General features: G+C 42.2%; 18 protein-coding genes and 1 long non-coding RNA gene across 29 annotated transcripts in view; 8 read left to right on the top strand and 11 right to left on the bottom strand.

The window, feature by feature from the left end:
* LOC115355607 (NXPE family member 3-like) overlaps positions 1 to 5984 on the top strand; it is a 12204-nt gene extending 6220 nt beyond the window's left edge. Inside the window, exons 3-7 of the mRNA XM_030046464.1 lie at positions 514 to 921; positions 1376 to 1668; positions 2974 to 3044; positions 3858 to 4064; positions 5356 to 5984. Of these exons, the coding sequence (XP_029902324.1) occupies positions 514 to 921; positions 1376 to 1668; positions 2974 to 3044; positions 3858 to 4064; positions 5356 to 5912 (1536 nt within the window). The 3' untranslated portion in view covers positions 5913 to 5984. The remainder of the gene's footprint in view (positions 1 to 513; positions 922 to 1375; positions 1669 to 2973; positions 3045 to 3857; positions 4065 to 5355) is intronic.
* A 9954-nt stretch (positions 5985 to 15938) lies between these two features.
* On the top strand, positions 15939 to 38783 carry LOC115355606 (NXPE family member 3-like). Its single transcript, XM_030046463.1, has 7 exons — positions 15939 to 16061; positions 24802 to 25215; positions 27944 to 28236; positions 33942 to 34012; positions 35290 to 35313; positions 35599 to 35796; positions 38229 to 38783. Exons 1-7 carry the CDS (start codon positions 15939 to 15941, stop codon positions 38780 to 38782), a joined length of 1677 nt encoding a protein of 558 aa, XP_029902323.1. The 3' UTR covers position 38783.
* A 1876-nt stretch (positions 38784 to 40659) lies between these two features.
* LOC115355605 (NXPE family member 3-like) lies at positions 40660 to 57704 on the bottom strand. The gene is made up of 8 exons (XM_030046462.1): positions 57690 to 57704; positions 50187 to 50225; positions 49622 to 50035; positions 45705 to 45997; positions 45307 to 45377; positions 44762 to 44776; positions 41689 to 41895; positions 40660 to 41213 (listed from the first exon to the last, which is right to left on the bottom strand). Exons 1-8 carry the CDS (start codon positions 57702 to 57704, stop codon positions 40660 to 40662), a joined length of 1608 nt encoding a protein of 535 aa, XP_029902322.1.
* Positions 57705 to 66873: 9169 nt separating this feature from the next.
* Positions 66874 to 98734, bottom strand: LOC115355604 (uncharacterized). Its single transcript, XM_030046461.1, has 11 exons — positions 98169 to 98734; positions 97909 to 98098; positions 97151 to 97486; positions 96787 to 97017; positions 78676 to 78744; positions 77939 to 78346; positions 76197 to 76489; positions 75259 to 75329; positions 73979 to 73990; positions 70593 to 70799; positions 66874 to 67430 (listed from the first exon to the last, which is right to left on the bottom strand). Exons 1-11 carry the CDS (start codon positions 98732 to 98734, stop codon positions 66874 to 66876), a joined length of 2940 nt encoding a protein of 979 aa, XP_029902321.1.
* An 8776-nt stretch (positions 98735 to 107510) lies between these two features.
* LOC115355603 (NXPE family member 3-like) lies at positions 107511 to 118616 on the top strand. Its single transcript, XM_030046458.1, has 9 exons — positions 107511 to 107633; positions 107914 to 107994; positions 110405 to 110464; positions 110726 to 110794; positions 111145 to 111552; positions 113187 to 113479; positions 114299 to 114369; positions 116192 to 116398; positions 117269 to 118616. The coding sequence occupies exons 1-9, from the start codon at positions 107511 to 107513 to the stop codon at positions 117823 to 117825; spliced, it is 1869 nt and encodes a 622-aa protein (XP_029902318.1). The 3' UTR covers positions 117826 to 118616.
* Positions 118617 to 119764: 1148 nt separating this feature from the next.
* LOC115355602 (NXPE family member 3-like) lies at positions 119765 to 165016 on the top strand. Its single transcript, XM_030046457.1, has 9 exons — positions 119765 to 119805; positions 119873 to 120237; positions 121627 to 121802; positions 124352 to 124495; positions 151150 to 151563; positions 154295 to 154587; positions 157769 to 157836; positions 162585 to 162791; positions 164462 to 165016. The coding sequence occupies exons 1-9, from the start codon at positions 119765 to 119767 to the stop codon at positions 165007 to 165009; spliced, it is 2256 nt and encodes a 751-aa protein (XP_029902317.1). The 3' UTR covers positions 165010 to 165016.
* Positions 126461 to 141783, top strand: LOC115355138 (NXPE family member 3-like). Its single transcript, XM_030045818.1, has 5 exons — positions 126461 to 126559; positions 129151 to 129564; positions 132283 to 132575; positions 136114 to 136181; positions 141226 to 141783. Exons 1-5 carry the CDS (start codon positions 126461 to 126463, stop codon positions 141774 to 141776), a joined length of 1425 nt encoding a protein of 474 aa, XP_029901678.1. The 3' UTR covers positions 141777 to 141783.
* Positions 165017 to 169337: 4321 nt separating the features above from the next.
* LOC115355136 (NXPE family member 3-like) lies at positions 169338 to 179514 on the top strand. The gene is made up of 8 exons (XM_030045814.1): positions 169338 to 169384; positions 171221 to 171373; positions 173024 to 173062; positions 173211 to 173624; positions 175100 to 175392; positions 176361 to 176431; positions 177388 to 177594; positions 178794 to 179514. The coding sequence occupies exons 2-8, from the start codon at positions 171251 to 171253 to the stop codon at positions 179345 to 179347; spliced, it is 1701 nt and encodes a 566-aa protein (XP_029901674.1). The 5' UTR covers positions 169338 to 169384; positions 171221 to 171250; the 3' UTR covers positions 179348 to 179514.
* Positions 179515 to 179953: 439 nt separating this feature from the next.
* Positions 179954 to 186100, bottom strand: LOC115355320 (angiopoietin-related protein 5-like). Of its 2 annotated transcripts, XM_030046077.1 has the most exons (7): positions 186083 to 186100; positions 185906 to 185983; positions 185631 to 185652; positions 185395 to 185486; positions 184492 to 184609; positions 183029 to 183214; positions 179954 to 180861 (listed from the first exon to the last, which is right to left on the bottom strand). In XM_030046077.1, the coding sequence occupies exons 2-7, from the start codon at positions 185978 to 185980 to the stop codon at positions 180563 to 180565; spliced, it is 792 nt and encodes a 263-aa protein (XP_029901937.1). In that variant the 5' UTR covers positions 185981 to 185983; positions 186083 to 186100; the 3' UTR covers positions 179954 to 180562. The 2 variants fall into 2 exon arrangements, with proteins under 2 accessions (XP_029901937.1, XP_029901938.1); XM_030046078.1 differs by lacking the exon at positions 186083 to 186100 and having other exon boundaries at positions 185631 to 185649; positions 185906 to 186007.
* A 3142-nt stretch (positions 186101 to 189242) lies between these two features.
* LOC115355319 (NACHT, LRR and PYD domains-containing protein 12-like) lies at positions 189243 to 202987 on the bottom strand. The gene is made up of 11 exons (XM_030046076.1): positions 202634 to 202987; positions 202479 to 202502; positions 198632 to 200384; positions 197944 to 198117; positions 196678 to 196851; positions 196355 to 196528; positions 195693 to 195866; positions 194856 to 195026; positions 194386 to 194559; positions 193194 to 193240; positions 189243 to 192092 (listed from the first exon to the last, which is right to left on the bottom strand). Exons 1-11 carry the CDS (start codon positions 202929 to 202931, stop codon positions 191413 to 191415), a joined length of 3843 nt encoding a protein of 1280 aa, XP_029901936.1. The 5' UTR covers positions 202932 to 202987; the 3' UTR covers positions 189243 to 191412.
* A 2940-nt stretch (positions 202988 to 205927) lies between these two features.
* On the bottom strand, positions 205928 to 218868 carry selenoo2 (selenoprotein O2). Of its 5 annotated transcripts, none has more exons than XM_030046110.1 (10): positions 218392 to 218865; positions 215308 to 215511; positions 214488 to 214665; positions 213281 to 213411; positions 212279 to 212556; positions 211294 to 211427; positions 210406 to 210437; positions 210062 to 210247; positions 208960 to 209116; positions 205928 to 207059 (listed from the first exon to the last, which is right to left on the bottom strand). In XM_030046110.1, the coding sequence occupies exons 1-10, from the start codon at positions 218829 to 218831 to the stop codon at positions 206859 to 206861; spliced, it is 1941 nt and encodes a 646-aa protein (XP_029901970.1). In that variant the 5' UTR covers positions 218832 to 218865; the 3' UTR covers positions 205928 to 206858. The 5 variants fall into 5 exon arrangements, with proteins under 5 accessions (XP_029901970.1, XP_029901972.1, XP_029901974.1 ...); XM_030046112.1 differs by having other exon boundaries at positions 211294 to 211421; XM_030046114.1 differs by lacking the exon at positions 208960 to 209116 and having other exon boundaries at positions 218392 to 218868.
* A 909-nt stretch (positions 218869 to 219777) lies between these two features.
* Positions 219778 to 228462, top strand: LOC115354991 (zinc finger protein 11-like). Its single transcript, XM_030045597.1, has 9 exons — positions 219778 to 219963; positions 221344 to 221546; positions 221731 to 221826; positions 222231 to 222317; positions 222742 to 222852; positions 223306 to 223429; positions 223522 to 224668; positions 225677 to 225729; positions 226579 to 228462. The coding sequence occupies exons 1-9, from the start codon at positions 219951 to 219953 to the stop codon at positions 227844 to 227846; spliced, it is 3102 nt and encodes a 1033-aa protein (XP_029901457.1). The 5' UTR covers positions 219778 to 219950; the 3' UTR covers positions 227847 to 228462.
* A 655-nt stretch (positions 228463 to 229117) lies between these two features.
* apex1 (APEX nuclease (multifunctional DNA repair enzyme) 1) lies at positions 229118 to 235115 on the bottom strand. Of its 2 annotated transcripts, none has more exons than XM_030045599.1 (5): positions 234963 to 235115; positions 233237 to 233368; positions 232239 to 232402; positions 231447 to 231639; positions 229118 to 230375 (listed from the first exon to the last, which is right to left on the bottom strand). In XM_030045599.1, the coding sequence occupies exons 2-5, from the start codon at positions 233295 to 233297 to the stop codon at positions 229861 to 229863; spliced, it is 933 nt and encodes a 310-aa protein (XP_029901459.1). In that variant the 5' UTR covers positions 233298 to 233368; positions 234963 to 235115; the 3' UTR covers positions 229118 to 229860. The 2 variants fall into 2 exon arrangements, with proteins under 2 accessions (XP_029901459.1, XP_029901458.1); XM_030045598.1 differs by lacking the exon at positions 234963 to 235115 and adding an exon at positions 234622 to 234658.
* A 182-nt stretch (positions 235116 to 235297) lies between these two features.
* Positions 235298 to 247129, top strand: osgep (O-sialoglycoprotein endopeptidase). Of its 2 annotated transcripts, none has more exons than XM_030045600.1 (12): positions 235298 to 235366; positions 236447 to 236566; positions 236676 to 236795; positions 238100 to 238275; positions 239302 to 239397; positions 239483 to 239532; positions 239662 to 239740; positions 241629 to 241694; positions 242094 to 242184; positions 242741 to 242816; positions 243774 to 243872; positions 246250 to 247129. In XM_030045600.1, the coding sequence occupies exons 2-12, from the start codon at positions 236452 to 236454 to the stop codon at positions 246287 to 246289; spliced, it is 1008 nt and encodes a 335-aa protein (XP_029901460.1). In that variant the 5' UTR covers positions 235298 to 235366; positions 236447 to 236451; the 3' UTR covers positions 246290 to 247129. The 2 variants fall into 2 exon arrangements, with proteins under 2 accessions (XP_029901460.1, XP_029901461.1); XM_030045601.1 differs by having other exon boundaries at positions 235307 to 235449.
* A 463-nt stretch (positions 247130 to 247592) lies between these two features.
* LOC115355496 (uncharacterized) lies at positions 247593 to 252722 on the bottom strand. The gene is made up of 4 exons (XM_030046328.1): positions 252535 to 252722; positions 249936 to 250709; positions 249787 to 249816; positions 247593 to 248535 (listed from the first exon to the last, which is right to left on the bottom strand). The coding sequence occupies exons 1-4, from the start codon at positions 252548 to 252550 to the stop codon at positions 248486 to 248488; spliced, it is 870 nt and encodes a 289-aa protein (XP_029902188.1). The 5' UTR covers positions 252551 to 252722; the 3' UTR covers positions 247593 to 248485.
* Positions 252723 to 254554: 1832 nt separating this feature from the next.
* Positions 254555 to 257360, bottom strand: LOC115355601 (golgin subfamily A member 6-like protein 2). The gene is made up of 3 exons (XM_030046456.1): positions 257274 to 257360; positions 255352 to 255991; positions 254555 to 255210 (listed from the first exon to the last, which is right to left on the bottom strand). The coding sequence occupies exons 1-3, from the start codon at positions 257358 to 257360 to the stop codon at positions 254555 to 254557; spliced, it is 1383 nt and encodes a 460-aa protein (XP_029902316.1).
* Positions 257361 to 261157: 3797 nt separating this feature from the next.
* On the bottom strand, positions 261158 to 270920 carry LOC115354929 (zinc finger protein 2 homolog). Its single transcript, XM_030045467.1, has 7 exons — positions 270738 to 270920; positions 267694 to 267896; positions 266039 to 266131; positions 264979 to 265074; positions 263851 to 263961; positions 262882 to 263005; positions 261158 to 262779 (listed from the first exon to the last, which is right to left on the bottom strand). The coding sequence occupies exons 1-7, from the start codon at positions 270778 to 270780 to the stop codon at positions 261308 to 261310; spliced, it is 2142 nt and encodes a 713-aa protein (XP_029901327.1). The 5' UTR covers positions 270781 to 270920; the 3' UTR covers positions 261158 to 261307.
* A 4756-nt stretch (positions 270921 to 275676) lies between these two features.
* Positions 275677 to 278781, bottom strand: LOC115354934 (uncharacterized). The gene is made up of 2 exons (XR_003927826.1): positions 278563 to 278781; positions 275677 to 276386 (listed from the first exon to the last, which is right to left on the bottom strand). It is a non-coding gene; the product is annotated as an uncharacterized LOC115354934 (long non-coding RNA).
* Positions 278782 to 284504: 5723 nt separating this feature from the next.
* The window catches only part of nav3 (neuron navigator 3), a 490514-nt gene continuing 489673 nt past the window's right edge, over positions 284505 to 285345 (bottom strand). For all 4 annotated transcript variants that reach the window (XM_030045462.1, XM_030045459.1, XM_030045460.1 and 1 more), the window contains one exon: positions 284505 to 284921. In XM_030045462.1, the coding sequence (XP_029901322.1) occupies positions 284802 to 284921 (120 nt within the window). In that variant the 3' untranslated portion in view covers positions 284505 to 284801. The remainder of the gene's footprint in view (positions 284922 to 285345) is intronic.

Raw genomic sequence — 285345 nt, 5'->3', positions numbered from 1 at the left:
GCATTTGGACAGATGCGTCTGAGTCTGAACAGCTCCAAACACTCAGATCGGTTTTGACTGTCCATGACGTCACTCTACTCTACACTACACGCACTGGATGACGCCTCCGCACCAACATCGTTGCTACAGCAACCTGCCAGATCGGTCAGTGATGTGGCCCAGTCTGAACAGAGTCAGATCCGATTTGGACACTTGCTAAAAACAGTGTCGACAGTCAGCCCTAAAAATCGTATTTGAGAAGGAATCTGATTTGAATCAGATTCACCTGCAGTCTGAACATGGCCTTAAAGGCAGCCTCTTGTAGTGCAGAGATGATGGGTTGATGACAGACAGCTGAGCAGGCTGAAGACCCAACCCCTGCACACCAGGCCCCAGTCCTGCAATCAAGCACACACAAACACACAGAAAGACAAGCTATGGGGCAGAGGGCATGACAAGTCAATCCTTCTCATCTCATGTCTTCCAATCAAATGATCAACTATTTTTTATCTGTTTTTCCCATCTCTCGGACAGTTTCAGGATAAAATCACCCCCACCACTCCTGCCCCAAATCGCCAACACATCAACTGCAGCTACCAGCAGTTGTCGCCTGAGGAACGCCGCCTGCTGGACTCCATCGCTTGGCCTGAAACCCCTCATGTGCCTGTGTCCCTGAACACGACCTCTGACCCCGCCCACAGCACCTTCACAATCCTGCCGGTGAGGGCAGGAGGTCAGTGGCATGTAGGTGATGAGCTGGAGGCTCTGATCCAAATTCGTGACTTCCAGGGTCGTCCAAAACAATTTGGGGGAGATCTTGTGATTGCTCGCCTGTATGACCCGGAGCTCCTCGCAGGCGTGGCCGGGCGAGTGGTGGACCACCTGAACGGCTCCTACACTGCTGTGTTTCCATTACTCTGGGAGGGACGAGCACAAGTTGAGGTGACACCAAAGTCTATGCTGATGGGTGTGACTGTTCAGCCATTTCATGATTTCTCATTTTACACTTTCAGGAATGTTGCAATTCTGGCTACAATCAATCATTGACAGGTACTACAGGTACTTTGCTATTGACGGCTGCTAAAAATACCTGGCTGCCACATAACTAAGTGGGTGTGGTCATTTGCTGTTTTATTTGCTGTTATTATTTTTTAAATGGGTGAAACCAATCTGCAAGGGGGCTGAGATAGTGAGATGATCCGACTTTATTTGTTTTTTGGCAACAAGTAAAAAGGCAGAAAGAGCAAAATCAGCACACTAGGATCAAGAAACTGTCACATGATTTAAGCAAATCTGGAAACAGGTTGATTTTCACTGGAAACAAGTGGGATTATCTTATCACTCATCACAAAACATTGTCTAACTGAGTGAAAACCCTGGTTCCTTCCCCTGTCAGGTGACACTGGTTCACTCCAGTGAGGCCATCACGGTTCTGCGCAGGCTGACCATGGAGCACCCAATCCGCATTTACTTCAAGAGCCTCTTCCAGTCCGGCTCTGTTTCTGAAACAATGGTTTGCAACATCTGCCTGCCTCCAACCCAGCCTCTGTGCAACTACACCGACCTCCACACGGGGGAGCCGTGGTTCTGCTACAAGCCAAAGAATCTGAGCTGCGATACCAGGATCAACCACTATAAAGGAGGCTTCAAGCAAATTCCCAAGATCAAGGGGGAGACGCTCTTTCAAAGGTGAGGGAGGGCTGGGAAAGACAGATGCCCTCTCTAATGATGGTGATGGTCTGCTGGTGGAGGATGCCCTCTGCTCACCTCCTGTCTTCACCTCTCCAGGACCTCAGCCAGCTTGCTCAGGACCTGGTCACCACCTGTAGCGGCCTTGGGAGAATGTGGTCTTGCAGCCTAACAGAGTGTGGTGGAGGCTTGCATTTCGGATGCTGCAGAGGGTGCAGCATTCCTCCTTGCCAAACCACAGGTGCAGGTTCAGTGGGCAGGGGAAGGTGTCGTACGTTACCCTGGCAAGGAAACTGAGCCCTGCCTGTGGGATCTTCCACAGGTCCGCCATGCTGATGTTCCTGCCAACAACGAATTTCCAATGTTGTCTAGGCCCCCTGGCGTCCCTGTGCTACGGCCTTGATCTCATAGCGCTCATTACCGGCTCTAACAGTACACTAAAATACATTATATAGTTAAGTGTCTTAGTGATTTTATGAACTTACCTGTAATCACCATCGCAAACAGTCTGCTGCGTGCCATAGTGTTCTCCCAGGCTGCACAGTGTGAAATAGTGGGGATGGGCACAACTGCAACAGGATGTGTGCACAGCTAAAGCATGCAGCAGTGGTGCTGCAACAGTGCCGCAATTTTTGCTATGTGGTATGGTGAGATGGCTGGCACACAGTCAACAGGAGGCGATCTGATCGGCTTTGTGCTATGCCAACCTAATGTGGACACAACCTGTTTGGATTCAAATATTTTGTGGCCACTTCAGTTGGTATTCTGGCATTCCATAGACAAACCACATCTGCTCACCACACTGACCAATATTGGAACTAGATGGAAAGAAGACGACAACTGCTCACATACAGAGGTTCAGTCTGAATTCCAAAAAGAACTGGGGATTAGTTTCCATAATAAAAAAGTGCGTTGTCTGTAAAAAGAAGAATGACATATCAGCTGCTATGTAACTGGCGAGAGGGACAAATTGGCTTGTTGCTCCATCACAAACTACAACAAAACAATGAAAATACGCAGAGAAAATTGGCTCCATGTCGAGCTTGCTGAAGGTTGCGCCATACCTGAGTGGTGCTGCTCACACAAGCTGTGTGGCTGCTCTAGTCTGTTAATATGAGGTGGGCGAAATGAGAAGCATGAGGGCCTGCTGCATACACACACACTGCTCAGGTAGACAGTGTGGCCTGGGCATGACTGCCTTCTTGTTATTACATTGTGAAATTGATGAGTTAATACTCATTTTTGCATCTTCATCATGTCTCACATGTTCAGTATATTGAACAGCTTTTGTGCATTTTTCCACAGTGAGGTGAACTTGAAAATCCCCATTCAAGCTTCAGGGCCCCACAACATCACTGTGCTGCCAAAGGAGAAAGGTAAAAAAAAAAAAAAAAAAAAATGCATATTCTATCTGTTGCAAAAAATGTCAGTGAGGGGAAGTTTATTTATTTATTTATTTATTTATTTATTTATTCATTTAGCACACCTTTAAACTTTTGTTACTGGCTGGTGGAAGAAATGTTTCCATGTACTTTCAAGAACTGTGAGCTCTGAAACATGATATACAGTTTGGTCCTTCAGTATTTGGACAGTGACACAATATTCATAATTCTGCCCTTGTACATCACCACAGTGGATTTGAAATGGGGTAATCAAAACATGACTGAGGTGCAGACTTTCAGCTTTAATTTAAGGGATTGAACAAAAATATGGCATTTACCACTAAGGAATACAGCCAGTGTTATGCATTGTCACCCCTTTGTCAGGCTCAAAAGTAATTGCACCTTGACTAAAAAGCAGTTTCATGGCCAGGCTCTGTCAGCAGAACCTCCTCAGTCTGGGTCACTGAACAGTACAGCTTCTATGCTTCTAGCTTCTAAACCCTCTGTCACTGCATCAGCCGGCTGTACCTGCCCGGCCTGCAGCACCACAGCTTCTGTTCAGGTTCAGCTGCTAACATCTCTGCCCACATCACAGCCTCAAGTTCAATGCTTTGGCCTATAGAATTATCCACCTGTCAGACGGGTTCTGTCCAACTTTGGCACACCTAGAAATTCAGCTACATCAGAGAGGACTCAAATTTAGCAACTTGAAGTAAAAAGCTCCTTCACACTATCCACTTCTTTTGGAAACAAACACCACACAGAAGACATCCACATCACAGATGTTTGTCTTTATCTTCCTCTCAGGACAGCCAGAGGTGAAGAGCAGCACCGTGAAGCCTGAACCTGCTGGATATTACTACCAGGGTGCATGGCGAGCACTAGGGGGCGCCACAGTTCATCAGTTCAACAACGCCTCTGCCATCAGCCAGTGTCTGACAGGCAAGCTGGTGCACATGTACGGTGACTCCACCATGAGACAGTGGTTTGACTACCTCAACAGAGTTCTGCCAGGTAAATGATCCACTGGCAGAGTTTGGTAACACCGGATCTGGATCTGGAAGTTGCCCAGCTTTTAACTCCTCATCCCTACATGACACACAGATCTGATGTTTTATAATCAGTGGCAACAGCAAAAAGCTGTGTTCTATTTAAAAAAAAAAAAAAAAAAAAAAAAAAATTGTATCCCAATGTTGCAGTCTACCAAAAAAAAAAAAAAAAAAGAAAAAGAAAGAAAAAGAAAATTCCACCTCAACAAGTAATTTAGTCTCATATTAATTGTTAAAATCTTGAAAACAAGGGGGGAAATAAATGCCAGTTGTGTGTGAGTGTGTTTGGTTGAAGTTCAGTGATTGCTGTGGCTTGACGTGTGTACATCACCTTGAATAAGAAAAACTTCCACAAGATCCTGATGTAAAAAAGATAAAACAAGAACTTATTCCACAATGCATCTTCTTACAGGAGCGTTCTCCTTGTATGTTCTCCTAATCAGATAAATGTACTGCAGCAAGAAAACCATGTGGCTCAAAAGTTACATGAGCCTCAACTGCACAAGCTGCGCTACTCACACTGTGAACTGTGAGACAAGGAAAAGTGCTGGCACTGACTCCTGCAGACAGTAAACTCTTTCTTACCGCTATAATATGTTTTTAAACCACAACTAAATACTCTTATTATTACCAAAAACAAATTGTCATGGCTGCAAACAGCTTCTATTATATAATCACTGCCATATGACTACAAATAGTCACAGTGCAATAATATCATAGCAATAACATGTATTAATAATGGTGACATTGTCATGGATTATAATCACAATACTGCAGAAGCACAAGGATTAAGTTTCGCTTGATGAAGCCATGAGGATGAATTGATGATTGTTGTGTATCCCATAATGTTGTGTTTTTGTGGTGGTTTTGGCTTGGCTGTATGACAAGGCAGTGGGCTACTTTATTTTGAAAACTCTGGATGTGAGCATAATGAGTGGGTGAATGACTGAGTTTCACCTACAGCTGACCCCAGAGAGAGATTTTTCCACTCGTTCTAAAGAAAACCAAGATTTTAACACTGAATATGATATGAAATTACTTATTAAAACAGATGTTTTGCAGTGCAGTTAGTTAAAAAAATCAAATCATCATACTTACAATAGTGGTATGATCTTTCCATGATTTCTGATTTACAAAGTCCTGTGGATCTTATAGGCTCCCCACATCAAGAGAGTAGCTTTGAGGTTTTTTATTTTTTATTTCTTCATATGTTTTTGAATTTATTGCTCTCCACTGATAGTACCTTTCTGCCATAGACCTCAAGAAGTTTAAGCTGTACAACAGGAAATCGATAAGCGGACCCTACATGGCAGTGGATGTGGCACGAAACATCTTGGTGAAGTATCGCTGCCATGGCCCTCCAATCTTTTGGACGACCATCCCAACCAGTGAGCTGCACTACATCGCCAACGAGCTGGACAGTATCGCTGGAGGCTCTAACACTGTCGTGGTTGTCAGCGTCTGGGCTCACTTGAGCACTTTTCCCGTCGAGGTGTACCTGCGGCGAATGTACAGCATCCGCAAGGCGGTGCTGCGGCTGCTGGACAGAGCTCCCGACACGCTGGTGGTCATCCGGACTGCAAACCTCAAGGCTATGATGCCTGGTGCAGTGCTGATCAACAGTGACTGGTACTCACTACAGCGGGACAGGGCGCTCCGGGCCTTGTTCAAAGGGCTAAACGTTCACCTGGTGGATGCCTGGGAGATGTCGCTGTCCCACCACCTGCCCCATAGTCTTCACCCACAGACCCCCCTTATCAAGGACATGATAGACATCCTCTTGTCCCACATGTGCCCTCAAGAAAAAGCCTAGGTGTCTTTAAGGGGCCAGGAAGAGGGGAGTAAAAGCGCACATCCTGAGTGGAAACCATAAACGTAGCGTGTACTAAAGAGTTAGCACAGAAAGCTGGAGCCTCTGATCTACTGGTGACACATGGATGATTTTTGTCTCATCATGTGACTGGTAATTTGACCAGACAAGCAAGTGAAAAAGCTTGGCGTTACAAATAAAAGATGTTAAGATATCAACTTCATTTGTAAAGTAAAGTGCTCATTTACTGGAAGTGAAAATAATTTCTTGTCTCGTATTAATGAAGAATCCATGTGTTCATGGTACAAGGGAACCATGAGGTATTTTTTGTGAGTGGAGCGAGATGCAGGAAGTAAACAATGAAACGTTGGACAGTTAACATTCCTGCAGATGTAAACACTCTACCAAAGATGTCATGACAATGCATTTAGTTTGCTGTTATATTAACTTTTATATTATTCTAGTTAAGTGCAATGTTAGTTGATTTAAAAAGTGGCACTACTATATTTTAAAGATCATACAGATGGTCACTTGCATAATTGCATAAATTTAAAAGAAGATGTCATACTAAAAGTTGCTCTAATAAACTTAATTTATTGGATTAAACAGACAGGGTTTGATCTTGATGGAGTTTTTTCACATAACCCTGCCTTTCTAGTATGTCTGCATGTTACTGTGAGCCCTGAGGTATCCCGCATTTAACATTGGAGAATTTGGATTTAGTATTGTTGTACATGACACACTGTGTTCTTTCAGATAAGTATGAGTTAAGCCATGAACGAGCCACCAAAATTCTCAGTTAGTCTGTCTAATAGAATGCAGTGATCAACAGTATCAAAGGCCGCACTGAGGTCCAGCAATAGAAGCACACTCACTCACCTTTTATCACTGGCAGATAGAAGTAAAAAGGATTTTGGTGTGGGTTCCCAGACACTAAGAGAACAAAGACAAAAGTTGCATGCAAGGTACATTATCTATAAAAGACAGATATGCAAAAAAGAAATATCTAATCTAATAATAATAATAAATAGATAAATAATCTAATAAATTTAGTCTAATAAATGTAATTATTTTCATTTCACGTCGTGGTAAAAATCAGATGAGGTGCCTTCCCTGCAACCCTCACCGCCCTGCTGTCAGGTTTGCTACAGTCAGTCAGCAGCAAAGCTCAGCCTGCTCTTTCCTATGGTTTGAAAAAAAAAAAAAAAAAAAAAGTTTTATCATGAAAACAGTGTCATACAATCTAAGTTATAATTACAGTGTCCTATTGTCAGTTTGTCATGCTGCCCACAATATTACTTTTTGAATTAACGTTCATATACTGTAGTTCTGTAAGTGTTTTTTTTTCCTTGCATCACACTCACCTCATCTGGCTCTGCTGCACAGCCTGCAACAAGTTAGCACAGACTATACTGAAACAGAACTGAAACAAATGGTGAAATATACATGAATAAAAGTGATATTGTGGTGACCCACTTTGGACATACAGACATTCACCTGACACTAGGAGCGGAGGTACAGCTCCTTTCAGACTGATGGGAGAGACTCAAGGTGAAGGGCATGCTGGGAGGGAAAGCTTTGTTTACATCTAGGTAGCTGAGGCAAGTAACTTGTTTGCAGTTAACTACTGTGAAAGCCTGTAAAGTGATAATACAGTTATTTATTGAGAAATATTACTGTTCTGTTTAGTTCATAAGATTCATAGTGTCAGTTAAAAAAAAGAAAGAAAAAAGATTTGATGTATTTAATTTCATGCATTTCATTGTGTTTTCCTTGAATGGGAATAGTAAAAACTGCAGTACCGCCACCTACTGGTCGATTCTAGTTTTGCGGTTAGTGTTTTGTCAATGTTGAATAAAACTTTTTCAGCACTACCTTGTGCTCTATAGCTGATGTAACATGAATTACTCCTGTGTGGGATCAATAAAGTTCTTATCTTAGCCATCTGAGAAGATCAAATACATTGTTTTTGATGCCTAACTGTTTCCCAAGTATATTAGTGCGTGTGTGAATGTATAAACGAGAGGCATTAACTTAAATTTCTTTGTAGAAAGGCGCTTTATGAAATTCAGTACATTTACTTGTATTAGTTTACAGCGCAGCCTTGCCACATCCAATATGGCGGCGACGCTGACATACGGCTCAGCGCTCGATGCGGCGTCTACGTATATGTCTATGCATTTTGCCAGCTTCTAGTGATATTCAGCTACTTCAGCATACAGCTTGTTTTGAGTTGCATCGTCGGTACGTATTAACACATTTATGTGAAATTTACTGTCATGTGTTGACAGTGGCAACCTTTATATTGTATGCTTATTAGAAATATACTTTACCCGTATTTCTTTCTAACATCCTCTGTTTGTTAGCCATACCAGTTTTTGGTTGATATAGTGCATACATATGATGTGAAATCATATATTTGATGATTTATGTGTCTGCAGAAATGTAATATTGATGATTATGTTATTTTGTTTATTTTCCCTTTAGTTTCACACTTTACTCCAGCAATAAACCTGGCAAAAAATGATACCCAGAGTCTTGTTTGGAGTGGAGCGTTTAGCTGCCTGTCAATACATGCATGGGATGCTTTGAGGACAGAACAATTACAGTTAAATATTGGTAAACCCTGGTAACATTTAATAATGTTGGAACCAGACCTGTAGAACCTGATCTAAATAATGACGCATGGCTACCTTGGCCAAGGTGCCAAACTCTTTCAGGCACGCCCTGCAGAGAGAATCTTCCTGGTTTAAGCTGCAGTATTTGCTCATGGGGCTTTTGTTGCCCCGAAAGTTGTCGGTGCATCCCATCTCCTCGACAGGATGCTGCAGTCGTCCTGTTGAAGCAGTATCAGACTATCTTAGCTTATTCATTTGTTTATTTGTTTATTGCAAGTGTCCATCTATAACTGCCCTCCACATCTTCCTGTTCTCCAGTGTGTATTAACAGTGAAATTGCCTCATTGAAATGGCTATTGTGTGTGGTCTTTTATATATCTATAATTATTATTATTTGTAGTGGTAGTAGTATTATTATTTTTAATTAAGTGGTGATGATTTCAACATATCGCTATTTGAATTTATTTGTTTAAAAATTTCTTCATTTGATTTGTCTTTCTACTGATACAATGACTTGTAAAATATTGCAACATAAAGATCGGCTACAGCAAACCAATCCCCACTCATCTTCAACATCCACACACACACATATACACACACACATTTGAAACATCACCATAATCTGTGCTCTCCATACGTCCCCATCTCCAGTCTTGGTGCTCGCTGCGTTGGTGGTGAACCTGGACGTGGCTGTGGCTGCTGCCCCCACTACGATCCCCGGCAAATTTCATATACATACTCAGATCAAGCACTGTGATGTGAAATATTTGAAGGAAGGGAGGTACGTTTCTTGCAATTGTCTGAGGGGGACCACCGACCCACAGAGAACATGTTCCTTACCCTCAGTTTGGAAGCTCCAGCTCATTTTGTCCCACCAGCCCCACTCCTCTCCACACATTCACACTATCATACTGTGTGTGTGATAAAATATCCGTCAATATCCGTCGTGAATAAAACACATTGAATTTTGATTAGAAAATGCCCTCAGAGTCCAGGCCTTTGTTTTGAAGCCCAAAGGCCTAAAATTCAAAATATATCAAATGCTATGGCTGACACTCCTATCATTCACCACACCTGTTGACAAGCCTTTTCATAGTTCTGCATCTGTCATGTGTGTACTGTGGGAGTGGTTTGAAATTAATCTCAGCACAACCCCGAAAACTGAATGATAACATTGCATCTGACAGTGTCTGCTGAGGTAAGATCCATTTTATTCTGAAGTATATAAGAGCTTCTCAGCAAAAATACTCAGTACACTATATTACCAAAAGTATTCGCTCACCTGCCTTTACTCATACTATGAACTGAAGTGCCATCCCATTCCTAACCCATAGAGTTCAATATGATGTCGGTCCACCTTTTGCAGCTATTACAGCTTCAACTCTTCTGGGAAGACTGTCCACAAGGTTGAGGAGAGTGTTTCTAGGAATTTTTGACCATTCTTCCAAAAGCGCATTGGTGAGGTCACACACTGATGTTGGTCGAGAAGGCCTGGCTCTCAGTCTCCGCTCTAATTCATCCCAAAGGTGTTCTATCGGGTTCAGGTCAGGACTCTGTGCAGGCCAGTCAAGTTCATCCACACCAGACTCTGTCATCCATGTCTTTATGGACCTTGCTTTGTGCACTGGTGCACAGTCATGTTGGAAGAGGAAGGGGCCCGCTCCAAACTGTTCCCACAAGGTTGGGAGCATGGAATTGTCCAAAATGTTTTGGTATCCTGAAGCATTCAAAGTTCCTTTCACTGGAACTAAGGGGCCAAGCCCAGCTCCTGAAAAACAACCCCACACCATAATTCCTCCTCCACCAAATTTCACAGTCGGCACAATGCAGTCTGAAATGTACCGTTCTCCTGGCAACCTCCAAACCCAGACTCGTCCATCAGATTGCCAGATGGAAAAGCGTGATTCATCACTCCAGAGAACGCGTCTCCACTGCTCTAGAGGCCAGTGGCGGCGTGCTTTACACCATTGCATCCGACGCTTTGCATTGCACTTGGTGATGTGTGGCTTGGCTGCAGCTGCTCGGCCATGGAAACCCATTCCATGAAGCTCTCTGCGTACTGTACTTGGGCTAATCTGAAGGTCACATGAAGTTTGTAGCTCTGTAGCAATTGACTGTGCAGAAAGTCGGCGACCTCTTTGCACTATGCGCTTCAGCATCCGCTGACCCCTCTCCGTCACTTTACGTGGCCTCCCTTACGGAAAGAAAATATATTTACCAATATATGAAATGCAATGTATTGTAATGTATTAGAATATATTACATTTAATATATGAACAACAATGTATAGAAATATATTATATATTTGAAAATGTCTCAGAAATAAATGGTGTAATATATAGGTGAATCATATATGTGGCATATATTTATATATTGCATCAATATATTGCAATATATGTTAATATATGGAAAAATACAGCAACAATTGCGCATTTCATATATTTGCCATATATTGCAATAAATATATAATATATGTGTGTTCATATATTGACTTTTATATGTATAAAAGTCCTCCATAATGTATTTACATTTATGTGATGAACACTGGGTTAATATATTTATAAATACATGATCTATGACATTCCAATTATATGGGAACATGTATTGGAAATATACGTAAAATTTCAGCTGCTGCGCAGCGATGGGGTCCAGGCATTTTTAGGAAGATGCTGCTCAGTGATCAGTCATACTCACGCAGTTTCGAGCACATGATTAAGATGTTCACATTACAATGTGGATTCTGCACCAGTCGAGGTTTGAACCTGCAACCTCTGGAGCCAAAGACAGTCACTTACCTCTCTGAGCTAATTGGCAAGTAGCAGCTCAATAGCAGCTTGACAATTTGACTAAGCCAGTGGTTACATCGTGTTTTCCTGAAAATGAATAGATACCAAACATAGCAAAATAAAATTGCTCTGCTTGCTCAATCATGTTGTAACTAGAATATCTGCTGGGAAAAAAAATATTTTTTTTTCATGGACTGATAATTATACTTCTACCGACTTCTCAGTCATTTTTAACTGGCAGATGTTTTATTTCAGCTGGGGCTGTGTCATTCCAATTTAACATCAGCTCCGATTAATGTGGCTATGTAGCAAAAGTAAGGACAGTAAGCAGCCACATTAAGGCTGAACAGAGTTATAGAATCACCTTTTCAGGCTGTTATCAATTTACCTCTGAAATAAAGACCACAGCTTTCACAGATGTGTTGATTTATTAAAAGTTCATTTCAATGTACAGACGCAAACAAACTGACAAATTAATTAAATAAATGGCCCAGGAAACTCATAAAGACTAAACAAATGAATAATGATTAATAGGCTAATTAATAACTGATAATATATAGCCGCACATCTCCGTGGAAAATCTTACAGGTAGCCTACTGTCCGTGGTGCTGACTCCACTGAGGCACTTAATTATAGAAATTAAAATTCACGGAGGATCTTGTTTAGCTCTTGTTTACTTAAGTTGAGAAATCAGCTGTTTGCCTGGTGTTTGTCAGGTAGTCTTGTAGACATTTGACAGATTGCTCGGTCGGATCTACGCAACGTAGTCTCGTGTTATAATTTTAAAAAATCTCAAGTGCCCCCTGGAGTTCCTCTAAGTAGCCTACCCCAGGCGTACGCGTACCCCCATTTGAGAAACACTGATCTAGACAACAGGGAGATGATGTTAATTTGTTTTTAACAATGATTGATTGGCTCCATAAGTGAAAAATTGATGTTTAAAAATGCAAATTTTACATTGACTCCAATTGTTCACATGAGAGCAAAATTCAAAATGCTGTCAAAAATTCAGTTTTTGAGATACAATTCTGAAATTTGCCACACATCATCGACCATGACTCCAGAATTTTGTCATTTTTTTTCATGAACATTGAAGATTTATTTAGCAAGACTTTGCAGGTATATGTTTACAGTAGCATTTACAGTAAAACATTTTGATGCACTGTAGGCTTAATTTTTGATAAATCAAAAATCTGTGAACATCGTTTGTGTAGGACAGTCTGAAGATGCTCTGTAGCAGGTTTGGTGACATTTGAGCAAAAATTGTGGGAGGAGATAGGTTTAAGAAGTTTTACAGTTTTTGAAAAAAAAAAGAGTGATGGCTTCATAATTTTCAATAGGTTTAAATGTACAAAAGTTTCTTCTATATTGAGGCTACAGTTTGATGAAAGTTGTGAAGCTGTAGCACATATGGTTGATTTGTTATGAATTTTCAAAGTTTTGAACTTTAGAGGCTTGCTATAGCGCCACCATCAAGACTACTGGCTTGAGTTTGCAGCTGAGGTAATCTGGCATGGGACTGGACCTTTGTGCAAAGTTTGGTCAGTTTTCACCCATGGGAAGTATGATTTCCTTGGAAGAAAGAAGAATAAAGAAAGAAAGAAAGACAGAAGACCTGGAAATACAATAGTGTCCGGTGTCCTAAGCTGCCCGGACCCTAAATATATGCCATGCGTGGTCCATGCATATGTTATGGTTGTTTATTGGAAAATATGCAATGTTAAGAAAAATCCCAATATATTCTTTTATATATTATGTTGCGATATATATACATATATGGTATATGCATATATTGCAGTATATTTGAACATATAAAGACAAACTATTGCATGTAAAAATATAGTGCCATTTTTGGTCTTGATTGCAATATTTTTTTTTTATATGTATCAGTATATAGACATGTATGGTCTATGCATATATTTCAATATATTGTAAAATATAAAAACTAGTTCCCATATATGGAAATGTATTATCTAATATATCACATGATATTTTCCAGTATACTGCAATATATTTTTGTTTCGTAAGGGCTACCACTTCGTGGCTGAGTTGCTGTTGTTCCCAAACGCTTCCATTTTGTTATAATAGAGCTGACAGTTGACTGTGGAATATTTAGGAGCGAGGAAATTTCACGACTGGATTTGTTGCACAGGTGGCATCCTATGACAGTTCCACGCTGGAATTCACTGAGCTCCTGAGAGCAGCCCATTCTTTCACAAATGTCTTGTTTCACAGTCTGCATGCCTGAGTGCTTGATTTTATACACCTGTGGCCAGGCCAAGTGATTAGGACACCTGATTCTGATCATTTGAATGGGTGAGCGAATACTTTTGGTAATATAGTGTATCTATTACAACAAGTGTTGTAATAGATACTGTTGTAAGTGTGTGTACAACACACACTTACAACATCCCTGTTTGTAGCATATTGCTTGATACTGTTGTTCTGATTAGTTTTCAGGGTTAATATTTCTCTCTCTGCATAGTGATAGGTAACACGTCATTACCTCCAGTTTGTAAAGGACATCCGCTATAATGTGTTAAAATTGTTTTACTGGTGCTGAAATGTATAATGAACTTGAAATAATACTTTGATGGCATGACAGAGGTTCAGTTTTTGTGATCAGTCAGTCTCAGAGTGAAATAAACCTGCTCATCTTGTTAAAAATTGAGTGTGTGGATCTGTCTCTCTCTCTCTTCCTCTAAATCAAATTCCTGTAGTAAGTTTTGTTTGATGTGCAAACTTCATACCAGAAACTGTGAATTCAAGCCTCAACTGATGCAGAACGCACATTTTCATCTTCCTATTCTCTACTTGTTGCTCAGAGTTGCCTAAAATTTCCTTTATTTTTGTATTCCTTTATTTATGTATTTTTGCTGTAGTGGTGATGATTTCAACATGTCGTTATTTGAATTTATTTGTTTATTAATTTCTTAATTTGATTTGTCTTTCTACTGATACAAAGCCTTGTATCAGTAGAAAGTAGGGTTTCTGAACAAATGATTCTAATTGTCTGTTCTAACTATTGTTTCATTCTGTGTTATATGTTTTGTCATTCTGTGTTGTGGCTGATTGTTTTTTGTCCTACTATTGCTGGCTGCAGAGCAATTTGCCCCACGGGGATAATAAAAGACTCCTTGAACCTTGTAAAATACTATACCATAAACATCGCAGCAGATCATTCCCCACTCATCTTCAATATCCACACACACACACACACACACACACACACACACACACACACCTGTTAACAAGCCTTTTTATAGTTGTTGTTCTGCGTCTGTTGTGTGTACTGTGGGAGTGGCTTGATCACTGCAAAGGAATACCAGAAATCTCAGGGCAAACCCGGAAACTGAATGATAACATAACATTTCGGCTGAGAGTGTCTGCTGAGGTAAGATCCATTTTATTTTTAAAGTATAGAAGAGCTTCTCAGCAAAAATACATACTAGTATGTATTACAGGTGTGTGTGTGTTTGTGTGTGTGAGTGTGCGTGTGCGTGGGTGGGGGGATATCACATCTTAGAACAAATCAAAACAAATAAGATATAAATTAAACATACAGTGAAGTAGAACACACAGTAAAATACAATATAATAAAGGCTTTTAAAGATTTCCTGTCTTTTCCTGTTTTGTTGTTAAACCTTTTCACTTTTGGAGTGTCTGAAATTCCTCCCTGTTTGTAGCATATTGATTGATACTGTTGTTCTGATTAGTTTTCAGGGTTAATATTTCTCTCTCTGCATAGTGATGGGTAACACGTCATTACCTCCAGTTTGTAAAGGACATCCGCTATAATGTGTTAAAATTGTTTTACTGGTGTTGAAATGTATAATGAACTTGAAATAATACTTTGATGGCATGACAGAGGTTCAGTTTTTGTGATCAGTCAGTCTCAGACTGAAATAAACCTGCTCATCTTGTTAAAAATTGAGTGTGTGGATCTCTCTCTCTCTCTCTTCCTCTAAATCAAATTCCAGTAGTAAGTTTTGTTTGATGTGCAAACTTCTCCCCTCTAAACCTCAACAGGGTGAGAAAATGTTTGTGGCTCAGAGAGTTTGTAAGTCAGTACTTGTTCATACATGAATAGCTGCAGGTATATTTAAAGGGGGCCTATTATGCCTTTCCTTATTTTCTTTCATATATGTAAAGTTACAATGTCAGATATTATATGTGGCCAACATTTCAAGCCATGAGGTAAATGTATATCTAAAAATAATTTCTGTGTGCATAAAGCTCAGGCTTTACACTGTTTTGAATACTAGAGGAAGATTTATTTTGGAGGTATTTTTTTTTTTTTTTTTTGCACATCGGACAAAGACAGTCCTGTTTTTGAGATTTTAGCGCAAAAACTTTCTGACCCACCATTTTTGCCTGAATATAAGATGATATTTTTATTTGTTTTTACCTTGGTTGATTTATAAACAAAGTGAGGAGCTTCCTTGGGGTCTGAATTTAGCTTCAGTGAAACACAAGCAGTGGGCATTTCACATGGTTATACAGGATTTCCATTAATCATGTCAAGATGTTGCTTTTGTATAAATGTTTTTTTTTTTTTTTTTTTTTTAACATATGTGTTTTTTGTATGCAAACAGTGTGTCAAGCTTAGTGTGAACTGGCGTGAGATGGAAATTAGAGCTGGCAAATGGAAGACATTCAGCACATCCCGTCCCAAGTACACTGCCATCTTCCTCTTCCTGGTTGTGTTCGCTGTGTACTTCCTGCAACATAACATGAACATACTGAAGGTGAGAACACTGTTATGACTGTAAATGAAGGGACACCGTTTAAATTCAAAGTTACTATTTATTCAGGGGTCTTAAGTTTAAATATACTGTTGTTCAGGATAAGAATATTCTTGAGTGATATTCTTGATATTTTTGATGTATGATTTTTAAAAGTGCATGATGCAGAAGTGCTGCAGGGCCATTGAAATAAAGATAACTTGGGACGGCATGGCTCAGGAGGTAGAGTGGTAGTCTGGTAACCTGAGGGTTCACGGTTTGATCCCCGGCTCCTACTCCTCACCGCTCCTGATAGACAGCTAGGCACCTTGCATGGCAGCCTCTGCCATCAGTGTGTGAATGGGTGAATGTGAGGCAAAACATTGTAAAGTGCTTTGAGTGGAATAGCTACAGTGGTATGCAAAAGTTTGGGCACCCCTTAGGAAAATCAATCCAGTCCACTTTATTTATATAGCACAATTTTAACAAACACAAGGTTTTCCAAAGTGCTGCGCAACAAGATAAAACACAACTAGATAATGCAATAGAAGCAGAGTAAAAAGTAAAATACACAATAGGATAACGCAATAAAATAAGATCAAATAAAATAAAAATAAATAAAATAAAATAATTTAAATAGAATAAAATAAAATAATTGAAAATGCACTGCCGACACAGGATAAAAAAACAAAAACATGCACACATAAAATCATAAATCATAAAATCAATATCCTACATTGTGTCAAAAGCCAAAGGAAAGAGGTGGGTTTTAAGAAGGGTTTTAAAATTAGACAGGGAGGAGGCCTGCCTAATGTGCAGTAGCAATCCATTCCAAAGTTTTGGAGCTGCAATGGCAAAAGCTCGTTCCCCTCTGAGCTTTAGCCTAGCTTTAGGCACTGTCAGGAGCAGCTGGTCAGCTGACCTGAGAGAGCGGCTGGGAGTGTAGGGGAGCAGCAGCTCTGAGAGGTAGGGTGGGGCAAGGCCATTCAAGGCTTTAAAAGCAAATAAAAGAATTTTAAAATGAATCCTAAAATGGACGGGCAGCCAGTGGAGTGAAGCTGAAATAGGTGAAATGTGCTCATACTTGCTTGTGCTAGTTAAAAGACGTGCAGCAGCATTTTGTACCAGTTGAAGATGAGCAATGGAGGATCCACTAACCCCCATATATACCCCTTTTCCACCAGGGCTGGTTCGGAGCCGGTGCCTGACTTAGCACCAGTTTTTTGGTTTTCCACCGCCCAAGCTGGGGCCAAACTGGTTCCAAACTGGTGCTAGGCAAGCACCGACTCCGAGCAGGAGCTAAACAGGAGCCAGAGAAAGAACCGATGACGCGGCCCACCGCGTATTTGGTGGGTGGGGTTACAAAACAAAACAGGAACTGCGAACGCTATAAACATAAACAATAATCCCCGAGAAGCCGTGGGTTATACTGATTTTACAACGGCATGGAACGCGGCTCAGCAAATTACATTTAAGGATGAGAAGCACCCGTTTTATAACTAAACATAGCTGTCATTCGTTCCGATCACGAATCCGACAGGTAGCCGGCAATAATTGTGTTTTTCGCCTCTGTATTGAAATGTAGGCTTGTAAAGACACAAGCAGTATTTGCATCGCCAATAAATCCAGATCCTGCTCCACCCGGGGCCAGAAACTGTATCGGGAAAGCAGCATTACATGCTTGACTGAGACGCGGCTCACGAACATCATCCCCGACTCACTGATCAGTTTCACCGGCTTCAGGACAGGACGGGCGGACAGAGACAGAGACGCTGCAGCCGCTGTATTATATGAGTGTGCAGTTTTATGTGTGTTGAAGTGATGAAGCTGCCGTGACAATGTAATTTCCTGCAAAGGATTAATAAAGTATCATTCATTCATTCATTCATGATGGTTATTGTGATTCTGAGCGAGCGTCTCGCGCACCCATCATCACGTTTTCCGAAGACGTCATGACGTGGCTCTGAATTGGCTCCACTTTGCTCTTGACCGGTGGAAAAGCAAACCGGTTCTTCGTTGGCACCAGTTAAGCACCGGCTCTAGCACCAGCTCCGAACTAGCACCAGGTTTTTTCTGGTGGAAAAGGGGCAATAGAGCAAATTACAGTAATTCAGCCGAGTGGTCACAAAGGCGTGGATTACAGTTTCAAATTGCTGTCTCTGAAGGACAGGTTTAATTTTTGCCAGCTGCCTTAACTGGAAAAAGCTTGACTTCACCACAGCTTTAATCTGTGGCTGTCAATTGGCTTGTGGTACTGTGCCAGAGAACCCAGATCAACTAAGGGGGTCACAGCAGTGCCTCCAAAGACCATGACTTCTGTCTTTTCTTCATTAAAATTCAGAAAATTTAAAGACATCCAAGCTTTAAGTTCATGTAAACAATTTAGCAATGGCTTAACACAGAAGGAGTCAGACCTTTTAAGGGGGACGTAGATCTGACTGTCATCCGCAGTGAAAGAAAATACCATGTTTCCTGAGAATGGAACCAAGAGGGAGTAGATAGAGGGGCCAAGCACAGAGCCCTGTGGAACCCCACATGAGAGAGGAGCAGTGGAGGACACAGAGTCATCAAGGCTGACACAGAAAGTCCAATGTGACATGTAAGACCTGAACCATTCAAGTGCTGTGCCCCTGATGCCCACCCACTGCTCCAAACGAGCAATAAGGATTTCATGGTCCACTGTATCAAATGCTGCAGTGAAATCTAACAGTACAAGGACAACACAGTGACTAGAGTCAGTAGCTAAAAAGATATCATTAAAAACTCTTAAAAGCGCTGATTCGGTGCTGTGCATTGTCTTAAAACCAGATTGGAAAATCTCGAGAATATTCTGTTCATTTAAAAAGTCAATGAGTTGAGAATAGACAATCTTCTCTTGGATTTTAGAAAAGAAAGGCAATTTAGAGATAGGCCTGAAATTTGCCAAAACAGTAGGATCCAGCCCAGGTTTTTTTTTTTTTTTTTTTTTTTTTTTTAACAAAGGTTGCACAGCTGCATGTTTAAAATTTACAGGAAGCATTCCAGAGGACAGACTGCTATTAATAACTTTGAGAAACAGTGGGGAAAACCTCCTTAAGAGGTCAGGGAGGGACAGTATCATCAGGAGAACCTGAGGGCTTCAAATGACCAACAATCTCCTGCAAAAAGGGGAGGGTCACAGGCTCAAATGTGTCCAAAACAGCAAAGCAGGGGACGGACACTGAAGGATCAGACACAGGGTGTGAAATAAGTGCTCTGGTAGAGGTGATTTTATCAATGAAGAAGTGAAGAAAGTTTTCACACACAGCAGGGGAGGCCTCAATTCCAACAGTCTGTGGTGCATTCAGAGCAGAGTTGATAACTTTAAACAACACACGAGGCTTGTGGCAGTTTAACACAACAATATCAGAAAAATATTTTCTTTTAGCCTCTTTCACAATGGATTGGTAATGTCGCCAGCAGTTCCTCAACGTTTGAAAAGACACTTGCAATTTGTCCTTTTTCCGCTTTTGCTTAGCTCTTCGACACTCCTGTCTGGCAGCACGGGTTGTTTCATTTAGCCAGGGCTCTAGTTTAGTTTTATGCTGCCTGGTCTTTAATGGAGCCGCAATGTCTATGGCAGTTTGACAGGTGTCGAGACAGGTGTCGAGAAAGGCATCAGTTTGTCACTTGCTGAGCTTTTGAAGCAGCAACTTCATTTTAACATGTTACACCTCATGGAAACAAAAACATCTCAGTAGTGAAATCATTTTTATTGGTCCAACAGAAACATTTTTATGTGAATTTAAACAAAAATAGGCATGTGCATAAATTTGGGCACCCCAAAGAAATGATTCCATTAATATTTAGTAGAGCCTCCTTTTGCTGCAATAACAGCCTGTAGATGCCTCATATAGCCACAGACAAGTCCTTGAAGTCTGACAGGTGGTATTTTGGGCCATACAAAATGCCTCCAGTTCAGTCAGGTTTCTGGGCTTCCGTGTGTAGACACCCTGCTTCAAATCAATCCATACATTTTCAATGATTTTAAAGTCTGGGGACTGGGATGGCCATTCCAGAACAATGTACTGTTGCGTCTGCATGAATTCCTTGGTGGATTTTGAACAGTGCTTAGGATCATTGTCCTGCTGAAAAATCCAACCCTGGCATAGCTTCAACTTTGTGGCCGACTCTTGAACATTCTTGTCAAGAATCTGCTGATACTGAGACGAATTCATGTGGCCCTCAACTTTAACAAGGTTTCCAGTATCAGTGCTAGCCACACAGCCCCATAACATGATGAACCCTCCACCAAATTTCACAGTAGGCAATAAGTTCTTCTCATGGAATTCAGTGGGGTTTTTTTTCGCCATGCATACCTCCTCTTGTTCTGACCAAATAACTCTCTTAATCTCATCTGACCACAGTATTTTTTTTCCCAAATGCTTCTGGCTTGTCCAGATGTGTTTTTGCATACCTCAAGCGACTCTTCTTGTGATGAACACTCAGGAAAGGCTTATTGCGCATCACCCTTCCAATGAGCTTTTCCTGGTGCAAAGTACGCTGGATTGTGAAACGATGAACAACTACACCATCAGCAGCCAGATGTTCTTGTAGTTCTCTGGAGATGGTCTGTGGCTTGTCTGTGACCATTCTAACCATCCTTCGCCTGTGTCTTTCCTGTATTTTTTTTTTCTTCGGCCTACCACATCTTTCCTTCACAAGGACTGTTCCTGTGGCCTTCCATTTCTGCACTACATTTCTGACTGTGGAGACAGTCCAAACCTTCCAGATAATTTCTTGTACCCTTCTACTAATTCATAATAATGAATTATCTTAGTTTTTAGGTCAGTGGAGAGTTGTTTAGAGGCCCCCATGTTGCCACTCTCTAAGATAGAACGTAGGACAAGCACAGCCAGAAAATACCTATGTTAAACAGCCTTTTTCATGATTGGTTCCTCCTGAATTTTGTAATTGAAGGTCTAACGAGCTAATCTAAGCAATTTTGAGCTGCAAGCTGTCAGCTATAAAATCCTACAGGTCTTGAAATGAATGCGATTAAAAAGGTGTACTTTCGTACATCACATTTTTTACATTTGATTTTATTACAATAAAACTATGTAATGCTACTCTAAGAATTTCGGTCTGGAAAACATTCAAATGTCTACTTCTCTGTAGGAAAACAAATCTTGTTGCTGTGATCATCTGTTATAAAGGTATAAGGTATAAATCTCAGAGGGGTGCCCAAACTTTTGCATACCACTGTATGTAATTTGATGTTTGAGGCTACACGGTTCTCATCATTGCTTACATAGAGACAGAGCACTATTAAGTCCTGCCCACCTAATGTGAGAACAATGCTTAATAAGGTTAATAAATCATTTTTTATGCACGCAATGATAATTAACTCTTCTTTTTCCAGCTGCCACATCTGGAATGAAGCACTACTTTTGTCCAATGTTAAGCAAAGTTAACTGCTGTAAGTGCACAATAAAGGAATAACTAAACTCAGTAAGCATTGTTTTCGTTTTAGATCCGCTAGCTGCAAACAAGCTTAATTGGTTGATAAGTGCATAGTTAAAATCCGCTTAAGACATTTAGTGACCACATAAAAAGGATCATTAATATTACATATTTGGACATTTTTTTGCCATGAAAAACATCCCTCAATGCCTGAAAACTCTGCACCTTGCCCTTATTAAGATTGTGCAGATCTATGAATATGCAAATTGTCCCTGCCCACGCCTTTGCGTGCTCACACACAGCCCATTCCCAGGCCTTCAAACACCCTTCTGCATTGGATATCGACGCCCAAGACACCCTTTGGCATCAGTATGAGATGTGAGGGGTGGTCCTGTGGTATAAAGAATGAGGAAGTCAGGGTAGTCACATCAGGTGGCAGTTCCCGTCCCAGCTGAGCCTCCTTTACCACACTCCCTTTAACAGGTACTTGATCCTGGTGGTGAAACACGTCAGGAATCCCAGAGGACCACAAATGTGAGTAGCTGATTGCAGAGGGCTTCTCTTTTTTGTTGTCTTTTTCCAGGGCTTCCTAATGCTTCAGTTGTTTCGTTATGGTGGCTGTGAGTAAGAATGGGCTTGAAGAAGTTCTAAGCACCACTCTGGTCATTCTTAAACATACACAGCTTCCTTTTTTTTTTTTTTTTTTTTTTTTTTTTTTTTTTTTTTCTAAAACATATGTTTATTGGTATTTTGATTCAGGATGAACATGGATACAGGACATATATAAACATACCGTCTCAACAATTATAACTTAATCCCAACCCCAACCCACCCACCCTCTGTTACTATCTCTCAATAGTAACAGAAAGAAATAGTGAGGTGGCATAGCTAAACTATCGTTAATTTTGTGATAAAAGCACCAAATTTGGTACTCTCACAGCTGAATATTTGTGAATGAATCTGGATATTGGGCCACTGCAAATTTTTATTCTGATGACTGTGGCAGCCATTTTTAAAACTGGCCGCCAGTGGTTACTGGCATAGAATGCTTTGCCTACCGTGTAGCTACTGTTTCATGTTTTCAGCACCACAAATATAATTTAGAGACATTTTAAAGTGGGAAAAAGCTTTATTACAATGTAACAGGACAGAACATAGCTACATACAACATAGCTACAGCTTTGCTACATACTTGCTACATTCCACGCTAGCTACATGTTCCAAACTAACTACCTAGCTCAACTACCTAGTTTTGCTAGCTTGAAAATTTACCTCTCCACTGTTCCCCACAATAATTCTTTTTCTCTTTAGCCTTTATCTATGATGTTCAAAATGTATCTATCCAAAAACTAACATATTTTATTCATAATTATTACAGCTGAAATAAAATATTTAGGCCTACCTTGATGGACTGTCCACTGCACTGTTTGTCGCAGGAAGCATATTAGTCAGGACCGAAAATTGAAAAAGCCCCTTAGAAAACAACATGGTAGGCATTTTTGAGGAAAAGCACTTTATCTGTTGTTTCTGTATGATTATTTAATGCTCATAATTATTGATTAATTAGCATAATTATTGATTAGTCGCCCAAAGTTAGAAATGGCTGTCAGTTAACTATCTGTCAATATTCTATATATGATTTTTTGGTATCATTGTAAAGGGGACCTTCTCAGCTTTCATTTAAGCCCATGGGTGTCTCTTTCTGACAAACACAGAGGTCACATGACCTCCTTAAACCATAAATTACACACATTTTCCCACATTTTTCGCCTAAACTACATAGTTTCTTTTATCCCTGTGGGATCAAGGGATATCAAGGATCCAAAAGACAACAAACACAATACCTAATGGCCTTTGAGGATTCAGGAAATGTATGATATACCCATACTATTTCTTTGTGAGAGGTTATTGTGAGCCTTAAAATAGCAGTAATCGACTCAGGCCCATTCACCTCCATTCATTCTCCAGCATTACGTAAAAACGACCTCACCAATTGTTTACTGTAGATATAATGACATTATTACTAATACAAATGTAATAATAATCAAAGGCCAGGTAGACATTTTTCATCAATTTAATTAATTAGTAAAAATTAACTGAACGTGGCCACTAATTATTACAAATATGGATGATAATGATTGGATCAAAACAGCGGTGCATTACAATTTTTTTGTGATCACATTTTTTCTTCTTCAGTGCATTACATATTCATGCAAAGGTCACTTGAAACACACCAGCCTTGCACCATGTGTGACCCTCCTGCTAAGGATTGAGAAATTCTAATCCTTCAGAGCCAAATGTGTGGCTGTGGGGACGAATGTCCCTTGTATGATGACGGTTAGTTTAAGAAACTTCATCACATTCTCATGCACAAATCTTCTCTGATTGCCTGTGGGGTTTCTTTGGAGGAGTCCTCCACAGAGTCTTTTGTTGTTATTTGCTTTCGTAATTACCGACGAAATTACAGTGTCTGTATTTTCAGAAGCCCTAGGTGGGTATGGCTCATTTTCCTCACTAATGGCAAGGTGACACCTGCAAAGATGATCCCATTCATAATCTTCTACCCTCTGATGGCTATAATCACTCTGCGTCTGTCTTGCAGCCTTTGACTTCACAAAGCTCTCACCAACGATAAAAAGCCCATCTAATATTTACTCCAGTCTCACCTCTTGCTTGGTATCCCTCTCTTTTTCTCCTCCTTGTTTACTCTGTCGAAGTTTTTTTTCCTGTTTCTTGGGCTCTGTAATTATTTCTGTACTGAGAACAGCTAGTGAGCTAGCTGCATAGACCAGCTGCTGCTGGTGACGTGGTGACATCATTCCATAAAGGGTTAGGCCTTGTCCTGGCCAAGTCCCCAAAACTTACATAGTGCAGGAACAGGCTTTTGGGGTGCAAAGTGTCCATGACAGAGGCACCATTCTACTCACTACATGTCAGTGTAGCGTTAACAGCACAGCTGGAGTGGAAATGCAGGAAAGCTAAAGTTTTATTATTAGAATTGTTGTTGTTGTTGCTGTTCTTATCGTTGTTGTTATGTAGTTACTATACATCCCAAATAAGCACTGTCAACTATTTCAACATTCCATTGCAATGTTTATGTGTCATTGCTGTAAAATGAAGTTAAAGCATAACAAACTACCTTGTTGATCACTTGATTCCAGGCTCCAGCAGTGGCCAGTGGAACAGCTGTTCGTCAGTTGGTAAGTCATTCATTCATTCATTCATTCCCTTCACTGAGACCTTCAATGAGGCCCTAAGGTTTAGGTGTCTTTGCTTCTCCTCTCCTCCAGTGTCAAACCCACTAATATATTGTTTTTATCTTTTTTTCCCATCTCCTTGACAGTTTCAGAATAAAACCACCCCCACCACTCGTGTCCCAAACCGCCAACACATCAACTGCAGCCACCACCAGCTGTCGCCTGAGGAACGCCGCCTGCTGTACTCCATCGCTTGGCCTGAAACCCCTCGCCTCCCTGTGCCCATATCCTTGAACACGACCTCTGACCCCGCCCACAGCACCTTCACAATCCTGCCGGTGAGGGCAGGAGGTCAGTGGCATGTAGGCGATGAGCTGGAGGCTCTGATCCAAATTGGTGACTTCCAGGGTCGACCAAAACAATTCGGGGGAGATTTCCTGGTTGCCCGGCTGCATGACCGGACCCTCCTTGCAGGCGTGGTCGGGCGAGTGGTGGACCACCTGAACGGCTCCTACACCGCTGTGTTTCCTTTACTCTGGGAGGGACGAGCACAAGTTGAGGTGACATCAAAGTCTATATTGTTGCTCAGTGTGAATGTAAATTTTATTGATTCTCAACTCAACTTTATTTATATAGCACTTTAAAAACAACCACAGCTGAAACAAAGTGTTGTACATAAATAATCATAAAACAACAAAACAGTAGACAGTAGAAAAAACAGTAGAAAAACAGTAGAAACAGTAGAAAAAATAAAAACTATTATAGCTGCTGCACAGGGATTCGTTGGGTCCGGGCATTTTTAGGCAATTCTAAGCAACAAGCAGAAGAATATGAACTTAAATAGAAACTGAACTGATTGACACACCTGATAAGAAAGGGGCAGGACACAGGTCTGGAGGGGACAGATGATTGGCCGAAACACAACAAAAACATGCAACATGGGGGCGAGGCTAATGAGACAATGCAGGGCAGGTGTGAGGACGAACAAGCTGACAAGACTATGGAGGAACAATAGGGACAAAATGAACACAGCAGACTAAAATACAATAAACATTATAGCTGCTGCGCCACAATGGTCGGGGCCAGGCAATTTTAGGCAATTCTGAGCAACAAGTAGAGAATAGGAAGATGAAAAGAAAGGTGGCATTCTTATGTGCATTTTGCATCAGTTGAGATTTGAACTCACAATTTCTGGCATAAGGACAATGCTCTATCTCACTGAGCTAATTGGCAAGTGTCACTGCATGTGAGGCTTCACAAATTGACTAAGCCAGTCACATGACAGCCTCTGCCTATGCATGGAAAAAGGCAGATTTCAAACCACTGTAAAAAAAAAAAAAAAAAAAAAATCAGTCATCAAAACAAAAATCTGACAATGATGATCTGGCATGGGACTGGACCTTTGTGCAAAGTTTGGTGAGTTTTCGCACATGGGAATGTTGCACAAGCTGAGGCTTGAACTCACAATCTTCAACACCAAGGACTGGCCTCTATCTCACTGAGCTAAAATTTCACGTGTGGCTTCACAAATGGACTAAGCCTATCACTGACATGCAGGTCAGCAGCCAGCCATGCATGGAAAGGTAAATTTTAAACAGTTGTCAAAAATTCAGATATTAAGACAAAAATCTGAAAATACACATATTGCATCTCGACAGCATGTAGATGTTGATCATTTTGTAACAATGACTGATTCTCTCCATAAGTGGAAAAACTGTATAAAAATGCCATTCTTGCATTGACTCCAATTGTTCACATGAGAGCAAAATTCAAAATGCTGTCAAAAATTGAGTTTTTGAGATACAATTCTGACATTTACCACACATCATATACCATCTTTTCATGAACATTGAAGTTTTATTTAGCAAGAATTTGAATCTATATGTTTACAGTAGCGGCCTCCCGCCTCGCCTGAAAGTCACACTAAATTAATTTAATTAAATGTAATTAATTTTCAAATTAAATAAATAAATAAAATCACAACAGAAGTAATTTAACATCACGTTTCTATACCCGCACCCATTCACAAACAGACAGAGAGAGGAGGAGAACAGAGGATAATCACACCGCAAGTGAAATTAAGCATTATTATACAAAGTGACAATAATGACGGTCAAGCACACCCTCGAGTGTAATAATGCGATTATACAACTATTACCAACAAAATCAAATGTATAATCAAAATGTATCCATACTGTGGACATTTTGCTCTCAAAATTTAAAAGTTTTTTGCTAGTATTCTCTCCATTTCAGTGGAAATACATGAGATCGGAGTTAACTAGTCCTTGTCAGCCAGTCAGCTTCGGCTTATGATGTTTTCTAGACATCATGATTTCCCAAAACTGAAAAAATACCACACATAGCAACACAAAACTGCTCTGCTAGCTCAATCATGTTGTTACTAGAATATCCGCTGGAGAAAAATATTTTTTTCATTGACTGATAGTTATACTTCTGCTGACTTCTCTGTCATTTTTAATCTAACAGGTGCTGTGACAACGACTCTTATCTACAACCAACTTACATTAACAGTTATAGTTAAATATAGGCTACTGATTTCCAGTGTCGGTGCCAGAAAAAATATCTATCTTTTAATAAACTCACCAGCAGCTGGAGGTGTGTCACTCCAATTTAACGTCAGCTCCAATTAATGTGGCTAAGCAGCAAAAGTAACAAAAGTAAGCAGTAACATTAAGGCTGAACAGAGTTATACAATTTCAACTCCACCTTTTGGGGGCTTTTGCTAATGTAAGAACGCAAGGGAGTAATTTTGCCTAGAGCGCCAACATAGGTCGATCCGGCACTGCATTTATCCAAACTTAGGTCGCCAAATAAATCAAAATTGACAACAAAACGGTCCATTATGTAGTTGACGGCTTTTGATGCGGCTTTTGGTGAAACGTTTCATGTTGTCATGGAAACCACACAGACTCGGGCAATAAGATATAGGCGGAGTAATATTTGCAGTGATGAGTTTTTTTTTTTTTTTTTTTTTTTTTTTTTTTCATTTGAGCACATTCTAAACATCTGATTGACCAATCAGATTGCTCGGTTGGATCTAGCCTACATGTTGTATAATTAATCTCACACTGCCCTGTTTCACTGTTCTGTTCAGCAGTGTTAAAAGTTGTATTGTGCTGTAATCCTGCAAAATAAAACTTGTTCAATAATTATCACCAGAGGAGGATTATAGGACTGTAGACAATTCAAACTTCATGTGGGAAGCTGAATGAAATGATGAAAATTTACAGTCTAACTGAGGGAAAACCCTGGCTCCTCCCCCGTCAGGTGACACTGGTTCACCCCAGTGAGGCCATCTCGGTGCTGCACAGGCTAACCATGGAACAGCCGAACCGGCTCTCCTACTTCAGCCTCTTCCGGTCTGGCTCTGTTTCTGAAACTGTGGCTTGTAACGAGTGCCTGCCTCCAACTCAGCCACTGTGCAACTACACCGACCTCCACACAGGGGAGCCATGGTTCTGCTACAAGCCAAAGAATCTGAGCTGTGATACCAGGATCAACCACTTTAGAGGAAGTCCTAAACACAATCTCATGGCCAAGGAGGAGACACTCTTTCAAAGGTGAGGGAGGGCTGGGAAAGACAGATAGACAATTTCTGTGTCCTTGTCACACGTATTCCTTTTTACTTCCAGAGCGTGATGGGTGGTTGCCGGACAGAAGCTCTGTCACTAATCTACGTTTTACTCAGCTTTTAGACGGAGTTTTGTGTCACACTTGTCCGAATCCTTTCATTCTATGCCTGCGTTTTAACCTGGTACACCGCTTTTAGTCATCGGATGTTTGGATTTTTAATTAGCCGAATCGACTGCCACGACCCGCTTGACTCAGCTTGTCTCCAGCACTGTTATCACTGGCCTAACTCTCACCATCAACCAAGAGGAATCAACCGCCATGTCAAACCTGCTTACCAGAGGCTGATTCAATGCAGCAGGCCCAATCTACGGGCCTGTGCCGGTAAGTTTCGATCTGACCCAGGACCCTCTGTGTGCAACTTAACGTGTCAAGTCTACTCTCTCCTGTGGGCTCCTATTGTGGAGCCCTCGCGAGTAAGTCTTGCCCTGTGTCACTGCCTACTGCTAACTTTAGCTGACCATCACCAACAACAACAACAACACTAGTATCCCCCATATCTCGACACCTTTACTGGCCACAGCTGTTTTCTCTCCCCAGCTACCACCACCTAACACAATAAGACATGCCTCCACTCACCTCACCTGGATGCGACAGCTGCCTTCGCCTGACCCAGAGGATCTCCGAGCTGGAAGAAAGAATGTCCACCTTATATCTGCTGAGGGAGGAAGAGTGGATCATCGATTCGATGGTTGCCGTGGGTCTCGCTGCCAGCCCTGCAACCGCCGGAGAAATGGACTCAACTGTTCCACTCCCATGTGCGGATGTCATTGCTGCCTCGGCCACAGAGCACTGGTCCCGGCTGGGCGCTAAGCCCAAGGCACTGGTTAGCTCCACTCCCACTCCCTGTCAGGAGGAGCCGTGGTGTACTGCCTGTAAACATGGTGGGAGGCTTGCTCACCTCCATCTCAGCCCCTGCTGCTGAACAACAAATTTTCCGTCCTGGACGGGCAGCACTTTCCCCCATTCATCGATTTCCACTTCTCTCCTCCGTCACCGAAGTCTGGAAATTTCCCTAGAAAGTGCTGTCTCTCCACGTTGACACGTCAGTCCAGCTGGTCATCCACTATTCCGGCTCCCCTCCGACATCCAGATGGAACTGGAAAACCCTGTCGGCCCAGTACTCACTATTCCGAGCGACTGTTTACTCCTGCACCTTGGGCCCTGTCCTCCTCTACGTGCCCTACCCGTGCTGCTGCACACTTCCACGACCCCACCCCCACCGCTGCCCCCTCGTTCTCAGCTGCATCACCTCAAACACCAACCCTCAGTCCAACCACGCTTGTCATCGGGGACTCCATAATAAGAAATGTCCGCAGAAAATCTGCCAAGTGTTTTTGCTTTCCTGGCGCAAAGGTTGCTGATATAATGGAAAAATGCACTAGTCTTCTGGCCAAATACCTTTAGCAGAATTCTCGCCCTCCACACCTGGCTCCAATCTGCTTGTGCAATGCACAATGCACTTTTTATCAACAATTTCAATCTTTTCTGGAATCATCCTTCTTTTTATAGAAATGATGGCATTCACCCCAGTGCCCTGGGAGGGTGCATCTTATCTGAGAACATGTTTTACACTGTTTTAAACACTCCTCTTCAGCCGCGGTCCTGACACATGTCCACCACCGGTCACTTTCGGTCTTCAGCCGAGTGATTACTCCTCCGTCCCGACACTGCCACGACTCCCACTCCCAAACTCACCAGCTCCACCCAGTGGCTTGGCGCCCTCAATCACTCGCAGCTTGTTACAATCAACTCCTCCAGTGCCTATTCAGACAATGCTAACTACCAGGTCCGCTAGACCTAACAGTTCTAGAGGTGTTAACCCCCTGAATCACAGAGTTATTACTATTTCATCAGACAAAATGTCTACTGCTCCCTGTGATATCAGTGTTAAAATGGCATTGATCAATACAAGATCACTCTCAAACAAATCTTTCATTTTTGATGACACCATAATTTCCTCTAACCTGGACTTTTTATTTCTGACGGAAACTTGGTTAGGATGTGATGAGCACAGTCAGTTGATTGAACTTTGCCCCCCAAACTATAAGTTCATTAACTCTCCCAGATCCCATGGCTGGGGTGGTGGACTAGCAGTTGTTTTTAGGAGCCACTTCAATTGCAGCTCTGTAAATTTGCCTTCTCCACATTTGAATCACTTGCTTTTAGGATTATCTGCACCACGAACTCTGTTCTTTCTATTATCATTTACCGTCTGCCAAAATATAAGTATGGTTACCTTGAGGAATTCTCCGAGCTGTAATCTAAAACTTCTACAGAGTTTGATCATATTGTCATTTCAGGGGACTCCGAACGACCATGATTCAAAAGAATTCATGAACCTATTGGAGGCTTTTGGCTTCTCCCAGCATGTGTCTGGACCTACCCACAACCAGGGCCACACCTTGGATCTGATAATTGGAAAGGGATTAAATATTACAGTAACCTCAATTAAGGATGTTGCGGTATCAGATAATTTTTGTATTTCTTTTGATGCCTCATTTACTCCGCAAAAATTACTAAAGATACAGACAGTAAAGAAACGCTACTTTGGTACTGACACCGCTGAATCCTTCATTGAATCCTTAACCAAATCTATATCCAACCTGGCACCATCCACGTCTATATCCCCAGATCTCCTGGTAAATAACTTCAGTTTGAAAATAAAAAATATTATTGATAACATTGCACCTTTGAAAACAAAGATAATCTCCAGAAAACAAAAAGCTCCTTGGACAAATGATATTCTTGTAAAACAACTAAAACAACAGTAGATGGGCAGAGCGTAAAAGAAAGAAGAAAGAAGAGAAAAACCAAGCTTCAAATCCACCATGACATCTACAAAGTCTGTCTCATTGATTATAACAAAGCAATAAAAAATGCCAGACCGTCATTTTTCTCTAATATCATAAATAATAATTTGAACAATGCACAAGTGCTGTTCTCCACTGTTCATCGGCTCATCAACCCATCACCTTCTACCCATCCTGAACTACTCTCTCCTACGAAATGTGTGGAATTTGCAACATTTTTCAACAGTGGAATCACCACCATCAGAAAAAACATAAGCTGCTCAAGTCCTGGCAAAGGTGTGTTACTTACACACGTAAAACAGAACCTGCCACATGTCACATTTCACTCCTGTGGACTCTGCTACACTCCAAGATGCTGTATATAAGCTCAAGTTCTCCACCTGTTGTCTGGACCCACTTCCAACAACCTTCTTTAAAACTGTTTCTAGCTGTCTAAATACAGAGGTATTACAAATTGTCAACTGCTCCCTCCAGTCTAGTGTTTTCCCGAGCACTCTCAAAACTGCTGTTATAAAACCATTGTTAAAAAAGAACAGTCTTGATCCCTCAATCTTATGCAACTATAGACCAATCTCAAATCTCCCTTTTCTTAGCAAGATCCTTGAAAAAAGTGTGTACAATCAACTGAATAACTACCTGACAACAAATGACCTGTTTGATGGTCAGTCTGGCTTTAGATCCCACCATTGCACAGAAACCGCCCAAAGTTTTAAATGATCTTCACATAAACATGGACTCTGGCAAATACTCAATCCTCGTTCTACTAGACCTCAGTGCCGTGTTCGACACCGTTGATCATGAGATCCTATTAAATCGACTGCATAACTGGGTGGGTCTGTCTGGTCCTGCTCTAAACTGGTTTACTATGTAGCTACTTAAACTTCTTTGTCTCCATTAATAGTTTCACGTCTGACAAAGTTGCTGTAACCTGTGGGGTTCCTCAGGGCTCAATCCTTGGCCCGCTTCTGTTCAATTTATATATGTTTCCGCTTGGGTACATCATAAAGATTCACAACATACAATACCATAATTACGCGGATGATACACAACTCTATATCTCCCTGTCTGCTGATGATTTGAGCCCTGTGGAAACACTATTTAAATGCATCAAGGACATTAACACATGGATGAACCAAAACTTTCTGCAACTAAACAGTGACAAAACAGAAACTATCATCATAGGTGCAAAAGCACAGAGACAGGAAATCGCAGCCCACCTCAGTTCCTTCTCTCTTGAGAGTAAAGAACAGGCCAGAAATCTTGGTGTCATTATTGATGCTGATCTAAACTTTCACTGTCAAATCAACAATGTCACAAGATCATCCTTCTTTCATCTCAGAAACATCTCAAAAATCAGAGGCTTTCTGTCCAATTCAGATCCTGAACTGGTACACGCATTTGTAACAAGCAGGCTTGACTATTGCAAGTCTTTTTTCTGGACTCCCTCAAAAGACTATGAAACTGCTGCAGCTTATCCAAAATGCCGCTGCACGCATCTTAACCAGGACTAAGAAAAAAATCCCACATCACCCCTGTTCTTAAGTCCTTGCACTGGCTTCCAGTACATGCCAGAATTGACTTTAAAATTCTTCTCATTGTTTATAAGGCGCTGAATGGCACTGCTCCAAACTACATTAAGGACCTGCTTGTCCCATACGAGCTAACAAGAAGCCTCAGATCATCAGCCAGTGGTCTCCTTGTTGTCCCATGTATTTGGTCTAAAGCAGGAGAAGCTGCTTTCAGTTATTGTGCTCCTAGCAGATGGAATGCCCTTCCAAATGATGTTAGAGACACACCAACAGTTAGCTCTTTTAAAAACAGACTGAAAACATTTCTTTTTACTGTGGTGTTTGACTAGACTGTGAAGCTGTCAACTCTCACATTTTGTTTGTTGTTTAAATCAGTGTCTTTTAATTATTTAACTGTTTCATGATATGTATGTTTATTTACTCTGTATTTCACTTGTGAAGCACATTGTGTTGCTTTTATGTATGAAATGTGCTCTGTAAATAAATCTTCTTCTTCTTCTTCTTCTTCTTCTTCTTCTTCTTCTTCTTCTTCTTCTTCTTGTCTCTTCAACACATTTCTACCATGTTGGATTTTTTCCATAACTATGACCTACTAACCAGGAAAAAGTTTTTATGTTAGGTTCTGAGCGTTACTTACAAGTAAGACCAGAAGCAGATTACACAACCAAGATGAGCAGGCCATCTCATATTTTCTAAGCTACTAAGCTGCTTTAGGATGAGGCTTGATGCTCGAGTTTGCACATTTCAAGACTTCGCTTGACTTGACTTGAAGCAGAGTTGAGGAGATGTTCAAGTCTTGTAAGTCTGGCCTCACAAGACGAAATCCTACAAGACAGTATGGGTTGTCTTTAGTGTGGATGTTTGTATGTTAGCGACCAGTAAAGACAACAACTATTATGCAATTAGCTGCAAACAAGAGCCCATCTCGTCAGCTTTGTCAGCATTTAATGATACATCACTGTGAAGAGCACACAGGCAGAGTCCTGAAGACACAACTTTCCCCTGACACATAACTTTCCACCTACATATGTGCATATAATTTATATATAGTTTAACTATACCAACCTAACATGGAGACAACCTGTCTGGATTCACATACTACTCACATACTCAGGCATTCCATAGACAAACTCACTGCTGCACACACACACTGCTCAGGTGGACAGTGTGGTACAGGCGTGACTGCCTTCTTGTTATTACATTGTTAAACTGATGTGGTAATACTTGTTTTTCCATTTTAATCATGTTGCAAATGTTGAGTATATTGAACAGCTTTTGTACATTTTTCCACAGGGGGGTCAACATGAAAGTCTTCATTCAATCTTCAGGGTCTAGCAATGTCACTGTCCTGCCAAAGGAGAAAGGTAAAAATAAATAAATAAATAAAGATGTCAATGAAAAAAAAAAAGTCAATCAAGGAGCAGTTTATTTTGTTGTTATTATTATTATTATTATTATTGTTATTGTTATTGTTATTGTTATTAGTATTATTAGTATTAGTATTATCTTCTTGTTTTTGGCAAGAAACCTAATCAAGGCCACAAGGGACTTAAAAATTAGTCTCCACAATCTGAGCCATGGAACACTGCTTTAACTTTTTTGCTGGCTGGTGGAAACAATGCTTTAATATACTTTCTTTTTTAACACTTCTACAGATCACAGCATATGCACGGTGGTGTTATATTTTATTTAGCAGAATGGCTGACAATGTTTTGTTTCAACCTGGCTTCATATGTCAGGTCAGTGTAATGCCAGTTAATGTTTTATGACTAACACACTAGTGATCATAAGCAGTTATTGCACTGGTAACGTGTTAGAGTGATGTCAGTAGTCCACCATCTTTGTCATCATCATAATGTTTATTTAAAGGCAGAATGAGTAAGATTTAAAAAAAAAAAAAAAAAAAAAAAAAAAAAAACAATGTATTGACTCATACAAAAGTAATCCCTCTCAATCATCACTTACAACCCACTAGAAGTATGGTTTTATTTAAAATTTCTTCTTCCATACATTTTCAAAAAATTATATTGGTAAAATATAGGCTAAAACATAAAATATACTTCTCTGAGTGGGGAACAAATACCACCCGTTTTAGTTAAGCTTGTTGTTTACAGTCATTCTGTCTTCTGTCTGGTACTTCACACTACATTAACTGTCCCTTGTGAGCCACATGGCCATCACCAAATGGACAGCAAAGCCTCCCTCCATATTCCTTTTATGGCTTTTTTCCCCTGTGTTTTCTGTGAACTGGTATAGTCTGTGTGCTGTTTGTCCCTCCTGTGATCCAGTAGTTTTGCCCAGCTTTTCCCTTTGCACACCTGCCCACATTTGCCTTGTCTGCCTTGCCCTTTTTTCCAGTCTCCACGCCTGTTAGCCAGCCTGCACCATCCCCAAGTCTAGCTCCCCTAAAACCACACAGGTTGGTTTCCTCTCTGTTCAGCCTGCCCTAACTGCTTCTCTGCTATGTATGTATTCAGACATCTCACTGAGGGCCATCACTGCCTCCACCTCCTGTTGCTCTCTCTGTGCTTCCACCCCAGCCAACTCCTGCCACAAAGGGCCGAACCTCACCAGTCAGGCTCCTTGGCAGAAAACTCTTCATTCCTTTATGTCACCTAGCCACCATGCCTGCCCTGTCCAGAGCCTCTCCAGCCAGTTCCCATCAGTCTCAAGACCCTGCCCAGCTGTCACCAGAACCAGCCTCTCCACCATCTTCTACCTTGTCTGCACCATCCCAGTCACTAAATGCTGTTCTGTAGTTTCTGGCTTCCTTCTATCTTCAGACCTCACCTTTCCTGCATCAGCCGGCTGAACCTGCCCAACCTGCAGCCTCGCAGCTTGCTGTTCATGTTCAGCTGCTAACATCTTGCTCACATCACAGCCTAAAGTTCAATGCTTCGGCTTATAGATTCATCCAGAATCATCTTGATCTTCCTTTCAGGACAACCAGAGGTGAAGAGCAGCACCGTGAAGCCTGAACCTGCTGGATATTACTACCAGGGTGCATGGAGAGCACTAGGGGGCACCACTGTTCGCCAGTTCAACAATGCCTCTGCCATCAGCCAGTGTCTGACAGACAAGGTGGTGCACCTGTATGGTGACTCCACCATCAGACAGTGGTTTGAATACCTCAACAGTGTGCTGCCAGGTAAATGATCCAGTACCAGAGTTTGGTAACACTGGATCTCGATCTGGAAGGGGTTTCCAGAATTCTTCTTCCTCAAATGAGACACAGATGTGATGTTTTGTAATCAGTGAAAACAGCAAAAATGCCCCTTTTCCACCTGGTGCTAGTTCGGAGCTGGTGCTAGAGCCAGTGCTTAACTGGTGCCAACAAAGAACCGGTTTGCTTTTCCACCGACCAAGAGCCAAGCGGAGCCAAGTCAGAGCCATGTCATTATGTCATCGTAAAACGTGATGACATGGGTGTGCGAGACGCTCGCTCGGAATCACAACAACCAACATGGACAACCCACCATAGCGATGCAAATACGGCTCATGTGTTTACAAGCCTACATTGCAGTCCAGAGGCGAAAAACGCAATTATTGCCGGCTACCCATCGTATTCGTGGTCGGAACGAACGGTGACTATGTTTACCTATACGTTTATAGCGTTCGCCGTTCCCGTTTGAGTCTGTAAGTCCGCCCACCAATGATGCGGTGGGCCACGTCATCGGTTCTTTCTCTGGCTCCTGTTTAGCCCCTGCTCGCCGTTGGTGCTTGCTTGGAACCGATATGGAACCAGTTTGGCCGGTGCTTGGGCAGTGGAAAACCAAAAAACTGGTGCTAAGTCAGGCACAGGCTCCGAACCAGCCCTGGAACCGGTTTGGTGGAAAAGGGGTAAAAGAGGTGCTGTATTCTTTTAAAAGATAGTATCCCAATGTTGCAGTCTACCAAAAAAAAAAAAATGAAAAAGAAAATTACACCCTTGACATGTCATTTTGTCTCATATTCACTGTTGAAATCTTAAAAACAAGGCAAAAATATCTGCCATATGGAGATAATCCCATGTGTTATGGATATTTTTCCAGAATTTTCTTTAATTAAGTGCTATTTTCTTGGTCTGAGTTGATCTGCCTTATTCTATTTGGTTTCAAAATAATAAAACTGTCATTTAAGTCATACATAACTCTTAATTTGCATCTATGGTTTGCTAAGGTTATACATGAAACTGCTGGAGAATTTTTCTTTGTTTTTTTTTTTTGGTTTGTTTGTTTGTTTTTTTGGTTTGTTTGGTTTGTTTTGTTTGTGAAAACTAAAATATAATAAATTGTCTCTGTTTATAACACTGAGTTAAGTTACACCTCCTGGGAACACAGACTAGTGATGCTAGAGTCAGCTGAGATATGTGAAGGCTGACTGACAGGTGCAAAGCTCCGTTGGAATCTCCAGTGTGATAAAATTTGCAATCAAAATTAAATGAACTGAAGAAAGAGCTGAGAAAAGAAATGAACACCATGCATGGGCTCAACTCTTAGCTGTAGGCCCTCTCCGGTTTTGCCGCACCAATATGGGGATGCATCCGCGATCCTCTGATGATTGTAGTGTATTCCATAATGGCTTGCTTTGCTATTTCTTCTGGTTGCTATTTCCCATAACGTCCACTTGCACATTGATGGTGTCTGTAGTGAAGCAAAGCAAGCACGGCTTTGTGAGCACATCAGTGTACACCATTAAAGTGTGTTAGCTACAGGTGGAGCAGCAAAGATCTCACCTCTGTCCAGCACGTTCTCTAAACACACGTTCTCTTCTTATTCTTGCACTGGCAAGGTCCTCTAACAGCGCCAAAACTGCAATTGTCATTATGCATGTGTGTGGATCAAAAAACTCTGTGACCCCTTCCCTGCATTCCTAATGCTGTTGCAACAGTCAGTGGTGGTTGGTTGTTAGTAATTTATTATTAAGAATACAAATGGAAGCTGCTCTCCCTCATGCTCACCACACCAGGTCAAGGTTAGAGTCAGGTTACGTTGACAATGTGTTATTTTGATCTTATTCTGAATGGTTAAGTTTAGGGCTTAAATTGGTCTTGGTCAAGTTTAAAAAATTATTAAAGGTCTGAGTTTGGCTAAGGTTTTGGTCAGGTTATGGTTAGAGTCCAAAATTCTACTCTAAAAGGGTTAAGGTTACGATTGTGGCTGGTTTCGGCCTAGTTTAAGAATAAAGAAAAAAATAAACTTGAGAGGCTTTGTGAGTTTTATGGTACATTTTCTATACTGTACTGCATACTGGCTGCTGAGTCTCTTCCCAGTTTTGCTCGGAACATAATATAGTTTGTAGTCTGAAAAGGGGCAGATTTGCCTCGTTTTTTTTTTTTTTTTTTTTTTGGTTTGGTTGTTTTTTTTGTTTTGTGTCACTGCCCCAAATCCACTGCCATATGTTTTTAAGATTTTAACACTGAATAGTTTACATAATTACTTACCAAAACAGTAAAATACAATAGTGATATGATGTTTGCACATCATTTTTGATCTAGAAAGTCCTCTGGATCATGTAAGATCACCAAGAGATTAGCTTTAAGGATTTTTTTAAATTTATTGTTGTTTTTTAACATATATTCATCACACCTTTCTGTCTCAGACCTCAAAGAGTTTAACCTGCACAGCGTGAAGAAAACCGGACCCTTCATGTCTGTGGACATGGCACGAAACATCCTGGTGAAGTATCGCCCCCATGCCCCTCCACTCAGCTGGACGGTCATCCCAGCCAATGAGCTGCACTACATCGCCAACGAGCTGGACGGCATAGTTGGAGGCTCCAGAACTGTCGTGGTTCTCAGCGTCTGGGCTCACTTTGGCTCTTATCCCATCGAGGTGTACATACGAAGACTGCAGAGCATCCACAGGGCGGTGCTGCGGCTGCTGGACAGAGCTCCTGACACGCTGGTGGTCATCCGGACCGCAAACCTCAGGGCCTTGACACTTGGCATTGCGCTGAGCAACAGCGACTGGTACTCACTGCAGCAGGACAGGGCGCTCCGGGCCGTGTTCAAAGGGCTGAACGTTCACCTGGTGGATGCCTGGGATATGGTCCTCGCCCACCACCTGTCCCATGAAATTCACCCACAACCCCCCATTATCAAGAACATGATAGACGTCCTCTTGTCCTACATATGCCCTCAAGAAAACGCTTAGGTGTGTTGAAGAGTTAGCATAGAAAGCCAGAGCTACTCATCTACTGGAGACACATGGATGATTTTTGTCTCATCATGTGCAAAGGGGAACCAACTCTATATTAATGCCTATGGATTTAGAATGGGATGTCAGAAAAGCTCATGTGGAAAGTGCAGGTGGACCAATACTTCTGTCTGTATAGTATCTGCCTCAATGTTAAGGACAACAATTTGGCAATGAGTGTTGGATGAGCCATTGTTGATAAACTGGCTGGTGATGATCTCATGAATGGCAGGTGTGCAGGTAGACCAGAAATCAGGATCAGTTGGTGGCCCACGCCCAGAACACACACACACACACACAAATAGACCGTGTTCCGTCTTATGGTTGTATTGCTGTGTCTAATATATGTGTGTTGTGTGTGTTGCTTGAACTGCTTCAACAGTGCCATGACATCTACCCTACACCTCAAAGCAATATGAAGTTCAAAATATGTATACAATAATAAATAAATAGATAAAAAAATAAATAACTTTTTAGTAAAACTCAAACTCTTTCAGTTCACTGTGTTTTCTAGTAGTTCTTCTAGTTTTCTATTGTTACTTTTCATTTCACTGATCTCCTTGTAGTTCACTGTTCCCTTTGTGGTTTGACTGGTTGTAAAGCATATAGTATAAAATTATCACCCAATTCTGTGTTTGACCTTGTTGGTCAACTTCACTCCAACTCATTACCAATTTTACACTTACTTTTGGAATGTATAGTCAATAGACCTCATTTACATAAAATTATACCTCATTTTTGAGTAAAAATAAGCAGAAATTCTGAATTATTTTGACTTATGGTTAAACTATAACTAAATATCACAGGAGGGGAGAAATTGAAAAAAAATATCCATAATTCAATGCAAGTAGTGATCATCAATTTTATTTGAAGTGAGTGTAACAGAGAACCATCTGCCATTTTCAGGAATATACGGCCGCCCATATATTGATTTTCTTGCTAACTAACGTTAGCCATTTAGCTCTAAGCATATGCTTGCTATGTAAGGGCCAAGTCTTCCAGCTAACTAGCAACTCCCCTAACTAGCAACTCCCCTAACAAGCAACTCCGCTGGGGGTGTCACTCCATTTTAACGTCAGCTCCGATTAATGTGGCTAAGCAGCAAAAGTAACGACAGTAAGTTATATAATTTCAACCCCACCTTTCGGGGTTTTTTGCTAATCACCTTTTCAGGCTGTTATCACTTTACCTCTGAAATAAAGACATCAGTTTTCACAGATGTGTTGATTTATTAAACGTTCATTTCAATATACAGATGCAAACAAATTGACAAATTAATTAAATCAATGGCCTAGGCAACTCATAAAGAATAAACAAATGATTAACAATTAATAGGCTAATTAATAACTGATAACATTAACACATTAATAACAAAAACAAAGTTATAGCCTGCACATCTCCGTGGAAAATCTTACAGGTACTGTCTGTGCTGCTGACTCTGCTATGGCATTTCATTCTCTTTATTATAGAAATTAAAGCTCCATAAAATTCACCGGCTTCATTTCCTGACCTCTCCAGCTGATCCAGCTCTTCATTCGTCACTCTCACGCATCTCTCCTTTTTCTGTTCTGTCTTGTCTTCCTCGTTCAGCCATTTATCCAAACTTTGGTCACCAAAAAAATCAAAATTGATGACAAAACAGTCCATTATGCAGGCGAACAAAGTTGACAGCAGCTTTTGAAGCGGGTTTCGGTGAAACGTTTCGAGCTGCCATGGAAACCACGTAGACCCGGGCGATAAGATATAGGTGGAGTTATAATTTCAGTGATGAAAATATAACTCCACCCCACACAGGATGTGTGCACTTGTACTGCCCTCTTCCTTCCCCAACAAACTTAGCCATTTTTTTGCGGGCATGTGTAGGACAAGACAATGTCTATCATGTTCTTGATAATGGGGGTCTGTGGGTGAAGACTATGGGGCAGGTGGTGGGCCAGCGACATCTCCCAGGCGTCTACCAGGCGAACGTTCAGCCCTTTGAACGTGGCCCGGAGCACCTTGTCCCGCTGTAGCGAGTACCAGTCGCTGTTGGTCAGCGTCTCATAAAGCATCAAGGCCTTGAGGTTTGCGGTCCTGATGACCACCAGCGTGCTGGGAGCTCTGTTCAGCAGCCGCAGCACCGCCCTGCGGATGCTCTGTAGTCGCCGCATGTACACTACAATGGGAAAAGTGCTGAAGTGAGACCAGATGCCAATAACCACAACAGTTCTGGAGCCTCCGACCAGCCTGTCCAGCTCGTTGGCGATGTAGTGCAGCTCACTGGTTGGGATGCTGCTGAAACGGAGTGGAGGGGCGTGGCAGCGAAACTTCACCAAGATGTTTCGTGCCAGGTCCACAGACATGAACGGTCCGTTTTGTCTCCCGCTGTGCAGGTTAAACTCCTTGAGGTCTAAGACAGAAATAGGCATTACCAAGGGAACCCATTATATTTATAAAAAGTCAACTCACAAAGCTTGTCTCTTGGTTTGGGATGCCTTCTAGATCAGTTTCTGACGTCTTCCTATATCGTCCCGATGACCTCTGTAGGCCTTCAATCCATTTACAATCTTAGATGTACAGTCTTCATAGCTTCAACATATGTGTGCTATAGGATATAGGACAAAATAATCCCACTTGTTTATAGTGCAGTTTCAAGATTGATAAGCCGTGGAAACAAACACTTATAATGACTTGTAAAGATTTTTTGTTCCACTGTAGACATCAACACAGGAATTGGATTTTTTTTTTTTTTTTAATGCAACTCAGTGCAGTGTTTGTCTGTTATTATTGTTTACAAAATATCACATCTATGTCTCGTTTGGTGATACAGAATCTAAATTTGGGTGTAATCAAATATTATCAAACTCTGGTACTGGATCATTTACCTGGCAGCACACTGTTGAGGTATTCAAACCACTGTCTGATGGTGGAGTCGCCGTACAGGTGCACCACCTTGTCTGTCAGACACTGGCTGATGGCAGAGGGGTTGTTGAACTGATGAACTGTGGCGCCCCGTAGTGCTCGCCATGCACCCTGGTAGTAATATCCAGCAGGTTCAGGCTTCACGGTGCTGCTCCTCACCTCTGGTTGTCCTGAGAGGAAGATAAAGACAAACATCTGTGATGTGGATGTCGTCTGTGTGGCTCCACCTCACTTATAATCTATCCATTTGCAAAAGGAGTGTGCAGGGGCTTTTTACTTTGAAATCCATCACACCTCTCTAGGAACAGAAAAGTTGTATTTTCCTGGCTTTATACTGAGTTTTTGCAACAACACAATGGAGTTAACATAACTCAGGCAGAGAGTAGGGCTGCAACAAGTCATTAGCATGAAGAAAGTGGTACCACCTTACAATAAGGTACAAATCATTTGCTGAAGTAATTATCAAGTAATGCATGACTCATGATATTTGAATGCATGAATTCATGCAGGATGTGTCATAAATTCCTGTTTCTTACCATGAACAAATTATCAATTCAGTATGACTTTATGTGATTAGTTCATACTTTATAGATCACATAAGAAATTCACAGTTCACAGTGACAAATTAGAGGAGTATCACAACGTGATTGAGCTTTTTGAGCTTAACCATGTCTGATCTTAAACATGTCTGAACATTCTCTTCTAATTCTCTTCTTCATTCTCTAATTTTTCTATTGGTACCTGGTAAGATTTTGTCTTTCAACAATACAAATATGATAAAACAAACAAACAACTCATGTCTCACCCACTATGTTGTCCAAGTAAATGAAGATTCTTCGGTAAATCAGTGAATGAATTAATAAAAATGGAAAAGTTGAGAAGGGCATACCATTGTTTGGGGTTTCAGCAAGTAACCACGGCAAAGTTAAGAAAGAAAATGTAGTAAAACCCTCTTGTTGACTACAATGTATTTTAAAACTCATGCTATGATTATAAGGTCAGAGGAAGTCTTTGTAACATTTATCATAAAACAAAATGTTTGAAAATTTATTAGCAATAAGTGTGTTATTGTACATTTATTGCACACTGAATATTATGGACCCAGTATCTATCAATAAGGAAAGAGTAGTTTGACAGAAAGATAGGAATTAATGATAATTAATGAAAGGTTTATGCAGGCGGGAATCTTTATGCATAGAGGGAGTTCTTTGTTATGTCTGAAGTACTGAGCTAAATATAGGCTAAAACTGATAAATGTGCTGTATGTTGTGAAAGTGTCAAAAACGCTATTGGATATATTCTCATAGAAATACAGTCATAGGGGCTGTTTGGTGTTCAGATCACAAGTGGCCAGCTCTCAGTCATTCACTCATTCACACCTGGCATTTGAATGCGTCTGTACATGCACCTCACCTGCCCACTTGTGATGGGATCTCACTTTTGAGCTCTACATGCAAATAAACACAAATCATTTCCATTTGTGGGTTGGAAAGGGTGATGGTTGCATTGTGGATATGCAGCCGACCAATCTGCCACAACTGTGTGATGCTGTCTTTTCAATATACACTCTCTGGCCACTTTATTAGGTCCACCTTGTTAATATCAGGTTGGACCCCCTTTAGCCTTAAGAACTGCCTTAATTCTTTGTGGCATTGATTCAATAAAGTGCTGGAAACATTCCTCAGAGATTAAAATTCATGATATGCTTGATGCTAACTGCACTGAATTGCTATAATGTGAATGGCTGGTTGGATATTTGTGTTAACGAGTAGCTGAACAGGTGTGCCATATAAAGTGGCCCGTGACTGTATATATATACACTACTCACAAAAAGTTAGGGATATTCGGCTTTTGGGTGAAATTTCAGGATGAACCTAAAATGCATTATAACCTTTACAGGTGAACTTAATGTGACCTTCTGTAAACTTTTGAATGCACATGTCCAACTGTTCAGTGTTTCAGTACTTTTTGCACAAGTTGCTGTTCTCTAACAAGGAGTTTAACGGCAAAATTCACATCAGGTGTTTGATGCTCCAGCTCATCGAGGTCGTATCATTAGGGAACGGCTGCTGGAGACTGGGGTACCTCAAATGGAGTGGCCTGCACTTTCTCAGACCTGCATCCCATAGAAAACCTATGGGATCAGCTGAGTCACCGTGTAGAGGCTCGGAGCTCTGTACCCCAGAACCTCAATGTCCTGAGGGCCGCCCTTCAAGAAGAGTGGGATGCCATGCCTCAGCAGACAATAAGTCGACTTGTGAACAGCATGAGACGTCGTTGTCAAGCTGTAATTGATGCTCAAAGGCACATGACAAGTTATTGACACTGACATTTTTTGTTGTGGTATATCCACCACTGTTGTTAGCTTTTGTTTGAAGAAATTGTTTGAGATGAGGAAATCACCAGTGTATGCTTCTACTTAAATGCCCTACTTTCATGATTTAGGGCCCTATCTTGTGCCACCCGCTATCCGCTGCCACTACCCGCTACCCGCAAATTGCGGATTTAGGAGCTTCCGCTATCCCTAAACGGTATCTTGCGCCACCCGCTACCCGCTATCCTTATGCCGACTCCGTCATTTGCGCCTGGAGGTGTGTTCGTGGGCGTGTTTCATGCGCTATCCCTAAAGTTGCTATCTTGCGCACACACTTTAGGGATAGCGGATAGCGGGTGGTCAGGACCACCCGCTATCCGCTATCCCTAAAGTTTGGGCTGTTAGGAGAGCGCGCCCAGGCGGCTTCAATGCGCGCCCCGACGGAGCCTCACCATGCACACGGCCGGACTGATACCGGGACGCCACCGGAATGGACTGAGTATATTACTCATATAGACTGTTTAGAGGAAAGACTGTTTTAATTGGACACTTACGCCAGCACGTTTTATTGTTTTATCATAAGCCAGCAGCTGTGCTATATTTTTATTTTTAATATTTTATTTTCCCAATCTACCTTGTCAATAAATTAGTTTACACATAGTTCCACCTCTGCCTCTTGTGTGTGTGTGGTGTGGCCAGGGATTTTACTCAATCAGTACAACCTTGTGACACGTCCACTTGGACACATGTGGCTCCACCTCCCGAATTAACTCGCCTATAATATAATATATCATATGTATATATATATATATATATATAAAGCCAACTTGCTTTAGCCTCAGTAGAAGCCCTGAGAAAATCTACCTCCCTCTCTCCATCGCGGGTTTAGGATTTAGGATTTAGGATAGCGCATCCTGCCCTTAAAGGCAATGGCACCTGGCACACTGATTGGTTTAACTGGCATAACGCCCAAAACACGCCTATTCATAATATAGCGGGTAGCGGAGGTGTTTTGCGGATAGCGGGAGGTGCACAAGATAGCAACTTTTACAGGGGAACGCCTCTTCCTAAATCCTAAATCCGCAAATAGCGGGTTTAGGGAGTCTGGCGCAAGATAGGGCCCATAATATCACTGTAGCGTGAACATTTTACATTTTCCATAAATTTCACCCAAAAGCCAAATATCCCTAACTTTTTGTGAGTAGTGTATATGTTTTTGTTGATTTTGTGTTTTTTTTTTTGTTTTTTTTTGTTTTGTTTTTTTTACCTTGCTCCTTAGGCAGCACAGTGACATTGTCCGACCCTGATGCATGAATGGAGACTTTCATGTTGATCCCACTGTGGAAAAACACACAAAAGCTGTTTAGTATACTGAACATACAGTATGTAGCATGCTGAAGATACAAATATTAGTATTACATTATCAATTCATCAATTTAATGACAAGAAGGCACTCAGTATAGTGTTGACTTCCACCAAGATCGCAGCTGGAAATTAGAGTACTTTTTGTGCTAAGCCACGCCCCCTGTAGTCAATGCTGTTGTCACAGGACATGTCAGAAGGTTGTAGTTGTAGGTCATAGTTACAATCCAACATGGTGTAAATCTGTTAAAGACACCAAAACACACACAAATTTTGTCTATCTGTCTATCTATCCCCCCTCACCTTTGAAAGAGTGTATCCTCCTTGGCCATGAGATTTTGCATGAAGCCTCCTTTATAGTGGTTGATCCTGGTATCGCATCTCAGATTCTTTGGCTTGTAGCAGAACCACGGCTCCCCCGTGTGGAGGTCGGTGTAGTTGCACAGAGGATGGGTTGGAGGCAGGCAGACGTTACAAACCGTAGTTTCAGAGACAGAGCCGGAGCGGAAGAGGCTCTTGAAGTAAACACGGCCCGGCTGTTCCATGGTCAGCCTACGCAGAACCGTGATGGCCTCACTGGAGTGAACCAGTGTCACCTGACAGGGGGAGGAACCAGGGTTTTAACTCAGTTAGGCAATATTGTGTCCTCTCTCATAAGAGTAAGGAATAAGAAAACTAATGGTACTTAAAGAAGCACTTTTCAAAAACTCAGAGCATTGTAGTCAGCTCTTCAGTCTAAAGTTTTTGTCAAAGGTTTAAAAAAACATCTGTGCCGCTGCAGGGTACAACTTCTTCTAAAACTTTGACTACTTTTAGATTAATTCTGGCCTGTACAAAACAGATGGTGTGCACTCTAATAGAAAAAGGAACAAAACAAGTGATTGCCTTTTTTTTTCCAGGTATGGCTTTTAACTTTAACTTTCATAACGTGCAGCTTCCACTATTATTATCCAACAGCCGTTAAGTAAGGAACGAAGTTTAATTGAACATGACAGGAACATTGAATTATGACGAAATACATACAGCTTTAGAATATATGGATGGTATAAGTTCACAAAAAACAAGGATTAAACAATGTGCATGGATGGAGATTCAAGTAGTATCAGCTCTTCCAGTCAGAGGAATAAAGGACAAAGAGTCAATACAGTCAAACTTCCCAAACTAGTCATACAGAGGTTTTCTGGGGAGATAATTGAGTGGCAAGAGGTTTTTGAGTCAATATAATATGACCATACAAAATAACAAAAGTTTGAGTAAAACAGATAAATTTATTTATTTTAAGTCATTTTTAATTGGTACAGCAGCAAGCACTCACAGGCTTTGCATTATCTGATGATAATTATGTTAGTGCGGTTGAAATGCTCACTAGTCGATTTGGCCACAAAGACCTGGTGATAATCGTACATATGAATAAGTTACTAAATATGCCACTGATGTAGTGTCACTGCGCAAATTGTATGATAACTGTGAAGTGCAAGTGCGCAGCCTTGATGCTATCTGACACTTAATGGGAGTCTGTTATGTGTCATGTGTGAGGAGATAGGTTGGATCCAAAAGGCAAGATGCTCAAAAGGAAACAAAAAATATTTAATAATAACTAGGAAACACTGGGAACTCTAGGAACACTGGAAATTACCGGCATGACACGCAGGAAAGACAATGAACAGATAAGGAGCAGAGGTGAACACAGGACTTAAATACACAAAGAACTAATAAGATAAACAGACACACCTAGGGAAGGGGCTGGAGCACAAGACAGGAAAACACAGGATAGGCTGAGGGAAACACTGGGAGGGATCAGGACAACCAGGAATAATCACAGACTCAGGGCAGGTGTGGAACTGGGAGGGGCAAACAAGACTGAGTCAGTGAAACCACTGCTGGGAGTGACACAACAGGTCAAAAGAAACTACACCAAAAGAAAAGAAAAACACAGAGAAACAGTCCAAAAAAAAGTCCAAAACTCCATCATGACAGTACCCCCCCTCGAGGGACGACCCCTGACATCCAAAACACAGTCTTTGGGGCATAGGGATGGATGGCTGTCGTAAGACAGGGGGAGGAGAAGGCCAAAATCAGAAGAAGATAAAGGTCGCTGATACTCCAGTGAGAGTCATGGAAAAGGAAGGTCTTGGGATTTTGATAGAAGGAGACCATTACTGGGATGTGGTGTCGGGACACAAGGAGAGACTTAATAATGGACTAATAGTGTTGGAGACTAAATTTGGATGGCTGATTCAAGGTGTTGTGTCCATCCCTGTCATTAATGTCACTACAGAACCTGTGGATGTGGGGGTCTTTCATGTGAGTGTTGGAGAGGAGTACTTGCCAACCAGTTGCACAAGTTCTGGCTGACAGAATCATTGGGGATTCACATGGAAACCAAACAGAGCCAGAAGACGGACGCAGTTCAGAAGTTTGAACAGTTGGTAAAGTACCAACAAGGTAGATATGAAGTTTGGGAGGTGGATGAGGTGATTGGATGGGGATGTTGAGGACTGTACCTTAGCCCCGGCTAGTGCCTCCAGTGCCTCTGGTCTGACTGACTACCTCGGGTGTTTTTTAGTGTTTCTTTATTTTGTGTTTATTTGTTTATTTTTCAGTTTATTTTATTTTATAGGCTAGCTATTTATTTGGAGATGTCACTTTATGATGGCTATTTCACTTTTATTCATACATATGTTTGTTCACTGTGTGATTGAGTGTATGTATGTGGGCAACGGAGTACACAGAATTTCCTTCGGGATCTATAAAGTACATATCTGTCTATCTGCACTGCTGCATCTGCTGGATCATCCAGTGGTTAGAGACAGTAGAATTAGCATTCGATGCTTCTTCAAACACCAAAGTCACTCTCTAAATGAATGCCTATTGACTGGACCACATTCAAATCGCAATTTACTAAGCTTTCTGATCAAATTCCGACAGCACAGAGTAGCAATGGTGGTGGATATAAACAAGGCTTTCTTACAAATAGTCCCAAATGAAAGAGGTAGAGACATGCTGTGATTCTTCTGGCTACGAGAGAGACCAGACCCCTTTAAGCATTCGAAGGTGGTGATAATGAGAATGATGCGCGTGCCATTTGGCACACCTGCAAGCCCTTTCTTGTTAGCTGCAGCAATTAGGCACCACCTCAGAAAATATGAAAGAAGTCAAGATTTTGGATGTTTGTATGCGGATGCAGAGAATGTGGACCAAGACATAACACTATCTCGCAGAGCCAAGGAAATCATGTCCAGTGCAAGCATGAAATTGTGCAAGTGGCAAAGCAATTTCCCTGACTTGCAAACTTTATGGAAGCAGGAACATGGCATGGAACACATGGAAATCAAAGTCTAAAATCTAAAAGACCCGTTCAACTACTCTACCCACTAGAAGTGGATGAAGAGTGACTCTAGAAGAAACAAGTTCATCAGACCCGAGTATGTTGCACCTATTAGTGGCCCTTAATGGAGGAGAGTCGCATCCACCTGCTGTGTGATGCACATCGCCTTATTTGGACATTACTCCTGGAGATGGACAGTGTTTCCCAGTTAAAAGGTTGGGCTTCCGATGGACGCGCTGTGCACAAAAGGGACTCCATGCCTATTGTTCCCTTTCCCCTTTCCCCAAATGTAGGTTATAAATAATCAAGCAATAAATGTAAAAAATGTAAAGCAATGGCTGCCTTTGAAGGTCTTCCCTGCACCTCACACCAGGTCTAAGAAGAAGGGTGGTGGTGCTGCTGCTATTTTTTCTAATATTTTATCATGTAAAAGAGTCTTATTTAGTACTTACTCTACCTCTGAGTATTTAAGTCATCAGGTCTGTATGTCCCCATCTAGTGCTTACAGTTTACCACCCTGCCCAGGTTAAAAAAAGGTTTCATCTCTGAATTTGGTGAATTTATCTGACCAGTTGAATGTGACTCAGTTCTTATTTCTGGTGATTTTAACATTTACATTGATAACTCAACACACCATTTTGCTAACCATTTTACTGACAAGTTTTCATCTTTTCGGCTCATCCAGCACACTGCCGGGCCTACTCTAATAATAATGGTCTAATAATCAATAATGTTGTTCACTCACAAATTATTTTCATTCCTTTTTTAAGCTAAACCTTGAAACAAATCAAACTGTGGCCTGGAAACTCAAGAAATGGGTGGACAGTCACACTCATTTTATACCACTGACTCAACCAGTCACACTGAAGAATAATATAGACTTTGGTGTCACCTTAACTTGTGCTCGTCCCTCCCAGAGTAATGGAAACACAGCGGTGTAGGAGCCGTTCAGGTGGTCCACCACTTGCCCGGCCACGCCTGCAAGGAGGGTCTGGTCATGGAGTCGAGCAATTACAAGATCTCCCCCAAATTGTTTTGGTCGACCCTGGAAGTCACGAAGTTGGATCAGAGCCTCCAGCTCATCACCTACATGCCACTGACCTCCTCCCCTCACCGGCAGGATTGTGAAGGTGCTGTGGGCGGGGTCAGAGGTTGTGTTCAGGGACACAGGTATAGGCACATGAGGGGTTTCAGGCCAAGCAATGGAGTCCAGCAGGTGGCGTTCCTCAGGCGACAGCTGCTGGTGGCTGCAGCTGATGTGTTGGCGGTTTGGGACAGGAGTGGTGGGGGTGGTTTTATTCTGAAACTGTCAAGGAGATGTTAAAAAAAATGTTAGTGGTTTAAAGAGTGGGAGAGAAGAGAAGTGAAGATACCTAAACCTTAGGGCCTCGTTTATTGAAGGTCTCAGTAAAGCGAATGAATGGATGAATGAATGAATGAATAAATGAATTACTCACCAACTGACGAACATCTGTTACATTGGCCACTGCTGGAGCCTGGAATCAAATGATCAACAAGGTGGTTTGTTGATGCTTTAACTTCATGTTACAGTGTGATAGTCATAAAGTTTGCAATGGAATGTTGAAATAGCTGACCATCTGTACGGTAATTACATAACAGCAAGAGATGGGAGTAAATATTAGACAGGCTTTTAATTGTTGGTGAGAGCTTTGCAAAGTCAAAGGCTGCAAGACAGATGCTGTGCTCGAATTTCTGCTGTTGGATTGGTAGGTAATATGAGCTGGCTTGTGTTTTTGCAGTTGCTTTATGTTTGGCAGATTCTGCAATATTTTCAACTTGTTACTGTTTTCAACTTGTTGACAACTTTGCCAACACAGCTGGACATCAAGAAGCATGCCAGCTAAGCATGGCATGCTGCTATTCTGAGTTCCTTGATGTTTGGCTGCGCTGGCAAAGTTGTCAACTCAGCAGTTTTTGTTCACAAGCCAAATTGGCCCATTTCGACAGAGGAATTTAGTTGACTAGTTGTCCTCTGTCTGTGTGATGCTTCTGCAAACTTTTGACTGCTGCACAGAAAAAAATAATGTCTGCGCATGTATTTTTACTTAATAAATACTAATTACTAATGTGAGTTTTCAAAACAATAACTTGATATGATGACCCCAACTTTTTGTTTGTAGTTAGCACATACATCAGAAACCTGGGACTGACTTAGCACTTTTTTGCCAAGTCAGTACTTTCCTCCCCAAGGTGTGGACGGGAAGTAGTAACTAGACTTTGCTAAAGTTTCTGAAGAAACTTTAAATGTGCTTGCCACCGTTTACGACCGCATGGCCAAGTGGTAAGCCACCAGCCCTATGCCATTTGTAGGTTGTGTAGTGTTGTTAGAGGGCCTGCTAGTTCTCAGTTATTGTGATCTGGGTTGTTTCCAGGCAGTTATTATCACCTTTTGAGAGGCCACTAGGATGTTTCTCTCTGGCAGGCCCTCCGAACATTCCACCATTGGTGTTTATTGCGTCGAAATTCCAACTTCAAACTGAAATTGGGAAAAAAATTGAATTCCAGATCGGTTTGAAAATTGACACTCCACTTCTTCTCCCCAAGATGCACATTTTTCGTATTTGGTTGTGGACGTAGCACAGAATCTGTGCAACACAGAGTCTATGGAAAAAAATTTTCATCAAGGTACTTGCTTAACGAAAAAAGTTGCTGTGGTGTTCCTGATGGTTGCTTTGGCATTGCTAGGCAGTTGCTATGGTGTTCTGGGTGGTTGCTAGGGTGTTCCTAGGCAGTTACTATGGTGTTCTTGATGGTTGCTAGGGCATTGCTAGGCAGCTGCAATGGTGTTCTGGATGGTTGCTATGGTATTTGTGGTGGTTTCTATGGGGTTGCTAGGGTGTTTGGGGTGATTGCTAGGGACTGCTATGGTTTTTGGGGCAATGGCTGAAATTTACACTGAAAAGTAAATATTGATAGACATAGATGAATGTGTGTTTCATGGCCAGTGATGAAAAACATACTTTGATCATCTGCTAAAGTAAAAGTCATACCTCTGCACTGTAGAGGGTACAAGGAAGATAGCAGTGCGTGCTTGTGCTGCTGCTATATGCTCTCTGTTATATTCTATGTTTTGTGTTTGTTGAGTGTTATGTCATGTATGAGTCTGGCGAATTACGTCTATGAACGGAAAGACCTCATCGACACTGGATTAGGGCACAGCTCGACTATTTCGACAGAATTTCTTTCGGTCCACAATATTCCGGAGAACATTGTAAGACCTCCGGGCTCTTCCTGGATTGTATTTGGCACCAACAAGCGGCAGAGATGGCGGAAGGAGCGGAAGCAAAAGAAATGCTGCCAGTCAGGCCTACTAGCTAGGCTAAGGAAGCTACCACACCAACAATTTCTGCCATGGTAAACCATGGTAAATAACAACAGATACACCCGGAGGGGGTTCACATCATTGCAGGGGACTTTTACCAGGCATGTTTAGGAATTGTGCTTCCAAGTTTTGTGCAGCATGTAAACTGTGTAACCCGAGAACAATTCCCCTCTCAAAAATAACCAAAATTAGATGCAAAGAGAAATACTTACACATAAAATGCCATTTTTACTTTTCTGCTGTATATACTGTATGTATAATCAATAATGTTATAATAATGTTATAAAAACTGTCTGTGCCCAAGTTGGGGCCCAGTTTTATTTTGTTGTGTCTTGTTTTTTGGTAAGTGGGTGTGGGGTTGGGATACCACCAAAATCAAATATAAACTGTCAGCTGGTTTAGAAAACATGCAATATTGTGTCCTGTGAGACAGTTAACCATTGTGACTTAATTTGAATGAAACTATACTGAAGTGCGCCTGGATGCCGAGGATGTGTCGGACAATGCAAAACTTCGCCAGAGAATACTGAATCAGACTGATGTCGTAATAATAAAGGCAGATCCAGATGCTCTCATGAACTAGGCCAGAAATGGAAGAACACTTCATTGGAAGACACAGGGGTGGAGACAGAGAGACCATATTATCGGGATGAGGATGAGAGCTCAGAGAGTACTCAGAGCACATGAGACTGTGAGAAATAAAAACCCCACCAATTACTGGCAGATGTCAGCACAGCAGTCTATCAGTTAAATTGCCAAACCTGATGATTGAGAAATTCACTTGAGATGTAAGTTTGTGGCAGTAATTTTGGAGGCAGTATGAGATGCTGTTCATAATCATTTTTGCCCTTTGCAAGAGAGATAAGTTCACTTCCCTGAAAACTTATTTGACAAGATAACCATTGAGGGCAGTAGCAGGAGTCACCTTAACAGACAGTGATTATGATGTTGCAATTAATATACTCAATATAATATATAAACTAATATACAAACAGATTTGGTAGGAATGATCACACTGTAAATGTGCACATGTCAAGGCTCCTTAATACCACTCCTGTGACGAAATCATCCGATGTGTGCTAAGTGTAGTGCACTAAGGCAGCTATTTGATGAAAGTGAAATTACGGTTTGGATTCTAGAGACATTGGAAGGAGCATTAGGCACATACAAGCTGTGTTCCAATTCAGGGTCTGCATCCTTCGAAGTCTGCATTTGAAGGCCAGTTACGTCACAACAATGCACAAAGGCCTGTCCCAATTCATCCAAAGTCGAAGGATCCTTCAAATTCGCACTTCAAATGCGTCCTCCTTTTCAGCCTTTGGTAGCCGATTCAGAGGATGCAACGCGACTATCCTTCTCGGGCTCCCGTATCCCAAGATGCTTTGCGTGCTGCTGCTCAGTCTAAAAAAGTTAACTGAAATGGCGACGGCGGCATCTAAATTCAGATTTCACTATTATAAAATATTCGGTTTTTACTGAACATCCAACGCCATATATGTTAAACCAAAACCCCTTTCTTTACTGTTCTGTCTTGTCTGACGGAAAGAAACGTTATCTTTCTGTCTCTGGAGTTTGTTGTCATGGTAACGGCGGTTACCCGACCAGGAAATATTCCGAAGGCTAGACCATCCCATTTGGTTGACGGGGAGGACGCTTCGTCCGAAGTCCGGGTCCTCCAAAGGCCGCGGACTTCGGAAGACCCGGACTTCGAAGGATGCAGAACCTGAATTGGGACACAGCTACAGTATGGAAGCATTCTATGCCCAATACTGCTGCAAATGATGCCCTGAGATATGGCCTTTGATTACAGCCATCAGAGGGAAGAAGATCATGAATAGAATCATCTTTGCAGGAGACACCTAGCCATTTGGCCTCTGAAAATATAGACATAATTTCGTCAGTAATTACCCAAGTAGAGAACAGCAAAAGACTCTGTGGAGGACTCTTCCACAGAGACCCCACAGGCAATCAGAGAAGATTTGTGCATGAGAATGTGGTGAAGTCACTCAAACTAACCCGTCGTCAGACAAGGGGCATTTGTCCACACATCCACACATTTGCTCGCCTGCTCCAACAACAGTGAAGCGCAACATAGTAAAGCTCAGCTTGGAGAACTTCTGGGATAAACAGCAGCGCATTGAGATAGAGGCAACCATGACCCATTAGATTATCACTGGCAGATTATATCAAACTGGGTACAGAGACTGACAGAAAGTCTGGTAGCATTAGAGAGGGCTTTTGGATGGGTAGTGTACAAACAACTCCATCCTGGTTTCAGCTGGCCTGATGCAGCGGTCTCTCATCGAGGTGAACAGATCTGATGGGCTGCATTTACACACAGAACTTCCCCCATCAAGCCAATTCTTCCTTAACAGCTGAGACCAATAAAAGGTGTCCTTTCACCTCTTTGGAGCCCAATGATCTCTCACACCTGCAGTCCCAACTCCAGGCCTGACCGGTATCCGGTATCATGACCCAAACCCCATCTGAATAAACGTTCCCAACACACTCTGGATTCCAGCTAGCCATCAGCATCAACGTTCACTAAATCTGCTGGTGCAAATCAAAGGACTTGCTAACCAAATGGACACTGATAACCTTTCTCAATCCTTGGTAGGATGGTCACAAATTGGGTAAGGCTGGTGTGTGTCACCCCCAATAGACAACCTGGCATTCTTTGGTAAAGGAAGGCAATAGCCAAAGGATACAGATGACTGACCTGTGAAATAAAACAATTAACCCCTCCAGTTACACCCCTGCACACAGACCAATCTCTTCCAGCTTCCCTTTTTTTAGTGCTGGGGTACCATCCTGGATCTCCTTTAAAGTTAAATCAAGAGCACATGTTTTCCCAAAGGGATAATTGGACTATAATTTCAAATGAACTTCAGTCATCCATATGCATATGTTGCTCCAATCCTGCCTTCTCCTACCATTTGCTGTCGCTCCACACCTCCACAAGAAGTTATCCCCAGACATAAGCAAACTGTCACAACTTGCTCTGCCACTCACCTGCCGATGAAGTCTTCCAGACCCTTAAGTCCATGTTTACCTACTCTGCTCCTCTCCTACTTTGCTTGGTTATTACACCTAATTCTCGGTCAGATTACTTCGGTGGACCAATAACTTTTCTTATGGTGGTTGTTAACCAACAATATTCAACAAAGACTCATCTGAGTTAGTATCCTACAGCAGTGCAGTGCAGGGCAGTTGCAGTGCCCAGCATGACTGAGACAGAGTATATGTACATTCAGCTCAGTCAAGAGTCACAGATTGACAAGCAGCTGCATGCATTCTGGGAAGCTTGAGTCACTGGACATTACAAGCAAAACATCTGAGAGCCCAGAGGACTGCATTCTCAAGAAAAGGTTGGAAGGTTTGATAAAGAAACTCAGAGAAGATGTTATGCTTGTTCAGCAGATACAATATAGTGGTGAACATCTGCTTAGAACAAGGGATGGCAGAGGGTGTGCCACAGGACAGTACATCTTTACTGGCAGTATACAGATGTGAGAAATATTACCAACCTTGTCATGCTGTGTTGAGAGAATAAGGTGACAACCAAAACTGTGAGTCGTGTTTGATGCTTCATCCCACAAAGATGGAGGACCTTCCCTAACCCTAACCCTAAATTATTGTTTTTACCAGGACCCAGTGTGAATCCAGATTTTTAGTGTTTTAATAAGGTTAACACTGCATGAAGTTCCAAATATGCCAGACATCAAGAAGGCATTTCTTCAGAAATCACTGTAAGAATGAGATTGTTTGCTGTGACCTACAGACCCACCCACTGAAGAGAGGAACAAGAAGCTGTGTGTGTTAAGAATGACCAAAGTGGTACTTAGAACTTCCTCAAGCCCATTCTTACTCACAGCCACCAAAACGAAGCAACTGAAGCATTAGAAAGCCCTGGAAAAAGAAATAACACAAACAGAAGCCCTCTGCAATCAGCTACTCACATTTGTGGTCCTCTGGGATTCCTGATGCGTTTCACCACCAGGATCAAGTACCTGTTAAAGGAAGTGTAGCAAAGAGGGCTCAGCTGGGATGGGAACTGCCACCTGATCTGACTACCCTGATGTCCTCATTCTCACAGATTGACAAGCAGCTGCATGCATTCTGGGAAGCTTGAGTCACTGGGCATCACAAGCAAAATGTCTGAGAGCCCAGAGCACAGCATTCCCAAGATGAAGAGTTACATTAAAGCCATTTTCAGGCACTGAGTGATGTTTTTCATGGCAAAAACCTTCTAATATTAATGGAGAGAATTTTTATGGGATCACTAAATGACCAACCATTAACTAAACTTGTTTGCAGCTAGCGGATCTAAAACGAGACCAATGATTACTAAGTTTAGTATATCCTTTATTATGCACTCATAGAAGTTAAGTATAGTTAACGTTGGCAAAAAGTCGTGCTTCATTCCAGATGTGGGAGCTGGAAAATGAATAGTTAACTAAACTAGGCAAAAAAAAAGTTCTGCACCGTATTTTCAGTCTATAATTTCTCCCCTTTATTTATACCCACTAGTGTTGTATCTTACACCGTTGTAAAGCCTGATTCGTCCTCTTTCCATTTTGAGAGGAGCAAAATCCCATTCAATGTGTTTTCAGTTGATCATTTCTCACCTGTGATAAGACCAATTGGATTTGTGAGTTATACTGTTGGAATGCCAGTCCCCTTTACAATAGGGTATAACTGTAAGGATGAGGCAACAGAGCTAAACAGGTGAGGAGCACAATATTTTATTCATTTTCTCATTTTGCCATATGCTGTCAATTAAGTGCCAGTTAGGTACACCTGTGAATGTAATTTAAATTACCAACAGAAGAACATTGAAGGAAATTTTGACTGACTGAAAGGACATTGAATGGGATTTTGCTCCCCTCAAAAAGGGGGGGAGGGGACATGTTTAGCCATGTTGGTCATACCAGTCGATTGACAATCCTTACAACTTATTTCTCATTGAAAAGGGGACTAATCAGGCTTTCTAACGGTATAAAAGACAACACCAATTGGTATTGTTAAATGGGAGAAATGATCAACTGAAAAAATATTGCAGGGGATTTTCTCAAAAAACTCACTTCCCACACAATTACCGGTGTCACTCATTCCAGAAATGCAAAAGAGGACGAATCAGGCTTTATAACGGTGTAAGATAGAACACTATTGGGTATAAATAAAGGGGAGAAATTATAAACTGAAAAAGCGGTGCAGAACTTTTTTTTGCCTAGTTTATGATTGAGTGCATAAAAAAACTATTATTATCTATTATTAACTATTATCCTTATTAAGCATTGTTCTAACATTAGGTCTGGGTACTGCAGGGGTGGACGGGATTTAATAGTGCTCTGCCTCCCTGTCAGCAACGATGATAACCATGTAGGCGCAACTATCAAATTATATACTAATTACACAATTTTCCTTAGGTTTAAATTATCTTTATTTCAGTGGCCTTGTGGTACTTCTGCATTGTACACCTTTAAAAATCATTAAGAATATTCTTATCCTTAACAACAATACATCTAAACTTAGGAAAACTGAGTAAATGGCAATGTTGAATTTAAACAGTGTCCCTTCTTCAGTCTTCCAGTTACAGTCATAACAGTGTTCTCACCTTCAGCACGTTCATGTTATGTTGCAGGAAGAACACTGCGAAAGCAACAAGGAAGAGGAAGATGGCAGTGTACTTGGGACGGCATGCGCTGAATTTCCTCCATTTGCAAACTCTAATCTCCATCTCACACCAGTTGACACTAACCTTGATGCACTGTGTACATACAAAAAACACATGATACATTTAAAAAACAAAACAAAACAACAACAACAACAACAACATTTTCACAGAAAATCAGTCTCATGAAAAGCAATTGTATCATTTAGAACATCTTGACATGATTAATGGAAATCCTGTAAAACCATGTAAAATGCCCGTTGCTTGTGTTTCACTGAAGCTAAATTCAGATCCCAGGGAAGTTCCTCACTTTGTTCATACATCAACCAAGACCACATGGACCTGGCAGAGGCCCACAATAATTCACCTTTTCTGACCACTTTCTCGCAAGAGAACGTAAATATTGGAATATACCTGTAAACATTTACAGTGCACCATTCTCTAAAGTGGTCTGCAGTGTTTTCCTCATTACAACCTGCATGAATCTGAGAGACCTCACTTTAAAGCGACACTAAGTGATTTCTGACCTCTGGACAGTGTTGAAACTCACGCCATGTTGCCACCTGTTGTTCTGAATGCATAATGAAATGTAACTGTCACGTCCTCAAATATAGAATGAACTCACTTTTACACATGTAGTTTTCCAGATAAAAAATATGTAAGATGTAGTCTATTTTTAGGGGACTCCCACGCACAAAAGACATTTCTCATTTACAGGGGGCCTGATGAGATTGTATGTTTTGCTGTACCAATGAGTGCACCTCTGTGAGAATGGGATCAGGAAGTTCTTACACTAAAATGTCAACAACAGGACTGCCTTTGTCTGATGCACAAAACCAAAAATATACCTCAAAAATAAATTATACTCTAGTATTCAGAGCAATGTAAACCCTGAGCTTCATGCACACAGAAATTATTTTTAGATATACATTTCCCTCATGGTTTGAAATGTTGGCCACATATAATATCTGACATTGTAACTTTACATATATGAAAGAAAATAAGGACAAGCATATTAGGCGCCCTTTAAATATACCTGCAGCTATTCATGTATGAACAAGCTTTTATTTACAAACTTCCTGAGCCACAAACATTTTCTCACTCTGTTGAGGTTTAGAGGGGAGGAGAAGTTTGCACATCAAACAAAACTTACTACTGGAATTTGATTTAGAGGAAGAGAGAGGGAGAGAGAGAGAGAGAGAGAGAGAGAGAGAGAGAGAGAGAGAGAGAGAGAGATCCACACACTAGATATTAAACAAGATGAGCAGGTTTATTTCACTCTGAGACTGACTGATCACAAAAACTGGACCTCTGTCATGCCATCAAAGTATTATTTCAAGTTCATTGTACATTTCAACACCATTAAAACAATTTGAACACATTATAGCGGATGTCCTTTACAAACTTGAGTTTTAGTTATATTTAGCTCACTTACAGCCCAATAACTTGGAATTTGCAGTTGTGCAAACATGAATTAATTACATGTAAAAATGTATTATGTGAAGACTATAATGACGTGTTACCCATCACTATGCAGAGAGAGAAATATTAACTCAACAGTATCAATCAATATGCTACAAACAGGGAGGAATTTCAGACACTCCAAAAGTGAAAAGGTTTAACAACAAAACAGGAAAAGACAGGAAATCTTTAAAAGCCTTTATTATATTGTATTTTACTGTGTGTTGTACTTCACTGTATGTTTAATTTATATCTTATTTGTTTTGATTTGTTCTAAGATGTGATATCCCCCCACCCACGCACACTCACACACACAAACACACACACACCTGTAATACATACTGAGTATTTTTGCTGAGAAGCTCTTATATACTTTAAGAATAAAATGGATCTTACCTCAGCAGACACTCTCAGCCGCAATGTTATGTTATCATTCAGTTTTCGGGTTTGCCCTGAGATTTCTGGTATTCCTTTGCAGTGATCAAGCCACTCCCACAGTACACACAACAGATGCAGAACAACAACTATAAAAAGGCTTGTTAACAGGTGTGTGTGTGTGTGTGTGTGTGTGTGGATATTGAAGATGAGTGGGTATTGATCTACTGCGATGTTTATGGTATAGCATTTTACAAGGCTTTGCATCAGTAGAAAGACTAATCAAATTAAGAAATTAGTAAACAAATAAATTCAAATAACTACATGTTGAAATCATCACCACTACAGCAAAAACTCCTACTAAGGAATACAAAAATAAAGGAAATTTTAGGCAACTCTGAGCAACAAGTGGAGAATAGGAAGATGAAAATGTGCGTTCTGCATCAGTTGAGGCTTGAATTCACAGTTTCTGGTATGAAGGACAATGCTGTATCTCACTGAGCTAGTTGACAAGTGTCAATTTATGTGAGGCTTCATAAATTGACTGAGCTAGTCACATGATAGCAGCCGCTTATGCATGGAAAGGCAGATTTCAAACCACTGTAAAAAAAAAAAAAAAAAAAAAAAAAATCAGTCATCAATACAAAAATCTGAAAATACACATATTGCATCTAGACAGCATGGAGATGTTGGTAATTTGTTTTTAACATTGAATGATTTGCTCCATAAGTCTTTAAATTTAGAGGCTTGCTGTAGCGCCACCATCAGGACTATTGGCTTGTGTTTGCAGCTGAGGTAATCTGGCATGGGACTGGACCTTTGTGCAAAATTTGGTGATTTTTCGGGCATGGGAAGTAGGACTTCCTCGGAGGAAAGAAAGAAAGAAAGAAAGAAGAAGAAGAACACGCAGGAATACAAGAGGGTCCTGGCAGCTTAGGCTGCCCGGCCCCTAATAATACCAATACCACAAAGAATAATAATAATAGATATATGAAAGAGCACACATAATAACATTTTCAATGAGGCAATTTCACTGTGAATACACACTGGAGAACAAGAAGATGTGGAGGGCAGTTATAGATGGACACTTGCAATAAACAAATAAACAAACGAATAAGCTAAGATAGTCTGATACCGCTTCAACAGGACGACTGCAGCATCCTGTTGAGGAGATGGCATGCACTGACAACTTTTGAGGCAACAAAAGCCCCATGAGCAAATACTGCAGCTTAAACCAGCAGATTCTCTCTGCAGGGCGTGCCTAAAAGAGTTTGGCATCTTGGGCAAGGTAGGGTTATTTCAGGACAAGGAGGAGAGTCAAACAAGTTAACTGCAAACAAGTTACTCCACTCTCTAAAAGCGTTACAGGCCGATCCAGGTGTGGATGCAATGAGTCATATTCTCACTAATTAATTTAATTAATTAATTAAGTCATTTTTGAAGTCAGCGATATTGTGGGAATGTAGGAACACGGAGAGTCTTAGACGAGTTGTCGAGTTGAAGTCTTTACTTTCCCAAATTAAAACAATAACAGCAGCAGCAGTAAAGTCATAACACCAACCGCAATGAAGAGCAACCATAAACTTGCCTCAGCTACCTAGATGTAAACAAAGCTTTCCCTCCCAGCATGCCCTTCACCTTGAGTCTCTCCCATCAGTCTGAAAGGAGCTGTACCTCCGCTCCTAGTGTCAGGTGAATGTCTGTATGTCTAAAGTGGGTCACCGCATTATCACTTTTATTCATGTATATTTATCACCATTTGTTTCAGTTCTCAGTATAGTCTGTGCTAACTTGTTGCAGGCTGTGCAGCAGAGCCAGATGAGGTGAGTGTGATGCAAGGAAAAAAAAAACAAACACTTACAGAACTACAGTATATGAACGTTAATTCAAAAAGTAATATTGTGGGCAACATGACAAACTGACAATAGGACACTGTAATTATAACTTAGATTGTATGACACTGTTTTCATGATAAAACTCCACCATGTGTAAAATGAAGTTGTTGAGCTTACTGGCGCATGTGCAGGTTTTTCAAACCACAGGAAAGAGCAGGTTGAGCTTCGCTGCGGACTGACTTGAGCAAACCTGACAGTGGGGCAGGTGGGGCGGGGCAGAAGTTGGTGAGGGTTGCAGGGACGGCACCTGATCTGATTTTTACCAGGACATGAGATAAAAATAATTACATTTATTAGACTAAATTTATTAGACTTTATCTCTTTTATCTCTGTAAATCTGTCTTTTATAGATAATGTACCATGCATGCAACTTTTGTCTTTGTTCTCTTAGTGTCTGGGAACCCACACTAAAATCCTTTTTACTTCTATCTGCCAATGATAAAAAGTCCGGCTTTCCAGCATTTGTCAGCTGACCTGTGTGAGATGTTATTATCATGGGCTGCACTTGCACTTGAATGTCTTCACCATGAGTCATTATTTAGGTCAGGTTCAACAGGTTAGGTTCTGGTTGAGCCCAATTTCATATGCAACACCCAGGGCTGTCTCTTACCATCTTAATGCCCTGGGCAAGACACCTTCTACCACCTTCATAAAGGGCATAGCTTTGGTTTCAGTAGAGACATTTATTAAACTTTTTTTTTTAAAACCATGCACACAACCAGTAAGTATGCTTTGTTATTGTGTTGTTGTCTATGGATATTCTCATTCATCCAGGTCATCGTTCTCTTTGGGCAAATTGAATCGTAGGCAACTGGACTTGTATTTGTCTTAGGAAGACGCTTCATCAGTTCGTACGCATCGGTCTATCTAGTCCACATTAGTCTGACCAGGACAGTGGAGTAAGGTCCAGGGGCCAGATTCTCCAAAAAGTTCTTACTAATAATCTTAAGACGTTTCGTAAGAGGAAAAAATGAGAAGTTCATAAGAATGTTCTCAAGTGCTATTCCCCATTATTTTCTTAAGAACTGCACATTATCTTAAGAACTTCTTAATTTTTTCCACTTACGAACTTCTCAACTATCTACCTTTATGTAAACAAACAGCCTCTAGCTGCAACCCACAGCAGTTCCATCTAAAATACAACAAAACAATATCCATTATAGTCTCAACTTTGATTTGATGTTATAAAAGTGTTTTCTCAAAAATTGAGATACATAATTTGTATTGGACAGCAACGATATTACTAACCTATTAGTTAATGGAATCTAAATATAATTGACACATGAATGGTGACTGGTGGCTAAACAAAATGTCCTCATATAGACTCAGAAACAATAGCCTATATGTGTCTAAATACTGGTTTAGATATTAGGCTGAATTACAGTTTAGACAACGATTATCACTATGTTAACATATACAATGTAAAATTATTAAGGTATTAGCCTACTACATTAATCTATGTTATATCATCAAATTTGGCTCTAAATTAATCAAAGATGTTTGAAAAATAGCTTACCTTCACACAGCATGTGGTTACTTAAGACAACCTTTACCTGTCTTAAAGTTATGATACTATTTAAGAAAAATAGTAAGATAATTTCTTTCAAGAATCCCATTTATTCTTAAGAAAAATCTTAAGAATAAAGTTGAGAACATTCTTAAGATCTTTTGTTTGGATTCTTAAGATATTTTGTTTGTGAATTCGAAAATATCTTAAGATTCTTCTTAAACCCAAACTTAAGAAAAAAAAGTGGAACTTAAGAAGAAATTTAATCTTAAGAACCTTTGGAGAATCCGGCCCCAGGTATTTAACCTCTGTGGGAGTGTTTACCAAAAATGCCTGTGGGTGTGTTCATGAAGGCACTGGTTTCACCTGACCATTGTTGTGGTCTCATGTGAACGACAGTCGTCGGAGTCAAGTGAAACCCTGGTGAATGACGATTGCTGAGAGTCGTCTGATGTTAATTTGTTGATCCTCCTGGGTATCGATGAAAGGGCAACATTATAAATCGGAGATAGGTGGTGCCGCAGACCACCTCCCCTGTTGAGGGATGGTTTTTCCACTTTCACATAGATGGCTTCTTTTACTCCTCTCTCAAACCATTTGACGTCCCTGTCCAAAATCTTAACATTGCTGTCTTCAAACACCTTTGGGATGAGCTGGAACGGAGATTGCGGGCCGGGTCTTCTCGTCCAACGTCAGTGTCTGACCTATTAAATGCTCTTCTGGGTGAATGGGCAGAAACTCCCACAGACACACTCCAACATCTGGTAGAAAACCCTCCCAGAAGACTGAGTGAGTTGCAGCGAGAAGCTGTTCTCGCTGCAAAGGGGGACCAACTCCATATTAATGCCTATGGATTTAGAATGGGATGTCATATAAGCTCCTGTAGGTGCAAACCATAACAAACCACACTTATTGGTTGTGTGTATGGTTGAAAAAAAGTTTAATAAATGTCTCTACTGAAACCAAAGCTATGCCTTTTATGAAGGTGGTAGAAGGTGTCGTGCCCAGGGCATCAAGACGGTTAGAGACAGCCCTGGGTGTTGCATATGAAATTGGGCTCAACCTGAAAGAGGCATATATTTCACACTGTCAGACAGTGACAACCAATAATTAGTTTTGAATATCATAATTGCTTTGTTGTGACCTAAAAAATGACTCATGGTGAAGACATTGAAGCACAAGTTCAGCCCAGGATAAGAACATCTCACTCAGGTCAGCTGACAAATGTTGGCAAGCCGGACTTTTTATCATTGGAAGATAGAAGTAAAAAGGATTTTAGTGTGAGTTCCCACACTAAAGAGAGGGACAAAAGCTGCATGCATGGTACATTATCTATAGTGGAAGTGTCTGAGACAGAGATAAAAGAGATAAAATCTAATAAATTTAGTCTAATAAATTTAAGATTTTTCATCTCATGTCCTGGTAAAAATCACCAACTTCAGCTCAGCACAGCTCCTTCCTCACAGACAGAAGACACACCCACCTCATCTGGCTCTGCTGCACAGCCTGCAACAAGTTAGCCCAGACTATATTACCATAATGCCACATGCATTTCCTCCAATGGCTGTGGTTGGAATTTAATTATGTTCACCTCTTAATTGATTACAATCGCAAATCGTTCATTTATTTGTCTTATTTCTAGTTTAAAATTTACAAGTGTTTCAATCACAATGATACAGTCTAAAATTAGCACTGCCTTAGACTGGCACACGATAAGCTAACAATGTGAGGGAGAGGCTGAGTGATACAAGTAGTCTTCCTGACTGAATTTGTGTTAAAACCACATTATAGAGAATGTTTGCACATTATCTGAAGAAGCTCCATCAGGATGTAAACACTATCTGGTTGATCCAGGAAGACCTTTCTGTGTGGAGTTTGCATGTTCTTACTCCCTGTGTCTGTGTGGGTTTCCACCTGGAGCTCCGTTTCCTCCCACAGTCCAAACACATGTAAGTCCATCGGTGTGAACGTGTCTGTCTGTGTGTCTGCCCTGTGATGGACTGGTGACCTGTCCAGGATGTTTCCTCACCCTCTCTTCCCATTGTGCTTTTGGAGAGGCTCCAGCACCCTGTGACCCTAATCAGGATAAGCAGCTTGGAGAATGAATGATGAATGAATGAATGTTTGATCGACTAATTAAAGGTGATTGGATCAACTTTTAATATGCAGGCCTCTTATTATATACAATTCATTTTGGCCCAACTACTGTTTTGATGGATGTGTGTATGAGCTGCAATGCAACTAGAGATTGTGTCTTAACTTTTAAAGTAAGTTTACCTGCATTGTAGTAAAATTCCAGATAACATAGGTAATTTTCATCTACAGTGTTGCCTCTCAATATTCACAGTTTATGTCCTGCATCTCCTGCAAAATATCTCTTAAGTCCCTGGTACCACACACACACACACACACACACACACACACACACACACACACACACACGCACAAAGTTATTTTCACCACCATTGACTGAGCACTTAACTTGGTTGGCATTGAGGTGCTGAAACCGCTGTCTGCTGGTGGAGTGGCTGTACAGGTAAACCACCTGGTCTCTCAGACACTAACTGACACTGAACCGCTGAAGTTTGGTGCCCCCCAGTGCCCACCACACACTCTGGTCGTAATATCCAGAGCTGCACAGTGGTGTTTATTTTATAACGATATGAACAGAGAAAAGTAAGAAATTCTTTGCATTGTAGTTATCTTAGCAAGGCTGAAATCAGCAAATATTTGGCTTTTTTTTTTACTTGACAAATTATTAAAATGATTAACTGATTATCAAAAAGAGAAGTGATTAATAGACTGGTCATTTCAGAACTCAGTTTTTTCAGTCCTCAAAAGTGTCAAGGAGGATTCAAGCTTTAGAAAGGATTCTCAAGGCCCACTGCTGAAACAAAAAGCAGGATTTCTCACCATGCCAATAACTGATGAAAATGAGGATGAACAATACATGCCTGCAGATGACGAGCAGACTTGGACCGATAATATCAGGACCACACCTCGGTCAGGTGATCACAACAACAAACAATTCTTTGTTAAAGCATTTTTCTGGGAACATTCATAACTTCAATTATGTCAGCCTCATCACACAGATAATCTCTGTTTTATTTACTTTGTTAACACCTGACAGCCTGACTTACACTTTATGTCGTACCAGATGTCAAAAATAAAACACTGCAGTCTTACATATGTCCAAATAAAAATACACTGCCAGGCCCGGGTCATGAAGCAGGATTAGTGGTTAAGTGAACTAACTTCAGCCCGATTTATGTACAGTATAACATTTTTTACTTGTAACAAGTTTTTCAGATATTGCCCACTCGGCTGATTGACCTGCTGTGTCAGAGACAAACATCACTCATGTGTCCCTGGTAGATCAGTGGCTCCGGTGTGCTAAACTAAACTCTTCAACATAAACTGGGTATCATCTATCAAAATGGTGTCGCATCAAATATGATTACAAAATGTTTGTTCATTTCATTCACAGGATCATGATTTACCAATGTCATCTTTCGTGTATCAATTAGATCAAATTCACGTTTGGTCTGAGGGCATGTAGATTTTCAACAGACAGGAAAATATTTGAACAGGTAAAAAAAAAAAAAAAAAAAAAAAAAAAAAAAAAAAAGATCTCACTTAGTATGATCAGTACAATGTCTGGTTTCATGGTTCGTGCTGATTTGTGACCACATCATTGCTCATTTTGAAGTGTGACTGCTTCACAGTTTGCACATGGACGAAATCTTTCCCTCCTGATGCTCAAATCTACAGTCCTTCACAAAACATTGATAAATGAGGCCCAATTTCTATTGTTGGGTTAGGGTTAGGGTTAGGGTTAGTTAGTAAATTGTGCACTTGTACTCCCCTCTTTCTCCCACCATAAACACACCTAGGATTTATTTTTAGGGCATATGTAGGACAAGAGGACGTCTATCATGTTCTTGATAATGGGGGGTCGTGGGTGAATTTCATGGGGCAGGTGGTGGGCCAGGACCATATCCCAGGCGTCCACCAGGTGAACATTCAGCCCTTTGAACACGGCCCGGAGCACCCTGTCCCGCTGCAGTGAGTACCAGTCGCTGTTGATCATTGCAAACATAAACGTCATGGTCCTCAGATTTCCTGTCCGGATGACCACCAGCGTGTCGGGAGCTCTGTCCAGCAGCCGCAGCACCGCCCTGCGGATGCTCAGCAGTCGCCGCATGTACACCTCGACGGGGAAAGTGCCAAAGTGAGCCCAGATGCTGAAAACCACGACAGTGTTGGGGCCTCCGACCATGCCGTCCAGCTCGTTGGCAACATAGCGCAGCTCATTGGTTGAGAATTTTGACCAAGTGACTATTGGAGGGCTGTGGAAGCGGTATTTCACCAAGATGTTTCGTGCCATGTCCACAGCCATGAACGGTCCGGTTCTCCTGTCGCTGCGCAAGTTAAACTCCTTGAGGTCTAAGACAGAAAGGTGTTACCAGGGGAGAGCAATATATTAAAAAACATAAGAATACGTTTTTTTTTTTAAAAAAAAAAAAAAAGAAAAAAAAAGAAAAAGAAACTCCCCAAGCTCATAGTTTGGGGAGCCTGCAAGATCTTTCTAGATCAAAAATCCTGAAAAGATCATATCACTATTGTACAGATGTAATGATTTGATCCTCTGAGCTAAATGCACCACAAAAAAAAAAAAAAAAAAAAAAAAACAGTTTTCATGAGTCCTTTCATATCATATACAGTTTTAAAATCTAGTTTTAAAAGTGTTAAAATTTTCTTCAAAATAAGTGCAAAATCTGGCAGAGTGGCAAGCTGTCACTAGCTGGGTTTCCATTCAAATATATCGAAATTTTTGAGCACATTTTGTCAAAATGCGCAAAAGAAAATGCGAATTTATGCCTGTTTCCATTAGTTTTGTTTTGCGATTATTGAGAGGAGAGTGCGCCGTGAGATGACGTCATCAGATAGCGTCTGTGTGTCGACTGAACAACAACAAACACTCAGCTGACACTCAACAGCTGATCAGGGACAGATTCTTGCTGAACTTGTCGGCTCTTGGGAGAAGTCTGCTTAAGAGACTAATAATAATAATAACAATAACTAATAATAAGACTGTAGCATAGAAGTGTGACGTGGTATTCGGTCCAGTCATCGTTTATTCGCAAAACCTGTTTCCACAGCAAAAAGTCGCATTTTCTTTTATCGATATGCTGAGAAATCCACCCCCTCCAAGCGTAAAGACTTTTTTGCAAATTTTCGGCCGTTTTTCGAATTTCTGGCGTTTCCATCCAAGGTTTTTTTTTTTTTTTTTTTTCACAATTTCTGAAATTGCGAATAAAAATAGGTGGATGGAAACCCAGCTACTGAAACTCATTCATTTGATCATTTGCAGCTGGCATGCTGGCATAATTAGTGCAAAATTTCACTGCACAACCTGGTGGCTTGGTGCTGAAGTGCAGCCATACTGTCTGTCATTCATGAGAGATTAAGGTTAGTTTAGATCTTTTGGAAAACATACCAACATAACGGTTGATGTATTTGCGGCTCTCACAGATGTGTGATTTTACTGCTTTCATGGGAGCTCATCTCCCGCTGGCTCTCACATAACTCAAAATTAAAGTCCGTACATGCCACTGTTGCAAATAGCTACCAGAACAACTGGCAAAGCAAGGCATCATAAGACACATTAAAATCGTGTAGTCTGCAGCCTAGATGACTTACAGTGCTGTGAAAAAGTATTTGCCCCCTTCCTGATTTCTTATTTTTTGGCACATTTGTCACACTTAAATGTTTCAGATCATCAAACAAATTTTAATATTAGACAAAGATAACCAGAGTAAATACAAAATACAGTGTTTAAATGATGATTTCATTTATTAAGAGAAAAAAGCTATCCAAACCTACCTGGCCCTATGTGAAAAAGTAATTTCCCCCTTAACCCTAATAACTGGTTGTGTCACCCTTGGCGGCAACAACTGCAATCAAACGTTTGAAATAACTGGCAATGAGTCTTTTACATCGCTGTGGAGGAATTTTGGCCCACTCTTCTTTACAGAAATGTTTTAATTCAGTCAAATTGGAGGGTTTTCGAGCATGAAAGGCCTGTGTAAGGTCATGCCACAGTATCTCAATTGGATTTAAGTGTGGACTTTGACTAGGCCAATCCAAAACCTTCATTTTGTTTTTTTATCTTTTTTTTTTAAGCCATTCAGAGGTGGACTTGCTGGTGTATTTTGGATCATTGTCCTGCTGCATAACACAGGTACGCTTGAGTTTGAAGTCATGAACTGATGGCCGGACATTGTCCTTCAGGATTTTCTGGTAGAGAGCAGAATTCATGGTTCCATCAATTATGGCAAGTCGTCCAGGTCCTGAAGCAGCAAAGCAGCTCTTGGGGTATTTTTGGTAGGCCAGCCACTCCTGGGAAGGTTCACCACTGTTCCAAGTTTTCTCCATTTGTAGATAATGGCTCTCATTGTGGTTCACTGGAGTCAAAAAGCCTTAGAAGTGGCTTTGTAACCCTTTCCAGACTGATAGATGTTAATTACTTTGTTTCTTATCTGTTCTTGAATTTCTTTAGATTGCAGCATGATGTGTTGCTTTTTGAGATCTTTTACCCTACTTCACTTTGTCAGACAGGTTCTATTTAAGTGATTAAGTGATTTTCTTGACTTTTTCACATTGGGCCAGGTAGGTTTTGATAGCCTTTTCCCCTTAATAAATGAAATCATCATTTAAAAACTGTATTTTATATTTACTTGGGTTATCTTTGTCTAATATCAAAATTTGTTTGATGATCTGAAACATTTAAGTGTGACAAATATGCAAAAAAATAAGAAATCAGGAGGGAGGCAAATACTTTTTCACAGCACTGTATCTGAATCTATCTGAACTAAATCCTCTGACATAACTAAACATTATTTGAAAAATGTGATACCTAGTATTTAAAGAATCACTGTTCATTAGCTTTGGATGATGACTAGTGGAGAAAGAGATGTGTATTGATTTAGTGTATTTTGAAAAATACGCTAGGAGTAAATTGGTCCAGTGGTTATAGCAGACCACCAGTTCAGGAAAGACACAGATTTCTGAAGAGACCAAAATGATGAAAGAATTTTGACACTAGGTAAAGCTGTTTTCAAGATAATGGCAAAAATGAAAAATTGATTCTTATAGCACCACCTTGGGGTTCATGAGTGTCATTTTTGTGCCTGAGTAGTAGGTGGAATTTGCAACCCACCTACGAAATAATGAGAGGAAAAACAACAGGGCTCGAGCAACGTATGTTGAAACAAAATAGAATAAGAGAGATCGATCCAAAAGGACCAAGAAAATGACATTTGATACAAGAAAATTCTGGAAACAAACTGATAAGCAGTGAAAAGAGGATTACCTCATGCCAAAGGCAGATTTTCTTTTTTTTTGCCTCATTTTCAAGATTTTAACACTGAATATGAGGCAAAATTATTGATTAAGGTGGATTTTTTTTTCTTGTAGAAAAAACATAGGAATCGTATTGAGACTCATTGCAAAACATCACATCAGTCATTTGGGGATGAAAAATTCAAAGCTGGGTCCCCTCCAACTCCAGTGTGAACATGAACAAACTATGTCAGCATCATTTACCTGGCAGCACACTGTTGAGGTATTCAAACCACTGTCTCATGGTGGAGTCGCCGTACAAATTCACCACCTTGTCTTTCAGACACTGGCTGATGGCAGAGGAATCGTTGAACTGACGAACTGTGGTAGCCCCTAGTGCTCGCCATGCACCCTGGTAGTAATATCCAGCAGGTGCAGGCTTCACGGTGCTGCTCTTCACCTCTGGTTGTCCTGAGAGGAAGATAAAGACATCTGTGTGGACAGTGTGCAGGAGCTTTTTTTTTTTTTTGCTCAATATGCAAATAAACATGTGTAACTACTTCATACAATTATATAGCTAATTAAATAGTTATACCACAGTATCTTAGGTCTAGGCCCTGTAAGGAGGATGATAAATAAGACACAAATATGGCTTTGTGAAAAAAGACAAAGCAAATTTATTTAAAAAAGTAAATAAATAAAAAGTGAGGAACTGGGACGGACCACCTTGGTAAAGCTGGAGCCAGGAAAACCTGATAGCCAAACCTGACAGCCTGGAACCCAAGAAGCAGTGCCACATATAATCTAGACAGTGAGGACTCAGGATATCCAGGCTTTGGCACTGCAGACCAGTCAGGACCAGGAGTCACAGACAGAACTTGAGCTCCGGGAAGGCCGGACCCAGAGACCTCATGAAGGCTGAACTGCAGACGGGCAGGACACAGGCACTGCAAAGGTGTGGCACTCGTAGACTACAGGATGGCTGGTCTTAGAGACTGCAGGCAAACAGGGATTGAACCTTGGGTGGAAGCTGTTGTACTGTAGTATTCATTGACATAGGCTGGGGAGGTTCTGCTGACAGGGCCAGAAACTGAAGAACAAGAGCCACTGACTGGGATGGTACCAACAAGGTAGGGAATGAAACCTGTGGCAACACTGGAAAAGTGGGGACCATAGACCAGACAGACCCAGATGGAACAAATGGATGGAACTGGAGATGCCCCCCTCCATGAACTGCCACCTTACCGTGGTGGAGGGGTTTGTGTGCCCACATGATCCTAGGAGCTATGTTGCCGGGGGCATTTCGCCCCTGGTAGGGTCTCCCATGGCAAACAGGTCCTAGGTGATGAGCCAGACTAAGCGCAGTTCGAAAACCCCTTATGATGACAAGAAGATCAAGATCCGTGACGTCGCCCAGTACGGCGGAGCCGGGGCCCCACCCTGGAGTCAGGCCTGGGGTTGGGGCTCGTGAGCGAGTGCCTGGTGGCCGGGCCTTTGCCCATGGGGGCACGGCCGGGCCCAGCCCGAACCGACGACGTGGGTCCAACCCTCTGCGGGCTCGCCACCCACAAGGGAAGCCGTAAGGGGTCAGTGCTTTGTGGATTGGGCAGCAGTCGAAGGCGAGGGCCTCGGCGACCCAATCCCCAGATGCAACGGCTGGCGATGGGGACATGAAATGTCACCTCGCTGGGGGGAAGGAGCCTGAGCTTGTGCGGGAGGTCGAGAGGTACCGGCTAGAAATAGTCGGGCTCACCTCCACGCACAACTTGGGCTCTGGAACCCAGCTCCTCAAGAGGGGCTGGACCGTCCACTACGCTGGAGTCACCCTCGGTGAGAGGCGGCGGGCAGGTGTGGGCTTGCTTATAGCCCCCCAGCTTAGCCGCCATGTGTTGGGGTTCACCCCAGTGAATGAGAGGGTCGCCTCTCTGCGCCTTCGGGTTGGAGGGAGGACTCTCACTGTTGTCTGTGCCTATGGGCCGAATAGCAGTGCAGAGTACCTGGCCTTCTTGGAGTCCCTGGGAGGGGTACTGGATAGTGCTCCGTCTGGGGACTCTACTGTTCTACTGGGGGACTTCAACGCTCACGTGGGCGACGACAGTGATACCTGGAGTGGGGTGATTGGTAGGAACGGCCTCCCCGATCTGAACCCGAGTGGTGTTCTGTTATTGGACTTCTGTGCTAGTCACAGTTTGTCCATAACGAACACCATGTTCGAGCATAGGGGTGTCCATAAGTGCACCTGGCACCAGGACACCCTAGGCCGGAGGTCGATGATCGACTTTGTTGTCGTTTCATCTGATCTCCGGCCGTATGTCTTGGACACTTGGGTGAAGAGAGGGGCTGAGCTGTCAACTGATCACCACCTGGTGGTGAGTTGGATCCGCTGGCGGAGGGGGAAGCTTGACAGACCTGTCAGGCCCAAATGCACTGTGAGGGTCTGTTGGGAACGCCTGGCTGAACCCCCTGTTAGGGAGGTCTTCAACTCCCACCTCCGGGAGAGCTTCTCTCAGCTTCCAAGGGAGGCGGGGGACATTGAGTCTGAATGGACCATGTTCTCATCCTCCATTGTCGATGCAGCTGTTCGGAGCTGTGGCCGCAAGGTCTCTGGTGCTTGTCGTGGCGGCAATCCCAGAACTCGGTGGTGGACACCGGAAGTAAGGGATGCCGTCAAGCTGAAGAAGGAGTCCTACCGGTCCATGTTGGCCTGTGAGACTCCTGAGGCAGCTGACGGGTACCGGCAGGCCAGGCGTGCCGCAGCTCGGGCAGTGGCAGAGGCAAAAACTCAGAGCTGGGAGGAGTTCAGGGAGGCCATGGAGGAGGATTATCGGTCGGCCTCGAAGAAATTCTGGCAAACCGTCTGGCGCCTCAGGAGGGGGAAGCAGTACTCTGACGACACTGTTTACAGTGCAGGTGGGGAGCTGCTGACATCGACTGGGGATATTGTCGGGCGGTGGAAGGAATACTTCGAGGGTCTCCTCTCAAGTCTCTGGATGTTGTGGGGCTGTCTTGGCTGACACGCCTCTGCAACATCGCGTGGCAGTTGGGGACAGTGCCTCTGGAGTGGCAGACCGGGGTGGTGGTCCCTCTTTATAAGAAGGGGGACCGGAGGGTGTGTTCCAACTACAGGGGGATCACACTTCTCAGCCTACCCGGGAAGGTCTACGCCAGGGTGCTGGAGAGGAGGATTTGGCCGATAGTCAAACCTCAGATTCAGGAGGAACAATGCGGTTTTCGTCCCGGCCGCGGAACACTGGACCAGCTCTATACCCTCCGGAGGGTGCTTGAGGGTTCGTGGGAGTTTGCCCAACCAGTCCACATGTGTTTTGTGGATCTGGAGAAGGCATTCGACCGTGTGCCTCGTGGTGCCCTGTGGGGAGTGCTCCAGGAGCATGGGGTCCGGGGCCCTTTGCTAAGGGCTGTTCAGTCCCTGTACGACCGGAGCAGGAGCTTGGTTCGCATTGCCAGCAATAAGTCAGACCTGTTCCCGGTGCATGTTGGACTGCCCTTTATCACCAGTTCTGTTCATAATATTTATGGACAGAATTTCTAGGCGCAGCCGGGGGCCAGAGGGAGTCCTGTTTGGGAGCCACAGGATTTCATCGCTGCTTTTTGCGGATGATGTTGTCCTGTTGGCCCCATCGATGCAGGACCTTCAGCAGGCACTGGGGCGGTTTGCAGCCGAGTGTGAAGCAACGGGGATGAGAATCAGCACCTCCAAGTCCGAGGCCATGGTTCTCGACTGGAAAAAGGTGGCATGCCCTCTCCGGGTTGGTGGAGAAGTCCTGTCTCAAGTGGAGGAGTTCAAGTATCTCGGGGTCTTGTTCATGAGTGAGGGAAGGATGGAGCGTGAGATTGACAGGCGGATCGGTGCAGCCTCCACAGTGATGCGGTCGGTGTACCGGTCCGTCGTGGTGAAGAAGGAGCTGAGCTGAAAGGCGAAGCTCTCGATTTACCAGTCAATCTACGTTCCTACCCTCACCTATGGTCATGAGCTTTGGGTAATGACCGAAAGGACAAGATCGTGGATACAAGCGGCTGAAAGAGTTTCCTTCGTAGGGTGGCCGGGCGCTCCCTTAGAGATAGGGTGAGGAGCTCGGTCACTTGGGAGGAGCTCGGAGTAGAGCCGCTGCTCCTCCGCATTGAGAGGAACCAGTTGAGGTGGCTCAGGCATCTGTTTCGGATGCCCCCTGGACGCCTCCCTGGGGAGGTATTCTGGGCATGCCCCACCGGGAGGAGGCCCCGGGGAAGACCCAGGACACGCTGGAGGGACTATGTCTCTCGGCTGGCCTGGGAACGCCTTGGGGTTCCTCCTGAGGAGCTGGCGGAAGTGTCTGAGGAGAGGGAAGTCTGGGCATCTCTGCTTAGACTGCTGCCCCCGCGACCCGGCCCCGGATAAGCGGCAGAAGATGGATGGATGGATGGATGGATGGATGAATGGAGATGCCATAGCAGGGGAAGATGGTGGAGAGGCTGGTTTTGGTGACAACTGGGCAGTCTTGAGACTGATGGGAATTGGTTGGAGAAACTCTGGACAAGATAGGCATGGTGGCTAGGTGAGATTAACCTAAGTTGGTGGTATTTGTCCCCAACTCAGAGAAGGTTGGTGTGTAGGTGTCACATAGGCATTAAATGGTGTTTCAGGGTTCGTGAATGCATATGAAAGCACTGTTTCCATCAGTCAACAAAAAAAGGTTAAAGCTGTGTTCCGTGGCTCACAAGTACCCTGTGAAGATTAATTTATTTGCTAGATAAAATGATTTTAACATTTCAACTGAGTCCTTCAATAACCTTGATTCTGAGTCTTTGCCAAGAAACAAAAAAAACAAACAAACAAACAAAAAACACAACAAAAAAAGAACATAAACAAATCGTTTGTTTAAAGAGGCTGTGGAATATATATATATATATATATATATTTTTTTTTTTTTACCTTTCTTCTTTGGCAGCACAGTAACGTTGCTTGGACCTGAAGCTTGAATGATGACTTTCATGTTGACCCCACTGAGGAAAAATGCATAAAGGTATGAGTTATTAATTGCAGCACTGTTTTGTGCTAAGCCACACCCCCTGTAGAAAGTTATATAGAATCGATGGGGGATCCAATGCCTGACGATTTACCTCTCTGCTAACTTTCTACAACTCCTCTAAAGTGATTGGTTTATCTACATTAGCTGAATCTCTTCCTAGCTGGAGTAAGTGTAGCTGATTTAGAAATGTTACATCGATTCTTGTCTGGGAGAACCTCTGATTTATATAAACTGGAGTAAAACATATGACATGTTCTATTCATCTGTTTGGGATCCATACTGATATTGCCATCCATCTGGCACCATGAAAATGAGAGGGTTGTCTGGTCCTGTGAAATTTAAATTCACAATGTTGTTTCAGAATGTTATAGCCTTTCATTCAGACTTGTGCATGCCCTAGGGATGGGATGGGAAGGGATGGGGTAAGAAAATGAAAAAGTTATTTCTATGTTTGTTTGTTTGTTGATTGTATTGAGAATTATATAAAAGAAAAAACTCAATAAAGATATTTGTTAAAAAAAAAAAGAAAGAAAAAGACTAGTGCATGCCCTAATGCTGCTTCTTCTGAAAAATGGAGCTGCAGGGTCGAATCTAACCAACATAATTCTGTCTCGAGCAAAATAGAGCCCTAGAAGCCCTTTATTGCATCCCATAGATGTTATTTGGCAGCTTGGTAGCTCTGAAAATGTTAGATGTCCTGCAACATTTGGTTGTGTAATGTGCTTCTGGCCTTACTTGTAACTACCACTGGGAGCCAAACATGAATGCTTTTTCTTGGTTCGCAGGTCATAGTTACTATAAACACAAATTGCCTATCCCGCCTCTCCCAGTCCTCTCTCACCTCTGAAACAGTGTCACCTCCTTGGCCTTGAGATAATAATTGCAGCCTCCTTTATAGTGGTTGATCCTGGTATCGCAGCTCAGCTTCTTTGGCTTGTAGCAGAACCACGGCTCTCCCGTGTGGAGGTCGGTGTAGTTGCACAGAGGCTGGGTGGGAGGCAGGCAGAAGTTACAAACCGCAGTTTCAGAGACAGAGCCGGACTGGAAGAGGCTCAAGAAGGATTGCCGGGCTGGGTGTTCCCTGTCTACCCGGTGCAGCACAGTGATGGCCTCACTGGAATGAACCAGCGTCACCTGACAGGGGGAAAACTCAGTTATACAATGTTTCAGTATCAGTGAGGTAAAAGAGTAAGAGTTGTCTCTGACAAGCTGCATACAAATACTTTCTGTTGCTTTGCAGCACAACCTTGACAGAACACAGGAAAAAACCTCATTCACCCATTTGAAAGTAAAAGATTTTCATCTTAATGAGTCATTTAGTCTCGCACTGAAGACCCAATCTTACACCAAGCACAAAGCAGCAGCAATACGATGCGGCAAATGTCTCTGTTAGTTTACAACCTGCTGAGTTGTCCAGCAGCCACCTTGTGTAAATAGCAAATGCACTCATGTGCCCCCAGGGGTGTGCTGGTCTTAAAATGAGATGTGATCAGATGCAGTGTTGGTGCATTGCTATTTTGAGGCAGCTGAAAGCAATTGCACAATTGACCTACAAAAAATGGGCCTGAAGTCAGTGGTGCAGTTGTCATTGTTATTTTCAGGGTACATTATCATGACAGTAATGCACATCTACATAGGCGGGTGCCAGCGTTCATACAAAAGACTTGTTCACAGGGACGCCTGCTTGACCTCAGGGAGCTTTGATGGAGTCCTGTTGTTGCTGTAGATGATCTGCTCATGGGCTTTTACTTAGAGCCCTTTTACTCTACGTTCCTCTGCAGAGAAGCCTTCCTCCTTACCTGGGAAAAGTGGCATTATCATAGCAATCTACCAAAGTGCAAGCTCACATGGCTTTTAAAGGTAATGGGAGATTGACACTGATTAATTTATTGCATGTTACGCCCAAAACACCCCTATGATGACTATGTGTCTAGTGCAACAACCCTTTTCCTGCTGTAATAAAAGTGTACTTGAATGCACTTATGACATGCTCTTCAGATTTTGTGCTTAGATTGTTAAGATAGAGCCCAGACACTTTTTTAAACCAAGGTCCAAAAAAAGTATGCCAGTGGGATTGATAATCCTTCTTGTTTCAAATGCTAATCAACTTGTTTCCAGAACAACTTGTTTCCAGTGTCATTTTCTTGATCCTAGTGGGCCAATCAGTCTCTTTCTGCCTTTCTTTAACAAATTTATACTTGTATCTCATGGCACTGGCAGATTATTTTTAAGCATTTAAAAAAAAAATTTTTTTTGACACTGACTACTGACCACATCCAATCAGTGATGTAGCAACAGGTACTTTGCTGTTGAGGCTGCTAAAAGTACGTGCTGTGGCCAGAATTGCAACATGCCAGAAAGTTCAATCCCCAGAGGGCCGTGCAGCAGAACATTTCTGCTGGTGTTCACTCATTTTTTCAAGTCAACGCATGAAACAAATCAAACTGTGGCCTAAAAACCAAGGAATCATGAAAAGGGGTGAACAGTCATCTGTCAGACGTTTATTTTATGCCACTGACTCATCTGACTTCCAACCAATACATTTACAGTTACACTGAGCATCAACATAGACTCTGGTGTCACCTCAACTTGTGCTCGTCCCTCCCAGAGTAATGGAAACACAGCGGTGTAGGAGCCGTTCAGGTGGTCCACCACTCGCCCGGCCACACCTGCACTGAGTGCCGGGTCATGGAGGCGAGCAATCACAAGATCTCCCCCATACTGTTTTGGACGACCCTGGAAGTCACCAATTTGGATCAGAGCCTCCAGCTCATCGCCTACATGCCACTGACCTCCTGCCCTCACCGGCAGGATTGTGAAGGTGCTGTGGGCGGGGTCAGAGGTCGTGTTTAGGGACACGGGTACAGGCACATGAGGGGTTTCAGGCCAAGCGATGGAGTCCAGCAGGCGGCGTTCCTCAGGCGACAGCTGGTGGTGGCTGCAGTTGATGTGTTGGCGGTTTGGGACAGGAGTGGTGGGGGTGATTTTATTCTGAAATTGGCAGGGAGTTGGGGAAAAAGATCAAAACAAATGTTAGTGGGTTAGTGGTTTAGAAGAGATAAGACAAGAGGGTATGAATGAATGAATGAAAGAATGAATGAATGAATGACTTACTAACTGACGAACAGTTGTTAAACTGGCCACAGCTGGACTCTGGAATCAAATGATCAGCAGTGATTTTCTTTGGTGCTTAAACTTTTTAAAGTGGTAACACATTACAGTGTGCTGACTTGGGATACACAGTAACAAAAAACCAAAAAACTTACACACTAAAATACTAAAATATTTTTCAGTCATTTCAGTATGGCATAAGAGCTCACCTGAGACCCTGTAGCGCCACCTGCTGGGAGATTTCCTGTGCTGGTCCAGCTGCTGTTACTAGGAGTTTCCTAATTAAATAATGCATTACATTCACAAAGAAATCAGTATGCTGCAGCTAATTTTCCATATAAATAATGTTGATATTATAATGACCCATATAGTAATAATACAGGATGGGACTAATCAGGGTAGTGACTAACCAACAACTTATACTGACTGTTATTCTAAATGTGACACATTATCTCCTCCATGTACCTCAAAAAAAGAGTAAAAAAAAAACAAAAAAACACTGTCAGACCTCACCTGAGACTTGGCAGCTCCAGTTGCTTTTTTTACCTGTTTTGCTGATGAACTTGCTGTTTCCTGCGGGTAATACACTGGGTTGGTGTGTGAGTGACACAAAGTAAGCCTCCCTAAATGAAACTAACAAATGCATCCCCACTGTTTTTTTTTTTTTTTTTTTAACAGAAGCTCATAAACTCATCAGAGCTCACCTGAGATGCTGCAGTGCCATGTGCTTGTGAATTTCCTGTGCTGGTCCAGCTGCTGCTTCTAGGATTTCCCTGAGTAAATGTATTCACAAACAAATCATTTGCTACATAAAAAAAATCTGATTATAATGTTATAATGACCCATACAGTTAATTCAACACATGATCCCGGCGTGGAAAAGAGTAGGGTGGTAAGATGTTAGTTTACTAAGAGATTGAGTTACTGATTGGCACAGATGTACCAAAGGGATTGGAACCACTATATGTAATCTGGAGTGTAGGAGACAAACCTGTCAAAACCATGCTTGGTTGGACAGTTAATGGAGGGAAAAGTTATGATGCTTAGAGGCAGTCAGTGATAACCATCAATAGGACATCAGTTGTGAAACTTGATGAACTGTGTGAAATGCAGTTCAGGACTGACTTGCATCAGTGACGACCCCTTGTTGTTTTTAGCAGCAGTTTGCAAGCAAGTTATGCACTCTTTTTCATGAACAAAAGAGAACGTATGATTTCAAGTCCAGAGTGTAGAGACTACTGAATCAGATTGATGTTGTAATAAAGGAAAATCCAGATGTTGGCCATGCATGAGAGTGAGCTCAGAGATTGTCAGTAATAAAACCCCCGTCTGCTTGTCCAGGTGATGTTAGCGCAACTTCTGCCAGATCTCAGCACAGCAATCCATCAGTTAAATTAGCAAAGCTGATGACTGAGAAATTCATTTGAGATGCAAGTTTGTGACAAGAATTTTGGGGACAAGATAAAATTGCTGTTAATAGTAATTTTGCCTTTTGCAAGAGAGAGAAGTTTACCTTCCTGAAAACTTACTTGACCGGAGCAGAGGCAAAGGTAGTAGCAGGAGTCACCCTAACAGACAGTGATTATGATGCTGCACTTTATATGCTCCCCAACAGATTTGGAAGGAAAAATCTCATTGTAAAGGCACACATCCTGTGAAGAAATCATCTGACATTAGTGCACTGAGGCCACTATTTGATGAATGTGAAATTCATATTGGTATCCTGGGGATACCAATATGGACATATGTCCAACATGGACATAAGGAAGCATTCTATGCCAAATACTGCTACAAATGATGCCGAGGACATGGCTTTTGATTATAGACGTCAGAGGGGAGAAGATGATGAATGGAAGATGCCTGATGTTCTTGGGCTCCTGCAGGAGGAGGTTCAGAGTGGAGAGAGAGCGTTGCAAATGATGAGATCACACAGTAAGAAAGAGAGCCAGTGTGTTCACAAGCTGTGAACACACATCATATTCATATTTCTCCATGAAACCAATTAATTTTTTTTTTTTTTTAGAAAAGGAGCATGGCATCTGTAACTGCATTAAACACAGATAGCCACAGTACAAGGCCCAATTGCAGTGTACAGCATGACTGAGACAGTGTGTATGTAGATTCAGCTCAGTGAAGATAAACAAATTGAAAAGCAGATGTATGCATTCTGGGAAGCTTAAGTCACTGGGCGTCACAAGTGAAACATCTGAGAGCCCAGAGGATGTAGAGTCTCTGCAGCGATTTGAGGAAATCTCAGGAATGGGAAGAATGAAATGGAAGAGGTCTATTTAAAACAAGGCAGGGGATGTGCCAAAGGGAAATGCATATTTACGCACAGCAAAGAACAAGAGACTCGTTGCCAACCTCGTCACGCTGTGTTGATTTAGGATAAGGTTACAACCAAGGGCTCTAGTTTCCCGGCGCAGCACGGGGTGGCGCAGTGAGGCGAACCCCGCGCAGATCTAGTTTCGACCGGCGAAGCGGCAGAGGCGAACGGTTTCCAAGTTTCACAGGCGGAGGTTCGCCGAGATGGGAGTGGCGGCGCAGCGGGGGGAGGTGCCGACAGATTCGGCTTGGCGCAGTGACAGTTTTGTGCCAAAAGGCTTCGCAGAGGTGCGCCAAAAGCTCGCCATCTGAAACCACGTCTACTTTCAGCGCAAGGCGGAGCGGAGCCGGCGCAGTGGAGGTTTGGCTGGCTGGCGCACATCGCCAAAACCTCACAATCAGCACAAACGGTGCCAATCTCCTTTGATCTGACATCAGCTGTGACGGGACAGTTGATATGGAGATATATGTATGTGCTGATTGTGATCGTAGCATTGAATAGTGTTTCTTCGGTATTTATTGCATCGTTCATGTGCCTGACATTCCGGGAGCCTGCCTGTGAGGTTTTGGTGACGTGTCCGCACTGCTCGCCGGTCTCCGCTCCGCGCCTGTCTCCTGGGCTCCACTCCGCCCGCGGCAATAGACCTCCTTGTCAGCTGTGTAAACTTTCATTACGCCTTCGCGCAGCGCATTTTAAAGGCAAGGACAGGGGCTCATTTGATTGGTTAAATGTGAATCGGCTGTGTCAAACCCACTCCACGCCTTCTCTCCTCCTCTCCGCCGGTAGGAGGGACGGCGGAGTACTTGCGCCACCGAGAACGGCGTGCCAAACTTGGAAAATCCGCCTGGCCACACCCAGTTGGCGAAGCGCATCTGCCCTACGCCCCCGCCTCGCCTGGTCTGCGAAACTAGAGCCCCTAATCTGCAAGTTGTTCTGACAGGACCCGATTTGAATCCAGATTTTTAGTGTTTTAATAAGGATCATACTGCATGAAGTTAGATACATGGCAGACATGTTAGATACATGGCTAGAGGAAGTCGACTACTACTTGTGGTTCAGGGTCACAACGCCCAGTGAAAGTTGGACGCCACCTGACGACATCTTCTCCTGGCCGAAAGCTACAGTCATACAGATGTGACTGAAGTAGGTAGCATCAACGTAGATGTATTCAACAGTAAACATAGAAAAACTGAATAAATGACAACTTTTAACTAAGGGTGCTTTCAGACCTGTCCCGTTTGGAGCCGTTGTTCCGAAACAGGGAGCGTTTCCCCCTAAAGATCGGTTCGTTTGGACATATGTGAACACAGCAATCGCGCTCGGATGCGGGACAAAACAAGCGGGCCGAGATCGCCTAGAAGAGGTGGTCTCGGCTCGATTCCATTCGAACCCTGGAGCGGTTTGTTTGCAGTGAGAACATAATCGACACAGCAACCGACACAACTCACTCATAACTGTGGTTCAGCGTCAGAGCCCATCTTCGTCAGCGATTCCTTGACGCGGCACGTCTTCTTCTCGGTAGATGCAGTATGATATTATTTTCCCTGCGCAGTCTTCATTCCCGGTAGAACGGGATGTTTTCCTCCGTTACAGAACACCGGTACATTCAGTAGCGGTTTTAGGCATGGGCGAAGCAGGCATTGTTTCATGTCATGTGGGGGGCGGCTCAAGAGCAAAAAAATCAGCGCCGCTCACCTGTCAGATCCGGCAGACCTGACCAGGTGGGCGCGGTACCGGCCGGTGACGCGGCCGGTGGCTTTTTATTCAAACAAGATTTTGTCCATATAAAAAGTAGGTAGGAGTAGTAACACGAAAGGGCGCAAGGCAGTAATTTGGCCTAGGGCGGCAACATGGGCAGAACCGCCACTGGGCACATTAACCACAGAAACACAGAGAAACAAACTAGCCACACACGCTGAAGATGCTCCATGGTTTTTGTTTTTCCCGGGGTAAGAACGGAAGAGGAAACTTCTTATTTCGGGGTAATTTCTGACCAATGAGAGAACAGTTTTTTCGCGCATGGCATTTCTTTACAGCTTTGAACCGCTACAGACGGTTGCACTGTGAACACAAATGCCCCAAACGAAAAACGAAACAACTGTATCGATTTAGCCCCTGAATCGGAACAAAGCAAACGGGCCACAGGTCTGAAAGCACCATAAAACAGTGTCCCCTCCCCTGTTCTCACCTTCAGCGCGCCGATGTTATGTTGCAGGAAGTACACAGCGGACACAACCAGGAAGAGGAAGATGGCAGCGTACGTGGGACGGCATGTGCTGAATTTCCTCCATTTGCCAGCTCCGGTCTCCATCTCACATCAGTTCGCATGAAACTTGATGCACTTTACATATATGAAAACACACACACACACACACACACACATAAAATACATTAAAATGCGCAAAAAAGAAACAATTTCATGAATAGCCGTATCATTTTTAAACAATCATCACGATTAATGGAAATCCTGTAAGACGATGTGAAATGCCCATAGCTTGTGTTTCATCTAATCTAATTCCAGACCCCAAGGAAGTTCCTCAGTTTGTTCATATACTGTATGTCAAGTCAAGACAGTTTTATTTATATAGCCCAATATCATTCATTCATGCTTCTCCAATTCACCTGACCTGCATGTCTTTGGACGGTGGGAGGAAACCGGAGTGCCCGGCAGAAACCCACACAGGGAGAACATGCAAACTCCACACACAAAGGACCCTGGGTTGGAATCGAACCCAGGACCTTCTTACTGTGAGGCGACAGTGCTAACCACTGCACCACTGTGCCGCCCTAGCCTAGTATCACAAATTACAAATTTGCCTCAAGGGGCTTTACAGAAATACAACATCCTCTGTCCTTCAGTCCCTCACATCGGATGAGGAACAACTCCCTAAAAAATTTTTTTAACAGGGACAAAAAATAGGAAGAAACCTCAGGGGAGCAACAGAGGAGGGATCCCTCCTCAGGATGAACAGATGTGCAATGGATGTTGTACGCACAGAGCAGAGCACAGATTACACAATGCTAACACAGAAACAGGATAACAAAATTATAATGTAGTTGTAATGGCAGCAGATGGTGTATCAGGAATGAGATGAGGATGCTGAGTGGTGCCACGCAACCACCAATACCATGGAGGCCTAGATGGAGAAAAGACCACATATGCACTCAGAAGACTGCCATCAACCATTCACACACATGGGAGAGAGAACGAGAAGGTAACGGATGAAGAAAAGATTAAAAAAAAAGTGGGAAGAAGCATGCCAAGCTGCAATCAGGTGCATCCGGAGAGCAGGACTGGATGGAGGAGAACAGAACTGGAACACAGGGGAGAGGATGGCCTGCCGTACCACTAACTGTCTTACTGCAGGTTAATCAGAATCAGTATCAGAATCAGACAACTTTATTTATCCCCAAGGCGCAATTCAGTTTAGCAGTGTACCCACATTATGCATAAAAAGAAGAAAAAGAAAAAACAAACAAACAGACAGATAGTCAGTATATGGCACAGATACACACACAGATACACACAGGCACGTTAGTGATGGACCATAAATATGTTAAGAATAACTAAATACATAATAATAAATACAAATGTAGCAGCAGTGTAGCCTCAATAGGCCATTCAATGCACAGTGCACACCATTGCACTGTTTAAGGCGTTGAGATGAGTTTTGAGTTTCCATTTAAATGATTCAACAGACTCTGATTGTCTGAAGCCAGCAGGGAGGTTATTCCACAAGAGTGGGGCCCGATAGGAAAAGGCCCGGCCACCTGCTGACTTTTTGTTAACTTTTACTAAACATGGGAGCCCTGCATTTTGAGAGCAGAGAGCTTGAGATGACCACATGGATGTGGCAGTGGACCACAATAATTCACCTCGTCTGACCACTCGCTCGCAAGAGAATATGAATATTTTAATATGCTTGTGGACGAGCACCATTTCTCCACCTGCTGTTGGCCACATGCATGATGTCGTAACTGTGGAGTCCTTGAAGATAGAATGACCACACTTTTGCTTTTATATTCAGGCCAGTGTGGTAAGTTACATCGATATGTAAGACGCTGTCTATTTTTGGGGGGCTCCCATCCACAAAAAATGCTTTTAAAGAGGGTTTATCATGCTCATTTCCTGCTCTATATTTTTATTTGGGGACTCCAGTAGAGTACCTTCCCATGATTCACAGTCCAAAACAATCCTTATTAATCTTATGCTGGCCCTTTATGCAGACCCTCAGTTCATCCTCTGTCTGAAAACCCACTTAACTTTGATTGGCCAACTTGTGTCAGCCTGTCAGACAGACAAGTGGGCGACAGAATCTTTTACATTTTGGGTTGTCATTTTGGCTTACCAGTTAGGTGTTAATGACGATACACGTGATATCTCACACCAGCCCCACCTGCGATGTTTGCAGTACAGGCGGTTTTGCGAGGTGAGTTTTCCAGACATGATACACTGGCAGATGTCTCTGACTTCTCTGCCCCAACCCTGAAGAATAACACGCCTTGACATTAAAATTTGTATCTTTTATTCTGCTTAAGCTGGTATTAGTGGCTACTCCCCTGTTTTGGATATCTATGGTTTTGGGTTACTCCTGTTTTATAAAATTTTGGAACATTTCATCAGTACTGTCACCACGACATCCATGAGTTGGGTTACTTACATTACAGAAAGGGTGTGGAGACTCTAAATCAATAAAAAAAATCCTGTCACTAAATAAATAAATAAATAAATAAATACTGGTGTGCTGGTGTGGAGGTTCAGAAAGCAAACTGTAGATCTACCTGAGGCTGCTTTCACATTGAATCTGGGCATGTGTATTTGCAGTACCTCAGCTAGAGCAGCTGAGGTGAGTGAACAACCCCACCAAAACAAGTCGTAGATAAGCCACGCCCCCCTACAGGCACTGCAGGAGCAAAATGAGACTGCACTTAAGAGACCCGTCCTTAAGGTCTTTATGTTATGTACAGGGTTATTAATTCATTTTAGACCTAAACCAATCCAAATCTCAATCCTAACCGTTTCCAAATAAGATATGAATACAATTACATATTTGACCCTAATCAAACCCTAGGCCAAAACCATCCATAATCCTAATCTTAACCCATTTAAAGGAGAACAGTAGCCATAATCGGACCCTGAATTCATCCAGACTCAGACCTTTAGTAATGATGTCTTTAGGCAGAGACCAATTAAAAAAGTAACTACCAACAATAGGTATAGCCAGTCAGATAAGAGAAAGGGCCCCAGTCCATTGCAGTATACAAAGGTGAAGGGATTATGTGATCCCACAGAACCAAACCATCCCTGACAGCTCCTGCCTCCCAGTCCAGGAGTTGCCACAAGATTATAATAACATATGTATGTAACTGTTGGACCGCGCAAAAATATAACAGTTATGAATTGCTCGTACTTCAGAAGTTGGAGAAGAAATAGATAACCCTCACTTGAACGCCTTACCCGAACACCTCACCCTAACACTTGCTCCTTACCTTAACCCCGACCCTAACTCCTAACCCTCACCCCCATTCTCACCCTGATGCCAACCCCCACCCTCAGCCTAATCCTAAACCAAACCTCCCCAACATAACATAACATAACATAACATAACATAACCAAGATACAGTGGTGGAAAAATCTTTTTTGTGTTTCAAAGGGTGTGGCTGCATTAGATAGATACAAACAAATACAAATTATATTTTTTATTTATTTATTATATTTGTTGTTTTTTGTGTGCCTGGGCCCAACGACGCCAGGCTAACCTCTGTCTCTCATTGATCAGGGGCTTCTTGATAGCCTTGTAGGACCTTAAGCCATGATCTAAAAGTCGGCCATGTACAGTGCGGGTGGAACACTGGACACCAGTTTGGTTTGACCACTGCTGCTGAAGCTCCTGTGATGTCATTCGGCGTTGTTTTTTTGCGGATCAAGATGCGGTCATTTCTTGCTGAAGAAACCCTTGGATGCCCAGATCTTGGTTTGTCTTCCAAGCTGTTGGTTCGTCTGTATTTCTGCAGAGTGTATCCAACTGCTGAAGGGCTGCATCTGCACTTCCTGGCTATCTGGCGGCAGCTGTGCCCTTCCTGGCTGAGAATTGTTATCTTCAGGCGTGTTTCCTGCATTAGGTTCCTTGTTTTAGCCATTTTTGTGTCTGAAGAACTTTCAAATGTGCTGGCTTTATATAGACACCAAGCTTGGCAACAAAAATTGTGTCTTTTAATAAAAAGAACGACCTTCATCACTGGTACCAAAATGACCCAATACTCAAAATTTCTTATGTATTTTTATGGAACCAATCAATTTGAAGTTTTTAATGGCTTTTTTAGAATTTGTTTGGTATTTTGGCTGTGACTGTACTAAAAGAAATTGCACTTGAAGACCTAAGAGTGATTCTTAATGCAATATTTCACAAATGCATGGGGTGTCCGAAAACTTTTTTCCACCACTGTACCTCAAAAATAAATATTACTCTAGTATTCAGAGTAATGTAAAGCCTGAGCTTCATGCACACAGAAATTATTTTTAGATATACATTTACCTCATGGACCTCAACTCCCTGAGCCACAAACATTTTCTCACCCTGTTGAGGTTTAGAGGGGAGGAGAAGTTTGCAAAGCAAACAAACTTACTACAGGAATTTGATTTAGAGGAAGAAAGAGAGAGACAGATCCACACACTAGATATTAAACAAGATGAGCAGGTTTATTTCAGTCTGAGACTGACTGATCACAATAACTGGACCTCTGTCATGCCATCAAAGTATTATTTCAAGTTCATTGTACATTTCAACACCATTAAAACAATTTGAACACATTATAGCGGATGTCCTTAACAAACTTGAGTTTTAGTTATATTTAGCTCACTTACAGCCCAATAACTTGGAATTTGCAGTTGTGCAAACATGAATTAATTACATGTAAAAATGTATTATGTAAAGACTACAATGACGTGTTACCCATCACTATGCAGAGAGAGAAATATTAACTCAACAGTATCAATCAATATGCTACAAACAGGGAGGAATTTCAGACACTCCAAAAGTGAAAAGGTTTAACAACAAAACAGGAAAAGACAGGAAATCTTTAAAAGCCTTTATTATATTGTATTTTACTGTGTGTTGTATTTCACTGTATATTTTATTCATATCTTTTTTGTCTTGATTTGTTCTAAGATGTGATATCCCCCCACCCACGCACACTCACACAAACAAACACACACACACCTGTAATACATACTGAGTATTTTTGCTGAGAAGCTCTTATATACTTTAACAATAAAATGGATCTTACCTCAGCAGACACTCTCAGATGCAATGTTATGTTATCATTCAGTTTTCGGGTTTGCCCTGAGATTTCTGGTATTCCTTTGCAGTGATCAAGCCACTCCCACAGTACACACGACAGATGCAGAACAACAACTGTAGAAAGGCTTGTTAACAGGTGTGTGTGTGTGTATGTGTGTGTGTGTGTGTGTGTGTGTGTGTCTGTGTGTGTGTGTGTGTGTGTGTGTGTGTGTGTGTGTGTCTGTGTGTGTGTGTGTGTGTGTGTGTGTGTGTGTGTGTGTGTATGTGGATGTTGAAGATGAGTGGGGATTGGTCTGCTGCAGCCGATGTTTATGGTATAGTATTTTACAAGGCTTTGTATCAGTAGAAAGACAAATCAAATGAAGAAATTTTTAAACAAATAAATTCAAATAACGACATGTTGAAATCATCACCACTACAGCAAAAATAATAATACCACTACCACTACAAAGAATAATAATAATAGATATATGAAAGAGCACATATAATAGCAATTTCAATGAGGCAATTTCACTGTGAATACACACTGGAGAACAGGAAGATGTGGAGGACAGTTATAGATGGACACTTGCGATAAACAAATAAACAAACAAATAAGCTAAGATAGTCTGATACTGCTTCAACAGGACGACTGCAGCATCCTGTTGAGGAGATGGGATGCACTGACAACTTTTGAGGCAACAAAAGCCCCATGAGCAAATACTGCAGCTTAAACCAGCAGATTCTCTCTGCAGGGCGTGCCTGAAAGAGTTTGGCATCTTGGGCAAGGTAGGGTTATTTAAGGACGAGGAGGAGAGTCAAACAAGTTAATTGCAAACAAGTTACTCCACTCTCTAAAAGCATTACAGGCTGATCCACTTGGATCGAGTTGTCGAGTTGAAGTCTTTACTTACTTTTATTCATGTATATTTCACCATTTGTTTCAGTTCTCAGTATAGTCTGTGCTAACTTGTTGCAGGCTGTGCAGCAAAGCCAGATGAGGTGAGCGTGATGCAAGAAAAAAAAAAAAAATGTGGTGGTGTGGTGTCCTGTCTTTTGGGTCAACCAGTTTCTGCCTGAGAGTGTTACCGGGTTTGAAACATGCAGGGATTTGATGTTTGTTAAAGATGCTCCTGAGTTTCTCTGGAACCCCAGACACATATGGAATCACAATGTTTTTGCATTTGTCTTTCATTTTCTCAGCATCCTGAGTGTTAGTATTCTTTCTGGAGTGTGTTTTGCCAAAAGTCCAACTCAGATAGCCACAAGTTTTCAGGGCTCCCCTTAGATGTTTGTGTTCTTCAGCTTGGGCCCGAGTGGAGGTTGGTATGTTATCTGCCCTGCGTTGCAAAGTTCAGATAACTCGCAGTTTGTGCTCCAGTGGATGGTGTGAGTCAAAAAGAAGGTATTGGTCCTCACACAGACCAATACCTTCTTTTTGACTCACTCACTTTGATGCAGCCTGCCAGCCTTTCCCTCATTGCTGCACCGCTGACTTCAACAGCAAGAGGGGCTTGGTCCATGTTGTCCTTTAAAGCCTCCTGTGTGGGCTCTTCAATGTCCCTGACTCCTAAACAGATGTTGTGCAGCGCTGTGCAGGAGGTAATGGTGGTAGGCACAAGTTTACGGTCAGCCTCAAGAGGCTTACAGCACCACCTTGTTTTCGTCATCTCAAAGGATCTCTCGATGATGGAGCGAGCTTTGGAGTGATGGGAGTCCTGGACCTAACCCTGCAGTGACTGGTGTTAAGATGGATGTTTGCTGTTCGATGCATGGATACCCCTCATCCCCTATGATGAAGTAACCCACTGGAGGGTAGAGATGGTTTGTGTATACAGGACTTTGGGAGATGGATGCAGTGCCTGTTTATGCTCACTATTTTGTCAACCACTTTGTGAACAGCATGAAAGATGCTAATTTTAGGGACAGCAAAAGCACGAGGAACCACGCTGTAGGACGCCCCATAAGCCAGCCAGGATAATAAGGGGATCATTTCAAGCTTATTGAAATTATCAAGCAACATTATTGCTTGAAAGAGGCAGTACAGCACTAATCCAACTACTTACGGCTGATCCATGATAGTTTGGGATGAAAGTGAACAAGGACAGGTGCCTTCAATTTTTCACTTCCACTCCTCCCACGGCCACTTACCCTTCGGCTCTCCAAGTGGACTCTGTGTGATGTAAGTTGTTTGGTTTTCAGCAGAGTTCTACCAGGTAAATCATCCAGTACCAGAGTTTGATAACATTTGATTACCCAAATTTAGATTTTTTTTTTTTTTTTTTATCACCAAATGAGACACAGACGTGATGTTTTGTAATCAGTGAGAACCGAAAAAAACCTGCACTGAGCTGCATTTTTTTCTTTTTGAAATCCAAACCCTATGTTGTTGTCTACACAGCAAAAATCCACCTTCAAAAGTCATTATGAGTGTTAAAAATCTTAAGGAGGTGAAAAAATCTTCCAGTGGGAGATAATCCCATTTGTTTCCACTGCTTATCAATTTGTTTCCTGAAATGTCATTTTCTTGATCCTAGTGGTCTGATCTACCTTATTCTGCCTTGTTTCAACATTTTTATATATGTTTACAGAAAAAATCCTGAAACAAGAGAAATTGCATTTAAATAAGTGCGATTATTTCATCCCACTGGCAATTTTTCTTTTTACCTTCTCAAGGACAAGCAACCCAGATAGCACCAGTGTTGGGCAGTAGCTGCATTACAAGTAGCGACGTTACTAGTTTAACTACATTTCTCAGTAGTGTGGTCGTAACGTCGCTGTTTCCCAAATCAAATAGCTTTTAAGTAGTGAAATGTAGCTTCTGCAGATGCAGAAGCTACATTTTCTTAGGCATTTCTGAACCTTAAACCTATTAATGCTCATGGATTTAGAATGGGATGTCATATAAGCTCCTGTAGGTGCAAACCATAACAAACCACACTTACTGGTTGTGTGTATGGTTGAAAAAAAGTTTAATAAATGTCTCTACTGAAACCAAAGCTATACCTTTTATGAAGGTGGTAGAAGGTGTCGTGCCCAGGGCATCAAGACGGTTAGAGACAGCCCTGGGTGTTGCATATCAAATTGGGCTCAACCTGAAAGAGGCATATATTTCACACTGTCAGACAGTGACAACCAATAATTAGTTTTGAATATCATAATTGCTTTGTTGTGACCTAAAAAATGACTCATGGTGAAGACATTGAAGCACAAGTTCAGCCCATGTTAAGAACATCTCACTCAGGTCAGCTGACAAATGTTGGCAAGCCGGACTTTTTATCATTGGCAGATAGAAGTAAAAAGGATTTTAGTGTGAGTTCCCACGCTAAAGAGAGGGACAAAAGCTGCATGCATGGTACATTATCTATAGTGGAAGTGTTTGAGACAGAGATAAAATCTAATAAATTTAGTCTAATAAATTCAATATTTTTCATCTCATGTCCTGGTAAAAATCAGGTGCGGTGCCCTCCCATCAACACTCACCAACTTCAGCTCAGCACAGCTCCTTCCTCACAGACAGAAGACACACCCACCTCATCTGTCTCTGCTGCACAGCCTGCAACAACTTAGCCCAGACTATATTACCATAATGCCACATGCATTTCCTCCAATGGCTGTGGTTGGAATTTTATTATGTTCACCTCTTAATTGATTACAATTGCAAGATGTTGATATTTTCAGCATTTGAATAAACAAATGAGGAGAATCTGTTGTAAATCGTCTTATTTCTAGTTTAAAATTTACAAGTGTTTAAATACACCATGCAGTCTAAAATTAGCACTGCAGCCTAAAGTGGAATGCAATGTGAGGGAGAGGCTGAGTGATACAAGTAGTCTTCCTGACTGAATTTGTGTTAAAACCACATTTTCAGAATGTTTGCACATTATCTGAAGAAGCTCCATCAGGATGTAAACACTGTCTGGTTGATCCAGGAAGACCTTTCTGTGTGGAGTTTGCATGTTCTTACTCCCTGTGTCTGTGTGGGTTTCCACCTGGAGCTCCGTTTCCTCCCACAGTCCAAAGACATGTAAGTCCATCGGTGTGAACGTGTCTGTCTGTGTGTCTGCCCTGTGATGGACTGGTGACCTGTCCAGGATGTTTCCTCACCCTCTCTTCCCATTGTGCTTTTGGAGAGGCTCCAGCACCCTGTGACCCTAATCAGGATAAGCAGCTTGGAGAATGAACGATGAATGAATGAATGTTTGATCGACTAATTAAAGGTGACTGGATCAACTTTTAATGTGCAGGCCTCTTATTATATACAATTCATTTTGACCCGACTACTGTTTTGATGGATGTGTGTATGAGCTGCAATGCAACTGGAGATTGTGTCTTAACTTTTAAAGTAAGTTTACCTGCATTGTAGTAAAATTCCTCATAATATATTTTCATCTACAGTGTTGCCTCTCAATTATTGACAGTTTATGTCCTGCATCTCCTGCAAAATACCTCATAAGTTCCTGGTACCACACACACACACACACACACACACACACACACACACACACACACACACACACACACACACACACACACACACACACACACACACAGATCGATCACTCATCCAAGACACTCAAAAAAAAAAAGTTATTTTCACCACCAGTGACTGAGCACTTAACTTGGTTGGCATTGAGGTGTTCAAACCACTGTCTGCTGGTGGAGTGGCTGTACAGGTAAATCACCTGGTCTCTCAGACACTGGCTGATGGCAGAGGAGTTGCTGAACTGGTGAGCTTTGGCACCCCCTAGTGCTCACCACACACTCTGGTAGTAATATCCAGAGCTGCACAGTGCTGTTTATTTTATAAGGATATAAACAGAGAAAAGTAAGAAATTCTTTGCATTGTAGTTATCTTAGTGAAACTGGAATCAGCAAATGTTTGGCTTTTTCTTACTTATATAAATTAGTAAAATGATGAACTGATTATGAAAAAGATAATCAATTAATGTTCAATCATCTACTGAAATTAATAGGCTAATGATTTCAGAGCTACATCAGTTTTTTCAGACCTCAAAAGTGTCAAGGAGGATTCAAGCCTTAGAAAGGATTCTCATGATCCACTGCTGAAATAAAAAGCAGGAATCCCCACCCTGCCAGTATCTGATCAAAATGAGGGTGAACATGTCTGCAGAGGACAAGCAGTCTCGGACAGATAACATCAGTACCACACCTCGGTAAGGTGATCACAACAACAACAACAAAAAAAAAAAAAACTCTTTGGCCAAGCATTTTTCTGGGAACATTTTTAACCTCAGTTACGTCAGCTTAGTGACACAGACAATGGCTGTTTTATTTACTTTGTCAACACCTGAGGAAAAAATGAAAATATGTCCAGCAGAGTGTGACGGACACAAACAAACATACCCTGTTTCAGGATATAATATATGGGCACAGACATGGGACCAGATTCAAACCCAGGCGGCTGCAGTGAGGACTGAGCCTGGAAATGTTGTATCTGCTCCACCAGCTGAGCTACTAAGTGCCCTTATACAGCTACTAAGTGCCCTTATACAGTTGCTCTCTAACATGTATTTAAGCTATTCATCAAATCAATTACACAAGGACAAGCTTAACAAACACAAAAGATAATGTACTGTATGATCCTGTGTCATACTGTCAAATCAAAACTGAATGCACAAACGTCTAAGCTAATTTTCACTCACCTTGTGCACTGACTTGGTTTTGTGGGGTTCAAGACAAGAACAACCAAAAAAAAAATATATGCAGTTTAGATGAAGGAAATACAGTGAGTGCCCTTATACTGTAAAGTGACTTATTAATATGCCTATTTTGCTTTTTGACTAATAGTCATAGATTTTGTCCATTTACAGTACGTGTCCAGTGTCTTTTGTCACATACTTCTCCAAGGCTGACCTTTTTTTCCATACATTGTCTTCTCTACCAAAGATGTTATGACAATGCATTTAGTTTGCTGTTATATTAACTTTTATATTATTCTAGTTAAGTGCAATGTTAGTCGATTTAAAAAGCGGCACTACTATATTTTAAAGATTATACAGATGGTCAGATGACTTGCATAATTGCATAAATTTAAAAGAAGATGTCACACTAAAAGTTGCTCCAGTAAACTTAATTTATTGGATTAAACAGACAGGGTTTGATCCTGATGGAGTTTTTTCACATAACCCTGCCTTTCTAATATGTCTGCATGTTACTGTGAGCTTCGTCGGATAGAAGCATCAATCAAAAAGTCTTTTGTAGTGTTTATTTAAGACTGCATCTTTGTGATTTCAGCTGGGAGGAGGGGTTTTCAGTGACTCCACAAACACATGTGGGTCTTTGACCAGATCAGTTGGAGCTGAGCTGAGCTAATAAAATGCCCACTCAGTGCTCATTTCAGTCCTGGCTGGCTCTCTCTGTGATCCTTCCCAATTCCTCTTCTTTTTTTCCTCTTTTATGGCATCGATGTTTACTTGCCCACTATGAGGGTTCAGGTCAGGCAGTGGTATTTGTTTTGTTTTGTGTTTTGTCTTATGAAGGACTCTAAATAAATTCACACTTGAGCATAAATTAATTTAGCCTGTTTGCTCATGCTTCAGTTTGTTTTTGGTAGCACTGATTTTGGGGAAAATCCACATTAAAACACTTTAAAAGTGCATTTTATGCATCCATTTGAGTCATAAAAAGGTTTATTCATAGTAATTTTGCATAACTAGTCAACAATCATAAAGTGAAAGAGGTAGAAATACCAATTTCTCAAGAGACAGGAGCCACAACAGACCAGAATGCAATGCTGTCAGTATGTAATCTGAAATCGTTATGGAAAATGTGAATAGAAATGGTAAGAAATGCAAAAAATAAAGTCTGCACTCCACAGAGCCTTCATTCAGTTATTTCACATAGTGATTGTTGTTAGCAAAATTGTACTCATTTTTGGAAAGAAGGCTACAGCAATCAGCAACATGCTTGCTGTGATAAACAAAATATATACAGTGCTAATCATAAAAATACCAAATGTTCAATGAAACAACTATGAAGAACTTAATAATTTGAATTTTGAATTTGAATTCAGCAGAAACCTAAATTTTTCAGCAGCTGACAATAACAGCCTTTATTCACCTCAACAGCAATGCTTTTTTAAAGTTTTTAAGTTTTATATGTGTGAGATGTGTGTGAGATGTGTGAGTGTGTGTGTATATATCTCTATATATCTCTATCTCTATCTACACTATATTGCCAAAAGTATTCGCTCGGCTGCCTTCACACACATATGAACATGAGTGACATCCCATTCTTAAACCATAGGATTTAATATGATGTGGGCCCATCCTTTGCAGCTAGAACAGCTTCAACTCTTCTAGGAAGGCTTTCCACAAGGTTGAGGAGAGTGTTTATGGGAATTTTTGACCATTCTTCCAGAAGTGCATTTGTGAGGTCAAACACTGATGTTGGACAAGAAGGCCTGGCTCGCAGTCTCCACTCTAATTCATCCCAAAGGTGTTCTCTCGGGTTGAGGTCAGGACTCTGTGCAGGCCAGTCAAGTTCTTCCACAACAAACTCGCTTATCCATGTCTTTATGGACCTTGCTTTGTGCACTGGTGGACAGTCATGTTGGAAGAGGAAGGGCCATCTCCAAACTGTTCCCACAAAGTTGAGAGCATGAAATTGTCCAAAATGTCTTTGTATGCTGAAGCATTAAGAGTTCCTTTCACTGGAACTAAGGGGCCGAGCCCAACGTCCGAAAAACAACCCCACACTATAATCCCCCCTCCACCAAACTTTACACTTGGCACAATGCAGTCTGAAATGTACCGTTCTCTTGGCAACCACCAAACCCAGACTCGTCCATCAGATTGCCAGACAGAGAAGCGTGACTCGTCACTGCAGAGAACACGTGTCCACTGCTCTAGAGTCCAGTGGCGGTGTGCTTTACACCGCTGCATCCGATGCTTTGCATTGTGCTTGGTGATGTAAGGCTTGGATGCAGCTGCTCGGCCATTGAAACCCATTCCATGAAGCTCTCTACGCACTGCTCTTGAGCTAATCTGAAGATCACATGAAGTTTAAAGGTCTCAAGCTATTGACTCTGCAGAAAGTTGGCGTCCTCTGCGCACTATGCGTCTCAGCATCCGCTGACCCCGCTCTGTGATTTTATGTGGCCTACCACTCCGTGGCTGAGTTGCTGTCGTTCCCAATCGCTTCTACTTTGTTATAGTACCACTAACAGTTGATTGTGGAATATTTAGTAGCGAGGAAGTTTCATAACTGGACTTACTGCACAGGTGGCATCCTATTACATTACTATTACAGCACCATGCTGGAATTCACTGAGCTCCTGAGAGCGACCCATTCTTTCACAAATGTTTGTAGAAGTAGTCTGCATGCCTAGGTGCTTGATTTTATACACCTGTGGTCATGGAAGTGATTGGAACACTGGAATTTGGATAGATGAGCGAATACTTTTGGCAATATAGTGTATCTATCTATCTATCTATCTATCTATAGGTAGATAGATAGATAGATAGATAGATAGATAGATATAGATATAGATATATATCTATATATCATGGGGTGGTAACTGTGTTATCCTCAAGCTCAGGTCCTCTACCAGAGGCCTGTGAGGATTCTGCACAGTATCTTACCTGTTCCTAGGACTGCGCTCTTCTAAACTGAGGCTTCAGATGTTGTTCCTGGAATCTGCTGGAGCCGCTCTCCCAGTTTGGGGGTCACTGCCCCGAGTGCTCCTATTACCACGGGCACCACGCTAGTCTTCACCTTCCACATCCATTCTAGCTGCTCTTTCAGCCCTTGGTACTTCTCAACTTTTTTGTGTTCCTTCTTTCTGATGTTGGCATCTATTACCACCACCCTCTTCTGCTGTTTATCCACCACCACTATGTCCGGTTGGTTAGCCAGGAGCTGTTTGTCAGTCTGGAAGCTGAAGTCCCACAAGATCTTGGCCCTGTTGTTCTCTACCACCTTCTGTGGTGTGGCCCATTGGGATTTGGGTACCTCTATCCCATACTGGGTGTATGATGTTACTGTATACTATCCCAGCCACTTGGTTGCGCCTCTCCATATACACTGATCCAGCTAGCATCTTACACCCTGCTACTATGTGCTGGATTGTCTCAGGGGCATCTTTGCACAGCTTACACCTTGGGTCTAATCTACTCTGGTAGACCCTGTCCTCTATGGCTCTTGTGCATAGGGCCTGGTCTTGTGCTGCCATGATTAGTGCCTCTGTGCTGTCTGTCAGTCCAGCGTTTTCCAGCCACTGGTAGGTTTTCTTGATATCAGCCACTTCTTCAACTTGACGGTGGTACATGCCATGTAGGGGCTTGTCCCTCCAAGTTGTCTGCTCCTCTTCCTCTGCATTCTCATCAGGGTCCTGCTGCCTGAGGCATTCACTTAGCAGCTCATCCTTTGGGGCCATTTTCTTGATGTATTCCTGGATTTTCGATGTTTTATCCTGGACCGTGGCCCTGATGCTCACTAGTACTCAGCCTCCCTCTTTCTGCTTACAGCCTCAGGGTACTGGACTTGGGGTGCAACCCCCCGTGCATGGTGAGGAGCTTTCTTGTCTTAATATCTGTGGTTTCTATCTCCTCCTTTGGCCAGCTTATGAGCCCGGTGGGGTATCTGATGACTGGCAGATTGATGGCTTGGACCTTGTTCTTACCATTCAGCTGGCTTTTCAGGACTGGCCTTACTCTCTGGAGCTATTTAGCTGTGGCTGACTTCCTTGTGGCCTCGTCATGGTTTCCATTAGCCTGTGGGATACCAAGGTATTTGTAGCTGTCCTGGATATCTCCTATCTTGCCCTCTGGTAAGTCTCCCTTCAGTTCTGATTATCTTGCCTCTCTTTGAGACCATCCGGCCGCACTTATCCAATCTGAATGACATCCCTATGTCGTTGCTGTAGATCCTGGTGGTGTGGATCAGTGAGTCAATTTCCCACTCATTCCTGGCAAACAGCTTGATGTCATCCATGTAGAGCAGGTGGCTGATCGTTACCCCACTTCGGAATTGGTATCCGTAGCCACTCTTTGTGATGATCTGGCTGAGGGGGTTCAGGCCTATGCAGAACAGTGGTGACAGCGCACCTCCTTGCATTGGCGCATATGCAGCACCTGATGTTGACTTGGGCATTCTGCTTTGAGTTGGCCTCTAGGGTTGTCTTCCACATTCGCATCGAGTTCTGAATGAAGGCCCTTAGGTTCCTGTTGATCTTATATAGTTCCAGACATTCCAGTATCCATGTGTGTGGCATCGAGTCATAGACTTTCTTGTAGTCAATCCAGGCAGTGCACAGGCTAGTCCGTCTGTTCTTACAGTCTCGAGCGACTGCTCTGTTGACCAGTAGCTGGTCCTTGGCTCCTCTGGTGTTACTGCCAACTCCTTTCCGAGCCCCACTCATGTATTGAGCCACATGCCTACTCATCTTAGCCGCAATGATACCTGATAGGAGTTTCCATGTTGTGCAGAGGCAGGTTATCGGCCGGTAGTTGGATGGGATGGGTCCTTTCTGGGGGTCCTTCAGGATTAGGACTGTCCTGCTCTGGGTTAACCACTCTGGGTGGGTCCCATCCCTCAGCAGCTGGTTCATTTGTCCTGCTAGGCGTTCATGGAGTGCAGTTAGCTTCTTCAGCCAGTATGTGTGGATCATATCAGGCCCCGGTGCTGTCCAGCTCTTCATCTTTGACACTCTTTCTTGGATGTCTGCCATTGAAATGGTTACCGGTTCTTGTTCTGGGAGGTTGCTGTAGTCAGTTCTCAGGTCCACTAGCCATTGGGCATCGGTGTTGTATGATGCCTCTCTTTCCTATATGTTCCTCCTGTATTTTTCCATCTCAGCTCTTGGTTGGTCTGACCGGTTGTTATTTCCCTGCCACTGAGAGTACACCTTGGCTGGGTCCGTGGAGAACATCTTGTTTATTCTCCTGGCCTCGACCTCTTTGGTGTAGCCGGGCGGCCAGAGCTGCTAGTCTCTGTTTGGCAGTTTGAAGTGCCTCAAGTATGGAGAGCTTGTTGTATTTCCTAGGTGCCCCTTTGTTCACCTTGTTTCCTTTCTGGAGCTCTGCTAGCTGGCTAACTTCTCTCTGTGTTGCCTCCCTGTTGGCCTCTAATCGTCTCTTCCATGGAGGGTACTGCTTGTTATATTTTGTTCATGAAAAGGTATAAAACTATAATTCCTAAGAAGTTAATTCCATATTTTTGTTCAACCCCTTAAATTAAAGTTGAAAGTCTGAATCATGTCTCAATCATGTCTTGATTACTCCATTTATATACACACACAGATGTAATTTGGGGGGGGGGACATGTCCCCTCCACTTTTTCAAAAGGTAGTTTTGGTCCCCTGCAGTTTTTACCGTCCAAAAACAATGTTACGCTATATTACAGTTTTTTTCATTCGCTTTGTCCAGTCTAATGAAACTGGGATCCACTTTGTCGTCTCAAACCACAGCAGAAGTTTTCTTTTGCAAATGTGTTCATACCTTTTCATTGGATTCACACATTTTTCACGCTCTTTTGCACAACACTTCTCACATGTGTCATTTACATGGCCCTGACTCCATTGACTTCACTGTGGTAGTCAAAAGCAAAACATCTGCTCACAGCTGATAGAAATGAGCTGCATCACTGTGAAATCACCAGTGTACCTGCATCACTACCCTTTCCACAAATCACCATTCACCAATCAATCAGTATGCACCTAAAAAAAAGGGGGCTATAAATTGTATTCTGTATTTTTTTTTTCAACTCCTTTGAGTGTAACTCAAAGGTATGTACTGTGTAAAGGTACTGTATGTGACTTACCGTATTTCAGTTTTTGCCATCAATACAGTACAATTTCACTTCAAAGTCTCTCTGAGTTTGGATGCAGTTCTTTACTGTAAGTTCACATTTGAATGTGTAGCTCACAGGAGAACCTTGTTCAGACTGACAGCTGTATTTTGTATTCTGCTGTCAGCTGTGTTACAGTACAGTAGAGCTGACTGAAGGAATCTACTCATTTGGGCAGAAGTTGAGTTGTTTGAGGGAAATACTGGATTTTGCTACTTGCTTTACAATATGTAACTATGTAAATTGTCAAAAATATGACTGCAATACACAGGAAAAAAGTAAGGTTGAACCTGCTCAGACTAAAAAGGGTGTGTTGCATTTTGGTGTTGAGTATGAAGTGAGTGAGTGGCTGGATTATGTCGCTTGACTGCAAGTTGTATTGGGCGGTGACAAAATGTGCTTTTGCTGCATGTTTGAAATGTTTTGTCATGGTAAGAGCCTTTTGCAAACAAAATGTGTTATTTTGGGAAGTGCGCCTCTCATTAGGCCTATGGATTAACTGTTTTGATACCAGCGTTTCTGAGTTGACGGAGGAGGTAAAGCGATTGAAAAAAACTGTAAATGGAGACAGGTCAAGCACTAGGACCCAGCGGAAACGGCTCAAGCTGAAGCCTGTTTCCCTTGAGACCGCCCACAAGCTCTTCGATTGGCTCTGCCGTTTCTTGCTAATGTGTGATTGGCCATCCCCGCTGTCACTCCATCTGGTTGTAAACAGCGCCTGGACTGGATGTAACCACACACATACTGGTTGTGTGTATGGCTTAAAAAATGTTTTATAAATGTACCCACTGAAACCAAACCCATACCCTTGATGAGGCTGGTAGAGGGCATCTTGCCTGAGATATCAAGATGGTAAGAAACAGCCATCATTGTTTCATATAAAATAGGGCTCAAATGGGTGGAGGCACATGTACATATTGACAGAGACTGACAGCCAGTTATTAGCTGGAAATGTCATGACTGTTTTGTCAACATAAATATTTACTCATGGTGAAGGCACTCAAGTGCAAATATTATACATTCATTAGCAGACAGAAGGATTTAGTGTCTGTTCCCAGACAGTAAGAGAAGAGTGACAAAGGCTTCATACATGATATATAATCCATAATGGAAGTTCCTTGCAGAACTGGTCCTGGACATACGTTGTCCAGCTGTCACCTAGAGCTTATCTTTCATAACAAATGCAATAACTCTGCTAAACTCACGAATACCATTCACATTAGAACCAAGCCAGTTATTGTTGTCTGTACTCTGTTTTTATTATTGTATGTACTGGGAATCACTGTGATGTATCTAAACCAGCTTGGGAACTTGTTGTTGTTGTTGAACTTTGAATTAACATTCATATAAGTTTTTTTTCTGTTTTTTTGTTTGTTTGTTTGTTTGTTTTTGTTATTATTATTAATTTATTAATTTTTTTTTTTTTTTTACCTCACATCAGTATAACAGTCCAGACTGGACAATTTTTACTTCGCCCCCTATCCTCCCTTTTTCAAAAAGTGATGGTGGACCATTATCAGTTTATCAGTAGATAATATGTGAATGCAGTGCAGGGGAGAGGGTAAAAGTACATCATAATCTAAATATTCAATAGAACATAATGGTAATCATAAGACGCATTATAACAATAAATAACAGCCACAGATTCGTTTTCAGTAGTATTTTAAATCAAAGTGATCAGGTGATATTCATGCCTATTTGATGTTTCTTGCAGGTGAAGCAACGTGAAGCCCAACCCAATCCACAGCTCCTTCCTCACAGACTGAAGAACCACCCACCTCATCTGCCTCTGCTGCACAACCTGCCACAACTTAGCCCAGACTATATTACCATAATGCCACATGCATTTCCTTCAATGGCTGTGGTTGGAATTTAATTATGTTCACCTCTTAATTGACTATCATCACACAGTTACACTATTTGCACTATTTGAGTAAACAAATGAGGAGAATTTGTTGTAAATCATTCATGTGGTTGTCTTATTTCGAGTTTAGACTAGTTTAGACAGAATGCGTTTGTAACATCATTTCTCTATCGTGCTGTTTCAATTTATTTGGTTACTGATTTCCTTATTTGTTTTGTCTTTCTACTGATACAATGCCTTGTAAAATACACTGCCTGGCCAAAAAAAAAAGTCACCACCAAAAAAAAGGTCACACACTCCAATATTTCGTTGGACAGCCTTTAGCTTTGATTATGGCACGCATTCGCTGTGGCATTGTTTTGATATGCTTCTGCAAAGTCACAAGATTTATTTCTGTCCAGTGTCGCATTAATTTTTCACCAAGATCTTGTATTGATGATGGGAGAGTCGGACCACTGCACAAAGCCTTCTCCAGCACATCCCAAAGATTCTCAATGGGGTTAAGGTCTGGACTCTGTGGTGGCCAATCCATGTGGGAAAATGATGTCTCATGCTCCCTGAAGCACTCTTTCACAATTTGATCCCGATGAATCCTGGCATTGTCATCTTGGAATATGCCCATGCCATCAGGGAAGAAAAAAATCCATTGATGGAATCACCTGGTCATTCAGTATATTCAGTTAGTCAGCTGACCTCATTCTTTGGGCACATAATGTTGCTGAACCTAGACCTGACCAACTGCAGCAACCCCAGATCATAACACTGCCTCCACAGGCTTGTACAGTAGGCACTAGGCATGATGGGTGCATCACTTCATCTGCCTCTCTTCTTACCCTGATGCGCCCATCACTCTGTAACAGGGTAAATCTGGACTCATCAGACCACATGACAATATTGATGATATTAATGCGTTGGACAGTTCTAAACTCAATTTTAGTAGAATCTGCAATCTCCTTAGATGTTTTCTCTGTTTGATGCATGCCAATGATTTGACCCTTCTCAAACAGACTAACATCTTTTCCACGACCACAGGATGTGTCTTTCGACATGGTTGTTTAAGACATGAGAAGCTACTCATTGCATCAGTTGGGGTTAAACAACTTGTTGCCAGCTGAAAGATAATCGCCCATGCAGTAATTATCCAATAAGAGGCTCTTACCTATTTGCTTAGTTAAATCCACGTGGCGATTTTTTTTTTTTGGCCAGGCAGTGTATTACACCATAAACATCGGCTACAGCAGACCAATCCTCACTCATCTTCAACATCTACATATCCACACATCCACATACACACACACACACACCACACCCTCTGCACATTTGTAACATCACCATAATCTGTGCTCTCCATCTGTCCCATCTCCAGTCTTGGTGCTCGCTGCGTTGGTGGTGAACCTGGACGTGGCTGTGGCTGCTGCCCCCACTACGATCCCCGGCAAATTTTCAAATACAAACTCAGATCAAAAACTCTGACATGAAATGTTTGAAGGAAGGGAGGTAGATTTCTTGCAATTGTCTGAGGGGTTGCACAGACCCACAGAGGACATGTTCCCTCCCTTCAGTTTGGGAGGTCTGACTCACTTTGTCCCATCAGCCTCATACCTATCCACACATTCACACTGTCATACTGTGTGTGTGTGTGTGTGTGTGTGTGTGTGTGTGTGTGTGATAAAATATCATTCATAAATGCTGTATAGTCCTTCAACAAGTCTGATAAAATATCATCATAAATGTTAGCAAGTGTGATAAAATAATTTTGCAAATCTCTCTGCTCAGGTTTCCTCATTTTGCCCACAGGAGATTATGACTGACACTCCTGTTCTTCAGCACACCTGTGTGCAAGCCTTTTGGTTACAGGTACAAATTTGTTCAGCAGTTTTGCATCTCAAACAGACTCTGTGATGTGGGAGTGTCTGGATCACTGCCAAGGAGCAGAAGAAACATAACGGCAAAGCTGAATGATAATCTTCCACAGTTACCGTCTCAAGAAATGACTGTCTGCTCAGGTAAGACCCATCTTCTTTTTAAAATTTATATGAAGGGCTTCGAGTCAAAAATGCTCTATCTGTTACTGGTGTGTGCATTTGTGTGTGTGTGTGTGTGTGTGTTGGGGGAGGGGTGGGGTGGGGTCATCTTCTGCTCATCTTGTTTAACCCTACTGTGTGTATCTCTCTCTTTCTCTCTCTCTCTCTCTCTCTCTTTTTTTTAAATCAACTTCTTTTGCTCCTGCACCTGTAATAAGTTTTGGTTCTCTCCTCTGAAGCTCAGCATTTGGCCATAGCAAAACAAAAATGGAATATGAGGGATAAAATGTTTGTTGCTTGCTTGTTTATAAATGAATAACTACAGAACATTTAAATAAACCAGTCTTAAAGGCAGCCTATTATTCATTACCTTATTTTCTCAGATTTCGTCACAGATGTATTGTTACAATGTCAGATGTTCATATTATACGTGGTCAATATTTCAAATAAAATAATCCCTATGTATGTCTGTATGTAATCCATACAGACAGACCAACCATTCCAGTTTGTGTGCACAGATATTACTGAGCAGCCTCTCACTTCACAGGTATACTATAACACTACTATACTATACTATACTATAACATAATAATTTCCTATCTATCTATCTATCTATCTATCTATCTATCTATCTATCTATCTATCTATCTATCTATCTATCTAGGCTATGTTATGCTATGTTCGGGGGGTTTGGTTTAGGATTAGGCTGAGGGTGGGGGTTGGCATCAGGGTGAGAATGGGGGTGAGGGTTAGGAGTTAGGGTGGGGGTTAAGGTAAGGAGCAAGTGTTAGGGTGAGGTGTTTGGTTGAGGCGTTCAAGTGAGGGTTATCTATTTCTTCTCCATCTTCTGAAGTACGAGCAATTCATAACTGTTATATTTTTGCGCGGCCCGACAGTTACACACATATGTTATTATAATCTTGTGGCAACTCCTGGACTGGGAGGCAGGAGCTTTCAGGGATGGTTTGGTTCTGTGGGATCACATAATCCCTTCACCTTTGTATATTGCAATGGACTGGGGCCCTTTCTCTTATCTGATTGGCTATATCTTCTGTTGGTAGTTACTTTTTTAATTGCTCTCTGCCTAAAGACATTATTACTAAAGGTCTGAGTCTGGATGAATTCAGGGTCCGATTATGGCTACCGTTCTCCTTTAAATGGGTTAAGATTAGGATTATGGATGGTTTGATTAGGGTCAAATATGTAATTATATTCATATCTTATTTGGAAACGGTTAGGATTAAGATTTGGATTGGTTTAGGTCTAAAATGAATTAATAACCCTGTACATAACATAAAGACCTTAAGGACGGGTCTCTTAAGTGCAGTCTCATTTTGCTCCTGCAGTGCCTGTAGGGGGGCGTGGCTTATCTACGACTTGTTTTGGTGGGGTTGTTCGCTCACCTCAGCTGCTCTAGCTGAGGTACTGCAAATACACATGCCCAGATTCAATGTGAAAGCAGCCTCAGGTAGATCTACAGTTTGCTTTCTGAACCTCCACACCAGCACACCAGTAATTATTTATTTATTTATTTATTTAGTGACAGGATTTTTTATTGATTTAGAGTCTCCACACCCTTTCTGTAATGTAAGTAACCCAACTCGTGGATGTCGTGGTGACAGTACTGATAAAATGTTCCAAAATTTTATAAAACAGGAGTAACCCAAAACCATAGATAACCAAAACAGGGGAGTAGCCACTAATACCCGCTTAAACAGAATAAAAGATACAAATGTTAATGTCAAGGCGTGTTATTCTTCAGGGTTGAGGCAGATAAGTCAGAGACATCTGCCAGTGTATCATGTCTGGAAAACTCACCTCGCAAAACCGCCTGTACTGCAAACATCGCAGGTGGGGCTGGTGTGAGATATCACGTGTATCGTCGTTAACACCTAACCGATAAGCCAAAATGACAACCCAAAATGTAAAGGTTCTGTCACCCACTTGTCAGTCTGACAGGCTGACACAAGTTGGCCAATCAAAGTTAAGTGGGTTTTCAGACAGAGGATGAACTGAGGGTCTGCATAAAGGGCCAGCATAAGATTAATAAGGATTGTTTTGGACTGTGAATCATGGGAAGGTACTCTACTGGAGTCTCCAAATAAAAATATAGAGCAGGAAATGAGCATGATAAACCCTCTTTAAATGAAAAGCATTTTTTGTGGATGGGAGCCCCCCAAAAATAGACAGCGTCTTACATATCGATGTAACTTACCACACTGGCCTGAATATAAAAGCAGAAGTATGGTCATTCTATCTTCAAGGACTCCACAGTTACATGACATCATGCATGTGGCCAACAGCAGGTGGCGAAATGGTGCTCGTCCACAAGTATATTAAAATATTCATATTCTCTTGCGAGCGAGTGGTCAGACGAGGTGAATTATTGTGGTCCACTGCCACATCCATGTGGTCATCTCAAGCTCTCTGCTCTCAAAATGCAGGGCTCCCATGTTTAGTAAAAGTTAACAAAAAGTCAGCAGGTGGCCGGGCCTTTTCCTATCGGGCCCCACTCTTGTGGAATAACCTCCCTGCTGGCTTCAGACAATCAGAGTCTGTTGAATCATTTAAATGGAAACTCAAAACTCATCTCAACAGTGCAATGCTATGCACTGTGCATTGAATGGCCTGTTGAGGCTACACTGCTGCTACTATTTGTATTTATTATTATGTATTTATTTATTCTTAACATATTTATGGTCCATCACTAACGTGCCTGTGTGTATCTCTGCCATATACTGACTGTCTCTGCCTGGTATGGATCTGTTTGTTTGTTTGTTTTTTTCTTTTTCTTCTTTTTATGCATAATGTGGGTACACTGCTAAACTGCATTGCCCCTTGGGGATAAATAAAGTTGTCTGATTCTGATACTGATTCTGATTAACCTGCAGTAAGACAGTTAGTGGTACGGCAGGCCATCCTCTCCCCTGTGTTCCAGTTCTGTTCTCCTCCATCCAGTCCTGTTCTCCAGATGCACCTGATTGCAGCTTGGCATGCTTCTTCCCACTTTTTTTTTAATCTTTTCTTCCCTTCTCGTTCTTACCTTCTCGTTCTCTCTCCCATGTGTGTGAATGGTTGATGTGAGTCTTCCGAGTACAAATGTGGTCTTTTCTCCATCTAGGCCTCCATGTTGTTGGTGGTTGCGTGGCTCCACTCAGCATCCTCATCTCATTCCTGATACACCATCCGCTGCCATTACAACTACATTATAATTTTGTTATCCTGTTTCTGTGATAGCATTGTGTAATCTGTGCTCTGCTCTGTGCGTACAACATCCATTGCACATCTGTTCGTCCTGAGGAGGGATCCCTCCTCTGTTGCTCCCCTGAGGTTTCTTCTTATTTTTTGTCCCTGTTAAAAGTTTTTTTTAGGGAGTTGGTCCTCATCCGATGTGAGGGACTGAAGGACAGAGGATGTTGTATTTCTGTAAAACCCCTTGAGGCAAATTTGTAATTTGTGATATTGGGCTATATAAATAAAACTGTCTTGACTTGACATACAGTATGTGAACAAACTGAGGACCTTCCTTGGGATCTGGAATTAGATTAGATGAAACACAAGCTATGGGCATTTTACATCGTCTTACAGGATTTCCATTAATCGTGATAATTGTTTAAAAATGATACGGCTATTCATGAAATTGTTTCTTTTTTGCACATTTTAATGTATTTTGTGTGTGTGTGTGTGTGTGTGTTTTCATATATGTAAAGTGCATCAAGTTTCATGTGAACTGATGTGAGATGGAGACCGGAGCTGGCAAATGGAGGAAATTCAGCACATGCCGTCCCACATACGCTGCCATCTTCCTCTTCCTGGTTGTGTTCGCTGTGTACTTCCTGCAACGTAACATCGGCGCGCTGATGGTGAGAACAGGGGAGGGGACACTGTTTTAATTAAAAGTTGTCATTTATTCAGTTTTACTAAGTTTACTGTTCAATACATCTACGTTGATGCTACCTACTTCAGTCACATCTGTATGACTGTAGCTTTCGGCCAGGAGAAGATGTTGTCAGGTGGCGTCCAACTTTCATTGGGCGTTGTGACCCTGAACCACAACGTCCCCCAGTTGGCGGGTCAGCAGTGATGGCCAGTCACTGCCCATATTCTCCTGGCCCCCAGCTCAACTCCTCCCTCCTATTCCAGAGCCAACAACATGCTCTTTCCACGGCCTCCCTCAACCTGCAGACAGCTGTCTTCCTCTCCCTTCCTGCTATTCCCAGAGCTGTGAGCATTTTCCACACAGACTGTGCCAGGAAACCCCTGCAACCAACCTCAACTGGGAATAGCCAGGCCTGCCATCCTTTGTCCCTGCACTGCTCGACGAGGTCCTGATACTTGGAGGCTTTCCTCTCGTACACCTCCTCGCATCCGTCTTCCCACGGGACCATCAGTTCGATCGGGATGATCTCTGACTCCTCAGACCACAAGACCAAGTCAGGCTTCAGTGATGTTTGCACAACCTGGGGGAAGAGTAGTCTCCTTCTAAGGTCCACCCTCATCTCCCATGATTGTGCTGCCTAGAGGAGGCTCTTCTTGGTCTTCTTGGAGGCTGGTGGTTTCTCCCCTTCCCCACATAAAGTGAAGGTCTGAGGGTCTCAGTTGTGATTCCTATTGCCTTAAATATCTCCTTATGGTGGCTGTCAGTAAGAATGAGCTTGAAGAAGCTCCAAACACCACTGTGGTCATTTCTTACAGTGATATCTGCAGAAATGCCTCCTTGATGTCTGCCATGTATCTAACTTCATGCAGTGTGATCCTTATTAAAACACTAAAAATCTGGATTCAAATCGGGTCCTGTCAGAACAACTTGCAGATTTGGTTGTAATCTTATCCTAAATCAACACAGCATGATGAGGTTGGCAATGAGTCTCTTGTTGTTTGCTGTGCATAAATATGCATTTCCCTTTGGCACATCCCCTGCCTTGTTTTAAATATACCTCTTCCATTTCATTCTTCCCATTCCTGAGATTTCCTCAAATTGCTGCAGAGGCTTTACATCCTCTGGACTCTCAGATGTTTCACTTGTGATGCCCAGTGACTTAAGCTTCCCAGAATAAATACATCTGCTTTTCAATTTGTTTATCTTCACTGAGCTGAATCTACATACACACCGTCTCAGTCATGCTGTACACTGCAACTGGGCCTTGTACTGTGACTACCTGTGTTTAAAACAGTTACAGATGCCATGCTCCTTTTCTAAAAAAAATTTTTAATTGGTTTCATGGAGGAATATGATTTGCGACACAGCTTGTGAACACACTGGCTCTCTTTCTTACTGTGTGATCTCATCATTTGCAACGCTCTCTCTCCACTCTGAACCTCCTCCTGCAGGAGCCCAAGAACATCAGGCACCTTCCATTCATCATCTTCTCCCCTCTGACGTCTATAATCAAAAGCCATGTCCTCGGCATCATTTGTAGCAGTATTTGGCATAGAATGCTTCCTTATGTCCATGTTGGACATATGTCCATATTGGTATCCCCAGGATACCAATATGAATTTCACATTCATCAAATAGTGGCCTCAGTGCACTAATGTCAGATGATTTCTTCACAGGATGTGTGCCTTTACAATGAGATGTTTCCTTCTAAATCTGTTGGCGAGCATATAAAGTGCAGCACCATAATCACTGTCTGTTAGGGTGATTCCTGCTACTACCTTTGCCTCTGATCCGGTCAAGTAAGTTTTCAGGAAGGTAAACTTCTCTCTCTTGCAAAAGGCATAATTACTATTAACAGCAATTTTATCTTGTCCCCAAAATTCTTGTCACAAACTTGCATCTCAAATGAATTTCTCAGTCATCAGCTTTGCTAATTTAACTGATGGATTGCTGTGCTGAGATCTGGCAGAAGTTGCGCTAACATCACCTGGACAAGCAGACGGGGGTTTTATTACTGACAATCTCTGAGCTCACTCTCATGCATGGCCAACATCTGGATCATCCTTTATTACAACATCAATCTGATTCAGTAGTCTCTACACTCTGGACTTGAAATCATACGTCTCTTTTGTTCATGAAAAAGAGTGCATAACTTGCTTGCAAACTGCTGCTAAAAACAACAAGGGGTCGTCACTGATGCAAGTCAGTCCTGAACTGCATTTCACACAGTTCATCAAGTTTCACAACTGATGTCCTATTGATGGTTATCACTGACTGCCTCTAAGCATCATAACTTTTCCCTCCATTAACTGTCCAACCAAGCATGGTTTTGACAGGTTTGTCTCCCACACTCCAGATTACATATAGTGGTTCCAATCCCTTTGGTACATCTGTGCCAATCAGTAACTCGATCTCTTAGTAAACTAACATCTTACCACCCTACTCTTTTCCACGCCGGGATCATGTGTTGCATTAACTGTATGGGTCATTATAACATTATAATCAGATTTTTTTTTATGTAGCAAATGATTTGTTTGTGAATACATTTACTCAGGGAAATCCTAGAAGCAGCAGCTGGACCAGCACAGGAAATTCACAAGCACATGGCACTGCAGCATCTCAGGTGAGCTCTGATGAGTTTATGAGCTTCTGTTAAAAAAAAAAAAAAAAAAATAGTGGGGGTGCATTTGTTGGTTTCATTTAGGGAGGCTTACTTTGTGTCACTCACACACCAACCCAGTGTATTACCCGCAGGAAACAGCAAGTTCATCAGCAAAACAGAGAAAAAAAGCAACTGGAGCTGCCAAGTCTCAGGTGAGGTCTGACAGTGTTTTTTTTTGTTTGTTTGTTTGTTTGTTTGTTTGTTTTTTTACTCTTCTTTGAGGTACATGGAGGAGATAATGTGTCACATTTAGAATAACAGTCAGTATAAGTTGTTGGTTAAATAGTCACTACCCTGATTAGTCCCATCCTGTATTATTACTATATGGATCATTATAATATCAACATTATTTATATGGAAAATTAGCTGCAGCATACTGATTTCTTTGTGAATGTGATGCATTATTTAATTAGGAAACTCCTAGTAACAGCAGCTGGACCAGCACAGGAAATCCCCCAGCAGGTGGCGCTGCAGGGTCTCAGGTGAGCTCTCATGCCATACTGAAATGACTGAAAAATATTTCAGTATTTTAGTGTGTAAGTTTTTTGTTTTTTTGTTACTGTGCATCCCAAGTCAGCACACTGTAATGTGTTAAAACTGTAAAAAGTTTAAGCACCAAAAAAAATCACTGCTGATCATTTGATTCCAGAGTCCAGGTGCGGCCAGTTTAACAACTGTTCGTCAGTTAGTAAGTCATTCATTCATTCATTCTTTCATTCATTCATTCATTCATTCATTCATACCCTCGTGTCTTATCTCTTCTCTTCCTCTCTACTCTCAAACCCACTAACATTTGTTTTGATCTTTTTCCCCAACTCCCCACCAATTTCAGAATAAAATCACCCCCACCACTCCTGTCCCAAACCGCCAACACATCAACTGCAGCCACCACCAGCTGTCGCCTGAGGAACGCCACCTGCTGAACTCCATCGCATGGCCTGAAACCCCTCATGTGCCTGTACCCGTGTCCCTAAACACGACCTCTGACCCCGCCCACAGCACCTTCACAATCCTGCCGGTGAGGGCAGGAGGTCAGTGGCATGTAGGCGACGAACTTGAGGCTCTTATCCAAATCGGTGACTTCCAGGGTCATCCAAAACAGTACGGGGGAGATCTTGTGATTGCTCGCCTCCATGACCCGACACTCAGTGCAGGTGTGGCAGGGCGAGTGGTGGACCACCTGAACGGCTCCTACACCGCTGTGTTTCCATTACTATGGGAGGGACGAGCACAAGTTGAGGTGACACCAGAGTCTATGTTGATGTTCAGTGTAACTGTAAATGTATTGGTTGGAAGTCAGATGAGTCAGCGGCATAAAATAAGTGTCTGACAGATGACTGTTCACCCCCTTTCATGATTCCTTGGTTTTTAGGCCACAGTTTGATTTGTTTCATGCGTTGACTTGAAAAAATGAGTGAACACCAGCAGAAATGTTCTGCTGCACGGCCCTCTGGGGATTGAACTTTCTGGCATGTTGCAATTCTGGCCACAGCGCGTACTTTTAGCAGCTTCAACAGCAAAGTACCTGTTGCTACATCACTGATTGGATGTGGTCAGTAGTCAGTGTTAAAAAACCTTTTTTTTAAAAAAATAATCTGCCAGTGGCATGAGATACAAGTATAAATTTGTTAAAGAAAGGCAGAAAGAGACTGATCGGCCCACTAGAATCAAGAAAATGACACTGGAAACAAGTTGATTAGCATTTGAAACAAGAAGGATTATCAATCCCACTGGCATACTTTTTTTGGACCTTGGTTTAAAAAAGTGTCTGGGCTCTATTTTAACAATCTAAGCACAAAATCTGAAGAGCATGTCATAAGTGCATTCAAGTACACTTTTATTACAGCAGGAAAAGGGTTGCTGCACTTGACACATAGTCATCATAGGGGTGTTTTGGGCGTAACATGCAGTAAGTTAATCAGTGTTATCTCCAATTACCTTTAAAAGCCATGTGAGCTTGCACTTTGGTAGATTGCTATGATAATGCCACTTTTCCCAGGTAAGGAGGAAGGCTTCTCTGCAGAGGAAAGTAGAGTAAAAGGGCTCGAAGTAAAAGCCCATGAGCAGATCATCTACAGCAACAACAGGACTCCATCAAAGCTCCCTGAGGTCAAGCAGGCGTCCCTGTGAACAAGTCTTTTGTATGAACGCTGGCACCCGCCTATGTAGACGTGCATTACTGTCATGATAATGAACCCTGAAAATAACAATGACAACTGCACCACTGACTTCAGGTCTTTTTTGTGGGTCAATTGTGCAATTGCTTTCAACTGCCAGAAAATAGCAATGCACCAACACTGCATCTGATCACGCCTCATTTTAAGACCAACACACCCCTGGGGGCACATGAGTGGATTTACTATTTACACAAGGTGGCTGCTGGACAACTCAGCAGGTTGTAAACTAACAGAGACATTTGCCGCATCGTATTTGCTGCTGCTTTGTGCTGGGTGTAAGATTGGGTCTTCAGTGCGAGACTAAATGACTCATTAAGATGAAAACCTTTTACTTTCAAAAGGGTGAATGAGGTTTTCAAGGTTGTGCTGCAAAGCAACAGAAAGTATTTGTATGCAGCTTGTCAGAGACCCTTAAATGATTATTAATTTAATGTTTAAATGTTTAGTACTACAAGTTCTACATTACAAATGTGTTGGCTTAGTAATTTTGCAAAATGAAACTTAACATGCGAGAACTGTGGTGGAGAGAAAAAAAATCACATTTCACTACCATGGTGGGATCATAGGACTATAAACACCTGGGGCACAAACGTCATGTTCCATCATTACCAGTTTAGCAGCTTTAAGTACAGTCAACTCTTACTCTTTTACCTCACTGATACTGAAACATTGTATAACTGAGTTTTCCCCCTGTCAGGTGACGCTGGTTCATTCCAGTGAGGCCATCACTGTGCTGCACCGGGTAGACAGGGAACACCCAGCCCGGCAATTCTTCTTGAGCCTCTTCCAGTCCGGCTCTGTCTCTGAAACTGTGGTTTGTAACTTCTGCCTGCCTCCCACCCAGCCGCTGTGCAACTACACCGACCTCCACACGGGGGAACCGTGGTTCTGCTACAAGCCAAAGAAGCTGAGCTGCGATACCAGGATCAACCACTATAAAGGAGGCTGCAATTATAATCTCAAGGCCAAGGAGGTGACACTGTTTCAGAGGTGAGAGAGGACTGGGAGAGGGGGATAGGCAATTTGTGTTTATAGTAACTATTACCTGCGAACCAAGAAAAAGCATTCATGTTTGGCTCCTAGTGGTAGTTACAAGTAAGGCCAGAAGCACATTACACAACCAAATGTTGCAGGACATCAGGGCTTCTAGGGCTCTATTTTGCTCGAGACAGAATTATGTTGGTTAGATTCGACCCTGCAGCTCCATTTTTCAGAGCAAGCAGCATTAGGGCATGCGCTAGTCTTTTTTTTTTTTTTTAACAAATATCTTTATTGAGTTTTTTCTTTTATATAATTCTCAATACAATCAACAAACAAACAAACAAACATAGAAATAACTTTTTCATTTTCTTACTCCATCCCTTCCCATCCCATCCCTAGGGCATGCACAAGTCTGAATGAAAGGCTATAACATTCTGAAAAAACATTGTGAATTTAAACTTCACAGGACCAGACAACCCTCTCATTTTCATGGTGCCTGATGGATGGCAATATCAGTATGGATCCCAAACAGATGAATAGAACATGTCACATGTTTTACTCCAGTTTATATAAATCAGAGGTTCTCCCAGACAAGAATCGATGTAACATTTCTAAATCAGCTGCACTTACTCCAGCTATGAGGAAGAGATTCAACTAATTTAGATAAACCAATCACTTTAGAGGAGTTGTAGAAAGTTAGCAGAGAGGTAAATCGTCAGGCATTGACGGGATCCCCCATCGATTCTATATAACTTTCTACAAGGGGTGTGGCTTAGCACAAAACAGTGCTGCAATTAATAACTCATACCTTTATGCATTTTTCCTCAGTGGGGTCAACATGAAAGTCATCATTCAAGCTTCAGGTCCAAGCAACGTTACTGTGCTGCCAAAGAAGAAAGGTAAAAAAAAAATAAATAAATAAAAGGAAAATCATTGCATATTCCACAGTCTGTTGCTCAAAAAACTCTTTCAACAAACGATTTGTTTATGTTCTTTTTTGTTTTGTTTTTGTTGTGTTTTTTGTTTGTTTGTTTGTTTGTTTGTCTGTTTCTTGGCAAGGACTAATCAAGGTCCTTGAAGGACTCAGTTGAAATGTTAAAATGATTTTATGCCACTCTAGCAAATAAATTAGTCTTCACAGGGTACTTGTGAGCCATGGAACACAGCTTTAACCTTTTTTTGTTGACTGATGGAAACAGTGCTTTCATATGCATTCACGAACCCTGAAACACCATTTAATGCCTATGTGACACCTACACACCAACCTTCTCTGAGTTGGGGACAAATACCACCAACTTAGGTTAATCTCACCTAGCCACCATGCCTATCCTGTCCAGAGTTTCTCCAACCAATTCCCATCAGTCTCAAGACTTCCCAGTTGTCACCAAAACCAGCCTCTCCACCATCTTCCCCTGCTATGGCATCTCCAGTATTTGTTCCATCTGTATCTGTCCAGTCTATGGTCCCCACTTTTCCAGTGTTGCCACAGATTTCATTCCCTACCTTGTTGGTACCATCCCAGTCAGTGGCTCTTGTTCTTCAGTTTCTGGCCCTGTCAGCAGAACCTCCTCAGCCTATGTCAGTACAACAGCTTCCACCCAAGGTTCAATCCCTGTTTGCCTGCAGTCTCTAAGACCAGCCATCCTGTAGTCTACGAGTGCCACACTTTTGCAGTGCCTGTGTCCTGCTCGTCTGCAGTTCAGCCTTCATGAGGTCTCTGGGTCCGGCCTTCCCGGAGCTCAAGTTCTGTCTGTGACTCCTGGTCCTGGCTGGTCTGCAGTGCCAAAGCCTGGATATCCTGAGTCCTCACTGTCTAGATTATATGTGGCACTGCTTCTTGGGTTCCAGGCTGTCAGGTTTGGCTATCACGTTTTCCTGGATCCAGCTTTACCAAGGAGGTCCGTCCCAGTTCCTCACTCCCCATGAGCCTTCTGTGGCCCCCCCGCCAGTTACTTCTGCTTCTTCCTCTGTTTTTTGAGGTCCTGCTTCCAGCTTACTGTCTGCCTGGGTGCTGTTTCCCCAGTCCCAAGTTATCTGGCATGTTTCGCACATGCTCTTGCCCCCTGCCCAAGTAGGCACCGTCTGTTTCATTGCTCTGGCCGTCTGCCAGGTTTTTCTTTGTATGATTGTTTTCTGAGAGAGGACAACTGAGGATTTCCAGTGAGTGGGAGGACATTGATGGTCCGTGTTGCCACATATGGAGGAGTAGAGGAGTTGCTCTATGGATTCTCCACTTGGATTTCAGATAAGCTTAAACAAAAACATATGGGGCCCTAACTGGACTAAAAATTTGCAAAAAAACAAGGACTAAAGATACATTGAGCTCAAACTATAACACAATCCGAGTATTAACAGAAACTGAACGCTGGACAAATTTCACTTTTTCGGTTTATTTAAATTGGTTTGTTTTATTTTAGAGGGTCTATATATTTTTTTTTCCATTTAGCAAATCTACAAGAAGTATATAAAAAGTAGATTTTTATTTATTTACTTTTTAAAATAAATTTGCTTTGTCTTTTTTCACAAAGTCATATTTGTGTCTTGCTTATCATCCTCCTTATAGGGTCTAGACCTAAGATACTGTGGTATAACTATTTAATTAGCTCCCAACCTATATAACTGTATCAAGTAGTTACACGTGTTTATGATGTAAAAATTCATCAGTTGAAAGTAAAAAGCTCCTGCACACTGTCCACACAGACGTCTTTATCTTCCTCTCAGGACAACCAGAGGTTAAGAGCAGCACCGTGAAGCCTGAACCCGCTGGATATTACTACCAGGGTGCATGGCAAGCACTAGGGGGCACCACAGTTCGCCAGTTCAGCGATTCCTCTGCCATCAGCCAGTGTCTGACAGGCAAGGTGGTGAATTTGTACGGCGACTCCACCATGAGACAGTGGTTTGAATACCTCAACAGTGTGCTGCCAGGTAAATGATGCTGACATAGTTTGTTCATGTTCACACTGGAGCCTTTTCCCTTTATAAATGAAATCATCATTTAAACACTGTATTTTGTATTTTCTCTGGTTATCTTTGTCTAATATTAAAATTTGTTTGATGATCTGAAACATTTAAGTGTGACAAATGTGCCAAAAAATAAGAAATCAGGAAGGGGGCAAATACTTTTTCACAGCACTATAAGTCATCTAGGCTGCAGACTACACGATTTTAATGTGTCTTATGATGCCTTGCTTTGCCAGTTGTTCTGGTAGCTATTTGCAACAGTGGCATGTACGGACTTTAATTTTGAGTTATGTGAGAGCCAGCGGGAGATGAGCTCCCATGAAAGCAGTAAAATCACACATCTGTGAGAGCCGCAAATACATCAACCATTATGTTGGTATATTTTCCAAAAGATCTAAACTAACCTTAATCTCTCATGAATGACAGACAGTATGGCTGCACTTCAGCACCAAGCCACCAGGTTGTGCAGTGAAATTTGGCACTAATTATGCCAGCATGCCAGCTGCAAATGATCAAATGAATGAGTTTCACTGACAGCTTGCCACTTGCCACTCTACACTTTTAAAACTAGATTTTAAAACTGTATATGATATGAAAGGACTCATGAAAACTGTTTTGTTTTTTTTTGTTGTTTGTTTTTTGTGGTGCATTTAGCTCAGAGGATCAAATCATTACACCTGTATAATAGTGATATGATCTTTCCAGGATTTTGCAGGCTTCCCGAACTAAGAGCTTGGGGAGTTTCTTTTTCTTTTCTTTTCTTTTCTTTTTTTTAAATTTATTCTTATGTTTTTTAATATATTGCTCTCCCCTGGTAACACCTTTCTGTCTTAGACCTCAAGGAGTTTAACTTGCGCAGCGACAGGAGAACCGGACCGTTCATGGCTGTGGACATGGCACGAAGCATCTTGGTGAAATACCGCTTCCACAGCCCTCCAATAGTCACTTGGTCAAAATTCCCAACCAATGAGCTGCGCTATGTTGCCAACGAGCTGGACGGCATGGTCGGAGGCCCCAACACTGTCGTGGTTTTCAGCATCTGGGCTCACTTTGGCACTTTCCCCGTCGAGGTGTACATGCGGCGACTGCTGAGCATCCGCAGGGCGGTGTTGCGGCTGCTGGACAGAGCTCCCGAGACACTGGTGGTCATCCGGACAGGAAATCTGAGGACCATGACGTTTATGTTTGCAATGACCAACAGCGACTGGTACTCACTGCAGCGAGACAAGGTGCTCCGGGCCGTGTTCAAAGGGCTGAATGTTCGCCTGGTGGACGCCTGGGATATGGTCCTGGCCCACCACCTGCCCCATGAAATTCACCCACGACCCCCCATTATCAAGAACATGATAGACGTCCTCTTGTCCTACATATGCCCTAAAAATAAAGCCTAGGTGTGTTTATGGTGGGAGAAAGAGGGGAGTACAAGTGCACAATTTGTGTGGAAACAATAGAAATTGGGCCTCATTTATCAATGTTTTGTGAAGGACTGTAGATTTGAGCATCAGGAGGGAAAGATTTCCTCCATGTGCAAATTGTGAAGCAGTCACACTTCTTCAAAACGAGCGATGATGTGATCACAAATCAGCACCAACCATGAAACCAGACATTGTACTGATCATACTAAGTGAGATCTTTTTTTTTTTTTTTACCTGTTCAAATATTTTCCTGTCTGTTGAAAATCTACATGCACTCAGACCAGACGTGAATTTGATCTAATTGATACACAAAAGATGACATTGGTAAATGATGATCCTGTGAGTGAAATTAACAAACATTTTGTAATCATATTTGATGCGACACCATTTTGATAGATGATACCCCGTTTATGTTGAAGAGTTTAGTTTAGCACACCGGAGCCACTGATCTACCAGGGACACATGAGTGATGTTTGTCTCTGACACAGCAGGTCAATCAGCCGAGTGGGCAATATCTGAAAAACTTGTTACAAGTAAAAAATGTAATACTGTACATAAATCGGGCTGAAGTTAGTTCACTTAACCACTAATCCTGCTTCATGACCCAGGCCTGGCAGTGTATTTTTATTTGGACATATGTAAGATTGCAGTGTTTTATTTTTGACATCTGGTACGACATAAAGTGTAAGTCAGGCTGTCAGGTGTTAACAAAGTAAATAAAACAGCCATTATCTGTGTGATTAGGCTGACATAATTGAAGTTATGAATGTTCCCAGAAAAGATAGAGATAGATAGATACTTTATTCATCCCGCAGGAAAATCAAAAAATGTTTTACCAAAGAATTGTTTGTTGTTGTGATCACCTTACCGCGGTGTGGTCCTGATATTATCTGTCCAAGTCTGCTCGTCATCTGCAGACATGTATTGTTCATCCTCATTTTCATCAGTTATTGGCATGGTGGGAAATCCTGCTTTTTGTTTCAGCAGTGGGCCTTGAGAATCCTTTTTAAAGCTTGAATCCTCCTTGACACTTTTGAAGACTGAAAAAACTGAGGGTTAGGGTTAGGGTTAGGGTTAGGGTTAGAAATGATCAGTCTATTAATCACTTCTCTTTTTGATAATCAGTTAATCATTTTAATAATTTATCAAGTAAAAAAAAAAGCCAAATATTTGCTGATTCCAGCCTTGCTAAGATAACTACATGCAAAGAATTTCTTCCTTTCTCTGTTTATATTATTATAAAATAAACAGCACTGTGCAGCCTGAACGCACTGGATATTTTTACCAGAATGTTTGGTGAGCACTAGGGGGCGCCAAAGCTCACCAGTTCAGCAACTCCTCTGCTATCAGCCAGTGTCTGAGAGACCAGGTGGTTTACCTGTACAGCCACTCCACCAGCAGACAGTGGTTTCAGCACCTCAATGCCAACCAAGTTAAGTGCTCAGTCACTGGTGGTGAAACTGGGGGACTTTTGTTACTCTCCAGTTTGATTGTTGTTTGGGTTAGTAAAACCAATGACTTTTTTGCACAGACTTCTGCCTCCTGAGTCTTTCCTCCAGTCATCATCTTTTCATCATTTTTACTCATCCCCAGTGCCAGACAGCCACCCTAAAATCCCACATCAATATTGACTTACTAACTGTATGGTAATGGTCACTTGAATGATAATCTGTGTTTTCTAATGTGTTTGCATGTCTTAATATATAGGCCTGCAGGTGCATTGTGTCTGGTAAACAGATGAAGCCGTTGCATTTTCATTGATGTGATCGTGTCATTTTGTCTAGCAGTTGTGTCCTAATAAAATAGAGGGTAGAGGGTTCACAGCTATTTCAGTTACACATTAGTGGGTTTTGTGTTATTTTACTGGTTTAATTTGCCTCTCTGTCGTGCTTGTGTTCTCTGCCTTCACCTCTGTATGCCTGCCCTGTTTGCCTGTACTCCCACCTGCAACATCAAGTAAGTACTTTTTAACCTCAGGGTCCAGATTGAAGTTTTGCTGCCACACACCTCCACTCTGTTTCAGCAGCGTCCCAACCAGTGAGCTGCACTACATCGCCAGCGAGGCGGACAGACTGGTCAGGAGCTCCAACACTGTTGTGGTTCTTGGCATCTGGTCTCACTTCAGCACTTTTCCCATTGCGGTGTACATGCAGCGACTGAAGAGCACCTGCAGGGCGGTGCTGCGGCTGCTGGACAGAGCTCCCAACACGCTGGTGGTCATCAGGACAGGAAATCTGAGGACCATGACGTTTATGTTTGCAATGACCAACAGCGACTGGAAACCTCAGGGCCTTGATGGTTTCCGAGACGATGACCAACAGCAATTGGTCCTTGTTATAGCAGGACACGGTGCTCTGAGCCATGTTCAGAGGGCTGAACGTTCACCTGGTGAATTCCTGGGATTTTGTCCTGGCCCACCTTGCATTAACATGCACCCTGAGAGAGACAATTAAAAGTGGATAATAGTGGATGTTTTTGAGATGGTTAACGGTTAATGTTTGAGCATTTCTGTGGCTCCATCATGAATGTACCACTTTATTACCAGCAGGAAAACCTTGAATCAATTTGCAAAAAAGAGCAGACAGGGAGAGAGGAAGACAGAGGTACAGCATCTTAGATGTTTGGCTTCACTGAAAAGTCATGAGCGATTACTATTAATACCATATAACACAAATAGTAGCTATAACAAAGAAAGGCCATTAGATAGACTGGTTTAGAGTGGCTTACTTTGTCTCCACATACATCATCTCATTGTGTTACCTGCAGGAAAAACTGCCATCAAAGAGTTTATCAGGAGAGCAACGAGAAAGAAGAAAATCCGAAAAGTCGTCAATAAAGCCTATTGGGAGCTCGAATCCAGTGTGTGGATTTTCTTCTTCTTTCTCGTTGTGACCCTGTGATCATCCGGCACCTGGCCTAAAACAGGATTGGATGTACGCGCAACCACTCTGTCTATGTTTATCAGGAGAGCAGACAGAAGGAAAAGGAGTCAGAGCCGCTGAGGCTCAGCTGAGCCTTTGTTGTGTGTATGATTTCAAAAAATGTTTAATAAACGTACCCACTGAAACCAAACCCATACTCTTGATGAAGCTGGTAGAGGGCATCCTGCCTGAGATATCAAGATGGTAAGAAACAGCCGTCATTGTTTCATATAAAATAGAGTTCAAACAGGAGGAGGCACATGTACATATTGACAGAGGCTGACAGCCAGTTATTAGCTGGACATGTCAAACAAGTCAACATGAATATTGACTCATGGTGCAGACACTCAAGTGCAAATATTATTCATTCATTAGCAGACAGAAGTAAACAGGATTTAGTGTCTGTTCCCTGACAGTAAGAGAAGAGTGACAAAGGCTTCATACACACATACATATGTAATCCACATGTATCTCATGTGGATTACATATGTACGTCGGCCAGCTGTCGCCTAGAGCTCGTCTTTCATAACAAATGAGAACAAATTTGAAAAAACAAATGAGAATTTGTTGTAAATCATTCATGTACTTGTCTTATTTCTGTAGACTTTAAGTACTTTGTGTTTGTGATATAACTTCTATGTTTTTATTTTATTGTAATGTATTTGTTCCTCATTTGTTTTGTCTTTCTACTGATACAATGCCTTGTAAAATATTACACCATAAACATCAGATACAGCAGACCAATCCCCACTCATCTTCAACATCTACATATCCACACACACATACACACACACCACACCTTCTGCACATTTGTAACATCACCATAATCTGTGCTCTCCATCTGTCCCATCTCCAGTCTTGGTGCTCACTGCGTTGGTGGTGAACCTGGACGTGGCTGTGGCTGCTGCCCCCACTGCGATCCCCGGCAAATTTCAAATACAAACTCAGATCAAAAACTCTGACGTGAAATATTTGAGGGAAGGGAAGTCCTTTTTTTTCTGGAGGTCATCTGAGGTTTCAGATCAACACAAGGTGAGGTTCTAGATTAATTATTTTTTACTACATAAACAAATGAAAAGGGGGGCGGGGATGAGTAAACACCGGGGTCACCGACCCACAGAGGACCTGTTCCCTCCCCTCAGTTTGGAAGCTCCAGCTCATTTTGTCCCACCAGCCCCACACCTCTCCACACATTCCCACTATCATACTGTGTGTGTGTGATAAAATATCATGTGGGAACTACTCTGCTCAGGTTTCTTCATTTTGACCTCAGGAGATTATGACTGACACTCCTGTTCTTCACCACACCTGCGTGACTGTCTGCTCAGGTAAGACCCATTTTTTAAATCATAAATATACAGTGAAGTGCAACATTCAATAAAATACAATACACTAAAGTTTTTTTTTTTTTTTTTTTAAGATTTCCTGTCTTTTCCTTTTTTTTCACTTTTGGAAATTCCTTTGAAATTCACTTTGAAATCCCTTCCTGTTTGTAGCATATTGCTCAGTTCTGTTGTTCTGATTAGTTTTTGATGTTAATGTTTCTCTTATGGCATAAAGATGACACTTCATAAGTCTTTATAGAATACATTTTCACATGTAATTAAGTCATTTTTTCACAACTGCAAATTGTAATTGTTTTTGGACTGTAAGACGCCAAATGTAACTAAAACTCCAGTTTGCTGAGGACAAATAAATAAATAAATAAATAAATAAATCTTAAATGTTATAGTGTCAGATGTTATATGTGGCCAATATTTCAAATAATGAGGTAAAATATGTAAAAATAATTCCAGAGTGCTTAAAGCTTTACACAGCTCTTAAAACTAATGTATGATGAGATTTATTTTTGAGATATATTTTTGGTTTTTGCATCAGACAAAGACAGTCCTGCAGTTCAGAAGCAACAACACAGGTTTGAATTTGTTGAAATATACTATTTTTAAAATAAGGGAAAAGACATTTTGGCTCAATAACTTTCTGATCCCATTCTCTCAAAAGTGTACATCTTATCTCAGATATGTGAAAGATTGAATGCAAAGCAAACTGTGATGTCAGTTCTTTTTGTGGTTGTCTGCTCCAGACACAGCACACGAGTGAGATGAGAGCACTAACGAGAGATAAAGAGAGAGAGCAGTGCTGGTAAAGCAAGGCAGAGAATGAATGCAGAGAGGGACTGGCAGTAGTGAGAACAAAGCAGTGAATCAGAAACATGTAGCCTTAAGTAGATTTACAGTTTTCTTTGTGAACCTCCATACCCAGAACATAAGTTATTTTTGTTTTATTTTCTTGTTTTTTCTTAAGCTGCCTTTTTTTCCCCTTCTAAACTACACCAATACTGTAGCAGGTTAGGAATGGTGAACTCAAAAGGAGGAGAAATGAGAAGTGGAGGCAGCTCAACAGTTCAAAGAATGTTTATTTCTGCTGAAGGTGCAAGGTGATGAGTCCGGGGTGAGAGAAACCTTTTTTGTGGTTGGGAGCCCTCCAAAAATTAAAATGCATCTTACATATTAATGCAACTAACCGTATTGGCCCGAGTATAAGACAATATTTTTATCTGACAATCGTCCGCACTTGACAGACTTGACATCATTATTCAATCAGAACAGCAGGTGGCAACATGGCACTAATCTTAACACCCCCTATTTGTCAGAAATCTCTGCGGCTTGAAAGTGGGCTCTTCTGACAGGGTCATGCAGGTGGTGTCACAGTGAAAAGGGAAAGACTGTACAACTTGACTGGGCTATAATAACTGTGGCTGCCAGGGAGCATCAGTGTTCCTCTGGTTGTTTATTAAACAGCAAGGAGCATGTTCTTTTGAAACAGATATAACGAAATAATGAGTAACAGTCTATAAATTTATATGTCAACAGATGGTTAAATGTATTACGAAGAATATAATTTCACAGGTTGAAAAATATTTACATTCTGGTAAATGGTGGCATTACTGTAGAGCAGCAATATAAACCCAGAATAAACTAATAACCAAGATAATATTTCTGGAATCTCTGTACAAAATTGCACACCAAGTGAAATAATTAAACACACATGAACAGAATACAGGTAGTGAAAAGTGACTAAGCTCTGCCATTTTGTAAACAAGGCAAACAAGCAACAATATAGTCGGACGCAGTTATTGCCAAAACCAACACAGTGTACCAACATTCAAAGGTACAACTAACAACGTTGGCTGCAGTCACAGGTTGTACCGAGGAAAACACTGCAGACCACGGTAGAGAATGATGCACTGTAAATGTCTACAAATACAGTCAAATATTTACATTCTCTTGCGAGAAACTGGTCAGAAAAGGTGAATTATTGTGGTCCACTGCCAGGTCCATGTGGTCTTGGTTGATTTATGAACAAACTGAGGAACTTCCTTGGGGTCTGAATTTAGCTTCAGTGAATCACAAGCAATGGGCATTTTATATGGTTTTACAGGATTTCCATTAATCATGTCAACATTTTTTACAAATGATAAAATTGCTTTTCATGAGATTTCATGTGATTTTTTGCATAAATGTTTTTTTTTTATTCTTTAAATGTATCATGTGTTTGTTGTATGTAAATGTTACATCAAGCTTAGCGTGAACTGGTGTGAGATGGAGATTAGAGCTGGCAAGTGGAGGAAATTCAGCGCATGCCGTCTCAAGTACACTGCCATCTTCCTCTTCCTGGTTGTGTCCGCTGTGTTCTTCCTGCAACGTAACATCAATGTGCTGAAGGTGAGAACACAAGGTTAAGCATAGCAACCTGCTATAAGTGCATAATAAAGGATTTAGGGGAGCACGGGGTAGAAACTAACGCGGGGTCAGTCGTAACACAGACTTTTTAGGTAGTTGCACAAGGTCAACCGGCAAGTGCTTCCTGTTAGTTCGTCACATGATCATAACAGAGCCCAGCGCAAATTTTTGGGGGAATTGGCTGCATTTTTGAGGAGATACATGTAAAAGTGTGTTTTACCACCAAGTAAGTGAATTTCTTTACCTTTCTATTTTTTTGACTACTGAACTGTGTGCGTGCGTTACCGAATCCAATCTTACATCAATGTATTAAGCATCATGTTGCCTAAAACATATCACTGATTCAAAACATTTAGCTAACTTATAGCAAGTGCTAGTCAGGTTTGAGGTTTGGGATTTCTACTGTATTCTTTCTAGTAGTTAGGGTATATTGAAACAGATACTCCAACTAGTGTATTAACAGATTTTTTTCTTCTGTGAGGCTTACAAGCCAGAGTTACGATTTATGTGGTGTCAGAATAACCCCATGTGGGATGGGTTGATTGTCTTTATTCATTCATTCATTCACGCCCCTGCACTGCGGGAGGGGGGAGGGGGGGAGGGGAGGGGGGGGGGGGGGGGGGGGGGGGGGGGGGGCTACACAATCACTATCCCCAGGTAGAATGTAGATGAGATTGTATTAAACTGTGTTAAACCAAACCTTTCTATAAGTGTTACAACTAAGACTCCCTTTGTTACAATTAACCCCACCTGTGGGGTAAATTGTAACATTTCTCTTTTTCCACTTAGGGTGAAATTCCACAGAAATGGTAGGTTCTAGAAACAAAGTTAAAGTGTTCATTTGTAGCAGAGATGTGTATGTTGCTTGTATAAAAAAAATGAGTTCTCTAACTCCTACATATCCTACATTTTTTTGCCTTTGGCCTGAAACGTTAGGTTGTACCCCTCGCTCCCCTACTAGTAAGCATTGTTCTCGTTTTAGATCCAGCAGCTGCAAACAAACTTAGTTAATGGTTGATGAGTGCATAAAAATCATCCCTCTTCATTAAAATTACATATTTAGAAGTTTTTTTGCCATGAAAAACACCCCTCAATGCCTGAAAATGGCTTTAATGTGATTCTACGCCTTGTCCTTATTAAGAATGTAAAGATCTATGAATATGCAAATTGTCCCCACCCACCCCTTTGCGTTGTCACACACACAGCCCATTCTCAATCCCAGGCCTTCAAAAACCCTTCTGCATTGGACACCGACGCCCAAGACACTCTTTGGCATCAGTATGAGATGTGAGGGGGGGTCATGTGGTATAAAGAATGAGGAAGTCAGCGTAGTCAGATCAGGTGGCAGTTCTCGTCCCAGCTGAGCCTCCTTTACCACACTTCCTTTAACAGGTACTTGATCCTGGTGGTGAAACGTGTCAGAAATCCCAGAGGATCACAAATGTGAGTAGCTGATTGCAGAGTGCTTCTCTTTGTGTTCTTTCTTTTTCCAGGGCTTCCTAATGCTTCAGTTGTTTCGTTTTGGTGGCTGTGAGTAAGAATGGGCTTGAGGAAGTTCTAAGCACCACTCTGGTCATTCCTAAACACATACAGCTTCTTGTTCCTCTCTTCAGTGGATGGGTCTGTAGGTCACAGCACAGCAGTGGGAGCCTAATTAAATCACTAAAAATCTGGATTGACATTGGTTCCTGGTAAATACAATTATTTAGCGAAGGAACTCCATCTGTGTGGGATGAAGCATCAAACACGACTCACAATTTTGGTTGTCACCCTCCTCTCTCAACACAGCATGAGGAGGTTGGTGATATTTCTCACACCTGTAACATCCTCTCTGAGTTTCATTTTAATATGTGACCTTCCTACTAAGGATTGGGAAATGTTATCAGTGTCCATTTGGTTAGCAAGTCCTCCAATTTATACCAGCAGATTTTGTGAACTTTGACGCCAATGGCTAGCTGGAATCCAGAGTGTGCTAGGAACGTTTATTCAGAAGATGTTTCAGGACGTGACTACGAATACCGGCCAGGCCTGAAGTTGGGACTGCAGGTGTGAGAGACCAGAGGCTTGTATCATGAAGTAGGATTAAGGTGTTAGTGAGATAACTTCAGGCTCAACTCCAGATTTTCTGTATCACAAAGCCGGTTCACCTCTGATCGGGATAGGAAACCTATCCTGAACCTGTCCTGAAAGCTAGCTTGCCCCGGAGCAGGCTAGCTTTCAGGACAGGATTGAATTCTTCATAAAGCCCCGCCCCCTGGCCAATCAGCTGTTTGCCAAAACGTGGCCTGCCCAATCATTGAGGATCCCATTGAAGGAGGAGCCCAAATAGTGAGGAGAGCATTACGGCATGAAAGGATTTTCCTCGACCGATCAAACCCATTAGATTTTGCCGACGACTCTCGGTATGAGAGAAAGGATGTGATGTAATGTATGTAATGTGAAGCAGCACTTCAGCCTGGCTAACAGCTGCCTGCTATACAGAGCTGACACTCTGTAGGAGAGTAAAACAGAAATGAGAGATCATTAAAGGGAATTTGATAATTAAAAGTATTTTTAGACAATTAATTAATGTACAATTAATTAGCTCTAAATATTTTTGGGGGGCTAATTATTCCTGGGTGAGAGAATTGACAGGTCGCTGATGCAAATGTGAAAAAGGATCATTTGTTCCCTTCATTCAAGAGGGCGAGTTGGCCTTTATATTTGCCTTTTGTTCCTTCTAAGTTCTAACACAGCTCAGTATCTGATTTTATTCAGGCTGTCAACCTGATGTACTGACGTGACTGAATTTTGGCGTCCCCTTTATTTTATTATAGCCTGTATAAGAGGCTATAATAAAAAGGCAAACTTACCAAATTCAATGATGTTCTTGTGTTGTGTTTTTGTGTTTTTACTTGCTCCCACGTTCTTTTAGCCCCTGAGGGGTTACACCTGGAGGAATTCAACTATACCTGTCATACACACAGCACATCTGCAGTGCAGTGAGTTTATAGGTTTCAGCATCAGATGTGGACTACTTTAGCCACTGATGTGTAACTTGCGCATTTATGCAGTCGGCAATTCGTTGCCAAGCATTCTGCCTTCTCTTCGCAGCAGCCGCGGTGTTCGATTTAGTGTGTAAATTTTGTTTTTCCTCCTCATACTTTTCCAGTATAATACGCTGCTCCTCTGCCGTGAAACACGCTGTGCGTTTTTCCTTGTCGCTCATGTTTGTGATTGGTCTGCTGCCTCAGAACCCGCCCCTTATACGTGCGCGTGGCTCTTGATGAGGCAAACCTGATGAGCAGCGTCATGATACCAGTTATCCCTGATCACCATGATCTGGATTAGTGTAGCTGGATAGGTCTGAGAAATCCAGGGAAAACTGAGCTTGCTTCATGATACAGGCCTCTGGTGTGAGAGACCACTGGGCTCCAAAGAAGTGAAAGGGCACATTTATTGGTCTCAGCTGAGGAATTAGCTTGATGGGGGAAGTTCTATGTGTAAATGCAGTCCATCAGATCTGTTCACCTTGATGAGAAACCGCTGCATCAGGCCAGCTGGAACTAGAACGTAGTTGTTTGTACACTACCCATCCAAAGGCCCTCTCTAATGCTACCAGTCTTTCTTTGAGTCTCTATACCCAGTTTGATATAATCTGCCAGTTGTAATCTAATGAGTCATGGTTGCCTCTATCTCAATGCGCTGCCATTTATCCCAGAAGTTCTCCAAACTGAGCTTCACTATGTTTTGTTTTACTGTTGGAGCAGGGGAGCCAACTGTGTGGATGTGTGGGCGAATGTCCCTTGTCTGATGATGGGTTAGTTTGAGTGACTTCACCACATTCTCATGCACAAATCTTCCCTCATCGCCTGTGGGGCCTTTTGCTGTTCTCTGCTTGAGTAATTACTGATGAAATTACAGCATCTGTATTTTCAGAGGCCCTAGGTGGGTGTGGCTCATTTTCCTAACAAATGGCTACATGATATCTGCAAAGATGATCCCATTCATCAACTTGTCCCCTCTGATGGCTATAATCACACAGCATCTGTCTTCTAGCCTTTGATTTTGCAAAGCTCTCATCAACGACTAAAAGCCTGTCTAATATTTACTCCAGTCTCACCTCTTGCTTGGTCTCTTTTTCTCTTCCTTTTTTTTTTTTTTTTTTTTTTTTTTTTTTTCTGGTTCTGGAAAATGTTTTTGGGGTGCAGAGTCTCCATGATAGAGGCACCATTCTACTCATTACATGTCAGTGTTGCATTAATAGCACAGCTGGAGTGGAAATGCAGGAAAGCTAAAGTTTTATTATCATTGTTTTATTATCATTTATGATCATTGTTGTTATGTAGTCACTGTATATCCCAAATAAGCACACTGTCAGCTATTTCAACATTTCATTACAAAGTTTATGTCATTGCTGTAAAATGAAGTTAAAGCACCAACAAAACACCTTGTTGATCATTTGATTCCAGACTCCAGCAGTGGCAAATGTAACAGATGTTCGTCGGTTGGTAAGTAATTCATTCATTCATTCATTCCCTTTATTGAGACCTTCAAAAAATGAGGCCCCGAGGTTTAGGTGTCTTTGCTTCTAATCTCGTCCAGTATCAAACCCACTAACAATGTGTTTTTATCTTTTTTTCCCATCTCCTTGACAGTTTCAGAAAAAAAACACCCCCACCACTCCTGTCCCAAACCACCAACACATCAACTGCAGCTACCAGCAGCTGTCGCCTGAGGAACGCCGCCTGCTGGACTCCATCGCTTGGCCTGAAACCCCTCGCTTCCCTGTGCCCATATCCCTGAAGACGACCTCTGACCCCGCCCACAGCACCTTCACAATCCTGCCGGTGAAGGCAGGAGGTCAGTGGCATGTAGGCGATGAGCTGGAGGCTCTGATCCAAATTGGTGACTTCCAGGGTCGACCAAAACAGTTCGGGGGAGATTTCCTGGTTGCTCGCCTGCATGACCCGGAGCTACTTGCAGGTGTGGCAGGGCGAGTGGTGGACCACCTGAACGGCTCCTACACCGCTGTGTTTCCATTACTCTGGGAGGGACGAGCACAAGTTGAGGTGACACCAAAGTCTATGTTGTTGTTTAGTGTGACTGTAAATGTGTGGACTGGAAGACAAATGAGTCAGTGGCATAAAACAGGGGTGTGATAGTTCACCGTTTTCATGATTGGCAGTGTTTGGTTGCTGCTTCCATCTCTGTGTTTATTTTAACATCATTTTAATATCTTACTGCATAATTGCCATTTTAAGGCAACTTTTCACTATGTTTAACTTGTTTTAATTGGATTCTCAGCTGTTCATCCCAAGTTTTGTTTTGGTTTGTTTTGTTTTTACCAGGACCTGTGTATTAACACAACCACACTTAGTTTAGCTGGAGCCATGGTACCCAACATCTTATGCCCCTTTTCCACTAGTACCTACTCAGCTCGACTCAGCTCGACTCGGCTCGACTCTACTCGGTTTAAGAGCTTTTCCATTAGGTCGTAGTACCTGCTAGCAGGTCCCATTTAGCACCTACTCAGCCGGGGTTCCAAGCGAGCTGAGTCGCGCTGAGTCGAGCTGAAAATGTGACGTAAACGCCGTGCAGGCAACTGATTGGACAGGGAGTGACGAGAGCGACTCCTGCACGAAAACAAAACCCGACATTTAAAAAAAAAAAAAAAAACGGCAACAGCGGCCGTGCGCATTGATCGTCAGTGAAGTTGTCAAAGTCGGAAAGTGGCAAGCAAATCGCGACCGCGGTCAAATAAAGACGTGGAGACTTTTCTGAGCTTGGTGGCGGCCCAAAGAATCCAGAGGGAGCTGGACGGTGCGCCGGCGACTCCACCCACGGCGAGGTGCTACTCAACTGTAATGGAAAACCACCTAAACCGTGTCGAGGCGAGTAGAGTCGAGCCGAGTCGAGCTGAGTCGAGCCGAGTAGATACTAATGGAAAAGGGCCATTAGTAAAGCTGCCTTGGCTATCAACTATCTGAGCTGACCAAAATAGGTTTTATTCACCTTTTAAAGTTTTTGAACAGTTGTGTAAAGTCTGTTGTTATCTCTGGTCCAATTCCCACACTTTGTTCAACAGAGTCCTCAGCCTTCACACTCCATTCCACTTGCAGGGCTCACCATGCAGGTTTCATTCATTTAATGTGTTTGGGAAATCATTTCCTTATTTAACAGAAACAGAATCTATTCCTTCAAGCTGGGGACCTAAATGCTACTTGCAGTACACCATGCAGTGCCTGTCTTCGTGACTGACTTTTTACCCACAGCGCCTCCCTTTTGCCCTACTCTGCCACCTTAGAGTTGCTTCTCATGGTAACTCCCCCTACTGGCCCAACTTCTCACCTAAGCCTTTCACCTGTTAGTCTCCCCATTCAGACTAATGTTACAGACAAGTTTTCCCATCCACACAGTTTAGACCAAAACCTTTTTTACTACCCTCTGTAAACTGGATCTTCTACATGTGAGGTCTCCCTTAAATAAATCTTTTATTCTAAATGACATGTCCTTCACCCACCTAGACTTCCTATTCCCGACTGAATCCTGGCTGAAAACTGGTGAACATAGCCAGCTCTTAGAAATATGTCCCACTAACCATGACTTATTCGGCTTCCCTCAGCCCAGTGGCTGTGGGGGAAGCTTAGCTGTCCTTGTCAGAAACTGTCATAAGCACAGTCCCATTGGTTTTAACGATTACTCTGGCTTTGAGGTCTTGTGGTTTCAAACCAGTGATACAGTTCCAGTGTTCCTCTGTAGCTATGTATTGTTTCTTCACAGAGTTCTTTGAGTTTTACCTTCAGTTGTTGTGAATTTTGAAAAAAAAATTGTAATCTCTGTGGATTTTAATTTTCATGTTGACCTACCAGCAAATGTCAGTGCCATTGAATTTCCTGGTACTATGGACTTTTTTTACAGCATGTTTCCAACCCAACTCGTATCCCAAAGTACTGTTTGACACAATTTATACAGTCCTCGATCCTATTGTTACTGCTTGCCATGAGTCCTGTGCCAACCACAGTCAACTGTGAAGAATATCTAAACGTTTTCACATTTAAAATTGATAAAATATGATCCAGTATTTCACCTCCTGCATATGACCACTCCATGGTACCTCCATGCTCGCCTGTCTTTAGCAAGCTAGAGCCTCTAGTTAGTGTCTCTTCCCATATTAAAGACATAATCTAAAACACAAACTCTACTACCTATTCCTTGGACATTGTTCCTACATGCCTTTGAAGGAAGTATTCCACATTGTAGGCCCTACAATGTCACTAATTCTAAACAGTAGTCAAGCTAATGGTGCTGTTCCCTTTTGCTTTAAACATGTAGTACACACCATTACTTCAAAGCCTAACCTTGACATAACTGTTAATAATTTCCAACCCACTTCCAAGTTGCTATTTTATCCAAAGTGATGGTGCCTAACCTTCATCTCCATGCCAGAAATCTTGGTATCATTTTTCCAGCAGCAATTAATACAGCAACATATCTGCTCATCTGTCAAGCAGCTTGATCCATTTTATGGCCCTACTGACTGCAGTCACCAAGCAACTAACCACAATTGCTGACCAAAGCAAACAATGAAATAATGCAATGACTATTATTCTCAAGTTTGCAAGTTCAAGTTCTGTGCTGTGGTGCAACAGCATCCAACCATTAGTATTTTGACACAAAAATCTTGCCTACTGGAGCTTCAAGTTTCATTAACTTTCTTTTTCCTTTCTGATATGACCAAAGACAAATCATTGTTGGACTGTGTGAAAACCCTGGTTCTTCCCCGTCAGGTGATACTGGTTCACCCCAGTGAGGCCATCACGGTGCTGCACAGGCTGAACAGGGAACACCCGGGCCGAATTGCATTCAAGAGCCTCTTCCGCTCCGGCTCTGTCTCTGAAACTACGGTTTGTAATGTCTGCCTGCCTCCTGACCAGCCACTGTGCAACTACACCGACCTCCACACGGGGGAGCCATGGTTCTGCTACAAGCCAAGAAATCTGGGCTGCAATACCAGGATCAACCACTTCAGAGGAGATATCAAAGGAGCCCTCATGGCCAAAGAGGACACCCTCTTTCTAAGGTGAGGGAGGGCTGGGAAAGACAGGATAGACCATTTGTGTGTCTTTGAGTTTTTAAACCATTAGCTATATAAGGGATAATCTATGAGTAGGCATGCGTGAAACAGTTGTTAAGGCATGACATGGAGGCAAATAACTATCTGACGCAAAGCAGAGGTGGTTCATTCTTTGGTAATGTACTTGCTTTTTTCAATAGAGAATTTTGCTTTGCAGCTCAAGTTCATCTATCTCTCACAGAAGAACAGGAAGCTCTGACAGTTCTCTTCTTACAGCTAGAGTACAGCTCCCCAGTTTCCAACTGACGGATGACTTCACAGATAGCAGGGTCAGCTCTGTGCCTTTGTTTCAAATCCTCTTCTGATATGCTGGAAATGCCAGTAATCACATCATACTGCTCAACAAAGCTGCCATGAATAGCTTTAGGCAACATAGCAAGAGATGTTACAAGAGGATTAATGGGACCAGTTTCATTGGTGTTCACAGGTGAGTGAGACAGAGTAGGTGTTTCTCATAGTGTTGGAGATATGAGCATGCATTACCTGCCTGACTCAGGCAGGTAATGCTGTATAAATTGGCAAATTCCCTCCTCCTAAACCAGATTATTGACAGGTTCAGCATGGGGCCATCATGAAAGAGCCCCCAAAACTCCCTGTACATGATGATATGAATGAAACAGAAAGTCATGTGTGCATCCAGGAAATGTAACATTAAGTGTCACATCCGCAACTATGCTAAGGACTGCTTGCTGGACATCAGCAGCCAAGTGAGTCTCCTTGATCACCAGTGGGTAAAAACTTACCTTCGTGACCACAAACTACATCAATTGGCTGGGCTGATTGGACAAAAGAATCTTTGAGCAGAGAGAACTGAGCAGTTGATACTAGGACTGGAGGACAGGGAGGATCCCATACCCACCCTTGTGCACCTCCTTCATGGTGGAATGAACCTCCAGGAAGACAAAGCCACTGTATTAGTCAGCTGTATTCGACAAAACTCACCAATGATAATGAACCCTATCAAAGTGTGCTGAAAGTGGGACTGGAGGATGTAGCTATTCCAGCTGGTCAGGTCAGGCAATAAGTGCAAAAAAAACATCCACATTTGACGCAACAGAATCACTTGTGCTCTTTTAACCCAGTGAGAACAACCGTCAGTTACTAAATGTTGGTTCCAGCCTAATAGATATTTGCCAGGCAAAGGTCCCATGTGTGAGAGTTCCACTTTGAAACAACACAAAACATGAAACTTCATGTGCAAATAGTTTCTCATATAATTGTCTTCATTTAATTAACAACTACTCCTTGCTGGCTCGCCAAAAATGTAGCACTTGAGCAGTGAAGTAAAATTTTTTGGTCTGGCACTAACTAGCCCTGAGGTTAGTGCTGCAAAAGCTGTCCAGCTAGCAGAGTGATGGTTCGGACAGCGGGGGGAAAGGAACTAAACATGTCCGAAGGAAGGGACAGCAAAGGCAGGGATGACAACACATGCAGCAAGAAGCAGAGTGAAGGTAAATACAGTGGAGCCAGGTTAACTGTGAAGCAGATCTGAAAGTTAACAGGGCCGCTGGGGAGCAGCAGAGCCACGACCGATACATAACAGTATTTTAACAGGTTAACACTATGATTTACTAACTACATTAACATTAAATGAGGTTATATATAATTAATACAGAGTCTCAGAGTCAGATCTCAGCCCCATGTGTCTCAACACAGATACAGTATATATAGCCTAAATATAGACTCCTCTGCTTCGGAGGACTCTATGGGCTCTAGTTTCGCAGACCAGGCGAGGCGGGGGCGTAGCGCAGATGCGCTTCGCCAACTGGGTGTGGCCAGGCGGATTTTCCAAGTTTGGCACGCCGTTCTCGGTGGCGCAAGTACTCCGCCATCCCTCCTACCGGCGGAGGGGAGGAGAGAAGGCATGGAGTGGGTTTGACACAGCCGATTCACATGTAACCAATCAAATGAGCCCCTGTCCTTGCCTTTAAAATGCGCTGCGTGAAGGCGTAATGAAAGTTTACACAGCTGACATGGAGGTCTATTGCCGCGGGCGGAGCGGAGCTCAGGAGACAGGCGCGGAGCGGAGACCGGCGAGCAGTGCGGACACGTCACCAAAACCTCACAGGCAGGCTTCCGGGATGTTAGACACATGAACGATGCAATAAATACCGAAAAAAACACTATTCAATGCTACGATCACAATCAGCACATACATATATCTCCATATCAACTGTCCCGTCACAGCTGATGTCAGATCAAAGGAGATTGGCACCGTTTGTGCTGATCGTGAGGTTTTGGTGATGTGCGCCAGCCAGCCAAACTTCCACTGCGCCTGCTCCGCCCCGCCTTGCGCTGAAAGTAGACGTGGTTTCAGACGGCAAGCTTTTGGCGCACCTCGGCGAAGCCTTTTGGCACGAAACTGTCACTGCGCCAAGCCGAATCTGTCGGCACCTCCCCCCGCTGCGCCGCCACTCCCATCTCGGCGAACCTCCGCCTGCGAAACTTGGACACTGTCCGCCTCTCCCGCTTCGCCGGTCGAAACTAGCTCTGCGCGGGGTTCGCCTCACTGCGCCACCCCGCGCTGCGCCGGGAAACTAGAGCCCTATGTTTACATATGCTCATTTCCTTATGTAGATCATATAGAGGCATCAATATTAAACTGAAACTCCTTGTAGTTACTTAAACTCCATCATTGTCACAAGAACAGAAAATATGGAGTGTAAAACAATTCAAGTAGAGTTAGAGCTCTACTTGAATTGCATGACCTGGATGATTGAGAACCTCCATAGACAGTGTAAAACAATGTGATTTTGAGCAGTTACAATATGATACAGATACTTTTTTTCTGAGAAAAGCACAACACGTTTGCTTTGATTTCAGTTTCAGTGCTCTCTTGAGAACATCAGGTTTCCAAAATGGTGGAACTATTTTCTGCCTATAGCACTGCCACTGTGTCACCATTAGAGCTGGGAATCTTTGGCCCCTAATGATTTGATTCCATTACGATTATGAGGGCAACGATGTGATTATAAAGCGATTATCGATGCATCTTGATGCATCTCGATGCATCTCGATGCATATTTTTGTGATTGTCATTGAATCATTTTTTGCATCATTTTTCAGACAATTTGTTTGTTTTTTTACTGTGCCACAACTAAAACAAGGTGTGCAAGAGCATGGCCAATACCTTTTAAAATAAAAGGTCTGTTCTTTTCTGTTGTGTGTGTCCTGAAATTGCCCAGCTGGACGCTGCTCTCTCACACTTAGGTTCCACGTTTTTTTTTCCGCAGTGTAACTGCCCAGCTAGACTCTGCTCATATGCTTCAGTTCTGCATTTTTTAAATCATTTTATAAGCACTGATTAATGACACTAATGCATCGATGCCGGCTTGCCCACATCCGCATTGCGATGCATCTAAAAATCAATTTTTTCTCCCACCTCTAGTCACCATGTAGTGGCGCTCTGCTGCCATGGCATTTGCATTTTAATAATGTTACATATTGCCAGGCATTTAACAGTCTTTTGTGTGTTTTTCCGCAGAGGGGTCAACATGAAAGTCTTCATTCGTGCATCACGGTCTAACATCACTGTGCTGCCAAAGGAGCAAGGTATGAAAAAAGAAAGGAAAAGGGGAATACAGATATGAAATATGGATATTAATAATGTATAGATATAGATATGTATGTATGTAATTATTTATCTATCGTACTGTACCGTACCGTACCGTACCATACTGTCGTCTGACGTTTATCTGGGGCCGGGTCGCAGGGGCAGCAGTCTGAGCAGAGACATCCAGACTTCCCTCTCCCTAGACACTTCCGCCAGCTCCTCGGGAGGGACACCAAGGCGTTCTCAGGCCAGCCGAGAGACATAGTCCCCCAGCATGTCCTGGGTTTTCCCCGAGGCCTCCTCCCGGTGGGGCATGCCTGGAACACCTCCCCCGGGAGGCATCCAGGGGGCATCCAAAACAGATGCCCGAGCCACCTCAACTGGTTCCCCTCGATGCGGAGGAGCAGCAGCTCTACTCTGAGCTCCTCCCGAGTGACCGAACTCCTCACCTTATCTCTAAGAGAGCACCTGGCCACCCTGTGAAGGAAACTCATTTCGGCTGCTTGTATCTGCGATCTTGTCCTTTCGGTCATTACCCAAAGCTCACGACCATAGGTGATGGTAGGAATGTAGATCGACAGGTAAATCGAGAGCTTCGCCTTTCAGCTCAGCTCCTTCTTCACCACGTCGGATCGGTACACCGACCGCATCACTGCGGAGGCTGCACCGATCCGCCTGTCGATCTCACGCTCCATCCTTCCCTCACTCGTGAACAAGACCCCGAGATACTTAAACTCCTCCACTTGAGGCAGGACTTCTCCACCAACCCCGAGAGGGCATGCCACCCTTTTCCGGTCGAGAACCATGGCCTCGGACTTGGAGGTGCTGATTCTCATCCCAACCGCTTCACACTCGGCTGCAAACTGCCCCAGTGCCTGCTGAAGGTCCTGTTTCGAAGGAGCCAACAGGACAACATCATCCGCAAAAAGCATGATGAAATCCTGTGACTCCCAAACATGACTCCCTCCGGCCCCCAGCTGCGCCTAGAAATTCTGTCCATAAATATTATGAACAAAACCGGTGATAAAGGGCAGCCCTGCTGGAGTCCAACATGCACTGGGAACAGGTCTGACTTATTTCTGGCAATGCAAACCAAGCTCCTGCTCCGGTCGTACAGGGACCGAACAGCCCTTAGCAAAGGGCCTTGGACCCCATACTCCTGGAGCACTCCCCACAGGGTACCACGAGGGACACAGTCGAATGCCTTCTCCAGATCCACAAAACACTGGAGCTGGTCCAGTGTTCCACGGCCGGGACGAAAACCTCATTCCTCATGAATCCGAGGGGCTGTCAGCCAAGACAGCCCCACAACATCTAAAGACTTGAGATAATCAGGGCGGATCTTATCCACCCCCGCTGCCATGCCACCGAGGAGCTTACGAACCACCCCAGTGACTTCGGCTTGGGTGATGGACAATTCCACCTCTGGGTCCTCAGCCTCTGCTTCCTCAACGGAAGACGTGACGGTGGGATTGAGGAGATCCTCAAAGTATTCCTTCCACTGCCCAACAATATCCTCAGTCGAAGTCAACAGCCCACCACCTGCACTGTAAACAGTGTCGGCAGTGTACTGTTTCCCCCTCCTGAGGCGCCGGACTGTTTGCCAGAATTTCTTTGAGGCCAACTGATAGTCCTCCTCCATGGCCTCACTGAACTCCTCCCAGCTCTGAGTTTTCGCCTCCACCACTGCCCAAGCCGCGGCACGCCTGGCCTGCCGATACCCGTCAGCTGCCTCAGGAGTCCCACAGGCCAACATGGACCTGTAGGTCTCCTTCCTCAGCTTGACGGCATCCCTTACTTCCGGTGTCCACCACCGGGTTCTGGGATTGCCGCCACGACAAGCACCAGAGACCTTGCGGCCACGGCTCCAAACAGCTGCATCGACAATGGAGGCCGAGAGCATGGTCCATTCGGACTCAATGTCCCCAGCCTCCCTCGGGAGCCGGGAGAATGGTTAATGCTGAAAAATACATACAGGTTTTGGAGCAACATATGCTGGCATCCAAGCGACGTCTTTTTCAGGGACGTCCCTGCTTATTTCAGCAAGACAACACCAAGTCACGTTCTGCATGTGTTACAACAGCATGGCTTCATAGTAAAAGAGTGTGGATACTAGACTGGCCTGCCTGCAGTCCAGACCTGTCTCCCATTGAAAATGTGTGGCGCATTATGAAGCACAAAATACGACAACGGAGACCCAGGACTGTTGAGCAACTGAAGTTGTACATCAAGCAAGACACCTACAAAGCTTCAGCAATTAGTGTCCTCAGTTCCCAAATGTTTATTGAGTGCTGTTAAGGAAAAGTGATGTAACACAGTGGTGAACATGCCTCTGTTGCAGCTTTTCTGGAACATGCTGCAGGCATCAAATGTTAGCATACCTGTTAGCAAAAGATGCATCCTGTTTTGAACAGGGAAATTACAGACAGGAGACATTATGTGTGTTCATCACGCAGGCTGTAGTCTGTATATTTATTAAACAGAATCTTAATATTTTCATTTTCTCTTTTCACTCTTTTTCTCTTAATTTCAATCATGAATTGCAATAATCACAATAATCTTAAATCACAGTAAATTCCACCATTCACCCTTTTGCGATAAACCATTGGATCAACCGTTACCGTCACTCACACACATACAATGTACACTTTCCTACCATAGTGAACCTTAAACTATATTATACAAAACCCTGTGCTAAGCATTTGTGTTAAGGCACAGATATAAAGGAGCTCTCGTTTTTCAAAGATAATAAACAACAATGAGGCCGCCATTTTATAAAACCAGCCACTTTTCACTACACAATTCCCAAATTTTTAACATCAACAAAACATTACATTAACACTACTTCCTGTATCAGTCTTTGGCAAAAATGAAAGAGGAAAGGCTTATGAGTCCTTAGAAATAAGTTGTGATACTTTAGCACATGTTACTAACCTGTTTTGAACAGGGAAAATACAGACAGGAGACATTATGTTTGCTCATGACGCAGGCTGTAGTCTGTATGAGGAACGGAAGCCTCCATGGTCCATATAACCAGTGTGTAGAACCAGTGCTCACTTCTGCCTAGTGCTCCACCTGATGGCGTATATTCATCATTTCGACTGATACACTTTAGAAAACACATTTAAATCTGGCCTCACCCAAAGAAAATATCCAAAATAAAATAAATAACTTTACAATTGTGACCATACATTTGTAGGTGTCACATTTACATTTTACACGACATCCCAACTTCATTGGAATTGGGGTTTGTAGATATAGATAGATAGATAGATAGATAGATAGATAGATAGATAGATAGATAGATAGATAGATAGATAGATAGGTGTGAGTGTGTGTGTGTGTGTGTGTGTGTGTGTGTGTGGATATAGATATCAATATAAGGCAGTTCTGAAGGCAAAAGGGGATTTGGTTCAACCTTGTACTTGCAAGGTGCACCTAATAAAGTCGCCCATGAGTGTTTATACAAACATCTGTCTATCTACCTATCTATCTTTCTGAGTGTGTGTAATACACAATAATTAAGCTTAAAAGTAAATGAGATATAGTTGATATTAAGGGATAGTCAGCATCTTTCAACAGACAAGCATTTGTTGACAAGTGGCTCTTGCCTTATCCAATATGTTACATGTGCAGATGTATCAAAGCAGCTAGCAACACAAGCTAATGCATCGTCTATGTTTCTATGTCTGAGATTGAAGCCCTAATGTAGTGACTGACAGGTGCAGTTACTCTCAGTGACTGCAAAAATTCAGCACAAAGTCAACAAAATAAAACTCTAAATGTTCCAGAGACAAGTGCGTAGGATTTGAAAGTAAAAAGCTCCTGCCCATTATCCTCTTCTTTAGCAAACAGACAGATTTTACGTTGGGTTCAACCACACAGACGACTTCCACGTCACAGATGTTTGTCTTTATCTTCCTCTCAGGACAACCAGAGGTGAAGAGCAGCACCGTGAAGCCCGAACCTGCTGGATATTACTACCAGGGTGCATGGCAAGCACTAGGGGGCGCCACCATTCGCCAGTTCAACAACGCCTCCGCTATCAGCCAATGTCTGACAGACAAGGTGGTGCACATGTACGGCGACTCCACCATGAGACAGTGGTTTGAACACCTCAGCAGATTTCTGCCAGGTAAATGATGCATTTTCATAAAGTTTTTTAGTACAAAGAATTGCTCCTAGGGCGGCACGGTGGTGCTATGGTTAGCACTGTCGCCTCACAGTGAGAAGGTCCTGCGTTCGATTCCCACCCAAGGTCCTTTCTGTGTGGAGTTTGCATGTTCTCCCTGTGTCTGCGTGGGTTTCCTCCGGGCACTCCGGTTTCCTCCCACCGTCCACAGACATGCAGGTTAGGTGAATTGGAGAAGCTAAATTGCCCCTAGGTATGACTGTGTGTGTGAATGTCAGTGTTTGTCTGTCTGCCCTGCGATGAACTGGTGACCTGTCCAGGGTGTTTTCTTGCCTTCGCCCTATGAGCGCTGGGATAGGCTCCACCCCCCCCCCTCCCCCACCCCACCCCCCCGCGACCCTAGTGAGGATAAGAGGTTTAGAAGATGAATGAATGAATTGCTCATAGTGACAAAATTCCAAGAAAATTCTGCGAATTATAACATTTTCTAGGAACTTCCCTTTATAGTTAACTGTAGGTTCAGACCAAGCAACTGATGGTGGAACATCTAGGAGGGAAGAAATTTCACCAAATGACTTGTTGCAGTAGTGACATCCTATTACATTACTTTACCAGTACCATGCTGGAATTCAGTGAGCTCTTTAGAACGAGCCATTCTTTGTTTGTAAAGATAGACTGCATGGCTAGTTGCTTGACTTTATACACCCGTGGCAATGGGACTGAATGAAACACCTGAATTCAATGATTAAGAGGTGTGTCCAAGTACTTTTGTCCATATAGGAGTGGTATTTCTGTGACAGTTCCATGATTATTGATCTTGAGTGTCCCGGGCTCCTAAAACCAAGATATTAGTTTTGAGTTTTTTTACGTAGACTAATACTCTCCCTTGATAGAACTTTTTTCTGTCTTAGACCTCAAGGGGTTTAACCTGCACAGCACAAAGCAATGTGGACCGTTCATCGCTGTGGACATAGCACAAAACATTATGGTGAAGTTTCGCTGCCACGCTCCTCCAATTCGCTCCTACACCGTCTCATCCTTCGATCTACGCTACATCGCCAATGAGCTGGATAGCATGGCTGGAGGCTCCAACACTGTCGTGGTTTTCAGCATCTGGGCTCACTTTGGCACTTATCCCGTCGAGGTGTACATGCAGCGACTTCAGAGCATCCGCAGGGCGGTGCTGCAGCTGCTGGACAGAGCTCCTGACACGCTGGTGGTCATCCGGACAGGAAACCTCAAGTCCTTGAATCTTGCCGTGGCGCTGAGCAACAGCGACTGGTACTCCCTGCAGCGGGACAGGGTGCTCCGGGCCATGTTCAAAGGGCTAAAAGTTCGCCTGGTGGACGCCTGGGATATGGTCCTGGCCCACCATTTGCCGCATGACCTTCACCCACCGCCCCCCATTATCAAGAACATGATAGACGTCCTCTTGTCCTACATATGCCCACCAAAAAAATGACTTGTTGTGTTTGTGTGTCTTTGGTGGTGGTAATGGTGGTGTTTGGGTGCGTAGGAAACTATAAACAGTGGGCCTCATTTATCAAAGCACTGTACAAAGGATTTAACACCAGTAAGATAACAGTTCCTCCCTGTGCACCATCTTACCTCTTCATAATGATCAATGATGTGATCACAAATCAGCACCAAACTTGAAACCAGACATGATATTGATCACACGAAGTGAGAGAACTATTTTTTCCAAATCAAACATTTTCCTGGCTGTTGAAAATCTACATGCCCTCAGACCAGATGTGAATTTTATCTTACTGATATGCTGAAGATAAAATTTGTGAATAACCATCCAGTCAGTGAAATGAGCAATAACTTCATCCATTTCCATACAGACATGATGTATCTATAGACCTATATGTTAAGACAAGCAAACACACAAACCTGAGTTTGATCAGTTTTGTATTTTTGATTAAAAGGAAAAACAACAAAACAACAAACAACAACAAAACAACAGCAAAACAACAACTAGCATGTTCATTGGTTGCGAGCACTGGTCATGAGTCACGACCAGTTAGAAATGTGTTGTCTGGGTAGTGGAGCCTAACCTAACAGACCGGTTGAGGGATAACAGAGCAGGAGAGTTTGCTGCTGTCTCACCCAAAACGTCCTGTCTTAAGAGTCTAACCTGTAATATTTCTCCCCCACTGATTTGCACTGAATTGAATACGGAGCAAATACGGAACACAATGTGTCCTGTATCATCAGTTCACATGCAAAACACATCTTTTAGTCTACAATTATGTAGACTTACAAGTGGCAACCCTACCTATGAAACATAAATGTCACAGAGCCCATCAGTGGGCTCTGACACCAAGTGGTGCAGTATATACATGCTACAGATATTTATGAAGTCATTCCCATTAAATCTGACATGGGCTGCATTTCTGGGGTGAAATTAGTCCATGTATTCTAGCTGTAGTTTTTTTTTTTGTTTGTTTGTTTGTTTTTTTTCTGAGTAAGAAGCTCATATTTACAATTACAAAAATATGGCATGAACACACTATAAGCAGTCCTCACTTGGGAAGCTCTGCAGTTTTGCATTATGCACCTTTGAACTATGATGAAATTAAACTATGTCTCATTTGCTGGATGCTTACTTTAAATGGAGTATTTTTAGTGAAAGATCCATGTGTGTATCGTACCAGGAACTTATGAGGTATTTTTCAGGAGATTACGGAAGTAAATTGTGAATAATGAAGGACAAACTCTGTGGATGAAAATGACGTATCTAATGAGGAATTTTACTACAATACAGGTAAATGTAATTTAATCTTAATTATGTGCTTGCCTTTAGGTAGCTGCCCCTTATTCTCTTCTATGCTTATTATCCCACCAAATTTTGGAGCATAACTCCACCTGCATAAACCAAAAACATACCAAACATGTGACCCAATTGTGAGAAGTGTGCGATTACTTTTCTAAGCATTCCCACTTAACGGTTTTTCACAATTTCGCAATTCTATCTATCTCTCTAACTGTGTATGTGCATAAGCTATTCTTTTAATTTCAGATCATGTCTGGTAAAACAGTTTTCAAAGTGAGATTCTGGGACCTCCAGCAGTACTTAAGGGGCTTCCAGAAGGTCCTCGGCAAAATGAGACATATTTTGATTTCATTATAGTTTAAAGGTGCACAATGCAAAATTTCACTTAGGCCTAAGGAGTTCACTGAAGACAACTTGTGGTGCATTCATTGATCACCTCACCTTCAAGCAGAGAGGAGGAACCAGTCTGTGAAATCACCTGGTGGAGTTTTTGGTTGAAATGAAAACCTGCAGCCTCTCAGCCCTCCATGGTACGTTTGGACACACCTGCCTCAAAATATTGTGTGTATTGAAATGTTTTTCAATGTTTTCTTGTTTGCCCTGGTTTTCAGTGGGGATTTCCCTCTCTTGTTCAACTATCCCCTATGGTTTATTCCACTTAGGGAGGGTCCAGGAGAAGTATATACTCACTCACATTTTCTGTGAGTGAGAGGGGTTGGTAGCAGTCTGCTGTGAGGCTTTGTTACTTCACGCATTTTTCAGTTTGTTTGCTACTCATTAATTTTCATGGGACTTTTCTTACTCTCCAGTTTGATTGTTGTTTGGGTTAATAAAACCACTGACTTTTTTGCACAGACTTCTGCCTCCTGAGTCTTTCCTCCAGTCAACATCTTTTCATCATTATTACTCATCCTCAGTGCCAGACAGCCACACTAAAATCCCACTTTAATATTGACTTACTAACTGTATGGTAATGGTGACTTGAATGATAATCTGTTACACACATATTCCTTTTGTGCAAAAATACAAAACTGATCAGACTTAGGTTTGTGTGTTTGGATATCTTAATATATAGGCCTGCAGGTACATTGTGTCTGGTAAATAGATGGAGCCATTGCATTTTCACTGATGTGATTATGTCATTTGTGTTATGTTACTACCAGAGTGGGTGGTGAGCACTAGGGGACGCCAAAGTTCAGCAGTGCAGCAACTCCTCTGCCATCAGCCAGTGTCTGAGAGACCAGGTGGTTTACCTGTACAGCCACTCCGCTAGCAGACAGTGGTTTGAACACCTCAGTGCCAACCAAGTTAATCAAACTGCAAAAACGAGCAGACAGGGAGAGAGGAAGACAGAGGTACAGCATCTTAGATGCTTCACTGAAAAGTCCTGAGCTATTATTATTAATACCATATAACACAAATAGTAGCTATAACAAAGAAAGGCCATTAGTTAGACTGGTTTAGAGTGGCTTACTTTGTCTCCACATACATCATCTCATTGTGTTACTTGCAGGAAAAACTGCCATCAAAGAGTTTATCAGGAGAGCAGACAGAAGGAAAAGGAGTCAGAGCCGCTGAGGGTCAGCTGAGCCTTTGTTGTGTGTATGATTTTAAAAAATGTACCCACTGAAACCAAACCCATACCCTTAATGAGGCTGGTAGAGGGTGTCCTGCCTGAGATATCAAGATGGTAAGAAACAGCCCTCATTGTTTCATATAAAATAGGGTTCAAACAGGAGGAGGCACATGTACATATTGACAGAGACTGACAGCCAGTTATTAGCTGGACATGTCAAACAAGTCAACATGAATATTGAGTCATGGTGAAGACACTCAAGTGCAAATATTATTCATTCATTAGCAGACAGAAGTAAACAGGATTTAGTGTCTGTTCCCTGACAGTAAGAGAAGAGTGACAAAGGCTTCATACAGACATACATATGTAATCCACATGTATGTCATGTACAGTGTGTGGATGCAAAATAATCAAGAGACCGGTTAGAGGTGCCGCCCCGGCAGCTCCCCTGGTAGAGCGCCTACCACATGTCAAGGTTAAGTCCTTACAGCAGCGTCCTGGGCTCGGATTTGAACCTTTTCCTGCATGGCATCCCCTCTGTCCCCCCTGCCTTTCCTGTCTCTCTCTAATGTCACTATCAAATAAAAAAGCAGAAATACCAAAAAAAAAAAAAAAATCTTCAAACAAAATGAGAGGCCTGTTAGAGCATGACTGTTGATTGGTCAGGCAGCCCTTGTACACTGCGGGGATGGTGGTGGGACCCAGACAGAACATAGTATATGTAAAAATAAAAACAAGAAAACAAAAAGTGAGAAATTAAAAGTGCAGTATGAGGATGTGGATATATATTTCATAATTAATTATATGCCATATCAAATCAATTTGATTTGTTGAAGGCACAGCAATTGCATTGCCAATGAACATTAGGTTAGAACATTAGGCCAGTTTTTACACAGTTTTTACGAATCACCATTAAACACAGGGAGTCCAAAATAAATGCACTAAAAAAAGAAATCCCGTCTTCATTGACACTCCACGGGCTGAAATCTCATTTTTAAAAATCTTGAGGAGGCTGAGGTTGTTTGAAGCTTTTTATGGTCAAATTTGTAGTCATATTCCACCAATTCTACAAAGTTTCACAACACAAGTCTTAAGAGCGGTATTTTGTTTGGCTGTGTCTGCTGCTTTTACTCTCCAGTGGAGGGAAATCTTAACGCTTCAGCTCACCAAGACGTTTTGGACAATTCTCTGCTTCCAGCTTTGTGGGACCAGTTTGGGGACGGGCCTTTTCTGTCCCAGCATGACTGAGCCCCAGTGCACAAAGCAGCTCCATAAAGGCGTGGCTGGCTGAGTTTGGTGTGGAAGAACTTGAGCGGCCCGCACAGAGCCCCGACCTCAACCCCATCCAACACGCTCATCCAAACGGGCAGAAACTCCCACAGACACTCCAACATCTGGTAGAAAGCCTCCCAGAAGAGTGGAAGCTGTTCTGGCTGCAAAGGGGACCAACTCCATATTAATGCCAGAAAAGCTCATGTAGGTGGAAAGTGCAGGTGGACCAATACTTCTGTCCATATAGTGTATCTGCCTCAATGTTAAGGACAACAGTTTGGCAATGAGTGTTGGATGAGCCAGGGCTGATAAACTGGCTGGTGATGATCTGATGAATGGCAGGTGTGCAGGTAGACCAGAAATCAGGATCAGTTGGTGGCCCACGCCCAGAACACACACACACACACACAAATAGTATAATAGTATTATAGTACAATATCATAAAATAATACTTACTGGTTGTGTGTATGGTTTAAAAAAGTTTAATAAATGTCCCTACTGAAACCAAAGCTATGCCCTTTATGAGGCTGGTAGAGGGCGTCCTGCCTGAGATATCAAGATGGTAAGAAACAGCCGTCATTGTTTCATATAAAATAGGGTTCAAACAGGAGGAGGCACATGTTGTACTGACAGAGACTGACAGCCAGTTATTAGCTGGAAATGTCAAATCAACATAAATATTGACTCATGGTGAAAACATTCAAGTGCAAGCATTATACATTCTTTCACAGACAGAGATAGGCAGGATTTAGTGTCTGCTCCCAGACGGTAAGAGAAGAGTGACAAAGGCTCCAAACCTCATATATGATCCATAATGGAAGTACCCTGCAGAACTGGTCCTGGACATGTACGTCAGCCAGCTGTCGCCTACAGCTCATCTTTCATAACAAATGAGAACAAATTTGAAAAAAAAAAAAAAAAAAAAAAAAAAAAAAGATAATTTGTTGTAAATCATTCATGCACTTGTCTTATTTCTATAGACTTCAAGTACTTTGTATTTGTGACAGAATACATTTGTAACATAATTTCTATGTTTTTATTTTATTGTAATGTATTTGCTCCTCATTTGTTTTCTCTTTTCTGCTCTACTTATTATTGTTATTACACCATAAACATTGGCAGACCAATCCCCACTCACACACACACACACACACACACACACACACACAAACACACACACCACACCCTCTGCACATTTGTAATATCACCATAATCTGTGCTCTCCATCTGTCCCATCCCCAGTCTTGGTGCTCGCTGCGTTGGTGGTGAACCTGGACGTGGCTGTGGCTGCTGCCCCCACTACGATCCCCGGCAAATTTCAAATACAAACTCAGATCAAAAACTCTGATGTGAAATATTTCAAGGAAGGGAGGTCCTTTTTTCTGGAGGTCGTCTGAGGTTTCAGATCAACACAAGGCGAGGTTCTAGATTAATTATTTTTACTACATAAACAAATGAAAAGGGGGGCGGGGATGAGTGAACACCGGGGCCACCGACCCACAGAGGACATGTTCCCTCCCCTCAGTTTGGAAGCTCCAGCTCATTTTGTCCCACCAGCCCCACTCCTCTCCACACATTCACACTATCATACTGTGTGTGTGATAAAATATCACTCAATAATTATGTGAATAAAACAAATCGAATTTTGATTATGCCTTTGTTTTGTCCAAAATTCAAAATATGTCAAATTCTATGGCTGACTCTCCTAACATTCACCACACCTGTTAACAAGCCTTTTGATAGAGTTTTTTTTTTTCCATCTGTCGTGTGTACTGTGGGAGTGGCTTGATCACTGCAAAGGAACAGAAGAAATGTCAGGGCAAACCCTGAAAACTGAATGATAACATAACATTGAGTCTGAGAGTGTCTGCTGAGGTAAGATCCATTTTATTCTTAAAGTATAGAAGAGCTTCTCGGCAAAAATGCTCAGTATCTATTACAGGTGTGTGTGTGTGTGTGTGTGTGTGTGTGTGTGTGTGTGTGTTGGGGGTGGTTCTCCCATTTTGCAAATGGCAAATTTCCAGATTTCCATTTTCCTTTTTTGTTGTTAAACCTTTTCACTTTTGGAGTGTCTGAAATTCCTCCCTGTTTGTAGCATATTGCTCGATACTGTTGTTCTGATTAGTTTTCAGAGTTAATGTTTCTCTCTCTGCGTAGTGATGGGTAACACGTCATTATAGTCTTTACATAATACATTTTTATATGTAATTATTTTTTACACAGCTGCAAATTCCAAGTTATTGGGCTGTAAGTGATCTCAATGTAAATCTCCAGTTTGTAAAGGACATCCTGTATAATGTGTTAAAATTGTTTTAATGGTGTTGAAATGTATAATGAACTTGAAATAATACTTTGATGGCATGACAGAGGTCCAGTTTTTGTGATCAGTCAGTCTCAGAGTGAAACAAACCTGCTCATCTTGTTTAAAATTGACTGTGTGGATCTCTCTCTCTCTCTCTCTCTCTCTCTCTCTCTCTCTCTCTCTCTCTTCCTCTAAATCAAATTCCTGTTGTAAGTTTTGTTTGATGTGGGAGATTATAAATCAGTGCTTGTTTATACATTAAATGCTACCAAATTTAAAGGGCACCTGTTATGCTTTTCCTTAGTTTCTGTCATATATGTAAAGTTACAATGTCAGATATTGTATGTGGCCAACATTTCAAACCATGAGGGAAATGTATATCTAAAAATAATTTCTGTGTGCATAAAGCTCAGGCTTTACACTGTTCCGAATACTAGAGGAAGATTTATTTTTTTGGTATATTTTTTGGTTTTGTGCATCAGACAAAGACAGTCCTGTTGTTGACATTTTAGTGTAAGAACTTCCTGATCCCATTCTCACAGAGGTGCACTCATTGGTACAGCAAAACATACAATCTCATCAGGCCCCCTGTAAATGGGAAACCCTTTTTTGTGGTTGGGAGTCCCCTAAAAATAGACTACATCTTACATACTGATGCGACCCACCATTTTTGCCTGAATATAAGATGATATTTTTATCTGGAAATCCACATCTGTAAAAGTGAGGTCATCCTATATTTGAAGACTAAGCAGGTGTGAGTGACATGGTGTGAGTCTTCACATGCTCCAGAGGTCAGAAATCACTTAGTGTCGCTTTAAAGTGACGTCTCTCAGATTCATGCAGGTTGTAAAGAGGAAAACACAGCAGACCACTGTAGAGAATGGTGCACTGTAAATGTTTACAGGTATATTCCAATATTTACGTTCTCTTGCGAGAAAGTGGTCAGAAAAGGTGAATTATTGGTTATTGGTTTTTGGTTTACTGCCATGTCCATGTGGCCTTGGTTGATGTATGAACAAAGTGAGGAACTTCCTTGGGGTCTGAATTTAGCTTCAGTGAATCACAAGCAATGGGCATTTTACATGGTTTTACAGGATTTCCATTAATCATGTCAAGATTTTTTACAAATGATAAAATTGCTTTTCATGAGATTTCATGTGATTTTTTGCATAAATGTTTTTTTTTATTCTTTAAATGTATCATGTGTTTGTTGTATGTAAACGTTGCATCAAGCTTAGCGTGAACTGGTGTGAGATGGAGATTAGAGCTGGCAAGTGGAGGAAATTCAACGCATCCCGTCCCAAGTACACTGCCATCTTCCTCTTCCTGGTTGTGTCCGCTGTGTTCTTCCTGCAACATAACATCAATGTGCTGAAGGTGAGAACACAAGGTTAAGCATAGCAACCTGCTATAAGTGCATAATAAAGGATTTATTAGTAAGCATTGTTCTTGGCATCTGTGTGGGATGAAGCATCAAACACAACTCACAGTTTTGGTTGTCACCCTCCTCTCTCAACACAGCATGAGGAGGTTGGTGATATTTCTCACACTTGTAACATCCTCTCTGAGTTTCGTTTTAATTTGTGACCTTCCTGCTAAGGATTGGGAAATGTTATCAGTGTCCATTTAGTTAGCAAGTCCTCCGATTTAAACCAGCAGATTTTGTGAACTTTGACGCTAATGGCTAGCTGGAATCCAGAGTGTGCTGGGAACGTTTATTCAGAAGATGTTTCGGGACGTGACTAACGGATACCGGTCAGGCCTGGAGTTGGGACTGCAGGTGTGAGAGACCAGGTGTGAGAGATCATTGGGCTCCAAAGAGGTGAAAGGACACCTTTTATTGGTCTCTGCTGTTAAGGAAGAACTGGCTTGATGGGGGAAGTTCTGTGTGTAAATGCAGTCCATCAGATCTTTTCACCTCGAGGAGAGACCGCTGTATCAGGCCAGCTGAAACCAGAATGGAGTTGTTTGTACAGTACCCATCCAAAGGCCCTCTCTAATGCTACCAGACTTCCTGTCAGTCTCTATACCCAGTTTGATATAATCTGCCAGTTGTAATCTAATGGGTCATGGTTGCCTCTATCTCAATGCGCTGCCGTTTATCCCAGAAGTTCTCCAAACTGAGCTTTACTATGTTGTGCTTTACTGTTGGAGCAGGGGACTGTGTGGATGTGTGGATGAATGTGCCTTGTCTGATGATGGGTTAGTTTGAGTGACTTCAACACATTCTCATGCACAAATCTTCCATCATTGCCTGTGGGGTCTTTTGCTGTTCTCTGCTTGAGTAATCACTGATGAAATTACAGCGTCTGTATTTTCAGAGGCCCTAGGTGGGTGTGGCTCATTTTCCTAACAAATGGCTAGGTGATACCTGCATAGATGATCCCATTCATCAACTTGTGCCCTCTGATGGCTATAATCACACAGCATCTGTCTTCTAGCCTTTGATTTTGTAAAGCTCTCACCAACGACTAAAAGCCTGTCTAATATTTACTCCAGTCTCACCTCTTGTTTGGTCACCCCTATATTTTTCTCTTCTTTTTTTTTTTTTTTTTTTGATTTGTCAACGTTTTCTTCTGGTTCTGGAAAATGTTTTTGGGGTGCAGAGTGTCCATGATAGAGGCACCATTCTACTCATTACATGTCAGTGTTGCATTAATAGCACAGCTGGAGTGGAAATGCAGGAAAGCTAAAGTTTTATTATCACTATAGTTGCTGTTGTTGTTGTTATTATGATCATTGTTGTTGTTATGTACTCAGTGTACATCCCATTCATTCATTCATTCCCTTTATTGAGATCTTCAATAAATGAGGCCCTGAGGTTTAGGTGTCTTCGCTTCTAATCTCGTCCAGTGTCAAACCCACTAACAATGTGTTTTTATCTTTTTTTCCCATCTCCTTGACAGTTTCAGAATAAAACCACCCCCACCACTCCTGTCCCAAACCACCAACACATCAACTGCAGCCACCAGCAGCTGTCGCCTGAGGAACGCCGCCTGCTGGACTCCATCGCTTGGCCTGAAACCCCTCGCCTCCCTGTGCCCATATCCCTGAACATGACCTCTGACCCCGCCCACAGCACCTTCACAATCCTGCCGGTGAGGGCAGGAGGTCAGTGGCATGTAGGCGATGAGCTAGAGGCTCTGATTCAAATTGGTGACTTCCAGGGTCGTCCAAAACAGTTCGGGGGAGATTTCCTGGTTGCTCGCCTGCATGACCCGGAGCTCCTTGCAGGTGTCGCCGGGCGAGTGGTGGACCACCTGAACGGCTCCTACACCGCTGTGTTTCCATTACTCTGGGAGGGACGAGCACAAGTTGAGGTGACACCAAAGTCTATATTGTTGTTTAGTGTGACTGTAAATGTGTGGATTGGAAGACAGATGAGTCAGAGTGGTAGGGATGGTCCGATCCGATCCACTGGATCAGTATCGGGTCCGATCCAGGCCCAAATGACTGGATCGGGTATCGGATTTTTTTTATTAGAACCCATCCGATCCGATCCATAAGCCCAAGCTATCTCATATATCCTCAACTTCACTTTGCGCGACATGCCGTAACACAGACGAGCTGTCGCCATGGTTGCCATGTGCCTGTGTTTTCATCACGTGAGCAGAAGCCTGCAGAGCTGTAGTCATGTCCTCCGTTAACTTTACGTTAACGGAGGACAAAAGCGCAACGTTTGCAATATGAGTGTCTCAAGGGGTGGTAGCAAAACCGGACGTTTTAACACAACGAACTTAATAAAGCATCTGAAGAAGCATCATGGAAAGGAGTACGAAGACCTTTTACAGGCGAGTGCAAAGAAAAACGAACTGTTTTTGTTTTGGTGCAGTAAATCTTGGGTCCGTTTCCAAAAGCAGGTTTAGTGAAAACTCAGAGTCTGTTAACCCTGAAATGAGGGAAACTCTGAGTTTTCCATTTCACAAAGGGAGGCAACTCAAACCAGACAAAGAGGGGTAACTCTAGCCTGTTTCACAGAGAGAGGTAACTTAAGCTCTCGGTCAGTAACCGCAGTAACAGACTCCATGAAACTAACCTGGTCGGGACCAGAGGCCTGTACCATGCTGGATTAACATAGTCGAGCTTTCTCTTACTTATCTGGCTTCACTTAACCAGACATCAGCACTCAGGATTTTCGGTACCATAAAGCCGGCTATCAACTCACTAATTCAACCCAGGCTTTCCAATCTAGATCTGTGCGCGCTCACATAAAAAGGGCGGAGTTTGCTGCATGCGACCAATCGCAGACATGGAAAAATCTACCCAAGTCGCATACGTCACAACCGAGGAGTAGACAATAATCATTAATAAATACGAGGAATATAAATCAATAATACAGGCAAAAAGCAACACAGTTGCAGCTGCCAACAGCCGCAAGGAATGGTGGCAAAAAATCGCTGACTGTGTCAATGTGTAAATTAGTGGGATTATAATCTGACTTCCCCTCCATGACGGCACGAGTAGATCTGACTGCAGTAACATTTGTGTGTTTAGTAAATGAATGTGTCTCCCACTCAGCCATAAACTCCTGCAGAGGAACTGCAGGAGGACCGCTGCCTTCAGTTTGAGTTTCGTCAGAATCATCACTTTGATTCACCTGGTTTTGATATTTCATTTTATAAATTATGATTATTCTGTTGGTTAAAATATTATTTCACTGTCACTTACAGACAGTAAAACATTTAGCATCAACTCCCATGTGGACTTTTCAGGGCAGACTCCCTAAATACTAAATATGAGCAAACTAATGGAAACCTAAAGGAGCCCAGAGGCTGGCGTGTATTTTATCAAACTTTTATTTAACCCTCTGAATTAAATTCCCCTAATTTATTTTCATAAACATTAAAAAAAAAATCATTAGGCTACATCAGTATACAAGATCAATTTTGGTTGGACAGTGCAGTCATGAGTAACAAAAAAAAAAAAAAAATACAAGAAGAATTGTAAAATGTATTAATTTTAATTTTATAAAAGAAGAAGAAAGGGAAAATGGGCAGGCCATTTTCCAAGAGAGCTGATTGGTCAGTAGGTGGGGCTTTTCTACCTGCTGAGCTCTTATCCTGAACTTAACCTGCTCCGGAGCAGGTTAGGTGTTCAGCATAAGTTACCACGGCAACGTAGCCCGATAAAAAGGAAGCCGCCTTTATGGTACAGAAAAGCCAGGGTTCAGCATGAAGTTAGCTCACTAAGCCGAAATCCAGCTTTATGGTACAGGCCTCAGGTTTTTCTCATGAAACCTCAAGCTTCTCTTTGTGCCCACCCTCTTTCAGCCACACACCATATTTAACCTCCTCATTCATTCAGTCAGCAGGCGAGTTTTGGCGCTGCCACCTTAGAGTAGCCAGTGGTTTCTCATGATAACTCAGCCTACTGGCCCAACCTCTCACCTTAGCCCTTCAGCTGTTAGTCTCCCCATTCAGACTAATGTGACAGACAAGTTTTCCCATCCAGCTGTCCTTTTCGTAAACTGTCATATGCATAGTCCCATTGGTTTTAACGATTACTCTGGCTTTGAGGTCTTGTGGTTTCAAACCGGTGATACAGTTCCAGTGTTCCTCTGTTGCTATGTATTGTTTCTTCACAGAGTTCTTTGAGTTTTACCTTCAGTTGTTGTGAATTTTGAAAAAAAATTGTAATCTCTGTGGATTTTAATTTTCATGTTAACCTACCAGCAAATGTCAGTGCCATTGAATTTCCTGGTACTATGGACTTTTTTACAGCATGTTTCCAACCCAACTCGTATCCCAAAGTACTGTTTGACACAATTACAGTCCTCAACCCTATTGTTACTGCCCTACTGACTGCAGTCACCAAGCAACTAACCACAATTGCTGACCAAAGCAAACAATGAAATAATGCAATGACTATTATTCTCAAGTTTGCAAGTTCAAGTTCTGTGCTGTGGTGCAACAGCATCCAACCATTACTATTTTGACACAAAAATCTTTCCTACTGGAGCTTCAAGATTCATTAACTTTCTTTTTCCTTTCTGATATGACCAAAGACAAATCATTGTTGGACTGTGTGAAAACGCTGGTTCTTCCCCGTCAGGTGATACTGGTTCACTCCAGTGAGGCCATCACGGTGCTGCACAGGCTGAACAGGGAACACCCGGGTCGAATGGCATTCAACAGCCTCTTCCGCTCCGGCTCTGTTTCTGAAACTACAGTTTGTAATGTCTGCCTGCCTCCTGACCAGCCACTGTGCAACTACACCGACCTCCACACGGGGGAGCCATGGTTCTGCTACAAGCCAAGAAATCTGGGCTGTGATACCAGGATCAACCACTTCAGAGAAGATGTCAAGAGAGTCCTCATGGCCAAGGAGGAGATCCTCTTTCTAAGGTGAGGGAGGGCTGGGAAAGACAGGATAGACCATTTGTGTGTCTTTGAGTTTTTAAACCATTAGCTATATAAGGGATAATCTATGAGTAGGCATGCGTGAAACAGTTGCTAAGGCATGACATGGAGGCAAATAACCATCTGACACAAAGCAGAGGTGATTCATTCTTTGTTAATGCACTTGCCTTTTTCTATAGAGAATTTTGCTTTACAGTTCAAGTTCATCTATCTCTCACAGAAGAACAGGAAGCTCTGACAGTTTTCTTCTTACAGCTAGAGTACAGCTGCCCAGTTTCCAACTGACGGATGACTTCACAGATAGCAGGGTCAGCTCTGTGCTTTTGTTTCAAATCCTCTTCTGATATGTTGGAAATGCCAGGAATCACATCATACTGCTCAACAAAGCTGTCAAGAATAGCTTTAGGCAACATAGCAAGAGATGTTACCAGAGGATTAATGGGACCAATTTCATTGGTGTTCACAGGTGAGTGAGACAGAGTATGTGTTTCTCATAGTGTTGGAGATATGAACATGCATTACCTGCCTGACTCAGGCAGGTAATGCTGTATAAATTGGCAAATTCCCTCCTCCTAAACCAGATTATTGACAGGTTCAGCATGGGGCCATCATGAAAAACCATCAGTGTTGAGGTTGAATCTCCCAACTCAGTTCTGAAGGTGAAACTTGAAGGTGGAGAGAGCAGTTGTGACACCTACAAATGTATGGTCACAATTGTTTAGTTGGAACTCATGGTAACTCATGTTTGAGGCATATAATACCATTTTTGCAGGCACTGCTGTGATCGGCTTTTGACAAGAACTGATGCTAGTCCATCTATGAACCCAAGGCAGACATCATTATCCAGGGTGCTCTCTGCATCGAACAGGACAGATGTAGATCAATAAGGACGACTTGATGAGGATGACCCTTAAGGAGTTCAATAGCTTTGTGGATTCACAAGTTGAGCACAAAGCAACATGAGCATGAGAGCCCCCAAAACTCCCTGTACATGATGATATGAATGAAACAGAAAGTCCTGTGTGCATCCAGGAAATGTAAAATTAAGTGTCACATCCACAACTATGCTACGGACTGCTTGCTGGACATCAGCAGCCAGGTGAGTCTCCTTGATCACCAGTGGGTAAAACCTTACCTTCCTGACCACAAACTACATCAATTGGCTGGGCTGATTAGAGAAAAGAATCTTTGAGCAGAGACTTGAGCAGTTGATACTAGGACTGGGGGACAGGGAGGATCCCATACCCACCCTTGTGCACCTCCTTCATGGTGCAATGAACCTCCAGGAAGTCAAAGCCACTGTATTAGTCAGCTGTATTCAACAAAACTCACCAATAATAATGAACCCTGTCAAAGTGTGCTGAAAGTGGGACTGCAGGATGTAGTTATTCCAGCTGGTCAGGTCAGGCATGTTAAGTGCAAAAAAACATCCACATTTGACGCAACAGAACCACTTGTGCTCTTTTAACCCAGTGAGAACAACCGTCAGTTACTGAATGTTGGTGCCAGCCTAATAGAGATTTGCCAGGCAAAGGTCCCATGTGTGAGAGTTCCACTTTGTAACAACACAAAACATGAAACTTAATGTGCAAATAATTTCTCTTATAATTGTCTTCATTTAACTAACAACTACTCCTGGCTGGCTCGCCAAAAATGTAGCACTGTAGCAGTGAAGTAAAATTTTTTGGTTTGGCACTAACTAGCCCTGAGGTTAGTGCTGCACAAGTTGACCAGCTAGCAGAGTGATGGTTCGGACAGCAGGGGGAAAGGAACTAAACATGTCCACGGAAAGGGACAGCAAAGGCAGGGATGACAAAACATGCAGCCAGAAGCAGAGTGAAGGTAAATACAGTGAAGCCAGGTTAACTGTGAAGCAGATCTGAAAGTTAACAGGGCCGCTGGGGAGCAGCAGAGCCACGACCGATACATAACAGTATTTTAACAGGTTAACACTATGATTTACTAACTATGTTAACATTAAATTAGGTTATATATAATTAATACAGAGCCTCAGAGTCAGATCTCAGACCCAAGTGTCTCAACACAGATATATATGGCCTAGGAAAATGTAAATATATACTCCTCCGGGTCGGAGGACTCTATGTTTACATATGCTCATTTCCTTATGTAGATCATATAGAGGCATCAATATTTAACTGAAACTCCTTGTAGTTACTTAAACTCCATCATTTTACCACGGGTCTTTTGTAGCACAGAGGAGATACGTTGGTCAAACACTCGGTATGTTGTGTTAGTGTATGTTTATGAGTTGTTTAATATAATAAATTATCTTGAAGGAGTAGATGTTTACCAGTAAGCTTGACTCCAGTAATTTAACAATATGTTAAATTATTTGTTTTAAAAATGTAAATTACTTATCAAACAGACCTAACAATTCAGCTACCAATGAATGAGCAGTAGTATGCCTGTGATAACACAGATTGAAAAATAAGCCGAAGTGATACCTCTTCTCTGAATAGACAAGCTAAGCCACTGTGCTGCTGTTAGCCAGTGAAAATAGAGTGGAGTGGCAACTCTTCATTTTGTTACACAATCTATGTCAGTGTGCTGCTGTAGCTGGAGAGTTTCTCTGCCTTTTGGCTCGTGCAGTGCCGGTGCAGTTGTTATTATGTCAAATTCCGCATTAAAAATAGATTCTGTTTTATTTGGCTAATTCCGCAACACGAGTGGTGTCCATGGTCTCTCTTTAGTCATCTGAACTTGCACACACTACCAAGAGTATCTTTGACACGGCTGAGTGGCGAGTAAGCCTGCGCATCTAAGGGCCTACCGGCGCATTGTTGCCACCTATCGGTCTGGACATGGAACAACAGTAGATTACAAGCAAAAAGGGGAGGAAAAAAAAAAAAAAAAAAAAAAAAGCACCGGCCGTTCTGGTATTCTCCAGAATGCAATGTAACTGCCCGGCTAGACTCTGCTCATATACTTCAGTTCCGCATTTTTAAAATAATTTTATAAGCATCGATTATTGACACTAATGCATCGATGCTGGCTCGCCCACATCCGCATCGCAATGCATCTAAAAATCTATTTTTTCTCCCACCTCAAGTCACTATGCAGTGACGCTCTGCTGCCATGGCATTTGCATTTTAATAATGTTACATATTGCCAGGCATTTAACAGTCTTTTGTGTGTTTCTCCTCAGAGGGGTCAACATGAAAGTCTTCATTTGTGCATCAGGGTCTAACATCGCTGTGCTGCCAAAGGAGCAAGGTATGAAAAGAGAAAGGAAAAGGGGAATACAGATATAAAATATGGATATTAATAATGTATATATATAGATATGTATGTATGTAATTATTTATCTATCGTACTGTACCGTACCGTACCGTACCGTACCATACTGTTGTCTGACACTTATCCGGGGCCGGGTCGCAGGGGCAGCAGTCTGAGCAGAGACACCCAGACTTCCCTCTCCCCAGACACTTCCGCCAGCTCCTCTGGAGGGACACGAAGGCGTTCTCAGGCCAGCCGAGAGACATAGTCCCTCCAGCGTGTCCTGGGTCTTCCCCGGGGCCTCCTCCCGGTGGGGCATGCCTGGAACACCTCCCCCGGGAGGCATCCAGAGGGCATCCGAAACAGATGCCCGAGCCACCTCAACTGGTTCCTCTCGATGCGGAGGAGCAGCGGCTCTACTCCGAGCTCCTCCCAAGTGACCGAACTCCTTACCCTATCTCTAAGAGAGCACCCAGCCACCGTGGGTGGCTGGATGAACAGAACCAGTGATAAAGGGCAGCCCTGCCGGAGTCCAACATGCACTGGGAACAGGTCTGACTTATTGCCGGCAATGCAAACCAAGCTCCTGCTCCGGTCGTACAGGGACCGCACAGCCCTTAGCAAAGGGCCTTGGACCCTATACTCCCGGAGCACTCCCCACAGGGTACCACGAGGGACACGGTCGAATGTCTTCTCCAAATCCACAAAACACATGTGGACTGGTTGGGCAAACTCCCATGAACCCTCGATCACCCTCCGGAGGGTATAGAGCTGGTCCAGTGTTCCACAGCCGGGACAAAAACCGCATTGTTCCTCCTGAATCCGAGGTTCGACTATAGGCCGAATCCTCCTCTCCAGTACCCTGGCATAGACCTTCCCGGGTAGGCTGAGAAGTGTGATTCCCCTGTAGTTGGAACACACCCTCCGGTCCCCCTTTTTAAAAAGAGGGACCACCACCGTGGTCTGCCACTCCAGAGGTACTGTCCCCAACTGCCACGCCATGTTGCAGAGGCGTGTCAGCCAAGACAGCCCCACAACATCCAGAGACTTGAGATACTCAGGGCGGATCTCATCCACCCCCGCCGCCCTGCCACTGAGGAGCTTGCAAACCACCTCAGTGACCTCAGCTTGAGTGACGGATCATCCAGAAGAGCATTTGTGAGGTCAGACAATGAGTACATTTACATGCACACCATATTCCTGTATTATTCGTGTAATATTGTAATATCCTCAATATTCCAGTTGTGCACAAGTCATGTAAACACATACTGAACCCGATTAAGGTCATATTCCGGTTGGAGAATATTCTGAATAAGTCCCCTGGCATATGCCTGTTTTAACCAGAATATTGTGCCATGTAAACACCTTAAACGGAAAATACCCCGTACCGGAATATTCAGTTACGTCTGCGCATGCTCAATTCTATCCATGGCCAAACCATGGATGGCAATTTGACTTACAATTTCAGTACAACACCACTGCTGCTACTGCTGCTGGTGTCAGTTGTAATAAAGTCTCCCTTTCACTATTTTCTGTCTCACCATGTCTTGCACCCTCTGCCTCACTCTCCCAGAGCTGTCTTTCCTATAAAGATGTGTCCGTCAGCTTGAAGAAGGCAACGCTAGTTAGTCACTGTAGACTTGACTGGCACTCCAGATAGGATTAGCCTAGCCTCTGGGTCGTTGAGTGCCCCACTCTCACATAGTTTTCCCACTAGGTCAGTTGCATTTGCAGAAAATGGGAAGGATGTCCCAGTCTTGCACGGCCCGACTCGCAGCCGCTCCCGGTTGTGAATCGCTTTGCTGTTCTTGTTAGTCACGTTGGTTGATTGATAGATATATAGATATATAGATATACAAACCCCAATTCCAATGAAGTTGGTAAGTTGTGTAAAATGTAAATAAAAACAGAATACAATGATTTGCAAATCCTTTTCAACCTATATTCAAATGAATACACTACAAAGACAAGATATTTAATGTTCAAACTGATAAACTTTGGGGTTTTTTGCAAATATTCATTCATTTTGAATTTGAAGCCTGCAACACATTCCAAAAAACCTGGGACAGGGGCAACAAAAGACTGGGAAATTTGAGGAATGCTCAAAAACCACCTGTTTGGAACATTCCACAGGTGAGCAGGTTAATTGCAAACAGATGAGTGTCATGATTGGGTATAAAAGGAGCATCCCCAAAAGGCTCAGTCGTTCACATGCAAGGATGGGGCGAGGTTCACCACTTTGTGAACAACTGCGTGAGCAAATAGTCCAACAGTTTAAGATTCAAGACTTTTATTTGTCCCCGAGGGGCTGCCACAGTAGCAGTAAAAAAAAAATAAATAAATAAAAAACAGCACAACTACAACCACAATGACAACAACAGAGTGAAACACACAAGGCAAAAAGTCACATAAAATCAATAGTAAATAAATAAAAAGTGCATACTTGAACGAAATGGGAACTAAAGATGATGATACCTGTACTGTACAGAGTTGAGCACTGAGATGGCAGAGGGTATGAAGGAGAATTTGTATCGTTTAGTTTTGGCTAATGGTTGCCTGAGGCGGGAACCAGAGGGCAGGAACTTAAATTCTAAATGCAGGGGGTGAGTTCTGTCGGACATGATGGATTTTGCCTTCTTTGGAAGCTGGTTATTGTACAGTTTGAGATGTTTTTTTGCTGGGTGCCAATGATTTTACTACTGACCTTTGTTATCCTGGTTAATGAGTTTAGAACAACGTTTCTCAAAATACAATTTCAAGGAATTTACGGATTTCATCATCAACAGTCCATAATATAATCAAAAGGTTCAGAGAATGCGAGGAACTCTCTGCACGTAAACAGCAACACCGAAAACCAACATTGAATGCCCGTGCCAAGTCACGTTCTGCAAGTGTTACAACAGAATGGCTTCATAGTAAAAGAGTGCGGATACTAGACTGGCCTGCCTGCAGTCCAGACCTGTCTCCCATTGAAAATGTGTGGCGCATTATGAAGCGCAAAATACAACAACAGAGACCCAGGACTGTTGAGCAACTGAAGTTGCACATCAAGCAAGACACCTACAAAGCTTCAGCAATTAGTGTCCTCAGTTCCCAAATGCTTATTGAGTGTTGTTAAAAGGAAAAGTGATGTAACACAGCGGTGAACATGCCCCTGTCCCAGCTTTTTTGGAACATGTTGCAGGCATCAAATGTTAGCATACCTGTTAGCAGAAGATGTGTCCTGTTTTGAACAGGGAAATTACAGGAGACGTTATGTGTGTTCATCACGCAGGCTGTAGTCTGTATATTTATTGAACAGAATCCTAATATTTTCATTTTCTCTTTTCACTCTTTTTCTCTTAATTTCAATCACAAATTGCAATAATCACAATAATCTTAAATCACAGTAAATTCCACCATTCACCCTTTTGCAATAAGCCACTGGATCAACCGTTACCGTCACTCACACACATACAATGTACACTTTCCTACCATAGTGAACCTTAAACTATATTATACAAAACCCTGTGCTAAGCATTTGTGTTAAGGCACAGATATAAAGGAGCTCTCGTTTTTCAAAGGTAATAAACAACAATGAGGCCGCCATTTTATAAAACCAGTCACTTTTCACTACACAATTCCCAAATTTTTAACATCAACAAAACATTACATTAACACTACTTCCTGTATCAGCCTTTGGCAAAAATGAAAGAGGAAAGGCTTATGAGTCCTTAGAAATAAGTTGTGATACTTTAGCATATGTTACTAACCTGTTTTGAACAGGGAAAATACAGACAGGAGACATTATGTTTGCTCATGACGCAGGCTGTAGTCTGTATGATGAACGGAAGCCTCCATGGTCCATATAACCAGTGTGTAGATGTAGAACCAGTGCTCACTTGTGCCTAGTGCTCCACCCGGTGGCGTAACTGAATAACTAACATTACTTCATATATTCATCATTTCGACTGATACACTTTAGAAAACACATTTAAATCTGGCCTCACCCAAAGAAAATATCCAAAATAAAATAAATAACTTTACAATTTGTAGGTGTCACATTTACATTTTACACGACGTCCCAACTTCATTGGAATTGGGGTTTGTAGAGATAGATAGATAGATAGATAGATAGATAGATAGATAGATAGATAGATAGGTGTGTGAATGTGTGTGTGTGTGTGTGTGTAGATATAGATATCAATATAAGGCAGTTCTGAAGGCAAAAGGGTGTTTGGTTCAACCTTGTACTTGCAAGGTGCAACTAATAAAGTCGCCCATGAGTGTTTATACAAACATCTGTCTATCTACCTATTTATCTATCTGAGTGTGTGCTATACACAATAATTAAGCTTAAAAGTAAATGAGATATAGTTGATATTAAGGGATAGTCAGCATCTTTCAACAGACAAGCATTTGTTGACAAGTGGCTCTTGCCTTATTCAATATCGTAGATGTGCAGACGTATCAAAGCAGCTAGCAACACAAGCTAATGCATCGTCTATGTTTCTATGTCTGAGATTGAAGCCCTAATGTAGTGTCTGACAGGTGCAGTTACTCTCAGTGACTGCAAAAATTCAGCACAAAGTCAGCAAAATAAAACTTTTCTGTTCCTAAATGGTCCAGAGACAGGTGTGTTGGATTTGAAAGTAAAAAGCTCCTGCAGATTATCCTTTTCTTTAGCAAACAGACAGATTTTAGGTTGGGTTCAACCACACAGATGACATCCACATCACAGATGTTTGTCTTTATCTTCCTCTCAGGACAACCAGAGGTGAAGAGCAGCACCGTGAAGCCTGAACCTGCTGGATATTACTACCAGGGTGCATGGCAAGCACTAGGAGGCGCCACCATTCGCCAGTTCAACAACGCCTCCGCTATCAGCCAGTGTCTGACAGACAAGGTGGTGCACATGTACGGCGACTCCACCATCAGACAGTGGTTTGAACACCTCAGCAGAGTTCTGCCAGGTAAATGATGCATTTTCATAGTTTCTTAGTACAAAGAATTGCTCCTAGTGACAAAATTCCAAGAAAATTCTTTGAATTATAATATTTTCTAGGAACTTCCCCTTATAGTTAACTGTAGGTTCAGACCAAAAAACTGATGGTGGATTGCTCTTTGTTTGTAAAGATAGACTGCATGGCTGGCTGCTTGACTTTATAAGCCCGTGGTAATGGGACTGAATAAAACACCTGAGTTCAGTGATTAAGAGGTGTGTCCAAGTACTTTTGTCCATATAGGAGTGGTATTTCTGTGACAGTTCCATGATTATTGATCTTGAGTGTCCCGGGCTCCTAAAACCAAGATACACTATATTGCCAAAAGTATTCGCTCGGCTGCCTTCACACACATATGAACATGAGTGACATCCCATTCTTAAACCATAGGATTTAATATGATGTGGGCCCATCCTTTGCAGCTATAACAGCTTCAACTCTTCTAGGAAGGCTTTCCACAAGGTTTAGGAGTGTGTTTATGGGAATTTTTGACCATTCTTCCAGAAGTGCATTTGTGAGGTCAAACACTGATGTTGGACAAGAAGGCCTGGCTCGCAGTCTCCGCTCTAATTCATCCCAAAGGTGTTCTCTCGGGTTGAGGTCACGACTCTGTGCAGGCCAGTCAAGTTCTTCCACACCAAACTCGCTTATCCATGTCTTTATGGACCTTGCTTTGTGCACTGGTGGGCAGTCGTGTTGGAACAGGAAGGGCCATCTCCAAACTGTTCCCACAAAGTTGGGAGCATGAAATTGTCCAAAATGTCTTTGTATGCTGAAGCATTAAGAGTTCCTTTCACTGGAACTAAGGGGCCGAGCCCAACGTCCGAAAAACAACCCCACACCATAATCCCCCCTCCACCAAACTTTACATTTGGCACAATGCAGTCAGACAAGTACCGTTCTCCTGGCAACCACCAAACCCAGACTCGTCCATCAGATTGCCAGACGGAGAAGCGTGACTCGTCACTGCAGAGAACGCGTCTCCACTGCTCCACTGCACTGAGTCCAGTGGCGGTGTGCTTTACACCGCCGCATCCGATGCTTTGCATTGTGCTTGGTGATGTAAGGCTTGGATGCAGCTGCTCGGCCATGGAAACCCATTCCATGAAGCTCTCTACGCACTGCTCTTGAGCTAATCTGAAGATCACATGAAGTTTAAAGGTCTCAAGCTATTGACTCTGCAGAAAGTTGGCGTCCTCTGCGCACTATGCGTCTCAGTATCCGCTGACCCCGCTCTGTGATTTTATGTGGCCTACCACTCCGTGGCTGAGTTGCTGTCGTTCCCAATCGCTTCTACTTTGTTATAGTACCACTAACAGTTGATTGTGGAATATTTAGTAGCGAGGAAGTTTGACAACTGGACTTATGCACAGGTGGCATCCTATTACATTACTATTACAGCACCATGCTGGAATTCACTGAGCTCCTGAGAGCGACCCATTCTTTCACAAATGTTTGTAGAAGTAGTCTGCATGCCTAGGTGCTTGATTTTATACACCTGTGGTCATGGAAGTGATTGGAACACCTGAATTCAATGATTTGGATAGATGAGCGAATACTTTTGGCAATATAGTGTATCAGTTTTGAGTGTTTTTATGTAGACTAATACTCTCCCTCGATAAAACTTTTTTCTGTCTTAGACCTCAAGGGGTTTAACCTGCACAGCACAAAGCAATGTGGACCGTTCATCGCTGTGGACATAGCACGAAATATTATGGTGAAGTTTCACTGCCACGCCCCTCCAATCCGCTCCACCATCTCATCCTTCGATCTACGCTACATCGCCAATGAGCTGGACAGGCTGGTTGGAGGCTCCAACACTGTCGTGGTTTTCACCATCTGGGCTCACTTTGGCACTTATCCCGTCGAGGTGTACATACGGCGACTTCAGAGCATCCGCAGGGCGGTGCTGCGGCTGCTGGACAGAGCTCCTGACACGCTGGTGGTCATCCGGACAGGAAACCCCAAGGCCTTGAATCTTGACGTGGCGCTAATCAACAGCGACTGGTACTCCCTGCAGCGGGACAAGGTGCTCCGGGCCATGTTCAAAGGGCTAAACGTTCGCCTGGTGGACGCCTGGGATATGGTCCTGGCCCACCATTTGCCCCATGACCTTCACCCACCGCCCCCCATTATCAAGAACATGATAGACGTCCTCTTGTCCTACATATGCCCACCAAAAAAATGACTTGTTGTGTTTGTGTGTCTTTGGTGGTGGTACTGGTGGTGTTTGGGTGGGGAGGAAACTATAAACAGTGGGCCTCATTTATCAAAGCACTGTACAAAGGATTTAACACCAGTAAGATAACAGTTCCTCCCTGTGCACCATCTTACCTCTTCATAATGATCAATGATGTGATCACAAATCAGCACCAAACTTGAAACCAGGCATCATATTGATCACACAAAGTGAGATAACTATTTTTTCTAAATCAAACATTTTCCTGGCTGTTGAAAATCTACATGCCCTCAGACCAGATGTGAATTTTATCTTACTGATATGCTGAAGGTGAAATTGGTGAATGACCATCCTGTCATTGAAATGAGCAATGGCTTCATCCATTTCCATACAGACATGATGTATCTATAGACTTATATGTTAAGACAAGCAAACACACAAACCTGAGTTTGATCCGTTTAGTATTTTTGATTAAAAGGAAAAACAACAAAACAACAGCAAAACAACAACTAACATGTTCATTGGTTGCGAGCACTGGTCATGAGTCACGACCAGTGAGAAATGTGTTGTCTGGGTAGTGGAACCTAACCTAACAGACCGGTTGAGGGATAACAGAGCAGGAGAGTTTGTTGCTGTCTCACCCAAAACGTCCTGTCTGAAGAGTCTAACCTGTCATATTTCTCTCCCACTGATTTGCACTGAATTGAATACGGAGCAAATACGGAACACAATGTGTCCTGTATCATCAGTTCACATGCAAAACACATCTTTTTGTCTACAATTATGGGACAATTCTGTATTTTACAGGACAAGTGGCAACCCTGCCTATGAAACATAAATGTCACAGAACCCATCAGTAACACCAAGTGGTGCAGTATATACATGCTACAGATATTTATGAAGTCATTCCTATTAAATCTGACATGGGCTGCATTTCTGGGGTGAAATTGGTCCATGTATTCTAGCTGTAGTTTTTTTTTCTGAGTAAGAAGCTCATATTTACAATTACAAAAATATGGCATGAACACACTATAAGCAGTCCTCACTTAGTAAGCTCTGCAGTGTTGCATTATGCACCTTTGAACTATGATGAAATTAAACTATGTCTCATTTGCTGGATGCTTACTTTAAATGGAGTATTTTTAGTGAAAGATCCATGTGTGTATCGTACCAGGAACTTATGAGGTATTTTGCAGGAGATTAAGGAAGTAAATTGTGAATAATTAAGGGGAAACTCTGAGGATGAAAATGACGTATCTAATGAGGAATTTTACTACAATACAGGTAAATGTAATTTAAACTTAATTATGCGCTTTCCTTTAGGTAGATGTCCCTTATTCTCTTGTATGCTTATTATTCCACCAGATTTTGGAGGATAACTCCACCTGCATAAACCAAAAACATACCAAACATGTGACCCAATTGTGAGAAGTGTGCTATTACTTTTCTAATCATTCCCACTTAACGGTTTTTCACAGTTTTGCCATTCTATCTATCTCTCTAACTGTGTATGTGCATATGCTACTCATTTAATTTCAGATCATGTCTGGGAAAACAGTTTTCAAAGTGAGATTCTGGGACCTCCAGCAGTACTTAAGGGGCTTCCAGGAGGTCCTCAGCAAAATGAGACATATTTTGATTTCATTATAGTTTAAAGGTGCACAATGCAAAATTTCACTTAGGCCTAAGGAGTTCACTGAAGACAACTTGTGGTGCGTTCATTGATCACCTCACCTTCAAGCAGAGAGGAGGAGCCAGTCTGTGAAATCACCTGGTGGAGTTTTTGGTTGAAATAAAAACCTGCAACCTCTCGGCCCTCCATGGCACGTTTGGACACCCCTGCCTCAAAATATTGTGTGTATTGAAATGTTTTTCGTACTCTTGTTTGCACTGGGTTTCAGTGGGGATTTCCTTCTCTTGTCCACCTATCCTCTATGGTTTATTCCACTTAGGGAGGGTCCAGGAGAAGTATATACTCACATTTTTGGTGAGTGAGAGGGGTTGGTAGCAGTCTGCTGTGAGGCTTTGTTACTTCACGCATTTTTCAGTTTGTTTGCTCCTCATTAATTTTCATGGGACTTTTGTTACTCTCCAGTTTGATTGTTGTTTGGGTTAATAAAACCACTGACTTTTTTGCACAGACTTCTGCCTCCTGAGTCTTTCCTCCAGTAAACATTTTTTCATCATTATTACTCATCCTCAGTGCCAGACAGCCACACTAAAATCCCACATCAGTGATAATCTGTTACACACATATTCCTTTTGTGCAAACTGATCAGACTCAGGTTTGTGTGTTTGGATATCTTAATATATAGGCCTGCAGGTACATTGTGTCTGGTAAATAGATGGAGCCATTGCATTTTCATTGATGTGATTATGTCATTTGTGTTATGTTACTACCAGAGTGTGTGGTGAGCACTAGGGGGCGCCAAATTTCAGCAGTGCAGCAACTCCTCTGCCATCAGCCAGTGTCTGAGAGACCAGGTGGTTTACCTGTACAGCCACTTCGCTAGCAGACTGTGGTTTGAACACCTCAGTGCCAACCAAGTTAATCAAACTGCAAAAAAGAGCAGACAGGGAGAGAGGAAGATAGAGGTACAGCATCTTAAATGTTTGGCTTCACTGAAAAGTCATGAGCTATTATTATTAATACCATATAACACAAATAGTAGCTATAACAAAGAAAGGCCATTAGTTAGACTGGTTTAGAGTGGCTTACTTTGTCTCCACATACATCATCTCATTGTGTTACCTGCAGGAAAAACTGCCATCAAAGAGTTTATCAGGAGAGCAACGAGAAAGAAGAAGAAAATCCGAAATGTCGTCAATAAAGCCTATTGGGAGCTCGAATCCAGTGTGTGGATTTTCTTCTTCTTTCTCGTTGTGACCCTGTGATCATCCGGCACCTGGCCTAAAACAGGATTGGATGTGCGCGCAACCACTCTGTCTATGTTTATCAGGAGAGCAGACAGAAGGAAAAGGAGTCAGAGCCGCTGAGGCTCAGCTGAGCCTTTGTTGTGTGTATGATTTAAAAAATGTTTAATAAATGTACCCACTGAAACCAAACCCATACCCTTAATGAGGCTGGTAGAGGGTGTCTTGCCTGAGATATCAAGAAGGTAAGAAACAGCCGTCATTGTTTCATATAAAATAGGGTTCAAACAGGAGGAGGCACATCTACATACTGACAGAGACTGACAGCCAGTTATTAGCTGGACATGTCAAACAAGTCAACATAAATATTGACTCATGGTGAAGACACTCAAGTGCAAATATTATTCATGCATTAGCAGACAGAAGTAAACAGGATTTAGTGTCTGTTCCCGGACAGTAAGAGAAGAGTGACAAAGGCTTCATACACACATACACACATACATATATAATCCATAAGGGAACTGGTCCTGGACATGTACGTCAGCCAGCTGTCGCCTAGAGCTCGTCTTTCATAACAAATGAGAACAAATTTGGAAAAACAAATGAGAATTTGTTGTAAATCATTCATGTACTTGTCTTATTTCTGTAGACTTTAAGTACTTTGTGTTTGTGACATAATTTCTATGTTTTTATTTTATTGTACTGTATTTGTTCCTCATTTGTTTTGTCTTTCTACTGGTACAATGCCTTGTAAAATATTACACCATGAACATCAGATACAGCAGACCAATCCCCACTCATCTTCAACATCTACATATCCACACACACATACACACACACCCCACCTTCTGCACATTTGTAATATCACCGTAATCTGTGCTCTCCATCCGTCCCATCTCCAGTCTTGGTGCTCGTTGCGTTGGTGGTGAACCTGGACGTGGCTGTGGCTGCTGCCCCCACTACGATCCCCGGCAAACTTCAAATACAAACTCAGATCAAAAACTCTGACGTGAAATATTTGAAGGAAGGGAGGTCCTTTTTTGTCTGAGGTTTCAGATCAACACAAGGCGAGGTTCTAGATTAATTATTTTTACTACATAAACAAATGAAAAGGGGGGCGGGGATGAGTGAACACCGGGGCCACCGACCCACAGAGGACATGTTCCCTCCCCTCAGTTTGGAAGCTCCAGCTCATTTTGTCCCACCAGCCCCACTCCTCTCCACACATTCCCACTATCATACTGTGTGTGTGTGATAAAATATGTGGGAACTACTCTGCTCAGGTTTCCTCATTTTGCCCACAGGAGATATGACTGACACTCCTGTTCTTCACCCCACCTGTGTGCAAGCTTTGTGGTTACCGGCACAATTTTGTTGAGCAGTTTTGCATCTCAAACAGACTCTGTGAGGTGGGAGTGTCTTGATCACTGCCAAGAACAGAAGTAACGTAGCGGCAAAGCAGAATGATAATCTTCCACAGTTACCGTCTGAGAAATGACTGTCTGCTCAGGTAAGACCCGTTTTTTAAATCATAAATATACAGTGAAGTGCAACATTCAATAAAATACAATACACTGAAGTTGTTGTTTTGTTTTGTTTTTTTTTAATTTCCTGTCTTTTCCTTTTTTTCACTTTTAGAAATTCCTTTGAAATTCACTTTGAAATTCCTTCCTGTTTGTAGCATTTTACTCGATACTGTTGTTCTGATTAGTTTTTGATGTTAATGTTTCTCTTATGGCATAAAGATGACACTTCATAAGTCTTTATAGAATACATTTTCACATGTAATTAAGTCATTTTTTCACAACTGCAAATTGTAATTGTTTTTGGACTGTAAGACGCCAAATGTAACTAAAACTCCAGTTTGCTGAGGACAAATAAATAAATAAATAAATAAATAAATCTTAAATGTTATAGTGTCAGATGTTATATGTGGCCAATATTTCAAATAATGAGATAAAATATGTACAAATAATTCCCGAGTGCTTAAAGCTCATGCTTTACACAGCTCTCAAAACTAATGTATGATGAGATATATTTTTGTTATTTATTTTTTTTTTTTTTTTAGATATATTTTTGGTTTTTGCATCAGACAAAGACAGTCCTGCAGTTCAGAAGCAACAACACAGGTTTGAATTTGTTGAAATATACTATTTTTTCTAAATCAAGGAAAAGACATTTTGGCTTAACAACTTTCTGATCCCATTCTCTCAAAAGTGTACATCTTATCTCAGATATGTGAAAGAGTGAATGCAAAGCAAACTGTGATGTCAATTCCCAAAACTTGTACTGTGTAATGACTTGCTCTGTCGACAAGACCACAGTGCACCAGGGAAGCCTGTTGTGTCTCAGGTGCTGATTCTAAAAAAACTGACCAAACAGATGTTGACCATTTTACAGAGTAACCCCTGCTCTGGTCATTACAGTGCAGATCGCACATTCAAGAAAGCTCTAGCTATGTGCTCTTGGCCGAGCATGAGTTCTAATATTGTTTTGGTGATTTGTGCCGTACATGTGAGGTTTATAGAAAACCTGTACCACAACACAGAGCTCTGCCTGTATGTAATCCATACAGACAACCATTCCAGTTTGTGTGCACAGATGTTACTGAGCTGCCTCTCACTTCACAGGTATGTGCTTGGACTACAAGACAACTTTACAAAAGTATGTAAATGCATTCTCTATGTCAGATCACAAAGCAGCTACTGCATAAACCTTCAATTCCTGAACGTGGCATTCCGGAGGAACCGTTTTCACATCAGAGACTGTTTTCAGATGAGAGATTATCCAGACAATGGGCCTTATCTTATACCCGTAGGTGGGTGTCAGCGTGCATCCACTCTGCTTGTTCCACACACAGGGATGCCTGGGAGCTTTGATGGAGTCCTGCTGTCACTGTAGATGATCTGCCCTGTGTGCGAAGTAAAAGCATTGTTGTTGCCATTCCTTCTTACCTGGCAAATGCACCATTTAGTAATAGTAATCTGCCAAGGTGCCAGCGCACCTGGCTTTTAAAGGGAATGGGAGATGGGACTCTAATTGGTTCATTGCATGTTACACCCAAAACACACCCAACTTATTTCTTTTTTTATTATTATTATTATTTTTTGAAAAATTGTTTTGAAGATTATCTTCAAAACAATTGGATTTAACTCAGATAAAACACAAGCAATGGGCATTTTACATGGTTTTACAGGATTTCCATTAATCACTTCAAGACTTTTTCCAAATGATACAATTGTTTTTCATGAAATAGATTTGTGTGTGTGTGTGTGTGTGTGTGTGTGTAATTTTTTAAAAATGTATTTTGTTGTTGTTGTTTGTTTTTTTTTTTTTATGTAAACAGTGCATCAAGCTTTATGTGAACCAATGCGAGATGGAGATTAGAGCTGGCAAATGGAGGAAAGTCAGTTTATTCTGCCCCAAGTACACTGCCGTCTTCCTCTTCCTGGTCGTGTTCGCCGTGTACTTCCTGCAACGTAACATAAACTTGCTGGAGGTGAGAACACTGTTATGACTGTGACTGACAGACTGAAGAGGGGACACTGTTTAAATTCAAAGTTGCCATTTATTCAGTTTTCATAAGCTGAAATATTCTTCATGATATTCATAGGTGCACAATGCAGAAGAACCTCAGGGCCATTTAAGTAGAGATAATTTAGACTCACTCAAGGGCCACTGTGGAGTAAGTATGTAATTTGATAGTTGAGCCTACATGGTTCTCATCATTGCAGACATCGAGACAGTGCACAATTAAGTCCGGCCCACCCTGCAGCTCCTGGGTCTAAAGTGAGAACAATGTTTAATAAAGTTAATAAAGCGCTTATTATGCACTTAATCACAGCTAACTATGCTTTTTGCAGGTCCTATATCGGGAATGGAGCACCACATGTGGTCCAGGCTAAGTATAGTTAACAGTTAGTGCATAATGAAGGATTTATTAAGTTTAATAAGCACTGTTCTCATCTTAGATCCGGTTACTGCAAATAAGTTTAATTAATTACTGTGAAAAAGTGCATAGTTAACTGGTAATGAATGCATTTAAAAGGCTTTATTAACCAGAATAAGCATTGTGCTTGCTTTAGATCCAATAGCTGCAAACAAGCTTTGTTAATTGTTAATAAATACATTTTTAAATACCTGCTCTAGTCATTTATTAACCCCCTACAAATCATCTCTCTTCATTAATATTACATATATATAACTTTTTTTCCATGAAAAACATCTCTTAATGCCTTAAAATTAGCTTTAATGCAACTCTACACCTTGCCCTCATCAAGAATGTACAGATCTATGAATAGAATTGAATGCCTTTATTGTCATTGCACAACCTGTACAACAAAATTCAAATGCAACTCCTTGTGGCAAAAGATAAAAACATACAACACACCACAACAGCATTTGAATAAATAAATAAATGATAAATAATGAGCAGCAGTGTAAACAGTGCATTGCACAAGTCCCGTGAATGGTTAGGAGTGTAGGTGTGTTATGGCACTAGGGTAAAAACTGTTCATAAGACTGGAAGTGCTGCGAGATGTATTTTCCTTGGAATCTGAAGTCCCTGATCCTTTCTACAGTGTCCCCGTTGGTGTAAACAGGAGCAGCATCCTGCCTCTTCCTCCGAAAGTCTATCACCAACTCCTTGGTTTTAGAGTTGGAGTAGGAGTTGAATGCCATTGTTGTGTATCAGTCAACACACTGTGGAGAACTGTGTTGATGGCATCTGCTGTTGACCTATTTGCTGTATATGCGAGGTTTTGATGTGCTTTAACACCAGCCTCTAAAAGTACCTCATGGCAGTGGAAGTAAGAGCCACAGGTCTATAGTCATCATATGCAAATTGTCCCTGCCCACCTATTTGCCTGCTAAAACTCAGCCCATTGTCAGTCCCAGTAATTTCAGATTAGATAAATGTACCACCTCATGCAGAAGGAAAATGGAGCAGAGGCCTTTCCTGACAAACAGCAGCACAGGGGAAGCTGTTATCATTATTACTATTATTATTATTAACATTCGGTTTGCTCTTGTTGTTGTTGTTGCACACTGTTAGCTATTTGCTCATTCCAATTGCAAAGTGTGTATGTGTCATTGCTGTAAAATGAAGTTAAAGCACCAAAAAAACACCTTGTTGATCATTTGATTCCAGACTCCAGCAGTGGCCAATGTAACGGCTGTTCATCAGTTGGTAAGTAGTTGGTAAGTTCATTCATTCATTCATTCATTCATTCATTGAGACCTTCAATAAATGAGGCCCTGAGGTTTAGGGCTCTTCTCTTCCAGTCTCAAAACCTCTAACAATGTGTTTTTATCTTTTTTTCCCATCTCCTTGACAGTTTCAGAATAAAACCACCCCCACCACTCCTGTCCCAAACCGCCAACACATCAACTGCAGCCACCACCAGCTGTTGCCTGAGGAACGCCGCCTGCTGGACTCCATTGCTTGGCCTGAAACCCCTCGCCTCCCTGTGCCCATATCCCTGAAGACGACCTCTGACCCCGCCCACAGCACCTTCACAATCCTGCCGGTGAGGGCAGGAGGTCAGTGGCATGTAGGCGATGAGCTGGAGGCTCTGATCCAAATTCGTGACTTTCAGGGTCGTCCAAAACACTTCGGGGGAGATCTTGTGATTGCTCGCCTGCATGACCGGACCCTCGGTGCAGGTGTGGCCGGGCGAGTGGTGGACCACCTGAACGGCTCCTACACCGCTGTGTTTCCATTACTCTGGGAGGGACGAGCACAAGTTGAGGTGACACCAAAGTCTATGCTGATGGGTGTGAATGTAAATGTATGGATTGGAAGTCAGATCCCAGTGGTATAAAACATGCAGTGATCCCAGTGGTATAGAATTGCTGTTTTTGTTCACCCATTTCATGAATCCTTTGTTTTCAGGCCACGGTACAGTTCAATTTGCTTCATGGTTTGGCTTGAAAAAAAATTTCCTCTGAAACCTCTGAATTCATGGTCTTGAGTGAACACCAGTCGAAAAGTCCTGCTGCACTGCCCTCTAGGGCAGGGGTCACCAATCATGTGCCATGGAGGGCCGAGAGGCTGCAGGTTTTCATTCCAACCAAAATCTCCACCAGGTGATTTCACTGATTAGCTCCTCCTTTCTGATACAAGGTGAGGTGATCAGTGAAGTCACCTGGTGGAGGTCTTGGTTGGAACGAAAACCTGCAGCCTCTCGGCCCTCCATGGCACATGATTGGTGACCCCTGCTCTAGGGTGTTGAAACTTTCAGGCATACTGAAGTTCTGGCCACGCCCAATCAGTGATGTGGCAGCAGATACTTTGCTCTTGACGGCTGCTAAAAATACCTGCTGCCACATCACTGACTGTGTGTGGTCAGCAGACAGTATTTTCCATTGTTATTCCTTTCTTCTTTGATGTTTTCCTGAAACTGCAGTTTTACTCAGGAATTTTTGGGGGAACAAGTAAAAATTATTAAAAAAAAAAAAAAAAAAAAAAAAAAAAAAGGCAGAGAGAGGCAGATCAGCCCACCAAGATCAAGACAATAATTCTTTAGTCAAGAAAATTCTGGAAATAAATCGATTAGCAATGAAAACAAATGGGATCATCTAATCCCACTGGCAGACTGTTTTTCTGTCTTTTTTTTTTTTTTTTTTTTTTTTTGTTACCTTAGTTTAAAAAGACTTAGGACACTATGCTACACCTGGTACAAGGTGGCTTTGCTTGTTTGCAGTTGATGCAATTGCCATTTTCCCATCCAGTGCCCATGTTGTGTAAAAAGCAAATGTACTTTCCATCTGTGTGCACAGGGGCATGTTGGTCTTAAAATGAGGTGTGGTCAGGTGCATTGTTGGTGCATTGCCATCTACAGGCAGATGAAAACAGTCGCGCAGTAGTGCACCTACATAGGCAGGGCTCGGACACACCCTAAATGCACTTGTGCCGTGCTCTTCAGACTGTGCACTTAAATAGTTAAAATAGCCCCCTCAGACTAAGTAACTCATTAAGATAAAAATCTGCTGCAGTAAAAAGAGTAAAATAGGCTACATTTGTCCGTAATGAGAAGAGCCTAAAAAAGTTACTGAAATTTTGTGTAATGAAACAGGAGTATTTTGACCAAAAAAAAAAAAAAAAAATCATCTCATGCAACTTTAAGTGCCATTAACATTTTATCTTACTGCTTTCCCTTACTGATGTGAAAATAAACAAAACATTGTCTAACTGAGGGAAATCCCTGGCTCCTCTCCCTGTCAGGTGACGCTGGTTCACCCCAGTGAGGCCATCTCGGTGCTGCACAGGCTGACCATGGAACAGCCAAACCGGCTCTCCTACTTCAGCCTCTTCCGGTCTGGCTCTGTTTCTGAAACTGTGGCTTGTAACGAGTGCCTGCCTCCAACCCAGCCACTGTGCAATTACACCGACCTCCACACGGGGGAGCCGTGGTTCTGCTACAAGCCAAAGAATCTGAGCTGTGATACCAGGATCACCCACTTTAGAGGAAGTCCTAAGCACAATCTCATGGCCAAGGAGGAGACACTCTTTCGAAGGTGAGGGAGGGCTGGGAAAGACAGAGAGACAATTCCTGTGTCCTTGTCTCTTCAACACATTTCTACCATGTTGGATTTTGAATGGGAGCTATGACCTGCTAACCAGGAAAAAGTATTCATGTTAGGCTCTGAGCGTTACTTACAAGTAAGACCAGAAGCAGATTACACAACCCAGATGTGCAGGCCATCTCATATTTTCCAGGCTACTAAGCTGCTTTAGGATGAGGCGTGTGGCTCGAGTTTGTACATTTCAAGACTTCGCTTGACTTGACTTTAAGCAGAGTTGAAGAGATGTTCAAGTCTTGTAAGTCTGGCCTCACAAGACGAAATCCTGCAAGACAGTATGGGTTGTCTTTAGTGTGGATGTTTGTATGTTAGCGACCAGTAAAGACAACAACTATTATGCAACTGGCTGCAGTTTTTTGTCATGTAGTGTGGTGAGATGGCTGAAGCACAGTAAACAAGAGTCCATCTCGTCAGCTTTGTCAGCATTTCATGATACATCACGGCGAAGAGCACACAGGCAGAGTTACAGTGGATTTTGTCTCATTTCCCCTCTCAAAGTAAAACCTCTGTGTGTGTCAACTATAAACAGTGGCTGACACTGTTTGTCTTTCAACTGCAACAGCTGAGGAGGTCAAAGGTCAAAGTCATCAGTCATCTTGACAGAGGGGATGTACAGTATCTCTCTGATACCAATAAAATGACAATAAAAAAAAGTGCATTATGTGCAGTACAGAGAATGAGGACATATCTGCTGCTATGTAACTGGTGAGAGTGACAAATTGTCTCGTTTCTCCATCTCAAACTACAAAGAAACAACAAAAATACGCAGAGAAAAACGACTCCATGCCGAGAAAGCTGAATGAGTAGCAAATGTTAAATTCATGAGGTAATACTCGTTTCTGCATCTTAATCATGTTGCAAATGTTCTGTATGTCAAACAGCTTTTGTGCATTTTTCCACAGTGGGGTCAACATGAAGGTCTCCATCCGAGCTTCAGGGTGCAACAACATCACTGTGCTGCCAAAGGAGAAAGGTAAAAAAGCAATTGCAAATTCCAGACCCTATTTATCTACAGTTTATTTATTTATTTATTTTTTGGCAAGTACTAACCGTAATCAAGGCCATGAAAGGGCTCAAAATAACCCCACAAGCATCTTGTGAGCCACAGAACGCAGCTTGGACCTTTTTTTCTGCCTGGTGGGAGAAATGCTTTCATATGCTTTCAAGAGCTGTGGGCTTTAAAACATTATACGATACGATCAGGGGCGGACTGGGACAAAAAATCAGCCCGGGCATTTTGGACCAGACCGGCCCACCACATTCGATAACGCACACCTTTCCGGTCTTTTTGCTCTCTTAAATGTGTATACCCACTGTGCAACTCTTTAAAACCATAATGCCATGCAATTAGTTAGCTGTCATTAGCAGTGTTGGGCATGTTACTTTGAAAAAGTAATTAATTATAGTTACTAGTTACTTGGCCAGTCCACCCATGGATACGATACAACTTTATTGTCAGTGGTACTGAAATTGGTTGTATGACACAGCACCTGTATGCAGACATAATCACATAAAGCAAGAGAAAGCAACATAGAGCACAAAAAAGTGCCAGGCACATGCAGCACATAAAGCAGACACACATTCTGGATTCCTTCTAGCTTCAAACCTCACCTTCCCTGCATCAGCTGGCTGAACCTGCCCGGCCTGCAGCCCCGCGGCTTCTGTTCAGGTTCAGCTGCTAACATCTCTGCCCACATCACAGCCTAAAGTTCAATGCTTCAGCCTATAGAATCATCCACCTGTCAGACCGGTTCTGTCCAACTTTGGCACATTAAGAAATTCAGGTGCAGAGGACTCAAATTTAGCAACTGGAAGTAAAAAAGCTCTGGCAGACTATCCATTTCTTTTGCAAATTAATATATTTTAGGCCAAGTGGAACCACACAGACGATATCCACGTCACAGATGTTTGTCTTTATCTTCCTCTCAGGACAACCAGAGGTGAAGAGCAGCACCGTGAAGCCTGAGCCTGCTGGATATTACTACCAGGGTGCATGGCGAGCACTAGGGGGCGCCACAGTTCATCAGTTCAACAACCCCTCTGCCATCAGTCAGTGTCTGACAGACAAGGTGGTGCACATGTATGGCGACTCCACCATCAGACAGTGGTTTGAATACCTCAACAGTGTGTTGCCAGGTAAATGATCCAGTACCAGAGTTTGATAACATTGGATCTGGATCTGGAAGTTGCCCAGCTTTTAACTCCTCATCCCCAAATGACACACAGATCTGATGTTTTATAATCAGTGAGAACAGCAAAAAGCTGTATTGTATTTCAAAAAAAAAAAAACAAAAAAAAAAAACAACCAATGTTGATGTCTACCAAAAAGAAAAAAAAAGTTTCCACCTTGACAAGTAATTTAGTCTCATATTCAGTATTTAAGTCTTGAAAATGAGGCAAAAAATCCTGGAAAAAAAGCCATGTTGTTACTGATGCTACTTTTTTGGTGAAAACATTTTTATAAAACTGGTAGTCATATACAGTAAAGTCTTCTTCCGGCCCACTGTCAAATACACAAAATATTTAAAATGAAAGAACCCCAAAAAATTAATTGTGTCCTGTGTGGTGCTCAGTTCTACATGACGTTAATCCGAAGTAAGTTACGTTACAGACAGTGGAGTAACATTACTTCACTTTTTCCCAATTTGGAAAATTCTGATGAAAATGGCTCAGTTACAGCATTGCATTTTCTTCGGTATTACCAAATATGGGATAAACTCAAATTGTAAGTCGCTAACTGTGATCCTGAGAGTGAGTGAATGAGCAAATGACTGAGTGAATGAATGAGTTTCACCTACATCTTGCCACTCTGGCTGATTTTTCCACTTGTTTTAAACAAGAACAAGATATTAACACAAACTACAAGGTTTTATCACTGAATATGATGAAATTACTCATTAAAACAGATTTTTTTTGCACTGCATTTACTTCTGAAAATCAAATCCTTATACTTATTCAACAGTGATACAATCTGGGGCCCCCCTAGTGGCTCACCTGGTAGAATGCGTACAGCTTGTAAGCGCTGCGTCCTTACTGCAATGGCCCATTTTTGAATCTGAGCCTCGGCCATGTGATGCATGTCATCTCCCCTCTCTCCCCAGACTTTCCTGTCTATCTCCACTGCAGCTGTCAAATAAAGGCAAAAAATGAATCTTTAAAAAAGAAAAAAAAAAAACATGATCTTTACATGACTTTGGATCTAGAAAGTCTTCTGGAACTTGCAGACTTCCCAAACCACGAGAGTAGCTTTGGGGATTTTTTTTTTTTATTGTTATTATTTCTTTTTATTGTTTTTTAAAGTATTGTTCTCCATTGTTCATCCATTTCTGTCTCAGACCTCAAAGAGTTTAATCTGCACAGCGCAAAGAGAACCGGACCCTTCATGTCTGTGGACATGGCACGAAACATCCTGGTGAAGTATCGCCCCCACGCCCCTCCACTCAGCTGGACGGTCATCCCAGCCAATGAGCTGCACTACGTCGCCAACGAGCTGGACGGCATAGTTGGAGGCTCCAGAACTGTCGTGGTTCTCAGCGTCTGGGCTCACTTTGGCTCTTATCCCATCGAGGTGTACCTACGAAGACTGCTGAGCATCCGCAGGGCGGTGCTGCGGCTGCTGGACAGAGCTCCTGACACGCTGGTGGTCATCCGGACCGCAAACCTCAGGGCCTTGACACTTGGCATTGCGCTGACCAACAGCGACTGGTACACGCTGCAGCAGGACAGGGCGCTCCGGGCCGTGTTCAAAGGGCTGAACGTTCACCTGGTGGATGCCTGGGATATGGTCCTGGCCCACCACCTGCCCCATGAAATTCACCCACGACCCCCCATTATCAAGAACATGATAGACGTCCTCTTGTCCTACATATGCCCTCAAGAAAAAGCTTAGGTGTGTTGAAGAGTTAGCATAGAAAGCCAGAGCCACTGATCTACTGGAGACACATGGATGATTTTTGTCTCATAATGTGACTGGTAATTTGACCCAACAATCAAGTGTCTGAAAAAGCTTGGCGTTACAAACAAAAGCTGTTAAGATAATAGCTTCATTTGTAAAGTGCTCATTTACTGGAAGTGAAAAACTTTTTTTGTCTTGGATTAATGAAGAATCCACGTGTGCATGGTACAAGGGAACCATGAGGTATTTTTTTGCGAGTAAGGCGAGACAGTGAACACTCCTGCAGATGTAAACGATCGGCCAGAGATTTCATGACAGCGCACTTAACTGATATATTAACTGCTATATTAAGTCTAGTGAAGTGGAAGCAAAGTTACCTGGTTCCAAGTGTGGTGAAACCTCTACTCACTAGAGGAAGCTTAAATAACTGTTGTTGTTGTTTTTTTGTTTGCTTGCTTGCTTAAGTACTATTGACATCATTGTAAATGAGGCCTTAACCTCAATGACTGTGAATAAATGAAGGTTGAATGAATGAGTAAGTGAATAATATATGACAATGGAAAACAAATAACTGACTCACATGTCAACTTTGGTGATAAATGTTTGTTTTTATTGATTGAACATTCAAAAGAAAAGTGAGCGAAAAATGTTAGGTTACTGTGTACTGGATATCTGTAACACTTTTATATTTCACTTCCTTATATTTTAAATAAAATTGCACACATGCATTTTTTTTTTAGCTGAGAAAACAATGTAATGAAAAAAGACTTCATATTCAGTGTTTCATGCTGAAATATTCTTTGTGATTTTGGTCATGAGATAGCACTGCAAAGCCTTTACAAACTGTGTAGCACAAGTGAATCTTACTTCATAAGTAGCTGTTATTATTTGGTAACACTTATCGCTAATACTGTTTTCTGTGACCAAGCAAAACTGCCTAAAAGTAACACAGTACATAGCACAAAATAAGGGGAGGGAAAATAAAACAAAACCAAACAAAAAGCACAGTTTTGCCTGCAGCTAAAATGTTTTCTGTTCTTTCTTTTGTTTAAGCAACTTATTGGTATAGGCAAGTCAATTTGCTGCTGAATTGATTATTTTGTTGAAACTAATAAAGGCCAACATTTGAAAAATATAGATCATTCCGTCTTCAAAACATGCACACTCTCTGAAGCCTGAATGAGAGCGGCGTGAATTGAACGAGGGCTCTCACACAGATTTGATCATCATCCGGCTGGCCTTGGCAGAATATGGGGCAGGACCCTTCCAGGTGAGCCAGTGCACACCCGATGCCCAGCCGATGTTGTCTCCAGCAGGGTGCCAGTCGCCATTCAGATTGGCAGAGCCACAGCGACTGAACCACCAGCCGCCTCCCTCGCTAAAGGCGCAGTCATTCTCAGCAATGTCACCGAAGATACAGGGCGAGCAGCCGTCGTTGTCGCGGTCGATGGTGCTGAAGCCGTAGCCGTTCTGGTCGATGCCTGGGTATGCACCACGGATTGCATCACCTGGACAGTTGTAAGCCGAAAGTCAGTTTCAATAGTCCAGTAATTTTAAGCCAAATAAGAGGTCAACATCAAACAAATTGCAACAGAAGCAAACTCAACTGATTTTGTATCCTCGACATGTCCTGAGTGAGGGGAAAAAAGCCCCGAAGAATCCCACTGGGGGAAAGTTTCAAAAAAGACCAAAATATAGCCCATTCAAACACGTATTAACTTTTTTTCTCATGTGAATAGGGTAAAAATTTTAACCTTTAGGTATCACCATGAAAATTGCTGAGTTGATTACTTACATATAGACAAATAAAAAATGTATTGCAAGTTTTTTGAAATTGTTTAGTAACATGAGCTAATTTGCATAATCTCCACAGTTTCACTACAGAGGGCATATAAAGTGGTCTTCTTATGATACTAGCATGAAAATTGGGATGAGCTGTCTCCATGGGTCACTTGACAAGTAACCACTTAGAAATTTCAAAATGGCTGACATTTTTCAAGATTGCTACCACCTTAGTGGAGCAGTTATGACATGCTCCTTTCTTCAGGAGGTGACTGCTGCTGAGATCAGGGAGCGCCACAATATAGCATTTTTGATCAAACAGTCATTTTGCTGTGGGTAGCACTTGGTCGAACAAGTGCTGTACGCTAATGCTGTACTGTGGCTGCACCACTAGAGTCTAGAGACACTAGAGACTTTTCCCCCAGAAACAGCCTCACGGACCCAACTCCAAACCTCATCTCTACAATGGTAATCACTAAAGACTGGTTTGAAGTTCCTTCTTCCTTAATGTTCATTGGCAGCCTAAATGGGTTCCATTCAGACCTTAATGTTTAGTATTTGACTGTTATATGTCAACAGGATTGATTATGAGATTTTCACCTGGCTATACCCAAGGTATCTGTTGTAGCATTTATGCAAATTAGTGTGTACATAATTAAAATATGCATCATTTGCTCATGTCAATAAACAATTTCAACAAACTTGCAATACATTTTTTATTTGTCTATATGTAAGCAATCAACTCAGCAATTTTCATGGTGATACCTAAAGGTTAAAATTTTTACCCTATTCACATGAGAAAAAAAGTTAATAGGCGTTTGAATGGGCCATATTTTGGTCTTTTTTGAAACTTTCCCCCAGTGGGATTCTTCGGGGCTTTTTTCCCCTCACTCAGGACATGTCGAGGATACAAAATCAGTTGAGTTTGTTTCTGTTGCAATTTGTTTGACCTTGAGTCATAAAATGACTGTACTACAAGATTTTAAAATGAAGAGCTGTTTTTTTTTTTCCTTTATGTCATTTAAGAACAATTTTAGCATGCCTCAGTGTCCAAAATCGCATTAAGAAGCTGGGATTAGTCAGGAAATCTGCAGTTCTGCTTTACGGCACAAAACAGGAAGAGGGCTCAGTTCTTCCAGAGCAAACAGAGCTGAAGCTTTCAGGGCTCTATTTTAATTACACAGTGCACAGTGCATTTAGGGCGCATCTAAGTCCACTTTTACTCTTTTAACAGCGGAAAAAAGGGTTGTTGCACCAGACATACATTTAAAAAAAGGTTGCACTTAGTCTTTAGATGAATCGTGGGTGTGTGTTTGGGCAAAATGTGCAGTAAAGCAATCAAAGTGCACACTCCCGTTCCCTTTAAAAGCCAGGCACACTCGCACCTTGGCAGTTTCTTGTTATACGGGAGTATTTCCAGATTAGAGGGAACGCTTTTCTGCAGAGCAAAGTAAATGAGTGCAAACTATGCAAGTGGATAAAAAAGAAAAATAAGTCCTGCAGGCTTGTGGAAAAAAAAAAATATTAATGTGCATTTTCAACTGGAGAACACCCTAAACTCATTGTTAACAATATCCAAAGAGAAAATCAGTTTTACCAAGACCACTTGCAAACTGAAAAAGGGAATAAATGAAAAATAAGAGGAATAATAATGTTCATATTCAGTCCTCAGTCCTGTATTCTCAAATCTTAAGTGTCCTCAGCTCTACGTACGCTCTGATAAAGTGTCATAACCTTTGATGATAAGTTTGTACTTGCCAATTTAATTAATGATGTATGGTGAGACATAAAATTTATTGCTTATTCAAAAACCCAAAAAAGCAAAAACAGACATCTGTGAGTCCTGACCCAAAACGAACAAAGAGAGAGAGGGGGCAGCAAAATCTTTTCAACCTGCATCTCCGCTGTATCCTCCAACATTCAGCTTGAACTCCTCTGTCTTGCTGCCCAGTCTGAAGTCGTTGTACTGCGCATGAACGGAGCCGCCCTCAAAGTCCCACAGGTCGACTCTCATGATCCAGTTCTTGTTCTTCTTCTTTGTGAGACAGAAAACCTTCTTCAGACCGAGCCAGTGGTCACCTGAGAGAGAGAGAGAGAGAGAGAGAGAGAGAGAGAGAGAGAGAGAGAGAGAGAGAGAGATACATCACATAGAAAGGATTTACTGATCTTCATTCTCTTACTTCTTAAAACCCACTTACACAGTTTTCAGGTCGATTCTGGCAGTCACTATGCACATGTAACACCCTCGTTCAGGCTTTGACCACCAGTGGAAAGAAGGCAAAGACAGATTGTTAAAATCTCAGATTTATTTATTACCACTATCAATAAATATGTCTAAAAAAAGGGAGGCCCAAGATGAGGGAGCAGACAGTCTTAGCTGGACAAAAAGGTCAGTGATGAGCAGCTTGGTTTCATGCCCGAGCCCTAGCGAAGCTGAGTGGTCACCCGGGAGCACCCAGGTTGCTGGCTCTGCTTTGCTTAGCTGATTGCTATCACCTCCTGTCTGGAGTCTCGGGGGGTTAACCAACAGCTGCTCCAATCGGCCATCTCCAAAGCACACACGGCCCTCCAGGAATCTGCAGCTGCTGGCACTGCAGATTTTCGCTTCTTTCCATTGGTGGTCGACGCCTGAACGAGGGTGTTAGAACTGGTGCTGCGAGCAGGGCTTGACCAAAAAAGAAACCAGTGGGGGCAAAATCCTGAGTGATCAAAACCAACCTCAGCCTGGCCCCATTAGGGAAAGCTCAGCTCCTAGCACATTGTTCAGACCAGTTAGCATGGTTCCAATGCTTAATATGGTGACATCTAAATTGAAGTTGAAATTGAGGGGGAGAGATTCAGAGATCAGTTTAGGAGAGTGGAAAAGTAATCTTAAAATAACCTCTGCTTTTCAAGGGGTACCAATGGAATTTAGGGCTGAATTGGTACTTTGTTGCTTAGAGGGTAAACCTAAAAGAGAAATTTTAATTTTACCTCCTGAAAAGCGCAGCACAGCTGATCTGATTTTTAGTGAAAGTTACATGGCGACAAAGCTACTGCCTCGGTACTGCGCTCTCAGTTTTTCAGTGCCTGACAGGAGCCACAGGAGGGCTTCCTTAGGCTAAAAAAGAAGAATGGAATTGGATTTTCTCATGGAATTGGATTGCACTTTGTCAGGCCTCTACCCTATAAGACCTGTCCAACTTGGGTGTCCCTCCTGCTGGTGTAGCTCTTAGGGTCACTGAGGCATGCGAACCCCCTGACCACATTAAGGTTGCAATCCCTCAGGGGGAAAACTGAAAAATGAAACAATAAAAAATAAAAGAAGATAAAACTCCAGGCTGAGGTAAAGATCGCCAGGATGTGTTTTTACTCACTCGCCACGTTTCCAAAGCCATTTTCATACGCCGCCCATTTCCGGCTGAAGGAAACTGCACCTCCCGTTCGCCTCTGAAACACCGTCCAGCCTCCGTCCGGCAGCATCTCACAGTAAACCTGAGCAGGTCGACCCAGGGAGCACAGCATGATGTCCAAACAAACAAACAAACAAACAAACAAATAAACAAACAAACAAAAACGGACTGACAGGCAGTTTCATAGCACTTTGTAAACAGGAAGCTTGGACTCCCCTAGAGGACTGCACAAATGAATACATTACAGATCCAGTTAGTATTGTGACATCATTTTTTTTTTTTTTTTTTTGGAAAAAATGTTGTTTGTCTTTCTCCAAATCCCTTTAAATTAATATTTGGTGGTTGGTAATTCGTTGCCGTGACTGTGTGCAAATGTTAGTAGACAGAATTAAAGATATCTGGAAATATATTATAGTGTAGCATATTTTAGGTGTATTTATATTTTAGGTGTATGTCAGTGCAAATCCATTGAAAAAAAGTTAGCAGTGTTACTGTGCTCTTGTACCATTTCTTTCCCCCCCCCCCCCAAAGACAGTATTTTTAATCGCACAATTGAATGCATATTTCGTTGGCTGTCTATAAGCATCGCATCACAAAACTGACCAGTCATAAGGGACATAAAGACACTCTCTGTATTTCCTTTTTTTTTTTTTTTTTTTAACTAACTCTGATTTGATTGAGTTTGGCTGCTTTTTACATTTACCGATTTAAGATTTTTATTCCAGTAACATGAGGGTGAGTTTAACGCTTTTTCCCTGATGTCACTTTTTCTGAATTAACTGAATAATAACTTGGGACTGCTGCCGGACTTTGTGTTGTATCATAAATGAGAGCGTCACTTCCATCAGATAAATTGTATTTTGATACCCTGAAACGAGCTTTCAGTCCCGCAGGCTGGATGAGATAAACCCCGCTGGTTGCATTTGGTGTGAGAGCCTTAATCTGTGTGCAGTCTGTCCCTGCAACAAACACACACACACACACACACACACACACACACACACACATAGAGCAAAAACAACAAGGCGCATGATAGTCAGGATTGACATTTCTACTCATATTTTTCACACATTATCTGTAAGACAAAATAGAAGGAACAGTACCTTGAGGAGAAACTGCTTTCTGCTGGTGTTGGAAATACAAGAAGAACAGTTCTTAAGTGAAAACCGATCTACATGACAAAGCTGCTGGCACAAGAGGAAATCTTCATATGCTTTCGCACGTGTAAATTACAAAAACAAATACAGAGCAAGGACAGACATACAGGAAGGGAAGATTGTTTCCCACACATTCAGACAAGAGCATTTCAGATCACGTAGAGGAGTAGGGAAGGAAAGGAGTGTTGTGTTATTTTGATGTGCCTTTACTGTGTTCTTACCTGAGTCTGAGTCGGCTCTGAGAGGCTCAGGAGACAAGTGAGGACCAGTCCGCAAAACTCAATCACACTCTTCATTTTCTACGCAAACAGTAAAGTAAGGGCATTACAAACAGTGGCCTGTCTTTGGTATGAACGGGAGATCAGATATCTTGTAAAACCACATTCCCTCGCACGTACCTGGTCGTTTGGTGAGGACCTTTTGTTGCTGCTGCAGAGCTTGCCGTTGTGCAAGGTCAAAGTCCAAACTAGGAACTTGAGCTGATATTTCTCATGGGCAGAGCGACTACGCCCCTGTCATGTGTACAGTAAAAAAAAAAAAAAAAAAAAAAAAAAAAAACCCTAACCCTAACCCTAAGTGCCAACTGAATACACACCAAACCCAGAAATCAAGTCTGAACAGCAAGAGGAATGTCCAGGCATCTTTGAAATTCCCTGTAAAAAGCCAGGACACTCCTCCAAAGTCACACGCTGTGTACTCTGCTGGAAAGACTGCCATCACTTCCCAAAATCCCTTAGTTTTCTTAACTGAGTCATTTCCAGGTTACTCCACTGTGATGATGTGTGTGCAACTGTGTGTGTGTCCGCCCCACATTCCTCTTTCTCTCTTTACTACTTCCCTTCAAGACAAACAACATTCCACCACAGACTCACAGAGAACAGGACTTGAATATCATGGGCTATGCAACAAAAACATGATGGTAAGACACTGGAAAATAGTGCAAAACTGTGTCATATAATGCATTCCCATATATAGGTCACACACACACATGTACACTCACACACACATATGTATCTACATGCACTATATGGACATAAGTATTGGTGCACTTGCACACTTTTCTGACATTCCATTCTAAATCCAGAGGCATTAATATGGGTTTGCAGCCAGAACAGCTTCCACTCTTCTGGGAGGCTTTCTACCAGATGTTGGAGTGTCTGTGGGAGTTTCTGCCCGTTCATCCAGAAGAGCATTTGTGAACTCAGACTCTGATGTTGGACCAGAGGGCCCGGCTCACAATCTCCGTTCCAGTTCATCCCAAAGGTGTTGGATGGGGTTGAGGTCGGGGCTCTGTGCGGGCCAGTCAACTTCTTCCACACCAAACTCAGCCGGCCACGCCTTTATGGAGCTGCTCTGTGCACTGGGGCTCAGTCATGCTGGGACAGAGAAGGGTCTTCCCCAAACTGGTCCCACAAAGCTAGAAGCAGAGAATTGTCCAAAATGTCTCGGTGAGCTGAAGCTTTAAGATTTCCCTTCAGTGGAGCTGAGGGTCCGAGGCCGAGCCCAGAAACACCAGCCCACAGCGTTATCCCTCCTCCAGCAAACTGCACAGTTGGCACAATGCGCTCAGGCAGGGAACGTTCTCCTGGCATTCCCCAAACCCAGACTCGTCCATCAGTCCGCCACATAGAGAAGCCTGATTGGTTGCTCCACAGAACACCGCGTAGACCACCACATCGTCCAGCGGCGGGCTAGGGCTTAAGACAAGGCAGTTTATTGTGTAATAAAATCACTTAATCAAAAGTTCAGATCTTAAGTTTGTTCTTCTTTCAATATTACCCATTCCTCCCCACACAGGATCTCATCACAGATATCAACAGATCCATCTCTGGCATGCTGATATTGATCAGCAAGTAATCCAGAAATTTAAGGAAGTAACCCCTAACTTCTCTTTTATTGACAGATGTTTCCTCAAGACAAACAGTTGTTTATGGTTCTTCTGTGTCAAAACTCGGTCAACTCTCAGGATTGTGATCAGATATCATTATTTGGAACAAGGTGTTAACCCTCACTGACATTTTCTGCACAGACCTCAACCTCAGGTGACCAGACACCCCAGAAAATTCGGGACTGTCGCAAATTATGAGCAATCGTCCCGAATCCCCATTTGTATCCTGTTTGTCCCAAAAATTAGACTAAACCCAAATTTTGCTTAGTTATAGCCTAATAAAACATTAAATACTGATCTTCTCAGACAGGCACTGTTGTGTCTTATGTGAATTATGGCTGTTGTAGTTTTTTTTTTTTGTTTGTTTGTTTGTTTTTGTTTTTTTAGCCGTGTACAGTAGTTCTGCGAAATGATAAACAACAACAACAACACATAGCTATGATGTTGAAGTAAAACATTAACTGAAGGAAATTAAACCATCCATCACTGATATGGAGCCCGGTGTCTTGGGATTAAAAGCAAAAACATGAAGGTACCAGGAGGAGTGGGCAGCGAAATACCGGTGGATCACTGCTGCCTCACGAGAGCCAAAGAAAGTGTTTTGCAAAGTCTACAGGAAAGAATTTGATATTTCGCACAGAGAGGACGGAGACATCAAACTGCACGGTGTGACTGTACAGATCAACACGCTGGTCTCCTCCTTTAAGTGAGAGAATAACTCCATCTATAACAAAATGATGTATATAATAAATCACCCTGTGTTGACCTCTGCTCTTGACACAAAGTGATAATACAATTATCATTTCTTTCATATCATCTCCTCTATAGTTAGTTAGTTAGTCATGTCTGATACCAAAAGTCCAGTGGAACATGTCAGAGCTAAAAGCAAAAGTGTCTTGATGTCTTGATGCGTGGTTGGCACAGAACAGAACTCAATGCAGGAAAAAACAAGGATGTATAGCAATTATTTTGTCCAGTGACACAAACTAATCTATTCATTTTACTGAGACACCCTCTCCTTTTCCCTTGTTTGTCACAAAAGCAAAGTTCATGCCCTTTTTTTTTTCAAACACATGATCTAAAATAAAATATTAGATTGCCAAATACAGATTCACAAGTTGATGAAGGTTCTTGGGCAACAAAGAGCACAAATTGACAACATGCACTCAGTGACACAAAATTTCCCCTTTAAGGAAAAAAAATAATTAAGCATCATCATAATAAGTCAGTTCTTCACACACACACACACACACACACACACACACACACACACACACACACACACACACACACACACATACACACACACACACAGAGCACAAGGTCAAGGGTAACACAAGTTCAAGATTACCCAATGCACTTCTCTCTCTGTGGTTTTTGCCCTCGGTGTCGACTGTAAGGCAGCGCTGCCTTCCAGGCTTCTTTTGAGGCAAGAAAGTACCGTGAGCAACCCAGTTTGTTTCTATGTAGACCTCTATCCTGTTATCTGCTGGGCAAATAATATTCCAACATCTTGTTGGGCCAAAAACAAATGAAATACATGAAGATGTGTCAAAGACAATAAAAAACTGCATTTATTCAAACTTTTATTCATTTTTGTATTTGTTTATGGTATTTTTATTCACTCCCAGGTGCAAGAATACACTGTATAAAAACTAAATGCAGGAGGGAGGAGACTCTGAAGCCGTCAAAGATTAACAGGACTTGGCTTTCAGGTCCCAGCATCTTTGCTTTGTTTTCAATCAGGAAAGAGCCAATGGAGCCGATCCATCAAACTGTAGCCCACGCTGGGATTTAGTTCACAGAAAGGAAGTAGGAACGGGAAGCTGGCGTCCTGATCTTCTTCTCCTTCTGCCCAGCTCAGAACATACTGCTGAGCACAGATAGTTTTCCCCACTCCAGCTATACCCTGGGTAAGTATGGTTCTGACATGCTTCTCTTGGTCAGGCCGGGGTTTGAAAATGTCTACGGGTTTAATGGAGGATTCCTCTGTGGATGTATGTGTTGACCTCAGCTGTCTGACCTCGTGCTCCTTGCTTACGGCTTCCCAGGCTCCTTTAACAAGGTGCAGCTCGATCTACATTGCAATCAGATGGATGGTATCTTCCTCATCAGGGTTTCCCTCATAAATCTTTGTTGTTTCCCTTGTGCAGTTGTATTTATAAGGCTTAGAGTTGATCAGATGTGTGGACCAAGGTCAGTAAACACAGCTTTATCTATTCCCAGAAAATTAAAGCTAGTGGAAAATCTCCCAAAATTAAGCTGGAGTTCATAAGATTAAATACCATGTGAAACCATAAATTTATTGTAAAAGGCAGCCTTACACATCTGTCAAAGGGCTGATCGGTGCAGTTGTGCTGTGGAGTCGAGGACAGTCGAGGACAGAGGTTTAGCGAAACAGTGCAGCCATTTCTTGTATTCTATGCTAGGCATTTTCTTCCTTGGCCCGAGGACTATGCTCTGCACCTGAATGATTTTGTGCTCTACATACGTACAGCTACCTCTACCAGATGTTTTCACAACAAGAACATCATCCAACAACTCTTGAAATTACTGGACTCAGTAATACAGGTTACACAGGTCGCCCTTTATGTGGATATCAAAGCACCGTTGAATCTGAAGGACAACCTGAGAGACAGCTCATATTATCCATCTAACAAAGCCTGTGGATGACTTGTAATAAGTGGTTAAAAGGCCCTGTGGTCTTTTTTCAGTTTACCAAGAAAATTCTCAAATGGAAAGCCTATGAATTTCAGTACTGCTCAATATCTGCACTTAGGTGCACTATACCTTGCATGTTGTGTCCTATAGGCACCCCTGTCTGCATAGTTGCTCAAAATTTTTCAACAACAAAAACAAGGAAGCTAGTGGCAACTTAAGTCATGTTTATGCAGTATTCTGGGCTTGAGAGACTCTAAATTGCAGAGAAGCATGACATTTTCAAGTATTTCTGTTCTCAGGACATTCGTTTAGAGTCACTTGACCAGTGTGCAAGAGAAATTGATCTACTGTTCTCCACTCCTGTCCATTGTGACGGCCCTCTTGCTTCAGCAGGGCCTGCTGTGTGTGTGGTTGTGTGTTTTCCCCTGTCTTGTCTTGCGTTTCCTTGCCTTGCAGAGTCCATCAATACAACTGGGAGCACCTGGCCAACCTCCCAGGGGTGTTTAAGTCCTGGCTGTCTCAGTCTGTGACCCTCTCTCCATTCTTACAGCACCATGTTAACGTTTGGTTGGCTTTGACTGTGTTATTTTTTAGGTTTCACACTCTACAACACCTTCCCTCCATCACCCAACCTCTCATCCATCGGCTGATGCACTGATCACAGTGATTACCACACCCCATAACTTTAGTGTGTTTTTGGTTATTGTATCTTTAGTAATGAATTTCATGAGCTGAGTCATGGTACCATTAAGAAATTATCTTGGATTTCATCTTGGAGTTACTAAGCTTCTGGATAAAAAACTACAATGTTCACAGTTTTCAATTACACACTTGAGACAAAAAAAATTAACTAAAAAAAATTATTCATCTCTGCCACCCTTTCTTTCTTTCTCTCCCTATCTATCTAAGATTAAGATTTGCCAGAGTTGGTATAAGGGGAATTGTCCCTTTAATTTCCCTGAATGTTCTTAAAGTAGTGCTCTGCAAGTACCTGACAAGGATGTCTCAGGAACATTACAAATGCTCCCCACACTCATTGTGAGGGAATGCTACATCCACATGTCACAGGAACCATTGTGTACAATCCCCATAGTCCCTTGAATGCTCCAGAATTAACTTTCTGTAATGACCCTGCAAGGATTTTTAGGGAATGTTTTTTTTTATGTTTCATGAATGTCTTTAATTAAAAATACCAGGAAACAAATTCCCTGGTATTTTTAAATTTCGGAGCCTTATGGGAATCTTGCAAAGGTCCCCTGAACGTCTCTCGTGTTTGATGTGCCTTGGGCCAGCAGGGCTAAAAGTCCCGCCATCCTGCACGTCCTCCATTGTACAAATTGCAACAGAGCAGTTGTCCTCGGCCATCCTGAATCCTGGGAAGAGAGGCTCAGTGAACATGCTGCTGAAGGTGTGAAGGTGGTTAAGGGTGCCAGAGGAGACGCTGTAGAAGGACAGGGTGCCACCCAGCCAGTCCAGAAACACCCCGACTCGGTGGGACCCAGAGGAGGGTGCTGGCACGTCAACGGACTGGTGGTTGTGCTGGGCGCTGTAGTGATCCTCGGAGCAGCACAGGCTCCAGGACTGGTCGGTGCTGCCGAACCCACAGAGGTGGTAGCTCCCTTGTCGACGGATCCCCCTTGTTGCCACGGCAATATCCACCCAGCGCCCACACCATTCCACCTCCCAGTAGTGGCACTGGGTGAGGCCCTGGTGACACAGCACCTGGGGAACGCTGTCGAACCTCTCGGGATGGTCCGGGTACTGTTGCAGCTCCCTGACCCAGGATACCCGCTTTCCTCCTTCACACAGGAGGAGACTCTTGGCAGCCGTGTTGCCATCCAGTGTCAGCTCACCTGCATCTATGGAGGACACAAAGGTAGAGTTTTTATATACCAGGAAATTGGACCATTTGCATACTCCTGAAGACATTTCAACATGATTGGTGCAAGTCACCCTGAGTGTGATTGATTGATTGATTGATTGATTGATTGATTGATTGATTGATTGATTGATTTGTATGTGTGATGTCTGATATATCAGGACAGGTCTCTCTTCAGAATGAGAATGTGCCTCAACAAGATCACGTGCATAAATAAAGGTTAAATAAAAAAAAGAATGAGAGCTTGAGGACTATTGGGGGACTTTTTTGTTGCAGTGGGTCAGTCAGTTTTATTTTGTGGAAACTGAATATCAGTGTAAAATTGATCAATAACCACAGGTTCGACAAAAAAAGCAGCAAATAAAGTGTGCTGGTGGGCCTTTCAGTCTTATTTTCAGGTCAGACGTCAATATTGAGCCAGTAGTGTCTGGGACATTGCTGCTTGGAGCTTGAGGACGTTTTGGCGTATCAGTGTCATACTGAGCATGAAGCTGAGAGGCCTGTTGGCCTGTTGGTGGCACTGTGGTCGACTAATCAGGTATGTATTTAAAATGCTAGACCATAATGTCAAAATCCAATCCAAATTACTCAGAAAGTCCAATCACCTTTGACTCACTAGTGCTAGGCATACACTCATCAAAATCCCATGATGCACATTTTATTGACGCCCTTTTTGAGATCACAGATCATCCTGACTCTATTGCTCTTTTTTTTTTTTTTATTGAGATCAGATACCAGGTAACCTAAGATTACACAATCCAGACTGTCATTCTACAAATAGATTGGCATATTCTGGCATCCGTTGGCCATCTTGTTGGAAACACTGTTACAAATATCAGGAAAAATCACACGTGAAATAGCTGAGGAAGTGAAAAACATATCAGTATCTACTGTCATTCACTTACATGCACACATATACAATGTATCAAAACAAAACTAAATTCAAAGTTTCACTGGATGGCAGAAAACATGCTTTTGAAGTTACTTGAAACTTTTAAGTGCTTTGCAAAAAAAGACATAGAAACAAATAATAGCCCAACATAAAACAAGAAGATAAAACCAGGAAAAAGACATTACTCACATGTTTTCAGTGTTGATTTCAAGTAGCACCTTGCATTATGGTCCACACTGCAGATAAAGTGGAAATGTAAATAAGAACGTTCTCATAAAAATAATAGGAAATGTGAGACTCATTATATTAAGAAATGTAACATAAGACTCATTTGCAGTTGGTTTTGTAATGAAATCATTGTGAGATCTGTTCTTACACATTGGGCATCACTTTGTTGCACTTAATTGTGACATAGTTTGTACGTAATTACATCTTTCCTGCAGCGCACACATGGGCAAAATAAGGCCCTTTGTCAACCCCTTGTCAAATTTATGTTTGTCTAGGAAAACATTTTTTTCTTTCACAAAGGTGCTGTGCGTCAACAGCCCTACAGATGGCAGTGTCAGAGTGTGAGTTGGGTTGAGCTTGACATGGTATGGTATGTGCTGTGTTGGTGATTAAAATTGCGCTGATGAACATTTATGTGCCATACAGAGGATTTCCACTTCAAAACTATGACTAGACTTGAATAAATTGAGAGGGAGGACAGCAACACCCGTAGTATCATGATATAACTGAGTGTGTTTTGCACTGGTATAGAAACTTGACTTACAAAAAATTCAAAAGTTGCAATGTTGCCCCTCACCTGGTCTTCAATTCTGAATTCAGCCCTTGAACCAAAATGTTGCCCAACCCTGCTCTAGTGCAACCCTGAGGCCAAAATGTTCACTTTGATTTCTCACAATCTTTTGGACAGATTACCACAATATATAATGAAGACATTTATGCTCCCCACAGAATGAACTGTGTTAATTTTGGGGCTCTCATGACCTTTTCTGTAGCACCACCTTACACCAAAATATTTGATGATGTTATCTAATCGGTGGACTGCCATGATAGCTGATAGATGAGTGCATTCATACTTTCCTCTTGATTCCTCTTGATTTTGATGACACTGTGACCTTTCCTCTAGTGCCACCCACAGGCCAAAATGAACAAATTCTATTCTCCCACGTTCTTGATTTGATTTTCATTTTTTTAAATCTGATGTTTTTGCTTCTATTGACAGTTGACAAGAGGAAAGGGTCCCAGGACAGATTCAAACTGAAAGTGTCACTGATTCATGATGTGCACTTTGGCCAGCTGAGCCACCAGGACTCCTTGGAAATATTTTATAATTCAACAGAAAACTTGATGATGGATAGTTTTTTCATTGGTGTACCTGAGATTTTCGAGTTTGCAGAGTGGATCGTCCAGGTGAGAGGAGATGAGCTTCACTCCGGAGTCCTGCAGGTAGTTGTAGCTGAGGTCCAGCTGTCTCAGGTGGGATGGGTTGGATCTCAGCGCTAAGGCCAAATAAGTGCAGCCAACCTCTGTGACACCGCAGAACGACAGCCTGCATGGACAGCGTTCACATTTCAGCTCAACACACAACATCCTCCTTTTTCTGGCATGTAGAGAATTCCTTCAATTTTAAATATGGTTTGTTGTGTCTCTTTTCTAGACATTTCTCTGTCACAGGAATATTCTGATTCCATTTCAGCGATATGACTCTGACCTTTGCATTCTTCACCTTTAAGTGCGTGTAATACTGGTGATTAAGAAATCAAAGCCTACTTTACCTTTGCACTCACTGTGAGCTGCTCAAGATAAAAGCACCATCTAACTGCCTAAAATGTAAATCAAACTTACCTCAGTATCTCCAGTCTACAGTTTGGGCTCCGCAGTCCCTCAGAGAGCAGCTTCACTTGTGAATCCTGCAGGTCGTTTCCGCTCAGATTGAGCTCTTTCAGGTGCGAGGCGCCGCAGCGGAGAACTGAGGCCAAAGTCTCGCAGCATTTCTTGAGCTTGCACTCTTTTAACCTGCAGGTTGTTGAAATGGATTATAAGTTAACAAGCATTTGATGTGCCATTTGACCAAATTTAAAGTTCCTCACTCCTCTTCTCCAGAATTCAAAATGATCTGTTTTGATGAGAAGAATAACTCCTAAACCTTTCCAGTTCAGTTAAATGCATATAATCAAAAACTTACTGCCTTGTGCCTCCAGCAAAAGGAAAACGTCAAACAAAAGGGTTATATAATTGTTGTCCTAGTTTGCGGGATATGTTTACATTCAGCAAATCCATAAAAACAATCGAAAACTCTAAAGTAGTAATATGCAATTTTTTAAAACATTTCTTTAACTTAGTCAGTCAGTCTTTTGCTTTGGTGTTTTATCATGCTTCACTGCTCATGCTGGACAGTTCTTCTTCCCTGTTTTTTTCCAAGTAAAAAAGCATCACTCCCTGTGCAGCAGAGGAATTTTCCAGGGAAAGAGCTACCAAGCATAAAGTGTTTAGGACACGAAATGTAAAAGCTACAGGTTTAAACACTACTGAATTATACCAATCAGAAATCAGAGTGAAAATGCATTTTGATGAAAATGTATGGACTATGAATTTCAGTATCAAACTGATGTCTTATGCTAACAACAGATTATTACTGTCACTGCATGCACATGGGCCACAGTTTCATTTGTTGTGCCTGACCTTAGTATCTTCAGTTTACAGTGTGGATTTCCCAGTCCGGCGGCGAGCAGCTTCAGCCCAGGATCCTGCAGGTCGTTTCCACTCAGGTCGATGTCTCTGAGGCTGGAGGACTCAGAGCTGAGAGCCAAGGCGATATGATCACAGCTTTTCTCTGTGAGGCTGCACCAACTGAGCCTGACAGGAGAAGGGCAAACAGACAAATGCTTAATTTCTAACGCAGATGCTCCGGTGGGCCTGGCAGTGGCGCTACAGGGAATTAACACCATGGAGTCACCCAAATTTCCTGATTTCATCCCCTAGGCAGCAATGTTTTCCTCACAAAAACATCACAAAGACTATTCCTACATCATTTAGACATCAGTGGTGCTGCTGATCATTGCAACTGCATTACAAACAGTGTACAGACAGATACTTCTATTTAAAATACACTGCAAACACTTTTTTTTTTAAAGAAATAACAGACATTTTTGCTAAAGATTTGCAGTATTTGAAGACAATGAAAGTTTATTTATACCATGCGTGGTATAAATAAAGAAGAAGATAACCAGGGAAGTGATATGAATCTGGTGTATCTCCTTATCTGACCATTAATGCTGGTATAAAAAGCCAGAATGAGCATAGTCATCTTGGATAATCTTTAGTAAATCCTGTATTCGATCTACCTTAATATTTGCAGTGTGCAGTTTGGACTGGTCAGTCCAGCAGACAGGAGCTTCACACCAGGGTCCTGCAGGCTGTTGTTACTCAGGTCTAATTGTTTCAGGTGAGAAAACTTTGAGCTGAAAACTGAGGCCAAGTCTTCACAGCAATTCCAGTTCAGCTTGCACTGGTTCAACCTGCATGAAAAATACATTATTCATCAAAACAACAGAATGGAATATGATTAAAATCAAGTCTGGACCCAGCTGATAGCCTGTCAGGCAGGCCGGTATGGTGTATATTGGGATTATGCAATGAAATAGAGAGTACATCAGCAAGAAATAACCTGACTGTCTCCAGTTTACAATATTGGCTGCGCAGTCCCACACACAGAGCCTTCACTCCTGACTCTGTGAAGTCATTATTGCTCAGGTCCAGCTCTCTGAGCCGGCTGCAGCCTGAGCTGAGAGCCCCAGCCAGCGCCTCACAGCAGGCTCCCTCCAGTTTACAGTTATTTAACCTGAGATACAAAGGTAAGAAAAATATGAATCTGGAATCTTATTTAGAATTAGATGGAATTATATATATGTTTTTATTATGGGTCTGGCACATTTCTAGATGGTTTTGTTTAGAGCCTTACCAATACATGTGTCAATAGAACTGTACAATATGGGCTAAGAATAGGTGTATCAGTATTGTCTGGCATAGGAAACTTTACAACCTCCATGGGATGCAGAACTGAACAAATGACATCATACAAAAGGGCGGCTGCGTGTAAACAGGTAGTATATATTAGGTGGGTGTACTTTTCAAATCTATCAATCAGTGGGTTACAGCTCGAGAGCGGTGTTCACCACACAGTCAGTACATGATATGTAATCACAAAGAAGCACGATATGAAGTCCAAAGGTTAAAACTAATCTGTAACATCTGTTAACATGCCGTTTTGTGTGTAATGTTATTTGTTCAGTTCTTTGGCCAGACAGCCTGGTGGTTGTTAAAACACATTGGAGTTTCCCATGGAGGGCTTAAAGTCTCTTTTTTTCTACTGACCACAAGCCACGACTTCTGAAGAGTGCCTTGGATCCTCTTTTTTTCTTGGCATATATCATGTTTTACTTTGTGTTAGATGCTGTGGCTAATTTACTTTGAAGTTCAGTTTACTATTCAAAATGTATAGTTATCTTCTGTTTTCACTGAAACTAAAATTTGGGGTAACACAGCTCTTCAATACAGAAATTTGAAGGATTTGTATGTTAATATTAAAAAAAAAAAAAAAAAAAAAAAAAGGCTGATATGTCATCTGCTTCTTTTCTCTAGTATGTCAGCCTCAAAAATCCAGTATCAGACAGGCTGTAATTTTTACATTAGTAAATAAAAGAAAAGAGGAAAAAAATCTAACTACATTTATAACTAGTCTGCCCTGCCAAATAGAACGTTGATTATATATCATTTAATTGCATTATTGGGCATCATTTTTGTTTATATAAAATATGACCCCAAGTAATTACCTCTCACTAACAAAAAGTAGTTGTTGCAGTTTGCCTTTGCAGGGAAGTATGCTGTGTTGTACTGGCGCAAAAAAGGGAAGTGTAATACAATTATTACTGACCTGAGAATTTCCAGTGTACAGTGTGGACTTCCTAATCCTGCAGACAGAAGCTTCACTCCTGAATCCTTCAGGTTGTTGTCACTCAGGTCGAGCTCTTTCAGGTGAGAGGAGGCCGAGCTGAGTGCCGAGGCCAAAACTTCACAGCATTTCTCTGTCAGGTTGCACTGATTTAACCTGGAAGATATAAAGAAAAAAAATCTGTTCCTGAGCAAAGGACCATTTTAATCAATAAACTTTTAAATACATTTTTATGTATTTATTTTTGAATGACCATGTCAGTCCGTCTGCTACCCAACACTTTACTCGGAGGTAAGATGTTTCAAAATCTGCAGGGCAGATTGCTGATGAAATTTGGTGAGCACATCCATGCTCCCTGTTCCCTATACAATATCTCAACATATATTGATCAGATTACCTTGAAAGAGGTGGTGGTGAGCACTCACCTAATATCAAATCAATCACATCACTTTTGGCGTTGCTATGACTGTGGCTGTAGGACCACCCTTTGGCCAATATGTCAAATCTGATATTTCAAAATGTAATAGTTCGATTAGTACATCTGAGACACCCAAGTTATGCACCCTGTTTATTATGGTGACCTCATTACCTTTCCTCTACGCCAAAATGTCAGCTTATGCCAAAATCTAGTCCTTATGATATAGATATATCAAGATATGATCAAACTCACAGAGCACGTGTGGAGGAGGTAATGACAGCCTGCAGCTTCACTACCCCCTCCTCTGATCTTATGTACTTCTTCAGGTCAAACTCCTCCTGCGTGGCCTCTGACGTCATCAGTTCAAAGGTGAGTGCTGACCACTGGACTGGTGACAGTTTTTTGGCTGAAAGCCTCCCAGAGCTCACAAAGCTCTGGATCTCCTGCACCAAAGACTCCTCCTTCAGTTCACTCAGACAGTGGAAGAGGTTGATCTTGGTCTCCGGTTCCTCTTTGATCCTCTCCTTGATAAACTGGATGGTTTTCTCAGTTTCTTCTTCTCCGCCTGTGTCCATATCCAGCACTGCACTCAAGAGCTCCTGATTAGACCTCCGCGACAGTCCCAGGAGGAAGCGAAGGAACAGATCCCAGTGGCCATCCTGGCTCTGCAAGGCTTTATCGATGGCAGTCTTGTGGAAGTTGAAGAGCGACTTGGGGAGCCATTTCATTTGAAACCTTTTCAGGTATCCAAGAAGAAAGTTTTCCCTTTCGTGTATGTAGGAGTGATGGGCATAGACGGCTGCTAGAAACTCCTGGATGGTCAAATGTACAAAGCTGAAAACCTTTCGTCTCCCCCTCCCCTCCATCGCAAAGATCTCTGTGCACACTCCTGAGTAGGTAATTGCTTCCTTCACGTCCATGCCACACTCTTCCAGGTCAGCTTGATAGAAGATGAGTTTGCCTTTCTCCAGCTGACGGAAGGCCAACTTTGCCAGTTTCAAAACAACATTGTTACTCTCCATAGGATAGTCCCCTTTCCTCATCCTGTCCGTCTGGCAGATAAGGAGATATGCGTATATCTCAGTCAGGGTGTTGGGCATGACTCCAGTCATGTTGTCCTGCATCATCTTCTTCATCACAGTGACTGTGATCCAGCAGAAAACGGGTATATGACACATGATGTATAGGCTCCTTGATGACTTCACATGGTTGATGACCGTGTCGGCAAGGTTCTCGTCACACAAACGTCTCTTGAAGTATTCTTCCTTCTGTTGATTGGAGAACCCTCGGATCTCTGTCCACTGGTGGATGTGCTTCCGCGGGATGCGACTGGCTGCCGCAGGTCGGGAGGTGATCCAGACCAGAGCGTTGCCGAGCAGATCTCCTGCGATGAGGTTTGTGATGAGCACATCTAATGAGGCCGGCTCAGCTTCATCTCTCAAAACCTTGTTGTGTTTAAAGTTGAGAGGGAGGAGACACTCGTCCAGGCCATCAAAGATGAACAGGATTTTGCTTTCAGTTCCCAGTGTCTTGATCTGTTTTATCTCCGGAAAGAACTGATGGAGCAGATCCATCAGACTGTAGTCCTTCCCATCCATGTTGGGATTTAGTTCTCGGAAAGGAAGTGGGAACAGGAGGCTGATGTCCTGATTTTCTTCTCCTTCTGCCCAGCTCAGAACATACTTCTGTACACAAATCGTTTTCCCCACCCCGGCTATACCCTGGGTAAGTATGGTTCTGACATGCTTCTCTTGGCCAGGCCAGGGTTTGAAAATGTCCACAGGTTTAATGGAGGATTCCTCTGTGGATGTATGTGTTGACCTCAGCTGCCTGACCTCGTGCTCCTCGCTTACGCCTCCCCGGGCTCCTTCGATCAGGTGCAGCTCAGTGTAGATTTTGTTAAGATAGATGGTATCCCCTTCATCAGTGCTTCCCTCATAAATGTTTTGGTACTTCTCCTTCAGAAAGGACTTGAGGTTTTCCTGGACTGCAGGCAGATTATTTCCTATCATAAGAATGAAAAACATTTATGCCAATCAGACACATGCATAGAAAGACCCAAAAGGGGGCCTGAGCCCCTGCTCTTTTGCCCTCAAACTCGCCCTCTTGGCTGGTTACCTGTAACTTATTATCATTACTATTATTATTATTAGTAGTAGTAGTAGTAGTAGTAGTAGTAATAGTAGTAGTATCATTATTCAATTAATATAATGAGGGAGAGGTACACTAGTATCAACAAAAAAGTAGACACTTTGTCAAAACCTGGATACTCCAGTACTCCTTGCAATTTTCTCTTGGCATTAAATCAGCTGTGGGCTGTTTCTTCCAGTTTGGGCTCGCCAGCAGCAGGTGGAGTGCAATTTTGGCACCAGTGTTGTGTTAAACAGGGGCGGAAACAGACACTGTAAAGATTTGGGGCTTAGCCCAAACCTAGGAAGTGTCAGGGGCATGTTCCCCCCCGGGTATTTTTTTTTTTTTTTTCCTATCAACGGCAGCTATATGCACTATTTTTCTAGCCATTTGAAATGATAGAATGCCCAAAAAATCTGCACGTCATTTGAGAAAAAGTATGATAGTTGACCAAGAAAAAAATGATCCCCCTAGAAACATCATATTTTGTATCCAATTGATCTTGAACTGTCTCCATCATTCTGAAACCATAACACATGCAACAAATATGCCACCTAAAAAGAGGCAGTATTACTAATCTTGATAGGCGCTTTTGGGGTATATATACCCCCCAACCATCCCCACCACCACTACTCTGGCCCTAGGAAATACCGCTATCACTTTTGGCAATCAGAAGCAGGAAAGGGACGTGCGCTGTTATTTTCCTGGCATTATTTGAAGGTTGTACACGTCTCCAAACTCTTATGACCACTGTCTTGAATGTTATGCTTGCTTGTTTCACAGAGATATAAATTCTCAAGACAGTAGAAATGTTAAAAATATCAAAAATAATATTTTAATTTTGAGCCTGTACTGGCTGACTCTTACCAGTGTCTGTCCTCCACAGCTGCCTGCACAAGGCATGACAGCCTTTTTTTGTGGTTAATTACTTTTCTACACCCATCTGAAGGCAGTAGAACCAGTATGTCATTCTATGTTGTTTGAGGAAGTAGTGCGCTTTTTTGAAGCAATGAGTAATTACACACATATTTTCCAGTGTGGATACTGTAAAAATAATCACATACTATCAGCACCAGGCTGCTGCAGAAATGCACAGACTTTCACATCTCCAGACACATGAATTAAACCCAGAAAAGAGCATACTGGCCATATATTTGTGCAGTATAAGGATAACATGGATAATACAATGTCTTTGCTGTTATTTTGGTCTGAGTCTAGACTTTCCATTTGTGTTAGAGAGACTAAATGAATGATTAATATGTCAGTCATTCATTTTGATCATCTGCTGATTGAAATGCAATGCACTGAAAGGTAAGGCTTAAGAAAAAGAGGAGTAATATTTGCATTAGCATATACTATGGCCAATATTCAAAAATGATTTTTAATACAGTAAGTGTGTTTAAAGTACTTTCAATTACATTGTTTGTCCAGTTAAAAAAAAAAAAAAAAAAAAAACATTGTTTACCACACTAATGTAGTGATGTGAGGTGGGAAAGCTCAATAAAACGAGGTACCTGCTATAGTCATATTGGTGCAAAAGTAGAGCATAATCCACATTACATTTCAAAATCAGTTCAGAAGTGTGCTTTACCAGCTGTCATATGTGAAACAGGTGAATTGTTCTCTAAAATCAGGTCATATCTGCCTAAAATAATTAAATACATAAATAAACACATTCAAATACAATTAGTAATAATATAATAAACATATCAGTCATGCCAGTGAATTGCATCCTTCCTAATTTGTTTCCTAATTTGACCTTAAGGTGACTGAAATGAGCTAAACAACTGAACATTGAATGACTCACGAAAGCATGTCAAATCTGTGTTTTCTTTGAGGAATAAAGTGTTTGAACACGGCATGTGGGAGTTTGACAATGATTGTGTGTTGTGTGTGTGTGTGTGTGTGTCACTATCTTTGTTTGTTTTCTTTACTTTCTTTCTTTCTTTTTTTTTTTTTGTTTGCTTACCTTTGCCCACTTGAGTACTTGGAACTAATAAAGAAAAGGAGAAAGAGGAGAGGTGTTACACTACCAAACAATTTTGTCTTACAAACCAAGTTCTCTAATCTTATGTATGTAGGCTACTTCAGCTTGTTATTTAGTTATTTATGTACTTTCACTACCTTCACGAGACTTCTCTTTCAGTGTTTTGGCCTGCTCGTTGAGTTTCATCCGTGGTAGTATATCCAGTGTGACGGCAATAGCACTATCAGAGCCGTACGTCTCAACTAAAAGATCCACAACATCCATCCTATCGGCCCCTTCAATCTGACATCTGGGGATTTTACGATGGTCCTGGAGAACATCACTGCAAAGGTACCACTTGAAAGTCCTCAGCTCACTCTCCTGCAGATCTTCCAAAGTGGCCAAGAGAATCTCCGGGACAGTGGCCATGTCTGTCCTCGGTCCGCCAGCTTCCATCTCCGGTCAAGCAAAGCTCCAAGTGCAGTGACTGTTTGAGGTTTTCCTTTAGAGTCCAATCACTGACGCAACCCAACCACGCTCAATCCCATTTCCAGTAAACAGGACGTTTTTTTTTTTTTTGTCAAGGACCGCCCTCGATTCACAGATGATTGTGCAATGTGTTACAAGCCGTAGGATAGCCTACAGCTTGATTGAACACGTTGAGCCAGTTCAGTGTCATTCAGTCGTGTCAGACAGTGAGCTGTATCTGTGGCTGAAAGAGGAAACACTACAGGCAGCGCATGCACTTAATTGTTTTACTACCCTCAGTGATAAGCAGCAAAAGAGGAAAAGAAACAATATCCTCCCATCACTGACAGGAGCGATACAGCCTTGTCATTACAGGAATTAACCACAGCTTTTCCTTTTTAAAAGGCCTGTAAGGTCAATTGTTTGTACCTGACAAGTTTCGGCTACCTTGCCTCTGCAGCCTTCATCAGAGGTGTCACGTGATGTTGGTGTGACGTCTTCTGTGATGTGTTATATGGGTTTTGCCATTCCACCTGAAGTGATGGGATGGCGGTGTCCAGGGGCGGGGTGCCCTCTGCCGTCTGGTGATCTGTTGAACGGCCGGGGGTGGCCCTGCAGGACTGTGTCCCAGGTGTGGGAAAGTTGGTAGGCTCCTTCATCCCAGTTGACAGTCTTCAACATCACGTGACACCTCTGATGAAGGCTGCAGAGGCAAGGTAGCCGAAACTTGTCAGGTACAAACAATTTACCTTACAGGCCTTTTAAAAAGAAAAAGCTGTGGTTAACATACATTTGTAGGCCAAATGAACCTTTTTAATATCATTACAGGAATGTGCGCATTTTGGGTGTGGTTTGTTTATTTACACAAATGAAAAAAACATCATTGAATAATGTATACAAAATAAAAGTAGCAGGAAAATGTGAGGGAGAATTGTCATTCTCCAGGAAGCATATTACTGGAAATAATTTCCACAAGGACAGGACATCGACAGCAGTGTATCCCATCAATACTCATCTATTAAACAATTATAATGAATAACTCAGTCATAATACACTCCCAGGACACAAGAACACACACTCATAATACATGTAGGAATACACAAATCCTATCATTAACAGACAAAGAGTGTACACTCAGGCAATATGGCTTATAGTTAAACATAAAACAAGAAAGATGAAAGAAAATAAGCACAGTAATTTAGGAAAACAGACAGTATTCAATGAGCTGGCAGTGGTGGAAGGAGAAGAAGAGAAGTACAAGTAGAAGTACTGTTCCTCTTGCTGGTATGTGACTGCAGTAGAAGTAGAAGTACTGTTCCTCTGCTGGTATCTGACTGCAGTAGAAGTAGAAGTACTGTTCCTCTGCTGGTATGTGACTGCAGTAGAAGTAGAAGTACTGTTCCTCTGCTGGTATCTGACTGCAGTAGAAGTAGAAGTAGTGCAGTAAAAATCTCCTGCAGTAAAAGTCCAAAGTGTCTCATTTCAAATGTCCTGGCAGTAAAAGTGACTGAGCTCCTTTTTCCAAACAGTAACTGTGCTAGCTGACAAATTAAAGGGGATTCCTCTTGTCATATTTGCTGACAGAGCTTTTATTGTGAAAGGTAATTTCTAGCCAAGACCCATTGATTCCTTTGGTGACAGATGTTTCCTACTGCCATAAAGGTCCCCCAGAGTTCACGCTTGTTGTGTGATACACAACAAGCGCACTTTTATTATTACTCACAAGTATATCCACATAATTAGACATAGTATAATATAAAATCTTTTTATCATTAATCTAGGGAAGATTAAGATTAAGATGACTGTGCCTGATACTCATTCATTTCTTCCTTGATCACAACCTCTCGCCTTCCTTCAGTGAAGTGTATCGGTTTACTCGGGGATTCCCCTGCTGCTGTGACATCAGGCCCATTAACCGTGCGAATCCTGCCATCAGGAACAGAGGCACACCTGGTGGTGCTGGTGGAGACATGGTCTTGCACTGCGGTTGAATTATGCGCTGAGGTGTGTCTTGTTGTGCAACCTCAGCCATTATACATGGATAAGGCCTCATGATGGTCAAAGTGAAACTCACTAAGCAATATATGTGTAGGTCTACTGACTAAACAGGTTTTATCAGCCAGGAGAAAACAAGAAAAAACAGTCAACTCGCTCCTTGGTTACCACAAGAGCTGACGTAGAGACCGATAAATTATAGTATAACATTAAACATATTGCTACACAATGGGTATTTTAATTCAGGTCATCTGACTGGTTGTAAGCTGATAATTCTCATAAAGCACTGCTGACCAAGATTTATTGTTTAATGTGACTGCACCTCTGGTATCAGGAAGTTAACTCCTACTCTTGAGAAATCTTGGCAATAACACAAATGCATGTGGAATTGTTTTATAAATCTCCATACAGTATATCCCATGTACATTTCTCTGCTAAAGACTGCATCAAATATATTTTAAAATGAAAAAAAAAGCTTCAGTGCTGTAGCTTTTATTGTTAGGTCAGACACAAAAAATATTTTATTGCAAATACGGACAATTACACAGAAATATGCAGTCAATCATAAAAAAGACGCATTGCATTGATTCCAAAGAGATAAAGACATTATATCTCAATTATAAGCATCTCAAAGAGATCGTTTTTAGGGTCCTCTGATAGAGCTACACTTTAAAAGTCCTAACAGATCATTTTGTTTAGGTGCCATTAAAGATGCTGACCTTACACTGCAGCGGACAGCAGATTTCTGTGTGCCAGTGAGTTTCCTGTGTCTCAGTCTCAGACGGGTCAACATGTGACTGGTTATCTGAGCCATCATCAATCATCAGCTGCAAGCATCGACTTGTACGAGTGATAATACCGATCGTCCTGTCAAACTGCTGCTAAACGCTCACCTACGGCTGCAGCCCGCTGCGCGCCACGCTGCCTACATGCACATAGTGTTACAACGATGAATGTACTGTATATAGTTTACCGTCTATTATATGTCCTGCATTGTTCTGAATATGAGGTCCTGCCGTGCAGAATGTAGTTTTGTGAATTGTTGATGTGTTCCCGCATCAACATCACAAAGGCCAATTCCTCTCAAATAGTAAATTCTGGTTTTAATTCTGATGCTGTCACACTGCTGTTTGAAGGAAGACCTCATCGTTTTTGGCAAAACACCCTTTTTTTCCGACTTGCCCAGCCTGAGACAAGATGTTGGATAGGCCTACCATTTCTGTCTTATTTACACAGTGGATCATGTATATTTGAAATACACATCTTGGAATTTAAAAAACGATATTTTGGGAAAAGTTAAAGGATAAGTTAAAAGTTAACTGTGTTGAGCGGTTATAGTTCCACATCCAACTTCACCTAAAACAACTCTTCTTGTTTAAAATTCCAAGAAATATACATTGTGTAATAACACAGCTTTGGAGTGGCGGTAAGGTTTATTTTTTCCTCTTTGACAGAGCTAGGCTAACAAATCCCATAGACTTCAAGTCTTTATGCTAAGCTAACAAAATGCTGTCCCTAGGAACTGAACCACTGGACGCACAGAGGTGAAAATGGTATCCAACATCTTGTCTCAGTCTGGGGAAATTGGGAAAGGAGTATTTTGCCCAAAACGTTGCACCATTCCTTTAAGACTGTGAAAAACTGCAATTAAAGCATGCACTCACACACACATTCACACACTCAAAAATCCATGCTTATGCTGATGGCAAAGGAAACCACTGGATTACATAATATTCTCCCTTGGCGTTAACCAACCAGCAGGAGAGAGACATGCAGCAGCTCCGGTGAGAAATCAGTCATTTCCATTCACACACCGAGGTAGCAGTGATCTGGTTTCTCCCCTGAGTCCCGAGCCTGTGGTCCGTCAGCGGAGAACTGACCCGTCTCTCTCCCTCTGTGGTCTGGGAGGCTCTATGAAGATCAGGTGACGCAAATACCTCGTGCCCAGGCAGGCGGTTTGCTGCCGTAGCCGACGGTCAGCTGTTTATAATCCGTCTCTCCTTCACATTTCGGTTCCCTGTCCTTCTGATTTTCGCTGCTGCGTCCATCAGATCCATCCTGCGGCTCTGCTCCAGGTGCGTCAGAGTACGGATTCTCCAAAACCTCGAGGATCCTGTGGACCTGAGGGACGAGGTTGGGATTAGAGGAGACGAGCAGTTTTCATCCTTGAGGGGAAACTGAGTCACTGCAGCAGCAAAAAAAATATGATTTAGACAGCAATACAGTTCAAAATCCTGATTCAAATCATCACGCTCATCAAGTCACCTTATAACTTATGTAAACTAGGAGCTGCCCTGACTACCACCTTCTATGTTTTTATGCTTCATTCTCGATGTATGTTTTTTTATATATACAGTACAGGCCAAAAGTTTGGACACACCTTCTCATTCAATGCGTTTTCTTTATTTTCATGACTATTTACATTGTAGATTCTCACTGAAGGCATCAAAACTATGAATGAACACATGTGGAGTTATGTACTTAACAAAAAAAGGTGAAATAACTGAAAACATGTTTTATATTCTAGTTTCTTCAAAATAGCCACCCTTTGCTCTGATTACTGCTTTGCACACTCTTGGCATTCTCTCCATGAGCTTCAAGAGGTAGTCACCTGAAATGGTTTTCACTTCACAGGTGTGCCTTATCAGGGTTAATTAGTGGAATTTCTTGCTTTATCAATGGGGTTGGGACCATCAGTTGTGTTGTGCAGAAGTCAGGTTACTACACAGCCGACAGCCCTATTGGACAACTGTTAAAATTCATATTATGGCAAGAACCAATCAGCTAACTAAAGAAAAACAAGTGGCCATCATTACTTTAAGAAATGAAGGTCAGTCAGTCCGGAAAATTGCAAAACCTTTAAATGTGTCCCCAAGTGGAGTCGCAAAAACCATCAAGCGCTACAACGAAACTGGCACACATGAGGACCGGCCCAGGAAAGAAAGACCAAGAGTCACCTCTGCTTCTGAGGACAAGTTCATCCGAGTCACCAACCTCAGAAATCGCAAGTTAACAGCAGCTCAGATCAGAGAGCAGATAAATGCCACACAGAGTTCTAGCAGCAGACCCATCTCTAGAACAACTGTTAAGAGGAGACTGCGCCAATCAGGCCTTCATGGTTAAATAGCTGCTAGGAAACCACTGCTAAGGAGAGGCAACAAGCAGAAGAGATTTGTTTGGGCCAAGAAACACAAGGAATGGACATTGGACCAGTGGAAATCTGTGCTTTGGTCTGATGAATCCAAATTTGAGATCTTTGGTTCCAACCGCCGTGTCTTTGTGAGATGCAGAAAAGGTGAACAGATGGATTCCACATGCCTGGTTCCCACTGTGAAGCATGGAGGAGGAGGTGTGATGGTGTGGGGGTGTTTTGCTGGTGACACTGTTGGGGATTTATTCAAAATTGAAGGCACACTGAACCAGCATGGCTACCACAGCATCCTGCAGCGACATGCCATCCCATCCGGTTTGTGTTTAGTTGGACGATCATTTATTTTTCAACAGGACAGTGACCCCAAACACACCTCCAGGCTGTGTAAGGGCTATTTGACCAAGAAGGAGAGTGATGGAGTGCTGCGGTAGATGACCTGGCCTCCACAGTCATCGGACCTGAACCCAATCCAGATGGTTTGGGGTGAGCTGGACCGCAGAGTGAAGGCAAAGGGGCCAACAAGTGCTAAACACCTCTGGGAACTCCTTCAAGACTGTTGGAAAACCATTTCAGGTGACTACCTCTTGAAGCTCATGGAGAGAATGCCAAGAGTGTGCAAAGCAGTAATCAGAGCAAAGGGTGGCTATTTTGAAGAAACTAGAATATGAAACATGTTTTCAGTTATTTCACCTTTTTTTGTTAAGTACATAACTCCACATGTGTTCATTCATAGTTTTGATTCCTTCAGTGAGAATCTACAATGTAAATAGTCATGAAAATAAAGAAAACGCATTGAATGAGAAGGTGTGTCCAAACTTTTGGCCTGTACTGTATATTGGCAGTCTTTGGCACTTTAAAATGCCTGCTGACCTCAGAGAAGTCTCCTCGCTCGGCAGCCTGTATTGCATTCTGGGCGATGTAGTTGCGCAGGACGACACGAGGGTTGGTGCTGTTCATGGCGCTGAGCCTCGCCTCTCGGACGGCACACGGGTCGGACGCTCCGTCGCACTCCCTGGCCAAGCGACTCCTGCGCCGCGAAAGACATGAAAGAAGCTCAGCCAGTTCCCTGCACGCCTGACACACACGTGTAGATTATCCCTTTTGGAAACTAAATTTGATCAGTTAATTGGTGCAGGAAAGTGTTGTTACTTTGGACACCAAGAAGTTGAATCCTGTTCATTTCAAAGTAACATCATGTAACTCTCAAATTTAAAGGGACAGTTCACCCAAAATACAAAACACAGATATTTATACATACTTAAAGGCAGGATGAGTAGGTGGTCAGTTTGTAGACCCAAAATTCAAAGGTGGCCCCTCCTCCCTGGCTAAGCTAATCAACTTCACTATCCTAGGAAAAAAAATATTGGCCCGCCAGCATCGACCAGTCCAACAGAGAACAGGCCATCACCGCGTTGCTCTTCATCATCCTCCTCTCCCTCACCGCCAACCTCAGATTCACTCTCGTTGTGGAACGAGCGTTTCTCCTCGCTAGATTTCCTTTTTTCAATGTCCACGATTTTCATAGAGTCCTATTGGATGTGGTGCTATTGATCTGGCTTCATGCTGCGCTGTGATTGGCTGGGGGCTACACACCCACTGCCCAAAGGCCGACTCCCAGAAGAATCCAAAGCTCAGGTAAACAAGAAACTCCAGGCAGAGGGCAGCGTCTCTGCAGACACACACACTGACACACACTGCTAGTGGCTCACAAGTGATGATGGAGAGGGATTATTTTTGTATGAGGCTATATAATGTTTATTTTTTAGGAAAATCCTACTCATTCTCCCTTTTTGGGCCCAAGTAACAGAAAAAGTTCCCAATAAAACCCTTCACGGCCATGGGCTGTCTCTCATGTCGCACATCCTTGTCATTGTTTTCGGAAAGGGCTGTTGCGCTTTCCCAGAATAAAACAATAAAACACAATAATGTAAAATAAAAACAAAACAATTGCCCCTTGTGTTTTTGCGCGGACCTGTATCTGCCAACCCAGTGAATCCAGTCGTCGCGCTGCTTCTCTCTCAGCTCAGCCTGGTCGGTGGCCAGCAGCTCCTTCAGCCGGCCCATCCTCTCCAGCTGCTGGCTCACCTCCGGCCGGTCCGCCACCATGCCAAACATGACCGGGTTGGTCTGCGCCATGGACAGGATCATGGCCAGTTCACTACAGTCAGAGGAAGTGATTGATACGGCAATGGAGAGGAGGAAAACAGCCGGATTGAAAAGAAATGTTGATGCAAGTCTACGATCTAGGATTTCGAATCTATAATATTTGCTAATTCTACGTGAAACAGGCTCACAACAAACACAAATTTGACTTACATATTGTCTTGGTAAGCTTTTTCTCCAAAACGCTTGCAGGTTAAAGGAGAAAAATAATAATTAGATAGCTTGAGAGATTTATTTTAAAATGATCTCAGCTGGCGATACATACATGCTTGTTGGAAGTGTATGGTGGAGAAGCTGGAGTAAGTTAATCTTACCTCATGCCCAAATATAAAGTATATCATAAAGACAATTGTTTTAACACTTGTATTTTAATTGCAAATAAGGAAAGCACATTGGGGTCCGAACTGTTGGGTGTTAAAGGAATACTTCACCAGAAACCCCTTATATTTTGTATCACTGAGTTGTGTTCAGTGTCTGATGTAAAATGGCTCTAAATTCATGCCACATAGAGAATGAAGCCTCCAAATGCTGCAGCCATTTCTGTCGGCATGGAGTTAATCTGTAACTCCAACAAACAGCAGCAAACCTGTTTGGCATCAGACTCCTGCGTGCAGCAATTCACCCGTTAGCCACATTAATGCTCATAATGAGTGTGCACGACTTCAGGCATTTCCTAGAACTGGTGGATTTTACATGATTTAGATGAAAGTGCATTGGTTTGTAACGTGCTGACTGTATGAAGGGGAAGTCATGACTTGGATTACGCTGCGTGAAGAGTCTGAGATTTTGAAAAGGGATGCTTTAAAATAATTTTTGCTGCTGTTTGTTGAAAGTGGTGATCAACTTCATGCAGACAGAAACAGCTGCAGTTTCTCAGACCTTCATTCTCTGTGAGGAAACTTTTTTTTTTTTTTTTTTAATCAGACATTCAAGACCATGTGGGGTGAGTCAAAATCTTTGATGCCAAAAAATATCATCAGTCCCTGGACCACACCACCATACACCCCCTCACCGCTCCTCCATAGTCGGCTTGTTATCCACCTTCAGCTCCTCAATATCAGCACACTGGTCCAGGATGGCATCCACCACCGCCCCGACTGCACTCCGCTCTCTGTCGCCCTCTGCAGGCCAGGGAACGCGACTCAAGAGCCGGAAGGTGTTTGTAAAATCTGCGCCTAGTAGAGCGAGAAGTCATAATGAGACCAGACCGAAAAACCCGAGGTATTCAGCATGGCTTTCGCAAAATAGTCCGACACATCACTAAAATATTAATAATCAGAAAGTTCCCTGACGTTTCCAGCTGTTCATTTGTAGATCTTTCATTCTTTCTTTCTTTCTTTCTTTCTTTCTTTGTTTTTTGAACTCTTGTCATGTATAAATGATAGGAATAAATGATCAAATTAAAAATGAAGGGCTAGATTCACATAAATTAATTCAGTAAAAAGATCAATTTAAGGGCTTTAAGATTTTTATGTTTTCAGAAGATGCAGTAGTGTTTTTTGGGTTTTTTTTTTTTTTTTTTTTTTTTTTTTTTTTGGTTTTAAGTTCATTTTTCCTATTTTTGTATCAGGGCTTTTATTTTCAAAAAAAGCTACATTTATCGAAGAAATATTTAGACGCGTATAGGATCACAATGTTCACGACAAAATTCCCGGCTCTTGTCCTCCACACACACAGCAGCTTTGTCTTTACAGGGAATGAATGTTTCATTAAACTCTTGATCTGATTTACATGACTGTAGAGACTTAACTGATATGGCAAAAAAAAAAAAAAAAAAGAAAGAAAGAAAGAAAGAAAGAAAGAAAAAAGAAAAAGGACGAAGCATGCAACTCACTGACACACAAAGTGCTTATTCCAATTTTTTCTGGTTTTTTTTTTTTTTTTGGTCGAGTCTGACTTTTTGTGGTTTCACTTATTGCACTCAAACAAGTAAAAAAGAAATTGAAATGTGTATATTCAGTCTGTCACGGCATGGCCACTTCTTCGTCTTTGTTTTTTGTTTTTTGTTTTTGTGGATGTCCTGTACCGGTGTTGTGCATGAGGCGCAGCAGGTCTGACACCAGCTCGCCGTCCTCTGCCTCCTCTCTCCTCAGGAGGCCCAGTTTCCTCCTCATGTTGCCCAGGTAGAAGGCCTCATACGCGGGCATGAAGTCGTCGAGGACGGCCCCTGCCTCGGCCCCGTGGAGCTCCGAGCCCAGCGCCTCCGCCAGACGGGCCAGGTTCCAGCGGCACACAGACGGCTGGGCTCGGTACGAGTAGCGCCCCCTTCTGTCCGAGGCGTTGCAAACGAAGTCTGGATCAAATCTGACAAACAGAGGCGAGTGTGTTCAGTGCTGTGCTGGGTAATCCATTACACAAACATCAACATGATCAGTATGAGATTAAAAATGTGGATTTTGTCTATCATAAAAATGTAAAATAACTTAATTATAGTGTTTTCCTGGCAGTAAAGACTTCATTACAGCAGTGTGATACAATTTTATTTATGAACTTTTTAGTCCTTCCTAGTTGAGTAAAATATTTTTTTCTCCTCATCCACATATTACTAAGTTCTGCTTATACATTACTTAATATTAATAATCATTCCAAATCTTCTTGTGTAAATATTTTATGAAAACACAAAAACTCACCTTTAAAAAATCCTCACATTATCAACAGAGGTATCAGTCTAAAATAAAGTGATGTTTAAAATTTTTTTTTTTTTGATATCCACCAGCCCTTCAGAGGCAAGGAATCTCTTACTCTGAATGTTCTTATGCAGGGAACCTTTTTTTTAAGCCAAAGTTAATTAAACGGCAAACTTGAATTAGGAAGAAATAACTGTGGTCAAAATATAGATAATAATAATATTGGCAATGACTTCACCGGTGAATTTTTCCCAGGAAAGACCTATTAAATATGATTTTCTGACAATAGTAAACGTGATAGCTTTAATGAACTATACAGAAGGTGAATCAGTATTGCATTATATTGGGCAGTGATAGAGAGAATCAGTGTATTAAAGTGATGAGAAAAGCCACCAGCCCACCTGTCCATGAAGCCAAAGGGGCCGTAGTCCAAAGTCAGACCCAGGATGCTCATGTTGTCCGTGTTTAAGACACCGTGACAAAACCCGACACTTTGCCACTGGGCCACCAGCTTGGCCGTTCGCATCGCCACCTGCAAACATGACAGTTAGTGGCATTTCACAATAAAGTAGGCCTACATAAGATTTTGAGCTGTTAACAGGGAATAAACGAGGAACGATTGAGTAACTGACTGCTAATGAACCGTGAGTCACCCAGACTGAGACCAGATGTTGGACACCACTTTCACCTCTGGACGTCCAGTGGTTCAGTTCCTATGGGTAGCATTTCGTGTTAGCTTAGCATAAAGACTTGAAATCTATGGGAGTCGTTAGCCTGGCTCTGTCAAAGTGAAAAAATAAACCTTACAGCAACTCTGAAGCTGACTTATTAATGCAATCTATGATATGTAAATGAAATACAAGTCTTTGAAAACAACAACAACAAAAAAGAAAGTTGTTTTAGAAGAAGTTATACCATGATGGATCTTCCTCTACCTTCAGACGAAAGGATAAAAGAGTTTAGCGGTTACACTTCCACTGTCTAACTTCTCCTGAAACAACTAGTATTTTCCATGACATGTATTTCAAATCCACATGATCCACTGTGTAAATAAAATGGTTTCAGAGCTGCTGTAAGGTTTATTTTTTCACTCTGACGGAGCCAGGCTAACGACTCCCATAGACTTCAAGTCTTTATGCTAAGCTAACAGGAAATGCTACCCATAGGAACTGAACCACTGGATGCACAGAGGTGAAAATGGTGTCCAACATCTGGTCTCAGTCTGGAGAAGTCAGAAAATGGGGATTTTGCCCAAAACATTGTAGTATTCCTTTAATGGGCAGTAACTCCTTATCAAATTTCATAGAGTTGCTCATGATTAGTTAATTAAGATACAAGTGAGGAACGAATAAACAACCTGATAATTGATAATTGGTGAATCCTTAGGAAGTGCAATGCAATATCTACACAATGTTGTAAAAGTCAGGCTCAAAATGAACGAAGCAACAACTTAAACACCCACACAAATAAATAAATAAATAAATATCTCCCTACAGCAGATATTTATGCTCATGTATGACCTTACACTGCAAACTGTAGTTGTGTAACTCACTGTGTAAAAAAAAAAAAAAAAAAAAAAAAAAAAAATCCCACAAATGTATGTCTCACTTCTCTAAAAAAAGCTGTGTTCCTCTCTTTGCGGTTGCTGTGCCGTCGCTGTATTGAAGGGTAGAAACTCTCGATCACGTAGTCCAGCAGCTGGGCGCGGACGTCGTGGCGTCCTGCGCTGGGACCCTGCAGGCCCGAGAACTCGTCCCGGCCCAGGAAGATCTCAAAAGATCCAAACCTGCAACGAGGAAGCAGATCCTTTCATCGTCTCATCATCATTTCTGAACACCAAAAAAACTGAGCTCAGTGCAAAATTACAGCAACAAACTTAATATTATTCAAGAGATATCTTATTTACTGATTGTAAAAATGGTGTGTAAAATATTAGCTCCTGTTTTTTAATAACTTCATCCTGATTTTTTTTGACACAGTGCTGCTTTCTTGTAGGCCTATTTATTGTATTCTCTCTACGTCTTATTCATCTAGTTATTTGTTATTTTCTTACATATTTTATTGTATTTTACTGTTTCTTTTATGTGTGGAGCATGTTAAGTTGCATATCTCATTTGTATGAGATATGCTGTAGAAATAAACTGAACTGAATTAAATTGAATTGAATTGAATTGAATTAATTGAATTGAATTGAATTGAAGTGAGTTGAGTTGAACTGAAGTGAACTGAGACTATATGTGGTAGACTAAATATTCCTTTTCACATTCAGAGCAACTTAATGAAAACCTCCTATGAGCACACACAGCTTTTATTTTTTTTTTTCTTTCTTCATCTCAGTTTTCCACATTCCCTCATAACGTTTCCTTTCTGCCAAACAGGAAATCTTTGCATGCCAACAAACTGCAGGAGCACCGATCAGCTCCTCCACCTGATGAAGGACGGGGCGACCCGCAGCACCGTGGAGCAGCGTTCACGGACACGCCGGCCGTTGTTGAGCGGGTCTCTGGTGACGTAGAGGTCGGAGGTCACGAGGGCGGCGGCGCGGGTGCTGGGGATCCCCAGGGCGGCCATGGCCTCGCTGCACAGGAACTCTCTGATGCTGGAGCGAAGCACCTTCCTCCCATCGCCGTCTCTGAGGGAAACACAGTCTGATTATCACAGTTGGGGAACGAGCAACTCTCCCGGTGCACAGTAGCCTACGGGAGATTTGGACAGCTTCAACAGAGCAAAAAAATATATTTGAGTCATTATGTAAGGTCACAAAGAAGGTTATTATGAACAACTGGACACACTCAGAAAGAGTGAATCACTGAAGCTGTAGAGACGATCAAACTGGAAATGGTAGCTTTTAGCTTACAGGATAATAACTTGGAAACCGCTGAAACATGGGCACCATGAGTTTAAAGATTTTTAATGTCACTGTGAAGAAGAAAATGGAAATTCTTCTCTTTTTTTGGACTGGTATTGTTTGAGGGAAGCTCTTCAATAGTGTTTGTAGTTTGGTTTAGGAAGCGGTTTTTGTCTCTTTGTCTGTGTTTGTATGTGAATGTCTAAATTGTAGGCTATTACTGCACTTCTGTTGGTATTCTGTGGAATAAAAAGAAAAGAACAGCAACATTGTTTTGACAAGCCAAAACGATGATTTCACTGTCAATAAAATCTTGAACGTTGTGAATCGTGAAAGTTCCCAGGTAATAATGTGCACTGGGTTTTTTGTGCACGGTTGTTTGGTGTTAGCCTGGAGCTTCCTTCACCTCTCTCATGACAGTTAAATGTTACGGCATTGTATTGACCGTGGTCGAGTTTATTTAGAGCCCTTTATCACTATAACAGCAGCTGCACAGAAATCACTGTGGTAGGGCAAAAAACAGGGTGAATTGCTATGTTTGCAATGTAGAAATACTACGAAAAAATATGCACAGGAAAAGTAGCGACCCTGTTGTAAGAGTGACTGCATGAGGGAAACTTGCATCTGGGAATGTACTTTGTTTGTTTGTTTTTCCAAGGATGTCAAAGTCATTTGAGTGGTCATATTGTCTTATTGATTTACGTTAGGGTTCAGGTTAGGGGTAGTTATGAATTGGCTGTGGTTAAGATTAGGAAAAGGCTATGTAAGTCAATTAGTTCATGACTTTGCCATCCTGGGGAAAAATATGCCATGCACCTGTATGTGTTGAGGCTGAAACTGATATCCAACCTCTTCTGACATAACAGCTGATAAACCAAAATCTATTCATGTTTGTAAGGATGATATTTGCTGCATTAGAGTTTTACTCTTTCCCTAATATGACCGTTGTATTGAGTAACTGCTGGAAAAAGTCAGAAAAATGTCAATTCCACAATCAGGAAAACATTGGCAGTGAAAATAATATCAGACTGATCTGGATATTGTTTTTAAAGCCGATACAGTTTCTCTGTCTACAGACTCAGTACTGCAGTGGATCCCTGAGTGTAAGATTATCACCCCCCTTTAGGAACACCTCACCGCTGCACAGAAAGGTCTTTTTGGTCTTTGGGAGTGAGACAAGATGACAGTACAGTGTCTCATTTAGTTTTATTTCTGATTAGTTGCTCAGACATACAATCGTAACAAAAAAATAATAATAAATAATGCATTGAACTGATGTTTTTCATGGGGAAAAGAAGGGGTAAGCTGAGCAGGGACTCACTTCCCTCTGCAGATGTGTGGTGTTTCCAGTAAGACACACGCACACACACACACACATACTGTGTAGCAACAGGGATCAATTTGATTTGTGCCAGGCAGCTAATCTGTTAAGCAGCTCTGCTCGGGTTAATGCGTTCACGTGTTTGTGGTGAACTCCAGTCAGGAGGGACTTGCTGTGTCACTCTCTTAAACTGTCTCACATTTCTGCTTCTGCACTGAAAATAAGTTATTTCACCGTCTTATTTTTATGTTAATTTGTCCAGGACCCATAAAGGATTTCATTTGCGGAGAATGGTTGGCCAAAAGTGCTCTGAGATGTGCTGTCATCAAAAGAAGCCAGAGAGTGAATGAATGAATGATTAATTCAATAAATAAATAAATTATTTAAAAAATGAATTATAACTCTGACTTTTTGTTGCTCTATGTGGACGTTATTTAGGCCTATAGAAAAAAATATAGTTTGGATAATAATTTTTTGTGTATGCTGCTTCTAGTTAAAACTTACTCATTTGCCCCTGTGAAATCTATTATATCCTGGCTTAATTTTGAAACATAACTCTAAGGATATCATGAAATCCTATATGAAATGCTTTTTTGCTCATACTTTTCTAATATTTGTTCTGGATCCTTGGCCTTTTGTTAAATTTTTTTTTATGAATAGTTTTTTAATCTCATGTCTTCCCATGTGTTTGTTGAGGGCTGAGTTTTTCTTGTTTGTTCTCTGGTGTTATTTATTTGTTTATTACCATCTCTCATGTTTTTCCTTAACCCCTTCAGACCCGCATTTTTTCTGTTGGCCAAAAAATTTGTTTTTTAACTGATTCTGACTCCTCTCCAACATAAAAACAAAGTGGAAAAAACACATTTTTGCTAACTCATGTTTTTAATAGTATTTTTTCATGTCCATTGCAATGGACATCAGACTTTGAAAAAATCCTGTAAATTAACCATATGATGTATGTTCAAAATTACTTAAAATATTATCACTTGTAACAGTTACAATTATGCTGACAGAAAATTTGTTTGGCCATCATGAACATAAATTTATATTTTTGATTGAAAATGGGCACTGACTCCTCCCTCTCTGCAGTCGCTCAGCCATGCTTGTCTTGTCCGATGTCTGTCCCTCTCTCAGAGCGCGCTCAAAGTCATAACATGATTATGTTTGGATAATCAGGATCCAACCAGTAACCAGCATTACTGACATCATTCAATTACCCAGTATTTATTGGTTTAGAGACAGAAATATGTCATGTCCATTCCAATGGACGCAGGGTCTGAAGGGGTTAAAGGAGGACTTTCTCTCAGTATTGGCCTGCAATGGTCAGGTTAAATGTCACCCACCTGGAGTAAGGTGTGACTCCCGCGCCTTTCACCTGAATTTCCCACCGGCCCTGGCCGCCGGGCCCCTCCACCTCCCCGAGGTAAAGCGCAGCTCCGTCCCCCAGCTGCCCGGCGAACAGGCCGAACTGGTGGCCGCTGTAGCAGTGCGCCGCGGGCTCGGAGCCCGGCAGCAGCCTGGAGCCGCTCAGGTAGTCCGGACCCAGCGGGGCGCTCAGCACCTCCCGGCCGCTCAGCCCCAGCAGGGCCAGAGCCGAAGCGGACACGGCCACAAAGGTCGGGCGGAGCAAAGGCTGCAGGGTCCGGATGCGGGAGAAACAGGCCCCGGGGACGGTGCGGGACCCCGCGGCCTCGGAGTCATCCACCGGGAGCCTCCTCAGCGCCGTGTTGTTGAAAGGAAGGCGCTCCAGAGGGAGAGACACGGAGCCGCTGCAGGGATCCATGGGGACCGGGACTGGACTGACCGAGGGGCGGGGTGGCAAACACTGTGAAGGAGCATTAGTGCCTGCCTATTTATTTATTTATTTATGTCTGGATAAAGACTCCCCACATTTTTGATTGTTTTTTTTTTTTTTTTTTTTTCCCCAGACATTAATTTCTGTCGGTTGGATTTGTCTGTTGTGATTGGTGTGAAATATTACAATATTAATATTGTATATTGTATCTATATAGTTATGTTCAAGTTCAGTTTATAGAGCCCTTACTCATAATTAGCCTATACAGTCTCTAAGGGCTTTACAAACAAATAAATAAATAAATAAATAAATAAAAAAAATAAAAAAAAACGGAATGAAATGAAATACTACAAATGGAAATGCAAATGGAACAAATCTTGGGAAGCACCACAGATAGAGGAAAGCCTCTTCCTGGTCGGCCAAAATGATCTGCCCATGTCTCATGTTTCCTCCTCAGAGGTATTTATTTTATTTTATTTTATTTTTCTTACAGAAAAAGAATGAATCTGTATCGAATGAATCTGTATCGATACGATCTTGCTCCAGCAAAATCGTATCGGTACATGAACGGCAAGAGTCGATGCAGCAGTTATGACAGGTTTTTAATGACAGAGTGGGTCAGTTTGTCCCATTTTGCTGCAATAGAAGTGACTGAAGTGAGAACAGAATAAAAGAATTAAAAACAAATGAAGTGTGACAGCTTTCAATTGTCGTTTAAAAATGTTCACAGAATCTCGGGTCGGAAATTCTGTAAGTTTAGCAGATAGTTAAAAAAAAAAAAAAAAAAAAAAGAAGGGCTGAGCAGAAAATTATTTCTAAAATTTAAACCGGGTATAAACTTGCACCGCCTAACATTTAGGGGGCGGCGCTAAACCACAAGACGATCTGCTCAAACCACCGAAGAAGACCTGCACAGGAAGTGACGTTTGTTGTTCTTCTGTTTTAAATACAGCAGAAGTTTGTTGTTGTTTTGGTCGATTTTTTTACCCCATTTTTTTTTTTTTTGCAGCGCCGGAGGACAAATGCATAAATGTAGGCGACAGCTGCAGCCTGTACATTGTCGGATGTTTACACCTTATCGTGCCCGTCTTCGTTTAGCGGAGGAGGATGACAGCTACAGGTAGACAGCTGCTGCTCTGCTCCACTCCACTAGCCTGCTAATGCTAATGCTAGGCGGCTAACGAAGCTAACAGGCTAACTATCCGAGGGAGGGAGAAGATGGAGTCAGAAGTTTTTTTTTATCCGTTTACTGACAAACCAAATATACTGACACTAAACGTCATGGCAGATTCAGTGAGAGCGTAAAGTCGGGGAAAGCTGGGTGGCATGAGTCCCTGTGTTAGCATAGTTAGCATAGTTAGCTTCTTCGCCTAGTATAACCCCACAGTTAGCGCCAACATGCCTGGACCAGCCACAGCAGCCAGAGGTTTCCCTGCTTTATTTATTGCTTTATGAGTTTGGTTAAAGCATGACAGGAGCTTCTCTGGGTTTGATTAAGGTTTCTTTCTTTATTTTCTTTTTTCTTTTTGGCTGTTGAACATTCATCCCAAAGTTTGTTAAAGGCTGCATTCACAACACACCACATGTTTCCACAACGTACACAAACTGCAAGATGGGAGTCAGGTGGCAGGGAGGTTTCCATTAGGGGCCTGGGCGATATGCTTATGTGATTCCATATTCATGATTTATTGTGATTTTTGTCTTTTTGAACTCTCTAGTTCAGGGGTCACCAATCATGTGCCATGGAGGGCCGAGAGGCTGCAGGTTTTCATTCCAACCAAGACCTCCACCAGGTGATTTCACTGATTAGCTCCTCCTTTCTGATACAAGGTGAGGTGATCAGTGAAGTCACCTGGTGGAGGTCTTGGTTGGAATGAAAACCTGCAGCCTCTAGGCCCTCCATGGCACGTGATTGGTGACCCCTGCTCTAGTTTGTGGATGTAAAGTTTGATGAGGCTGTGATTCTCCTCGAGGTCACTAGAGGTCATTTTCTACAGCGACGTCCAGTTTGACAAAAGTCTCTGCCTGCAGTGAAATGGCTGCTATGGGGGCCAACATCATCACACAGGAATCAAATGTGGCTCATTGAATCCATCAGAGTCTCAGCTTTCCAGTCAAAGCCAACTGATGCAGCTCCAAGACTGTTTAGGCCCCAGTCTGCACACACACACTATTTTACAACAGGCCACAAGAACACATGTGGACTGCAGGCTTTGTGGCCCCAAACTGCATGGGATTAGCATGAAGGGGAGAGCCGTGGCTGCCCAGAGAACCCATTTTCATTCACACATCTGGAGGTCAGAGGTCAAGGGACTCTTCCTTTCAGAATGCCAGTTTTTCCCTCGCCAAACTTTAGCCTAAATTTGGAGCAATATTTTGCACCCTTGCCGAAAACCTAGCATGACATGCATGGTGCCAACAGATTCAGTAATTAAACAAAAAAAAAAGAATTAAAAAGCATTGTTCTCCACCCTCAGTTTTAAGCGCTCCTCTGTTTTAGGTTCCCGTCTTCCTCTCCCCTCGCTGCGCCTCTTGGTGCCACCTCTGCAGCTGATGACAGCGTCCATGTGGCAGGTGGTGAAGCAGCAAGATGTCGATAACTACTGGAAGGTGGCCGACTTTGTCTCCTTGGTGACGGACATGGTCCCGGAGCTGCTGGCGCACAACCACGGCACTCAGCTCAATCTGGGATTAAGAGCCAGGGTGAGTGCCTTAATCTGAGAGGGAATCTGTAAACAACACAGTATATTAAAAATAGGAACACTTGAATCATCATGTACAATTTTTTTTTTTTTTTACCAGTAATCACAATCAAAACTGTGAATAGTTTTGTAACTTTGGAAGATTCGTGATGCAGTGTTTCATTTAATTTATTTTCCCGCTCCAGTATATCGTCGAGTTGTGCCGTAGTGAGCTGGTGGAGCCTGACTTTGTCTTATCTCACCTGGACAAGATTAAACCACCGAGCGACACGCTGGAAGATGTAAGAAATCTAGCAAAATCTTGTACGCACCAGCAGATGTTACATCATGCATACAGGAGGGCTTCACAATGTGGACAAAATTATATACCTTGATATTTATGCCAAATATCTCTAGTGATATAAAGTACGATTAGACTGTGGGTTCACACTTTTAACTGTAGGATCAGTGAAAATGCATCATTCTTCTAAAAACAGCATATTAATACCAAATGGATGCAGAAACTTCACAAGGTATTTTATTGATTAGAACAGACTGATCAGTGTCTTAGGCCAACCTTCACCCTAAATGTGATAAAGTCATAATCATTTCCTTTTGAGATATTAATATCACACATTTTCATATCTATACAATGATGTGTCTTTCAGCCCTAATATCCAGTATGTTGTTTTTGCCCGTATTGCAGATAAATGAGCTACAAGTGGAGGCTCATTTCCTTGAGCTGATCCAGACGCTGCTCAAAGACCCCGAAGAGAGAGAAAACTTTTTTTTGGTGAGTGCATGGATTTTTCTGCAGAGCGCAAATAAATACCACTCATGTCTTGTAGTTACATGAGTATTTTCACCGGTAATGTTTATGGCGCATATTTATAATGCGGTTGGATTTTGTGCAGATCCTCATATTCAGTCGGCGCTGTCGTGGTAGAAATGACTTTCCAGCATGAATTTGCTTAAAAGATGTGAAAACTAGAGAGTGAAGGATGGCATACATGTTTGCATCTCTCATTTTCTAAGTCCTAGATGTGACGACATCTGTATCCATGCTTCTCTCTGTGCACGTTCACTCTTCTCTAGATCTAAATTGGTACTTCACACTAAATTTACTGCTCCAGAATGTCTCTTTTCGTGATTCTTGATCTTGTATTTATGTAACTCCCTTGCAGAGTTTTTCTCACCGTTTGTTTTTGTCTTCCAAGGAGGTCTTCCCTGTCGAGTACGGGCCACAGTATGACAGTGACTTGCAGACTCTGTTTTGGGAATTTGTCTGTCGCCTCGCTCAACTGCTGCCGGTTCCTGATCTCGAGCAGGTGAGTGACGTCGTTACTTCATTTAGACAAACTTTCAGAGAGCGCCTCGGTGGGTATCGCACTACTTCATGTCGTAGCTCCTTTGTTGTCTGAGTTAGAATTGAATTTAAAAGAACATGCAGGCATGTAAAGTGGGGATCTGCAAGATTTTTTTTTTCTCTCCATCTTTGTTGCAAAGCAGCTGTGACGTCTTTCTCTTTCACTTTTCTGTTGACAGAGATTGAGTTTCTGAAGTGGGTTCAGGTTGAACCACAATTGTGTTATAGCAAAATGGACACTTGCATGAAATTTTATGTATTATTAATGTTATTGCAAGAAAACAGGCATTTGTTGACCTATAATGTGTTTCGGTGAATGGGCATGCAATCTGAAAATCTGCTGCCTTGGGATCCTTTTTTGAAATTCATCTTTTTTTTTTTAGCATTGCCTTATTATATTATGAATCTCCCACAGACCGTGTCATGGCTTGGAGCTGCTTGTTCACTCTTGGAGGATTGTGTGCTTTCAGTCAGTGAACCCACAAACCTGAGGAACTTGCTTCAGCACCACAAACACCTGGGGCATTTGGAGCAACACGGTGCGTTGCATGCACCGATCACTGTTTCACTGTTAGTGCTGGAAGTCTGTGACAACTCTTGATGTCTTTGATTGTCTCTTTTTTACATGTAGTTCCCCCTTCTGCTATGGGCGAAGGCATCCTTTCTTCCCTGTCTGCGGTTCCCCCCAGTAGGAGGGCAAAAACCACAGAGGAAACCAACGCAGACAGCCAATCAGATCCACTGCAAGGCCTCGGAGATGACCTGCACACTGTATCATTCGTGGACGACGTAGCGGTGGAAATCATCACGGTGACGGATTACGCAGAGGTTGAACTGGGCACAAGTGCGAACATGGAGGTGGTGATGGGAGAAAGCTGCTTTGAAGGGACGGACGTCAGCGTTGTGGCTGAAGAGCAGATGGTAATCATTCCTGAAGAGGCTGTAGAGGAAATGAGGGCTGAAGCAGGCGATGAAGTGACTCTAGAACAGACCGAGAGCGGTCTGACAAACCTAATAGACGCAGAAGGAACTGAGGAAGACTCGGCAGCATCCCAACACAAAGCCTCCTCCGGACCTCACGTCTGCTTCGCCTGCAAGAAGAGATTTAAGTTTGCGTCTTCGCTGATCGCCCACAGGGTCATCCACACCGGCGAGCGCCCGCACCGCTGCGGCGAGTGTGGCCGCTGCTTCTCTTTCAGACAGTCCCTGGACAGGCACAGACACACGCACAAGACCGCGAAAAAATTCGACTGCAGCATCTGTGGCGAAACCTTCCAGTCTCTGTCCGCCCGAACGGAGCACAAACAAAAGCACATGGAGGACGGCGCGTACACCTGCCTGCGGTGCAACAAGAGGTTCAACTGGGAGCTGGCGCTTGTGAGACACATGAAGACCCACACAGATGATGACGCCTCAAAACCTGCGACCAGCGCCAAGGCTGAGCAGGTGGTCGTCACGAGTGAAGAAGAAGTCAGAGAGGCGGAGGTTCCTAAATTGGACAGCAAAATGAAAGTGGGGGATGGAGAAAACGGCAACTCAGAGGAAGCAGAGGGTCAGAATGGAGACCAGCCCACCTCTGAGCCCGGAGCCGAGGTCCCGGAACCTGCAGTCGAGATGGTTCCTTCGGTTAAGGTTCGCACCAGCGGGCGCAAACGCAAACCCACCATGAAGATCCAGGTGATAAATTTGCAAAAGCGCATTGGGAAATTTTCAGCTGCCACAACGAGGCCGGCGGCCATGGTGAAGCCTACAGCTGTGAAGCCGCTGCCTTTCAACAGGTAAAAACACCTGTCAGAGTTGACTGTGATTTCATGTCATTATTGTGTAACCACTGATTTCATTCTTAGAAGAAACGTGCGCATCCAACGTGGTGCTGGTGCAGGATGAAATAAATATTAACTAATCAGATGTAAAATATCCACCCAACAGCATGCTGCTGCTACCAACTGAGGTTAAAACATATGTGCTATTCACAATAAATGTTTTGGAGCAGCATGCTGTCATGTGGATATTCAACATCAGGGATACTCAAAGTCCGGCTTGTGGGCCACTTCCGGCCCGTGAACCAATTTTGACTGGCCCCCCAAGCAATCAATCAAAAAAAAAAATAAATAAATAAAAAATAAAAATACAAAAATAAAATACAAAATAATAATAGAAAAAAAAAAATGTATTTTTTTTAATTGTAATAATGATATTATCTTATCATTAATTCTAATTATTTAATGAATTAATTATTTTAGCGATTCATGTACATTTGTTGTTCATGTAAAAAGTTGTTTGTGTTGAATGTGCAAATTGCACTTACAGAATTATTCAATTCAATATTGAGGAAAAATGTGGCAAATTCATTTGATTACAAACGGTGTCGTGGACATAATAGAAATGAAAAGCCGAGCCATAAAAGACCATCATTGCACTTACCTTTTGATACGTTTGGTGAAAATAAAACAAATGAAAGAGAGAAGTAATCAAGTATCATTAATGTTGTCATTTTATCAACTGGCCCCTGGGCCCTTGCCATTTTCCTAAAGTGGCCCCCAGGTTCAGGTATTTGGAATCCCTGTTCTACATTTATCAGTTGATTGAATTCACATCAAGATTTTTTGTCTCACCACCACCAGCTCAAAATCACCTTATTGTCACCATATGATTCTAATGTAAGATGTTGAACTCCAATATTGAATTATCACCCAGCATTATGTATGTCCTGGTGACATGAGGCAGCAGACATGCTAATTGTTAATTTGATCTCATTTAATTTGATTCAATTTTCTCTCTAACAGTGCAGAACACTCGTACGGGTCACCCGTGGTCTCAGCAAAGCAAGGTGATGAAGGTCAGTTTGCTGGATAAATACCTCATTAACTTATACAAGATGACTGTTTTCAACATTTAATGCTGATGTAGACTCTGGACGCTCTGAGGCCCTTACAGGATCACTTTTAGTAGAGTGTTGCAGTTTAACTGTGGCTTTTGTTTTGTAATGTTATATCTTAATACGTTGACGCATCAATTGAATTTTTTTTGGCGGATTGAACAACATGATCAGATAATGAATTTTCTGATGTATGTATTTTTTTATCTGTGAGGGAAACTTTGCTCAAGTGGCACCACAGCTCAGTGAACTTTTAGTAAAAACTGGCATTATTGTTGTACCTGTCAGCAGTAATCAAACCAAATGCTTGTCTGTATTCCTGATTTTATATATTTAATTAGGCTACAGTTTTTGTGTCATAGTTGATTAGCGACTTTTGACAGCTACCCAGTCAAAATGAGCATTTTTTTAAATTTAATTTTCAGTTATTAAATATTATTTTATTTTAAATAAGAAGGTGGAAATCCACTCTAAAGAAGGAGAAAAGATTTGATTAATGATAATGATTGATTCATGTTCTGAAAATGCAATGCAAACTTATTTTAATATGACTTCTAACCACCACTTCATATCCTGCATAAGATATATTTTATTTTGTCTCATCAATTTATGGATTTTCTAGTATTTTCCACCATGAGGCTGCTGTTGTCAGCTAAGTTCTGAGATCATCTTGTCCTCTTGTGTCTTGGCGTTTCGTATTGTTTTTAAAAAATGTTCTCTTATTTTATCTCATCTTTAAAACATAAATCACTTCTCCAGAGTTTTTTCCCTGCCAACAAACTAAAACCCACGGTGTCGTTTCCTCTGAAGGTTCTGTGGCAGATGGGTCATCGCCTACTTTCTCCTGTCCCAAGTGCTCCTTCAGTCACGTGGATGAGGTGCAGGTCCAGCAGCACATCGAAAAGGTTCACTCTGACGAGGCTGAGGACGACAAGTTGTGCCTCCAGCCCGCTGCAGACGAGGACGGACGCTTCGGCTGTCCGGACTGTGAAAAGACCTTCAAGTTCCAGTCTTTACTGAAAGCCCACCGGCGGATCCACACGGGCGAGCAGCCGTACCTCTGCGCTCAGTGCGGCCGCCGCTTCTCCTTCAAGCAGTCGCTGGAGAGGCACAAGCAGACGCACAAGGACGGCCGCAAGTACGAGTGCCTGATCTGCGGGGAGCTCTTCAAGTCCCTCGCCACCCACAGGGAACACAAGAGCACCCACATGGAGAACGGCGAGTACCTGTGCTCCCGGTGCGGACGGGCCTTTGCGTGGAAGTCCGCGCTGGTGCGGCACCTCAAGACGCACGGGGAGGACGCCGACAAGATGGAGCGTCCGTACAAATGTCCGCACTGCGACCTGGGCTTCAGCTGCGCCAGCTACCTCAACAGACACCTGCAGACCCACCAGGAGGAGAGACTGCACACCTGCAGCTGCGGGAAGACCTTCGCCTACAAGGCCGCGCTCACAGCACACCAACGCATCCACCAGAAGGAGCGGCCGCACCAGTGCGCGCAGTGCGGCAAGGGCTTCCTGTACAAGGGCGGCCTGCTGAGCCACATGAAGATCCACTCGTCAGAGATGCCCTTCATGTGCTCCTTCTGCGGAAAGAGCTTCAAAAGGGAGCGCAACATGAAGAAGCACGAGCGCTGCCACACCAGGGAGAACGTGTTCAGCTGCTCCCAGTGCGACAAGAGCTTCGTCTACAAGGCCACTCTGATCAGACACGAGCTGACGCACTCGGGCGAGAGGCCCTTCCTCTGCTCCGACTGCGGGAAGGGCTTCTTCTCCCACGCCGAGCTCCTCAAGCACGAGCGTTTCCACACGGGACACAAGCCCTTCCAGTGCCCCCACTGCGAGAAGAAGTTCACGCAGTCCTGCTACCTGACCATTCACCTGCGCTACCACACCGGCGTGCGGCCGTACTCCTGCGGCGAGTGCGACAAGAGCTTCCTGAGCGCCAACCGTCTGAAGAGACACCAGCGAACGCACACGGGCGAGAAACCGTACCTCTGTGTCGAGTGCGGGAAGGGATTCAAGCAGTCGTACCACCTCAAAGTGCACCAACGGACACACAGCGTCAAGTTTACATAGACGAAGCAAAGCCGCAGCTTAGTTACGTGGTGGTTATTAGATTAAAAATTTTAAAGCACCAGATTACAGATGATAGAAACACTGTGGTAAGATCAGATTTTGGTGTCTTGTTTAAGAATTACTCCTTAAAGTTGAACTCCAATTAGGACAATACCAGTGATTCTGCATGTTTAGCATAATATATACAAATGTAGGGGAAAAAAATCATGTTTCTGCTGATCTTTTCTCAAAAGCAGTCCAATTTTACAACTCCAATACCATCTGGCGAAAAATAGTCCCCCTTGAAACGTTGAATCATGAATCATTGCTAATGTGGTGTATGAATGCTGACGAGTGTGTTGGAAAAAGCAAAACATTAAAAGGCGGATGTTTTCTACATGGATGGATTTCGATTCAATTTTTAGTACCACCAAATGTGGCTAAATTATAGTGAAAGGGCCAAACATTCAAAATCACTTGTAAGGTCCTTTCAGCACCGTGTATCTACTGCTAACCTGCACATCTAGTGTTGAAACTATCCCGTCTAGCAGGAACCGTTTCATGGAGGGAATGGGCATCGTCTTTCTCTGTTGTGCTGCAATTAAAGCGTACAGGAACAAATGCTTTTTTTTTTTTTTTTTTTTCCCCCAAAACACATTGTGATCAAACTCGGTGTTGCCTTTCAAAAAGCTAAGACCAACCTCAAACCCCTCAAAGAGTGACAAGGGAACAGGCAGTATACAAATCCAGTCTTTATTGAGACGTGTGGGCATGTTTTACAACAGAAAATATATAACTGGTTGAGGAAAAAAAAAACAAAAACAAACAAAAAAGGCATAAAATGATACAAAATACTGTTTTCTTTATCCACTCTGACCTGGTGCTTACTGTGGCAGGAGTTAATGGGTTACAGTTTCCATTGAGAGCTTTGACGTGAGAGAACCGGTCTCAAGTCGAAATGAAAATCAGCTTAGACGTCTTTGAGAGTGTAGTGTTACATCTGGTTTACAATACAGCCATCGGGAAATTTGGGTGAAGATAAAGTATGATACAGTCGTGTTGCTACCTGTTGTTGTTGTTATTATTATTCCTGAATCTACCGGAACGATGAACTTTTTGGAGGGGCGGGATTCACCCGGAGAAACTTCAGCAAACGTGAGGAACGGATGCGTCGCCGCTGGGAAGCGCACATCGGCATACAGAGTAGTTTCAGTGAGTCAGGAAATGACAGTGTCAAGAACCGAGGGAAGACAGTGCCGCAGAACCACGTGCATGCAGGTTTAAAAAAAAAAAATCCAAACCAAACATGACAACTGATTTTACTGGTAATTTCATCGCCACTGGTTGAAGGTTAAATCAGTGAAATCAGCTGCTGTGGGGTTTGCATTTTAATGAAAAGCTGCTTAACGCGTGGCCCTCGATGGTCAGATGACAGGGACGGGACGATACGTCAAAATTCAGCGAATCACAACGCAAAAAAAATAACAGTCAGTGTTCCTGCAGGTCGTGGAATACATGTTTCCGGTTACAGCGAATTGGGGAATTTTGTGAATTCTTGGGAGAAGTCACGGCAAAACAGAAATATAAGCGTTAACAATAAAAACGCTGCATCGCAAGTCTGTTTAAAGTTTGGTCGAGGACCAGAAGAGAAACTTGTGTTCATACAGGTCATGGAAATTAAACATCTTAGACACGGAGAGGTCAGGGAATTTTCCACGCGATGGAGGAGGAACGCATTGAGGCACGGCATGAGCTACACTTTGATCTGCTTCAATCTAAAATGAGACGGTTCGCCCGTGGAAATTTAACAATATGGCATGGAATGATGATGTTTAAAAGTTGTTTAAATTTTAGCAAGCCAATCCAGTTGCAAGGTAAATTTAGGCCTTCAATTTAACCATAATTTGGCAGTTATTTTTGGTGTTGGGACTTTTATAATTGTATCTTATTATAGTTGTATCGAATCGTACGTTCAGACAAATATCGTCCCGTCCCTGTCGTGACCCCCTGCAGCAGACAGACTCGGGACGGTGACCTACACCGTGATGTGCAGAGTGATGGGGCAGTGGTCGCTTCCCATGGCCTTGTTGCGGATCTTGCTGTCGCACAGGCCCGGCACCAGCGCCGACGACAGCAGGAAGTAGTCGAGCCGCCAGCCCACGTTCTTGGCGCGCGCGTTCATCATGTAGGTCCAGAAGGTGTAGGCGTAGGCCTGCTCGGGGTAGAGCTCGCGGAAGCTGTCGGTGAACCCGGCCGCCAGCAGCTGGCTGAAGCCCTCGCGCTCGTCGGGCGTGAAGCCGGCGTTCTTCTTGTTGCCCTTGGGGTTCTTCAGGTCGATCTCCTCGTGCGCCACGTTCAGGTCGCCGCACAGCACCAGGGGCTTCTGCTTGTCCAGGCCGCTCAGGTACGCGCGGAAGTCCACGTCCCAGGTCTTGCGGTAATCGAGCCGCACGAGGCCGCGGCCGGCGTTGGGCACGTAGGCCGTCACCAGGAAGAAGGAGGGGAACTCGGCGGTGATGACGCGGCCCTCTTTGTCGTGCTCCTCCTTACCTGGAGGATCAGCGGAGGAGACTTCAGTACCAGTTTGAACACTTTTCAGCTTCAAACTGCATGCGCTTACTACAGCTTGGTCTCTGTTTTGGATGGCTGGATGAATATGTAGACATCATGATAGGAGACTATACATAATCTGGGTTTTTACATATTGTAATGTGATGTGGCATTAAGTCTTTATAGGCTGCATTACAGCAAAGGGAAGCAACTGAACTGTTTAAGCTGTTGTATGACTGTCTCTACCTGCTTGGTCTTTACTAATGATTATGAAAAATATGTGTAAATTTTGTGAACCATGAAGGCACCAGTAGCCATCAAGAAACAATATTGTGACAGTATCGATAGAAGTATTCAATCAAAATGAACTGGCTTGCCCAGCCCTACAGGCGATATGGAGAAAATAAAATACCACAATATGTTTGAGTGAATACCTCGATATCGATACTGCAAGGATATTGTGGGGGGTGAGTACTGGTGTTTTCACAGGTTGAGACAAATGAGAGAAAAACTAGAACAGTCTAGTAAGTTCAGAAAATTGCTTCCCTTAACTGTTATAAAGCCCTTTTAATTCATAGAAATAGAAATAGAAATAGCCTTTATTGTCATTGTACACGTATTGCACAACGAAATTTTGGGAGTTCCCACCATGTTGCATTAAAGACACACACAGGCTATGGGAAAAAATAAATAAATACATAAATACGTACTAAAAGAAGAACTAATGACAACACATATGCCATGTGACGATTAGAGATATACAAAATCCCAGATGATATCTTTTATTGCTGTATTTCCCAGCCCTGCTTTTCTGTTAGTTTTTGGCTTCTCTATGAAATTACTGATAGAAGATGGGTACTATGACTGGCAGCTGGGCCATATTGCCCCCGACACAGAACAATATTTTATCAAACTTTTGTTATTTTTGTACAATTTTCAAGTCCTGGAAATGAACTTAAAACTACTTTTTTTTTTCTTTTTTTTTTTTTTTGGATAGCTGCACATAAAACCATGAAAAAACGCAGAGTTAACTGTAAACCCCGCTGGCTGTGGGCTTGTCTGTCCACTCACCGATGCCGTAGGTCACTTTGACGGGCTCGGTCTTGCAGAGCATGGCCACGCCGCTGTAGCCCTCCTTGTCCTCGGAGCCGGACCAGTACTTGTGTGGATACTCGGCCATGGAGGTGATATCGGCGGGGAGAGCCTTCTCTGCGCATTTGGTCTCCTGCAGGCACAAAACGTCCGGAGCCTCCTCACGCACCCACTGGAGGGGAGAAACACAGGACGCACAACAAGTTATAGGTGTTAGGCTTCGACTGATAAATAGATGAATAAAACTTCCAAGTCCAATGTACAGTTTCATTAACTACGAGTGTTTGGCTACAAGGGACAAGACGACATTTGGAAGGAGTTACAACAGAAGAATGGAAAAATACTGACTTAACATTTTATAGGATTTTAGATTTTAGAATAACTCTCACGAACTGAAAGACGTAGCCGGGACAAAATGGCCCGGTATCCCTCATTTAACATCAACTGAAATAATCAAATAATAAAATTAACCTTGAAATAAAAGATGGTAGCATTATCATCTCTTACACACCAATCTTGTTGAACACTATGCTGCTGTTGAGAAATTAGGCATGCTGGAGGAAGAGGAGATTATGCTTTTTTTTCTTGTCATTTCTCCAACACAGCAGAATCTCTCATAGCTAGTAATAAAACTCTTTTACACCTCCTGAAAAGCATTGATTTATGCATTTTTCATAACTGACAGTAGGTGATATAGATTTATCTCAGCCAAAAACGATGTGTAAACACTCTTTTCTGTTGCTTTGGCTTGTGAGGTTCACGTCAACTCACATCCAGGCCGTTCTTTTTCACCCAGGCCCGCAGCCCGTCCACGTTCCAGGAGGTGATCTTCATGTTGGCGCTGCGTCCGTCTTTGCTGGTCAGTTTGTCGGGAGGGTCTTCGTACATGATCGGGGCCTCGGGCTCCTTGGCCTTCTTCCCTTTCTTTGCAGGGGCTGCGAGGTGAGATTAAAAAGTCACTGCGGCGAGTCAGACATGAGCCGGGTGGCTCTGAGTGTGTAAGAGCATCTACTAAATGACAAGCATTCAAAAAAAAAAAAAAAAAAAAAAAATCAAAGACACTTGACTCCTGAAAACAAAAACCAAGTCTTGGAAAATCAGGGCTTTTCCATTTTCAAGGGGTACAGGGTATATGCAGGAATCCTGAAGTTAATTTTAATACCTTTTTAAGACTTTTTCAAGACCTTCTCAATATTTTTTAATACCTCACCGCCACTTCAAGCTGTAACCATTTCCATCAGTGATATTTTTAACTTAATATTAATGTTTGTGATAAAGACTATAGACCACTATGATACAACAGAGCGTACTTTGTGCTTCTGAATTTCCACCCGCCCGCTCGCTCGCTCTGGCGCTCTCAGAGACAATTTACCAACGCACCCACAATAGCCTAGTTTTTTATGTACCTGTTCATCTTTGTTTTTTAATAAAAATGAATAAATTCACACCGTTTTACAATGTTTTTGGGACTCTTGGACAGCTAATTCAGAAAAAATACTTTCAAAATTTAAGACTTTATGAAGTTGTGATAATACTTTTTAATACTTTTTGGGGTCTTAATTTTCCCAAAACTGATTTATCCCCTTTTAATACTTTTCAAGACCCTGCAGATACCCTGGGGTAAGTGACTAAACTTCGCCTGAGACATGTCCTCTGCACTTTTTGTGTGTGAAAAGGACTTTAATATGCGAGAGGATATGCAAGTGTACATGATGAATTTATCTGCAATAGTGGTATTTAAATGCATAGAGGAGTGTGTGCTGTTTTACCAGTGCCGTTGTCGTTGTCGCCATCTGCGGCCGCCTCCTCTGCATTCTTGCCTCTCTTCATGCTTGAGCTGGCTCTGACAGCAAACACACCTCGCAGACACACAACACGCACACACAGCAACACGCGCACCGCTGGGAGAAAACACACACACACACAGAAAGAGAGAGAGAGAGACAGAGGAATTTAACTAATGAGAAACAGCATCAAACTGTCAAGTGCAACCTTACCACAACCAATCATTTTTATTTTTATTATTTATTTATTTTTACATACATGTTGTCAAGCGTGTGCCGCTGAGGCCCAGAAGTCTGCAGGTTTTATGTTGGGAAGCGAATTAACCTGCAGATTAATGAACCTTAACGGCACATATATAGCTGAGACTGACTGCTGTAACTAAAAGAAAGAAAGACAAAAAAAAAAAAAAAGCAGAAGAAACTTAAAAGCAGAAATACAACAAGACTGGCAGTTTCCTGCATATTTGGAAAAAAAAAGTAGACGCCACCACATGAGCCATGCAGTCCAAATGTGTTCTTGTGGTGTGTGTTTGTGTGTGTGTGTGTGCAGACTGGGGCCTAAACAGTCTTGGAGTTGCATCAATTGGCTTTAACTAGAAAGCTGAGACTTGTGGATTCAATGAGCCACATTTGATTCCTGTGTGATGAATCAAATGTTCGCCCCCATAGCAGCCATTTCACTGCAGCGACATCACTGCATAAAATGACCTGTAGTGACCTCTGGGAGAATCACAGCCTCGTGAGACTTGACAACAAACTAGAGGAGAATTAAAGAAAGGAAAACCCCCAACATCCTTGTTCATAGTGTTTATATTGCTTACTGCTATTTATCATGTGTATACTGTATATTTCTTCTAAATTTGCACACTGACCTACCTCTATGCACATTTTATACACCCATGCACACGGTTTTTTCTGTTTTTTTTTTTTTTTTTTATTGCACATTGCTTTTTGCACACTGGGTTGTACTTAGGTTATTCTGTTGTTAGGTTATTCTTATTCTGAGATCTTATTCTTTATTTCTATTTTTTTTATTTACTTAATCTGTAATCTGTGGATACTGCTGAAGAAAATGTGAATTTCCTGCGGGATGAATAAAGTATCTACCTACCTATGTCATGATATGGAATCGCAGTGCATATCATATCGGCACCAGAGTATCGTGATAAAGACTAATCTGTGAGATACGCATATCGTCCCTGCTCTACTTTTTTTTTTGTCCTCATCCGCATGAAACCTGGTTGAGTTTTGCTTTATTTTACGCCCTAAAGCTTAAAAAAAAAACTGTATTTAGCAAACAAAAACGTGAGGAAAAGAAGGAAACACACTCACTGCCAGCTAAAGGTGTTTTGTTTGGTTTGTTTTGTTACCTGCCACGGAGCGAAACGACATTCACGCAGAGCTTAGCGGAATCCAGAAACTACGGAAATAAGTCGTCATGTTGTTTTTTTGTTTTGGTTTGTTTTGTTTTTGTTTTTTTTCTGGCAGGACAGGCCCGGTGGCACACAGCTATGCTAACACTAGCCGCTAAATGTGACAAAGACACGGCCTGCACGCTGCCAATGAATGGAAATGAATTAGCAGCTTGGCTTAAAGAGCAGGTTTAGTTCATGCGAACGGAAAGAAAGAAAGATAAATAAACAAACGCCTTGTGCTGTTGACGGAAATGAGATGCAAATAATAATAATAATAATAAAAAAGAGGATCTTACTCGCACTTCCACAACAGGATGCAGGGCCAAGCAAGTGCTTCTTCACAGTCACTCCCCCCCTCTAACATACACACACACGCACACACACATACATACACACAAAAGCGTAGGAACTAGTAGAGCTCTTTGACCATGTGCTTGCAGTAGCGGCTGTCTCAACGTGTGCCTGATCAGAAAAACAACCCCACGGTGAATATTTTAAATCACATTTAATGCCTTTTTTTTATTATTATTTTAAACGCTTATTCTAGTTGTGTTAATGAATTTAAAATCACAAATACACCGAATTTAAGTGAATAGAGATGGATATTTATGTTTTTTTTTTGTAAGGCAGTGGTGACACCTGCCATTGTTTTGGGTCCTCCGGGCTGCACGGCAGAGTGGAGTTACCAAATTTAGCCGAAGTGAGTGAACGAAACTGCAAATTAAAGTTGTTTTTTGCTCGACTTGGGTTGATGTGAGCGACTGCAAGGCAGCGACGAGCGAGGTAGTTTGTTAAGCCGTGAATTATTTTCTTCTAAAAGGTTTGAAAACTGTAGTTTTAGGCGGACTGGCTGCTGTCTCTGTTAGCATCGCGGCTAACGAACTGCTAATGTTTTGGTTTTTACCAAAGTATTAAAGCCTGAGTTTGTGATGCTGACTGGGAAAGTTAGGGCTTTATTTCTCTGATGGTTTCGGCAAAAACATAACGTTAAAGTTCAGATTGAAATGTGCAGTTTTATGCTTGTTTTCCAAATAATAGCTAAAGGTCCATTAAACTTGGATATCCACCAGATTTATGGGAATAAATTATATTTTTCACGACATGAACTGTCAGTATATTTAACTGTTTAGTGTAATTTCCTTGTTAGGCTTATTTTTTAATTAACTAAGTTAGTTATATAGGTTTAAGAAAGTCACTCTTCCTCTGGGCTCCACTAACATTGATAAATAATTAACAGAGAGAATGATGATGTTTAATACGGAAAAAAACCTCCACATGAATTAATATATACGAATAACATATTGCAATAATATAATACATTGAAAAGGGAGTAAGGAATCGTCGCCTATAGATAAATAAATAGATGTACTTTATTGATACCTTTAGAAAAATTAAACACAACAACTAACAAAATAAATAAAGTTAGAAAAAAACAAACTTTTGCATACCCTATAGGAAAATAACCCTATAATAAAAACACTATAATAAAAATAGAATACTGTATACTAAAATACATCTATAGACCTTTCACCTTTGGACCTTTGCACTGACTCTGTGTCTAATGAAATACATCTGCAAATATCTATCGAATAAAATATGTATATATAAAATAGATGTATACTCATAATGTATAATTTTAAGTAAAGTTTCCTTGTGACCGTCTCTGATGCCCGGCACTGAGTGGCAGAGACTATCAGCCTTAACATTTTATATAATGTATATGATATATTTTTCATATGTATTTTCCGATATATTATCATTTATTTTTTTGTTGTGTAAGCTGCCATGACGGTGGTGATCGGCTTCGAGGGCAGCGCCAACAAGATCGGGATTGGGATTATCAGGGATGGAGAAGTCCTCTCCAACCCCAGGAGGACCTACATCACACCACCGGGCCAAGGCAGGCTACTCTAATTATTATTATCATTATTTTAAATCACAATAATAAATGATGTCGCTCTTTGTTTACCACACAAACAGGCGCTGACATCATCTCATCTTCCCGTCAGGCTTCCTGCCCAGTGAGACCGCCAGACACCACCGCGCCGTGATCCTGACCGTCCTGCAGGAGGCGCTGGAGCAGGCCGGCCTCAAGCCTGCGGACGTCGACTGCGTGGCGTACACCAAAGGTAACACCTGGACCTGCCGAGCGCACTTCACAATAAGAGTTCAGAGCACATGGGGCGACATGGGCAAAATTAAATATCGCAAGATTTTTGACCAAATACCTCGATATTTTCACGATATTATGGGGATGACTGTCAGTGCTTTCACCAAATATTTACCCAGTGAGATTTTCTGATAAATGCCAGCAGGAAATAGCAAATAATAAAACACCTAGAACAGTCCACATTTCTATATTTATATTATTATCTCGATATCACAATATCCAAAATCACTGATGAGATCTTGCCTCAAATTATGATATCGATGTGTCACCCAGCCCCACATCATAGGACTTTGTATTTATTTACACAGCAAGGCCCAGGTATGTTCTTTTGCATGTGCATTTTAGGCTGAACGGAATATTTTTATCGGGATATTAATGTCTCAAAAGGAAACGATATTGACAATAAAAAGTTTAGGGTTAGGGGTTAACCTAAGACAGTTATTCGGTCTGCTCTGATCAATAAAATACTTGGAAGTAACTGCATTTTCTTTTTATTGTTATTCTGTTTTTTGAAGATTACTTAATTTTCACTGTTGCTACACATAAAATTTCAAAGTCATATTGTATATTATAGCATTATTAAGATATCTGGCCTAAATATCGAGGTCCATATTGTGCAGCCCTCATGCTGTTCTGTCTTTATCTCAGTGCAGTTTTGAACACTGCCATTCTAAACTTTTTTTTTTTCCAATCTGCATTTATACTAATTAAATAAATAAATATCATGTAAAAGATGATCGGGGTTCAACCAACATGGAGATTTGAAAGCCTGTATCGAAATGTCTGCAACCGAAGCTGCCAGAATCTGATACTCAGTCTGTTTGAAGCCAATAAAAAAACAAGTAGGACACTTCACAACAGTCATCGTCATCATCATATGTATTTATTTTTTGATTTGTAGTAAGTCAGTTATTTTCTTTAAGACCCTTCTTGAAACATTCTTTTATCGGAGAGCCTTTCCTGATTTTTTACCTCAGATTTAATTTTCTTTGAATTTTCTTGTCTTCTTTCGGTTTTGATACTCCATATTGTTTGTTGAAACCCTTGCACTTTGCAACACTGATTTTGAAAAGTGCTGTATAAATAAATGTTGTTATTATTGCTGTATTTCTTATAATAAGCCATCGTGTTCTGCAGTTATTCTAAGGCAAGGCAAAGGAATAGTGGCATGAATCAGGACTCCATCATTACGTTATTCTACATTTCTAACTGCTGCTCTCTCTTTGTCTTCCTCCTCCTCCTCCTCCTCCTCCTCCTCCTCAGGGCCTGGTATGGGGGCTCCCCTGGTGACGGTGGCTCTGGTGGCTCGGACGGTGGCTCAGCTGTGGGGGAAGCCGCTCCTCGGGGTGAACCACTGTATCGGACACATCGAGATGGGCCGGCTCATCACGCACGCCGACAACCCGACCGTGCTGTACGTCAGTGGAGGAAACACGCAGGTCTGTGTGGCCGAGCGCGGCCCTGAAACCAGCCTCGTACTGTTTTAGAGTGGAAACCTGCAACACACTGATGCACCGTGATGAAGCCTCGCAGAGCTGAAATGTGTTTTAAAATCATACTTAGCCATTCTTCTAATGTAGTTCAGGTCAGCAGCTCTGCCATAAATTCTACCTTCAAACAAAGTTTATAATGTTCAGTTTGTGTTGACATTGTGGAGAATGTGTCACTTTAATTCTATGTTTATTATTGAGGTTGTAGTTTGCAGAGGTCTGCTACTGGACTGCATTATACTGAGAGGGGTTTCCAATTTTTTGTCCCTCGTATTTATATACAATAAGGGGGGACAGAATAGTGGAAACAGCTGTCAGTAAAATGCAGTCCAGTCCAACAGCAGCACTAACTATGAGCTCAATGCCAAACATAGAAGTGAATGAACACCTCTAAAGAAAACCTGAGCATTACAGGCAGCAGGAAAGGAAACTTTATAGCACAACAGCTGGATTAGATTAGATTTGATTATAAAGTGGCCACTGGGTGTATTTTCCTGCAACAAACCCAAAGTATTAATTTTATAATGATATTAACGGAGAAAAGTAATAGAATTGTAGCATCATAGTGATCTTAGTGAAGCTGGAATCAGACAATGGTTGTGATTTTGACTTGATAAGTGAGTAAATCAACTAATCAGTCAATGAAATCATAAATGTTAACGTGTTGTCCATGAACTGATCCGCTCAGCATTGTTTGATTTTTTGCCTCTGAGCATTCAATTTTACGGTGTGGTAAAAACACAGGATATTTGTTTTTTGGGTGTTTTTGAACAATGGTCAAATTTAAAGACATCGAATACTGACTTTCTTGAAAAATAAATGTATCTGTATCTGGTATCAGCTTTCCAAAACCTCAGCATCTGCTGACTTGAAACATCATAATGATAATAAAGTTGCGACATATTACGTAGCCTCTCCATTGTTTCTCACTGTTTTTCCAGTCTCACCAACATTTTCTCCTCTTTTTCCGTGAAGGTGATTGCCTATTCGGAGCGGCGGTACAGAATATTCGGGGAAACCATCGACATCGCCGTCGGAAACTGCCTGGACAGATTTGCCAGAGTGATCAAGGTTTGTGCTGCGTTTCTCCTCGGTAGATCAGCTGTTTGACTCTCCTGTGATGGATTTCCTTTAGCGCTTACGTTTCCTCTCTCAGATCTCCAATGATCCCAGCCCGGGCTACAACATCGAGCAGATGGCCAAGAAGTGAGTAATTTTAAAACGTATTTATCCCACATTAGTACACCTCAGCTGGAGCGTATTTTGGGTTCTAGTGCCTGATTAAAAAAAGCTGCTGTGTGTGTTTTTGGTGAATTTCCTTCCTGTCCGTTTCAGGGGCAGCCAGTATGTGGAGCTGCCGTACACAGTCAAAGGCATGGACGTCTCGTTTTCGGGGATTTTGTCCTACATTGAGGCGAGTGGACTGCATGTTGGCTGCGTTCATAACGTCTACACTTGGATGATTATCTGATCCTTTGATGTTTTTTTTTTTTTTTTTGTCCGAGGTGCCTCATTGAAACCAGGGCTGCAGCTCAGGATCACTTTCATTGTTGGCAGATCTGTGTATTTATTTATTTTTTGGTTAACTGATTGATCATTTGGTGTCCAAAAGGTGTCGGAAGTAAAGTCAGCACAGCCCAAAGTGAGGTCTTTAAATTGCTGCCTAGACCAAAGTATTTTGGAGACAATCTTTGCACCTTAGTGATTTTAGTGAAGCCGGATTCAGTTGATGTTTAAAGACCCGCTCCACTTAAATTTGTGTTTTTTTTCTGTTTTTAATGTCTTTTGCCAGAAAATCCGCTGTTATAGTGATGTATTCTGTGTGCTCTGCTTATCATAGAGAATTGCTTTTTGCCTCATGGCGGTCAAAACACCATTTCCAGGTTGCATACCTTTTTATTTATTTATTTATTTTTAGGCTGGTATAGATAGGAACTAGCTGAGCAACATTCGTTCTCTGCAGCTTTTCCATAATGGTAGCCCTAACCAACTCTAACCTTAACCAATAGGTCACCCGAAATGTAAAAAAAATTGTTATGTCACAGACTAGTAACCAATTATAGCCTCAGCATCTCAATATTTGCATGTTTCAGATCTTGAATAAAGCTTACATTGTAATTTAACGTTATGAGTTGTTAAAAGTAGCTTTACATTGTTAGGTAATGCAGTGATAGATGAGTGAGGCCTCGTTCAGCCTGCAGGCAGATCAGGTTTGCTCCTCAGATCAGATCTTTACTTGTTATTAGCAAGTGATCAGATCGGATTTACGCGGTCCAGAAGTCACCGATGTATCTGCATGGGGTTGCTATGGTAACAACGTAGGCGTCAGTTCCTCCACGCCGGTTTGTCAACACAGAGGCAGGAAATGGAGAAATGGAGCTCCGTCGTCTCGCCAGAACGTCTCTGACGCATCAGACAAATTCAGCGACGGGGGAGGCTGAGATTAATTAACGTATCCATGGTAACAGCAGCCGCTATCATGCACTTCTGCCACCTTGAACTGATGTTTTTGAAATCCTGTCTGAGCGTCCAGACTGAGACGCATCTGTAGAAATCCGATTTGAATCGCATTCCAAACCTCCTCCAGATGTGCTTTGGATCTGATTTGCAAAAAAATTAAATTCCATGTGTTTTTTTTTTTTTTTTTTTTGGTTTTTTTTTTTGCTGTCCAGCTTTTCTAAAATCAATCTGGATATGACAAAAAACCAGATTTGGGCTGGCAGGCAGAACAAGGCCTGTGCTGTTCAAAGTGTTTCCTCCTTGCAGCACATCTGGGTGTTTATCTTTACACCAGGACCGCCGGCTTATCTAACATTAACAACACGCTGTCAGCTGACTGATAACCTGTTGTAGGGAGCGATGCATAAACACACAGCTGTTCTGCTATGTCCACTTGTAGGCGCCTCTCTACAGTTCACTCCCAGAGGCGGGGATTATTTGCATGTTCATAAACCTGCGTGTTAAATGAAAGCAAAGGTGTTGAGTTACATCTGAGCCATATTAAGACATGAAGGTGTTTTATTTTTAATGGGAAAAACATCTAAATATGTAATTTTGTCGGACAGAGATGAGTCTGTAAAGGGTTAATCAGTGTAAGGAGCGGGTCTTTAAATTTATTTGACGATTAACAATTAATTAAATCTAAATTGTAAGTGGTTAATTCACTGCCTTTTGACTGATTGTTGACACGGTGCGCTGCAGCTTGAAGAGGAAGGTTTCAGTGTTTTTTTGCTTTAGGCTGCAGCTCTGACACAGATTCACAGATTCATGATCCTGACGAGACTTTTCCTCTTGTTGGTTAGGAGGCGGCTCATAAGATGCTGGAGTCCGGGCAGTGCACAGCCGAGGACCTCTGCTTCTCCCTGCAGGTCGGTCACACTATTACTGTTGATCACTCTGCTTTTTATCTTTTTTTCCATTAATTGATTCATCGTTTCATCTATAAAATGTTAAAACGAATGAAAAATGCCTGTCATAAGTTCCCAGAGCCCAAAGTGATCTCTTCAGATTGCCTCTATTGTCTTACTAGCAGCCAAAAAGCAAGTAGTTATTTGCATTTGTGAAGCTATAACCAGCAAATGTTTTGCACTTTCATTAACTGATCACTCACCAATCATAATTAAAATCTACTAATTTTCTTTTGATCTAATATCAACACCGACAGAGTTCAAAGGCTCCCAGCTAAAAACAGGCATCCAAAACTTTGTCCAACATGTCCCTTGGATAGCGGACAGAAAGTAGTGTTGCACTGTGTCTCCTCCCTGCAGGAGACGCTGTTCTCCATGCTGGTGGAGATCACGGAGCGGGCCATGGCTCACTGCGGCTCCCAGGAGGTCCTCATCGTCGGCGGCGTCGGCTGTGAGTAAAAAAAACCTCGATCAGAGAAGCAGCTATTTGTGATGTAGCTGCATTTCTTGGCCCATTTTCTTGAATTGTGCAGAAAATCCTGTAGATTTTTTTTCTCAAATGTTAAATCTTTCACTATCTTTTAGGTGAGTTAAATTTATTTTAGTTTTTCTTCTGTATTTCTGTAGAGGACAGGCCAAACGCAGGCAGTGTGATGTCACATCCAGTTATTTCTAATGGAGCTGCAGTTTGATTAGCAGAAAATGTGAAAGCAAAGCCCAGAAAAGGACTCCTGATATCAAATACCTCCACTCATGGCTGTTGTATGTCTTCATGACTTCCTGAGCGAAACCTCTTTCACAAAGCCGTTTTAAGATCAAGTGAATATTGTCAAGGGTTTTTATCATTTCAATGATCCCGTAATTTTATACAGGAAATGTGCAAAATCACCACGGCTCGGTCTGTTGATGGCAATCATGAAAGCTTGATGGCGTTTGAGGCGTCCTCGTGTGGTTTAGTGTTCAGGTGATTTCCTCACAGGGAGTCTGACCTGTGGCTTTCTCTGCAGGTAATCTGCGTCTGCAGGAGATGATGGGCGTGATGTGCAAGGAGAGAGGAGCCAAGCTGTTCGCCACAGACGAACGGTAAAGTAATAACCTCACACCCACCTGGTCAGACTGACATGTTAAAGGTTTACGGCTTCCTATCGGCTGATGTTCGATAAGTTTTACTGCACAGAATGACGGTCGTATCTCTGCTGATCAGTGTCAGCTCAAGATTTGTTTTTGTTTTTGTCAGCACTAGCAGTTGTTATGGTTTTGTATTTTTATTTATTTCTTTATTTATTCACTTTTTGTTTTCAGTTTAGTTCAGTTTCAGTTCGTTTCCCGAGTGGGTTTGCTCGTTTGAGTTCAGTTTTTATTGTTTCAAAATATTGTGTAGTTTTACTTTGGGTTTTATTTGTTTCAGTATTAGTTTTAGTTTTTTTTTTTTATTATTATTATTCTAATGTGGGCGGTGTTTATCAGAATACATGTACACCCTCAGTCATGTCAATATGCCAACCTCAGTAAACATCAGCACCAACGTCGCCTCCTGCTGGTTGTGCCGACTAATTTCACCAAATTGACCAAAACGAAAACTAAAGACATTTTCCAGATATTTCTGTTTTACTTTAGTTAGTTTTGTAAACACACCTGATCCTGCTCTGCAGCCCATCCCGTCAAAATAAACCTGTTTATCCCCATAACTGACCTCCTATTGATGTACAGTGGTACATGATCCCAAAATGACCAAATACATAAAACCAAGGACGATGCTGTTTTATTGAGTCCTAATGAATAAAAACCCGAGAGAAACGCTTGTAAATCTTAAGCACGAAAATGATTGAATATGTAATTAGCCTATAAAATAGATCAGTGAAAAAATGAATAGATAGATACTAAATGAATGGTTAAAATGTTTTATATCTATACAAAGTATTGGCTGTAGAAAGTTAGAGAATGTCAGAAATCTGAGTCAGTCAAACTCTTGAAGACAGTAAACTAAATTTTCTTCCAGCTAACGATTTTTTTATTTTCTAAATCTGTTGAATTTCACAGATTCTGCATCGACAACGGAGCGATGATCGCACAGGCAGGCTGGGAGATGTTTCGCTCAGGTCACGTGACGGAGCTGCCGGACTCGTGGATCACACAGAGGTAAACACCAATGGGAGTCCCGGAAAAGTAGGAAATCAAAACATGAAACGTACAAGCATGTACAGAGGTAGTGGCTTGGTGTATCTCTGTGTAGTTTGTGTAGTGCAGAATAATCAGAAGAAGTAGCAGCACTGATCTTGTGCCTCTTTCATAAACTCCATTCAGACGCGTTGGAAAAATGACGAAACTTAAAAGAATCCTCTGCTTGAATCTTGCAAAAAGATGGGCACTCTGAAATAAATAAGCAGCTGCCTTCTTGCAGAATTCATTGTGCAGAGTTCTTTATTTTATGTCAGTGTGGTGCTACAAAAATGTCACTCAAAATAATAATGCCAGAGGAGACATTTAAACTGTGAATTAAAAGGTTACTATATATATAGTAACCTTGAATTAAAAGATTACTATATAACAGTGAATTAAAAGGTTACAATATATATAGTAACCTTTTAATTCACTGTTATATAACCTTTTAATTCAAGGTTACTATATATATAGTAACCTTTTAATTCACTGTTTAAATATCTGTTCTGACATTTATTCCTTATATTCCTTATTAGCGCATATCAAATCAGATGTGTGATATGCATGTGTAAACAGAATAATTCAAAGAGCTTGTAATTGACTTTTTTTCTTGTCTTTGTGTGTGTAATCAACTTGTGAATTTTTATAGTGATATCTGAAAGTAAAATGTTGAACCCCTTTCCCCTGTGTGTTAAAAATAGTGTTTTTTGGTATTATAGGGTCATAAATAGGTGATTTTCAAAACTTTCCACCAATGGGATTTCTTGGGACTTTTTCCCCTCACTCAGGACAAACTGAGGATCCAAAATCAGTTGAGTTTGCTTCTCTTGCAATTTGTCCTCTGGTTTTTTCATAAAATGACTGGACTATAACACGGAGGTGGCTCTCTTTTAACCCGGCTAGATCACCATGGTAACTTATGCTAAGCTAAGTTTAACCCGCCCGGCTATAAAAGCGGCGCTATCTCACCCAGGTGAAATCACAAAGTAATTTTTGTCCGGTGATTGGTGGCACATATGCACAATGCAGGTATACTATTAGTGGTGCACAGACTTCACGTTTGTTATAAATATTCCGTTGTATCACAGACTTTGTTATAGTAGGCTACTTTTTTTTTTTCAAAGGAAACCCCTTATATTATAACGGTGACTGTCACGGCATCCGAAGGTGCTGATTGGACGGGAGCAGCCCGTGGTGATTCAAACGCACTCCAAACGCCACTTATTCCCATTTAGAAATAAAGATTTAACAAAAAAAGGAGCAAACAAACATCAACAGAAATGGCTCCATAATTCTAGTTAAACTTCAAATGTAACGAACAATTAGCCTATCTTAAACTACTGACAAGGAGCTCTAAGCAGCGTAAATAGTGGTCAAAATTGTCATGTAACCATGGTAACCAACCGACACTGCTAGACTCACCCACACACCTTCAGTCACCTGACTTAATTAACCTCAGGCTTTACCTCCAGTTCCTAGGCAACACTCCCATAAGGCTACTGAAGTTACATATTTCTAAACTAAAATTCATAATACTGAATGAATATTGCAGTAATTATTTAAAATGGCTATAACAGTGACAGAATCCCCAACCTTTGTGCTTCCTTTGAAATTAATCGCCAGCTCTCCTCTCTCGCCTTATTTGCGGCCACAGTGTTGCTCTTAGCGTTAATTTTATTTTTTAAAAATTTTCATAGCTTTCCATGAGGACAAGCTGCTCCTCTTACGTGAAATATGCAGCACGTGAACGGTCCATTTTTCGCTGAAGTAGAAACACAAAGCCTGGCTATATATGTTGAGCCTCCTTCGTAGTACAGCCCCCTGGACAGCGGGTGTGTCGCTCCCAGCCAATCACAACACAGCACAGTGCCAGATTGACAGCATGACATCCAATAGGAAGCTACGAAAATCGCCCACAAACACTGTGGGAAAAAAAGAAATCTCTGACTTTGAATGTTGCGTTTACAAACCCCAAAGACAAATCCTACGCATTCTGCCTTGAATTAATAAAATGGAAAATTCCAGTTAAGAAACTAGTCCTGTTATGGGAATATTTTAACGAAACAAAACCAAAAAATATCTGACTGTAACACGCTTAAAACCAGCTAATAAGTAATAACAACAGAAATAGTGGAGTGATCCTCACAAAGATAATTAAAATGAGACAAAAATTAGTCAACTGAAATAATAAAAACTGGACAACAAGACAAAGACGAACTGAAACAATATTGTGTGTTTACAGAATGAACTAAAATAAAAATAAACACAGAACATATCTTTGGTCAAATTTGTGGTACGTCTGCATGTGGTGTTTGTATTATAGTGTCTCCTCTGGACGTCTTAAATTTTCCCTCAGGTACAGGACGGACGAGGTGGAGGTGACGTGGAGAGACTGAGCGACGTGCCGGCCGACGCCTCGCAGCAGGTCTGTCGCGACTGTCGCGGCCTTCAAGGAGAACCGCACGCTCAAAGTCTCCCCGCAGAACTAGACATTTTGTTAAAAACGCTGCGTGAGGCGAGCGAGAGATGGCTGGAGTTTGGGAGGAAAAAAAACTGCAGGCTGCAGACGAGGATCCCACAAAGCACAGTTAGAAAAAAAAAAAAAAAAAAACACCTGTGTGGAAAACACTGTGGTTATGGTCATTTGAAGCAAAATTTCATTGTTGGGATTGGAGACGGTTTCATTTTGTAACACGTTTTATTTTGGTAACTCGCCAGCTGAAGCTCCTTGACCTCAGCGTGAGGCGGGGTGGTGGTGGTGGTGGGAGAAACATATTTTCCATCTCAGGCTGATCTGACGACGGGGATTCATGTGTTTGTTGGGATGTTGATGCTCTTTTCTGCCCAGGCACCTGTGTTTAATTTAAGCTGAAAGTCTTGCCTAGTTAACGTTAAATATAAAAGGGAAACAGCTTCCATTATGTCTCTCACAGCCACCTTTAATGGTATGAAAAAAGTCAAAAATCCTTATCACTCTGCCCTCAGATGTTTAAATCTGATGTGTTCACATGGTATAATCCTGTGCTGTTACATTGATATGAGCGAAAAACTCCATGTCTGCCTTTGTTGTGTGCTTTTAAAGGAATATTTCAACATTTGGGCAAAGACAAGGTTTTTGATACCATTCTCACCTCTGTACGTCAAGTGGTTTGATTCCTATGGGTAGCAGTGCTTGTTAGCTTAGCATAAACACTTGAACTCTATGGGAGTCGTTAGCCTGGCTCCGTCAAAGTGAAGGAATAAACCTTACAGCAGCTCTGAAGTGGTCTGATGTACACAGTGGATCATGTGGATTTGAAATACACCTTGGAATAAAAAAAATAAAAAATCTAAGAGTTGTGTTCAAATGCACAACACACACTGTGTAAATAAGACCACTTCAGAGTTGCTGTGAGGTTTATTTTTTCACTTGGATGGAGCCAGGCTAACAACTCCCATAGACTTCCAGTCTTTATGCTAAGCTAACACAAAATGCTACGTGCAGAGGTGAAAACGGTATCAAACATCTTGTCTCAGTCTGGAGAAGCTGGAAAAAGGGGTATTACGCCCAAAACATCAGAGTATTCCTTTAAACCTGAAGTTGTGTGGCAGGTGATATTGTTAACACTTTGTGATACATGAATACATTTTTCATCTGTCGACCTTCAACATGCCAATAAATTTGAATTGCAAAACGTCAAATAAACAGACCAGTGCGCATCAAGTTTATTCATTTTTATTAAGCAATACTGTTCACTTACATTCTTCCTCCAGTGTAATTTTTTTTTATTTGATATATTTCACTTTCCAAAAGAAAAAAAAAAAAATCAACATAATGAACATGTGAGATCCCTTATGGATTCATGAATAATATTCACCCGATCAGGGAACGATGAGAAAAACAAAACGATATGACAGCATTAAGATGACGGGGGGGGTAAAGGGTGAACTCTACTGTGCTGCTGACCGCACCCTTCTGTAAACTGAAGACGACGTTACAGAGTCCTCTGTGTACAATAACGGTGAAATAGAAGCAGGTACAAGACATTCTTCTGGTTTATACTTAAAAAGAAAAAAAAAAAAAATCACTCCGCAGAGGGTTGATCGCACACAAGGATTGGTCACAACAACGGATTTTTTTACAAAGTGCTTGATTGACCACTCGCTTTACAGAGGACAGAAGAGGGGGGGGAGGAGGTGGCTAAAACTGCAGCTTCAAGGGAGAGAAAAAATTAAATGACAGCTCCTTAAAGATTGTTGTTTAAAAAAAAAAAAAAAAAAAAAAGACCAGTTCTACATGAACAAGCTAAAAAGTCATTATGAGAGGCGATGAAAACAGGTCCGATTAATTAAGGCAGGCTTCTGTAAGGCGTTAAAAAAAGTCCATTGCTGTAAGATCTCAAAGGAGTTAGTCCAAAGTGTCTCAGTGTGGCTTTGTGTGAAGACATCATCCTGAGTGCAGTGTGTGTGTGTGTTTGTGTAGGGGGACTTAAAAATCTGTCCATCTTTCTGTGTTAACGTGTGCGTGTGTGTGTGTGTGTGTGTGTGTGTGTGTGTGTGTGTGTGTGTGTGTGTATGTACTGGTGTGTGTGCGCATCGAGTGTCTCACACTGCTAGGCTGGTTGCTCCAGGTTGTCCTTGTACCAGACCACCTTTTTTGGATCTGAAATAAACACAAAAAAAGACAAAACACAATGAAAAACACGACTCCCTGTCAGGCATCAAAATGTTGCTAAAATGTATTCATGTGCAGCAGCAGCAGCTACAGACTCTGAGACAAAATTTTAACACTAGCAGACTTCGTCCCCACCAAACGCTCTGACTGTCAATCAAATTAAGGCAAAACAGTAGTTCCTGTCACGCTGCTCTCAGGGGTCACATGGGTCCTTCCACAACGTCATCAAATTGAATTTAAATAAATTCAGACCAGCTGACCTTAAATAATAAAAGTGAGAAGGAATAACATCTTAAACCCGCTGAAAATTCTGGATAATTATTTCCCAAATGAACAACTACATATCGATAACAACGCATTACCATTACCAAACTGTCTGGAGCAGAGGTTCCCAACCCAGTCCTCAAGATCCCCGTTCTGCAGGTTTTGGTTTCAGCTCTACTTTAGCACACATGACCCAATTAAGGCCCATGCACCTTCATGCACGCCCTGTTCAGGTAGATCTGCTTCAGCCAATCAGCATGAAGCCCTTAAATGGATCAGGTGTGAAAGAGCAGAGCTGAAACCAAAACCTGCAGGACAGGCGGTCCTTGAGGACTGAGTTGGGGAACACTGGTCCAGAGTCTGGTCTGCTTTGTGTTAATGCAACATAAAGTTATTCTCTCAAGTTTCCACACACTTTCAAATTTCATGACTCGCCAGCAAACATGTTACAGTGGAAACAGCTCATGGTGATCATGGTTACAGTGACCAGTCACACATATGGATACGTGTGAAGTGATTTGGCCAATCTGTTTCTCCAGACGGTGAAAAACCTCCACACACGCTGAGTGAAATATTCGCAGCGCATGCACACCGACAAAACTGTCTTTTGGATTCTGATGTCAACGTCATGCAACACTGAGCAGAGCCAGAGAGTAACAGGAAATAATTTAGAGTTTCTACTTAGTGAATTTTTCCTCCCTACTAATTGAGTGGAGCGTTCTGAGAGGAAACACGCGGGTCAGAAAAGCCTCAAGGTGCCGTGCTGCTTTTGTTTTGCAATCTGCCAGTTCACATCGCAAAGCAAAGCAAAACATGTTTATCCAGTGTGGAGTCGCTTCGTTTTAACTGCGAGACTAAAGACACTGTGACCCGACAACAGAGCAAGGGTTGTTCTTAGTTGCACCTCTTGTTTGCACCATTGTCTGTGTGAAGTGGCGTGGCAACACTGACCAGTTTCTGTGCGAGTCGACTCACCTCTTTGTTTGTTACAGACAGCATTCCACTCTGCGGAGGACCAACAGATAATCACAGTTAGAAGTCACACAGAGAAAAGGCTTTAAAATGTAAAAAACACACACAGTGGAAGCACCCAGACTGTCTCGAATGCTCCTGGAGGCCCTCACCTCGACTGTGATAATTCAAAGCCTCCACTAGATGGCGACAGCTGAGCAGCAGCTTTCCGTTGCTCTCTTCTGCCTCTGGGCGCGGGCCGAGGCTGACCGAGGTAGCGACTGGAGCGGGCGTTTCTTGAGGAGGCAGGAAAGTGCAGCTTGCCTCCTGCTGCGAGCCGGGTGACTCTTTTGCGTCCGTGGGCTGAGGCGGCGGGCCGGAGGCCGCGGACGGCCTCGCCTCGCTGATGAAACTGAGACCCCACTGGTTCTGTAGCAGCACTCCGATGGCGGGCCGGTCCTCCTCCAGACCCCCGCCCGCGGCCCCCGCCTTCACCTTGGAGGCGTAGCTGACGGCGGGCTGCAGCTTGGCGGGGCTGTCCTGCACCGGGAAAGCGGGTGGGGGCTTGAGCAGCGACAGACTGTCCTCCACCCACCGCTCCTTCTGGTTTGCCTTCGGGGGCCGGTCGCCCGCGCGGCCGACCCCCTTCTGGCTTTCCCTGCGAAGGCCGCGGCCTTTGTGCTGACCCCTGCGCTCCTTTTCCCTGCGGAAGGCAAAAGCGTGTGCGGGTCCGTTTAGGTCGCCCTCGGGGGTCCCGGGCGAGAGCTGTCGGGGCTGCTGGTCGCCCCCGGTGATGCACCCTCCACCCCCTCCGCCTCCACAGTTGCCCGAGCCGGGGGACAGGCGGCGGTTGCGTATGTGCGGCTCTGAGTTGGTGGCTGAAACGAGGACTGCTGGGTCACACAAGGCGTCGGACTCACACACAGTGTTGCTGGCTTCCCATGTACCTGCAAGGGAGGAAACACCGTCTCAAGTCATGCCTGTTCTTGTCTGAATCTGGTTAGAAAATCTAATCGCCTGAAATGATAGCACATACTTGGGACCTGTTTTTCCACACTACTTCAGTCAAATGAGAGGTACAAATCAAGTGCTGTGGATTATCAGCCCAGAGTCACTAATCAAGATATTTCCCCACCATGTCAACTCAAACCACCCACATCAACTACACAACCCAACAATATACCAAAGTTCAGTTTGCTTTAAAATGGAGGGATCGAGCCACAACAGCAAAACTCCCAGGTGTCTGATAATCACACGGTCAAAACCGAGCAGCAGATCAGATTTCACATTTTAAAGCTGAAAACAGTCGGTCACCAGTGGCCACCATATCACCAAGTTTCAGTTCCTTACAGATTTACTAACTTTTTTTAATCCAATTTGGGTCAATTTAACTCGAGTACTTTAAACCTCCTGAAGATGATTCTAATAAAACAGGACACGCAACATACCAAATACAAGGTAATTATGTTGTATATACACAGGCGTGTTTTCTTGCTTGCTGAAGGAAAAAAGAAAAGCGTTAATTGTGTATTTTGGAGACGTTGCACAAACACCGCCGGGGGTCGAGGTGACCCCAAAGAGAACAGGAGGGGTATTAATGTTATCCAGACCCAGAGACCAAGAGACACAGCCCCGGTTTACGGTCCAGAGTCGCCAGACGTCATCGGGAACCGTGACGGAAATTTCGAAAAACTTAAATTAAAAATTCATTATTTTATCAATGCACATACAGCAGAACTTTCTGGGAAGATGTCCAGCATTTTGTACAAAGAAATACAGGAAGAACGATCATTTTTCAGGAAAAAAAAAAAAACATTTTAATTTATTTTGATGATCAGACTGTAGAGAAAGATATATGTTTTTTCTGTCAGTTCATTTTGAGTTTGGGAAAATTTCATATCCATAAAAACAAATGGGCCAAATCTAAACCAAACAATTTAGTACTTTTTAGAAAAGAAGTGCTACGTTATGCTGCCACAATTAAAGACATTAAAAATCAGAAAGCTGCTAAAACATATGCTATCGTGGAGAAATTTTGTGGAAGTGATCTGTAAAATCCTTTTTCTGTTGGTTATTTCTTTTTTTGCTCATGGCACCTAGTACCCCTTGTATGTTTGTAAATATGTATTGTTATGCGTGGAGTGACAAATAAAATAAAAAAAATAAAATAAAATAAAAATAAATAATAAAAAATAAAATAAAAATTATAAATAAAAATAAATAATAATAAATAATAAATAAAAAATAAAATAAAAATAATAAATAAAAATAAAATAATAATAATAAAATAATAAAATAAAATAAAAAAAAATTCAAAAGAAAAAAAAAAAGAGAGAAAGGAAAAGGAAAAGAGGTAGGAGAAAAAAGAAAAGAGCTGTCTCCGGCCATGTTTGTCACGCGACTATCAAAATGTTGTGAATCACGGCTGCGACACCGGCGGCTCGCGAGCGGCGGCGGCGCGGCGCTAGCGGACTTAGCCGAGCGAGCGGCGTTACGACACGGCGGCTCCGGCGTGACGCTGCCGCTCGCCCGGCCGGCTCTCACGGCGGCGACCCGGCCGGACGAGAGCGAAACACGGCGACGAAGCCCGCGGCCGTGTGGAAAATCTTTACTTCACCGTTTTTGAGAGCCGGCGGCCGCCCAGCGTCGCGGTGAGCCGCAGCCGAAGTTTCGTAAGCCTCCATTCAAAACGGCGAGCAGGCGGCTAACGGGCTAGCGCCGCGGCTAGCGCCCACAGAGAGGCCGGAGCCGAGCCGAGCCGAGCCGTCCTACCTGTTTTGATATGCATTTCTCTGCGCGTCTCGTCTGGCTGGAGCTGAACCGTTCGGCGGCTGGTTGTTTTTTGTTGTTGACAGCGTTCAGATAACGTCGGCTCGCTGGAGGAGTCTTGTGGTCACCCGGAAGCGACACGGATTGTGGGAGGAAGCGGAAGTCCCCCTCGCCCTAATGGGTCCGGGCGGCAAACTTGGAGGGAAAATTTGAACGCGTTCGTTCTGCGACGGTCACGTGGGAGCAGCGCCGCGCGGCTCATCATGTGACACCGCAGACCGCGCACAAGAAAAAAAAAAAAAAAAAAAAAAAAACCCTCACTGCGTTCCAATACCCATACTACCATACTATTTAGTAGGGAAAAAAAGAATTAGTATGTCCCAATACATACTAAACTGCATACTTTGTAAGGGCAGCTGCAGTACATACTAAAAGTAAAAAGTATAAGTATGCGATTTGGAACGCAGGGCCTTTGTATTCATGTCTGCAGTTTCTGCCTCACAAAACAACAACAAAAAAAAGCTATCAAACAATGAACTTACGCAATATTGTCATTTTTACTCAATCAGTTTACTGTCATATATTTGTTTACGCTTGTTTTTATGTGTGCATGTTTTTTTCTTTTATGCTGTGCGGGCAGTGCATTTTACATTATTTTATTCTATTAAAATTATAATTGTATTATTATTTTATTTTATTTTATTATTTTTATTTTAATATTTTTATATATTTTATTTATTTTATCCTATTTTGTTTTATTATTATTATTATTATTATTATTATTATTATTATTATTATTTACTTTATCTGATTTTATTTTAATTGATCTTATCTTATTTTATCGTGTTATCCTACTGTGTTTTTTACCTTTTTATTCTGCTTTTGTTGTGCTATTTTGTGGTGTTTTATCTTGCTGTGCAGCACTTTGGAAAAGCTTGTGTTTGTTAAATTGTGCTATATAAATAAAGTGGATTGGATTGTTTTTGTTTTATTTCTTCTTTTAGTTGGGTTTGTTTTGTTTTTGCTGCATTTCTCTCTTTTGCACTAATTTCAGTTTTAATGACTCAACGCTTCATCTTTTTGTAAACACTGTCGTTATGTCTTTGTTCGTGACTTTTACAGATTGACAGAAACGGACCTCGTAGGCTACAGTTAGCCCCTTCAGCCAGAAGTGAATTTTAAAAACCTTGTATACCCTGATTATCTTTTTCATTATCTTTGTCATACAGCCAAAACACTGAAAATGTACATTACATTTACCCTTTGTCAGAGTCAGAATCAGAGATACTTTATCGATCCCAAACCGGGTCATTTGCTCATATTCTCAAGAGAAAAATGATGAGAAACACCAAAGTCAATAAGAAATCTGAAAATGTGTCTTTTGTCAAAAAAGTATCTGTACTACCAATAAGTGTGTGCATTTATCCTACTTGTGCAGCCTAGCTATTAAAAAAGTATGTGCAACATGTGCATTCTGTCTACAAATTTGCATTAATCCTACAGAATATTACAACAGTAAATACAGAAATAAGAAAATGACGATATCTACAAGGTATACCTATATATTTAGTGTATATACAGGGATACTGCACTGTTGAACAGGTATGAAATTATTGCACAGTTAAATGGTTAAATAAACAGACGAATAGTGTGCAGCTGTGCAGTCTGTTAATTCAGGCTTTCTGACATACCTCTCCATGGGAGGGTGCCTTTATTACTCCATGAACTACAATGTGTGAGAGAAAAAATTTACAATTTATTCCTCTCCTATCAAAATAACCAGGAATATATTCAATATCTGTGATGTCTCCATGGCCAGTTTATTTTATATCTTTGTATACAGTTAAAGTTATTTATAGAGGTATTTGGAAAGACGCATATCGAACTAGAAACTGAATAAAAATGAGTTTGTCAGATTCCCTGCTCACTGAAGCACGGGATCTGAATTCATCAAATGACAAGAAGCGAGGTGACGGCCAGAGGAATGTTTTTTCCTTCATTTTATGTTTTATGTTCCTTCATGTTATGTTAAATGAACCGAGCGGCTCAGTTTAAAGTCGGTGTTTTGACCTCGTGGAGGGAATGACAGCGAGCACAAACGCAGTGCACAGTCCCGTCCGATGTGACGCCACGTTTTGCCGCAGGGTGCCGAGCGTGTCGTCTTCCTCTCACCGCTCCTCTCACCTGTGAGCCTCGGCGGGCTGCTCCTGCCGCTCCCCTGCCGGCTTTCCTCTTCGACCTCTGAGGCGTGAAACCTCCCTCCTCCACGAGTCAGCTGGCTCCGTTCCTCACCTGCACTCTTCTCTCCGCCTGCCTCGCTCTCCCCTGGCCCTGCACCTCCTGCTTTGCCGCGACTCTCCCCGTCCGCCCGCCACCTGTATCTGTTTCTGAGCGTCTGGGACCTTACGGTGTCTCCTCTGGTCCACCTGCTCTGGACTCGGCTCCTTGATTCGTGCCTCTGTCCTCGCTGCTCCCTCGCGGCGAACCCTCTATCGTCTCGGCCCCTGGGCTTCAGCTCGTTGGTTTTCTCCTCCCAAACGTCCCACTGCTGCTTGTCTTCGTGTCTCCACCGAGGCTGCGAGTCCCTCGGTCCCTGAGCTGTTTCACTCCTGTCTGTGGCTTCCTGCCCTGTAGCCTCATTCCCTGCATGCTCCTTGTGCTCCACATCTGTAAGACAAACTACAAAGCAAGTTTCAACGCACAAAGACAACATGGCATACAGTGGAGAGGAAGCATATCTACTAGCCTTATGGCAAATGAATCAATGAATCAGTGAATGAGCTAAGAGAATAACAACAGAACTGACTGGGAACTGCTCACCCTGCATACCTGAGCGCTCATTTTCCAGTGCCATCTGTTGGGAAGTCCTCACTTCTCTCAAGTCACTGTCATCCTTTCTCGGAGTTGTCTGTGCCTCCTCTGCACTGTGGCTCTTGTGCGTTTTGTTTGTCCTCTGCTCCTTTCCCGTAAAAAACACAGTTTTCTCCGTTCCATTCCTTCCCAAACCACATTTCCCCGGGGTGCCGTCCTCTCCCCCGTCACTCCCGCCGCCAGTCCTTTCTGCTTCCTCTGCGGACGGCCCGGCCTGTTCCGCGGACGTGTTTGTCTCCTGACCGCCTGTTTTGTTTCCCTCACCTCTCTGCGACTCCCTCTGCCTGCTGATGTCCTCCGTCCCCGGGGACTGTGCCCGTCCTCCGGCGTCTCCCTCTCTGCTCTTTTTGCTCTTTGACCCCTTACAGCTCGTCGGCTTCGTAGCCCGACACTCCACCTCTCCCTCATCCCTGTCGTCTGCCTCCTGCTTCACTGCCAACCTGTCACCAGTCATTCTGGCTTTAGTGTATTTCACATTATAAAAACAGCGGTAGCGCTGGCGGGCCTGTTTTTTACATTCGTTATCTCTTGGGCCGCCGTGGTTGAAGTTCTTGGTGTCTCTTGCCCTCCACTGCCTCGTTTGCCTGAACTATGAGATGACAAAACAGCTTTCTCAGACACACAGATGGGCGACAAATTAAAGGAAAGTCCAACAAGGTGTTTCAGTGAGTTATTAGGCCACCGCGAGCCGCTAGGACAGCCCGACCGCTCCTGTTTGGCACAGATTTTCCAAGTTTCTGAAGCTCCACCGGAGGGACGGAGCTCCGTTATTCCAAAGATATTCCCTCATTTGGTGTTTTGCTGTCTGTCGCGTCTAACACATCACTCCAAAACCTCCCACACAGGTGTTCAGCTGGCTTGAGAAGTGACGAGTGCAAAGGCCACAGCAAATGATTTGCACAATTTTCATCCATTCACTAGCTGCATTTACAGGGACCCTAATAATCCACTATTAATTTTAAGATTAATAACCCAATCAGAATAAAAATGCCTCATGTGACCACCTCAGTCAGAAGAGACTGGCCTGATCAGGACTTTTCAATCAGGTTGACAGGGCTGCTGTAAACCTTTGATAATCTGTTCAAAAGGTAAATATTGGCGCCGAATATCCATGCAAACTCTTAATCTGATGGTTTCTCTCTGGTTGGAATAAATCCTTTCTCTCTGCTCATGTTTGTTCTACATCGGGGGAACATCAGGTGACGTGATGAGTTTCCGGGAGCGACAGAAACACAACAGCTCTGTGGCTGATGACAACTTTCTTGTTGTAAAGACGAAATCTTTAAAGGATTGTTGATCAAAAGGCTGGGAACCACGAGACGTTCAAACAAGTTGTGTGAAAAGACCCAACCATCGAGCAAATCACAAAGCTGCTGGAAAAGTCTGAAGGCTGCCTGTTATAAGAATAAAAGTCCAAACCAGCCGGCCAGGTTTCATTTTTACAGTCTGATGGACGACCTGATGGGGGCGCCACCACTGGCCAACGTGACTCAGCCTGGATTGTATTTATATTTCCAGCAGATTAGACGCTTCACAGCAGGTGGGGCCGCTTTGCGCTTGTCAAAAAATTTCTATTCTGAAGTTTGTATTGATTTGCAGTGAACGTTTCCCCCACATCTCTGCAGACCGGCGCCACTCAACTCTCAAAAGTGCATTTGTCTTTGTAATAAAGGCTTTATACTGCAGCCCTGCTATAATATAATATTCCCCTCAGTGTGCAGGATCCTTTGGCAGAGTGAAGCTCCATCCCCCCAGCAGAGTTACAGAGACCGGGAGAATCACCGCCCAGGAGCAGTGAAGCTGGTCTGGAGGCCACCCTGTGTTGCTTTGTCCTTTAATTTGACAGCCACCTGTCACAGGTATATACCCACCGTCTCCTCATGCAGCGTATCCTCCTGTTGGCGTCGGCCAAAGACCTCCGAGGTGCACCGGGCGTGGAGTTTGTCTCCGTCCATCATCTCGACTGCACAGGTTGGGGGTAAACTCTTCCTGCCGTCCAGTTCTTCCTCTGGGGCTTGAGGCTGTGTAGTGAAGCGGGATGAGGTGGGTCAGGCTAGTTGCTTGTCCTCATTTGTCCTTTAATTATTTTATATTCACATTTGTCCCTCCTGTTATCTTTGGGATCAGGTGTTTTTGCCTCATGACTTTTCCTAATTTAATGGGTTAGACCAGTGGTTCCTAAGCCAGTCCCCAAGCCCCCCCCCCTGTCCTTGAGGTTTTGGTTCCAGCTCTACTTTTGCACACCTGACCCAATTAAGGCCCATGCACCTTCATGCATGCCCTGTTCAGGTAGATCTGTTTCAGCCAATCAGCATGAAGCCCTTAAACGGAACAGGTGTGAAAGAGCAGAGCTGGAACAAAAACCTGCAGGACAGGGGGCCTTGAGGAACGGGTTGGAAACCACCAGGTTAGACATCCCTCTACTTTAGGCCCTCAGCTAACATAACCACAGCTACAGTGACATAACCACACCTACAGTGACATAAGCACACCTGTAGTAACATAACCACACACCTGTAGTAACATAACCACACCTGTAGTGACAAAACCATTCACCTGTAGTAACATAACCACACACTCCTGTAGTGACATAACCACACACCTGTAGTAACATAACCACACACTCCTGTAGTGACATAACCACACACCTGTAGTGACATAACCACACCTGTAGTAACATAACCACACCTACAGTGACATAACCACACACTCCTGTAGTGACATAAGCACACCTGTAGTGACATAACCACACCTGTAGTAACATAACCACACCTACAGTGACATAACCACACACTCCTGTAGTGACATAAGCACACCTGTAGTGACATAACCACACCTATAGTGACATAAGCACACCTGTACTAACATAAGCACACCTGTAGTGACAGAACCACACCTGTAGTAACATAACCACACACTTGTAGTAACATAACCACACCTGTAGTAACATAACCACACACTCCTGTAGTGACATAACCACACACCTGTAGTGACAGAACCACACCTGTAGTAACAGAACTACACCTGTAGTGACAGAACCACACACCTGTAGTGACATAACCACACACCTGTAGTGACATTACCACACCTGTAGTAACAGAACCACACCTGTAGTAACATAACCACACCTGTAGTGACAGAACCACACACCTGTAGTGACAGAACCACACACCTGTAGTAACATAACCACACACTCCTGTAGTGACATAACCACACACCTGTAGTGACATAACCACACCTGTAGTGACAGAACCACACCTGTAGTAACAGAACTACACCTGTAGTGACATAACCACACACCTGTAGTGACATTACCACACCTGTAGTGATAGAACCACACACCTGTAGTAACAGAACCACACACCTGTAGTAACATAACCACACCTGTAGTAACATAACCACACCTGTAGTAACATAACCACACCTGTAGTGACAGAACCACACACCTGTAGTGACATAACCACACCTGTAGTAACATAACCACACCTGTAGTAACATAACCACACCTGTAGTGACAGAACCACACACCTGTAGTAACATAACCACACACCTGTAGTAACATAACCACACACTCCTGTAGTGACATAACCACACCTGTAGTAACATAACCACACACCTGTAGTAACATAACCACACACTCCTGTAGTGACATAACCACACCTGTAGTAACATAACCACACACTCCTGTAGTGACATAACCACACCTGTAGTGACAGAACCACACTTGTGACAGAACCACACCTGTAGTAACATAACCACACCTGTAGTGACAGAACCACACTTGTGACAGAACCACACCTGTAGTAACATAACCACACCTGTAGTGACAGAACCACACACCTGTAGTGACATAACCACACACCTGTAGTGACATTACCACACCTGTAGTGACAGAACCACACACCTGTAGTGACATAACCACACACCTGTAGTAACATAACCACACCTGTAGTGACAGAACCACACACCTGTAGTAACATAACCACACCTGTAGTGACAGAACCACACACCTGTAGTAACATAACCACACCTGTAGTGACAGAACCACACCTGTGGTAACATAACACACCTGTAGTGACATAACACACCTGTGGTAACATAACACACCTGTAGTGACATAACCATCTAAAATTGTGGCTGATTTTGGTATGAAGGGGGAAAAAAACACAACATATCAGTCTTTAATTTTGACTTGACCTCTTTTTCTGTCAGTTGTGTGATTAAATTATTAATCAAATAGTCTAGGTCATTGATTAATGCAAACTGATGATTAGTTAATTCGTTTTAAGCACAGCCTTAGTCGCTAATTAACGCTTGGCAACATCTTAATAAAAAGTAAGTTAAAAATATAAATAAATAAAACGTATCAAATAACGGCAGATAAATATAGCTGTCCTTGCTATTAGAATGAATTAATAGTAAAAAATAAAACAGCTAAGTGGCATTTTTAGTTTTATCACTGTGACCTCAAGCCAGTAAACAAAAACAAACATTGGCTCATAAAAAAAAAAACAAGCTAACCTAACGTCCTGCTGGTTTTCTAAGCTAGGCGAGAGAAATATCTTAAAATATGACAGAAAAACTCAAATCTTACCTTTTCACCTAATGTGTCGTCCATGCAAGTGGATTAAAAAATCGGGACGGATGGATATATCTGTGGATGTTTTACAAGCAGCAGATCGCAGGTTTAGTTTAATTTATTTTTTCAGAAAAAAGAAGTTTAAGCTTGTTTATATTTGAACGAGGTTAGAAGCAGAACCGCAGGCATCACATTCTTTTTTTTTGAATGAAAATAAAGTTGTTTAAATCCCTCTTTCACACACACGCACACACACACATCTCCCTGTCTCTCTGTATTCAAGATGAATCAACAGAAATAAATAAGGTCGGATGTGGTTTAATTCGCCTCCATACCGGTGTTTTCAGACAGGGCCAATGATTTTTGTAAAGCCTATATACTCAGATAATTATTACTCTGTTCAAATGACATTAAATTAATTGGTTAAGCTATAAAAGCGCGTTATGGCTCATTAAAACACGACGCCTTGGGCAGAAGTGCCGCTCATATAACCATTTTTTAGGAGAAAATAAACGGCTGTGATGGAGAGTATTTTGCTTTTTGTAATGAAGAACATTAAACACATGATCCGTGGTGTAAAACAGAATTAAAATTCATACTTAAGTAAAAAAAAATACCTCCTTCGAAACCTGCCCAAGTAAAAGTGAAAGTTAGGCTGCTAATTACAACAATACTTTAGCATTAAAGTATCTTGTATTAAAGTTAAAGTTAAGTTAACTGTTCGTAATAAAAAAAAAAAAAAAAAAAAAAAAAAAAAAAAAAAACTTTTTCTGGGTATTTACTGAAAACTAGTTTTTTTTTTTTTTTTTTAAATCCTTTAGTAAAATGAAAATCCAGTAAAATGAAGATCACTAAAGAAAAGAAAAATCTAAAAAATGAAAAACAAAAAAACAAAAAACAAAGAATTAACAACATTGTTGCTTAGGCCTGCTGCAAATATTTCAGTTTTATAATTGAATTTTTCAGCAAAATAAATTCAAATTATTATCATAATTATCATAAGTGATAATATAATTATTATCAGCTCCTCCTTTCCAACCATGATACTGCATTCATACCAGTCATCCAACAGCCGCTGTTGGAAAAAGCACATTATCCATAACATAATGGATCCAGCAGCTCACTCCTGATATTTTGCACGTTTTGCAGTAATGAAGGCGGTGCGGGAAACTGCAGTGGAGTAAAAGTGTGTATTTTATTTTCAAAATGTGGTGAGGTAATAGTGAGAGTAAACAGAGACATAAGCACTTGAGTAAAGTACAAATTCCTTTAAAAAATACTTTAGTGCAGTAACTTTGTTACTTTACACCACTGAGAGACTGACAGCTACGACACCATGATGTTCTTCTCTAGGTGTGTGCGCAGGTGTCGCTTGAGCCGCGTGGACGTGGAGAAGCTCTTCTTGCAGAACACGCAGCTGTACGGTTTCTCGCCGGTGTGAGTTCGTACGTGCATGTTGAGGTCAGACGAGCACCTGAACCTCCTGTCGCAGTAGGAGCAGGGGTAAGGCCTCTCGCCCGTGTGGATGCGCCTGTGCAGGAGGAGCTCGCCGGACGTGAGGAAGGTTTTCCCGCACTGAGCGCACTGGTGTGGCCGCTCGCCCGTGTGAGTCAGGTTGTGCCGGACGAGAGACGTCGACTTGGCGAACCTCTTCCCGCAGCGAGTGCAAGCAAACGGGCGCTCTCCTGTGTGGGTGTTGAGGTGCTCGCCCTGGGCGCGTTTGGTTTTGAAGCTCTTGGTGCACAGCGGGCAGGGGTACGGCCGCAGGTTGCTGTGGCTGCGCTGGTGCCGCACCAGCTCTCCGTGTGTGAGGAACGTCTTCTCGCAGGCGGTGCAGAGGTACGGCCGCTCGCCCGTGTGGATCCTTTCGTGGCGGGTCAGGCCTGCTAGCTGGGTGAAGCTCTTCTCGCAGTAGGAGCACTGGAACGGCCGCTGGCCGTTGTGGGTCAGCAGGTGTCTGTTGAGGATCTGGAGCTGCGTGAAGCTTTTTCCACACTCTGTGCACGGGTACGGCCGCTCCTTGGTGTGGATCTGCCGGTGTTTGTTCAGCAGCCACACGTGTGTGAAGCTTTTGCCGCACTCGCAGGAGAACGGTCGCTCGCCCGTGTGCTTCATCTGGTGCCGCTTCAGGTCTGAGGCCCGGCCGTAGATCTTCTCACACAGGGAGCACTTGTACTGACGTCTCACCACGTGGCTCTGCCGGTGCCTCAGCCGCTCCAGGATGGTGTCGAAGCTCACGTCGCATTTCTGGCACTTGTACTGACCGCCCGCCTTCTCCTCGGTCTCCTCGGCCACCACCTCCTCTGTCGTGGTTTCCAGAGGGGGGTCACAAGTCTGGCTGCAGGCGGTTCGTTCGAAATGCAGCTTCAGCAGGCCCATCTGGGTGAAACCTTTGCCACACTGGGGGCAGAGGAAGGGACGCTCCCCTGTGTGAATGCGCTGGTGTCTGGTCAGGTCCCAGGAGTTCTTGAAGCCCTTGTCGCACTCCGGGCAGGTGTACGGGCGCTCGCCAGTGTGGATGCGCAGGTGACGGGTCACATCGGAGGCACGTGTGAAAGTCTTTCCGCACTCTTGGCACATGTGAGGGTCTGGCCTGTTGTGGATGGGGAAAGGCTTGGGGAACTCCGGGCGCTGGACCTTCTTCTTGGGGGCTTCAGTAGCTTCTGCAGCTTTCTGCAGCTTGCTGTACTCCTCAGGGTGACTGCGCTCGATGTGCTGCAGCAGGAAGGACTCCTGCATGTGAAAGAACGGACACTGAGAGCAGGCAAAGACCTGGGAGGACATCTCCACTGTGGTGCCTACACAGGAAAGAGAAGCAGTGAGAAGATACTTTGTCCCCAAGAGGGAAAACTTTTTTTCAGATCTTTAGATTTCAGATACAAACAATGCATCTTGTTTACCTTGTCTGCCGAGGTCGCCTAGGCATTTGTGGTGCTGCAGGAGAGACTTCAGGTCATCGGGATTGGTCAGCACCTGCAAACAGTCCTCCAGTACAGAGGGGGCAGAGCTGAGCCACGCCACGATCTGTTCATGGACCAAAAAATACACAACAGACAGTGTTAGATACTTTTTAATTCTCTTCACTTAAGACACTGATGTTTGACTAAACAAAATTTAAAGCACTGTTCCAGCGACCTCACGACTTCAAAGCGTTTCCTGAGACAGTTAATCTCAGAAAGTGATGTCTAATCATTTCCACCAATCACAGAGCGTCTCACATGTTCAGTAGATTAATCAGGACCTGAATCGAGCTCTCTGTATTGTTTATTGTTGTTTTTATTTGATATGGACATCACAAATACATTGACACTGTCGCAGTGGACAGACCAGATGCTTTGCTTGGGTGATTATAGCACACCAGTCCATAGGCGGCTTTTCTAAAACACACAGAGCATATGATCAACAATAATAAAAACAGAATTCATGTTCGCAACAGTGATATTAGTAACAATAATAAAATGGTCACTCCAATTTTACCAGATAAACAAATGATTTATGTGCAAGGTCTGTTTGAAATCACTGGAGGAGTGTGGTTACACCTGCTGCACAGCTGAGGCTGATTTGATCGAGGTGATATTTGGTGGAGATAATTATACATCATGGAAATGGTAACTTAAATGCTGTTAAATATAGCAATTTAAAATATATAACAGTGCAGAACAATAGTGCACTTCTCAACCTTAAAAAAGTCTAAAAAATATATAGAAAGTCCAATGCAGAGAGGAGGTTGGCAGGAGTGAGGGTGAAATGTGACAGGTCTCAGATCAGTTATGAATATGAACATTAAAGTTACATGATTTGCTCCAAAATAAATTCTTCAACAAAGCATGTTAAAGAATTTATGATGACAGCGAGTTGTGATTTCTGACCTGACCGAGGTCTGGAACTGGCAAGAGTTTCTCCAGTTTGGACAGGAACTCCCAAATGAGGAGCTGCATGTCTGTGTCGTAGCTGAGGCCGTATTCTGTGGGAAAAACCTCCTGAGAGGGAGAGAGAGAGAGAAAAGTTACTTGTCACATGCAACTGGAGGAAAAGTAAAAGTTCATGGATAAATATTGTAAATGCAGGAGGCCAAACATCTCTTCCAGAGTCCCTGTCAGGTGTATCTGCTCTCACAACCTTGATGTGTGTGTGTCAACAATAACACCAGTCCATAACCCTCCTCCTACTTTTTCTTTCTTTCTTTTTTTTTTTTTTTTTAAATCACTTGATTACTGGTGTATCATGAGTGGAAATCATATTTATTTCTGCTTCTGTATCTGTAAATGTTAGTGATAAAATATTTAGCCACCTGAACGGTCATAATCCAAAGGCAGAGCAAGTGCCTTACAAAAAGGCATAAAAAGAAAAACATTTTCATACTGCAAAATATATAAAAAGATTAAAAAAAAAATAAAAATAAAAAATAAAACTGGGTCAGGTAAGAAAGAAAAAAAATTAGGGATCCCGCGATTGGTTGATTTAATTGATGATGCTGGGTTAAAATATTAATGTCAACACTGAAAATAAGTCAAAATCAATATTTTAAACTGACAAAAAAAACAAAGAGACCCATGTGTAAATCTGTACTCTCATTGCACACAGTTTACAAACCATGCTCTCTGACTGATAATCTGTGGATTTGCAATTCTATCTATTATAGTTTTTTTTTTACTTTGTTCGGTTCATTAGAAACTTGAATTTATTTTGGAGTTTTGCGATTTAATATGTAAAGCTTTGGGAACATTTTGTTTTGTGCTGCATTACACAATGACACACAGTTTGTCCAAATAAAATTAACTTAAATGAAATAATCAATTAGATTTTTTGGAGGAAAATAAATCAATTAGATTACTTAACTAATTGGTAAAATAATCAATAGATTAACTGACTGGAAAACAGCTGTTAGTGGCAGTCCTAATTCAACAATGGAAATAACAGCTGAGTGCAAAGCCAGCATGAGGTTTTTCAGGCAGCCTGTGAGGATGACAGGTGTCAGAGCTGTGAGGCCGCCTTGCCTGGTAGAAGTGCTCCCGCTCTGCTGGGTCTTTGAGCAGCGTCTGGACGAGCTCCAGGAAAATAGCCTCCTCCGCGTCCACCTCCGCATCCCCGCTCTGCCGGACACAAGCATCAGTAACATCCCCAAAAACCTATTAGAAAAAGTTTAGAAAAAGTGCCTTTTCCCACTCCACATTTTCAGTGAAGGCACCACAGGAATGGAATTCAGTCCCAGCACATATTAGAGGACTTGGTGCTTACCATTCCTTTACGGGGCAGCTAAAAACGTGTCTTTTTAATAATCAACCTTGTGTACATGGGATCTAACAGCCGTCTTGTCCTGCTTGCTTGTCTCGAGGATGTGCTTCTGTTTCGTTCGCCGCATGTTGCTGTGCATTCTGTAGACAGTGTGCTGCTGTATGTGCACTACGGTCATATAGTTGCTTTTATGTGCTTATATATGCTGTTTATTCTGCTATAGTTTGTTACTGTGTGCACTCTGCCATAGTACCTTGTGTATGCTTTACTTATATGTACACTGTTTCGTCTGCTTGCCACTGTCTGCTGATTGGGCCTTTTATGTGTTATTGTGCTTCTTAAGTTACTTATGTAGTTTTTAATCTTTGTAACACATGATTTAAAATTTTGGGTTGCCTTTTAAAACTTTTAAAAGTCTGGCCAGGGACAGCAGATGAAAACTAGCCTCTTCGGGTAATTCTGACTCATCTACAGTGTAACAGTTCATCAGTGTGTGCTGTCCCTAAATAAACCAATAAGTAAACAAAAACTCTGTGAGGGGATATCCTGCACCCACTGATCAACCAGAGGAAAGACCAACATCGCCTCTTGTATCCCAGGAATTTGATTTACGTCCCTTCAGAATCCCATGAATCTGCAGACATTTCATGACCTATAAGAATATTTTTTTCTCCTAAATTATGGGGAGATTTGTTGCATCTTGTTTGGACAGGAAGTCAAAGAAAGATGACTTGAATGACTTGAGCAAGAGCGATAATACAAAATAGCAAACCGGCTTATGCAAATCAAAAGATACAGGGATGTGCGGCAGTGCAGACTCACCCCTGTGTATCCTGGCGGGCGGATTCGCTCGAGGTGAGGCTGTATGCACATCATGTTGGCCGTGTGCTCGGCACCGCACAGCTCAAGAATAATCTGAAACGGGAGATAAAATGTCTGGTAAGGAGTGACTCTGGGATTATCTGAAAGGTGCATACACGGCATATCTGGGCAGCACAGTGTTGCTGCACTGCAAAAACTCAAAATCTTACCAAGATTATTTGTCTTATTTCAAGTCAAAAATGTCTTATTCCTAGTCAAAATATCTCATTACACTTAAAATAAGACATGATCACCTCAGAAGTAACTTGTTTTTAGACAATTGTCTCTTGTTTCAAGTGAAAATTTGCTTGTTTCATTGGCAAAATTTGTTTCTTGTTTCTAGCTAATTTTCACTTATTTCAAGTGAATTTTCACTTTTTCCACTGGCAAATTTTGCCAATGAAACAAGCAAATTTTCACTTGTTTCAAGTGAATTTTCACTTGAAACAAGTGAAAATTGTCTAAAAACAAGTTACTTCTGAGGTGATCATGTCTTATTTTAAGTGTAATGAGATATTTTGACTAGAAATAAGACAAATAATCTTGGTAAGATTTTGAGTTTTTGCAGTGTGTGTGTAGAAACTGTCCTGCAACCAGAGGGAAAGGGTTCACCCTCCTGAGTTTGGAATTGCAATGCTGAAGTGCTGCTGAGCAAGGCGCTCAATCGCTATCAGCCCCAGGACCCTGCTCTGAGAGAATATTCCTTCAGGGATCAATGAAGCACCACAGTACTATTATCAGGGAGGGGCATAAAAAAACAATCGATTCAAATACAAACAGAGACTTTTTTGTTTCCCCTTTCTCCTGTGGTGACAAACCACCCCTTCTTTTCAAAAATATGGAGGCACTGCCTGCATATTTCTCCGTCTCCGGTGATCGGAAAAACTGGCTGAGGATTTAGCGCTGAGTTGCAGCATAAAACAGGTTTTCCAAGATTTTAAATCACCACATCCACAAAAGGTCCTTGGTCACACTGCACTAAAATATTAGGGCTGATAGGCTCGGCCGTATGTGAGATTAGCAGCAGACAGATGCACACAACCACTCCTATTTTTGCCAACTGGAGAAGAGGGGGAGAAGGGAAAACATGGAGGCGGCACCTGTGTATCTCCCCTTCTCAGGTTTTGAATCACAGTAACCACAAGAGGTCCTGGATTCTACAGTTATTGACAAAGCACAAAAAATATTAGGCTGATAGGTGGACAGACACATTCTGCCTTCTGCCTTGTGGAGATTAAAAAAAAACAAAACAAAAAAAAAAAACAGAGATTCATGCTTCACCTCCACACTTAAATAAAAACTTTGGCTTTAATCACTCAAAAGGTAAAGATAATTCAAACACGAGCGCTGCTGTATGAATAGTCAAGTATTGTGATAATACAACATGTGGCCCTTATTGCCCATGTAAGGTTCAGATTACTTGGAGAAAAAACACGCTTTTTGTTTTGCTGCTCCCTTTCTATCTGCAATAAATATTAAAAGCTCAACACCAATTTGACCAGCAAGCTCATGGTAAGTACAATTTAGCCGTTTAAGAAAAAGAAAACTAAAAAAAAAAAGGAACCCAAAACTGCACAGGGTCACGAAACCGAACTGCGATGCTTCATCGGACTCACTTTCGCTCTCAAACGGAGCAGCAGTTTGGCTCTCTGCTTGGCGTTGAGCAGGTCGGGCACCATCGCCGTCACCAGCATCACAAACTCATCCAGCTTCTCGTAGTCCACCACGTCTCGGCGCTGGGCCACCTGCCACATCGCCGCGGAAACCAGCCGCAGCGGAGGGATCAGCAGGCGCAACGAGGACAGCGGCAGGAACACATCTGTACAGGCAGAGGACGGACAGAGTCGTGATGCGTCTGTGTGGCACGACAAGCGTCTTCTTGCAACATGTTAACAGTGGATCCATACGATTCTTTGTCTCTGTATGGGAGCAGGAAGGGTTACAACCATAAATAAATCAGGAAAATCAGAGGAGAGGTGGGCAGGAGAGCAGGTGTGTCACTGAGTTTGTCCAGAGGGCTTAACACAAGGTCGACAAAATGAAAGAAAAAGAAAACAAGTACTGGAGTCTTCATGCACAGGAAGGAAATACTCAACCTACACAGCAAGCACTGCAGGGGAGCTTTCTGACTAAAACAATGTTGTGGTATTGGACTGACAGGAGAAAATGAACACCTGAACACCTCTCCACCATCTTCAGCTGTCAGAGCAGCTTTGATGTGTCTTGGCAGATTTTCGACAAGAGGCAAACAACTCTCTGACCGCAGACAGGCCGACGTTTGCCAGTATGACTTTGTTTTATTTGTACCTACATAATTATTTTTGGTAAATAGCATCAACTCATTATGTACGCAGCCGGCTCCTAATTAAATTGTTAGTTATACATGTGCGCAGTCTTGTATAAAGTATTTGAAAGCGATACTTGAGTAAAAGTACAAGTATCTCACCAGAAAATGACTTTGGTAGAAGTAAAAGTCACCTTTAAGAATATTACTTGAGTAAAAGTCTTAAAGTACCTGACATTTATTGTACTTAAGTATCAAAAGTAATTTTCTGATATTTTCTGTACTTAAGTATTAGAAGTAAAAGTAAAAGTATTTAAACAAAGTGAGCGGTTAGAATTTTGATAATGAATTTATTGTGGCTTCCTTACAGTAAAAGCATTTGTTCTAGAGGCTCTTTGTGTTTATATTTCACCGGTGCAAAGCTGTACTTTTTCACTTATTTGTAGGTGTGGGGGAAAAAATCAATTCACTTAAGTATCGCAATCCTTTTACAATTTCTAATTATGTTTTTTTAAAAAATGTTTAAAGGAAAAATATTGCTATCATATGGACCTAAATGACCGAAGGGGACAACATATTGCTCTAAAGTTCGGCTAAATTTTGTTAAGTGAACAAGTGCCACCTTCAGCGGGGTCCCTTGACCTCTGACCTCCAGATGTGTGAATGAAAATGGGTTCTCTGGGCAGCCACGGCTCTGCCCTTCATGCTAATCCCATGCAGTTTGGGCCCCAAAGCCTGCAGTCCACATGTGTTCTTGTGGCCTGTTGTAAAATGGTGTGTTTGTGCAGACTGGGGCCTAAACAGTCTTGGAGCTGCATTAATTGGCTTTGACTGGAAAGCTGAGACTCTTGTGGATTCAATGAGCCACATTTGATTCACGTGTGATTTTAACCCCCATAGCAGCCATTTCACTGTAGAAAATGACCTCTAGTGACCTCTAGGAGAATCACAGCCTCATCAAACTTTACAGACACAAACTAGAGGGGAATTCATAAAACACAATAAATCAGAATATCGAATCACAACACATATCAAATCAGCACCCAAGTATTGTTATAGTACTGAACCGAGAGAAAAGCATATCGTCCCAGCCCTAAGTCTTTGTGTTTAAACCTTGTACTTTATCCATTGAACCACACGAAGCAAATTAAATTCATGACAAAGCAATGCCTGTTCAAAGAGTCTCTGGTGAGAAATCAGTGTATGCTGCTTCTATTGTACAACAACCACAACTTCTGTTTAATCACTTATTTTTCAAATTTTAAGCCAAAATAGTGGATAACGTCTTGGTTCACGAGTAAATCACAATTCTCATGTAATTTAATGTGACTTGAGTCTCTTTTAGAGTGGTCCTCAGCTCCTTTTACATTTTTATTATATTTTAATGAATGTTATGTTATGACTTTGGTATTTTTATGCTTGATATTTTGTATGTGTGTTGAGGAGTGACACACTCAAGCTAGCTACCTACTGGGGCTGAACGATACATCATTATCATTTGATTATGAATATCTCAATAGGCAACAATATGGACGATATCAAACCTAGAGTTAGGGTTAAGACTACTTAATTTTCACTGTTGTGTCACTTAAAATATTGCTCAAGCACCGTGTCAAAGCAGAGGCTGCAGAAAGATGTCTGATTTTATTTATCTTTTATTTTAAAGCAGCCTCAGACAGTGATTGGTTTCTTGTGATCAATAAAAAAAACTTTGTAAAGTAACTAAATTTTCGATGTACAGTAGGTGCTGCTGTGCTGTTTCATGAAAAAGGCTCAATTTTCACTGTTGCTACACTGAAAACCTCAAATAAACAAAAACCCAGACATATCGTGTGCCATATCGCGACCGAGATATTTGGCATAAATATCAAGGAATGATGTGAAGAGTTCATTTGCAAAAACAGATAAAAGCCATCCTTAAAATGAATACACCTTTTTCACTGGTACTGCTTGTAGTACACACACACACACACAAAGCATGATTTAGGATAATAAACATTATGCCAGGCTAAATAAACATATAAAAAATAGAAATAAACATAAAGTAAATTCTAATAAAATCCAAAAAAGTTTGAAAAGGTTTAATAAATTCAAATGGAGATATCTGTTTTTGCAAATGAACTGTTCATATTTTGTTCATATCGTGAAGCCCTACTTACTGCTGACAAAGGGGAACTAATTGTTTCATTCACTCAGAGCAGTGTTAAACACTTTTGAAGCTGTAAAATAAATAATAAGTCTGTTTTTATTGGTTTCTTCCAGGTTTCTGGCAGTGCTAGCTACAGCCGTGTTGTTAGCCCGGCCCGGCCCCCCGGCTAACGGCGCTCTCACGGAGGAAAACCCGCAGGAAAAGTTGCAAGCTGCGGTTTGACGGACCTGCATTTTCCGCTGGACCGGATGCGACAGTCGTTTCCATCATTTAATCGACACACGGAGGTTTATAAAAGTCATTAACTGTGGCGACAGACTTGGCTAGCAGGGAGAAGTGCAGCAAACCGTGAATGTTGTTTCTCTACACAGCGGAAACACGTGTGCGCCTTCTTCTTCTTCTTCTTCTGCGATTTAATGTCGGCACGCAAACCGTGTTACAGTGCGCACCGCCACCTGCTGTGACGGAGCGCATAACACCACCGCTTTAAATACCTAAGGTTATAAATAAGTGAAGAAAAAATGTTAAAAACATATTTCTTAAGATCTAATACCGTGCATCATTCATTTTTTTTTTAATTTCGTTTTTAATTATTGTTATTATTTTTTTTTAATTAATACTCCTGTGTCTGTGTACATCACTGTTTGGAGCTGTTGTCTGAAATATCTGCATTTTTTAATAGATAGAAAGATAGATAGATAGATACTTAATTCATCCCGCAGGAAATTCACATTTTTTCAGTAAATAAAAAATAAAAATAAAGAATAAGATCTGAGTACAACAGAATAACCTAAGTACAACCCAGTGTGAAAAAGCAATGTGCAAAAAAAAAAAAAAAAAAAAAAAAATGGGTGTGCATGGGTGTATAAAGGATGCATAGAGGTAGGTCAATGTGCAAATTTAGAAGAAATATACAGTATACACATGATAAATAGCAGTAAGCAATATAAACACTATAAACAAGGATTATAAAAGGATAGAAATATGAACAATTTAAACAGAAGTATTAACTGTTTAAACAGCAGTGGAAAATAACCTAACCTGAAGAACACACGCTCCGACCGAGGTTCAGAGTTAGTGTGAAACCATGAGACCAAGACCGTCGACAGAACCTGACGCGTGTAATGTGTTTTCAATTAAGACTTATTCGCGACCACCGAACCACGATGGAAACTATGGCCTATGATTGAAAACTGGATGCATCTCATGTTTTGGAAGCCAAAACTGTACCTACATAATTATTTTTGGTAAATAGCATCAACTCATTATGTAAGCAGCCGGCTCCTAATTAAATTATTAGTTACACATGTGCATTATTCAGAACTGGTAGTATTATTGTAATGCTGCATGGGAGCAGTGACATAAAGTGTCATGAGAAACAAATGCAGTGATGCCATGCGGGGGGCGGGGGGTAAATATAACAGTGACAAAACACCGTTTAAGTGACAGGGAACTAAATTACATAAAATATCTATATCTATATATAGATATATATAAATCTGTATATTTATATCTTTATCTCTATATCTGAATCTATATTTATATATAAATAGATATATAGATATAGATATTACACAGTAAAAGCGTCTCTCGCTGCTCCTGTACTTTGTCACCTCTGAAGTTTTGCTGCCACCTAGTGTTCATTTTATATATTACAGTTTCAAATCTAAAGTGAGGGCATTGTGGGAACTACAAGTTGGTGCAGTGCCTACAGTGTGGCTCCCAATAGGCAAAGGTGAAATGAAGGCTGAGTTATTATAGTGTTTATATTTTTCTTTGGTTTTTATTTTTATTTCGGTTTAAGTTTTTGTCTACAATTCATTTTAATCTCAGCTGGTCTCCGGAGTGGGTTTGCTTGTTCCAGTTTTGTTTTTATTGTCTCAAAAGCTTTAATTTGAGTCCAGTTTTTATGAGTTCCAGTGTTTGTTTTATATATTCTTTATATAATATGGCCGGTGCTTGTCAGAATAGGTATTCCAATACAAACACAACACTTTGGCCACATTTACACTACACAGTTCAAGTGACCCAATTCGTTTTTTTTTCCTCCCATGTGACTGAATTTGGATATGCATGTAAGCAGAAAAAAAATCACCTGCATTGGGTATCCTCAGATCCGAATCGGGATTTGATCATATGTGGATTAAAATCAGATATGAATTGGATATCTGCCAGTGCGACTGCAGTGTAAGCGGACAGATCGGACGTACCCTGTCGTTGCAAGTCGCACGTCATCGAAAATGCGCAGATTGATGACGTATACACACGTCTGCCCGGGGCAAGCTCGGGGCTGCATTTAGTCCATTGAAAAGGGAAACGATGGCTGGCGGCAGCCAGCGGAGTAATGCGTCCATTTCTCAAGTTTGTTTATTTCAGTGTTGTTGTCACCACCTGATGTTGTCACTTCCGTCTCTGTACCTGCGGGTGGTTGTTTACCTGTGTTTTGGGCGTGTGCACATGCGTCTTGTTTCAGTAAGTGTAGTCACAGTGATATCACATATGGGTCACTTTGAAAGTAGGTGTAAACTGACAGTCAAAATAATCAGATATAGGAACTGATTCAGAATTGGGCAGTAAGACCTGAAGTGTAAACGCAGCCATCAACGCCTTCTCATGCTTGGTGTGCTCATTTACCCAAATTTATTACAGTTAAATACAATGTTTTTCCGCTCCTAGTTTTGGTTTTTAGTTAAGTAGAATAGCCTTGGCTCAGTCAAAACCTTTCGTTTCACCTGAGTGTACCAGGAGATGCATGTGAATTTTATTGAAACAAGTGACTCAAAATGCCAGTGAAGAATCAAACTATTTAGCAGTTAGGTGAAATGCTTTATTTGTGTTATCTTCTGGATTCGGCTTTCAAAAACATGGGTATACTGCCATCAGATTCTTCAACATCACAGTGATCGTTGTTTTGGGTGAAGGAAAAATCCCTTTCTTGTCACTCACTGCGGATCATCACATCATCTTATTTACAACTCAACACCACTTCCACAATTGCTCTCCTGCTGATTGTTAGGCAAAATGGTAACGTAAAGCGAGTACAAATAATGACAAAACAAGTCAGTCGACAGTCACAAATTCATTCAAGAACTCTGAAGCAGATTTGCTCAAATGTTTTATAATTATAGTGATCGGCCTGCACAAAAGAAAAGTGTTTTTGGGTCAGTTTTTAAGCAAATGCATTTTAGGAATCATGACAACAGAAGTGCCATTCTCCCTGCAGTCACACGGTGCTCCCATGCTGAATGACACCTCAGCGAATGGCAGAAACGAAGAAAAGGTACTGTGGCTCAAACACACTAAGGACAAAAGTATTGGGCCACCTACACCTACAGGAGCTTTGTGCAATGGTTCAACCCCCAAAAACTGGTTGCATTGTGGGCAAGTTCCTTAGTTTGCACCTTGGTTCAGGAAATCTCGAACCAAACCAGTTTGAGAATCAGAGGCATAGGAAGCCACCCCAGACTTTAATCACTGATGGTGTGTGTATCTTTGTGTTGTTTTTTAGTGATAACCACCAGCCTCTGCAGGGACAGGTTACATGGTGCTCGCTTGGTATCTGGAAACTGAACATGTAGGGTGTGTGGACTGTGAAGATAAGCTTCACTGTTGATGTGCATTATATGGACTAAAGTATTAGACCACCTACACATTCCACCTACAGGCTTCTTTCCCCAGTGATTGTAAAGGCAGACTGCATGGCTGGGTGCTTAATTTTACACACCTGCAGTGCGGCAATGGGATTCAATAAAACACCTGAATTCAGTGATTAAGAGGTGTGGCCCAATATATTGTCCATATAATAACAATAATAATAATAATAATAATAATAATAATAATAAAACTTTATTGTATAGCACCTTTCATACAAGAATTGCAGCTCAAAGTGCTTCACAATAAAAAGAACATCATTTGAAACACCTTAAATAAAACATAAAAAAGAATAAAACACAGCACAGGGTGGAATTAAAAAGAAAAGGCTAAAAATTGAAATAAAATTGGAAATAAAACAAAAGATGGAAATAAAACAATAAAAGACAACAGTGTGGAATAAAATAGGAGCTAGTTAAAGGTTTTAGTGTTTATGAGCTGCTAACCTCTGTGGTATGACAAATATTTGGACAGAAATTGCAGTGGTTTGATCAAATCACAGAGGAAAAGACATTACAACCCTACATTGACCTCCATGGTGGCAAAAGTGACTTTATATGTTATAATAATAATAATAATAATAATATAACGTGGAACTTAACATAAAATTAACCCACCCAAAGTCTGTGAAACCGTGAGAATAGTTGCTACATTTAATATTCCCATTGAGTTAATGGGGATGCTATTTACTTGGAAAGGGTTTATTAAGATTTACAAAGGGTTGTTGAAATGTGAAACCGTTAAAAACATGACAGTTTAGCAACTTCCCTGTCTCCAGTTACCAAACCAGCCAGCTTGAAACATGTCGACAACATTTCACTCACCTTTTTTTTTTTTTTTTTTTTACGGGACTATGAAATACATGACGAGGAGCAAAGCGAGGTCGAACAGCACGAAGAGCCAGGTTCAGGTTTCAGGTTTTCGCCTCCCATCGTACACGCCTACACTGGCTCCCGTCTTCGTCTGCGCTCGGCTGTTTCCGGAAAGGCACGTCGAAGACACGTGGAAAGTCGGGTTTCGTCTTCCAAAATAAGAGCACGTCAGACTAAAGTAACAGGTTTCTATCACCACAAAATGAACCTGCGTAAATCCCTGAAAATCAAATCCATTGGCCCGTTGTTATACTGTCTTTATATCAATCAATCCCGCATTTTTTCCATGTAATCAAATACAAGAATATTTTAGATTCTGACTAGGAAATATCACCACCAGCACCTAAACCTCACTAAAGACTAAAACTAAAGGCATTTTCTGTATATTTTTATTTTACGTTAGTTAGTTTTGTACATACATGATAGTTTTTTTTTCTGAAGTCTAGTTTTTACTTTTATTTCAGTTAACTAAAATGTTTTTTCCACAGTTTTAGTTATTAACTGTGATAACCTTGGCTCAATTGAAACGTTTTGTTTCACCTGAATGTAAATTCTATTGAAACAAGCCACTCAAAATGCCAGTCAAGAATCAAATGTCAAACCATTTAGCAGTTAGGTGAAAAGCTTTATTTGTGTTTTGTTTTTTTTTATCACGGGTATAATGGAATCAGATTCTTCAACATCACAGTGATCGTTGTTTGGGAAGGAGGGAAAAAATCCTGTTCTTGTCCCTCTGGTGTCTTTCAAGACACACAGTGGATCATCACATCATCTTATTTACAACTCCACACCATTTCCACAACTGTTCTCCCCTCTGTTCTCAGAGCTTTGTTGTCGAGCCGCTTATTATTAGGCAATGTAAAGCGAACACAAATAACAACAAAACAAGTTAGTCGATAATAAAAAATTCATTCAAGAACGCTGAAGCAGATTTGCTCAAATGTTTTACATTCATAGTGATCGGCCTGCACAAATGAAAAGTGTTTTTTGGTCATTTTTTAAAGCAAATGCATTTTAGGAATCATGACAATAAAACTGTCATTTTTAAATATTACACATATTTAGTTGGAAACGCATCGGCCCCCTGCAGTCACACAGTGATCCCGCGCTGAACCGCACCACAGCAAACAGCAACAGGTTACCAATGAGGAAAAGGTGCTGTGGCTCAAATATCTGACATGGAAGTAGGACGCCTGGGGTTGACATGTTGGAATCACATGGTCTGAGTCCTGGAAACCTGTGACTCAATATCCAGTCATGCAGCTTTCATTTCAGTCACAGCCGGGCAGGCGTCCATGACAGCAGGGCAGGACAGCACATCACGTATCAGGCGTCCAAATCCACATGGAAGACCTAGAAACAGAAACAATGACATTTAAGACTTTCATGATGCTTTTATGTAGGACTGCACTCCTGGTTCACCAACATTATCTGCAGAGAAAAAACTGGGGGGTGCAGGTGTCAGAGTCACAGTGTCCTGACAATATTCCTGTGACAAATGACTGAATGATCAAAGGACAAACCCATTAATCAAAAAAACATCAGTCAGTTCAGGTGACAGCAAAAGGGCATCATTAAATTGGGAGAAAAATGTGACAAAATACTGAATGAATGAATATTCTTAACTAATATGCACCCACAGTACTGTACGGCACTCTGATAGTATTTCCACTGATGATAGACACTCAGTGGCTGCTTTATCAGCTCCACCTGCAAAATCTAATCCAATCCAATCCAACTGTTGTGCCATAAAGTTTCCTTTCCTGCTGCCTATAATGCTCAGCTTTTCTTGTTGTCACAGTAATAGAGGTGTTCATTCACTTCTATGTTTGGCATTGAGCTCATAGTTAGTGCTGCTGTTGGACTGGACTGCATTTTACTGACAGCTGTTTCCAATATTCTGTCCCCCTCTGTGTATACAAATAGGAGGGACAAAAACATAGAAACACCTCTCAATATAATGTAGTCCAGTGCAGGACCTCTGCAAACTACAAACACAATAATAAACATAGAATTAAATTGACACATTCTGCACAATGTCAACACGAACTGAACATTATAAACATTGTTAAAAGGCAGATTTATGGCAGAGCTGCTGACCTGAACTGCATTAGACTGTACAGGTGGAGCTGATCAAGCAGACACCGAGTGTACTTAATCTTACAGTGTTTGCCTGTTTAATGTTTCTACATATTTTCCATTTTAAAACTCCATATTTTTACATATTTGAAATTCCCGAGTGGATTTGAAAACATCTGTCTATGGTGTGTGTTGACGGTAGGCAGTAAATATGACTGTACACTAGGCCATATATCACAAAATGTCAACTAGAATTACACACATTGTGCACTTATAACTATAAAAAAAACGATTTTCCCAACCTTTCTCAGGATTGTGGCCAATCTCTAAACTTCTGGTATTTATCAAATATAATTCACAGACTTAAAAGCTCTGAAACACTCACGTTCATCATTATCACCAATTCACTTGTTAAGTTATTCCCACTTTTCCACCAACAAGAAACCAACTCCGTTCTGGTTCGTATACCAAATTGTGAACCGTTCTCGGCATTTCCACCAAATGTTGATTGGTTCCCAGATGGAAAAGTTGGTTCTCAGCTGGAACCAGAAAATAATAGTTCTCAAGCAGGAACAGAGTGGGCGTGTATTTCTCTATAAGGAAAGATGACGACGACTACCAAAATGTTTTTGCACACATTAAAAAGATTTCCTCACACTTGCACATACGTCTTAAAATAAAAACATTTACACTTGCCTTTCTATGGGCACAAGTGTGCTTTTTCCAACACATCATACTCATTTCTCTGAGAAAGAATCAGCTGGTACCAACACTCTTTACAGTTAATTAATCTCAATCTGAACCCTATCAGGCTCAGATTATGTAAAATAATTATTCCAGCAGGTATGAGGGGTCGGGCTCTGTGCTGAAGGAGTGTTTACTTCTGTTGTGCACACCCACCATCGATGATAAAGTGTTTCCACTCCAAAAACTGGTCTGTATGCAGGCCAGTCCCCCAGTTTGCACTTCAGTTCCATGAATCATGAACCAAACCAGTTCAAGAACCAGAACCAGAAGGCATATGAGGCCCCTCCACGCTTTTAATCCCTGATGGTGTGTGTAACTTACAATGTCTTCTGTTTTTGTTTTTGAACAGAGAAAAAAAATAATAATAATTTGAAAAGAAAAGACATTACAAGCCTACATGACCACCGGGGTGGCGAAGGCGAAGTTAAATGTTAACCCATCCAAAGCCCGTGAAACCGAGAGCACAGTTACTAGCGCTGTGTTAAATATTCAATTTGAGTTAATGAGGATGTTATTTACTTAGGAAGGACATCTTTACAAAGGGTTGTTGAAATTTGAAACCCTTAAAAACACGACACAATACAATTAAAAGTAACATTATAAGACCCTATCGCGTTCGGGTTAGCATAGCAACTTCCGTAGCCGCCCTCTTATCTCCAGTTACCAAACCAGCCAGCTTGAAACATGTCGACATTTCACTCACCCTTTTTTTAAGGGAACATGAAATACATGACGAGGAGCAAAGCGAGGTCGAACAGCACGAAGACCCAGAAGTCGAACCAGTAGGAGTGCTGTGGTAAAGACACCACGGCTCCTTTGGATTTCACGTTTTCGTCTCCCATCGTAGGAGCCTCCGCTGGTCTCCCGTCTTCGTCTGCGCTCGGCTGTTTCCGGAAGGTCACGTCGAAAAACATGTGGAAAGTCGGGTTTCGTCTTTCAAAATAAGAGCACGTCAGACTCAAGTAATATATATATATATATTTTTTTTTTGTTATATAAGAAATGTTTTTTTTTTTTTTTTTTTTTTTAAACTCCACAACAAAGATCACATAGTCCCTTAAAATTAAATTCACTGCACTATTGCTGTATTGTGTTTATATTAATCAACCCAGTGGCTTTTTTTTTTATATATAAGAAATGTTGTGTTTTTTTTTTGTTTTTTTTTAAACTCCACAACAAAGATCACATAGTCCCTTAAAATTAAATTCACTGCACTATTGCTGTATTGTGTTTATATTAATCAACCCAGTGACTTTTTTCCAATGTAATCAAATACAAGGATGACATTTTTTTTTTTTTTTTTTTTTTTTTTTTTTTTTAGTGTAAGGGTTATATTCAAAGCCCAGACTATCTGAGACTGTACAGAGCGGGGACTCATTTTTCCTGCATTACCCTCTCTAATTCATCTGTATTGAAACACTAGATGGCAGAAATGCATCAGCAGGTGCCTTGTTCTCTGGGCTCTGGCAATATGGGTTGTTTCTCAGTGTGATGGCACAATAACAAAGGTATTCCAACACATTTAGAAAGTAAAATATGCATGAACTGTGGCCTGCTCTTGGTGATCATCATAGGGTAAATTATTCAGAACAAAATTCATGATATTTTCAGCCTTTTCCCCCTAATATACCATATCTTCTTCTGACTCATGTGAGGTTGGCGCTGCTTGCTATGTGGTGTAAACCACTTGAACTCCCATTTTCCCTTCAATTTCCCCATAAGTGGCTTCAAAGCCAGATTTTTTCACATATTCTGTCTGCTGGTTGCAGTGCTTCATTGAAGCTACATCACACTTATAACGAGTGGCATATTCAAACCCAAGATGCCATTGTTTTACAGCGGCAAATAAAACACATCATGCCAAGTGTGTCATTTTCTACACTTTTCCCTGTAATTCAGAAGGACATATCTGATGTCTTTGCATCTCCACTAAAATTTAAGATAAAGTTCTGCGGGTTCCAACAAAGCAGCATTTGTAATGACTAACCCACCGATGGGACTGGCAGAGTTGAAGTGATTTTAAATGAATATCAGTGGTTTTACTCTCCACTACTGTCCGAGCACTCACCCCTCCTCAAGGTGAAAAAATCAACATGAACACACACACACACAAAAAAGAGCACGACGAGTTGTTTTGCTTGTGTGACACCAAATACCATTTATTAGGGCTTTACAAAGACTACAAAATCCTCCAGATGAGTTAAATCACTGTCTCTGTCTATTTACATGATATGTTACATACAAATGTACAAAATATAAAACATTTAAGGACAAATGTTGCACCCAAAAAAAAAAAAAAAAAAAAAAACATAACAAAAGAAAAAACTTTCTCTCAAACCGGAGTAAATGCTATGGTTCCAACTGAGATGTAACTGCAAGTGTACGTGGAAAATATATCGGCTGATCGTCAACACAATGGCATACACTGTTACGGTGTAGGAGTTTGTTGGCTCGGGAGCTGATGGCCTATGACAGGAGTGGGGCGAACCTGGCGGGGGGGGGGATACAGTGTGCATTTGCATTCTGAATAGAGAGAGATCTAAGTTCTGGTTTGAAGCGAAGGTACCGACTAGGCTAGGACCATCCTGTTACCACGGTTACCGTCCCCCATGGCATGCAACTACACACCCTGGCAAACATAAGGCTGGCGAAGATGGCCAGAAACGTGTGAGCCACCGGAGGCCCGTGTGAAGCCGAGCGCAGGTAGGATTGTACAGTATAGGATTGTCCTGAGGTTGTGACAACGTCATCGACTGACTTCTTGGTCTCTGATGGTTTTAATTGACCGGTAGCACCTGTTGGTTGTTGTCCAAACGTATACAGTACGGTGTCGGGTCAGCTTCTGTGCCTCGGAGGGCCCTCGTGATGGCAAGCTTGTGTTCAAACGTCAGGAGAGGAAGTGCTTCTAAGGAATTATGGGCATTCCTACGGACGGAGAGAGATATAATGGTGGGATGAGGGGGGAAACTGGAAAAAGTGCCTGTTTTTTTTTTTTTTTTTGTTCTCGGTCAGTGATTTAGTGGAAACGTTGCTATACTGAGTTAAAAAACAGAGTTTCACACTGTACACTGTATGCCTCCTGCATAGGCAAAACATCCAATCATCACAAGACATACACCTGTTTCTGACAGCGTGTTGAGTTTTTGCATTTCTCTTTTTTTTTTTTTCTCTGTCGGTTTTCAAAATACAATAATTTTCTCAGCGGGTTAAGCATAATGTAACATCAACAGGGCAGAATGCATCTTTGATTCACTGTGCAAGACTTAACTATTTACAACCCACCCCGACCTCAAGTGTGCAAAACCAACCCACTCATTAAACAAAGAGAGGACAATCAAAATTCAAAATGGCTTCCGTCCAATGCGCGCATACATAAAAGTAAAAGTCTCTTCTCGAAGCTCTGAGCATGCTTCTTGGGCTAGAAAACCGAAAAGGGTTTGGGTTGTGCTCCTGTCATTTCAAGTGAGCCCAGCTCAACTGGGTGAAAAACAACAACAACTAAAAAATATCCCACCCCCCGTTTTTTTTTTTTTTTTTTTTTTTTTCTTTTTCAAACGTTTGTACAATATTGGTCAGTTTTAAATTCAAATACAGCATGAAATTTATGCGCTTTTGTACTGTCAGAAACAAGAGAGGGCGGTTTGGAGGGGAAAGGACCGACAAAACAAGTGAGGTTGTTTTTCCCACTACAAGCAGTATTGAGAACTCCCATGTAGCACACTCGAAGAATAAGCCCTCACTGAGACATGAGAACATGAACCCACATCAGATTCAGTACATTAGCAGGAAGCAGATCATCATCATCATCATCATCATCCTCATTGTCATTAACGTCACATCTTCTCACTACAGCCAGCGGGAGCCGAGGACGCTCCCCTGGACTTTTGCACATGTAAGGCAGTGAGAGAGCACCAGTTATCATTGTTCCCTTCTTCAGCTTGTGGACTGAACTACTAATTTAAGACCACACCTGGGCTGGCTTGCATTTAAAAATACTTTTTTTTTTTTGTTGTTGTTTGTTTGTTTTTGGCACCAGATAGGTGCAGTTTGCAGACCAGAGGTTTCCAAAGTGGAGTCTGGGGTCTCCTGAGGGTCCTCGAAAGGGTCCCAGAGGGCTGTGAGCTTGATGAAAAACACTTTTGAGTCAATAGTCAGTTTACTTCTATTTAATCTACGAATCATGACAGAACGCAGGAGAAGGCCTACTTTGATCAGAGGCTTTATGCTCTATTATTTCTCCAGCTATGAGCAGTTATGTAGACCTGATTCTCTTAGGTTGTATCCAATAAAAGAAAACCTACGTCTGTGTGGTCTGATTCTTGCCTATTGGGGTCAAATAAAAAGTTTGGGAGTCTGCGGTTTAGACCATCACAGGACAACATGTGAAAGTCACTTTGCGGTATTTTCCTGTGATTCGTCTATCTGAATCTGGTGTGATAAACCCCACCCGACTGGTGCTCAACGAAGATTAAAACAAACACTAAAACAACTGTTTGCTATATCACCCGATTCTGTCATGACTCACAGAGAGCACCACCTGTTGGTCTCTTGGTGCATCGCATGCAGGCAAGCGCCAACGGGCTGAGGAGGGCAAAAAAAAAACAACAAAAAAACAAAAACCTCAAGAACCATTTAAAATAAGTTTGCAACCTTGGTCAGCTTTGTGTTGTGACGAACACATCTGTGTGTGTGTGTGTGTGTGTGTGTGTGTGTTCATGGCTGTGTACATGCACGTCTGGCAGTAAATCAAACGGGAACATTGGCACTTGTCCATTTTTCTTCACAGTGGCGGTGTGGCTGGATGACACACAGACAATGCGCTTTCGTTGTGCTTGTTGTTGGCATGCAGGGCAGCGGCCGGCTTGGCAGTGCCTGACACTGAGCAGGTTCAGGGCAGGAGACCAGCACCAACTGAGGACCGAGTTGAGGGCAGGAAGGATGGGATGCCTGGTGTGTGTGTGTGTATATATATATATATATGTGTGATAGTAATACTTTATTGATCCCTGTAGGGCAGTAGAGACTTTGCAGTTGCATCACAAATCAACTGGCAGCCACATCTGGCACCACCACAGAGGTCCACCGGTGAACTTGCAGTGTATCATGTTTAACGGTGCGAAACCCAACGACCCAACCCAGTAAATAAAAGCGTGATAAGGTAGATTTGTTTTCCATGTGTAGCAATTAACGCAGCAAACTCACCTCATCGCATTTGTCGTATATCTTATGAATCCACTGCGATTTCCTTATCCTGTTTTCAACGTCATCATCCACCGTCCTGGAAGAGAGATCTCTGCTCGCCTTAACCCTTTATAGGGCAAGTGACTATTTTTGGTAATTTCATAAGTTTTACATATCAGGCCCATCTCCTGTCTCAGTTAGTTCAATAATCATTTGGTCTTCACCCAGCCAATCAGCAAAGATCGCTCTACATCCCAGGTCACATGATTGTGGCATTTGACCAATCTCAATGGCTTTGATTTTCTATTACAAAATGAAAATTTTAGAAAAATTTTATAGAAGTAATAAAGTCCTGTCATGTTCTCTAATAACAGTCTAGGGTTGTTTTTTGAATTTCAAAGTATTTCAATGAGTGCCCTATTAAGAGTTAAAGTTTTTTCCTATTTTTCTCTCCGTTCAAAGGTTTTTTTAGAGAGTCGTTCCTCATCTAATGTGAGGGTCTGAGGACAGATGAGGTTGTATTGCTGTAAAGCCCCGTGAGGCATTTTTGTAATTTGTGATACTGGGCTCTGCAAATAAAATGGACTTGATTTGTCTTTAGCCGGCAGGGCGCCAAATTTCCCCTTGGGGATCAATGATTCTGATTCTGATCATTTAGACATACATATACATACAGAAATGCAACCACCATTGCCCAGGAGCTGTGGACCTCCACTATGGCTGCCAGAAGGAGCATTACATCACCTGAAAGCCCTAAACTCGTTTTTTCTCTTTCCCGCCTCCACAAGGAGGTCAGAGGTCAGAGGTCAGGGTCGGCAGCCCTGAGGCTGGTAGGGACACTGGTGGTGTGGGTGCATGTGAGCGTGAAGTTTGGACCCTCATCATCTGGCCACAGGACCGTCTCCTTGCTCACTGCTCCGCTCTGCTGCCCAGGTGTTTAGTGCATCTGTATGAGCACATGTGTGTGTGTGTGTGCGTCTGTGTAGAAAAGCACCTCTGTAAACAAGGAAAGCAATAAACAACAAAACCTGCCCCCACTGTAAACATCTTAAGATAATATTAACTGTGATTGAAAAAAAAAAAAATCCAGTTTCATATTTTATATCAAACTCTTCACTCTCTCTATTTCTGACATTTTGGAGACCGACGCTCCAAGGTGAGAATGACAGAGGGAACTGTGCCTCGATTTCTGCGCGTCGCTCCTCGGAAGTCAACTCCAGAGGAAATGAATGTCCCTTTAACGAACACCTCCTGCCTATATATGAAGAGCTTTATTGTATTCTAAAATGTTATACACCCATTTAAAAAAAAAAAAACAGCTGTAAAATACAGGGGGTCCAATCGGTACGAGTGTTATTTATCGTTCACCAAGGCCTTAAGTCGGCGACTATCTTCAAAAACATACAATAATTATTTTAATGTTGTGCTATTAATCATGTGTGATTTTTTCTTTCTTTCTTTCTATTTTTTTTTTTTCCAAATGGCCGGTATCCCATTTCGGATAATAAAACCCTTCATATATCACATGTCTCATGGTGTATCTGTGCACTGGTTGGAAGGTGTCAGGTCGTCGCCATGGTTCTAGGATTCCGAGGTTCCGGAGTTCCGGGGGTTCCCGAGTTTTCCCGAGTTCCAGGGTTCTGGTGTTCCGGAGATCCGAGGGGTTCCCAGGGGTTTCCGGTGCTCCGGGGATTCCGGGGTTCCGAGGTGTCCCGGACGTCCGAGGTTCCACGGTTCCGAGGTTTCCGGCGCCCCCCGGTCTCATAACGCCGACTCCAGCGAGGAGTCCAGCTGGTCGTCATGGTGACTGGTGCTGTCGCTGTCGCAGCTCTGCGTGCTGGAGTAGTTGGCCGCCTCCTGCAGCCGCAGAAGCATGTTCATCTGCAGACACACACACACACACACACACACACACACACACACACATTTTAAACAAGAGAGACTCCACAGGTGAGAACATCAGGTACGTAAAGCAGCAGGTGATTCACTGTGATGGTTTTATGGCTTGCGGCTCCTTTTTATCCCAAAAAAACAAATCGGATCCCACTTCTTGTAACTTCAGCTAAACTCAATGGACTTAGTTGCTGGCTCTGTCTTTTATGGACTTTTACTGTATTTTATGGGGACCTCTTCTGTTTTTATTGTAATTTTGTTTTTGTTTTATCCTCACTTTTATTTTTGCTTTTACATTTTTTTTTTTTATTGTATTTTATTGTATTATTTTTATATTGTTATTTTATTGTGAAGCACTTTGTAACTGTGTGTTTTGAAAAGTGCTATACAAATAAAGGTGTTATCATTATTA

Source organism: Myripristis murdjan, chromosome 23, assembly GCF_902150065.1.
Source record: "Myripristis murdjan chromosome 23, fMyrMur1.1, whole genome shotgun sequence".
In the NCBI taxonomy this organism is placed as follows: domain Eukaryota; kingdom Metazoa; phylum Chordata; class Actinopteri; order Holocentriformes; family Holocentridae; genus Myripristis; species Myripristis murdjan.
The sequence above is the reverse complement of the archived record's forward strand: the minus strand, read 5'-3'. Positions and strand labels throughout refer to the sequence as shown.

Bases quoted from the DNA above. Each gene is read 5' to 3' on its own strand.
- LOC115355604 (XM_030046461.1), bottom strand. From the start codon at position 98,734: ATGAAGAGCTGGACAGCACCGGGGCCTGATATGATCCACACATACTGG. The intron at 78,347-78,675 runs GTGAGCTCTTAT...TGCCAATTTCAG, and splicing joins GTGGCGCTACAGGGTCTCAG to AATAAAATCACCCCCACCAC. The intron at 67,431-70,592 runs GTAAATGATGCT...TTTCTGTCTTAG, and splicing joins CCTCAACAGTGTGCTGCCAG to ACCTCAAGGAGTTTAACTTG.
- LOC115355138 (XM_030045818.1), top strand. From the start codon at position 126,461: ATGGCTAGCTGGAATCCAGAGTGTGCTAGGAACGTTTATTCAGAAGAT. The intron at 129,565-132,282 runs GTGACACCAAAG...CTTCCCCGTCAG, and splicing joins AGGGACGAGCACAAGTTGAG to GTGATACTGGTTCACCCCAG. The intron at 132,576-136,113 runs GTGAGGGAGGGC...GTTTTTCCGCAG, and splicing joins GAGGACACCCTCTTTCTAAG to AGGGGTCAACATGAAAGTCT.
- osgep (XM_030045600.1), top strand. From the start codon at position 236,452: ATGACGGTGGTGATCGGCTTCGAGGGCAGCGCCAACAAGATCGGGATT. The intron at 236,796-238,099 runs GTAACACCTGGA...CCTCCTCCTCAG, and splicing joins CTGCGTGGCGTACACCAAAG to GGCCTGGTATGGGGGCTCCC. The intron at 239,533-239,661 runs GTGAGTAATTTT...TGTCCGTTTCAG, and splicing joins ATCGAGCAGATGGCCAAGAA to GGGCAGCCAGTATGTGGAGC.
- LOC115355319 (XM_030046076.1), bottom strand. From the start codon at position 202,931: ATGGAAGCTGGCGGACCGAGGACAGACATGGCCACTGTCCCGGAGATT. The intron at 198,118-198,631 runs GTGAGTTTGATC...TATATCTTCCAG, and splicing joins ACCTCCTCCACACGTGCTCT to GTTAAATCAGTGCAACCTGA. The intron at 194,560-194,855 runs GTAAGTTTGATT...CTGTCCATGCAG, and splicing joins TGTAGACTGGAGATACTGAG to GCTGTCGTTCTGCGGTGTCA.
- LOC115354991 (XM_030045597.1), top strand. The intron at 221,827-222,230 runs GTAAGAAATCTA...CCCGTATTGCAG, and splicing joins CGAGCGACACGCTGGAAGAT to ATAAATGAGCTACAAGTGGA. The intron at 223,430-223,521 runs GTGCGTTGCATG...TTTTACATGTAG, and splicing joins GGGGCATTTGGAGCAACACG to TTCCCCCTTCTGCTATGGGC.
- LOC115355496 (XM_030046328.1), bottom strand. The intron at 249,817-249,935 runs GTGAGGGCCTCC...GGTCCTCCGCAG, and splicing joins TTTGAATTATCACAGTCGAG to AGTGGAATGCTGTCTGTAAC. The intron at 248,536-249,786 runs GTGAGTCGACTC...TGTTTATTTCAG, and splicing joins TGTCTGTAACAAACAAAGAG to ATCCAAAAAAGGTGGTCTGG.
- LOC115355606 (XM_030046463.1), top strand. From the start codon at position 15,939: ATGGAAATTAGAGCTGGCAAATGGAAGACATTCAGCACATCCCGTCCC. The intron at 28,237-33,941 runs GTGAGGGAGGGC...ATTTTTCCACAG, and splicing joins GAGGAGACACTCTTTCAAAG to GGGGGTCAACATGAAAGTCT. The intron at 34,013-35,289 runs GTAAAAATAAAT...TGCCCTGTCCAG, and splicing joins TGTCCTGCCAAAGGAGAAAG to AGCCTCTCCAGCCAGTTCCC.
- apex1 (XM_030045598.1), bottom strand. From the start codon at position 234,643: ATGTCGTTTCGCTCCGTGGCAG. The intron at 233,369-234,621 runs GTAACAAAACAA...GTTTTCTCCCAG, and splicing joins GTCGTTTCGCTCCGTGGCAG to CGGTGCGCGTGTTGCTGTGT. The intron at 230,376-231,446 runs GTGAGTGGACAG...CTGATCCTCCAG, and splicing joins CAAAGTGACCTACGGCATCG to GTAAGGAGGAGCACGACAAA.
- LOC115355320 (XM_030046077.1), bottom strand. From the start codon at position 185,980: ATGAAGAGTGTGATTGAGTTTTGCGGACTGGTCCTCACTTGTCTCCTG. The intron at 185,653-185,905 runs GTAAGAACACAG...TTCCAACACCAG, and splicing joins CAGAGCCGACTCAGACTCAG to CAGAAAGCAGTTTCTCCTCA. The intron at 180,862-183,028 runs GTTGAAAAGATT...ACAACTGTCCAG, and splicing joins AGGATACAGCGGAGATGCAG to GTGATGCAATCCGTGGTGCA.
- LOC115355601 (XM_030046456.1), bottom strand. From the start codon at position 257,360: ATGATGGACGGAGACAAACTCCACGCCCGGTGCACCTCGGAGGTCTTT. The intron at 255,992-257,273 runs GTGGGTATATAC...GTCATCTCATAG, and splicing joins ATACGCTGCATGAGGAGACG to TTCAGGCAAACGAGGCAGTG. The intron at 255,211-255,351 runs GTGAGCAGTTCC...CTTGCTTTGTAG, and splicing joins TGAGCGCTCAGGTATGCAGG to TTTGTCTTACAGATGTGGAG.
- LOC115355605 (XM_030046462.1), bottom strand. The intron at 50,036-50,186 runs GTGAGTAATTCA...TCTCCTTGACAG, and splicing joins TAACAGATGTTCGTCAGTTG to TTTCAGAATAAAACCACCCC. The intron at 45,998-49,621 runs GTGACACCAAAG...TCCCCCTGTCAG, and splicing joins AGGGACGAGCACAAGTTAAG to GTGACACTGGTTCACTCCAG.
- selenoo2 (XM_030046110.1), bottom strand. From the start codon at position 218,831: ATGGATCCCTGCAGCGGCTCCGTGTCTCTCCCTCTGGAGCGCCTTCCT. The intron at 210,438-211,293 runs GTGGATAACAAG...TTAACCTGCAAG, and splicing joins CTGATATTGAGGAGCTGAAG to CGTTTTGGAGAAAAAGCTTA. The intron at 207,060-208,959 runs GTCAGCAGGCAT...CTCGTCCCTCAG, and splicing joins AGCGAGGAGACTTCTCTGAG to GTCCACAGGATCCTCGAGGT.
- LOC115354929 (XM_030045467.1), bottom strand. From the start codon at position 270,780: ATGATGGAAACGACTGTCGCATCCGGTCCAGCGGAAAATGCAG. The intron at 267,897-270,737 runs GTCCGTCAAACC...CTGCCTGTACAG, and splicing joins CGGTCCAGCGGAAAATGCAG to ATGTGTTCCTGCCGCTGTCC. The intron at 262,780-262,881 runs GTAAACAAGATG...TTTCCTGTGTAG, and splicing joins AGGCGACCTCGGCAGACAAG to GCACCACAGTGGAGATGTCC.
- LOC115355602 (XM_030046457.1), top strand. From the start codon at position 119,765: ATGCCTGCCCTGTTTGCCTGTACTCCCACCTGCAACATCAA. The intron at 151,564-154,294 runs GTGACACCAAAG...CTTCCCCGTCAG, and splicing joins AGGGACGAGCACAAGTTGAG to GTGATACTGGTTCACTCCAG. The intron at 157,837-162,584 runs GTATGAAAAGAG...TCTTCCTCTCAG, and splicing joins TGTGCTGCCAAAGGAGCAAG to GACAACCAGAGGTGAAGAGC.
- LOC115355136 (XM_030045814.1), top strand. From the start codon at position 171,251: ATGGAGATTAGAGCTGGCAAATGGAGGAAAGTCAGTTTATTCTGCCCC. The intron at 173,063-173,210 runs GTAAGTAGTTGG...TCTCCTTGACAG, and splicing joins TAACGGCTGTTCATCAGTTG to TTTCAGAATAAAACCACCCC. The intron at 176,432-177,387 runs GTAAAAAAGCAA...TCTTCCTCTCAG, and splicing joins TGTGCTGCCAAAGGAGAAAG to GACAACCAGAGGTGAAGAGC.
- LOC115355603 (XM_030046458.1), top strand. From the start codon at position 107,511: ATGGAGACCGGAGCTGGCAAATGGAGGAAATTCAGCACATGCCGTCCC. The intron at 107,634-107,913 runs GTGAGAACAGGG...CTCCTATTCCAG, and splicing joins GTAACATCGGCGCGCTGATG to AGCCAACAACATGCTCTTTC. The intron at 113,480-114,298 runs GTGAGAGAGGAC...ATTTTTCCTCAG, and splicing joins GAGGTGACACTGTTTCAGAG to TGGGGTCAACATGAAAGTCA.